This window comes from Ylistrum balloti, unplaced genomic scaffold, assembly GCF_031769215.1.
Source record: "Ylistrum balloti isolate Yb309-2 unplaced genomic scaffold, AGI_CSIRO_Ybal_v1 Utg369798, whole genome shotgun sequence".
Taxonomy (NCBI): domain Eukaryota; kingdom Metazoa; phylum Mollusca; class Bivalvia; order Pectinida; family Pectinidae; genus Ylistrum; species Ylistrum balloti.
The window spans coordinates 930,851-1,153,324 of NW_026781977.1; the positions used below are offsets into that span (position 1 = coordinate 930,851).

Below are 222,474 nucleotides of genomic sequence, written 5' to 3' on the forward strand. Positions count from 1 at the left end.
CTTCCAGATCTGTGAACTGAAAATACTGATGAACAATTTGATTTAAATTGCTTCAAACATATCTTATTGCACATAAGTAGCAATAGGATTTTACAACTTATATAAAGCCCTTTCAAATATATTAATACACACACATTATATTTACAAGGTGGTAGTATGATATAAACATACAAACAATTGTAATCATGTTTAGAGAAAACGAGTGGGTGGTGGAGGAGGCGTATAACACGTACTTTGTATGTTTAGAATACACTGTATATATGTAGATCATGCATCTATCACAAAACAGGTGATACACTGCCCACATGTCTAAACTCACAACTTGTCAATGTCTATCACTTCCCGTGACCAACAAACATTTGTTGCCAAATCAGTGTTCTACATCAACGCTAGTCTCTCAACGCCGCCATCTTGTTACCGCGAGCCAGGAAGCAGACGTCGTTTGAACATGATTTCGGGACTAAAACGTCATTTTCCCTAAAATTGTGTTTTTGTATTAAAAAGAAATTTATTTGATTGTAAAAAATAATCAAGTTTTACAATACTAAATCTTTCAAACGTTAAGACGTCACAGACAACCCAACGAATATGGCAATGAAAGGAAAAGGTCGACACGCATTTTAAATAGCGTATATTTCATCAAGTAAACTTTGTACAATGTCCGCGATTGGTCAGATCGTCTAATCAAGTCACGATGTATTCAGATCAGTTGTAGTCAAGTCCCTACCGCCATGAGTAGAGATGAGTCGAACTTGATCAAAGTCAATATTACCATCATATACCATAAATCGTGTTAAATATATATTGTCATTATGTCTGTGTCTCTGTCGCAGGATGTTCCTAGATGAGTAAATGGTGTAAGTATACAAATATAACGGTACCCTCAGCCTTGTGGGACTGGTTTACACGGACATTGAAATCGGAGTGGCAGGATAGATATCATGATGATGCTAATCACTTTTCCATTCTAATGATTTTTAAAATGTCGTTATTTTGCACATACAAACACAGACTACGATGCAATATCGGGTTATAAGTACTTTTATACTTTCATATTTTTTTAATGGTTACCGGGGATAGACACGGCGACAATTTAAGTACAGTAATTGTATATGAATACTTATTAGCGATTAGCTTGTAATGAAAATAACAAGTATCATATATGTTTGATACGGACAGAAATGCCATTGTTGTATTGGGTGAGTCCCCAGTTGGTCCTAAATGAAATTTGGACCGGCTAGACATTTAAAATGGTCATCATGGCAGCAATATTCACATAAAAATTGTTTCTCCTGAAGGGATATTCGGATCGGGACAGATCTTCCACCATTGAGTTGTATATGGTCAACAGATGGTTCTTATAAAACCGAACCCGTACGACGTTCAAATGGACGCTATAGTCACTCTACTGAAAATCATACTCCTCTTGAAGAGAAGGTCAAATGATACTTTTAGCTTAAAACCTCGAGGAAAAGTCTCAAGTAATCAGATAAAAACCAATCTCATAGTCTTCAGCAGTAACAGAACACCAGTTCTGTAACAAACTCCAGAAAAGTCAATAAAAGATATAGATACGCCAGAAATACAAGGATGTGGACATACATATGTGATGAAACAGCAAGTTTGGTTTTATTTATACAATACGTCATTGTAGGAATAAGTCGTGTCCTTGTACAGGTCCCATGCAAGTTATTTGATTCATAATTTATTTGTAAAATATTTTACATGGAAGTGAAATTTGGCAATTCAAATTACACTTCCGGGGAAAATCTGGAAAACTTCGAGTTTAGGCAATGCGTTCTCAGAAAGTAGTCAAATGTTCTTACGTTTATCTGTTGTATTTTATGCTCTATATCGGCAATATTTGTTTTTCCGGTGAGAATTTGGCCGGAATGTCACGTACGAGTAAAATGAATGTCTGCGAACTATTGGCACCATTGAACTAGACATCTCAGAATAAAGTGTCAAGACAGTTTGAGTTGTACATAATACGATAAATGCTTTATGGAGACGTGGTAGGTATCGCCCACAAACAGGCGTCCGAGTGTGACGTCACGACGGAAAGATACGATTTACTGATGACGTATTTCAACAATCGGTTTCAATCCTCTTCGTAGAATCATTATAGGACTTAGATATGTCAGTTCAAAAACCGTTCAAAACAGACTGCAATATGTCAACATCCGCTTAGAGTTCAGTTTTGCTTCAATGTCAAATAGCTGCTCTTTAAATATGGTTCAGATGATACCTCCGATTCACTAAAAGGGACTGGTCTAAAGAGCTATTCACAGTTTCACCTTGATAACAGTGACGGTGTTGCTTGGGTGTATTGTCGGTCGGGAGAACATAACAGTGATAAACTTGTAATATAGCGGTGTCAGTTCGACAGAGGGAGCACTATGATTTGAAGTTATTACAACGCAATTGAGAACCCCTTTCGTGTTAGTGGAGGCCAATATGACCGGTGTGCGCTACCGTGACGAAATTAGACGTCATCACGTCATTTCATTAAACCGTAATAGCAGAGTAGCATCGCTTTGCACAGCAAGACCTCATGCTGCACGTGTTGCTGGGGCATATCTTCAGCACCAGAACATAACCATGCTTTCTTGACCATCTGTGTCACAACCATGCTTCCTTGGCCATCTGTGTCATAACCATGCTTCCTTGACCATCTATGTCACCAGATTGGTCTACTATCAGGCATGTTCGGGATGAAATGGAGCGACGCCTGCGTCTGGAGCCAAACCCTCCCGTAACATTGGGACGCAAACATCGTACAATGCCAGACTTATAACGGAACATTTGTGTAGCGTTTCTGCTTAGTTTGATCTGTTCTATCGGTTGTAGATGACTTGTAACCAATAGGAATGATGGACATACACAGTAGGAACTGGATTTGTATTTCACCCTACTTAAATCCCTATACATTGATTCACTGTGTCATTATACTGATAATGCATTGTAAAGAACGTTTGGTACAAATGTAACATTATTTTGTGTATGAATCTAAAAGGAATAGAAAGTCACAATACACACTATTTTACCCCTGTTGGAACAAATAAATGAACTCTCACAACAAACGAAAGCCACTGTTCCATGAAATCAACCAAAGCAAGATTCAGTGCATATATTTCAGAAAACAAGGTTTGTTTTCAACGATCTGAACAAGTCCAAATGTTTAAAACTTTATGACGTTTTCTTACCCGAGATTTCTTTTCAAGATGGGAAATTGAATATGTTACCTCTTCACTCGTTACAGTAACTGTGATTAAAAGGGAAAAGAAGATGATTTAAATATCACAATCGAGACAAATGCATGTTTGAATTAGTCTTCGAAGTCGAACTAAAAGTTTCGAACAAAACCGTAGAAATTAGCTTTGCGCATTATGTAACAATTCTTATCTCCCAGAGTTACTTCCCTTCATTTCATTCTGTCAGCTGATGGGACCGAAACTGTACGTGTACTGACGTCATTGAAATTTCCAGTTACTATTTAGAGTCTAGGTCGTGAAGTTGTGGTGACGACATCTTGTGCAGGTATTCATCAGTTTCAGATTACAATTCCAGTTTGTCGAAACCTGTGTCAGACCTCTTGGCCGATCACTGATTTTCTTAGTCAAATAACAACAGTAATATATGTCCTTTGTGGGATCGATTGTATCCTGAGCTAAATGAGCATGAGGTCGTATACTCTGCCAAAAACTTGTACAACGAATTTATCATACTGCAAAGTAAATGACCCAACATGCAACAACACAGTTATATCAAAGACAGCCCCGTCAACCAACCGGCCGGAAATGTTTTCTTTCCTAAAGAAGGTCAAAAGTCAAAAGTCACCGTGACCTATTTCTGATACTTGAGAGTTACCAACTTCTTATGGTGAACCCGAGCGTCTTCTTCAATATTTGGGGTAAGAGAAAGCTTAGATTTAATGAAGGCCAAAGGTACAGATGGCAGTGACCAACATCTGGTGCATTTCCACACATTAAAGACTCCTAGTCAAACCGTGTATCACATAATAAGGTACGTCGTTATGTTAATAATCAGCGTTGTATTAACACGTAGGATAGTGTTACGAGTCTCAAATGTGTATTTACTACGTGACGACCAATCTCTGCCAGAATGCATTGCAATACCTTTATAGTGTGATAGTTATGGAACGACAACTCTAGAAGAGACGATACAACGTGTTTGTTTATATTAAAGAGCGAAACTATCCGAAGATAAACAACATTATACCAGTGTTGATGTCAGCCATAATGTCCGAAACTGTATACTGTACCCATACTTATCATACGGACCGAGAGGTTGAACATCGATGAGATCCCTGTGTTGTAGGTTGGAGACTTTCTATTGAAATGAACTTTTTTTTTTGATTTCAATAAAATATTTTCTCTTTTTTTCTCAAATATCATGGATATATCAGCTAACCTAACTTGCTATAGTCAACAAATTCCAACTCACCAGTGATGTCTGACGGATTTTATTTCATACATGACTGATCTTTGATTACAACTTCCGGAATGATATTTACAAACAATTTTGAGTTATTGTAGAATATGGAGCAAGGAAGCAGTTCTTACAAAATATGAAAGATTACAAGTTAGAAGTATCGATAAAATAGGTACAATCTAGAGTAATCCAAACCGAACATTGACCAATGTAAATGTGTTCTATTAAGGTCACCATTAAGCAATCAGGAACGACCAATGAAAACATTGAAATACGTAAAATCATAGGTCCATTCTGCAGGGAACCTTAGACGGTGGTGGTCAATGAAAGGTCGAACTGACCATTACAACAAAACTCCAGTTGGAAAGGGGGATTGTAAACTATAATGTAACATTGGCGATCAATAACTGATAAAAAAAGGTCATACCGTGGCTTGGATTGACCACCTTATGTGTATAAACCATGTTTATAAAGCATCATAATTACAAAATTGATTCGTATTATAACACAAAAGACAAAGAAACGATCCAGATTATTCCGGCTGTATCTGACGACATCAAAACTATAATTCAAAACATCCTAGGCACACCGAACGGAACATCAGAAAAACTGATGACGTCGATCCAAGGTCTTCCTCTTCCATCATTCGACTACCCTCAACATCCTTCTCTGAGGACAAGAAATGAATCTGCAGCATAAACATATTAAATTTAATTTTACTGAGTGTATTTTGAACAGTGTCATGAGCTCTAGCTTACTTTTATCGATCACTTTGACTGAAAACATTTGATTTTGTCAATTTAATCAAAGATATTAAGATTGCATTATCATGTTCCATGAATGGCGTCCGCACTGACGATTCAGAATCTTCAACAACCAATACATTGACACAATAATAAGGATATATGACGAGGACAAGGGGAGGAGGAATTCAGTGCCTACCTAGCATTTTATTCCTTTATCTGGTCCAGCCACTGACAGAAATGATCATACTCAGGAGAAGAATATTCAACTTCTAATGACAAACTGCCAAAAGGGAGAGAGGTATTTTAAAACAATACAGTACCTACCTAGCGAGGAACTGGGTACCAATAGTTGATCTGGCGCTGGATACATAGTGGAAACAGCACCATGTGCTTGTCTTCAAATTGGTGACAGAATTTCCTCCGCCAGTAAAGATCATCCCGGGGAATCTCTTTGGTCAACACCATGGATAACTCAAGTCCATAGTTGAACAATTTCATTGCGTTTGCCCGCTCGGCGAAATTGCCTTTGTCCCTCTTCCGAGATCCGGAGGGCTTCCACAAAGATCTTCGTTTGACCTGACAGGGTACAGTTCCGCAGTGAGGACAGCGTGAAGGACCTAGACAAGAACATGACGTGTACATCATGATAGAGGAAATAGGATGTAAAGTAAATATAACAAAAAGAGGACGGAATCTCATCAGACAATATTACTTACGAGTCCTCCATTCGTGGATCATCGACATCATGGTTGAGTATCCCTTTCTGACACGTCTTCCAATGGCTGGAGCGTTCCTTAACAGCAGGCTTACAAGGGCACAGAGGAGAGTACACAACATCTCATTGCCAATTTGCTAAAATGAAAGAAAAGTATATAATATTTTGACCGAGTTTCCAATGTGGAAAGCAGTTGATGTTTAAAAACTTGATACGATTAGACTAAGTCAGAAATAAAGTATAATTTAGTACGGACTCCTATATGATTATTACCAGTGTAATATCGGCATTCGTTGGACAAACTTTCTCGAATTCAGATGCGGTAAAATAGTGGTAAAATCTTCGGACATATCCAGGCTCGGGTTCCACGCTGAAAGAGAAAAAAATGAAATTTAAAAATATTTCTTTAGATAAATGTAGCATTGTTTTATGTAAGTTCCCGGTAGTATTAACGTTTATGTTGAATATCGCGAATTCCGTCAAAATAGTCACGGTAGCGACATCATAAAGAAAACTTGCTTAACTTACCATACAAGGCCCTGATATATACCGGGACCTTGTTGCATTACGCTCAGCATTACCACAAATAGCAGGAATAACCTTATATCCATTGTGGTAAGCCAAAGGTTTACAATAAAAAGTAAAATTCAGGGGAGAGACCCATCATCTCCGCCTTCACTGATTGCTAAGCAGCTTAGCAACTAGAATGTGACGTCACAAACAACTCTATTACGACGTCATGCGATTGTTCATTCAATAAATATTTACGAAACGCAATATAAACTCCTGTTGACGCATTGGTGCTACAGATCGTGGTTACTTCCTTTTTGTCGATAAGGCTAAAGTGACATTTTTTTCGAAATTTCTTTAATCTTGTAGAATAAAAGTTTTTTGTTCCAATCAATGCTAAAGGATCGTTATTTGACCATAAGTCCAAAACTGCTCCTGTTTTTTTAATGACTGTCACTAATATACAAGGTCCCACAACTGTTTCTAAACTGTTTCATTAAATGTAATCATGTATTGAAAAGCAGATTTGCCAAGACAGAACTCATTGTCGCTGAAATTGACATCTACCAGGGACTGACTGATACATATCAGTCAAGCTTCGATCGGTCACGCTGTTATTTGTAAACAACGTCCAAAACGTCCATCCATATATTCAAGGATTTCCTTCTTTATCTGAATGTCGACAAAACCATGTCTTCTGTCCGTACAAATACTTATAGGTCAGTGCGTCCTCGTTCCTTGCTATATCGTCGGAATCTTGGGTTCATATACTTTTCATTTATTGGTACCAATAGTTGCCGGTTAGAGCAAACTTTGCGCAAAAGAGCGAGTTCACGACGGCGAGATAACAAAGGAACAGTTGCGTTCTTGCTACCTCGCAGTGTCGACCTAAGCTGGAGAGAGTGAACATACGAAGTTCTCTAATTTGCCTCAACCGGCAATCATTTGTATCCTCTTTGGATTTGAATGCCTTCAATAGTTTTGTTTTCACTCTATGTAAGTGTTCACTTCAAGAATTAAAACGGCGAACAGCCTCCCTATGTTTTCCAATGAAGTAGCAATCACCTACTACTAGAAACCCAGCATCAAAACAACCATGGCTATTGATGGAGTGATTGACACACCAAACAAACAATTATTATAAAAACAATAATAACCACCGCAAATAAATAAACAAATCATAACAAATCATAATAAGCCAGCAACTATACAGCAAACACAAGTTGTGTTAAATATCATATATACTAGTCCAGGATATTTGTGTAAATTTCAAACCAGTTCTGAGAAATAAGAAAATGTATCAAATTATGATATATGTACTTCAAGGAGATTAATTTTTTCCTGTCGTTTTAAAGAATTCTTATAGTGTAAACGTTGCAGATATAAAAAAAAAACATTGTCGAGAATTTCCATAGACGGGGAAAAGGTTGGACAGTTCTGTGACTGATAGGATATACTACATACTTGAACAAAAAACATTGATTATTTTTATTTTACAACTGGAATTTGTCACTCTGAATGTGAACAGTAATGTTCATAAAAAGTGATTAAAACGAATATATCAATAAAATTTTAATAAAGACAATTATGTACGTGAAATATAGATTTTTAAACGTTTCTCCTTTTATTCAATGTACGATTTTATCGTTTAGTTCTCTAGTAATTGGAATTTCCACCTGTATGTCACCATCTATTTGATCTCCTTTACTTTACTCTCGGCATCCGTTTGATCTACCCTAAATATACAGGTAGTGGAGTAGTATTTGATTAGTTAGGTGAGAAATCCCTTCATCAGACAGCGTGTCACGTCCCCTGGTCATCTTAACCTCTTCTGATGACGAGGAAGGGGCGGGGCAGGGCTCTGTCCCCTGCCCACTTCCCAAAGGACTACAAAGGTGAGAGCGAGTAGAAGAGTGAATGTTTCACACACCTGGCATATCGACTTCCGGTAAGGTATACCTGGGCGAGAGATCGGGTCGATTGTTTGGTAGCTACGAGGTGACTCCCCCTCCGTGGGAACTTTGGGGAGATTACGAACTCTGCAGTTAAATACCGGTGTAGGTTTAATATTTAATTATACCGGTAGACGCTTGTTGTTGACTTTCATTTAAAACTAGTCCCTTCTCACGTCACAGGTAAGAAACCAGGACACGACACACCGGGTACAACGACCGTATTTAATACAACAAAAGCTAAAACTGAGACGTTTAGATATTTAAATATTGTCAAAATTTAACAGAAATTGACAGATAATTGGAAAATATTTTATACAGACATTTATACAAATAAGATATTCATAAATTAGTAAAAAGAATGGCTGATCACAAAAATATGCTGATTTTTATTTTTTTTACGCCATCCGTACTTCTGAGAATTATGTATCGAGTTGAGTATTTCTATATTTTTATAAAGATATGGACATATTACTTGTGATGTTTTCATTTTGTCGGAAATCTTTTAATATGGACGAAAATGAGAACAAGAATTATGATTACGATTGTCCGTGATGATTATTATTTTTTGAATGAGGGCCGAGTTAAGAATTCACAGAAATACAACATAATAGTGAAGAAGATTGTAAGCAGTAAGGGTCTTATATTGTCCAATGTATAGCACTGTTGGATGTTACAGTAATATAAGCTTGGCAGCCGGATGGGAACCGATAATTGCCGATCACGTGTACGGCTTTTGACGAGATATATCGTACTAAATAAAAATGAACTTACAGACAAAAAAGACTGATCGATATATGTTGATGAAATTTATCATAATCTAGAAATCTAGAATCTAAATTAAAATTTTATAATAACATTCCGATAATATATTCTTTACGTCATAAAAGTTAACATATCTCTTACGTACTAAGATCGTCCCGGTAACCTGTTTATTAAGAACTCAACTGGTCCGGTAACCTGTCTATTATAGACTAAAGTGATAGGATGGATCGTCTATTAAAGACTCAAATGGTTCGATAAACTTGTCTCTTTTGTACTCAAATAGTCCGCCAACCTGTCTATTATGGACTTAAACAGTCCGGAAACCTGTCTTTTATGGACCCAAATGATCCGGTTAGCTTCTATTATGGACTTAAGTGTTCCGGTAACCTGCCTATTATGGACTTATATGTTGCGATAACCTTCTATTATAGACTCAAATGGTTCAGTTACCTATCTATATTGCCCTCAGAATGAGAAATACCCATTTACTGTTTATAACGACCTAATACAGGTCCTATACTTCGTTATACGCTGGCGGACACCATCACGAGTGAATCATGGAGTGTGTTAAGTTACCAAAGTTATTGTTAGAAACACAACGCTGTCGTCAGCCAATGATAGCAGTATACCATTTGAATGTGATCTTAGAAACTGAATATTCTCCAAAGTCTCAATCAATAATGTTTATTTGATAATTCAATATAAATCAATGCAAAGCCACCAGGAATGATTTCTTTTCTAATCAAAATTCCTTGTTAGTCTCCAACACAAGGAATCTGTTTAGGGTGTTCGAATTAAACACTCTTATAAATTGATATGTTCATTAATTATTGTTCTATTTTTAAGACAGTTATTTCGGATGGTCTTTTTTTTACAATTTTATATGAAATCGAAAAGTCTTCCTATACGTGTGTGGATTATTGAAGCAGACAGTTCTTGTCTGTTGTGTTGAATTTGATCTAATATTCTCATGCAACTGGTATTCTGTTTTGTCTCGTATTTCTAAAATTTGACGATAACTTCATTTTCTAAATGTGTAGAACCGTTCTTGGATCAGCCGGGATAAACCAGATTATAAGACTCAGTGCAGTGCTAATTCAAGTCACTCGATCAATTCTCATAAGTTGTTCGGAACTCCGGGATGGAAGCATGTAGCATGAGGAAATCCGAGTAAGATGTAACAGTTAGGATCGCAGCGGGAAAATCCTATAAACAATAAAGTGCTATCGATTCGATATTTTACGGTTCTCAATGCTGTTGAGGACAATGGTAATATGATATATTTTTTAATTATTGATTGATAATCGATTGCATTCATTGTAAATGTTATTGTTTTTCTTGTAATGAAGTCTGCCTGTAGGATGTCACTATTTATCTGTCAACAGAACTGCATTTATTTAATTGCACTGTATTGCCAAGTACTCATAGTCGATATAAATGACAACGATTTGCAGGCAAATATCAATATATGCCCGTGAATGCAATATGCAATGGTACCTGGATTTTGTTTCCATTTTGTACCGTTATAATTGGTGCCATTGATCAACAGTTATATGCTTACAAAGACATGCTTTATTTTGCTGTCGCACGTAGAATATAATTCATTTAAATAATAAATAAGATCTTCATTACAGCGCTCCCGAACAGACAATTGACAGTGAACCTGTATCTATGACGTCATAAAGGGCACGTGATCGATGTGATTTATTTACGAATTGAACTGCCAAACTCTGGTATTAATAACCAAAAACGAATGACAATCCTTTGCAAAAAGTGTCATGTTACGTGCTGTAATTTTTATGAAATCATTTTAAGTGGACATTTTTTCTTGCATAACATATGGTAACCGTCATGATGTTAGACTGGTCAACGATTGGACAACATAAACAAAAATGTAAAAACTGTTGACAGATGTTGACAGATACTTCAATTCTTTTCATGTAATAAGTCTGATATCAAAATTTTGTGATGGTCGTAGATGTTAATATTCGGAGAAGAAATAGCTGTTTTTTGTTTGGATCGAAATATGATATATTAGATTTATCATTAAGCAACATATGCAGAAATTTGCTTTCATGAACATGGATTACCACAAAAAAGTGCTTGTCATAACCAGATTAACCTTACATTCATCTACTCTAACATTTTTCTATTGAAACCCTATGGATGTCGCCTCCAGTTACATGGTGTTGTAATCCTACTGATTGCAATTTTCAAGAAAATCGATACAAAAACATTTAACATCCATGTGAAATCCAACACAAATGCATTTTTTCTACCTGTGGACATATTTCGTCTGTTTGAACACGCTAAATCCTGTAAATTGAGAAGTATAGACAAAACGGTTTTCCAGGATTATAAAACATTTATAAAAGTACGCAAAAAAGAGCCTGTTGTCAGTATAAGGTATACGTGTGGGAAGTCTTACTATTTGCCTTGGGAGTATAATTCAGTATGACAGCACTATAAAGTCAGCATCAATTCTGTAATTTAACAAGGAGACGTACACTCATAAATCCTAGCCTCCTTCAAACACCTGCACTTAACACATGTACTATAAAAACTACAAAAAATAGCTCGTAAAGAAAAGACATGGTTTTTCGAATAGAACAACTTGATATAGTTTGTCAATTACAGTTCACGGACTGTCTTTTCAATTACATGTATTCTATTTTTGCGCATCCTTTAGTAGATCAATAACACATATCGTATGAATATTCGTATTCGAAAAACAATGGCTGTTGTGAGGACGTAAAATACCTGAACAACTTTAACAAACATTCCTTCTTCAATAATTGTTTTTATCTGCGTCACCTTCAGCACATGACGCCGCCATTGTACCTCAGTTCACTGTAAATGTCCTATGGTGATTGCAGAAAAGAAATGCTTCAAGTCGAAACTGATCCTGTGTCCTTCACCGTCATATGAACGCAATTGCGGGTATTGTTGATGTACGTATTTCTGACAGATGTAAATATAAATATCACCATTATTCTAATAAATGACATGACAACTGTGGATTGAAACTAATTAGAAAAAACAACCGTTGTGGCTGAAACAAGTTGTTTTCTATATGCCACCTCGATGCTCTGAAGTCCGTGCAGATGCCACACAAGTAGAACACCTACATTACAGTCACTAATGAAATAAAAATATATATATATATGCTTAATAGACACATAGAACTGCAGAGTGAATCTCTGTTTCACATACTTTGTTATAAATTATTTTCAGCAATGACATAAGCTACAATCACATTAACTCTGACACATTTGTATTTTGTGGAATTCACTTAGAAATATTAGATGTGATGGCAGTGCTATAGTGCATAAAAACCATCACACCTGTTAATTTGAAACAGCTGTGTGTAGTATACGTTACCTGTATATACACATACTTACATACATAGGTAACATCTATTACTGACGAACACCTTTTTATGTACGTATTATGAAGTTATGTCACTCCCGGAATTTTCAATGTCTGGCTAAACTCCAAAGTACTGCTCCCATTTCTGTTTTTAAATGGACTATGTCTCGTAACTGGGACGATCAAAATGTGGAGTATTTTCGTTTCTGGTTGTTCAGTAATGTACGCGAATAAATACAGGGAACTCGCGGCAATTTCCTTAAAGACAAAAAGAAATAAGTACATTGTTTACGGGAAATGTCGAAATTATCAGATTGATTTAAAGTATCGCTGGTCACATGACATTTTACATAACAAAGGAAACAAACCCCGATATGAAAAACATAAATAGAAGTAAAGGAACATAGAAACAATAAGAACATATCCATACATAACCGAGAGTACACAATGAAATAATCGTCTCCTGTATATCTGTGACACATAGGAAATGTCAATATCATATATATATGGGATATTACTATGGACTCGTGCGGGGGGTTCGAACCCTGAACCTCCTATCTCAACGCACGCAATATATGAAAGTAATAGCGGTTCGAGTAAACCGGTTTTATTAGCAAATATTTATAAGGATACGGCTGGACTTTGCAATTAGGCGAATATGAGTTATTCCAGTAATAAAAGTTACAAGAAATGAGGTTAAATGGTAGTGGTTTATTGGCGATCGACCAAGTCTTGACTTCCCCATATAGTTTATATATGTTTAATCTATATTTTAAACAGAACCCAAAGTCTTCCATGGTTCATTGCTAGACTAGCACAGCGTATTATGGCTAATACTTTCGAACTTTTCTATTTTGTATACGGTTTAAGATAATTTTTATGAGGAGCTTTATCACCAGGCTGCTCCCTGACATAAAAACAGACATTTACATTTCTTCAAGACATTCTAAAGTCAAGCCGTGATAATACGAGATAACGCGAGATTGATGCGTGAAAAATATGTGTTTTCAATCCTCATAAAATCAATAGTTTATGCCTTACCTGAATTATACCTTGTACACACGCGGTACTCAATGATCATTACAAACATTAAAAACAGCAACTTTAGTGGAAGCAGTTGTATTAATCGCTCCAGGTTACGAAAACAAACACATAAATTTCACATTCTGGTGTTAATTTGACGCTGCATACACGAGAGATAACACTAAAAACGGGAATACAAATGGATGACTTACGGAATTCGATAATGTAAAAAACAAAAACAAAAATACTTGAGCGAATATATTTCTACAGAGAACAGAATCGCTGTTGCGTCAACGTAAGGCCGCACTCTCGGTATTGAGTTCAAGAAATAAAGAAACGATGAACACGTGCGGATTTTGATTTGTCTTACTTCAGACAAACATTATCTTTAATGACGTTTTCAACAGACATGATACGGTTTAGGTCTGACAATTTACAAGCTCATTTGAAATATACCAGAAATCGACAAGAACAACGTAATACCTATCTGTACGATCATTTTTGCAGCAGGAGCGTATATTATTGTGATTAAAGTTGTGATGATGCTCATTTGTTAGTGATATGGCAGAATTAGATATAAAATTGAAGGTTCCATGTGCGATAATACACATAACGGTATGTTGTGCTGGCTTTGAAGTTGTCGCTCATCTGTAATCTCCAAAGGAACGTATCAGTCTGTGATTGGTCAGTTTTTTTCTCCTATCACCCACTCTATACCAATCAAATTACTTTGCTTCTGCCAGGAAATGTTCCGGAGTACCTAGAGCGAAAGAGATTGGGACCCCAGGAATATCGAGAATGGTGGCTGGATAGCTGGTTGGCTCGTTTGCTGGTTTCTTTGTTTTTTATCATCCTTTGTCCAACATATATGTAGACGCTTTCAGATCTTATGTCCACAAAGAGCAACTTTTCCTTACAAAACGATGTTCCCACTAAATGCAAGGAACGATAACTCTCGGCAGGTATTGAAGGGATGGGTAGATGCAGACAATATACTTCAATTATTTTTAAATTTCGCCAGGTTTGGTTCGCTGTTCTTTTTTCATGTCAAATGTCACTAAACTAAACGAAACAATATGTTGTCCTCCAGAAAAAGAAAAATCATTATTTACGAACTTAATAGTATCCTGAATGTGATGATGCCGATTAAGTCGCAAGTGACCAACAAGCCAATTCCATGAAAATTTAAGGGCAAGTTGCATTTATTTCAACTATGATTACAACAAGAAATTACTTTATTATTTATATTTACATTACCAATTGCTTTTTTTTGAAATGCTAATAAGGTATCAGCTTATATTGAGCAAAAATCCTCATTCTATAAGATGAATTAGATTACGTAATTGGAACAGCCGGACTATGGTATGGCCAGTAAGATAACTGTGACATTAGGACATGGTAGCAATTAGTCCCATCATTACGGTAACTAGTTCCCAAGTTTACCTGTTATAATGACGTTATCTAATAATAATCAAGTAAAGGACTAAAATAAAAAGTATATGTTGTGTGTATTGTATGTTCTTATTATATTACTTCCGGTTTATCGGAAGGTATCGGTAAAGTCGGGATAACACTATTAACTGGATGACGGAAATGCCAGGATCCATATTTCTATATCCCTATGCCATACTGGAAATTTCTTATTCTGGAATTAGTTGGAAAAACCCATAATACATAAAGGTTTTTCGTTATATGCAAATGTCGTGTGCCTAATACAAATATATCGGACATAACAACCTGTTACAAATCAGCACAATTTGTTTATGTTATTCTTATTCTGTTGTGCAAATGCATACTAGACGTAAATTCTGTTTTATACATCATGGTGCTGAATACTTAATTCAAATATGTTGCTCCTTTATTGAAATAAAACGTATTCATAGAAAGTCATGTCTTCTCAATTGTTCGCACTACCGCCCTACAAATTGGCCAGTATTGGAAGATAATTTAGTTTCCTTGTCTGTTTAGAGATTTAAATTTACATTCGGCACATGTTTCTGCTTTTGAACGCTTCATATATTGCATTATAATTCGGTTTAATCCAAAGAGTTCCCTCCTACATACAACAATTGTTCTTTTGACAATGTGATTCAGTTTTTAGAATTATTCTTATTTTTATTTCAACACCCTTGGATTTATGGCCTTTGTTCAATCATCATGTACATTTTCGTATTTTCTTCTCTTCCGAATTGTCGTTTACAACCACGGTGGCTGGAACACAAACACTATTACGATAGCTATATACACATGACTTCAACTTGGAAACAGAAATGTAAAACAGTTACTTATGTTCAATTAGACAGGACGGTTGGTGGGTAAATAATCCAATATTCCCTGTCAGGATTTTATGTGAGGGTATACATGTTCCCTGTGTCATATCATTTCCCCAGTCAAGTCAGGATATCATGTACTGGAATGCAGTCCCATGATCCCTGTCAGTATATTATATACGGGTATACGGTCCCATGTTCCCTGTCAGTATCTTATATACGGGTATACGGTCCCATGTTCCCTGTCTCATATCATTTCCCCAGTCAAGTCAGGATATCATGTACTGGAATGCAGTCCCATGATCCCTGTCAGTATATTATATACGGGTATACGGTCCCATGTTCCCTGTCAGGATCTTATATACGGGTACACGGTCCCATTTTCCTGTCAGTATCTTATATACGGGTATACGGTCCCATGTTCCCTGTCAGTATCTTATATACGGGTATACGGTCATATGTTCCCTGTCAGGATCTTATATACGGGTATACGGTCCCATGTTCCCTGACAGTATCTTATATACGAGTATACGGTCCCATGTTCCCTGTCAGTATCTTATATACGGGTATACGGTCCCATGTTCCCTGTCAGTATCTTATATACGGGTATACAGTCCCATGTTCCCTGTCAGTATCTTATATACGGGTATACAGTCCCATGTTCCCTGTCAGGATCTTATATACGGGTACACTGTCCCATGTTCCCTGACAGTATCTTATATACGGGTATACGGTCCCATGTTCCCTGTCAGGATCTTATATACGGGTATACGGTCCCATGTTCCCTGTCAGTATCTTATATACGGGTACACTGTCCCATGTTCCCTGTCAGTATCTTATATACGGGTACACTGTCCCATGTTCCTTGTCAGTATCTTATATACGGGTATACTGTCCCATGTTCCCTGTCAGTATCTTATATACGGGTATACGGTCCCATGTTCCCTGTCAGGATCTTATATACGGGTATACGGTCCCATTTTCCTGTCAGTATCTTATATACGGGTATACGGTCCCATGTTCCCTGTCAGGATCTTATATACGGGTATACGGTCCCATGTTCCCTGTCAGTATCTTATATACGGGTATACGGTCATATGTTCCCTGTCAGTATCTTATATACGGGTATACTGTCATATGTTCCCTGTCAGGATCTTATATACGGGTACACTGTCCCATGTTCCCTGTCAGGATCTTATATACGGTCCCGTGTTCCCTGTCAGTGTCTTATACACGGGTATACGGTCCTATGTTCACTCTCGGGATCCTATGTACAGATATACAGTACACATGATACCGCGTACCCTGCCATAGACCTGTATAACGAGATGTCCATTCTTCACAGCCTTTAAAACGACCACAATCTTACATCAAATGCATACTGAAGTTTTACTTCCGGAACAGTTTCTGGATCAGAAATACCTCTAGTAGACTGGTGATATCCGTTTGGTTTATATACTACAATAGATATACGATCGTTCATTTACCAAGGCAGATGGGAGAACGTTCAAAGCTTGATATGCTACGACAGATTAAACTGCATTATTACCATTTCGCTGTGCGAAGCAGCTCAATATCATTATGCATTTCTCAAAGGACGTTGATAACGTTGTTTCATGTATGTTGTGTTACGTTATCGGTTTTTGTGCAGAATCTTAATGTACGCTTTAGCAGGTGTTGAAATTAGACTTGATTGACGTCATAATATCCCTGTATGACGTCGCATAGGGGTATAAAGTTTTTAGTTTCTGAGATGCTTACTGAGGATACTTACCACATGTAAGTGATTGATGACAATAGACTAGACAAAAACAATGTTATTGTTTAGTGGTCAACATGGTCACTTACAAAGTAACGTCATTACGAAGATAATATTAATCATGACAAAGCCATGTGGAGCGAGCGCAGTATTATAAGGTACCTTTTATTTTTTGTGGTAAACACATTTGATTAAACATTTAGCGAAAATATCTATTTAACCTAACATAACCTTAAGATTATGGAACTCTTCCTTCGATAAATATTGTACAGATTGTGTTCCTACCTAGTTCATGATCTTTCGCTTTTCATAGTTCATTGTTTTGTACAATATCGGCATGTCCGTCGGGTAAGTTTATTAATCGTTTTGTCTCTGTTAATCAAACTCTTGTTGTATGTACACATAATGAAGCGCCTGCTTGACCGAGACTATTTGTTGCTTTACGTCTGATGGTATAAATGAAATTTTCCGCTTTTTTCTTCGCACATGTTGTTTTAAGGGCTATTGATGATGATGTGTGTCTGACTTCACTATCATGCTCTATAACCGGTCGCCATTCGCCATTTACCGCGGATATCACTTTTGGACTATCATTAGAAAAATAGGTTACTTTACAATCTCCTTGTTATTTTCAGTACCGATAGCAAATTTACCTGTGTAATGGAAAAATATATGCTTGTGCTTACAAATACTAAAATATTGAATAGCAATTTGCAAAATATATTCTTACCCCCAGCTGACTGTTTTCTAACACAGCCCTATGTTGACCAATTTACAGACGACACACAGAGGCTACTGGTAATCATTTACACCAATCTCGTGCCTTGAACAACTCATTTCCGGCTAATGACTTCTCCTTAGCAACCACGTGACCGGCTCGAGCTCGCTGGGTTGTCCATTAATTTTGATTCCATTGACATCCGCTCGGCTTCTGTCCTTTTGTGACGATAAAACAGACATACTCGTTATATGGAACGCTAGACCAGTTGTCAGCTGTCCAGCGTAGACCACAGATTTAACCAACATAACTTGTAACCAAAATAAATATGTAAATTATGTTGATTTCAATTAATTTTGAAATGATGATCATGTGATTTTAAAAAGCCAGTCTCTTTAAACAATTACACCTTTGACATACAGACAATTTGAACAATTATCATTATATCAAAAGTTATTGAAATAATCTAAAGGCATTTTATTTCATTGATTTTAACATGAAACATACATAAATTCCAAGATTCTTTTGGTGTCAGTTTTTCATTACTCGGTAGAAAAATGACCGATTCATTTCTTGTTAGAGCTGGTATCAATTTATTTTGGCTAATGTATATTTTTCTGTCCCTTAAGACGAAATCTGAATTATTTCATAAGAATTCCCTCTGGTCAGACGTGTAGCCAATTTAATTACACATCGTATCTTTCGGATGCCTTTGGAATTTATTGGTAAACAACCGTAGTTTTCACTCCTTCCGACACGCCAATCGTTTGGGAAGAACTTTCACAAATTAACTTTGTATTGACAAAATGAGAGCACTCTACAATAAATGGGCCTGTTATTGTGCCTGCCGGAGAAGCTAATTTGGGTTTATATTCACGGAACTTAAACCATGGCATCGATTATGGGTTTTCATAAAGTGAGTTCAATAGACTTTGATCATTAATTTACGCTGGCGTAGTAATGTTAGTGTGATTCGGTCATGAGTGGCATTTAACAAATTTACAGCGGAAGGATTGCTCTTAGGAGAACTCCATGTCACGTCTGACACATAAACTAGAATACAACACTTAGGGACAAAAAACTAAGGATTTTTAATCGAGATAGAATATAAGAGGAGTTCGACAATTCGTTCCTAGCCTCTCTTCCATTTTGTTGTTAACAACATTTTGTAACCAGAATCTAGTCTATTGTCTCCAAAGTTATTTTTTGTATTTTACAGGGCAGGTATTTTCTTATTTTTAATTTTTCCATTTTTGATTCCGCGTAAGCTGGCAAAAACAGACTCGTGATTAATTTTCCTGGAAGCGTGGTTTCTTACAATCCGGAAAGACAGACGAAACACACAGAGTGATTAATATTCCTGAATTGTCGCTATCATTCCCGGAAACAGCCACTTTTTGTCTAATGTTTTACTGTAAGGATGTTGGTTGTTTATGATTTATTTCAAATGTTAAGAAGATGTTTTGGAAATCCGTCGTATAATATCATTGATAATACGGTGTTGTTACTATATACAAGAAAATTGTCGCCAATTTCGCCTTTTTGGCTTAAGTTTGATTATAAAGCAGAAATACGATTTTTTGTAAAATATTTTTTATGAACTTTGTAAAAAAAATTACAGTGATCAGCTTTAGTGTTTCCCATCAGATACTCGGAACTTATCATGTTTTTCCAATTTCAAAAAGAAAGGTCAGATGTGTTTTTGGTGAGACATTAGATATTTTTCAATCTTCATTATTCAGTTTCTCCTACAAAGTGCTTTCGTCATAGAATACACTCTAAAACACACCATTTCCCTGATTATGGAAAATTGTGCTGCTTATTTGATTGACACTGAGATAATCTTCCAAATTTCAAAATAAAGAAGTTTTGCAGAAGTGTGCCATTCTCTAGTTTTCATTCTTTACTAATTAATAAAACATATGCCGGTCGATTTATCCGGATTAACGAAAGGCTCTATTTTCATGGGATATATATGAACCTTTCAACTACAGAGGACAATTCAACTAACATCCTTCAATTGTTTTCAATGTCTTTGCAACTATGCAATAATAATGTGATCTGTGTAGTTGGATGATTGACGTTCAAGCTAATAGATAAAAAACATGTACCAGGAAATGGTCGTGTCCGTCTACATCGGGGAAGGTCTGGACTGGTTGCTAACTGAATGAAAATGTCACGGTAAAGCTTTATATTCAACGTGTTATATCACAGGGACGTGCTAACCAATTAAGAATGTATTAATTCGACTTTTGTAGGTTTCATGGATTTTAAATGTTGAAATCAACAACCGGTAAAACAGAAGATCTCTAATAACTGCAGGTTGATATTAAATGTTTTAAACTCAGGACGTACCAAAGTCACGCCATACATACACATCACCAGGTATACAAATATAGATTAAAGGAATAATTCGCCAGTTCCTGTGTATCTCGTAATAACCTCAGCCAAGATGATAACAATGTGCGAGGGAAGTGAAATTTAAACTGATACTAAAAGCATTACCGGATGATAATGCTTATACAAAAATCACGCTTTGAAATTACAAAGGTTTGACATTTAACGGCATTTAATGTTATGTCAGAGAGTTCAGTCAAAAACCGAATATTATTTAACAAAAAGCGACAAAGCCAGCTATTGTCAAGTCAGGAAATGTTAACAACGAAATTGCAGAGCAATTATTTCACTAGCGAGAAGGTGGTCTCACGGTGCAATGACCTCGAGGTCAGGACCTCAAAGTTACGAGCACTCTGTAAAACCGGATGTTGTTGTGTGTACCGGAAGTGAGAAAATTGTGATGCAGGCGACGATGAGCAACACGCTGATGAGCATGTCTTCAAAATGTCACAGAATTGCTGGATTTAAGTATGATTATTGCAACAGGAAATCTACTAGTGATCTGCGTCACTGCGGATAGCCGTTAAGATCCAATAAACGCTTAATCTGTCAGTAAAGCATGGTCAGCTTCAAGCGTACTGGTTGTGGAATCGATATCAAAACAATCTCCTGAATGTCTTTTTAGCCCGGAAACAGTTTTGTTGAAATATATTTAATACATCAATATGTATTATGTTCAAAATGCATTCACAATACATGGTACTCGTTATATCGAAGTCACTTTCTTCCCTCAATTCTCTTTGTGGTCACAAAATACGAACATCGTTTCCTAAACGTCACCTTTATACGTCAATAACTTAATTCTCAAAAACTTCTTTTTTTGCATTTCGTTACGCTATCAAATAGATTTGTATATCAATTTACTCAAATATATATGTACTTATCGCGTCCTATCATTATAATATACAATAAAACAGTAACTTCGACAAAAGAGCTGTCACAGAGGGATTGTTGATTCAAGATAACAAGGGGATACAGTCTGTCACTACTAGTATGAAGGAGTAAATTGACCTTGAGAAAACATTCTTTCAGTGAGTGGGTCGTTAACTATTGGGACTCTCTTCCAGATGCTGTCGTTACGTCACCAACAATGATAATATTTGAATACCGTTTGGATAAACCTTGGGGACAACCTGAATATCATTATAATCTTGAAATGGATAATAAATGGTCCATATTCGGGACAACAAATTATTTCAACTTTCATCATGATATATAGGCACAACACCTGCATTCAGTATTATTGTAATTATTGTTGTTAATTGAAACCTGCTATGTCGAATTCAATCAACTACATCAGAACTCCTACAACAGCAATCGAGATCGGATAAATTTGGACGAATTCCCAACCAACGGTCAATATATGCATATAGATATATCACAGTGACAAGGGTCTGCGACACGAACTAGACTCGGACATAGAAACTGTATGTTCTGTATTTTATTTATTTATTTATTTATTTATTTATTTATTTATTTATTTATGTATTTTAAAGTTTTACTTTTTCAAACTTTTGACATGAAACTAGAATATCTCAAATATAAAGATCAAGTGAAGGAATTACACGGTCTTAAGGGAACAATGCTTGGTTCCGACTACTTTTCCTATTTTCTCGCCTTCACACAAGAGAGTGCTACCGTTGTAATATTATTTAATGACCAACTTCTTAAAGGAGAAAGCGTATAAGTGGCCATGTAGAAAACAATTAAACACAGAGAGCCTCGATGTCGTCAAACACCAGGTCCACTTGACAGGTTATTGTTCTCTGGTTGTTCTATGATTGGCGCAAAGGCGCCTATGAAGGAGCGCACTCTTCACCAGATTTCACACAAACTATATCTATCTTAGCTGTGCTGAAAACCATTTGGAGTACCGTAAGTAAATTAGTGCCGTCTGGCGATCACATCTCATAGCGGTCAGGCAAGAAATAAGGTTACGCGTGTAGGTTCTATAGTTATCACTCTGACGTCATAGCAACAAGGACGAGGTTCGTTCCCTGTGAATTACAGAGAAATTGTCAAAATTTATACAATTTAAAATCAGAACCTCAAATTAGACATACCAAAAGATAGTACAGAAAATTTACGCAACAGGAAAAAATGTGATTAAAAATATCTGAAATTAAATTCAAAGAAAATGTGTTGTCATTTACTTTAAACTTTAAGACGCTCTTCAGTTGCTTTTTAACGGCCTTCAACACACACCTACATTTTCTCCGTTTTTCATTTGCTCTGTTGATACCTTTATAATTTGACTACTCCGAACGATTATAGGAATGCAGAAGGGGTAGGACTGAAAGTAAATGCCGGAGGACCAAAATTATGCGAATGACCATCAGAGGTGAAGAAGAGGTCATGTAAGGTGAACAGGTACTTAAAGGAGTTTTAATAAAGGAAAGTGGTTGTGACGAGTAGATTAGGCAAGGCTAGATCACAGTTCGACAGGTTGTGGAGAGTATAGAATTAATCTATATTTTCCATCAAAACAAATGTACGCTTATTCCATTGGTTATCTCGGTGGTGTTGATGTACAGGTGTGAAACGTGTAAAATGAACGAGGGCGACAAGAAGAAACTAGACACATTCCAATACAACTGTTTGAGGAAGATAATGAGAATACGTAGATCACGTAAGATTACAAAATGAAGAACTCCATGAAGGAACCGGAAGTGAGAAAACGAGTGGAATAGTGACACGTTACAGATGTCATGGATTGAAAACCTATTTAGGATGAAAAAATGGATTGAAGAAGGAGAGTGAAAAGGGAGAGAAATAGCTCAGGACTAAATTGATGAGGTGAAGCAAAAATAGCCGCCAAATACAGGAACAAATGGAAAAACTATATCGGGACCTTGTGTGCCAAGGACACGAAGAGGATAGGTGAGATGACTATAAAAGATCGATACTAAAAACGTACCAATAAGACAATGGGTAAGACATCCGTGTCACAGAAGGAACATTAACACCTTTCTAGGTAAATGTCTCCAATATTGGTTTGTGTAAATGTGTTTTCTGGTAAGTTATCTCCCTTACACACTAAACGCCACATGAGTTGCAATTAAGATTGTAGACTACAAAACCTGTTTTTTCAACAATATTATTTATACCTAAGGTCATAAGTCACCAACAGCACAAACTAAAAATAGCGAAGGTCGAACGAAACGTTTACCAGAGTTCGCGAGGAGATATCAAAATGTATTGGGTCATTCACATAGGATAATAAAATACACCACACCCAATATACATCCTTGTCTTAGCTACTAACCTTATGTAGGATCATATTGTTCAAACCAAGCTGGTAGAACAAAAACCTAACTGCGTATATATCAATGACAACATTTCTAATCCTGGATGGTCAATCTTCTCGGCATATTAAAAAGCGAGTGACTGTCGTTTAATGGGAATCTTCCCCTTTTGCAGGGGCAACCATGGAATACTGGTTAAAGGAATCCAAGCGTGGCAGAGACAGTTTATAGATGACCACCCGATCAGGCAAGCCATCAACCAGTGCTAGTCCGGAAAACATTGATACTGCACATAAAGTAGTGATGGAAAACCGCCGTAATATTCCTTATGAGTAAGTAGGAGGGCTTTCAAATGGATCAATATAAAAAAATGAAACCTAGGAAGCGACTAAGGAAAGTCAAAATCTCGAAATCTAGATGAAGAGACATGTTTGCTCTATAATTCAATGAATTTCAAAAGAACATCAAGTACACGTTCATTCCGAACCGTACTACTATTGTAATTGGTTATAACGTCGCGTATGGTTACTGCATGATGGATCTCAAGAAAGTTTTCAAATGACACAAAGCAATCGAGGTTCGCCTTCATTTGAGTCTTCTTAATTTGGTAGAACGCCAACCCTTATGATTGTCAATTGAGTGCTGTAACCTGTGATGAAACATGACTTTGTCAGCATGACCCGGAGAGCACCCTACGCCACTCCATAGACAAATGTGTCTACCAAGTCTACCGAGAACGTCTTGGCAACTATTTGGGGGGATAGCAAAGGAGTGGTCCACAGCGACTGCCTGCCCCCATGGAACGACAATTAATGGGACGCAATACTCTACCCTGTAGAGGTAGGTTCGTAAATCAATCAAGGAGAAATGTTGCAGGTATTCTGCTTTGCCAGACTACGCGCCAGTCCACACCAGCCGTGTTGCGATGACAAATGGGTGTGGCTAATAACTCCTCACTCACACATCTTATAGTCCCCAGCAACTAATGCAACTTCGGGTCGAAGATATATTCTGCCGTGGAGAGCTGTGGACCAAGGTGTTCTGCCGATCAGATATCAGTAATTGGTAATTTCAAAACTTAAGCAATATTAATTTAGATTGTTTTTTTCTATTTCAGACTTATTTTTTATATCCCTTTGTGTCTATTTACATATGGCATAATGCGTCTTCTCCTATTAACTCAGTGATAATTTGGACCGTATTTACAGAATTGTAGACACATTCTAGACCACTACACAATAATACGATGTCACGTGGTACCATGTTGACCTACGTTATGTCAACACTTATTACGTCGTTTCAAAAAAGACACATTATAGTTTCGTGTAAAACATTCAGATGATTATGACTTTCAGGGAGCTCTTCCAGTAGATAAATATATAGGGGAAAACGTTATAATTTGATTAAAGAGACCTAGATATTTTGAAAAATTACTTAAATGTAAAGAAAACTATTGAACGGTTGTCATCAAATATGTCATTCAATTCAAAGTCACACAAATTGCATTCATATTGAAAAAATATACTTGTAAATGTTGATTATTACGTCTGTATATTTGCTGAGTTTGTCATCCGTAAACAGCAGAAGTCATTTTGATGCGGGATGCCGTTGCAGCAACTAGTGACTCACGCAACATGCTATCCAAGACAATTTGGATAAAATGTCTTTGCAAAGGATAAAACCACGGCATCATCGAACGATTCTTGATCTCTGTTCCATGAAAAACACAAACCGCCCCGAGCATGGATCGTATCCTCGGATCGATGTTCTGTTGACTGAGTAACTGTGGTCCCGACTGATCGTGTCATAGTTAAGGTTATCTGTTGCTTCACACATTGTTCAAGTCTGCACGTGATTTGTGCTAAGAATTAAAGTAACTTACAGCCGTAGATATCATACATTACGACCTTTAGATGGCCTTCCTGTAAATATTTCTTTTGTTTACATTTAGCTCTATATTCGTCGAGTTTTGATCGAGTTAAGATTCTGTTGACATGTCGGTATTTTCTTTTTTCTGTTTGGTTTTGTTTTAATCGGAAAGGGGAACACACGGCCACTTAGGGGACAAACGATCCTGTTTTGAAGTTCGTACAAGACCAAGAGATACTTGTATGAACCTCAGCTGTTTGTAAATCAGACTGTCAATAAAACAAACAGACGTGTCCCTGTGAATCAGGACACCAATCGGATAACTGTGATCAGTCTCCTCCCAGCCCAGACTTCGTCTGGCTTGTCCTGACTCAAACTGTCTCTTTCAGGTGAATACTTAAAGCGTCCATTACGATATACACATTTGTAGTCCGCATCTCTCACAAACAGTTGATACGAATGAAATTACATACGCTTAGCTTTAATTGCATGGGGCTTCCATCAGTTATCGCCAGTTGCTTGATTCATTGGACACTAGAGGGAGCTGATTGCGGCTGGCTAGACCGAATTATATGCGAATATACATTAGAAGCCATTTCGTAATAGCCATTAAATGGACAATGCATTTACAATTGATACGTGGTGCTTACTTCAAACGCAAGTTGGCCTTTGGAAATAGGATGAAATCTTGTAACGAATCTTTGCAATTCGACTTCCGGTGTCGGCGTAAATTTGTTGTCTCCTATGAAAATGGCTGGTATCGGATCTTGGTCATACACGTGTTTGTCTCGCGTCCATCCATTATTGATAAAATTTGATTGATGAAAAGCATGTAAAGGATTTTCATCCTGACAGATATATAAGTCGGGGACTTACTTTTTTAATGGATGTATAGTACATATATATCTGAAAGAGACCAAAATGGCATTAATTCATCAACGCTCTTTAATATTTAATTCACGACTGTCGGCGAGGTATACAAAACGGAAAGATGAAAGCCATGTAGCTTTTTGTCCTTGCTTTATCAAACAGGCAGCCATCCGAAAACAGATCTGATTGTAAAAATACTCCCAATATATTTATGAAATAGCATAACATATCGGGTTCCATTATTTCCCAAGAGACGTCAATAGCAGATGTCTGATTGGCATTCTGCTACAGTCCAGATATACGATAGATATATGATACATCTACCTCGTAATATTTTGAATTATTAACGGAAAGCTAAAAACAAAATGTCTGACAGTGGACGGATAGACTTACAGGTCGGCCATTCCATTACTTTGATATCTACGATCCCTGACGGAGTGGCTCGGAATTTCGTTCAGTATTGTTTTTATACAATTATATATCTTTGCCTGTGTATTGAACTTTTATCTACAATATGCCTCGTAAATGTCAAAATTTTATTAAATTTTGGTTTTGAATTTTGAAATTTTTCTTTTCATATATGAAAATGAAAGTTATCTTATTGCACTCATCTTCCCTAAAGGGAACTTTTAACCTTATGATAATTAAAAATTGAAAAAAAATCAAATAAGTGCGTTGAAGGAATATCTGTATTTGTAGACAAATTGGGAATTTTACGTAGAAGAGAAATAAAACTTCACAATATCCAGTCATTTTATAGTGATTGTTTTAAACGAAGTAACTTTTAAAAACGTAAAGACGAGACTCGCATTATTACAGACTTTGCAGTTGTCTTCCGTTGAACAATCACATTACACAATGGAAAAAAATCTGAAGTTTTTATTTTTTTTCATTAGTCTAATACGATGTTTATTTTACTATATTTTATTCTATATCATCGAATTATTTATTGTTAAAATCGAAACAAAATGTCGACTTCATATGTTTCGTTTTTACTGTGATGTACGTTAAGGGTGTATCTGACGTTATGTTGTGACTTTTTAAAGCACAAACTGTACGGTAAATTATGAATTTTGTGGACTCGGATTAGGTTACAACGATTACTTTTGATGTAGTTAGAATGATTTGTGCAAGAAATATCTATTTACAAGTCATAGTGCATAATTAGTATTGTGCCATCCTGTAGATGTAAGGTCAGTGGCTAACATAGTTAGAAGTGTGCCGTCTTGTGGTCTGGAAGGTCAGAGGTTAGTAGAGTTAGTAGTGTGCCGTCCTGTAGGCTGGAAGGTCAGAGGTAAACATAGTAGTGTGCTGTCCTGCAGTCTGGAAGGTCAGTGGTTAACATAGTTAGTAGTGTGCTGTCCTGTAGTCTGGAAGGTCAGAAGTTTGCATAGTTAGCAGTGTGCCGTCCGGTAGTCTGGAAGGTCAGTGGTTAACATAGTAGTGTGTCGTCCTGTAGTCTGGAAGGTCAGAGGTTAATATAGTTAGCAGTGTACCGTCCTGTAGTCTGGAAGGTCAGAGGCTATCAGAGTTTGCAGTGTGCCGTCCTGTGCACTGGAAGGTCAGAGGTTTAAAGTGAAATATTGTAGACCGATATTGTTTAATGAGCTGAACACCTTCATATGTTGGGAACAATCTTACGGATGTTTAAATGAGCAGAGTAGTGAATATTTTCAAACATTTAATATATACTGACGTCCTTCTATGTGCAATATTCAATTTGACAATCAGTAAACCCCAACCCTGTACGTATCACTGCTCGTACACGAGGAGAGACGATGATCAATTTTATGATGATGTGATGAATTATTTCTGCGTGTACATCTGTATCACTGGTGTAACATGGCGTACATAAACACAGAAAGCCGCACAAAAGATCACCGAAACAAAATTTGATGGAACGCCTATATATTGGGCTAGTGGAACTATACGGCTATTCGGAATTCCCGGCGCTGTCGTTTGATTGAAGGCAGCTCCGTATGTATATAAACGCAGTCCTCATGGGGTCGTGAGATTGAAGGCCGATGCATGGATGTATTCTATATGGACTGCGGCACATATTTATTAGTGACATTGGGTAGAAATTGCCTGTCATTTCTAGAGGAAGGGTGTCTCAGTAATTATGGGGTTTATGTGATTTTTTTCCCCGTTAGTCATTTCAGGATTTAGATACATGTCTCCAGAGAAACAGACAGTTGGTTTCTCCCATAGACATATTTATATCTCGACATCGTGGCTTTGAGAAATTTTATTGTGAACATAACATGTGTCCATTGCCAACCCTGACCTTTTTCGTTTCATCTTGTTTACATTTTAGACGATGCTGTATATTACCCATAATGCCCTTGATTAATGCCGGTAGGTAATGTATCCATAGCAACGATACTAACACGCAACAGGAAACCTCGTGCGTTATGTTTTAATTGCGCACAAAATATTTGACATAAAAGCAAATGATAAACATTCAGGGACTTAAATGAGATTCCATTTCGTATGAGAAACATGAAACAAATTTATTGACCTAGCTCAAGTGTTATCAATTTTATAGCAAATACAGAACAGTTGAAACATCAAACAATACTGAGATAGTTCCACCAGCGAATATCACAAAAAAGTACTAAATGAGTTTCTTTAGATTTATTGTTCAATTTATTCGTCAAAATGATATTAAAAAAATACTGAAATTCAAAAAGGTCAAAGGCCATGCATGCCAGCTATTACTGATTATTCCGAAAACTTGTAAGTATAGACATTTTTTGCCTCTACAGTTTGATGTTTCTATTTGAATCTAGCGGTTCTAACAAGTTATAAAAACAATTAGCAACTGATAAAAGATCCGATTATCAAACGCCACAATATTGTTGCAGGACTTCTATATCAATTATCCTTTCAACGTTACCGCATAGAAATGTGATTGTACTCCCTGTAAATGAAGTACTTTGGGTAGTCCGTTAAAGTCCTCGCGCCTCGGTGAAAAAGGTCTGTCTGTTACTCAAGGCGCTAAATGAAAAATTATGTTACACCTAAAGTTTGTTGTCGTTTTTCATTCCCAAGTAAAACCATTTTAAAAACGGAATTTTTGAAATGAGAGAGTAATGGAACCAGCGTCTGGCTGGAGATAGTTCCCGACAGTAATTGCAGTTTTACAAATACCAGACCACCAAGTATTCATGTCGATTCGATCATTTTAACAAATCCGTTATGCCGTTATGTCGTATATGATTTCAACAGATACCAGGTGATAAGGTAAATCATCGCCAGGGCACGCGCAAATGCACGATAGAAATATTTCGTAAACTTCCGTCATAATTCGTAAATGCTTCCTGGCCCACTTATAAATTAATATATCTTGCAATGTTTATCTTAAATAATAAATACATTTTTAAAATTTCAGGCCCCAAAACATCAAAATTCCGATGAAATCGGTAACATGAAGAACCCGTTTTTCTCCTTTTTGAAGTTTAATTATATTAGTCTTCAAAAACATTTTTTCTGGATAAAAGGATTCTCAATACTTTTAATTCCAATGTGTAGAATTTGACAATGAGTATTTAGATGAGATCAGTCAAGTTATTAACACTCTTTACATGTCGGCTGATTCTGTATTTAAATACGGGTATCGAAATCAGCTGTTGAAGTAAATGCTAGAAATGACAATTCTAAATATAGATTTAATTAATGTTTAAACTATAAAGATTTAAGAAAAAAAAACACCTGACATCTTGAATTATAAACAAACGTAAAGACGGTATGCTCATTAAGTCAGGGTTATTATTAAGTCACTTATTTACCGAACTGTCGTGGTATCTTTACCGAACTGTCGTGGTATATTTATTGAACTGTAGTGGTATATTTACCGAACTGTCGTGGTATATTTATCGAACTGTAGTGGTATATTTACCTAACTGTCGTGGTATATTTACCGAACTGTCGTGGTATATTTATCGAACTGTCGAGATATATTTATCGAACTGTCGAGGTATATTTACCGAACTGTCATGGTATCCGGGTGGTTCTTCAATAAACGTTCTTTTAAACGGAGACGTAAGGCTAAGTCCAGCTGAAAACTCGCTTTTAACTAGAGCTGTTCAAAAAATTATTGATGTATCTGAGCGATTTGGCTAGTTATCTGCATTCCCCATCGTTCCTCCTTTGTACTATATACTCCCTTCTTCCCTCCTTACCTACCCTCCTTCCTTCTCTTCAGTCCTTCCCTTATATTTCAATCAAAAAATTATTATATATATATTGTTACACTGCTTGTTGTTTAAGTATTGGTGTATAAACTATGTAATGGAGAGGGCTTTATAAGTTGGTAAAACTTGTGTCGAATCCTATTGTACGAACTTTCTGCATTAAAATAATTATTAAATCAAAATATAAGTCAGGGTTCAACTTTCCGTCACTGAAACCTCATACATGCAAACGAATTGATTGGTTGAGCAGTCTAGGTTTACTAAAACAAAAGTCTAGATTTAAAATGGACATATCTGTAAAACAATTACGACATTTTTTTATTTTTAAAAGCAATCTAAATGATTTTATTAATCGATCAAATAATTCCTTCCGGCGTACGCCGTTTTAAGGCTTCTTTCAGTACAAAGATAACTCCTATTGACTTCATGTTTAATGCAAAACATTGTCACGCCTTATTCCGATAGTTGACAGCCGAACATCTATTCGGAATGCTTCAGTTATTACTCACTCTGAAGTATATAATCCTGCTTCACTCGACAGACAGGAGGAAACGTTTGCTGTTGATGTTCCTGATACAGTCACTGACTTTAAGATACTAGAATGTGGCTCTGCATCTTATCATGTCAATATCAACCAACATCTCAAGCCTGCACTCACGCGCCAATTAAAGCTGTTTACACGAGACCATTTTGTTATAGATAATTCACGGCTTAATTTCACTTTCTCTCTTAACTATGTTCAAGCTGTTCACATAGACTGCAAAAAACAAAATGTTCAAAGCATGTTGGTCAACTTATGTCTTTTGAAGTTAAATAGCATGTCTATTATTGCTGTCGAGCGCTGTTTTTGATCTTGTAAATACTTCAAGATATATGACTTTTTTACTTCCATGACTCAATATATTTTTAAACTAGTTTTTCCCTTTATCATGGTTGTGACGTACATCATGCAGTTTTGAACCCCTTTCTGACCCCACCGACCCTCTGCAGGTCATTAAAACGTCTCCCTGATAACGAGACCATCTGATATGTTTTAATTACTTTAATTATTGAAATGTGTCCAACAGATTATGCCAAAGGTTTGAAATTTGGACACGCCATCATGAACTCTCGTTTTACCGCGTGAATAATCGTCATTTAAAAACACACACCTGATAAATCAATTACCTGAATAACAGATCTTACATGAGACTTATCATTAAAAGTGGTTTGCTAATTTTTTTCGACCGTTTTGAATTTTTTTATTTATTTTTTTCTCACGCTTGCAAGATTTCACCAAGAGTTTAAAATATATTGGATTTCTCGATGGACAGATAGACGGAAAGACGTACTGAAAGACAGCTACAGAAAGGATAGAAATAGGATAAGAGAACGAGGAAGGTATATCAAAGGAAAGCGCGTTTGATTTATCTTGACATCCAAATTTCAAAGATGTATAATTTTGCTCGGTTTTTGTTTCGCTCTTTTTTCCGAGCTGAATTTACCTCCAGCTCGCCATCTCCTTTCCTTGTCAGTCAATCAATCTTACCCTCTCTCTCTTTTCCCCACGTGTGTCTCATACCTAGCCTTTCTAAAGAAAACATTCACTGTATACATTTGTGGCCTATTGAGATTTAAGAGAGTCAGCATATAAGTTAATTTTTCTATATGACACATCTGTTGAGTAATTAACATTGATATATATTAATCAACATCGACATATAACCTTTATCTTAAACAATATGCTTTTGGTGCATGAAATCAGCAATGATAAATTTTGAAAATCATGAAGCCAAATTCATTTTTCAAATATTTTAACTTAGATAAGTTTTTTAAAAGATTTGAAATCAAACATCTTTACACAGAAAATTGTAGTTTGTGATCAGATATCGGAGCTTCTTATCATTGTGTTCTCTTATCGACAATACAATTTCCAAATCGGATATCTTCGGCCATGTCCGGCAAACTTGCTGTTCCGACAAACCATGTAACTGATGACTCAAGTGGTAAAAGTCAAACCGGCAAACCTAAGATACCAAGTCAGACACTATAAAAAATAAACTATACAGAACACCAGCGATAGTTGTGGAACCCATGGTTTAATCTGTAGGCTTCCGTTAGCACATCAGGACTGACAACTTGTCATACTTATCCCGCACTGTCTTCAATTCCTGTTATAAGATCTGATGTTTACTAAGCTTTCAATGTACTACGTTGATAAAAGAAATAAACTAACACACAAATGTCAAAGTGGTTCTGACTAAGTCAGTCTTTACCACTTTTATAGACAGACAGTTTTAAACTTCACAGGCCTCGAGTGTTCTAAAAAAAACTTAGAAAATGTGTTTTAACGCCCTTCCACGTGTCCAAATTCGTTAAAAATTAAAAAAAAAATAGATATCTGTGCTAAATCCGTTATCCCTTTTCCTATCAAAGATCCGAATTATACCCTTGCCCTATGTCATTGCCACTGCATCGTGTCATTCCCTAATATCGGAATGTAACAGAGTTGAATTATATCTCTACCCTATGTCACACCCTCGGCTCCGTCATAACAGATCCGCTTTATACCCTTGCGTTATGTCATTCCCTCTGCTCTGTATACGCATTGATAGATAGACAGTTTTAAACTCCACATGCCTCAAGTGTTCTAAAAAACTTAGAAAATGTGTTCCAACGCCCTTCCACGTGTCCGAATTCGTTAAAAATAATAATCAAAAAATAGATATCTGTGCAAAATCCGTTATCTCTTTTCCTATCAAAGATCCGCATTATACCCCTGCCCTCTGTCATTCCCACTGCTCCGTATACGCATTAATATTTGTGTTATCCGTAGCATACCTCTTCCCTCTGTCACTTCCCCAGCTCCTTACGTATCCGTAACAGATTTGCGATTTTTTACCCCCGCCCTGTGATCTTGCCATACCGTTAGCTCCATATCTAATTAACTTATTATATAATGCTTTAAGTGTTCCTGAAATGTTATCTGGTGATGCCACAGACAGTATTCCGGTATTTAACAGAATATGTATACTATCTTCACTACTTAGCTGTCTATAATTAAAGACATACGTTCTCAGTTCTAAGCGGTAAATACTTCTATTTTTTAATTAGACAATATCATATACGTCCTTGCCCTTTTCTAGTCTTTAGTGACTAAATAAAGTTATTAAAAGATACACTGTCTTCATATCTAATAAAAATACATAGATGCATTTTTGTCTTAATGGGGCGCGTAACCTTTTACGTGAATTTAGATATGACGTTCTAATTTTGTTGTCTGAATTCCAACTTTTTATGATTTGCATGACTTTTTTTTTTGTCTGTTTAACTTACAAATCATTCACACATATTTTCTTTTTAACTTATGAAGACATGTTTCTTTAAATTGGAAAAAAATCTTCATACATCGCCATTCTGCTACAGAGTATTGTCAACAAAACTATCACACATGTGTTTACAGCAAGCGTCTGCTGTGGTGAGCTGCTGGAAGTAAGTGTTTAAATCCGTTAATACAAGATTCTAAAATCTCTCATCTTCAGTCTTCCAAAAGAATTTGGCTTATGACGTCATGAGTAAAATCGTTTTTTGATCTATTTTATTTTACTTTTTTTAATGGTAATACTACTACCAGTTCTGCCTTTGCGGAGTGTTTCGTTCAGTCTAGCACGTCTTCGGGAGCATCTCCTTAAGAATTTCCGTTCTCTGCATGGTACTAAATAAAAGGAAGCTTTTTAATTGTTCTTTTACAAGTATATCCAATACTAATCCAGAGTTGTCGGTCTTGTCCCCACTGGTAAGTGCAAGGAACGATAACTCTAGATACCTATTACTCATATCATATCATGTCGAGACGATGCCTGTCATTGTACAATTTCACTTTTCATGGATGTAAATCGACCTCAAGGTCACCATTATTCATGATGAGACCAAAACGGCGATACCCACTTTTGCTGATTCCTTGTCGAAAAAATTGAGAAGATATGGTGCGCAACCATTATGTGAGGGTACAAAATTTAACAGCGAGCGATTTCTGGAATAGTGTGTGGAAATTTAAACTGACAAAATATCTTTTCAAGCTTTCATGTGGAAATAAAAACATACTAAAATGTTTGAATAACCAAAATTAATTTTATAAACATATACATTAATAGTTTTAACAGATCAAGGTAGAAGCAAATATGATTTCCTGTTTACCTGATTTCCAGTTTATCTGATCTGCGGTTTACTTGATTTTCTATCTATTTGATTTCCTGTTTACCTGATTTCCTGTTTATCTGACCTGTTTACCTGATTTCCTGTTTACCTGATTTCCTGTTTATCTCATTTCCTATTTACATGACATTATTTCCTGTTTACCTGATTTCCTGTTTACCTGATTTCCTGCTTATCTCCTTTCCTGTTTACCTGATTTCCTGTTTATTTGATCTGCGATTTACTTGATTTCCTGTCTATTTGATTTCTTGATTACCTGATTTACTGTTTACCTGACCTGTTTACCTGATTTCCTGTTTATCTTATTTCCTGTTTACCTGATTTCCTGTTTACCTGATTTCCTGTTTATCTCATTTCCTGTTTACCTGATTTCCTGTTTATCTCATTTCCTGTTTACCTAATTTCTTGATTACCTGATTTCCTGTTTATTTGATTTCCTGTTGACAATAGTTCCTGTTTACCTGATTTCCTGTTTATCTCATTTCCTGTTTACCTGATTTCCTGTTTACCTGATTTCTTGTTTATTTGATTTCCTGTTTATCTCATTTCCTGTTTACCTGACATTATTTCCTGTTTACCTGACCTGTTTACCTGATTTCCTGTTTACCTGATTTCCTGTTTATTTGATTTCCTGTTTACCTGATTTCCTGTTTACCTGATTTCCTGTTTACCTGACCTGTTTACCTAATTTCCTGTTTATCTCCTTTCCTGTTTACCTGATTTCCTGTTTACCTGACCTGTTTACCTGACCTGTTTATCTGATTTCCCGTTTATCTCCTTTCCTGTTTACCTGATTTCCTGTTTATTTGATCTGCGGTTTACTTGATTTCCTGTCTATTTGATTTCTTGATTACCTGATTTCCTGTTTACCTGATTTCCTGTTTATCTCATTTCCTGTTTACCTGATTTCCTGTTTATCTATTTGATCTGCGGTTTACTTGATTTCCTGTCTATTTGATTTCTTGATTTTCTGTTCACCCAGATTTCCGGTATAAATATCGATAATCTTCTTCATTTGCCACAAACGAGAACTACAACGTCTATTACCCGAAAGTTACTGAAGAGTTCCGATATGCCATGATTTTTTTCAATACATTGCATACATTATAATGAAATATGATTATTTGAATTTAATGATATCTGAATGTTTGTAAAAGTTCCTTCAAAATGATACATCAACGGTTTGAGTGAAGTCACGAGAAAGGCGGTTCAAAATGATACATGATATGTCTATATATAGATGTGCGTCCCCTTGATCAAATTACGATCACCTTCAGGTAGTAACTGTTTCACATTATATCCATGTTCAAATTGCACTAAAAAGTGTTTGATATATTGTTGGTGGTTCATAACCCATGCTTTTAACCAATTCAAGGTAGACGTCTTCTTCTTCTAACCACCTAACCCTGAGATTAACACCTATAACATTTTGCTTCCCAAGTACAGTAGTTACCCCCATCCTAAAACCCATCTAGTGTCAAATGCATGTTCTGAATAAGTAGCCGAATATGAACTCTTCTATAGTGTCACAAGTGAAGTTTATTTCCACAGAATCACGTTCATTACAAAAACTTTAAAGCGCGTGTAAAGTACTATATTCTATAGCGTTACTAAACTCGATACACGGGTTAAGTTAATAAAACGACGCCATTTTCTTCTTAATGCATTCTTTTTCAAATGATATTATTCTCGGATGCAAAAATGAAACATTGACCTCACAGAGCGAAACATAAATTTGTTTTCATGTTAATATAATAACTATTTAAATCATTTGGTTGAATCACAGATAAAATTGCAATTTCATAACAGATGGATCACGAAAAACATTGTTTTCAAGGAGACGTCCAGAACGTTAAGAGAAACATAGATATATCTGTAATGTATCTTAAAACAACATCAAAAACAAAACGTATATTGACTTCGAGACATCCACGTCTTATATCTCTGATTTATTCAGCAGCTGCAGTCAGTATAATACCTGATCTGTTCCGAAATCAACGCCAAAACGATTTCAGACAAATTTTAATCGTAGACGACATTTAAATGAACTGTAAGACAAAATCTTTCCATTTCTTGAATAATGTTAAAATGGTTCTACATCTTCCAGATATCACTGTAATCAAATATGAAATGGTTGCATATGCATCAAAACTCGATTACCGGACATTGTCGCGACGTTAACAGTGAAAATATACAGACGGGTTTTCTATTGATGGAATTAGGAGATATTCTATAACGAAAATAAAAACTTAATTTATCATTCAAATTTAATAAACGAAGGAACATATTTTTTTTCTGACGACGACAAATTTTATCTATAAAATGAGTATACGTGTGTTAATTTCAAACTTAATTGATATTTAATTCAATCCGCTCGTTATATAACAGATCCTATGTCATGTTCTGACGAAATATCAATTATCTCTCAGGAGACCAAGAAAGGGAAATTTTAGATAGATAGATAAACAATTAAAAACAACAACATGTACATTTCTCGGTACCGATTTCTTTTTTTTTATCATTAATTAATTTTGTGGCTTCTAATTAATTGCAAGACAAAATCAATTCTCACACAAACCTTGAAAGTAATAAACATACATGTCATTGTCATATGCAATCCTTTTTGACTCGCCCCCGGTGGGAAAATTACTTATTTGTGGTTTCTGAAAATGGCGAGACTAAAGTAAACTTTAACGAGCCATGTCCATGTAGAAACTCCCCTGTTTTTAAGCCAATACTACATACCAGTACACGGTTCAGAAGATATTCTCCCCGGTGTTCTAGCAAAGGTTTATGGAACGTAAAACTAGGTACAATTGTACCCCCAAAATCAAGGTCGTAATATTTGCGACCTTGACCGAGTGAGCACGTGCGTTGTTCGAGGATTTCTGCTCGTGATGCTTTATGCTTTCCGGGAATCTGCTGTAGAAAATACTTCGATCGTTATGAATGGCATTCTACAGGCCTCCCGTGTGGTGTTCAGTAAAATGACTACCCGCAGCTACAATATCTTTCCTCAAAAATGACCATGGCTGTTGACTGGGATGTCAGTCCAGCAATCAAGAAAAGTGATGTTAATCAGATCCAATATTCATTGAAAGTATTTCCAAGTGTATTGGCTTCTAAGAAAAAAGAATATCTATCAAATCGAAAGTAGAGTTCTGTTGATTCAACTGATCCATTGACATTCGAGTTAAACAGATGATTGACCAAAGTCAGTTGTATTGGCTTTCGAAATAAATGTTAGTCTTTTTTATTTCAACTGACATTCGAAATAAACGGTACTATTAATCGTGATCCAATGCCATTCGAGATAAAGAATAGCTTTTGCCATTCGAGACAAGCAATACTATTTATCAAGAGTCGAAATCCCTTGACATTTTGAGGTTATATTAGCCGGACTTTATCACAGAGTCTGGGTCTGTTGATGTTACTACATTACTGCCGAACAGCGTGATAATGTCATAACTCTCTACCTCGATTAATCACCTTGTTATTACCTAATTCACTCCACACTGTGTAAGACTAGTATCGCCATCTTGTTTACTTTCCCAACAAGTATATCATGTGACATAGATCCATTGAGCTACTGTACTACAAGTACAGAGGTACTTCGAATTTAATTTGTTAAATACACCGTGATATATGTAGTAGTGTGACGTCTGGGTAGTGTGTATATGTAGTACTGACGCTACGGGCCGTGTTACATGTGCATTGTCTACACTGGTGTTGTGTTTCTCTCGGCTGCTGAAACTGAACAAACAACAAACAGAAGGCACCGGTTCCCAATCGAACGGGCCGACCTGTGTATTATGATATAGAATAAGGAGGTATCGAACGCACTCCGGTCCAATGGGTGTAATGGTATATATGGGGAACATTAGCCGTGTGAAATATTAGTTGGAATCAATTTCTGGAGAGTGAATTGCGGAAATGTGCTACAGAGAGAAATATCATGACAAGTGGAGAGGTAGGTTTATTTTTATCGGAGACTTATGAACCATTTTAGCTATTAGTCAAGTTGTATCTTTATGCACGTACATTTATTGGCACGTGCCGGCGCAGAGTGCATTACTATACGGAAATGTGTATCATTGGAAAGGATCTATTACATGCAAAAATGAGGAAATAAGTTTCTCAGGGAATGCCATGTCGTGCAAATTGGGTGTGTGAGCAGCGAAGTGGACGTAACTAAATGTTTGCCCGCACGAACATATGCACGTACATTTGACTGGTGATTAAGGAGCGATAACGCCATTCGATGTCAACTTGACTTAATGCATGTACAGAGATACGCGGGTACCGGGGAGGACTGTACCAAGCTATCTATTAACAGTTTGATCATCACCGCGCACGTGTTCTCGCTGATGCACGTACATGACATGGTTGTTACGGAGTGCTCGACCCCAGAATTAAGTGTATGACAGGTAAACCGTATGCTTTTTGTTGAGAACGATATTGAAATATACTTGATGAATCGTCTTGAAGATCATCAGTGACCGGTTAATGCAACTTTCACTTATCAATTCCCCAGCTTAATTAGTCACAAATTCCAACCCTCGTGGTAGTCATATTGTGATTATTCTCGACGGACCCTTCAGCGATGTTATCTTAGACGCAAGGTGTTTCCCCAAACATCTGTGAGATCGAGCAATCACAGCCCTGGCTAATTAGTGTATACGGTAGCTGTTCGTGATCCACACGCTGGACCCGTATCTTGATAGCGTCTCGTGAGCACGAGGATCTGTTTATTTAGCATCTTTTTCAAACATCATATGAAACACTTTTCTGCAATACCTTAGCAACAGTTGTCAAATACTTGTTGATTGGCGAGTGTAGTTCTTGTCATATTCGGAGCAGGTTGTTTGTAAACTGTACTTAGACAGACACCTTACTTAGAAATTGGAAATTCCATTGACTCTGTGTGTCTAGGATTCCAGTCTCATTACGGGATTGAGATGAAGATCTGGAAAACCCAATTTGTCAACTCATAATTTGTTTTGATATAGTTCTCTGGATATTTGCATACGGATTGTAGTAAGATGCTGAATAAGATTGTCTGAAATATCTGAACCGACCTATGTTCGTGCAGTAATTTTCACGAAATTGCTGGGATATTTTTTATGGAATAAAAATCGAGTTATTCCGTAACTGGTTTATGTACATTAAATTAATTAATTCACGTGGCAACGTTATTTTTTTTTATAGAATTAACTGTAAAAAACATGTGTTCGTGACCATCTTTTTGGATTATCATCGTAAATTGAACACTCGAGCAGCATCGAGAATTCAACTGTATATGTAATTTAGTTCATTGGCACTATACAAACCCAGAGGCAATCACGTGACGACGAGTTTGGTGCCAAATAAAAAGTGCAACAGTTCCTTCGGATGTTTTCCCTGACAATCACCAAGAAGAGTAATTAATCAAGACAATAAAAGTGTGCAGATGAAACAAAAGATGTGCAGTGAAAGTGCATCTGATCCGTAACAGGTTCACTGTGGGATTGTGTGAGGAAGTGTAGTTTACCCTTAGGGAGTGTGACGTGAATTGTGCTGATAAATATTCTTCAAGTGAGGTTACCACAATACAATGCGGTATGTTTAATAAGAACCGGACCTTCCCCTCGTGTGGATCCATCGCCACCATGTGCGGCGACAAAAAACGACCGAACAGGTAAGTGCAGGTCTCTCATTTGACGAATCTCTGACTGGGATATATTTGTGTGTTTATATTTTTTGATATTCTATCTCATAAACAATTAATTAAGTTTTTGTTATGAAGACTTTTCCCAATATCTTTGTGCACCGACTAAATTGTTCGGACAACAAGACTATAACATATTTAAGACGAAACCCAGCTGTTGCCATGAGTGAATACCTAACTTCTAAATTGAAGAGTTCCTCTTCCTCGACATACCTATCTTCTTCGTATAGACGATAAGTTTACCGACCTCAACTCGTGGATTTCGGAAATGCCCAAGCAAGGGACCTACATTAGACCTCAATTTTATCATAATGTGGACTATCTCTGGAAAACTATCTTAATTATACGAAGTATCTATATACCTATTATTTTAATGCCAAGACCATTTTCTTTATACGATAGTGTTCCTGCGATGCCTTCGTGTTGGAACTTTGTCAAGCGAAGGTGCTTTTGGACAAGTATAATATAGAGTTCACTCCGAGTTGATTATGCGCTATAACGATGATGATGAGTTTGCACGAATGTGAAAACATCTAATTGACTCTAACACTTTCCTCCCCATAATCCTCTTTGGAATGATTCAAATCAAAGCAATCTCGAGTCCATTATCTTAACGAAGGGACGTGAAGGGTTGCTACCATGTCTGGTCAACTTCATACAAAAAACATTCAATTTCCGGAAACGATATTGTACTTTTCGTAAATTGCATGTATTGATTTTTGACGGTTTATGAATGGGAAAAAAGTGTCTTTCAATGTTCGAATTCTGACTTTTTTAGCATGCTTTCGTATCTATTTTTCCTTATTTTTGGATCATTTTTAACGTCAGTGATAATTGAATTTAGTCGTTTAAGCTGACAATTCTTATAAAAAAAAACACTAACATTATTTGTACATTGCATAACTGAATAGCTGTCAATTATGTTTATACCCGTGTGTTGAGATTAAGCGAGATAATACAAGTTTTGGTTCATTACTACGTTTTAATGCACGAGCCTTGCGCCAACCCAGCTATCATTTTAACAGCACTCTTCTCCAGACGTATCTCGTATCGTTATCGTTGGTACTGATTTCCATCAATTTATAACTAAAACCAATATTTGCCATTTTCTGGGTTTTTTTCTCGTTTGCGAACGTAAAATTAGATAACACATCTTTACAAACAATGCCATACCATTACGTAAATGTTTGTTTTGTGTTAAAACGCATCATTGTCTATTATTGAATCATTTTTTTTATATATGATTTACGACAGTTAGGAACGATAGTTATGTCATAGCAACGAGCATCATTTCAGATAAATATCGGAATCAAAATGACAGAAGCGCACAATGACACATATAAAAACATTCAGTACATTGGAAATTATCCAAACATGAATCAGGAAAATAAAGACATCATTTGAAGATGTTTTTATAGCAAGTCAGAAATATGGTATGCTAGATATGAATTTGCTGCTGTTGCTCAAGAAATAACCCCAAGCCACAATGCGAAACACTAGAAAAACGAAAACCTACCAAAGTGAAAAATAAAAAAAATAATAATAAAAACCGAAAAGCGAAAACGAAACTAAGGAGAGAACCAGCGTAAAGATAAAAGCCAACCGGATGGTAAACTAAAGAAGCTACGGGAACCCGTCAAAGCGAGACACCGCGAAAAAAAAGAACTAAGTGAAAAAACAACAGTATTTTTATTTTCTCAACAAATGAAACACTGATATTTCAGAAATTCTTGTTGTTACAAGAATTGTCAAAATATCGGAGAAAAGAAAAGCGACAATCCGGAACGGCGGGGTATGAAACGGGGTTAATACGAACTATTGCAGTTCTAATCATGAGATCATATCATGTATATCGATTTATTTTCATTTATCCGTTTATCTCGAATTCCGGTACTTTTGATCTAAATAGGATAACAGGATAAGTGTGTATGTAACGAGCCCTCTTATGTCGAACACCTGTTTATCTCGAAGTTTCTCTGCATCTGTAAATTGTAATTGTTTTGACAAAAGTTTCATCAAGAAAAGAGGTTTTACATCTAAAATCTGAAAAGGGTATTATTCTCGGAATCTGCCCATGTGAATGGGAAAACGGTTTCCGTAATTTTCATGAAAATCATTTAATCAGTACATCTTTAAGATCTAACTATTTTGTGAAGTTTAAGAATGCGAAGCTTCGCTCCTAAAATGAGATAAAGGTCTCATGCCACGATTTTTCACTTAAGTGAAAAAAAATTTGTTATGCGTGATAAAATTTCTCTAAGCATATACAAAAATGTTTACTTTGAATTAACAGATGAATGTATAAAATAGTGGAAAATTTGAGTTTAAATCTATCAAACAAATTCAAACCGTCACGCCTGAATAAACACTGATACTCGCGTTACGTCACAGAAAAATCGATGTTCGGTTTAAGGGTATATATATAGATGTAAAATACTTGTATTGAAGCAAACAAAGCTAACTATGCTTAAATGGATCAATTTACTTTCATTATCTATAAAGCTGTAATATTCTCCCAAATCGGAACCATCTGTTGAACGAAGTCGCGTGCTCGCATAATAATATCACACCCAAATTATGATTTTACAAGCATGTACTCTCGTAAACATAGTGGCCTCCTCCGCAGCGCTCCACATGGTTCCCTCGCGCCACGTGTCATGAGTACCGAGGGAGTTAACAACACGTGGTCGCCTGGTTACGCCCTTTTTCTCTGATCTAATAGTGTCAATGGTAGTGTTATCCACCCCTCCGTGAAAGACCAGGATGATACGAGTCTCACCTGTTTTTAGTTTCTATATGTGTGAATTAGAATATCTGAACATCTTATCCGGGCTCTGGTTTTATATGTGTGACATGTCATAACAAACGGAATAATGTGACCATAAAATACCAATCATAAAGGAATCGAGAACGCGATGAAGAAAGAAAGAAAGAAACGTCCTAGTGTCGATTTCTGTTTATTGTCGATTTTTGTTTATTTTCGATTTTTGTTTATTTATTCATTCAGTGTTAAGGGAGATGGTTAGTGGGATGGTAGCTATGTTTGTTTACACAAAGAGTGATACATCTGAGAAAAAAATGTCATGATCCGGATTAAATATGCAGCAGGTCGAATTGTGTGTTTTGAAGAAAAGGGTCGCGAGTGTTGTCTACACAGTGGAATGGAAACGCTTCGTGTCTGCAGTAGAGGAAAATTCCTCCTTTATATAAAACAAAATGATAGAAAACAACCATTTGTACGTAGATATGAGAGTCGAACTCGCGCCAAACAAGTTAACAACAATGCTTGACGTTACGTGTAACTGGAGAAAACACACCATACAAAAAACAACTTTTTTCCTAGAGTATTAACTTTCAGGTCATATATGAAGCTGATATAGGGACCGGCAGGGTAAACAACATCTGTAAATTGAATACATCGTTGGATTCTTGTCTGTCTCTTTCCATTTTGGAGGTAGTGCATCACCTGGTTCGAGTTTGTTTGGTGAATGAGATGACGGTTCCCTGCTGTTTCGCATGTTCCGTGCATTGTATGAGAGATAGCGATCAAAGGAAGTGTAACTATTGACATGATGACCCCCTTCCGATTCTCCACGTGCAATGGCTCCTTCCATCATGTAAATCACGTGCAACGGACAGTGTATTCACCTTGGAAAGTTAATTTCTGATAAACCTTGTCCGTCTTGTCACATGTTTTTGAGGTGTATATTAGGGTCTCGGCCTCATGAAACCTCACGCACATTTCTTCCCTAACTACACTCTCTCATAACCACCCTGACACTGCAGCACAGAACACACACATCACTTGAACTCACGCGCACAAAAACATTCACCCTTAATTGCAAACCTTCTCTAACCAATGACTCAGTAAACCTTCTCGAACCAATAACAAAGTCTCTCAAAAAACATCGAAACCGTAAATATATTTCACGTCACCCTCCCTTCAGCCCACATGACCACGTAAGATGATGTCATTTATCAAATATCTCGTCAGTAAAGATAATGACCAAATATAAGATAAAAAAGGCAACATGGAATTTTATCTTCAATGAATAGGCAGTCAATTGCCTATGACGAATTGTACCGACACTAGATAACTTCAATCTTGAGTTAACTCTTGTTTCAAGTCTCTACTTTGACATGTCATTGGGTATGTAAGACCACCATAGTTCATCACCATAGTTTCATTGAAAAAAAGCCCCGCACGTTATGTTAGAGTGCTTTCCAAATGCTCAACTGGAGCCGTACATATGTTATACTTTAAGTACAAGGCCTAAATACATCGCATCGCTTTGTGACAAGTAAAACTACTTTAGTTCATGAAAACTGCATCAACATACGAAGATATTTCAAATATTGTTGAAATAAATGCTCTGACTAATTTGAAGATGATAAATTCTTACTCGCGAACAACGGTCGACGGAAACCTAAAAGCCAACACGCGTCACGCACTTACGTTGGATGGTTGGCACTGTCTACCAAAGAATATGATTATATACGAGGTGCGTTTTTGCTTTTGTTAAGTCTCATCTTTCTTTGGGTCGGACATGACATATGAATAGATGGAATTCTTTACAGATAATTGTCTATCTCTCAGCCACTTTGTTGTCAGAAAAATATCCATATACACAAAAACAAATTTGATAAAATCTTTTCTTTTCATCCTGATAAGTGCAACTCACATCAATATTGACTGTCACCCTGTGATTCACATGAAAAATACAAATAAATGTTATTTTTTTGGTTTATTGACAAAATATGTTTCATTGACAAAAAATCTAAAATGTTCTGGTTCTTAAAATCAATACTTCTTTGTTGCTTTTTTAATTTCGTTTCAAATGTCGGTCCATGAAGAATGAAATAAAAATACAGATTTATAAAGATTGATACGCTCGTCGAAAATTGATAAAATGTAAACATCTTATCAATGAAAAGTGATTTTTATGTTTATCTCCCCTGAAATTGGGAGTTTACCTCCCTTGACTCTCGGCTCTGTCTTTAGATATATCGAATTGCTTAAAAACTTCCCGTCCCGGAGTAACAGTGTTCACGCATATACAACGGATTAAGTGTTGTCGAATGAGGATGCTATCAAACACTTCGGCTTAAAAATAAATTTGTGTGCAGAATGCTATGCAAGGGATAATTTACATTCATTCGGCTTTCCTGCGACATCAAGTGTTAAGTAAACCGTCACATCATGTAAATCTCACAATCATCTCAATGTAACAATAACAGAGCAACGCTTCAGCTCGTGAGAAATTTCTCATTTCAACCGTCAATGATCATGGCTCACAATACCGGATGTGACGTCAGTACAATTGTCGTTTTATTTTATGAAAAATGTAAATCCAATGACACGCTCGGCTGCATCGTCTTTATCTAAAAATAGTTTGACAATAATTACTTCAAACAATAAGGATCACCCACTCAATTTATTTTCATGATCTTGTAAAAAAATGTAACTTCCGGTGTGCGGAAATTGTTTTTATTGATTCGCCTTCGTCGTCAGTACGCTAGCGACATCTGTTAATAAAACAGCAGGAGGTAGAAATAAATATGTTCCTTTTTGTGCTTCTGATACAATTAAATAGATTCTAGGGAAAACCGTTTTATATAACGAGGATAAATATAGGAAAAATATCTTTAAATGACTTGTTTTTGTAATCAATTGGAAAAAATACCCAGTCAAATGAGGCATTTTCAGTATTTTAAAAAAAGTCTTTCCTAGAATTAACATAAAATATTGATAAACAATTTATCCTGAATAAATGGCGATGTCAAAACTTCATCAGCCTTTGGAAGTGGGAGGGGGTGTGTGTTCTGACTTTCTGATTATAAAACTGTTTTCGACCGATGTCAAATCATACAAATAGAAAGCTCCACACATAATACACTATGCAATCACACCCTCCCCTTTACCCTTCAAAGAGACTGTGCCTCTTTGATATGCAACTGACATCATCAGTTACATGCAGAACACTTGCTCTACAGTAAGACCGAGCGTGGGTTGTATGAACCCATTGTAATAAAGTCAATTAAACTTATGCAAATTAATTGTGTAGAATTATTAACTGTTCGGTAGACATGTCTTGTCAGAAATCAATCGGATATCGATCAGAGGGTAATAATCCAACTAAAACCATCGACCACGCACATTAACATGCATCATACACACGCACTAATTCTGGAAATGGATTTGAGGTGTCGATTTCTCAAGAATTAATTAAAGGGACAATGTCCTGAAATGACTTATTACAAAATCTTTTAACTGAACTCTTTACTGATAAATGTCACGTGGTTGACGATCTTCCTCTCAAATGATCGACTAGTATTGTGGAGGACCGTTTTGAGCCGACATGAAAGGGAACATTTATCATGTTATCTAATAATTTTCAATTGAATTCCGTTTTGTTTTAAGGATGTATGCTCCCTCCCACAATATACCTATATCTTTAAAAGAGTTATATCCCATTGTAATATCAGCTTAATGTAATAATTCATAATATGCAGCATTTTCAGAGTAAGGTTTATTAGTAACACTGAACTTCCCGGATAAGGTATCTAAACGTCTTATCTGTTGTGGAACTCTTTTAGAAAGAAGATACATTATTGAGAGATGTTTGAGTTGTTTTGACATAACTCTACCATACCCATGTACCTGTATGTCACTTTTTATTAATTTATTTTGTTGTCATAAAAACGACTGCATGCTAAAGACATTTGTGATAAGGAATGCGATATAAAACGTCCGTTTTTAAATCTTGTAAGTGATTTTCATGATGATATTCACAGCATATCATCCACCTACATGTTCGTTATATTTAGAGTGTGACACAAGTGATAACACTGCTGTGATGTCATAGAAATTTGACGTCATAAAACTTAAACGAGAATTGAAATGTTAACTCCGACTGGGTGAAGATCCCGTATGTGTGGTTTAATTCCTAACAGGGACGGTTTGTGATTTTCCGGTCTGCTGATTTTTCTGCGCTATCGTGCTTTGTCATTTGAAAATGCATTTAACCTCATGGTTCAATATGACATTCGACGGGCCTCCCGCATGGTGTTCATTGCGGTATCTATCATTCTCTAAAAGGAGACACAGTATCAAAACGAACCTGACAAACGGCCAAAAACCAGTGACATTAAAATGCATGGCCATGTAAGTTGACTGAAGGCGCCGATGAGATTTCGTCTGTGTCACCAGAGTACAACGCTGACACTAAAGCAGTGTGTTATTTAAGTTAAGTTCACGGATCAGTTGCAATAACCATACACTTCCCATTGTCTTTTTTCCACATCTTTGAGCAGTAAGACGTTTCAATGAGTTAATGTCCAAATAAACAAAGGAACATCCACATTTACAATTACAAATTAACTTTACAATCAATTTTCTAAATGACAAAGTTAAAGAAATCAAACCTACAGTTCAATGTGTTGCGACCTTTTTGTTCATCACAGTACAGTACCCTGTTGTCTTTATCCTAAATAACCCTATACCTGGTAACCTTCTAAGCCAGACACACCAAATTAACCCATTTAAATATGAAAGCCACCTTATCAACGATATAGCTTTAATATCTGTAGATCTACATTGATGTTCTTTGATTCTACTGTGAATACAGTCCTACGAATGCAGGAACACGGCCTGTACATGTAGATAATCGGTCTCGACATCGCCCCGAAACAGTTGCACTTTCTCCCCTGCCGTATAAACGCCGATTTTGTATTTTTCTGAACGAATTTCATGTTAACTTAACAGTTTCCTGTTTCCGACAGTCATACAAAACTGTTTAATCAATGGAGCAGTTGTCCTCTGAGTGTTCCGTCAATGACAGGCCGTGATATCAAATATCATATTACATTATCAAGTATTAAAAATCCTCCAATGAATTACCCGCCCTTCACCGCACAAACCACTAATTGTATATTTAAATACCAAAGTTTTTTTTTAATCTCCATGAGGAGCGGATGCTGGAGTCGTGCTTCTGCATTACTACTGTATCTTGGACCGTAATTTGTTTGAAGCAATGAAAAATGCAAGATAAATGCATAATTCGACATGTCCAGTTGAAAACTTAGCCGTGACCTCAGTATGACGGCTGTAGTCGGATTTATCTCAGATATCAAAATTCATTTTGTCGAAGTTCCGTTCTATGTCGTTGACAAAAGTGAATTAAAGCGATAATTCGACATATCCAACTTATATAACAATTTGAAATAAATGCATTTAGATCCACCGGAGTATTCGAAATACATGAATTCGTCATAAAGAAGCTCGACATCGTTAATCCACGGTTTGGTAATGACACTACTACTTATATATCAATATCAATTTGAAATAAATGCATTTAGATCCACCGGAGTATTCGAAATACATGAATTCGTCATAAAGAAGCTCGACATCGTTAATCCACGGTTTGGTAATGACACTACTACTTATATATCAAAAGCATATATATTTTATCTGATAACACAAGATTTGCATATTATCCGAAAAGGAATGAAATTTTTAAAAAATGTAAAACAGTCCGAAAATATTATTAGAATCAATACATGTATGTCCCGTTTTACGTTAAGAATAAAACGAACTTAGAACTCCTTAACTCTTTCATTTCCAGAACAAGTAGTATATTCGATTATTAATAACTGTTTGTTGTGATAGTAATAATAGTTGCAGTCATTAATCACTAATTTATCACAATTCCAATAGCTCTTAGACCACAATCACTCTCCGCAATGTGTGGTCACGGTATTGATCTGGGTTATTAGACACTTGTAATCGGATATCTAAACGGTCGATTGACGCTAAACATTCTACCGATCCAGCCCTTCAAACTTCATGTATTTAATGAATGTCGGATAATAGTGTTTACATAGACGGATTAATCGCATTTGCATAATATCTAGGAGCTCGTGAGGGCCACCATTTTGTCCTGCTGCAATCTGTTCCGTAATTGAATTGTGGAAGTCATGACGATACTGACCGAGACCGTGTATATGGCAGAATTGATAAGTATACGGGCAGTATTATCCGCGAATTCAACAACATTACTTTAGCGGTTTTGTCTCTTACATGTAAACATGGCATTTTTGTCATTTTAATATGTCAGCTTTAAAGTGTAAATTGAATCACATGTTTATCATGACTCCCAGAAGTTTTAACGATGCATGTATTCAATTGGCATTCTGGCATCCTTGTTCCGTTTATCGTCAAATATTCGTCGGTGCGAGGGTATTGCCTTGTCCTATTAGTGTTTGGTCTCATAGCTCATTTTTAGTATGAGTGTTTCATTAATTGAAGACAGTTCCTCTTCCGCCTCTTAGTTTATGAAATGTAAATTAATTTCCGGTTCTAGTGGTCTCCACGCCCTCCGTTAGTTTAGTGTAACGGACGAATATGTGTTGCACGTCCACCGTGATGATTCATGGGTAATTAAGGAAAAGGGCTATCTAAGATCCGCACCGCAACGGGGACTTATCTTCCGGATGTTATAAACATTATACCTGTTTCCGACTTCGATCTTTTCACCTTAAAAAATCCGAAACGAAGAAGAAAAAGAAGAGTTGTCAGTAAAAAAAACCACCTGTGTAATGAAACGAAAAATATCACGACACATGATTGAACGAACGAAAACACGAAGTCACGAATGAATACGGAGGGGTCGATCGAAATTCTTTTATCGTCTAGTGGCTCGCTTTGAAGTATATAAGACAATCTGTGATATAGCCAACAGTGTCAAAGCCAAACGGCAACAGCGACTGAGGGTTTTTGTTAACTGAAGTATACTAAAATGACTAGTCAGAGCACTTCTGAAAATGACAGCTGTGAAACTCGACAACTAACGCAATGCGCTGTAATCAATTAAAAGGCTTTATTCTCGCTATGTTTGCTGTAAGAATATGCAGTCACGATCATTTATCACAGCGAATATGTCTGCTTTAAGTTTTGCGAAAATATATCATCGCGGAATAATATATGAGTATTAATTCGCGAAAATTTATACCCATGAAAATTTATTAAATGGCAGTATTTTGACGGCATTGGCTGGGTAAAATATTTGAGTTATTCCATAAGGAACGGGTTAACAATATTTCAATTCATTACAGGATGTCAGAACATTCAGAAGTTAAGATTAAACTGGTTCCGGTATTTACAGATTTCGATGTGAGAGAAGCAGATTTTACGCGAGCGAATCATGTCGAGTTTGCGTGAATTTGAAGATCAGTTCTTTTCATCTATCATTAATCGTATCGACCGTGGTGATATTTTTTTGAGATTTCATATGTTTCTTTCCCAGTACAGCGTATAAGCTATAAAACAGAGAGAGAACTTGACTGTATATCTGTGACTCGAGGCGATATCACATAAGCTATATACCTTCAAATCTTTTATTACTTTTCTTAGATATAATAAATGTAAAATTCGTGTATCGTTTCGTTCAAATATCTACATTATTGCATAAACATCTGTTACAGATGTTGGTATCAGCCTTAAGTTTAAAACGATTCCTGTGACTAGTTTCGTGATAAGAACATATTCTGGTCTTAATTATACTTTCAAACCGTCCCTTCCGGCAGTGATCCGGGATCACCTTTTATCTTGCGAATAATAATCGATGTTATGCTAATAACAGCGTGACTAAAAAACCGTAATGTAGCCGAAAATAATTCCATTTTTTTTTCTGGGAAAATTTTTAGTTGCCGACAATGTCAGTATGCTCCATGCGATTTTTAAAACAAATACTTAATGATATAAAGGTACAATACTTAATAAGATGTTATCCGGGTATTTTTTTTATTTTGAATGTTTCTTAAACAGCTTCAGTATCATGATCACGTGATCGTCGTAAATATCTTAAATGTTTAATTCAATAAAGACGGCTTAGTTGTATTACTTAGCATAGCCTTGACATGATGGCATGTTGCATTAAAGAGCTCTGTAGAAACGGAACGGTCATTTCTCCATATGTCGAACAAGTTCAAAACAGAAAACATCGGTAACTAGATTAGCTCGAGAACATCGGGATCACGTAAGATCGAATATATTAAGACCAGCTTAAGTCGAACAAGTCAACTCGCGCCAATTACTCTAACACGACGGGACCAGATTTGGTCGAATACGTCTGGCCATGCCATTATGTCGAACACGACAAGACCAGCTGAACACGAACCCAGAGAGTCACTCCATCTACTCGAATACGACAGGACCAGATAAACTCGAACCCAGAAAGTCACGCCATCTATTCGAACACGACAGGACCAGCTAAACTCGAACCCAGTGAGTCACTCCATCTACTCGAACACGACAGGACCAGCTAAACTCGAACCCAGCAAGTCACTCCATCTACTCGAACACGACAGGACCAGCTAAACTCGAACCCAGAGAGTCACTCCATCTACTCGAACACGACAGGACCAGCTTAACTCGAACCCAGAAAGTCACTCCATCTACTCGAACACAAAAGGACAAGCTAAACTCGAACCCAGCAAGTCACTCCATCTACTCGAACACGACGGGACCAACTTTGGTTAAATGTCGAACACGACAGGACTTTACTCATCTTAACTTATTTTTTCATTTCCTATCAGCAGGATTTAAAGTGTAAATTTCCAGACAAAAGTACATTCAGTTTGGCGTATTTGATTATATTTATTGCCACAAAACCATGACAAGATTTTTAACATGTAATTCGATTGAGGTCTGTCTGGATAACGTATTTGAAACGTATCGAATACAATTAGACTTTCTTTCCTGCCAAATTGGCCAATTTCTGGAAAAGCTGCAGACGAGTCAAATCGTGTTTCGTGAATATTTTTATAGGTTTTCCCCCTAATTAAAGTATACAGAAATGACATATAAACGGGTCAAATTGTTGTTTAATGAGATTTTAATTGTTTCGTTTTGATAATTTCTATCAAATAAATCTCAACGAAATAGACTTGAAATCTTAGCAGTAATGTCATATTAGCATATGACAACGTTTTGACAAATTAGCACATCTGTTGTAACTTGCTATATATAAACAATATTCAGACAATTAGCGTAGTCATATTAAAGCGGAAAACAGATTACCACTGAAATATGTAGGTTTTTGTTTTTTCAAAGATGATGGCTAAGTACAAAGTACAATAACCATAATTTTAACAACGCTATATCTGTAACGGAAGTGACGTATTATCGTAATATAAGACATAATATATACTTCATACCTTTCGGCCTCTTGCGACACTCGTGTGATGACTTCAAACCTGATAAGACAATGATGTCTAAATTCACAAATTTATGCGAGGTCGTTATGCTGAATTAGACATTACAAACCATTTATATATATTTATGAGTGCTTTACAATTCAAATTGTTTTCTGCGCCACAAAATACGAAAGTGCGCTTTGTTAGATCTTGTATGACCGAGAAGAGTTTGATGGCTTGTTTGCCAAAATCCAGATTTTATTTCAATTTTACTGCAATGGAGATGGAAATTGTTGATGGTTTGTTTATTCATTGTTTTGAAATGCCGAAAAAAGTTAAAAGCTTTTATTTTAATGGCGCTTATAAAAATTGGCCTCGGTGTTTTTTGTTTTGTTTTTATCCCTTTACTTGCTCAGATCGACGAATCAATGATTTTTTTCACCTTGACCTTCACCTCCATTAAATCTCAAGGTGTCACCAGAGGAACATTATCACATGTGTGGCAGTGATACATGTGCAGTTTCCTTCCATATGCTACTTTTGTTTTTCTTACGGAGAAACCTGGATAATGTTTTCGTTTTTTATTTAAAACAGACGTGATTGCAATAGTTTCGTACTTTGCTACCACCCATGGATGCGCAATTGCCACATAACTTTCCGGGTTAGTGTTCGACAGTACTGTTCGTATTTAATTTTGTTTTCGAAGAATTTACTGAATGTTTAGCGAATACTATCCTACCATATTAAACACGAATGATAATGAATTCTTAAACATAGATATATTTGTGTGTATTCTACGCTATGAGATATGATTCATAACAAAAACAAATCGTACTTTCTTCGATATTACTTCGTAATAAGGAAATATGTTAACTCGAATCTTGCATTGTTTATCTCGAAATGTTTAGATCCACTATACTTGCAGGGTCACTGTTTAAACTCGCTTGCTGGAAATACAAGGGCGATCGGTAATATGGGATGGGTTCATGATCATTATAGTCTAAAGTATGCTTAAAATAAAAAAAACTAAAAGAATATGAAACATTCATAAAGGAGTCTTAAACAAACTAGAATTCCACATGTTATGTACGTGCATGCATTTCGTGCAGCCTGCATGTTGAATAGTTTGGACTACAACTCTGCTGGTCTTGCTATCTGTCTGCTCCAGCGCACGTGAATCGAACTTGTTTGTTATGAAGAACCCCACGGACGAGATAAGTAGTGATAAGCCCTAGAGTATTTGGCACCACGGCGTAGAAAACAGGAAAACGAGGTATACACACTAATAAAAAAAACGTAACACGGACTTAGAAAAGAGAAGATCGTCTGCTTAGCCGGAGGGTTACTGGGAGGAGGACTATACTGTCGTTTTCGAGATTTTAAAGTCATACACAATAGCCTAAAACAGTCCTCTGATATACCAAATGAAAAGGAAGGAAACCGGGACGATTTTCTAAACACACCGAAATAGACGAATAAGCGGATTTCAAACACGTTACCGACAAGAAGAGGAATTCAATGTTTTCGTAAACTTATGTGTTGAGTATATCTATATTTGATACGACGGATGAATATATGTTCACTAAACTAACATGTCAGTCTCAGTGATAAAGTCTGACAATGGAAAGCTAAACACTGGCCAGTAGTTAAACATAACTGATCTGATAGCTAAGATAACAGAGAAGCTCCGTCTGTCTAGGGATGTGAGACGAACCTTACAAACATTGAGATGACTTCAATTGGAGGGGGATGTGCTCATACGTCTAATTACAGCTAACTATGGGATGTAAGCAAGTGGACATGACAAAAGGTAGGTTGGTTATTGTGAATGTGGTAAATACGAAACCATTAACATAAATATTCGCGGTTTTCCCGGTTCATATGTGATTTTATAGTAAATATGTAATTTAACTTCACATGAAATAAAAATGTTAAAAAATCTGCAAGGGAATAACCGAAACATTTAAAAAAAAATAAAGCTCTGTTGTACAGCCTTGTACAAAATGATATAAACATAGTTATCTGTGGTGCTGATGGCTTCATTTGGAATGTTTAGTGTTAAATTGTTTTGGGAATGGGGTAATCATGAGTTGATATGATGGATGCATGTCAGTCGGGAAGTGGGTTATTGAGAATGCGGTAATCGTCTCAAGTGCATATTGCCACCCATACAAGTATCTTATGCTTAACCAATATATTGACGGACCGCGGAATTTACCTCAAACCAAAAATATGTGACGATGGTGGTTTAATATATTTAATACATGAAAATACAAAATACTTAATTAACTAAAGTTATCTCACCCTGATGAAATACCAAAGTGGATTTTCCATGATGGCAGGCATATAGTGAAAAAACATCTGTGTCGCGCGTGTAAAGCACGTGCATTTTTCCATGCGCGTAACTGTTCATAACCAGATAATATATGTAATATAGAGTTGATGAGTTTAAGCTGTGTGCGTTCTAAAAAGATCTTATTGTCGTGTAATTAACAATGACGTTTATGTCCTGTTTTGTTTATGTAATACACATACTATTAAATTATCCCGTACATTATTTAATGACTTTCGTAAATATATAGAGACGTACTAAGACAGCTGACATTCTGGAATTTCGCATGATGGCACAGTGGTTATACAAAACAATATACAAAAGCCTAGATTTTGAGAGGATGGCAGACAGAAGATGGTACGCGGCGCTCGAAGGAAGTTCATACATTAGGATAATTTTTTTCTTAATGAGAAACAGAATCTCTCTTTCTTTTGAAATACATATACAATGGTACTCGAAAATACAAATAACACAGCGACATTTTGAATGCTTCCGATTGTGTTTTCACAGCATTTCGGAACTCATCCAAGAACAAAGAATGTTTTTATTATGTCTGTTTTTTTTAAGTCAAGACCATATATAGTTGGCGTGCATTCGTTAGAGCGTTTTATTTTGAGGATTGTTTTTGGCAGCCTAACATTTGATATGTTTTTTATTGGCGACTTCCGGTCATTTACATGTAGCCTTCCTGTTTGTGGCGGTTTAACATTTACCAATGATCTTTGTTTTTCTGACGACTTCCGGTCATTTCGCATGATATATTTCCTGCCACGAGAAGAAATAGAATTAGAAGCTCATAATCAATATAATGATGGGTCATTGATTCTATAATTCCCTTTTCCTTAAATCTTAGCGAAGGTAGAATTGTTCTATCTGCTTGACCTTTACCAATATGGCAGACGAAATTTTCACTATTTATATTCAAATGTCTTTTTCTTAATTGATTATACAGCCATTTAAAGGTCATCTCCAGTACCCCTTTGTTATTGTAACAACAGATGAGACTCGTCTCTCATTTCTTTTGTTCTAATAACTATAATAAATGTTACTTTACACCACCGTCTGCGTTAAACAAAGGTTTGCTGTCTCGTTTGACATCCGTATCATTATGGTATTGTTTCTAAGGTCATCTCCCTATTTAGTATTGTAAACGGGTCATACGGCCATGTGGTCAGTCTGTGGTCAACGGTCAGCATTGCTCATCAGACGGATAATATTGATTTCACTAACCATTATTTGGCACCACAAACATCCGGTATTCTGTTCGTCTCCAAGGACGAAGAGACACGTGAGATAATTTGAGATTAAATATTGTCGTGAATATTTCTTATTTCACTTCGCATGTTGTATGTCGTTTATAACGATCTGACCCAAACTGAAGGAATACACAAATTACTAGAGCTAATTTGACTGGAGCATGTCACACTGGCGCCCTCCTGGGCCGGGCGCATCTGTAGGCAGAGTGGTAATTAGTAGAACCTGGCTGGCTACCAGTGACATCAGTTTGTAATGTCGTTTTACTCTGTGTCTCTAAATATTGAATGAAAGAAAAACTGATTTTACAGGAGACTGTTCAAGACGCTGCTTTATAAAGTATTTGACCTCGAACTTATCATATTTCAAAACGTCTATCGTACTAATGTTAGGTAAAAGGTAGCTATTATCTGTCTATCTGTATATAACACATAACTATTACATGTATATATGTACAAAGAGACTTTACACTAGCATTCCCGACTAGAGTGTGTAACTTTGTCCTTTTTATATATTCTTTGTATGTGATGTAACTTTTGTAATAATCTCTGTCTTGATCAAGGGGCAGATTGCCTCGAAAAAAATGACAATTTACTTGTCTATGCTGTCGTTATCACCTAATTGATTACATATATACATGTACATATATAATATATAGCATACATGAAGGGTAGAGATTTACCCACAAGAACAATCATTCAATTTATTTTGTTTCTTATGCACAATATTAGCAATTAAAATTGTTCTTAATGGTGTACTGTTTTGATTTTGAAGAAAAGAAAACAAAGTTTTGACAGGTATTAGTCATCCTTCGTTAATATTTTTCCTCTTTTGAACAGCCATCATTTAGCTCCCCTAAGGAGCCTCCTATGCACCTGTTAAACGACAGCAGTTGTGGACATTACCAACAATATCACACCTACTGAGACTGGCAGGTTCTCCATCAAATATTCATTATTTATTCTAAACACGCATTTTAAAAACTTGAATGCAAACAAAAGGTAAAGCGCCGAATGGAAACAGTTACAACGATAACAGTTCTACAACACACTTAAATCGATCGCCAATTTGGATCCGAGGCGATTGAAATCGTAAGGAATCGATTGCTAATAATTTCTGTATTACAATCAGGATAATTTGTGAATGAAATTTAAAATAATAGAATTTGGTTTATTAGGGATAGTATTGTGTATAGACAGGAAAATACATCTTTTTTCATTTTTCGCTGAAGTAATAATCCATTTCAATAGACCAAACTGGACTAGTTTTTGGAAAACATTGACTTTTTATACCGTTTCATCGGAAAATTGATCTAAGGTAGAAATAATAATTCCCTTTAGTAACATGTGGAATTGAATGTCAACGTTATCTTTTCTTGGATTTCGTTGTTTTTGATATCGTTCAAAACTTCATATTTCATTCCAAACCTCTTCATTGATACAAATCCTACCTCTGGCTGGCTTTGCTCAGTGGGGACTTCTTGTTAGGCAATGCGTTGATAGTTGCGCATGCGTGTGACTCAGTGAGAAGATGTCAACATTAAAAATTCCTCACATTATCATCTCTCTTAAAACATTATGTAGTTAAATGTTTGGCGATAAGTCATACGTACTCGTTTTCTGAATTAAAATATTCATTAATTCACTGATTTAACCAAATTAAGGATATTTAGGGATCAAATATCTGGGTTCAAGGTCGAACAATGCATTAATTGACAATGCAAGTTTTCATATTTGGTAAACTGTCCGAATTCCATCACTATTAATGTCTTTTTTGTATCCAAAAATAGATAAGACCAAACAGATGGTTAATAAAAACACATATTTCCATCCTTCTGAGAAAAAAGCTTCTATTTGTAACTGTTTCAACTTGAATGTGTCCACCATATGAAAATCAGTACGATAATATTCTTGGAATCTGGTTACATATGTTTCACATTAGAGTTAAGCACCTTGATCCGGAAGGATTATCTACCTGCAAAAACATCAAAAGCATTGTCAACTTTAAAAGAAAATTTCGATTGAAACATATCGCAATTTTTAATAGTATTACCAGTCTTCGTAAACGTAATAAAGAAAAATATCCCACGATATCTTGTTTTTATTTACATATTTTTTTTCTCTTTTTTTTTTCTTTTTTCTTTTTTGCGCGATGCATCTTTTATGTTGAAAGTAACTAAGTTGACTAGATTTCCAGAACACTTTCCAAAGAAAGCAGTCAATTATTATCTTTAAACCTGACATGGTTTCTCCACTCAACTCGACCTGTGTTTAATGGCGGATTGCATTTTTTCCTTTTTCTCTCTTGTTCTTTCCATTGACGTCATCAACGTAACAATAATACTTGAAAGTGCCACATTCTGAAAAATGGCTGCTAAACTTGAAGTCTTAAGATAATTTTAATAATACATACCTTGCGAAATATTTAAAGGAAATTACAATACTGTGTGTTGTGTATTTATTGGAGGAGGATCCCTGTTTAACCGTCAAGCTTGCCCAGTGACGCACTACAGCATGGTACATGCAAACACACTTAAGATATAGAAGGGTCTGTTGTTGAATTTACTTCAGCTTTAGTAAGAATGTGCAGGCATATGGTTCGACCAGGATAGTCGGTAATTAACTTGAGCAATTTCTATCCTAAAAAGTTTATGTTGAGTGTGAATGTGTCTATTGTTAAAGGTCTACAGTTCCTTTCCCTTTCCTGTTTACCAGTATACAATCATAAAAGTAGAAAATCTTAAAGTACACTTTTATTTGATTAATCATTAATGTCTACCCTTTTATCGTAAATGTTAAAAATTATTCATGTAAGTCGTTTATTCGAAGCGGAAGTCGATTTTTTAATTTAACTTATTTTTGTGATTGTGCATTCATGAATTTCCCAAAAAAAGCTTGGATAAAAACTTTTTCAAAGGCTTCAAGGCGACAATTTTATCGACTCGAGAGATTCTGTATAGACATTGTATGGTGGGTTAACCTTGCTCGGCGCAAGGTGCCCGAAAATGGACATGCATTCTAATATTGATTAATGAGTCTAGGAGAGGGCAAGGAGTCTTGAAGAGTTATGCTAGTTTCAAACGGATCTAAGAGGGAGCTCGATGGATTTTTTTTTGTAAAGGTCATGTATCCTTCTAGAGGGAAAGAGCCAAGGACCATTCATAATGGATTCTAGTAAAAGATATGGAGTTCAGGAGGTCAAGGCTTCTCAGGGGTCCCGAGGAAGATCTAGGAAGGACTTGATGGATGCTAAAAGAGAATGTTGGGTTGACGGAAAAGATTCGAGATCAGTAATGCTTGGTCAGATTTAGAAACGAAATAGAGAATACTATGACACCTCATTGAGAAAGTATAATACCTCGAGAGTTATGAGATATGAGAAGCAGTAAGGGCTATTCTATTGAAAAATATCGCTCAGAGTTAAGATATGATAGCTGCGTATAGGTCAAAAGGTCTATGATTCAAGGTTAAGGTTGGTGGGGAGGTAAAGATTTATGGTGAGACTATATGTTATAAGAATTTACAATATGTTTTATGACTTAGTGCGTTTTAAGGTTCAACATGGACATTCTTGGAAGCAAGTAGACGCGTTCTATGGAAGGAATTTCACTTCATTAACAGCCAAGGTAATTTTGAGTTGGGATCGTCCTTGTAGTATCTGTTGGCTACCTCACTGAACAACATACGAGAGGCCCGGCACCTGCCATCCAGAACAATTATGGTAACGAATCTTGTAATTGAACACAACTTCAACAGTATAGAACTCCTTAGCAGCATTATTCGTCTCAAGTAGTGATCGAAGTTGCAAGGCCCAGCAAAGACAGCGAATATCAAATATGACGTCACAGAATCGGCAACGGCATTCCGTATCTTTGTTTCGTATGGCAATGATATGAGGGCGGACATGTAATAATGGAGTAGCCGCGAGAGCCGGTACTTCATAAAAGTGGTACTTAGATATATACAGACAACATGTCACAACAAAGCCACGATCAAGAAATGTTAAGGAGTTATTGCCCTTTGTTTTCATATGTGGATGGTGACATCTTCTGCTACAAGAACATTAAAGATAGTCACACATCGATACCCTTGCCAAAAGTAACTTCAATAGCCCAAGTTATTATCTCGGAGTCTAAATAGCCCAGGTGTAAACCTGATATATACTTAACCTGACGAACTCCAGCTTGATCCTGAGCTGGATATAGCACACCTCCTGCACCAACAACGTAAGACTAACAGTTCCATGCAAACGATCTATATCATTATGACTGACTAGTGGCAGATGCGTAGATACATCTGTTACGTGTAACACAGCGGCATCCCATAATAGTATAATTAGTTTCAGTTGTAAGCGCCATTGCTAGTCCCTTGGGGTTTCGATGTATTGCATCATATGTTTACGGACTCGATGCAAAACTTTTTTTTTAAATTTCAAATTTATCTTAAATTGTCCCGGGCAATGCCACAGAGAAAATTTGATACTTCATATATCTTAATTGACGTCATTATTCTCTTTGAAACTGAATTAAGTTTCCTGCTCAAAAAAAGTGATCCGATAGATAAGTTTTGCTTTTATCTAATTAATAATTAATAAACCAATTAATATATTCTGATATTATTGTACATTCTCGTTCCACCATGTGTATGTCTATCATATGCACAAAGGCAGTAATGCCTGTTGTGAATATATATTACATAATATCATATATGAGAGTTTTCTCCATAATTTTAAGAGTTATCCTCTCTTGATATTACAAGCCTGCCATCCATAAAGCTCCTTCATATGTTTAGTACAAATGTGAAACTCTTTTCTCTTGAATATGACACGCTTAAGGTGATGTACTTGTACATCATTTAGTCTACATGTCATAGTAAGGTAGTATACATCCTTAAGTCTCCAAGTCACAACTATAAAGCATATATCTTTAAGTCTCTATGTCACAATTATTAAGCATATATCTTTTAGTCACCATGTCACAATAATGTAGCATACACCCTTAAGTCCTCACGTCACGATTATTAAGCATATATCTTTTAGTCTCCATGTCACAATAAGGTAGCATACACCCTTAAGTCCCCACGTCACAATTATTAAGCATATATCTTTTAGTCTCCATGTCACAATAATGTAGCATACTCCCTTAAGTTCTCACGTCACAATTATTAAGCATATATATTTAAGTCTCCATGTCACAATAATGTAGCATACATCCTTAAGTCTCCACGTCGCAATTATTAAGCATATATCTTTTAGTCTCCATGCCACAATAAGATAGCATACTCCCTTAAGTCCCCACGTCACAGTTGGGCAGTCAGCAAAAACAACAGACGTCCTAAAATCTTTCCATGTAAACATATAACACGCGTCATTTATACATGGAATCAAAATTCCTTTACGTTACGTTTCAGGATTCGAGCGAAAACATTCTTTGCTAACAAAATACTTGAAATAAAATTAGATAACAGGTTTAAATGAAAGCACGGCCAGGCGATCATTTTTTCTGATATTGTACAATCTAATTAACTTTCTTAATATCTAGTGAATTTGGACTAACATAACATTACATTATTATCCTCCCACCAACTTTTAAATTGGTAGCAACATGCAAGGGACTGAGTGATCCTCTATAGCACTGGTGTCCCTATCATGCAATGATTAAGAAGTTAAGAAAATGTACCTCGAAATATTTTTCTTTCCCGTAAATTTGTCTAAATTCGTTAATAAACGCTAGACTTCCACGTGATTTTACCGTTATTTTTTTTATAAAGATTTGATCTCGAAATTTATCATATCACGGATGTTTATTCAGAAACTGAAAACAGGAGGAAATTTGTCATATCACGGATGTTTATTCAGAAACTGAAAACAAGAGATACGAACTGATATTATTAATATCGTGGATCCAAGGACTTGTAATTTAAATAGATTGATTGATTATCTCTAAGATTTTGTATAATAAGAATCGGGCTGAAACCATTTTAAGCCATTTAAACGAGAATATACGTGGGACAAGCAGTGTAAATGAGTATGATATTAATGAGGAATCTTGTTCATTATTAAAAAAATTCTTAACACACCCCCTGACACAGCGCCCTCATCACATCTGATGTAGAACATCCTCTTCCCGGACCCCCTGCTCCCCCAATCCCGGGGGACGAAATGCACATCTTTCCCCCTACATGATATAAGGAATTCCGTAAAAAAATGTGCACGGACACATTTAGTTGATTATACATCATGTAACAATAGCGAGCACATGTTACAGCACAGCAGGTGCGCGAATAATTTCTCTAACATCTGAAAACATTTTCTTGTATGGGTTTTCATCAAACAAAAGTCTGTCGCCCATTTTGGAATTTTACATACGTGCAATTTTTCTGTAAAGTAGTTCTAGTCTGCCATGGATTCCGTTTATATGGCTTTGCATATTGACTGTTAAAGAGTTCGACACCTCCAGACGGTAACACCAATGCATGCATTCCCCGTCTGCTAGTTCTATATCATTCGTCGGATCAGCAGGACCCTCGACGATGGCGAAGGTAAGACTTGTTTATCGTTAACGAAAACTAATTATCAAAATATATTCTGATTACTTTCGTTTCTATTCGGAAAATATTTATAACACAGCTTGTCACGTGACTTAGAAATAGTGGAATGCAATGTTAAACATTCATGGTTCTTTATTGAAAGTCGCGTTTTTTTTCTTTCATAGAGTTAAATCTATTGGTTTAGGTATGAGGTTATCGCGAAGTTTTTATGTCAAGTTTGTTTTAAGAGCACAGCAGTGATGACTTATAACTATGCCTCAAATTTGTTTTCTTTTTTAAAATTATAATCCTGTTTACATTAAAAGCAGATTTACTAGGCTTGGCTTGAATGCAAGGAATTCGTTTTTTTCTGATAGCAAAGATTAAGTTTGAAAAAAAGGATAAAATGTGTTTTTGATTTAGCAATTATTCAGAGTACATCATGAAAGTATAGACATGCGGTTTTGATTCGCCATTAATTACATAGCGTATCATGCGTTGAAGAGAACTCTTCACAGCGGTATGGTAACAATGATACGGTGCTACTGCGCAAGATTAGTAATATAGTCTATCAGAACCACAGGGACTTGACAATAGTTAGAGCTTATAATTACATAATATCACCGAGGTTTTGTTAAGTGTAAGAAATGTTATAAGATTTTGATGAGAAGTGTAATGTTATCGCTAGATTATCTGTGTCAATTTCTAATATTTAAAAATATTTACGTTAAGTATTTAACAACGTGCTGATATCAGACTGTCTATTCGATTGTAAATTGACAATGGTAACTATGTTGATCACTGAAGCCTTCAAAATACGCTTTTTCCGTAGTTCTGATCATATCTTTTTGAAGTAATACAGTTTTAAATATAGTCTTATTTGAATGTGACATTTTTTGTAAATTTTCCATTTTTCATTCAGTTATCCTTGAATATGTACTTATTACATGTATTACACGAAATGTAATTAATTAAGTCTCGAGTGTATGGACATTTTGCATTTTTCTGAACACGTACATTTCGCGACAACGTGCTTGCGTTAAGCAATGAACATGTCATGCGCGTGTCGGCCCCAGTACTCCGCGTGCACTGAGAATCACTAATTGATATTTAAATGCTTGGCCTACTTTTCGGAGTAACTTTAAATTAAAAATATTCACTAAGTGAATTCTCTTTTACCCATCATTCTACTTTACACGGGCGTTTGAAACTCATGGAGGCCTATAGGGGGATAGGGAATAGGACAGAAGTAATTACTGAATGTTTAAGATGAGATGGCAATTAAAATGTCTATGCTAATCTATATGACCCATAGCAGACGAAGCAATATATATTTATTGTTTGAAATCAATTGTTTATTGATATGCAAATGGTTTTTCCCTTTTTTTCTTTAAGTTCCCCCCTTTGGACCCCTCAATCGGACAGTACAGTGCCGGTACATTCATCTCTGGTTGACATGTAATGCATTCAGTGCTGGGTTTAATTTGAACTTTCTTTTTAAGCCAATAATTAAGATTTAAGAGAACAGTAGTTTTGGAATTGAACTTCTAAAAAGGGATCGAAAAATAATACATTTAGTCCTGTAGGAAATTTCCTTTCAATATAGAAAAGTCGTATTTCATAAACCGCCATGTTTGTTTTATTAAGTTTATCAACAGTGAAAATGAATATTAGATCGAGACAAATGAATATTTTGATTTTTGATGAAAAAGCTTTCGTGTTTTCCATTTCGATAATGTTATCTCGTTTCTTGCTAAAATCAATGATACTTACTTTGAATAGTGACGAACAGATTATATTTGATTTATTTTAATCCTAGTTATACCTTTCTTCCGTTGAAAACTAAAACAAGTACCATCTCGTTCTATAAACGTAAATTCCCTGTTTGTGTTATTAACGACATCATGAGCAATATCTGCGTAGTTTTGAAGAACACAAATATGTATTATTGACAACATGTAAATATTTTGTAAACAAGTAAAGAGGCACTTAAACCTTACCGGTTCTGAAGTCTGTTGGCGTCATTATATACATACGTAATTAAGTTGTGTGTTGAAGGACACACCTATGTTCAACGAATGCAAAATTGTTTCAATAACTTATTTTTCATTACTTTATAGGACCGTCGGAGACCATTTGTGTTCATAAGCAATGTGCGTGTGCTTTGAGGAACACAGGTATCTATGACGATTGAAATATTGTTGTAAACACTTGGAAAAAAAAACAAGTAAAATATTTGTGAACAACGTCGATATTACGTAGGTATGCAGAGTATGTGTGTTTTGAAGAACGCATACAAGCAAACTAACTGCGAAATCTTTGTAAACACTTAAACACACTTTCATCTGCATTTTTATATTTGGTGCAATGATATGCACGTGTTGTACTATATTGCACGTGCATGTCTCTAATCTGAAGTGTAGAGACAATATCCGGAACATCTCACACACATTGCTGAAGAAAGAACTGTCATTTTTGGCATCATTAACCTTAAAGCCATGTATTCTTCACAAAATATAAATGATTGTATGGTATCTTTCACCGAAATATTTTCATGTGCAATAAAAAAAGATCTTCAATGAAAAAAAAAACCGGTTAAGTGGAAACAGCAATATACAGGAAATGGGCTATTTTTCATTCTAATATAAATATATTGACATTTTTTCTGTGATGATATTTTATGTTAAATGAGATATTAAACTTTTACCTACACCATCTAATGGTCGATTAAGTGTATATCCTCAATGCTTGCCTCCTACATCACAAAACTATTTATTTATTCTACTTTTCTTGAAAATTCTCTTTTTCGTCAATAAAAAAACAGCAAGGAAGTAAATTTGAACCAATCCCTATTTATAAACTGTTACGGATTTTATTTCATTTTTGTGAGGTTTACTTCCGGTCTATACATAGTAATTACTTCCGGCCAGTTGAGAAACTATATCTATAAAGAGAAGTGCTTGTTTGGAAGAGGCTGTAGATTTTTACCATACTTCCTGTTTTTCTGACAAAGGTTACGTAAACATACTGAAGAGATCGGGCATGGAATCTTCTCTGCCACGCCAGTTGTATACGTACCTGATAGACCCTGAACACATCTTCAAACGTACCAGCAAACGTTCTTGGAAGGAAGATGGAAATCCACACCTGTTTCAAAGAGGGTGATATTAAACGTAATATTTTCTTTCCTCCAAATGCCAAATCACATAATTTTACGAGATCTGTCGTGATCTTAGTGTTTTTTCGGTGAGATATAAAACCGCTTTACGAGTTAATCACTTACTGAATTGTATTTCTCATCATAAACATTTTTTATCACCAAGCTTTATATACTCAGATAAAAATACTAAAAATTGATACTTTTATCGTAATGTGCCTTATGGTATACTGATGTGACAGTGATTGTGTACGTGCACCTGCGCGTGAATATTGGTAAGTCACACAGAGACTTGACATATATTCCTGAACCGAAGGTCATCATATGTGTAATATATGCATCATGTCCCTGTAATAATGCAACACGATTTGTCGAACTTTAGACAAAGTTATTACATATACTCTTGTTATTTGTGATACAGTTAAGGCTATATGCTACCTTACACGTAACCTGTGATTTGTGTTACAGTTAAGGGTATATGGTACCTTACACGTGCCCTGTGATTTGTGATAAAGTTAAGGGTATATGCTACCTTACACGTACCCTGTGATTTGTGTTACTGTTAAGGGTATATGCTACCTTACACGTACCCTGTGATTTGTGTTACAGTTAAGGGTATATGGTACCTTACACGTGCCCTGTAATTTGTGATACAGTTAAGGGTATATGCTACCTTACACGTGCCCTGTGATTTGTGATACAGTTAAGGGTATATGCTACCTTACACGTGCCCTGTGATTTGTGATACAGTTAAGGGTATATGCTACCTTTCATGTACCCTATGATTTGTGTAACAGTTAAGGGTATATGCTACCTTACACGTACCCTGTAATTTGTGTTACAGTTAAGGGTATATGCTACCTTACACGTACCCTGTGATTTGTGTTACAGTTAAGGGCATATGCTACCTTACACGTACCCTGTGATTTGTGATACAGTTAAGGGTATATGCTGCCTTACACGTACCCCTGTGATTTGTGATACAGTTAATGGTATCTGCTACCTTTCACGTGCCTCGTGATTTGTGACTTAGTTAAGGTTATATGCTACCTTTCACATACTCCTATAGTATGTGACCGAGTATATGTTATACGCCCCCTTCTTGTGATCTGTGTTAAAGTTAAGGAATTATGCTACATTGCTCGTTAACAAAATGATCCTGATGATATCTAAGTATATGTAGATTAAAAAATATCTTGATAACCTTCAATACATGGTGTACTTTTTCATCAAACATCGTGTTATTAAATCATGTAATCAATTCCATTCACTACCACTATGTTAAAACAAGTTTCATGGATTTCAAAAATAACCGATGGGAAATCTTTTGGAGGAAACATGCCACAAAGTGGCATATTACAAACATTTAAGACGCCATCGCACTGAGGTTAACAAAGTACTTTATAGATTACTGGATGCCATAGAACAAAAACATTGTATGGTAATCAATTACGATACGAAATGGCGAAAATGTCAGACGTTGTGTATTTCGAATTGACACTAGACAAGATAAATAAAAAACACGTATTGTACCATCACTATATGGTAAAGATCAATAGATATGAGTCGTAGATTATTTGTATAGGTTTACAGGCGACACAAATGATTAGTAGCACGTCATCGTAAATATATAATGTAACGTGGCGCTGTTGTTAAGTCCTGGTAGGGCAAATTCAGTGGGAGGTTTACAGACCTAGATCACCGATTCTAAATTAACTGGCAAGAGATATAGTTCCACGTTCAGTCCGTACCATTTTTGAAAATTTTTTTTTCTTTTTCTAAAAACTCTTTTCAAGTTTTGTCGAATAAAAGTTTTCGAGACCGCATTTTGATATGTGTTGATAGTAATGTGGTGTTATGTATTCAAGTGTTTCAAATAATTCCAGACTGAATTAGATCTAATGGAAATAAACATCATGTTAAATTGAAGCTTTCATTTGAAATCGATATGTATATATGATGTATATCTTTGTTTGACATAAAAGAACAGACGTCATCGATAAATTCAAACGCATCAAAGATCACGATGATACAAAAGAATTTCCGGGAATGGGACACGCCCCTGTAAATATGATAATAGCTAGAATATCTCTACCATTGTTTAACACGTCTGCTCATTAATAGTAAAAGCATAGTTAAATATTCTTTCCGTTCATTTATATTGTTAAAGTACAATGATCAATACAAGGACGTGTATTGCGTTTCTACATGGTTACATGAATAGAAATACCCGGATGTTTAATCATTTTGAGTAGGTTATTATCACATACAGCGGAATTAAAAACCTTATTTAGTATTAGTATTTTCTAATGACAGCTAGTTGGAGGTATATAGGTGTTTCGATCAGATTCTACATCATGTGAATGAATGAATGCTTCGAGATAGTACAGAATTGATGACGTCATAAAACGAAATAAGGCATAACTATGTACTAAGCAGCGGATTAAACTTGAAAAAATAACTTTGCTAATCTGTAAATGCAGTTGTTTGCTCTGTTAGTTCACATAAATAGGTTTCTGATATTTCGATGTCTAAATTGTTTTAATAATATACGACAACGGCTTTAGATTAATCTATTGCAAATTCCTTAACTGTTTAAAACGATTTTCCTCACCCACCGCCTAGGTTTCAACATATATGTAAAAGCAAGTGACGAGTCCGAGAAGGATGAAACAAATGTATGCAGGTGCTTTTCATTGGTGCTTCTCTTTCACAATCTTTAAACATGGTTGAAACAAGGTCACTCAGCGGAAACAACATATATAGCTTGGCCAATCGGATATGTAAATATCTCAAATTCTTAAAATCTCAAAATCAGTGTGAATTAAGTATCTCCAGTCTGTTGAACCACGTGTCGGCTAAACAAGATTAGATGCACCGAAATAATATTATTTGTGTTAAACTGTACCTAGTGAGACCCTGCAGCACTCAATAGTTTGGGTTACTTACTAATGTTGAAACTTAATTGTACGAATGAGAAATGATGTCCATTTATCGAATGAAAAATTAATAGAGGACAGCAGGATCATAACGACCTTCCACCAAGCCTCGATAAACTTCAATTCAGTCGATTAGAGCGTTGTTCTACGTCACCTTATGTGACGTTCGACGCCCCTTACCCGTGACGGTATGTGTTTCTCAGGAAGCTTAGAAACACAATAGTTTGTGCTGAAGTGGATGTGTACTTCGAAAATAAAAATAAACTTGATTTGCATGGTGTGCGACGGACTTCCTGTATGTTGTTCATTGAGGTAACCAGCATTTATTAGAAAGATGCGTCTCCTCAAAATTACTCTGGTTGTTCAGGGAGTGATAAACATATAACAAGAATTGATTAGCTCAGTCATCCAGAAAATTTTGTCCGAGTAGACGCTAAGCAGTGAAAAGGGTTTAGTTAGATTTTTTTTAATTTCTTTTCACTTTTTTCAAATATAAATTTCTTTTATTGTTGTGGCATTTTTGCCCCGAAACTTTCAAAAAAAAAAAAAAAAAGAAAAGAAAAAATGAGAACGGAAAAAAATAACTGACACCAAAACCATTTGTCATTCAAGATGACCGCTATGTCTTCCGGTTAGTGTAGGCATTTTAATAATTCAATGATTTTTTTTATCACTTTCATTAAAATTTGATTAGTTTTTGAATGTCCGTGTGTATTTGTGAGAGTGAAAGATGTGCGTGTCTGAGCGATGAGTTCCAGATTTGCTGGCAATAATAATTACATAAGGAACGAGCTTGAAAGATTTAATTTGATAAAACGTTCAAACTGCGACATGGTGGGCATCAAATAACCATTTCTTGTCATCTCTCTTCACCACTGCCTTTCCAACTTGCAAGGAATTAATCGCTGTTTAGAATTGTTAAATTGTATGCTCGCATCTCTTTAAACAAACTTATAGCGCCTTATACATGCCACTGTCACGTGGAAATATCTACTGAACGAAAAACATGACATGAAGATATAGGTAATTTAAATGTTTGAAAAATTTCTTATGTAAATAACGAATTTTTGGCTGATAGATCATGGAATGCGCTATGAAGATAAGATCTGATGTGAACAAGATGGGGTAACCCTGGGACGCTGCCTCTGATTCAGATAAACGTTTGTTTGTACTGTAAAAACGGTCTATGATACGTGTAGTTTCGACGTTCTGATTGCGATGGAGTTATTTAGGACAGACAGTATGTTGCTGTTGAATTTTCTCTTTATAGCGCCGGGCCAAACTGATAACGTCTTGTCGTGAAAACTGAGAACAGCACTGATCGCAAGATATGTATTTGGTTGAAGTTAAGAATTTAGAAGAATGCTGATTTTAAATCAAAATTACATCGGTCTTCGATAATGTTAAAGTGCCTATTAACCACCCTAGGTCTGGAAGGTTGGGTTCTATCACCAATCGAAAAAAATTAGAACTGGAATCAACATGAGGTTCTATTTTTTGTTAAGATATTTGATTAGAAAATTATCAATAAACTGCTTCAAACTATTTTGAAAAGTTTTGTAAACAACAAAACTTTAAAAAGTTGCCAACACCCAAACTGGATTTTTTCATATATCTGCAATAAATATTCAATACTTACTCCGACAGACATCTTTATATAATCTATATAAGGCTAGTTCACCTCTTGAGCAGTACACACGTCAAATATCTGAATTTGTTAAGCAAATCTTTATATGAAGCAAATTATTTGAGAAAATTATGTAGTGTTCCGAATACCACATGTGAACATTATTATCATATAAAAAGCAAAGCTTAAAAAGAGCATAGCTTCATCATGACCAAAATAGAGGCTTTACTTTTCATTTGTGAATAAAACAAATGTGTTGCAGTAAGAAGTCATACCGCATTGAAAGTAATCTGAGATTGAATTAAGTATTAATTGGTTGATGTTCATACTGTATTATCATCAACATCACTGTGTTGATGTGTCCGTGTAGTGCTGTTATAAAATCATACACAAAAATGCTCGTCTTGTACCAGAACATTTGCATACACTTAGTCTAAACTTACAATTCCAAATTAACATATATTTTGAAAACTATACGTTGTTTGAACGTGGAATATTCTGAAATTGATAAATTATATATTCTTGTGTCAATCGATGAAGGCGTTATGAAATAAAAACAAGATACAATCGTACACCAAAGTGTTAAGTTCATAAAAAGAGGTCACTTATACACTTGATCTCTTTATAAGATGGTTGAGCGCGATTTTTCCTTGGAGTACTGTTTCCTGTTTAAGGACCATACGATTATAAAAAGTAACGCCAACGGGAAGCAAGCCTGTTTGATATACCATTTCCGAGAGCTGCTCTCTTATAATACTTTTATACAGATGAACTGAAAAGCTCGATCCTCGATGAAATGTATGTGTGTCCAAAACCTACAAGAACAAGACGAAGGGTAGTTATAAAATGTTTCGTTTCCCCCAACCCCCACCCCCCTACAAACGACCCCCTCCCTTTTTTGACAGACAACAAAACGAACGAAAATGGAGACTTTTCGCCAGACAGTCAACTTCAGTCCACTGACAATGTGGATGTATACTAATTGTTTCTGGAATAAGGAAATGCATCACAAAAGAAACTATCGGACGAAATCGCCATCATCATGTCCTTTCACCAAATATTGATACGATAGCGGTGACCAAGAGTCCACATCCGCTAAAACCATTGTCCATTCTAACACCAGAGATAGTGTTCACTAAAAGAAATAGTACCTTCTCCAATATCACCAGATATTACTTTAATGTTCCTTGTATGGCCAACAAGAGACCACATCGAATTTCACTTCACCAAATTGCGCTATCATGTTCACCCATTAAATCCCATTTGTGATACTTTCTCCATGTTGCGGTCAAGAATGCCCTATCTGATTTACCCATATCACACTGTTTACTTAATTTGATCATCTTTTGGTCAATTGCGAGCCGTGCTTAGATCCGTAATGACCAATCATTGCCGGTATATCGCGCCCTCTACCGCTTGTATTGGTCAACATTCTTTCCAATCTGATTTAGTCAACACAGAACAATCTGGGGAGAACACCAAAATCAATCAAGTAACTTATTTATATTTTATGGTAATGCCGCTGGAGGCCCGGACATAAATTGTTAAACTTATAGTAAGCCCAATTTCGCTTCTGTCCTGAATATTTATCAATCAAAACCATAAATTCGATATTATACCCTAGAGACTTAATTTGGTTCGAGATGGGCGAAGAGATAAGGTTTCAAAACATTACTAAATGTAACGAAAGTCATTACTTATTTTAATGGCTCCTCTAGGATTCGAACCCTGGCCCTTTGGGTTATTAGTCTGACACACTACCGATCGAGCTAAAGAGAAATTTTCTGTAGCTGAGCCGTATATTGCGGATAGTATTTCAACATTAACAGAATCAGGCACGGGAAATTTTCTGTCGTATGCCACAACAATGATAAATCACTGGAAAAGGGCTACAACTCTTTTTATAAAATACGGATCCGTGAAGTAATCTTCACTTTTGCTGATCGAACAAAAACATCAATCTCACCCGCCATTACCGGAGCCGTAAACATTACCAGAACGACCAGTCTTATGTTTTTCCAACAGCATCATCTATTTTACAGGTTGTAACCTTGAACGAAAACGTGAAGAAAGCATTCGAGAGATTGAACTTTACCATAAATATCACGCTGTCTTAAAATATACCTTCAGTGGTTGGAAGTTTATCAAATGTATTGTATGATATCATATCACGCTGTCTTAAAATATACCCTCAGTGGTGGGAAGTTTATCATATGTATTGTATGAAAGCATACTATTTTTAACACAATCACGTGACGGTAAATAAATGCCCCTATAAGGATCTTGTCTTTTTCTAAAACTAATTATTTTAATGTGTTTTTTGATTGATAATGGTTACTTACGCGTAATGTTCGTACCGTTCCGCCCTAATAGGTACATGTACAGGGGTTTCAATCCTTGTTACTGGACAATAAATCCAATATTTTTATACGCCCAGCTGGGGAAATGAATCCCAACTGTATTGGCGAAAAGCAAGAGGGCCAACAACTGTATTCATTACTTATTCTGTGTCTTGCAATAAAGACAGATTTCTCTCCGCTGTTAAAATCAATAAAAGTATGATGCACAAATTAAGAAATATGGTTATATTTCCAACCATGTTACATGATATATAGTTTTTTTTTTAAATATCGATAATATATTAGATGGGATGAATCTCTGGGTTTCTAAAACATTCTTCAAGTGAAAATACTTAACATCGTTTAGCGACCCCTCTTGGATATTTAACATTGTCACTGCCATCCCCCCAGATGTGAATCTGGTTTCCATGAAAAGGATCATCTCGGAGTCACACCGATTGGATTCTATGGAAAGGGGCAATCTGCGAGATATAATAAATCAAACGAGCGAGGTCTGACACATCATGTGTGCAAAATGGCGGATTTGTCATTTACTATCTCACGCCTTTATTTGTTGGTGGAGTTGGTCAGTTCGTTGACTGTTGTTTGCATTTATGCCAGGAGTCCAGATTAGTTGTCAATCAAAATATAAATTGGTTAAGTTTAGAATTGATGACCTTGTTTGCACGCTACGAGTCTGAAATAAGGTTAGGGAGAAGTCGAAGATGACAGATGCGTTGTCTATGGGGTCACGTCCGAATATGAGTATACTGTGTGTAATATTCTGTCCATGACATAAACAATGCTTTCCATACAGTTGTGTGACAGAGCACTATGAGGAATATGATTTATTAGTACGCTGTTGTAGACTTCATTTTTTAATCATACACACATCGAACGGCACAATGATCCGGTTTACTGGGAGAAATATTGTAGATCAGATTGTATCCGACAAAAATCTCAAATCACGTGTTTTATAATTATGACGTCAAGAAATGACGTCACAATATTTACATTTTTACGCGACTGAATATAATCACATGTTACATAACTAGGTATGTATGATAACCAACAAAGACGTGACATTAATTTCCGTCCCCACATCAGTTTGAACCCTGTCGATCTCAGAACAACATCAGAAATAGGATATATATATATATATTATATATATATCGTTCCTGTGCGATAAATGTTCAGAGGGAAATCTCATTACAATGGTACGATTTTCGAACTAAATACGAGACTTTGTTGCGAGATCAAATGTAAAGCCTTTCTCCCGAGAATCAAGCATCCGACTGACGTTTTGTTTTGTTTGGTCACATTCAAATTCAAAACCAAACGGAATGGCAGTGCGCATGTGTTAAGTTGTACACACAATATTCAGGTATGTATTTTCAAAATTGTATTCCGTCTTCGAAATGGCGGAATCTATAACCCCCGAAATGATTAACGTTAGAGTACTCTTAGATTTTCGTAAAAATATTTCAAATTCTCAATTATTTCGAAATTGCGAATAATTGCGAATAATGACAAAAATGATATTATAGTACAAACGTGATCAGTCAAAATGGGAATTTTATAGACGTAAATGTATAGGAGATATCACGAAAATCTCAATGATGTGACGTCACATCATGGCGGATCTGTTTATGGCATGAGTTGTTGAAGGAGGTAAATTAATTGTGTGTGTAATGTTATAACTCGCCTGTATCATCGTCATCAGATTTACATATATTTCTAACCTAAGTGGAAAGTTATGTGAAATGGACTTTTTAAAACGTTATCCATGAATTGGATGTAACTCATATTGGCTATTAAAACGAGTTTGTCATTAAATCAACTCATCTGTATCATAATGGATGGAGATTCCAGAGAGATCCGAATGGTACATTAGTGTCTCGGTTAGAAAACAGATGAGTAGATACGAATAATGCGCGTTCTGGAAACAAGACAAATTCAAAATAGATTGTAAAGATTTATATTTTAAGATAGAACAGTAAACGACAAACACATTAATGTCGGTTTTTTTTTTATAGATTTATGTCGGAAAATACTTTGCTCTGCGTGGTAGATGATTATTTATGCAAAGAAATAAACAATATTCTGTCATCTTTGTATCACTTCTAATGCTCCCATGGATTTAAAAACGACACTTAAAATGTCAGAATTTCTTTCAAATGTTCGAATGTACTTATACATTTCTAACGATCCCTTAAAGTACAGCTCTATAGAATTACAGTCATATGACAAGGGATACGGATTGTAAAGTCAACAAGGTAAACATTTAAGGATATATTTTATAACATTTCACATAAATTATCACCACAGAACACAGCTTTGAAGTACTTAAATCCTGAACGGGTGGAGCACTTTCCTAGATTTTTAAAATCTCGAGTATAAATATTTTACTTTGTGATCAAAAGTATTCCCTAATATATCTCTACCGAAGCAACCATAAACCGTAGGCGATATTAAATTTCTCAGAATTGTCAAATACTGGATGTAATCTATTTTCTCCATATTTTCGGGATTTTTTTTATTATTATTTTTCTCTTTTTCTTTTTCAGCTCGTAAAATCAAACGAAATTTTTATCATCTTTTGTTATTATTCCAGTATCATTCTATAAAATTTTAATTTTAGAAAAACAGTTGACCCCTAAAATGACAAAGAATGTCTGTTGTCAACGAAAAAACAGTGAAAGTTTCCATTTCGTGTTCATTTAATTCCAAGGCTGTAGCGAAACAAAGAAGGGCGGTTACATAACTCCTTTTTGAATCACTTTAAATCTATCAATTCGAAAAAAATATCATAACTAATAGATAAGTTAAATTTTAGAAATCTGGTCCTAATCCTAATCGTCATACAACCGCAATCTCTTCTCGTCTCGTTTCACGTGAAACAACGTGAGGATCGAGCTTGAAACATTTAGACGAAAATTCATGGAGGGATCGTGTCACTGACGTTAAATTTTGAAATACAACAAATAACGGGGGTTATTTGGATTGTGAATAATTATTTATTCAACATGTAGATACAGTGCACCTGAAAAAAAGTATTTATATATGTGTGTGCTACGATTATCATACTTTGCAATTATGACGTCATAATGTTGACGTATGAGGTCAATGACTGAAACAGAAAGAAGGATCGTCGATCATTGAAAATATATCAATAAAGCTGAAATAATGGAATCCCAACGATTTTAAAAAGAAAGAGTCTAAATAATGATTATTCTAGATAAAATAAAACATTGCTCTCATAATGGCATTGTCTGTTCTTTGACGTCATCATATTTTAGTTTTGACGTCATAGCAATGATTCTTAAAGTGACGTTCCTGTTGAATTAGCATGAGTTGTTGTCAAGTTGCATAAATGTGTATGAATTCAATAATGGATGGATGGTATCAGGTAATTTACTCCGAGACAAGAAAAACTTATGATTAATTCGAATTCTGGCATGTGACATATCACTCGAGATATATCCGTGCAAATCCATTAATTATTTTGCAGGCTAGAAGCATGTGCTCCCTCGGGAATGGAAAATGAAATAACGGAAAGATATACAATAGATTTAGCCTTGAACTTTTTTGACAGAACGAGCTTTCGTGTGATGAATGTGCGGTTGTATATGATCTACAACAACGTCCGACTTTCAGATCGTGAGGTATGACGTTACTCTCAGACAGTGCTGTTTGGATTTCTATCCAAGGTCTGCCTAGACACTTTTCATTTGCTCTCTCATATATTTCCAGAACAGAAAGATTGGTTCCGCATCTCGAGTTAGTAGTAGAATGCGGGAATGACGTATGTCTAGCTATCATGCTAACTGATATACTCACCCTAGCAGTGCCGGTGTCAGATGTATCGTAGCTGAGATGAATTGTTGTCCAATTTTGGGTAACAGAGAAGTTCCTTGCTGTTTCTAGAGAGCGTGACTTACTTTTATTTATTTTTTTTTCCTTTTTTATATTTTTGATCTTGGAAAAAATATACACAATTCACTTCATTACAGTGTCATTGACAATGGATTTCCAAGGTGAACAGATCATTCATTCAGCAAAGATTTATAGATCGCATCATATTTCTATAGAAATCGATCAGTTAATACCTGCTTTATTGCCTAATATGGAATTAAAAAAAACTTGAACAGAAATATCCTCAAATAGATTCTATCTCACTTTTTATCCTTATCGTTCAATATTAAGTAGAATTAGACACAAAACCGTACGTCATGATCGTCATGTTTTGTGTCGATAATTCAGATGAATAAATAATATGACCAGGAACCTCGAACCAGACGCGATGTCATTTTTAGGTTTTTCTGGACAAAAATATTCATATGTCATTGACCCATTGACTAATGACAACTCATATGAAGCCTAAAGAATCTTTATTGTCAGGACCGCGTGCACCTCAATGGATTACACTTCAAAGTCTTCTTCTATAGAACTGCACGTCTAGACTAGGCGTTGAACGGCTTCTTTCTAAGGGCCGGTACCGTTTAAATATTATGATGCCAGAAAGGACCTTTTATAAACGCATTTTTAAATGAAATTAATGGTTTTGTACAGAATTGAACAAAAATCATATCTTATTTTGTCCAACGAAACGATTGTTTTTATTCTTTTTCTTTTTACGGATGCATGTTTTTCAAATAATGTCCTTCTGCAGAGGCTTGTATTTGTGTACTGTGAATGATATTTGGTACGTGATACAGATAGATTTATCAAACAGATGAATATCTTATTTTATGTGATATATGTACAATATACACATACTGACATTTCAGTGAGATAGCACTATACAGTTGTCCGGAATTTGCTCCATCAGTTGTTGTGAGGACGTCATGTAATTAGACAATTATTAATCAATATATCAAATGTCAGGACTGTTTGGGATGTACTGTTACACAGAAAATCAAAATAGTAACAATTAGAACAAAAAGAAGCAGTTTTAGAAATCTGGTCTTGTTATATTGAAGATTGTGGAACAAAATTGCCTATGTAGCCATTTCTTATTTTGACTTCTTTCGGATTTATAAGCTATTAAACATGTAATTACAAGAAACACCAAACAAATGCTAATAATCTCCGTGTGTTGGACATGGAACAACAATAAACTTGGCATTATATTCTTGTGAATGGTCTTGTTAACACACAGTAATCATGTCCTTGACACCGTCTGGTCAGTATTTGTATCGTTAATTACTTCTTTTATCTCCCTTGCCTGTCCCGACCACCTGTCTCTCTATTAGTTCTGTCAGTGTAGAAGTGAGTGAACAACATCCGACCCTACCTGTGCTACTTAAGAACACTTGTATTGATTGGGTAGAATCGCGGTTAAATTCTCCTTATTGTTGGTTAATTCAGGCATCAGATTTTTGAAGTACATACGTAACGTATAGGAGGGGAAAGGACGACAGCATGGAGGTGGAGGAAGGAGAGGAGAGAGAATGCGTTTAGTTAGTTTAGTTAAATCTTATTGCAATCAAAAGACGAATGGATTTGACAAACGTTATTACATTTTACTCGGTTAATTGATCCCGAAATAACCTAATTTTTATCACTTTGCTTAGGAAAAAGTAGACTTCCGTGAAATTATGGTTCCTTGTTATTTCAACGTAAGGTTTGATTTTTGTTATTAACCAAATTTATATAATGACGACTCCAATGTCGTTTTCACCTTAAAACTATCTATCCTTCTATGGTTTTCCTCCCTCTCTCTCTCTCTCTCTCTCTCTCTCTCTCTCTCTCTCTCTCTCTCTCTCTCTCGCTCCCCCCTCTCTCGCTCCCCCCTCTCTCTCTTTCTCCCTCTCTCGCTCCCCCCCTCTCTCTCTCCCCTCCCCCTTACTCCCCCCTCTCTCTCTCGCTCCCTCTCCCCACACTCTCTCTCCCAAACTTCTTTTTTTTTATAATCGCCGCTTCTCCGTTTTATTTTTACACCAGTTACTACTTCTCCCCGATCAACAACCCCTAAATCTGTTCAACCTTTTCTTTTATCTCCCTTTCTATTCCTGAGAGCATCTTGCTTTTGCATTATTCACCTGGGGATTGTGTATGGCTTTGTCTGAAGCTTAGAGGTAAATCAACATTTTTTCATATTTAAATACTTTTAGTCCCCAACTCTCCCGTTCTGATCGCGTGAGCTCTCTCGTCCTTAAAACCGTTACATAATCATTATTACTTCAATGTACGTGTATGCCATATAGAACCACACAGCCCTATAAAAGCAGAATACAAGGGTCCTGTGTGTTAATTTTATAACTCCATGTCACATTGTTATAGCGGTGTTACCTAATAAAACGTCCTTCACAGACTCTAGTACGCCAAACTAATAAAAATTATCCTCTATTCTAATTACTGAAAAATAGATTATTGAACGCGATATATTCTAATATCATTAGTGAAAAGCATTTAAGCATCACTGCCGCACGTGCGCACGCGACAGCTTTAGGCGACAAGTTTTCGCATCACGGGATCCAGCACGCGGTCCATTGACTCTGTAGTGAGAAAAGATGACGTTTGGTGACTTATGAAACCCCGTTAATTGCCATTTGATATTGTTGAGGGTACGGACGAGTATGTCTGGTGATTCGCGGGAATTATCATAGAATTACACTAAAATGGTTGTATGAGAAAGGTTTGCAGGACTTTTACGATTACACTGTCATTGTTGTATGGGAAAGGGTTTGCGTGTCAACTGTTATTGGTCCTCTGGAATTATCATAGAATTACACTAAAATGGTTGTATGGGAAAGGTTTGCAGGACTGCTGATACTGGTCATCGGGAACTGTTATTGGTCCTCTGGAATTATCATAGAATTACACTAAAATGGTTGTATGAGAAAGGTTTGCAGGACTTTTACGATTACACTGTCATTGTTGTATGGGAAAGGGTTTTGTCAACTGTTATGGAATTATCATAGAATTACACTAAAATGGTTGTATGGGAAAGGTTTGCAGGACTGCTGATACTGGTCATCGGGAACTGTTATTGGTCCTCTGGAATTATCATAGAATTACACTAAAATGGTTGTATGGGAAAGGTTTGCAGGACTGCTGATACTGGTCATCGGGAACTGTTATTGGTCCTCTGGAATTATCATAGAATTACACTAAAATGGTTGTATGAGAAAGGTTTGCAGGACTTTTACGATTACACTGTCATTGTTGTATGGGAAAGGGTTTGCGTGTCAACTGTTATTGGTCCTCTGGAATTATCATAGAATTACACTGTAATGGTTGTAAGGGAAAGGTGTTCGTGCCTGCTGATGTATGTCCTCGGGAATTATCATAGAATTACACTGTAATGGTTGTATGGGAAAGGTGATCGTGCCTGCTGATGTATGTCCTTTGGAATTATCATAGAATTACACTGTAATGGTTGTATGGGAAAGGCGTTTGTGCCTGCTGATGTATGTCCTCGGGAATTATCATAGAATTACACTGTAATGGTTGTATGGAAAGGCGTTCGTGCCTGCTGATGTATGTCCTCGGGAATTATCATAGAATTACACTGTAATGGTTATATGGTAAAGGTGTTCGTGCCTGCTGATGTATGTCCTCGGGAATTATCGTAGAATTATTTTTTAATGATTGTATGGGAAAGCTTTGCGTGTCTGCTAATACTTGTCCTCGGGAATTATCATAGAATTACGCTTTAATGATTGTACGGGTAAGGTTTGCGTGTCACATGACACTGGTCCTCGGGAATTATCATAGAGTTACACTGTAATGGTTACACTGGTCAGGTTTTCGTGTCTCATGACACTGGTCCTCGGGAAGTATCATAGAGTTACACTGTAATGGTTGCAACTGGTAAGGTTTTCGTGTTAACTGATACTGGTCCTCGGGAATTATCATAGATTTACACTGTAATGGTTGAAATTGGTAAGGTTTGCGTGTTAACTGATACTGATGCTTGTCGTGGTCATCGGGAACAAACACTTTATTTTGGTGGTTGAAGAATATATTTGGAAGTGTATTGATGTCCTAGAGAATAATAAAAGAATTCCATTTGTTGCCTTGGAAAGGCTATCATTACTTAAACAATCGTAGGATTTGAGAAATGGTGTTAGAGACTCTCTGAGTGTTTTTATGGCTTTTGATGTCTGCACAACGGCCAGAGCCATACTAGTGAAGGAAGTGTCCATGATCTTCAAAAGGTTTTCGAAAGACGAACACGTTAATCTACTATTTTGCTTGTGATTTGTGAAAAAAGAAAATCTTATATCAACGGCTTTTATACTAGAACTGAATTCTCAGTTGTGTAGTGCATTCATCATGCGAACCAATGCATCTAATATTTCTTTCAGTTACCCCCCTTTGTCTTGCTTGCGAATGAGTCGTGAACATATGTAATTTTCTTAAAGTGGCGCGTGTCTATTGAATGAACGCATCAATTCCAGTGTCTATGTATGTTTCCAATACACCAAAAATATCTTTCGATAGCCTCTATTTCAACACCAGTAAATACATGCTTGTCTCCCAGAAAAGGCTAGTCCATTGATTCACTGTGCGGAGTTCAGGGAAGTGTGTGGAAATCCCACGGGAAAATACGCCGGCAGAACGATTGATCGGAAAGCTAACAAGTCCTTTGCAAATGTCCAATTACACATAAAGAGTTATGTATGGGCTCGGAGCAATGGTCAGATTAGCCATGTAGGAGTGAGGATCTGTATGGAACATGACATGTCTTTTTCTACTTAGAGCGCTGAATATCAAACGTCTGTATGATTGAGACTAAAATGTATTTATGCGACTTCGTTTATTTCGTTTAAATGATTCATCTCGATTAACATGACAAACTTGGATAAAACGCGTTTTGACCATTGGTTTTTTGTATTTATTTGACAAAAATTTTCAGCATTGTCCGTTTTAAGTTCTGTTCATTGGTTGTATTTCCGGTAAGAGCGTTTTCGTTGACAACGGAATCGTACTGATCAAAATTGTTTCAACCGGATAAAAGAAAGCGGTCTGATTAATGTGATGGAGGATGATAAGTTGTGACGTGTAACAGGGGTTTTATTCGTATGAAGGATGACGGCAAGAAATAATGAGGATGAAATCTGGTGATCTTGAGAAAAATAGTTCCCAAGGTGCCTGACTGCGTAAATGGTCTTTTTAATACAAGAGTATACAATATTGGAAAGTACCACGGTGATTGCCATGGAGAGCCTCCATATACACTTACGTAACGTAGAGTAGGGTCTGGGGAACCAAACTAGTCACTTTGAATGACAAATGATCTGAGGATCGGAGAGAAATTTGTTTATTATACTGCTCTTCGAGGCTAAGTATTCCCAGGCGCAATATCCTGTCATTCATTTTCCCGCCAAGTCAATGTGACGTATCGTTTATGCCGTTTCCGGTCATGAAATGTTCACCGTCGATGTCATTCGACTAGTATAATTAGCTGTATTTTGTGAGAACAGAGATATAGAGATAATTTTCTCCTGTCAGAGAGAATAGATTTAGAGACTTGTCATTGCTGTGTAGATTATGAACTGTGTATATAAGGTCACGAAACAGAGACACTAATGATTTTGGTCACAAAAATACCATATTATGTGTGAAATACCATTTTGAAATTATCACGTTAGAAATAAGCTGACTTTCCTTTCTTAATTAAGAAATAAAAAGATATATATATATATATATATATATTTGCTATTTTAAATCTTTAGATAATCAATTTAATGAATATCATCAGAATGGCGTGTTGCTGTCAAGAATTAAATCGTAAATCACAACCGTTTTGATGGCACCAATAGTGCAGGTCTAAAATGTTGGATGCAGCGTGCAGCCGAGATATAACCTACTACAATTATTGAACTGTAAACTTTCAGACTATCTCTACACTCACCAACCCTCACGATCTCCACCCCTACCTCCATCTTCATCTACCCCGCTCGAACATAATTTTCCTTTTTCTTTCCTTCCCATTTCCTCCTTCCTTCACCGAGCCATGATAAAAAAACCTGTTATCAGTACATGGAACCTTAAGGAATGTACGAGAGAAACTTGAGATATTACAAATTGATCTTTCAGTCTACGCCGTTGTCGGAATAAACATATCGCCGTCATCTTTTATTACCTCACAAAAAGTACACCTTTACAAAACAATAAACACTCGCTGAAATTAAATGTCTGTTTTCATTAAGCGAAATATTTCGACGTGCTGTATAGATCCTGTAGACGCATTATTAATTGTGACAGTCAAATAATTTTCAATCTTGTTTCTGTTTTAGTTTCCTTGATTTTATTGTCTGTTATGTCTTTATTACTGATGATTTCTGCCTTTATTGCTGTTTACTAATTTTACCTTGTCACCTTTGCTATTGTCTAATTGTGTCCTTGTCTCTACTGTCTTTACTGTTTCCCTATATCGTCTGCCTTTACTGCTGTTTACTATTTTACCTTGTCACCTTTGCTATTTTCTAATTGTGTCCTTGTCTCTACTGTCTTTACTGTTTCCCTGTATCGTCTGCCTTTATTGTTGTTAACAATTTTACCTTGTGACCTTTGCTATTGTCTAATTCTGTCCTTGTCTCTACTGTCTTTACTGTTTCCCTGTAACGTCTGCCTTTATTGCTGTCTACTATTTTACCTTGTGACCTTTGCTATTGTCTAATTCTGTCCTTGTCTCTACTGTCTTTACTGTTTCCCTGTAACGTCTGCCTTTATTGCTGTCTACTATTTTACCTTGTGACCTTTGCTATTGTCTAATTCTGTCCTTGTCTCTACTGTCTTTACTGTTTCCCTGTAACGTCTGCCTTTATTGCTGTCTACTATTTTACATTGTGACCTCTGCTATTGTCTAATTGTGTCCTTGTCTCTTCTGTCTTTACTGTTTCCCAGTATCGTCTACCTTTATTGCAGGCGTCTTATTGTTTTCCTGTCTTTTTGGTGCCTTATTGCCGGCGTGTCATTTTTACTTTGTCTTGCTTGTGTGATTTTTTTTTCTGATCTCGCCTGCCCTGATGTCTTATTGTGTTCCCTTGTATTACATGTCCTTATTGCTGGTGCTTTGTCGTTTTCTTGTCTCAACTTTCCTTACTGCCTTATTCTTACTGTTTCCTCGACTGCACTTATATTTGCGTCTTCATGTTTCCTTATCTCTTTTGGAGCCTTATTGCCGTCGTCACATTTAACCTCTGTCTCTTTTAGCTTTATTGCTGATGTCTTATTGTTTCCTTGTCCCATCTGTCCTTGCTGGTGTCTTTTTCCTTGTCTTGTTTTTATGAATACTGGGTCAACCATGCGTGGTTATATTCAACTTCCCTCTTTCTCTTTTCGTCATTGCTTAACTGACTGTATATGATGTTTTTGTTCCAGGAACATCAGTAGACATGTGACTACATGCCAATGTACATTTTTCATTGAAAGTTGTAAACAATGTAAAGTTGTAGACAGATTACCAAGCGTGTTGGTGTTACTTAGTACTGATAGTACTGCTATTAAGTCAACAAAGCTGCAAACAATCGGCAATGACCTTGACCTGATCTAAATAGTTACATCAATAATTTATTACTTCAAACGCCATATTCTGGTAGCTGCTTAAAACTCTTAAAATTGTATAAAAAATAATCATTTTAAGAGCTAAAAACAATTGAAACGACAACTCAATTTTCTACAGTGATAATAATTGTAAATTAATATTGACTTAATCTAAACCGAAGGTCGGTGTTCCAACGAAACATGCAATCCAAAAGAGCAGATTTAGTGGCTACAATGCTGTAGCTGAACCGTTCGTTGAAAACTTGACTCCATGTAACACGTTTTACTAGGGTGCTCGTGAAACTTTTATGATATAATTGCACACTTCCGATTTTGTTTTCATTATTTCCCTAAACTAAATCGTACCTGCACCATGGAGAGTCCGTTAGGTGTCGATAGCCGTCGTCAAGTAAACTGGGGTTCACTAGGTATTGCCTTTAATTTTAGGTTCGCTCTTAAATGTCCCGACATCTCGTACAATCGTAATTACCGTCATTTCTTGAAACAAGTAAACAAATGTTACTCAGCTTAAAAATAGAATTTGCTTTTCATTCCTTTTTTATTTCTAATATGACGTCTTTGTGTTGATTCTAGGTGCCGTGTTAATTTTGTTTTCCATTATAAATCAATTTGCCGAAGGTAATTATGAATTGATTTGCCTGTGTTTAGAAATCAACATGCCAATTTTTTAGTTGGGGTTAACATGAGCAATTGATGGCATTTGTGTAAACAGAGGAAGAGAAGAGCAGAAGAGAGGTAAACGTTGGAAAACATTTTATGTAAACGATTCTCCTCACCTTAAATAGTTAACCTTTGACCTACATGTCAAAGGTCAAGACATTTCTCTGAAACCATGCCAGGTACATCAGTGAGTTACCAATCAACGGCGACCCATCATCTGTTCAAAAATGTTTTAGAATATTTATTGTCTGCTTTTCTAAATCTATTTTTGGTACATTACGATCTTTTCCCGGTGTATGTCTGTTACCTAGCAGTGTAAGAGTGCTGACTGACAATTTGGATACTTCAGTCATGACGTTAGCGAATTCATCCGGACAGTCACAGTGCATATTTTATTTCATTATGCCAATCATAATTTCCGTGCGATCTTTAGCTGATTAATTGGGTACGAAATTAGTACGGTTTGAGAAACAACTTTTCATTTCATAATCACCTGTCGTTTCTAGAGGTGCAAACGTCAAAAAAGTTGAGAGTAGGATCATCACTTTTGAGTTCTGAATACTTGAAGCGGATTTTGTTTTGTTAGCTGTCCCGGTTTTCATTATCTGTATGACACGATACATATTTCCCTTAAGATCCGCAAAAAACATTTGGTATTAGAATTTCTAACTTTTTTCAATTGCAAATGTATACGCGACAGCGACATGTTAATTTTTATTTATTTATTTTTGTTTGTTTGGGGTTTTTTGTTTTTGATGTCAATAATCTCTCACGCATCCTCTTTATAGCGAACCCAAACTAAAATGGAATTACATTGCCTATTTGGCCTTATTGTCGTGATGACACCTTTCTTGTTGTGATGTGATAAGTAAAAATTTTGACATTTTTCGTATCAAATATCAAAGCTCAGCGAAAAGCAATTCTATCGAAAGGTTTCTGTAAAATGTAATATCGATCCAATGCTGGAGCAATTTCATCCCATCTATCATTTTCTTTGTAACCAAAACATGTAAGTTTTTAAACCCACCGAAACCTGATTGCATGTCTTGTTTCATGACCTTTAAAAGTTCGTGACATTACCTCGTAGACATGTCAATCAGAAAACAAAGGAGGAACACTTGGGCTATTTTCCATTTGAATTGAAAACACTTTGGAGAGAGGTGCATAGTGAGCAATGCCATTTAATGTTACGCCACACAGAACCATCAGAAAATCAACACTCTGTATTGTGTACGAAACGATACATCATTCTATTGCTGACATCCATTTCTGTTGCTGCAATGGCCTGGTCATCAATCTGACAAGGTTCGCACCTTCTTCCTAACAGACGACTTTCGTAAAACATGCTTTTCCCTGTACTTCCGTTTGTTTTATGGCGTGACCAATATGCTTTGCAGGATGCACCATTAATTTTGTTATTCGTTTTCTCAAGTTTTATCACAACACATCAAGGTGGTACCCAGAATACGTTCACGAAGTGTTTTGTGAAATATTGCGTGCCCGCACAAGGCACGCAGTGTGAGTAGCCTAATGAACAAGGGCATTTTGTAAACATAAGAAAAAAACGAAATAATAAAAACAAAAACAAAATTATTAACTTAAAAAATAATGATAAAGAACAAAGCTTCATTTAAACTTGCGATTGTCTTAGATAAAATGTGTGGTCACGTGACATTTGTTGACGGATGAGATAGTGGGTAGTAGTTCTGGAGCTATTTATCTTGCGTGAACTTCGATAAAAGTCAATTCATCAAAATACTTATGTCCATTTAGACAAGTCATACATTCTCTGATAGCGTGACAGATAAGTCGGTACATTTCATCAGAGACATCGGTCATGGTTGTAATGACGCAGGTCTGTTCACAGGGAAAACATGCATTCTCCAATAAATAGCTCCCTGGACATTAACCATGAAAACCCAAACTGATTACCATTGACAGATAAGAGATCATTTCTGATTGGTTGTCAAATTAAGAGGTTATGTATTGACTCTTACAATTGGTCAAATTAATTACAAGAATGATGTTTTTGTTATCTCTCAACCCTCTATGGCATGTGGTGTGTGTGGTGAGCATTCATTACTGTGTGTGTGGCGAGTATTCATTACCAAGTCGATAACGTGATAAACACGCGCTTCGTGCTTTTTAGGAGTTCACACCGTCGTCTTGTCTCCGAGTGTACCACGTGACACAATCAGTCAGGTGCAATGTAATTAACGACGAAACATGGAATGCAAACATTGCTTTCTCCTCTGGTACTCCTTTCACCAAAAGAATGCATACAGGCATGCTCGACTGCTGAATATCAGCCATGTGTAAAAGGTCATTGACATAGAATCTTTGTTCTGGTCCTAGTCCTCGAGGTTTCTACTTACAAATGATGTCCTTAAGTTTCGGACTGAAGACTGAATAAAATCGGTTCATGAGAAACTTTCTGGGTCTCTCGGTAATTACTCATTTCGGAACTCCCCTGTGATTCACTATTTTAATCTGAAGACAATTCCTTTTTCAGAATCTGTGTATGATTTCTGACACGCCTTTGATCTTAACACGCCAGTATATAATTTGTCATAAAGAGACAAAGTTAAAAAAAAGTTAAAGTCACGAGTTCTTATAGATTAGAATGGCGCTTCTCCGCTTATTTCAAGATGTCCTTATACATTATATATGTAGTACGTGTATTTGGATTTCACCGAGAGTTCCGGAATATAATTTAGGAATCATTTCATGAAAACAAAACGACTGATGGTTAGAATGTTATATACTTCGTCATAGATATGTGAATTTACATTGAATGGTCAGGTAACCCTGGTACGATTTAATGGTAAAGGTAAACGAAATATTGAAACTGTATCCTGTTACAGTCAAGTTATTGTGTCAGATACCGGAACTTCCCACTCTCATCGCCGCCTTACAAGTAATCACAAAAACGGAGAAAACAAGTCAGATGAGTCATTGACACAGATAAGAATTGTCCACAACAAATATAAGCATAACATAAAGATGGACTATAACAGCTCCGAAATAATCACGCAAAACGAGACTGAAGCCTCAACAGTGACTGCTTTACGTGTAGAGCTCGGTCAACGAGAGTAGGTAGCGGTCAGTCCAGAAAACAAATGTGTTATACTGTATGGCCGCTTTGTAAGGATATAGTTCTGTTTCGTTCGTATACACGTGTTTTTTCTGTGTTCTTTGAATCCGTGATGACGTCTTTGAATTTGTTGTATTTCTTAAAGAACCGAATGGAAAAAATATGTCTGACCACCGTTGTCCAAGGTAGGGATTGTCTCCAAATAGAAAACGACCTCTTTATTATCAGGGACTGTCTCGAAGCATGAAATACGGTAGACACCTGAGAGTTGGGGGATTTTAGTTTGTTTATATAATTTTCTTTGCTTTAGTTTCTTGCTTTTGTAGTTTGTTTATTAGAATTCTTAGTCTCTTTTATGACATTGATAGTGTTGTCAAACTTCACTAAACCTAAGCTTCATTGAACAAAAGATAAATGCTGCACAATACACAATCATATTATCCGGGCGATCATGCAGCTTTGAAAAAAATACATATAAGAAAATGGCAATTCGAAAATGGAATGGATCTGAATGATCATGGTTGGTTGAATATTGCAAATGATCAGGAGTTATTTAATATTCCCAAGTGCAATGCACAAAATAGAATAGTCTCCTATACAGCTTTGAAGTCTGTAAAAACCTGCTAGTCAGATCCCGATGTCCTGTATCATTTAACGATACAGGGTAGGATAAGTAGAAATCCTGGCATGTTGTTTAAAGTGGTATAATGGTATGTAATATCGAGATACTCATCATGGAGGAATAGTATTGCTCAGAAAACAGATTTCTGATCGAGTGATATCTCAGAAATGGTCTGGTATTACATTTTTCTGGTCCTCGTTTTTCTAACACAGCACCACATATGATCTAACGTATTCATACCCTGTCAAATTAATCTCTAATTTGTGATTTAGTGCAGTGAATTCATCATGTTCCAAATTGTCATTGGTTTTCCGTTTATCATTTTTCTTTTTTCCACTTTTTTAAACTCCGTTACCTAAAACATCAAGCATTTATTATGAAGTAAAATGAAGGGATGGAACATTTTTGCTTTCTTTCTTTCATTTTTTTTTTCTTTTTTTGTAAATTCTTGACGAATCTGTATTACATATTTAGCCGCGGCATTTTTTCACAATTCGGAAATCTTTTTTTTTCAAATCAACATTATTTTTTTATCATAAATCGATAAATACATATCTGTAATAGAAAGGTAGCGGCAATATTGAACGAAAATGTTTAGAAATTATTTCTAAGTCGAAATCATTTGTCGTCGAAACCCAAAAAATGTCCATATGGAAACCAACAAAATATATTTTAACTAAAAAAATCCATAACTAAAAACAGACAGAAACAAATGAATTGCGTTTTAGGACATTTTTTCTGTCAATTACCCCTTCCTTCCAGTGACAGGCTAACGCCTTCCTCACATGTCGGCGTCCATTTCACAGCTCCCTAAGCCAGATGTTCCCGTTTGGAGCCTCGGAACCTCAAACGACTGAAATCAGATAAATCGTTTAACTGTTAAAGCCAACGGGAGTATATGTTTTCCTGGGCATCGCGTTAACGATGTGACCGATCATTGTCGCGTGCGCCCTAATATCACCGCTAATATTCTCTCGTTTTTTGCCATTTTCAAGTTATTTTAAACTCTTACGTCATCGCCGTGTTGGCATATTTTGGTTTTTCTACCATAACCACCGCCCTTCGCAACCAGTACGGTGCACGGCAAAAACACTCACTCGTTAGTGGAAACGGTGGCTGCTGCCAATATGGATAAATCATGTGAGCAGACGACTAGTTTATGAGATCAATGACATTGTATTGCTTTTGACCAAAAGGTCAATGACGACGAAATAATTGATGACATACTGTTGAAAACATTAGTTGAGTTTGCCAAGGTGCAATATAGCGAACACGTTTGTTTGACGTTCAAATGCATGACACAAGAAATATGCAAGGTATGACATTTTGGTATTTTTTCTACATTCACTAGGATGTCAGTTTATACTGCTTTCATCTGACGATGTTTTAACCTTTCTTTCTTTATTTGCAGCATGCGTGTGTTTGCGGCCTTCACCTCAGTTCCCGGAAACATGAACAACTTCCGGTCGGAGAAACGCCGTCCAAATAGCTGTTCAGGTACATATATTTTTCTTCTTTTAAATTTTGTGTTTTTGAACAACAACGCTGCAACTTGTCGAGGATATTTTAATACTTTCCTTTGCCTTATTGTTTTCCGCCTCGATAGCTAGTACTGTTACTGTCTTGAAACAAATGACGTGATTACGTACAGTGCTAGTCGCCATTACGTCATACATTATGCTTTATGCTACAGGAAAATGACAAATTAAAATTGAGATTAAGAAATTAGGTCGGGGGGGGGGGGGGATACGGCACATTGACAATGTTAAACACCATAGAGAGTTCAAGAAGAATTGACGTAGTCATCCGTGACGGAAGGTTTGGTTAGTTTAATGTTTATACCAGAACGATGACCATTAATGGCAGAAAATAGAGGGCAATTCCATAGTTTGATAATTCTGGAATATACCCTGAACGCGGAGGTAGCTTGACACCCCACTCAGTCATATTATACTGACGACAGGCACCTGTTTAACGCTCAATGTAAAAACAAAGGGCAGCTAATACGAATTTGGCCTCGTTGAGAAATATTGTATTTTCTTGTGCGATATGAAGTTGGACGTGTTTGATGCTCGTTAAAATAGGTCTAAGGTTTCTGTTATTATCAACTTATTATCATTAAGGAATGTGACATTACTTACTCAGTCTGACCAAGAATCACAACACGGATGTTGTTGTTGTTAAAGTCAACGACGATTTCCCTTCCAGGACACTTTCAATCTTAGTATTATTTTATGTACTTTGAAGAAAAACGATGTAATTCGGAAGTAGACATAGCGAAGCAAACTTAATTTCAAGAGAACTATAACGATGGTTAATTTCTCAAGTATGTATCAATGCAGTTTCTCAAATGATTCGCCGTCGACATCTATCTCTCTTGAATTTGACAAAAGGATGCTTTGCTTTTGAAATGTACGTGCTTGACACACCAAGATTTGATTTTCACTTCTGCTTGTAAGCGACATAACATTGCATCATAGTCAAACGTGTCGGGATCTGTACAAGAAGATCGACTTTCACGATGTGGGTGAAGCAAAGTTTGACTGTCATGATATCGACAGAACGAAGTCTGACTACCAAGACTTGGCCTAACATTATGTTTCACTACGAGAACAAAACGGGAATTTGTACGTAGCAAACTTTGACGTGTAACAATTTGACAAAACGAAATTTGGCTATCAGGACTTGAACGTGGCAATTATTACTTAGGATTTCGACAAAATGAAGATTGCCAAGATCTGTAGGTAGCTTAGTTTGGATGTACCAATTTCGATATAGCGAGATGTGACAATTTCGACAAAACGGAGATTGAGTGCCAGGACTTGTACGTAGTAGAGTTTGACTGTCATGAATTCGACAAAACGAAGTTATAGTGTCCTGACGTGAACGTAGCGAGGTTTAAATGTGTAACTTTGACACATACCGAGGTTTGACTGTCAGTTCTCGACGATGATACATAACCAACTGTCATGGAAAGACCAACACTCGTGCGTGATGATGCCATGATCCTGAACAAATAAACATCACTGAAATAGTGACTCGGTCGTGTGCCAAACAAACATGTATATAAACAGGCGAGCTCAATGAACACGTGTCATGCGAGGGCCATGATGTTAGTATTTGCTTCTATTGAAACCGTTGTATTTATCCGTCGAGGAGTAGACAATAAAATCAACAGCAACAAAATGGACGTAAAGGGACCGAACAATAGAATCAACAGCCACGGTAGAAAGGTCTTGGGATTTGACAATAGAACTAGCGACGGCTTTCGTGTCTGTCTGTGTGTCAGTCAGTTTGTTTATTTGATTTCTGTATGACGTTGGATGTCAATCGCTTTGTGATAGAGACATGTTTCTGTATATATGCAGAGTTATATCCCTTTGTACTGGTGACGTAGGAGCACCTTCCGTGACTCTGATTTTATTATTCCTCAAACAATGAAGAGATATGAAATGTCACGCATGTAGTGGCATAGTGGTGTTATCCGTGGACATCACCTTCATGACTGTCTCAAAATATAGGGTATCGGCACAGCTCTTCGGTCTATTCCGCAAAGGCTCGGAATTAATCGGCGACGGAAATGACCGAAATGTTGGAATTGTGCTTCGGACGAAGTTGAAAATGTTTGGCCCGTCATGGAAGTCGAAACTTCCTTTTTATACTTCTCTTAAGGGATATTGAAAACATGTTCCCACAGATTTTGTGTTTCCTGTAGTATAACATTTGAGTCAATGCAGTGCATGGATAAAACAAACTATGCTTTCTGTGAATAACGACTGATATAAACAGACGGTTGCAAATTGAAATATTTGAATAAAGTAATTTTCTGGTGATTTTTAGGAGAGTCCAATGCACTATTTCAAAATTTTGATGAGTTCACTTACAAAGAGATATTATTTCTGGTTATCAAATTCCGAAAATCGCTATGAATATAACAGGTACTCGTTATGAAAATGTCTTAATAACCGAGTCGAACCATTTTTGTTTTAATTTTTTCATAAATCAATGTTCAAACGAATGTTCATTCATGTGCTCCTTTCAAAGCATTTTAACTTAGAAACGTAAGTTGTGAATGTAACTGTTTGTTTGTTTCTCATATTGTTGTTTCTCATGTTGTTGTTTTTGATTCTCATGTCGGCGTCGACGACGATGACCACGATAATGATGATATTGTCGTTGTTGTGCAGTGTACACCGTCAAATTGCGGAACTTTACTATAACCTTAACAAATTGCAAATATTTTTTGTCCGAACAAAATTTCGTATTTACAAATGGTCAAAGTGCATTTGAACAGGGTGTCGATATAATAGACTCTTAAAATACAAAGACGAACAAAAATATGCGACGTAAAGTATCGGATATTTTGTTTGACGTAATTAGAAACATGGGTTATAATAAAGGTCACGACTGAGGGGTGGTCATATATGACTATATATCTCTAACAATCCGAATTGTTAGTATATTGAAAATTGAAAATTACTTGGATAAATGACGTATCTGGTGACGGCTTATGGGAAATTCGAATGTTGACCCCTGACCCTAAAACACATTTTGACCTTTGACATTCGATACATGCATGTGTCATCAATACAATAAATTTATTGACAACGTTAATGTCATTTTACAGTACTGTAGGCAGTTCCCCTTTAAAGTAAGACATTTTCGGCAGGAGTTGGCTGTGTTTTATTTGAGGTAGTTAGAATCAGTAGGAATATCTGAGAAACTGATGCAGCGATCACTGTAAAAAAAATGAGAAAAACAGAACCATTGATGACTTCAAAAAAGTTAAATGTGATATCCTCGACTGCCTCACAAAATCTACTTGAGTAAAAATTGATACAAGGGAGACAACCGCCATATCATAACTTGCTCAATTCAAAAATTAACTAAGCAACAGAAATCATAGTGATTTTTGTATTTCAAATAGCATGTCTAGACTTTGAATATATTATCATACTATTATCAGAGTAATGAGAACATTTCTGTGAAATGATTATCTTCAATTGAGATTTTCAAGGTTTTCGAGATAAATTGAAAAAAAAGATGTAAACTTTGGTTTTCGAAAATATTTTTTTTCGCGTGTTTACCTATCTTTTCCCAAATGTTTCATTTCAAATGAAATATATGTTTACACAAATATTTACGGGGAGTTTGTATATACTGTATATATTGTACGTGTTTCGTTACTTCTGTTTTTGGATTGATAAGCTGGTATGTATAACCATGTGTGAAGAATGTCCGTGAAAAAAAGCACGCGCGTCATTCCGAGGAAACAATTCGTGCTACTCTTCTCGAGAGGTGTGACTTACATGAACATATGTCTCCTGTAGACACCTTGCTCTTATTTGTAGAACAGTTATTTCTTTCATTCAGAGCTTGAATGGAGCAGGGATCTAAATAATTAGGTTTCTGTATGAAGCAAGCTGTGTTTAGCTTAATCTTGCCAGTTTTAAAAAAAAGTCTAAAATTATTTTGTCATTTATTGAAATGTTGTGGTAAAAATCAACAAAATGCACATTCTAACAAATAAATATTCATTTCAGCAGATATTTGAGAGGATAGATTAACAGACCTGTTTACGTATAACGTGTGACTGCCGATTATAGAAGCACAGGGACAGGAGAATATGTTAGGTTTTAAACTGTTCTTTAAAGTTGATGAATTAATATGTCGATATTACACAGGGTGAAATAATATTTAACAAAAATATTTCTACTCGGTGATATATTTCCATTTTTTCTATTATTATCATTTTGAGATTTGACCTTTACCTATAAACATCTAATTTTGTCCTCACCTCCCACCTCTCACCCCACCATATGGAAAAAGTTCCAATTACATCTCCAGTAACAGAACATAGTCCTCAAATCCCTGTGATTATAGGTATATTTCTGGCAGAGTGTTTGTTATGTGTTGTTAAAGTTTTCTGATTTCATAATATTAATATTTTTAAAACAAGAAGGCAAGATGTGAACAATTTATTCTGGTCCTGGTGTTTCGCTGCTAAAATACTTTACCTTGGACCCATGTCTTATAAAGTATAAACGAGGTATTTCAATAAGCATAATACCAATATTTCTGAAAACTTTAAGTGGTCAAGACAAAGCCGAATCAAATCCTGCTTTGCTCGATATTCATATTTTTGCTTTTATTTCTTGTTTCCGTGTTTGTTTTGTTTTCAGTTTTTTTTTTCTCTTTCGGTTTTTTGTTGTTGATGTTTTTGTTGTTGTTCATTAGTACGTTCGTTCGTTTGTTCGTTTGTTTGTTTGTTTGTTTGTTTGTTTGTTTGATTTATTGGTTTTTGTGTCGAGTTCCTCCATAACAAACATGCTTCAACAGGGGAACGCAATATACATGTTTTTACTAGTACACTCTAGAGTGCTTTTTTAAGTGAATTTCTTTTATATGGTATCAATATTGATTGTTTATTTTATAAATGGACCATTTTCTCGTTTTTAAATGAAAATAACTACAGTGCTGCTTTAAATGATATATGATAAATACATTCAATGTATATCACATTGAAAAGCCACAAAATTGATATTATATCGTATATACGTCATTTTCTCTTTACTTTTTAATGCTTTGTTTGTTGAAATTGCACACTTAAAATAACAAAACAACAAATCGTCAAGAATTGAGAACATGTTACCCGCCGATATCGGTATTATAAGTATGTGGAGATCAAGCACCGAACAGTTTATAATGTGTTTTTGTGGAATTTCTTTCTATATTCAGTATGAAAGACCACAAGTCGTAAAATGAATAAAAGACATATTATTAAATTGTAATATTGACAATTTTTCAATTAAGTACAGAAGAAAGAAAAAGAAAGTCCGTAGTCTACTTGCTGTGAATGAATCTACATCCGGTAAGGATCGTTTAAAGCGAAGGTCACTCAGTGCAAAATAGTTTCCCTCTATAGAAATAAGACTGACTGGTTCATTACGATAGCAACTGGCAGTCTACTGCTTTAATACACTTAGGCTATTTTCACTGGGGTTGTTTTACGTAGTAGTTAGGGTTTAACTGGAAAATAAAACCGAAGTATGTCTGTTCTGGGATCGTTAAGAAAATGAAAGAGAAGGGTTTATATAACAGTTCTTGAACACTAAACGTACAGATAAATAGTACAAAGAGACCATCTCGATACTAGAAGTTTCCCAGTATCCAATACTACTGTTCTATTCTTGTTAGAGTACTGTCATAGTGACTCAGTGACAGGTTTTAGTAGGACTGTTTAATTGTCTAATAAAGAAGTAAATGTGTTACTTATATATATCATTGTGTAGTTTAACTGAAAATCAGGTTTTAAAAAAGTCCAGTTGACCCATTTGATGAACACATACGTCTTCTGTGACAAATGCCCGGGTCCTGATGATTTGAATCGCTGTTAGTGAAAGGTCAATGAACCGGGTGAAATATATACAATAATAGTTATAATAATAATGACCCGGAAACATCAGAATGCATATCATTGATATGATAATCGGGCATTGGCCATGATTCACAACTATTGATATGATTAGAAAGACAAATTACGGGGAGGGATTTAATTTATTTATATTTAATTTCTCTTTAAATGACTGGGGTCATAAATAATGTATAACGAAAAGAATGAAAAATACTATAGCTAATTGTAGGTAAAACTATACAACTGATATGCGAGTATAGATTTATAAATGTCTACGATGACAATAACGTCTTATGAAGAGCTTCATATTTTTGATATAAGTGTTCTGCTGGTCTCTGATTTGTGTACAGGTAAATAAACCAACCTTTAAGAAATAGCATGACTAATAGTTTTTCATTTTGTAATCCGTTAATTTATTATTAGTGAATCGTATTGCAGAGAGTGAAGTACGTTTAATGTTTATGACTAAACGATGGCCAGTATGGTGCCAACACAATGGTATTATGAAGGTTTTTATGAGCGGAGTTTTGGATGATTCAGTTATCGTTTTCATAGTATTCAATTACGCTTTATTCAAAATGGATATTTCTCACTCTAGTTTTAATTTATTCCTATTGAAGTTTCTTATTTCTAAGTAGAATGAAAAATATGACGCTGTCAGCATATTAAATATTTATGACTCATCTTGACGTCCCGAAAACCTGCTACGAGATAATCCGGACTAAGAGAGATTTTTTTATGATTAAGTAATTATGACGGGTGATATATTCATATTTTTATCATATTAAGCCTTTTGTGTGATCAAACTTGGTACTAACATGAGCTTCGAGTATCACTTGACTGCGGACCGTCTGTATGTGCACGTGTCCCATATGTTGCAAATTTTATAAATTGTCTGTGCAGAGTGTTAGTAGGCTAAAGTGATTCAGTTTTGTCATTGTCGCCGAAATATGTCGATAAATACTTTTTGTAGGTATGCATGTCAAACTTCTTATGTTATTGACTCATCTACATCACTTATTAAAACAACTGGGTAATTACGTTTGGAGAATACGTATAGATCGATTGCGGGGTTGAGAAAAATAAGTAAATAAATAAACAAATAAATAAATAAACGAAATAAACAAATAAATCAATAAACGAAATAAATAAACAAATAAATAAATATAAATAAATGAATAAAGAGAACAAGTGTGGAGTTCTGAAAGGAAGAAAAAATTATGAATCCGTAGGAAATCTCCTAAGATAATTCATCATCTATACACCTTTTTAGGTACTTAGGCACCCAGGTGGTGTCAGGTAAACTAATAACGCCAATTAGATTTAATCAATATCTTCAGGAGACGTGTTAGCATGTATGTTCATCAGAGTTTTTCACTTTAAAGGCGAAAGATTTGTCAAAAATCTGTGGTCAATCTTATAAGTTGAGTCGACCATAGGGGCAAAGCCGCCAAAAAAATGAAGGCAGCCTCGTCCCCGTTAGGTGTTCAACACGTGGTGGGAACGAGGATAGGTCGCTTCTACACATGGAAAAATATGGGTTTGGTTATTTCCTGTGCGGATACACAGATATTTATAAGCGTGTAATTCAATGGAGGAAGGAAATTCCACCAATATAAATAAGGTGAGTGTTTTTTGAGTAGTATACTATCCACTGAGCGTATGATACACAGGGACCGATGCATCTTTATCGAGCTAAATAACCCAAAGTTTGATGAAAGGCCAAAAATATGTCAGACATTGAAAATGGCGGTCGCCACTTCCTGTGATGTCCACGGTGTTTTTTTATTGGCATTTATCCAAGTATTAACACCTGGAAACAACGATTTGCCTCGCTTCTAATGATCTCCAATAAAGTAAAATCGTGTGTGTTACTGTTCTGTGTGAATTGTTGAGGTTATGTTTAAAGAAACACCTGAGTTAATCATGAAAGTAGGGCATCGGTAGTGTGCAGTGATGTTTGTTTTGACATCAAGGCATTGTAGAGGGGGCATTCGGTCCAAGTTTTAAAAGTTATACATACATCATTGTCAGTTCTAGAGTCTTTGCAGTATGCACTGCAGTATTCAGATAATGTTATTAGCACATGTTTTATTATTTAACGTAAACGATAAGAGATTGAACGTCACTGATTTTTAATAAGATTTACCGGTCACATGTAGCCTATCATGACACAGATTTTGATAAACACCCTGATGGCCTATTTTACATTCTGGTCAAATTGGTCGGTGTAAAACACAATGTCGGCTCGTCGAATATGCCTACACAACTGATATCATTAGGAGAGCATCAAATATCCTCTTTTGTTGATAATGTTGATGACTCAAGGATAATGCAGAGCTATGTATTAATTTGACTTGTTATATCTGCCTGGTATGTTTTGCTAAAAAAAATGAGGTCAGATTCTTCTTCGGACGAGTTTGATCAAAACCAACGTTGATTAAGCCTATTTTTGAAGTGTTGTGTCAATAATAGTGTGACATACTATTGAAAAGTAAAGCTTTCTTAGTGCAACTGATCAGAAATTATAAATATTTGACATAGTTTTTAAAGTGTTGGACCCTAATTCAATCCATAACATACCTGTGTGCATGACATGTATGCTTAGGTCAGAATCAATTTTGTCTCTGCACACCAGCCCCTTTTTATGCAGGAAGCAAAAGACAATTGTGTCAAAAAATTGAAGTTATAAATGAATAGATTTACTCCTCTTCCCAGCATGCTGAAGAGAATTTTTTTTAATTCACATTCCTTTTTTTCTCCCATGTCCACCTTCCCTCAGATGACCCTCAACAGTGCACAGTGTATTTCTCACCTGCACCACCAACCAGTGACTACCCTTCCCCAGATTAATTCTTCTGTCCACAGCCTGCTAACCAGACTTGTATCTAAACAATTAGCTGTCCTCCCCCTCCCAAATGACCCTTTTTGGTTTCTGTTGACCTGTATCCATCCTTTCTCAGATATCTCTTCTTGGTGCATTGTTCACCTGTGATTATCCTCCCCTTGTTAATCTTCCTCTGTGCATTGCCCACCAGTTTCTACTCTCCCCCTAGCAGACCTTGGTGTACTGTTCAACCGAGTCCTCCTCCCCCTAGTGACCCCTCCTCGGTGCACTGCCCACCAGTTTCTACTCTACCCCTGGCAGACCCTGGTGTACTGTTCACACATGTCCTCCTCCCCCTAGTGACCCCTCCTTGGTGCACTGCCCACCAGTTTCTACTCTCCCCCTGGCAGACTCCAATGTACTGTTCACGCAAGTCTTCCTCCACCTGGTGACTCCTCCAAGTTGCACAGTCAATTTTCCTTTCTTCTTCTCCATGTTGACTCTTATTGCACCTCCAGTCTTGGTCACCCTCCCCTGTTCTCTGTCCATCAGTGTATTCCTTCCCACTGGTGCCCTCCTTGGTGCACTGTCCATCAGTGCATACCTTGCCTCTGGTGCCCTCCTTGGTGCAGTCCATCAGTGTATACCTTACCTCTGGTGCCCTCCTTGGTGCACTGTCCATCAGTGTATACCTTACCACTGGTGCCCTCCTTGGTGCACTGTCCATCAGTGTATTCCTTCCCACTGGTGCCCTCCTTGGTGCACTGTCCATCAGTGTATACCTTACCACTGGTGCCCTCCTTGGTGCACTGTCCATCAGTGTATTCCTTCCCACTTCAGTGTATACCTTACCTCTGGTGCCCTCCTCATTTCACTGTCCATCAGTGTATACCTTACCTCTGGTGCCCTCCTTGGTGCACTGTATACCTTACCTCTGGTGCCCTCCTTGGTGCACTGTCCATCAGTGTATACCTTCCACTGGTGCCCTCCTTGGTGCACTGTCCATCAGTGTATTCCTTCCCACTGGTGCCCTCCTTGGTGCACTGTCCATCAGTGTATTCCTTCCCACTGGTGCCCTCCTTGGTGCACTGTCCATCAGTGTATACCTTACCTCTGGTGCCCTCCTCATTTCACTGTCCATCAGTTTCCTCTCTCACACAAGTGACCCTCCTCAGTGCTGTGCCAAGCTATGATCACCCTGTCCTAGGTAATCCTTCTCTGGGTGCTTACTGCCTCTATCTGCCCTCCCCTTGGTCACCCTCCTTTGTGCACTTTCTGTCTGTATCCATCCTACCCCTTGTAGCCCTCCTATTTACACTGGCTGTCAGTCTTGACCTTGATAAATGTTTTCATCTACATAGTTTCTGTTAAGTTTTTATTGGACATTTTTGTTTTTAAACTTGCTTAATATTTGTATGAAACTGGTGAATTTTAGTTGTAATAATGTACTTCCTGGCCAGAATTTAGCTCAATTTGTTGAGTGAAATCCAAGCAAACTAAACGTGCACCATTTGATCCCCAGCAAATGTACAGAAAAGAAGTCACCTCTTACTGGTGATATGATGATGATCAGATAGAATCAATTATTTAAGTTTTCAATCTCATCTAATGCTTTGTTCAGTGGTAATTTCTAGTTAAACATCATCAGCACCTTAATATTTTCTTGTGAATGAGCAAAAATAAAATTCATATGCATGATAAAGGTGCCATTTGCCAATAATATTCATTCTTATGTTAATTCTAGGCAAGTGAGATATTTTACTTTAAATTTACAAGAAATGAAAACACTGCATTGGAGAACACATTCTCTTTCTAAGAATATTGAACTTGCGACCAATTATGAAATCAATTAAGTATATAGAAAAACCTACGTGACTTTAATCAATTATGGGTTATAAAAGATTACCCATCACTAGCTAAATCTATGTACAGATTTTCTGAATACTTGGTAAGATGAATCTATTCAGTAGCTTTATTAGTATTTCCGATATTCTTGGATACGTCTACAGTTATGATGGTGACTTATGCCTTGTGTGTGTCTATGTCCTGGTATAGTAGTATATATATATATGCTGGCTCCTTACCATGTACGTCGTGAGGAATGTAGATTATAGATGTAAAATATTAAGTGGTTCTTTTGGAATGTACTTAGTAAAATGATGAAGTCACATTTCTTCCATACCACAGTGTTAGCAGCTGCACCAAGAAAACCCCTATCTATCATACAGATACTATATGTAATAGCATTTGGTGTTAGATCTACCTTAAGAAAGACAGCAATTGGTTCCCATCTTTTTCATTTCTCCACCTCCAAAAAGTTAGTTAAATTACTGAACTAAGTTTTAAGTGGGATAAACTGTAATGAAACTATTAACATAACTATATCTAGCTAACATGCTGTCTGAGAGGATTGGTAGACCGTTTATTATGGGATGTTTCCCATCTGCAATTTTAAGCACTAGGAGGTACAATTAAATCTTACATCTTGATAGAGATATAAATAAAGATGTATAAGAAAGTTTCAGAAGCCTTTCTAATGAGATTTTTGATTCTACATGTAATACCGTATTTTACCTAATGTTATATATTCTAAGTGTTTGTACTACATATGATTTTGTATCATGTTGAGTATTTTTATTTGTTCCATTCACTTTTATTCCTGACAAGGTACTGTGTAAGGAAAAGTTCACCAATTTGTTTGTGAAGAAAAGTGTATGTCACAGCCATGGTCAACCATAGTAAAATAATGTATTGTTTTTGAGCCTGGAGGAAGAATTTGTCAGCTAAAATAGTTAGTGTGTATACAATATGAAATATGGTTTATCATATCAAAAATTAAATCTTTGATGTATTGTAGCTGTAAAGTCTGGAAACACTGAGTTGAAATGATGGTATACTTGTAAATGAGGCTGGAAATCTGCAGGGAATGTTTTAATTAAAGGGGCAAGCTTACTGACTTATAGCAGAGATTTATATGAAAACTAACATCTTCAACTGGCATTAAATTGAGAAGTAGTATCCACTCATTAAATGTTTACTTTGGGCAACTTCTGTTATGTTTGTAAATATATATATATTTAGGTCCAAAATCGTTATTTTGACTTTTAGCTATGGTCTTCTTTCTGAAATACAGATTCAGTGATTTTATGAAAACAGTATAGTGTAAAGTTTTTTATCCCTCAGATGTTACATTTAGACCTAGGATGCCAAAATAAAGATATTGCTTCAGACTGAAAGTAGGTCAATGGGCAGATGGGCTTATTATCGGACAATGATATAGCATTGATGTCTGAAAATGACAGTAAAAGTGGATGTGGTTGATCCCACACCGGGTCTTATGGTTGGATAAATTAATGTATGATGTTGTAGGGTGAATTAAGAAATTTTACAATTATTTCATGACTTCAAAGGGACTAAATGGTTTAAATTTCATTATTTTTCCCATGTGTTCAGGCTATCATTTAAATATTTAAAATTAGACGCTTCACAAAATTATAACACTCTCTGAAAGAAATTGATAAAGATTATCAACTTCAAACTAACGACACTAGCTGTTGTCTACCACCCATTGTCTACTGCCCATTGCTGTTTTGATCGGAGATAGGGAAGTTCATCAAGTAACCTTTCAAAACCTTGTTTTAACCCGCCATTTTGTTATGATTTCATACTGTATAATTGTGTAATTAGCCAAAGCTTAATTTGTCAAATGGCCTCATATTTCACGCTAAACCCGTGACAGAGTGAAATTAATCAATTTGAATCTAAAATTGCATGCGCAAAAACATCTTTCACAGTCTTCATATAATGATATAAATTAGTGCTGAGTTGCTCCTATTTTATCTTAATTTTTGGACATTGTTAATAAAATTATTATGCAGACTTTAACATACTATAATTAACAGAAAGTACACAATTTTTAAAAGATATTTAAATGTTATAATGCTTAATACCGGTTATGAAATAAATATCTAACCATTTAAAATTTATTGTGGTAGTGTGGTTGTGTCCTTTAACTTCAGTTGCTCAGCTTAACATGCATGCAACTGTCCTCCTGTATGTTGTTCAGTGAGGTAGCAACCACCAACTACAAGGGGACCATGCTTTAAATAGCTGTGGCTGGTCAAGTGATAATAAGCCCAGCCCAGATGCAAACAAACTTGAAAAAACAGTGTACTTGATTGAAATTTCTGTATTTAATCCGTCAGTAAGCCAAAGACTGGTAAATAATAAGTTCAATCTCATTTCAGATATTATAAATTCACTTATGAAATACTTTTTTTGATAATCAGTCCATACTTCATCAATTGCAGATTCAGTTGTTTTATCAATAAATGTTATCATAGTCCTGTAATGAAAAAGCCGTCTTTAAGTCCAGGTTTAAATATATTGATCCCAAGCTGCCTCTGAACCTGGGCTATTATCACAGCCTTCTTTTGGGTTTTATGTAGGACAGCCATGTCTTAACATTTTACCAACACAATGCAGTTATGGCATGCAGATTATGGTTACAGTATCTACCAGTACAGATTGTGATAAAAGTGCTGTAACCTTTTATAGTTGAAAGCTTGCTGATTCAATGATACAAAATTTTGCAATTAGCTCAAGATGTAAAAACTGGAGTCAGTACTGTAACTGGTACACATTTTCACTGTACCTGGGTATATCTGGTCCCATGTAGGAAAAACTACAAACTTCATCAAATCATCAATGAGAGTTGAAAAGTTATCTGTTTTTTAAAATCTGTCAATATTCGGAAAAATTGACGACATTTAAAGAAAGTGAAAAGGGTTTTTGTCAGTTTATTTTTTGTTTCAAAGATATTGTGGTGTGCTTATCCCTACATCACAGTTACTGCTTTCAATTTTGGGAGGGAAAGTAGTGGGACACATGCATACATAAACATACTTCAGAAACCAACATTTAAGGTTTGCTTGTCTATTTATTGCATGCTGATGAAGGCAAGTGAACCTCGTGCAAATGAAATGACTTAGGAGGCCAACACAAGATAATAATATTTTAATTTGGGGAAAAACAGCATTTCTAGTGGACCTGGGAAACGACCAGTTCTTAGTAAGCTGTAATTTGTAATATAATGATTATGGAATGAAATTTCTAGACATTATAATTATGTATTTAAATAGTTGAGATTCATGTATACGATTTCCTGCTCAGTTGGCATGTTGAGTGTATTATTGTACCAACGAAAAGAGAAGAAAATATTTTGTGGTACTCTGTCAGTAATCCTCCTTAAAGGAGTAAGTATAATTGGTCTTTATTCTTTGGAATTTTATTCATGTGACACTCCGTTTTTACCCTGGGTTAAGAGCTCTCAGTATAGATATTTATAACCCTCGCTGATAATGTTTACACCTGTGTCATGAGGTAGGGGGAATGTTCTTAACTATTGTAACCTGTCCTAGAAACAGTTGTAACAACACCTAGGCTGTGTTTCACCAGTTTGTATTCTTGTTTGTCTGGGGCACTAGTGGTTTGATGTTGTTTTCGGGTAATTTAAGCCTTTAGTTTGATGAAGACTTCCAAGTTGTCAAACTCATCAATCAAATATTAGGTAAATCCAAAGTAAGCAGTGAAATACATCATGATCTACTCAATCAAAGCATTATTTGGTGTACTAAATAAATCAATAAAATTAGCAGCATGAGGTGTTCCCAAAATATTGCTAAAGTTAGTAGCATCAAAAATTACTAAAATCAGCAGATTAGCAAAAATTACAATTTGGGTGTAAAAATCAACTGTACAAGTTGTCCTCAAAATATCAAATATTCTAGGGTGCCTTGGTTCTTCAAAATGGCTGTTAAATGACCCTTTCAACTGTTGTCACCTGTCTGCATATTGCCCTATTTGCTGACAAAATTTTTTGTAAAGTTCTACATGAAAAAAACTAAAACCTCCATTTTTTTTGTTAAAATTGTGGATTTGTTTATTATATTATCATTCTTAATCAGTTCGACAGGGTCATCCAAAAAAGTTTAGACCCCTCATTAGTAAGGTATGTCTGATATCCCATTTCTGTAATTATCTATAACTACCTAATGACTTGGCTTTTTAATAGGCTAATCCTCCAAAAGAAATGTGCATGTGGTAGGTTGATATTTTCACACTCCAACCCAACCCAAGGTGTTACTATAGCTATGTATTAAAGAGTGGGGACACCTTTGCACAGATAATTAGAACACCTGCTTCCTAACAAACCTTGAATCCAGCTTGTCAAATGGCCTTGAGTGGACAGATTTTACAACACTACACTTTTAGCATCTTCCTGTTAAGTCAGCTTACATTCACAATGTTGTCAAGCCCAGGTGCAATTCGCCACAGGTTTAGATTCAGAGGCAAAGGAAATTGGCCCAGTTTTGATAGGCTTGCCCCTCCCTGGGTGGGAGGGCTATATAGCTATGGGAACATATTGCACAAGTCAGTTCTGGGAACAGAAAGATATAATAGATATTTTCCTTCCCTTTCTGTCTCATCTTCAACTTTCAATTTACGATCATCCCAAGGTCAAATCGGTGAATTGATGTAATGACCTTGAATTATCTGTGGGCAAATTCACAATTGATCTCCAATTTCACTTGGAGATAGCAAAATAAGGCAGATTGAGGAACTTGCGTAAGTGTTAGCCAACCAACAGGAAACTCGTTTCACTTTGTGCCGTAATTCTTTGTAATCTTGTTGTGGTAGGGAACATTCGTTTCACACTAACAATTACTTAGCCTTGATGTAGGGGAAGTAGGGGTAGGGGCGGGGGTCATGGATTAAAACCCTGGGAGGGGGCAGCAACATTTTGACCAGGAGATGAGGAAAGATGGGTGTAATTATCTGATGTTTTATTGGGGAAACCAGGATGTTTACACAAAATTTGGATTTATTGATTCTGGAAAATATCTTAAATTTATGTGTACCACTTAAAATTCTTAAATATTTGTTAATGAAAGAAAAAAAATATACCAAGAATATGTCGGTGAAAGTCATGGAAATATTATGGTAACCATTCTGTGAAGGTATGATCCATTTCACCAACATCACATGTATTTTTAACTAAAGAGTGGCAGATATGATTGGAAAGTGAAATAAAACTATTGCTTGTCGATAAAGCTGACTTACTTCAGGAATGTTACTGATGTGAAAGAAAACATATGGATTATAATTCAATACTTAATGATAATAGGATAAGGGAGTCGTATCAAAATACTCAATGATAATGTCAAGACACTCCTGTATATAACTCAACATGATAACTGTCATCTTTGTATCTGTGAGGCAGAGGATGTTTTTTTTCTGTTTCTCCCTTTAGGGCTATCAGGACGTGCTATATATACAAGTGTTAAGAGAGGTGGTGATAGGGGACCATTCAAAAGACCAGTATATGATATTATCTGTAGGGAGTGGTCATTTGTAAATACTTTATAGGATTTTATATGTCATTATCAGGGATTAGTAGTCTCCCATCTAGTTTGTATACATAGTGGTTTCCTGTCTTTACAGTCAGAATATTATAGATTAGTCAACACAAATCATATGTCCAGTCCTTTAATTACTTGCAAAATTTTTATGAAATATAAATCAAATGATTGCAGTAGAAATTGATCCAAAATGATGCAGAAATGAAGTCTTCCTACTTCGCCAGTAATTTTTATACCTTCACCATTTTAAAGGTGGTTATGTTTACATATGAAAACTGTTCATCCTGTCCTCATTTCAATCAATTAGAGATTTTATAAAACTTGGTGCAGTGGTTCATTATATGACAATAATACCATGAAAGAGTTTGTGTTTTAAGTTTCCAAATTCAAAGTAACCATTATTTTGTTGAAAACCTTCAGTGACATCACTCTGTCTTGGGTATCAAGGACGCTCATAAATTATATTAACGAGCATTAATTCTTATTTGCATTATCTAGTTTCAAAAAAATATTTTTTTCAGAAATATAAAGATTTTGTATTTGATGTATAGATTATTTCACCTTGATTTACAAGATACTTAATTTTTTTTCTTAAAATCTTGAAATTACTTGGTGTATATATTACATCATCTGGTAGTTCTGAAACCATCAATTTCTTATATCTTTTAATGACTGAAAAACAATATTTTTCCATTAACTTTAACCGTGCCACACTGGATATTGACAATTTCACCTAAGCCAAATTTGAGGGTAGAGACTTTGTAATCATGTGTCACAGTGCTATTTTCCGATTAGAGTAGTGAACCAAGTGTTCAGAGGCATTGGATGGGTGAGCAATCCAAGCATTCAGAGGTTACTGGTTGACCGAGTCCTGTTCTGAATAGGTCACATGATCAGGTGAAAGGCCCGGTAGGTAGACGACTGCCTAATTTTGATGACAATCAGAGAAATTTAGAAGTGTGTAACAATTGTGGTGATCGTTTTCTAAAGACTTGTATGTTTTTAAATAAACTCTGTATTTGTCTGTATTGTTCTACAAGCACAATAATTCCTTCCGTCCAATTTTATTCATTCTTGAATTTGTTTAAAGTTTCATCTTAAGTATAATCTGTTTTTTCTGAAATGTGCCATTGATTTGCCGTACTTATTTCTGGTAAATTAACCACACAATACACCCTACTTCCACATGTTAATCTCAATTGGTAGAACGAACGCCCAAAGCAATTCTAGTACCCCCAAATACAATACCAGTGTATTTTAAAAAGTGATGAACCATTCTCGTAAGACTGTTTTTTATTTTTTAATCCATTTAAAAGTTCAGATTATTCAAGAGAGTTTTCCAAAGGGTCAGTGAACGAGCAAATGATTTAATCGTGAGGTGTTTTATACAATCATAATGGCCTCATTCTTAAATGGAAGGGACCAGCAAAAAGACTGTTTATGTGCTTTAAGGCATTGTAACACTGTCCTTTATTCTTTCTCGTCTGATTTGACTGTTATCAGTAAAATGCAATTTAGCCCAGTTACGGGTTCCTTTAGTCGAACAAAAGCAAGGTCAACGTCTCCAGACATATTAGCAAATGACTTTGTAATGTAATATTGTCTCTGGTAGCAACATGTATGGCATCGTGTTGAAGAAATTAACAAGGACAACTCTGTTCAATAATTATCCACGGGCTTCTTGAGCACATGAGTATTAGAATCAGCATTTTCAACCCTTGAGTTTAGAAATTTTTGGGATTGAATATATATATACAGACCTGTCATTGTAATTTTGATTGGAAACCAAAAAAAAATCCCTAATATTTTTAAATAAGAAAACAGACTATTAAATTTTATTAAGAAAAAAATGGACATGGATTTTTACAATTATGTATAATTGGAAAGAAATGGAAAAGTATAAATAAAATTAATGAACATTTTTTGGAAATTGTAAAAACTATTGCCAAAACAGTGAAATGTCAAAAGAAGAAAAAAGATTTTGAAATTTTAGTGTGATGATAAAGGTCACACAAATATTTATTGGGATCATGAGAAATGCTATATCATTCATGATCATGTTTTCTTTAAGGGATATCCTTAACCAGACTAATGGAAATGGACACACCTGTTTTAATTTTATTTCTCCAACTGTTTTTACTAATAATTAAAAGGATTAATATTAGTTGACAGTTGATAAAAGGGATGGCCTGTGGTCCTTTTTACAGGTGAATGACTCCAGCTGTGGTTACCTGTTAAACATGCTAATGACCCTTTAGTTGCATAATCAACAATAGGGGTTGACCTAGCTCCCTACTAAGTTGGTAAAAAGGGGCTGGGTTTGGCAGATGTCAGTCAACTCACCTGAATCATTTTATGAATGGAAGGATGTATTACAGAGTGTATAAGGCTGCTAGCCACTCTCTCACCTGTGTATAGTACTCAGCTGACCGCAGGGATGAGTGACCACTGGGTCGGGATGAATGACCATTAGGGTTACTGGTTAAGTTGGGACTGTATATTTAACCATAGGGATGAATGACCAGTGGGGTTCCTGGTCAAGCTTGGACTACAAATACCAGTGACCAGACCCTGCCAGATTCATTTCCAGTGTTATGAGTATAGGAGAAGAAATACCACACGTTTCAGTGAAGTTTAAATTGTTTGGATTTAAAAGTGCCTATTTAATGTGATTGGAATAGTATTTGTAAATACATACAGGATTATCAAAACCCAGGGATCTGTGTATTTTAATAGATTTATGATTTTTTTTTTCAGTTTTCTAGATAATTCAGTATAAAACATCGTTTAAATGTGTAGAGAAAATATTGTCCAAAGGACTCCGGAAAATTTTATTTCAAATTTGATTTAATCTTGGATCACCTGCGAGCATGCAGTGTCGATAAAGATTAGAACTTATTTCAGATACTTGGATGTTTTTATGTTAGAAACGTGACTGCTGGTCCATCAGCTTTATACATTATTCAAGCAAGAGAAGGAAATTTTCAATTTCACTTAGAACTGGAGAATGAACATTTGATGTGTATGAGATTGGATTCTGTACGTCTACCCTTGGGTACTCTGTATCATGGGAATTAAAAGGTTCTTGTGTGTATCTGCTGCGTCAGATTTGGATTCTAAGAAACGGAAGAGTGAAGGTGAGTTGATCTTGACTGTTACATGGTTTTGGTGAATTACCTTGTTTACAATTTAATTTGCAGCGATTCCTGCTTTATGAAGCAGAAATTGAGATCTTGAACCCATCTCTTGGCTGGTGTGGGATTCATTTTGAAACATACTACCTTATTGGAGACGAAAATTCTTGGATAGGAACTTGTGAAAATTTTTAACTAAGAGGATCTCTGAAATCGGTACTGGAAGTGTTATTCAATTATTTTCAAATTTGTTTCCGTGGCAACGATATCGATACTTTATAAGATTAAATTTAGCTAGATATATTGATCAGTTCATTTGTGTTCTCATTGTCAAATTAGAGTTCCTTGTTAATGCAACATTTTTCAAAACTTTTTTCCTCACTATGTTAACATTAATGAAAAAATCGTCTTTCTCACATATAACAGTAATATTTAAAACTGAGAAAAAAATCCAGTGTGATTTTCGTAGTGGTAGTCTTTTTTCTGCCTCCTTCAACTGTTTTGAGCTTTTGGCTGACCAAGTTAGATAAGTGACATTGTATGTATTTTATGATGATTGAAGTATAAGAAATGAAGATGGATTAAGCAGGACCCTTGTGAAAGATGTTTGAAAAAAGTTGAAAATCCTGAAACTTTCTCAATCAGTAAATCATATTATCAGCTCTTTAAAAAAATTGCTGAAAGCATCATTTAGTAAACAAAGCTACAGTAGATATTCAAGAAGTTATATATTTAAACACTGTATTCAACTAACACACATTGGTAAATTGGTTTACAAAATTGCTGCGAATGTTAAAATTCAAACTAAGTGAAGTTGCTTGACTGGAGAGGCTATGGGGTTAATAAGGTTGGGTCCCGACTGAAATATCACACTCTATTGTAGTTTGTCATCGGCCCACAGTAATGTTTCCGGTAACATTTAAGTCGACCAACGCTGACCCCTTGTGTTCTGACCCCTAAATTCCCCTTCATCCAAGGGTTTACAAGACACCAAGTAAAGTAGGTTCTCTTGTTCTCGTGGTGTTATACTGCCCCTTTTTATGTATGATACTTGAGGTAGTATTAGTGCTATTTAATTTCAATCCTGATTTTAAACTGATGATGTTTTTGAAGCCTACAATTGACAAACTGATGATATTTTAAGAAATTGTTTACGTATTATGCACACAAACTATGTGAAATTTAATAATCTTCTGGAAAAAAAGAAAGAGGCATTTGTGATCTTGTGTTCAACTTTCCTCGTTCATTTGTCTGTTTTGTGTCATGAACAAGCTCTTATTGTCAACAGCTGATAAATCTTTAAGAGAAATTTGTTAACTGTAACATAAGATAAGATGAAATGATTAACTATGAGCTCAAGCTAACTGGCCATGGGTACACTATCCTGTTCTGTCAACTGATATCACACAAAATGTATAAAGTACAGAATGATTTTGGAAATGAATTTTTTTCTGAAGAAAAAGAATGAATTGTTACACTGAATATGCATTGAACTGTCAGCAGTTTGGAGTAAGAAATGCTTATTTAAAACAAACTTTTAAATCTTCATGGAAAGGACAGCTACCAAAATCTTCTACAAAAAACCAGTATGATAAATATCATAACAATCTAAAATTTCCTCCCACAATAAGACCCCTCACGCACTTCTATCACGGCCAACAAGAGTGATTAGTATAGGTTGGATAAATAGTGTCGCAATTATTATAAATAATTAAATTAAGTGTTACTAAGGAACATTTTCAAATTTAGATAAAAATCTTAAAGTACTGTAGATCAGTGATGATATTTTCCCAGAAGTTCCTTTTTTTTAACTATCAATATAGCACTATTTTTTTAACCTTATATTAATGTATTACAAGAGCATACTCATTGAGTACAAACCTTAAATACTTGTGATTGAAATGAATTGGTATCGTTACCATAGAAATAGCCAGTCATGATCAGTTGCTCTCGGGTTTCACTTCAGTTACACATGTTCAACCTCCGACTTTGATCCTTCTACTCAATTACTTGAAATTTAACCTGTCGAGTTGAAGACAGCTGTTTCCACCGAGAATTTTGTAGTTATTGTACCATATCATTTAAAATCTAAAAGTCTAGATTTTGTTTTTCGTTTAACTACAGTCAGAATTGTAAAGACACAAATTAATCAGAAAGATTTCTGTTTCTTCTGATAGCTAGTCTTCATGAACAATTCTCATTTCGTTGTTCAAATAGAACAGAGAATTTACTGTTTTATAAACACGTGGATCTACAAGCCTGTTGTCTGTGTTACAATGGAGCCATTATACCTTTGATTTTACCCGACCCATTTAGGTTAACAAATAGATATATCTGTTACATTGCTTGTCCAGAGAATCCCTCCCTCAACATTTACATGTAAACTCCCTTGTTGAATTTGTCCCCATAAACAACATTGGATTAGAACATTTCTGTTTTGTCTCCAATCTTTGAAGTTCATGCATAATACATGTACATGGATCCTGCTCACAGTTCATCTACTGTACCGGATCATATCTTCTTGATTCGAAAATATCAGATCTTCCTGTCTCCTTTCTATCCTTTCACGCAGCTCTAAAAACTCCTAAATTTCCCTGCTCTTGTGAATGTTAAATTCACATATGAAGGCTTCCTTAAAAAAGAAAAAAAAGAAACACTAAAAAATCTTGATTTTGAACTTCAGTTAATTTTCAAGAAATAAGGATAGGATCTTTCATAACAAGAAGTGCACCATATAGAATTTCTCATCTTTTGTCTGATGTTCTTAAAATAATTTCATGACGTATCATTCTTTTTCATTCTTCTTACAACAGAAATTTTTTGTATGGGTAGGAGTTGAAGCATTTGTGACAATATGAGTATTTAATTTACTGATGTTATCAAAAAATTACTAGCATTCAAAATGCATTTCCAATGGTTTTTTTGAATTGAAGAATAATTTATGTTTTATGTCCTTGAATATAATGATGTCTAATCTCGACAAAGCAATTTCCTGTTGGTTTTGAGGGTAAGTAATTTGTTCAAATGGAAGAGGTCCTGTTACTTCTAGACTTTATATAACATAGCCATGATATAGACATACAGTCTTGATCGTGTGACACCTGTCAAAAACATCATCATATGTTATCAGTATTTAATTGACTGGGGATCATATTGAATTCTGATATGAAGCATATGTTACATATCTTTTAGAAACCTCCTTTTCATTCTTTATTTTCTTATTAGCAATTTTTGCAAACTTCACACAGTGGATAATCCTAAATATAGCTTAAATGGGTATGTAGGAGTAAGTGCAGGTGGGTGAAGTAGTGTTTGTACATTTCGGGTTTTGGATCTGAACAAACTGGTTCAAGTTTGATGTGTGACACCTATATTTAGACCTGTTGATATTGATAAAAATGGCCACTGAGAACTTATTTAGTGTAGAACATAATTTTCAGGACACAGAAATATCAATGTTTAAATTAAAAATAAACATATTAAAAATAAACAGAAGAAACAATCTGTGATGTAAGATGAAGTGAGAGAGAGAGGTGAGGTGGGAGCAGGGTTAGGAGAAAGTCAATTAAAAGCCGAATACAGTACGGATATACATGTATTGTACTTATATACATTGATTATTGAACTCATCAGTTAAACCTTGGTATAAATCAGAATGAATGAGTGAGGCTTTATAGAGCTTCTCTAATTAAGCCTGTATGAGTGACAGTTAGATGGAAGGGAAATGGATGGCTGGTAAAATGACATTTGAACTACAGAAAACATTGGTCCATGACCTTTGTTGAATGGCCTTTGTTTGAGGATTGTTAACTTAATGGATCTTTGTTGATCAAAATTCTGTTGGAATTGGAGTGAAGTGAGGGCATTTTAAATTGCTTTATACTAAAATTCTGATGAGATTTGACTATTTATCAAATCTGAAATTTGTAAGGTTAATAATATTTTTGTTTTATCGTGGTAAGATTCAGATTGTCAATGCTTTTGATGAGATATAATTGACAGTATCATTCGTCATTTGAAATATGACTGTTGAACTGGGAAAACATCCTGTCAACCTTCTTCACCTGAGACTTATGTGATGTAGTCGTTAATGAGTTGAGAATAGCTTACTATTGTATATAACGATGACTATAAAACAATTTATACCAAGCATACATGTCTGGTTTCCTTATCTGTATCGATCCTTGGCTTAGTAACCCAAGACTCTTTCGTCTGCGTATCTGTTACTATTTAATCTATAATATACCAGGGTATATCATTATATATTATATCATATATATGTGAGTTTGATTTGATTTTTGTACTATATTTTTCCTCAAATAAGCTCCCCCTCTTCTCCCCTAGTGTAAACATATAGTATCAAAATTTTGGTACGGCTATCTATGTGTAAACCACTTTCAGCTTACTATTTTAAGATTTATGATATTGCTAAAAATGAAGAAGAGGGCATATTTGTGGGCATGGTTTATTTGCAGATATTTTCTCATAAATCTGATACCAAATGATTGTCTTTTGCTGTGTTGACAAGTTTCGTGGTATATTTGATGTAAATTTGTTTATTTTTCTTTTTGAAAAGTAATTTTTAATATATCTTTCTTTGATGGCCTAAATTACACATTTACAGATCTACAATTTATTCTAAATGCAACAAGCTCCCTAATTCTGAATATTATTTGAAAAAATCTGGTTTCCTTAAACACAGCTGTTGTAGTGGCAAATTTATGTAATTTGTATGACATTTTGAGAGAAAAAGAAAAAAAAACAACTAAAACTAAATCATTATCAAGTAATGAGAGTATTTTTATTCTGTCTTTTTTTGATAGTTTAATGGTTCACAAAAACATGGCTGCAATAATATTCTGTAATATAATTTGCAATAATCTTCCATAGGGAGCGGATTTATTCTAGCGACTGACAGACTTGTGCTCTATGGTTAATAATTATAGAGTCAAACAGATCAGCATGAAAACTAAAGTAAACCCCATCAGTGTTTACTGATGACCCTCAAGGTCAAGTACAAGGTCATTTGATGGCTGGCTGAGAGCTCTTATGTAACCATTTCCTCTTTACTGCAAAGGCCAAAGCAAACAGCCATCATTGGGCAATAAAAAATGAAAGGCTTGACCAGTGGCTTAATGGTCAGTGGGCATATAATTACACGCTAATCAATTCTGGACCCTTCATCCATAATCAAAAGGGGCTGCTGGACTTCCTGTCCAGCCATTCTGTCGGTCTGTTCCCACACTGGTGGAGTGTACCCTAAATATCCAGCCCTTTTTGAAGGGGATTAAGATAAAAGGTTCTGCCATACTTCACAGATGTATGGTGGTTTTGTTGGGGAAAAGATAATCTGTCTTTATATAGTGACCTAAGGAAAGGTGACTTTTAGTGAAAACATTAACATATTCTTCCATATGATTGTATAAGCCAATATCATTCAATCATTAGCTTTGTCACACAATTCATGCCAGATTGATCATGATGATGTTAATAAGAAAATGGAAATGAGATTTTGATAGACTGATGTCAGAAAGGGATTGAGATTTTCAGGTATTGATTGATATGGAGGAGAAGAAATCGGGTTTTAAACGACTAAACTTCTGGGAGGGATATAGGTTTTGATAAACTTAATGTAGGGAGTGTTAGGGAAGGTTATGAGGTTTTCATAGACTGATGTAGGGAGGGATACAAGATTTTAATAGACTGATTTAGGGAGGGATACAAGATTTTAATAGACTGATTTAGGGAGGGATACAAGATTTTAATAGACTGATTTAGGGAGGGATATAGAGAGAGAATGAGATTTAAATGATTCAGAAATTGAAATTTTATACTATGTGGACAACTTTGAGGCATTTTGCTGTAATAAAGTTTAATTGTTATTAATATTGGGTGAAGTTAGACCATTTAGATTTTCAGAGACTGGAATGTGAGGAGGCCTTATTAGAAAACATTTTACTTTGCGAAACAAAATAATGGTGAGGGGGGAATACGGTTTCATAGAATGTTGGAGAGATTTAAATTTCCAGAGACAGAAAATTTCAGGAACAGAAAATAGGAGGGTGAATGGGATTTGATGATAGGATATTGAAAAGTAAGGATGTAGAAATGTTGCATACTGCAATGAGGTATTTAATTAAATTTGTGGGATTAAAATGAGAACAGGAAGTTAGACCTACCAAGAACCTACATTGAGGGACTGTCGGTTGACCCCCAGGGATGTGAGCGAGCCCAGGTAAAAAAAAACCTGTTGCCAAATGTCATGATTAGGAGGGTGTGTGGTGGGCTTAGGAAGTTATCATTACACTGAGTGACACTTCCCAGCTACAGGTAAATTTAGGTCAGAATACATACCTGGCGTTACTTGAATGGTCATAACAATGATTTGTATTCTAAACAATATTAGTGAGTGACTAGATTTCCTGAACCAGTTATTCTATCTGTACAAGGATAGGCACAACTGTTATTGCTGATGTCATATATTGTTAACTTAGGATGTACCATGTAAACTGTCAGTTGATAAGGGGAAGAAAATAAAAGAAAGAAAAAATGATACATGTAAAATCTTGATGAAAAAATTGTTTTGATGTTACTCAATTTCAGCAAAGTGAATTGATATAAGAGTATTATTTGTTTAATCAATTTCCATCTTTTTGGGAAAAGGAATTTAAGTCCTCTTTTTAAATTGATTAAAATCATGAAGAAATTAATGTGAATGGTGAAAAAAATGGTGAAAAAAGGAAAATAAATAGATAAACCAACAATTCAATTCTGAATGGATTTCTCCAAAGAGAAATGATAGGAAGTGTTGAAGTGAAATGTGTAAGTTCTCAACCCCAATGCCCAATATCCATGCTTACTTTCCAGAAGTAATTAAGGACTATGAAGAGTCAAACCAATCCCTGCAACAGACACATGTAATTTTTTCTGTCACATTTTTTTTAGCATGAAATTATTGTACTCCATGAAGTCTGTTTTACATTGTACTTTGATGTATTGGCATGTGGGATTTGGATATAAACCAGGTGCTACAAGGAGGTTACAGTGGCTAAATACAAGGAGAATACCTTCCAATCTATGCTGGTCTGGATTTCCTGTGCCACCTCCCCTGCCCCCTTCTCTCCCCATTCTATCTTCTTTTTTGTCCCCTATCCCTTTTTTCCCCCTACCAATGCCTCCCCCTTTTCACATGATATAGCAAAGCCAGCTTTGAATAAGCTCTGAGCTTTGTACACTGCAGTGGATAATAGATCAAGCTCCGAGCCTTCTCTTTACCAAAGACTGGTGAGCAAGCCCTTGGTTCCGTAGACAGTAAAGACTACTCAGCAAGCCCTGGACCTTGTAGACAGGAGAGACTGGTGAGCAAGCCCTTGGTCCTGTAGACAGTAAAGACTATTCCACAAGCCCTGGGCCCTGTAGACACAACTTATGAGCAAACCCTGGACTTTGTAGGCAGGAGAGACTGATGAGCAAGCCCTCGAACCCATAGACAGTAAAGACTATTCAGCAAGCCCTGGACCTCGTAGACAGGAGAGACTGATGGGCAAGCTCAGGGCCCCATAGAAAGGAGAGACTAATGAGCAAGTCTTGTGCCTTGCAGAAAGGACTAATGAGCAAGCCCTGGGCCTCAGAGGAGACTGTTGAGCTAGCTTTGAACCTTGTAGACATGGAAACAATATTGAAGCAAACCCTGATTCTCATATACCAAAGACTAGTTATAGCAAGTTCTGAGCCTTACAGGCAGAAGAAACTGGTGAGCAAATTTGAGACTTTTAGACACCATAGTCTGTTTAGCAAGCTTTATGAGCTGTTCAGACACACGAGACAGATGAGCAAGTTCCCAAGCTTGTAGACAAGGAGACCGGTGAGCTGGTTTGAGCCTGATAAAGTATGCTAAGCCAAGGGAAAAAAATCAATTACTTGGACAGTGATATGCCTTGCCTAACTCCCTTATTATGATTATCTGTTCCCAGATGAAAATGGCTACCCTAGTAATAACAGGCTTGTGTCTTTGGGGAATATTAGGAAAGCCATTTTCACAGCAAGCAAGATTCTGTTTTGATAGGCTATGTATTTCAATGGAGACAAACTTGGTGAGAGTAGGAAGGAATAGAGTCTTGTTTATACATATGATAAAATGTTTTCAATGAGGTGTAGTAATGGACATTACTTCTCCACTGCAACATTTTCTGTTTTACTCTAGTAAATCTGATAGATTCAAAATCATTGGCACCATAACAGTAAGTGTCAGTAATATTATTGACAGTTTAGGGATAGTTTACAGCAACCCACAGGTAACTCCACAATTTACCTACAGATACCCAAAGGTAATCCCAAAGGTAATCCCACAGTGAACCAACAGATACCCATAGGTAATCCCACAGTGAACCAACAGATACCCACAGGTAATCCCACAGTGAACCAACAGATACCCACAGGTAATCCCACAGTGAACCAACAGATACCCACAGTGAACCAACAGCTACCCACAGGTAATCCCACAGTGAACCAACAGCTACCCACAGGTAACCACACAGTAAACCTTTAGATACCCATAGGTAACCACACAGTTAACCTTTAGATACCCATAGGTAATCTCACAGTTCACCTTTAGATACCCATAGGTAATCCCACAGGTAATCCCACAGTGAACCAACAGCTACCCACAGGTAATCCCACAGGTAATCCCACAGGTAATCCCACAGTGAACCAACAGCTACCCACAGGTAACATCAAAGGTAACCTAATCAGGTAGAGTTAGGGATGTATACCTCCAAACACTTCAGCACAGTAAATAAAACTTAAACATCAAAAGAACTGTACAGGAAATGGGGTTTCAGAAAAGCTGGTTTCATCCCAAAAAACTGGCACAAGCTATAGAAAAATGTCTTGAAATTGTCGAATAAATTATTTATTTCTTATTACAAAATCTTTTGATGAAAAATACAAATGTATTGATTCTAGGATTAGCTTATAGCTCTTAAGAAGTCTCTTGTGCCATAAATATTGTATGTACAAATGTAAATATTTTCCTGTTCATTTCACTACAGAGTTTGAATTCCGAAGAACTAGTCATTTATGAATTTAATTAAACAAGACTCTATTCTAATAGTTATTTTTTGTATAGATTTTCATTTAAATAAATAAATGATATTGATATATTTAAAACTTGTATAGAATAAATATCATATTTTTGAATAGTAGACAGTTTCTCTATTACTGGATCATTTGAGCATTTTCATTAAAAAATATTTCTGATGAATATTAAAAATCTGGTTTACCCTTGGGGTACCTCTAAAGATGCACAAGTTTTACCTAAATGTAGGTTTGATAAAGGAGAACAGACAATGGTAGAAGATTCATATGTACAGGAAGTGGAAAGTTGGCAAACACAGCCAATCTCATCATAATCTTCATCAATCCCTCCATCTGTAGCCTCTGAGGAGAAAGAGAAATGGGGAGGGGGATGTAAAGATGTGGAAACTTCTCCAGTCAGCCCCACCATCTGTAGCCACTGAGGAGAGGAGGGGAAAGGAGAACATCTCCAGTCAGCCTCGCCATCTGTAGCCACTGAGGGGAGGAGGGGGAGGGGGAGGAAAGGGGAACATCTCCAGTCAGCCTCACCATCTGAAGCCACTGAGGGGAGGAGGGAGTGTGTATGAAAGAGGGAATGTAGAGCAGGCGAAAAAAACAACTGTTATACTGTGGAGACCTGTAAGATCAAGGCGCACACGGCTAGATTTTTGCAAGATGTGTTTTTGGAGATCGTTCGGAAGATATTTTATCGATGGAGAGATATGATGTCAGTAGTGTTATGATGAGCTGATAGTGTTGTATAATTAGGTAGGAATTTGCGTGATTGACCTGAGGGACTTATAAACCTTGAATGGTTTTTTTTCTGTTGGATTTGATCCTAACAGTACAGTATTCCCATCGGCAACCACAGCACAGATAGAGTCGTGATATATACAGTACCTCACTAAAATTTAACAAGGCTTTTCATCAGAGTTGAAGATTCTGGTTATGATAAGCTTGTTGTAGTTAGTGTACAGACACTGAAGTATGGTATTGCTAAGCTACTGAATGCAGCTAAAATTCCTACGGCATGTTTAATTAAGTTGATAGGTTTGGGTGAGAGAGGATTCCACACTAAGCCCACAGGTGTGTGCTTCATCGAGTCGATAGACCCCTCCACATACATACCTATATATATATAGGCCTTTCTCAATGAACAAAAGTAGTTTTGTTCATAAAACTAAAGTGTTTGTATATAGTCGGAGATGAAATCATCGGACTGCTTGTCCCTGCGGTAGACGTTCAAAGTTGGATTTATTTTTGGCGTAAGTGTAAAACAAGTATTGGATTCTGGAAATTTTTTCGATGGTTTACACTGTTCATAGGAGTAATGAAGAGATTTAACGGAGTTAAGTCCGTACTTATCTGACAAGCTGTTGATCCTGGAGGTTTATCTCCAGACTTGGATGTTCTACCCGTCCGACGAGAGATGAATTCCTTCACCTCCTTCACTTCTGTTTCTGATCTATTTGTTTTAGAATATGGTTGAAAAGCATTTCTAGAAATACATCTTGAGGATTTTACTGACTGATGGTGTTGTTGCGAAAGGTTGAACATGTGTATTAAGGTAGAGCAGGGTATTTTTGGAACCCATTCAAACTCATTCGGCAACCTACATTTCTTTGAAATCCAGTATTCCAACGTATGGAGTAATATTGTCTGCTACGATGGCTGAGAGTCCGGGATATTACAGTTAATTTCAGCACTGATGAAAATAATGTGTCAAAAACTGAAATGTGCTGGATCATGTACGGGTTGATATAATGAAACAAGTAACCTAATATGAATGAAATTATGTGAGAAGTTTTGATTGATTTAGAAATTGGGTTTTTTTTTTTTTTTTTTTTGCAAAAAATTATATTATTTGGTATCATAATCTCAGGAAAAATTTTAATACAGAAACAAGATCTGTAAGGAAATTGATCGGATTTTTCTTACAAATTTAATGTGATGTGATTTTGAGAAAAAGGGAAAACATGCTGTTGTAAAATGCTTGGAAGTGAAAAGTGAGAGCCATATTTAACATCACAGATTGGAGAGGATATCCAGAACATTAAGTGGAATATTGACATTTACGAACAAATTTACTGGCCTATTGTCCCAGCAAATGGGGCCACTCACCATGATTATGGAGCAGATTTTGTGAAATTTAAAAGAAAATTATTTGTGAAATTGACATTTGGAAATGGAAATTAAAAAAGGGGGCATCCTGGGACATGTATACACAGCTGTAGCGTTGATAGAGTTGTGGGTTTGACACTACACTGTAGTAAAACTGAGAATGACACTGACTTCACTAGTACAACGCTATAATTTGAGGTATAGTGCTGGGTTTCGTATACAGGTTTTTCCTTGGTAACAATGGATTTTTCGACGGTATTAACAATATGTGTGAGGATATAACTTATTAAAGTTTCATTGTGGAGGATTAATATCTCTGACATCCGGAGCGAACACAGGACGTTATGAGGTTAAAATCATAATGTTGGTAAAAAGTGGATCTTTATGATTATCAGTAATCTGCGTGGGATTTACTTTTCATTAACAATTCTTGGAACAAGGATTTCTATATTTTTATTTCACCGGAAACTTTGAATTTTGGTTTTTCTTCAAATTAATGGAGAAAAAGAAAACTTTTAGTGGGCCTAAAAGGGCTATTCAGTCTATGCGAGGGTTCTTTACTGGAAGTAAGAATTACACAGGGTTTGAATTTGTGTGTCCAAGCACCTCCAAAGCACAAGGAGACAATACAGATATGTGTTGGTTTGCGGCTGAAGGAGCCCTTTCTGACCTTTCAAAGGTTACCTCCCTTTCACAGGTGTCTTCACTTTGCACCCTACCAAAGGGTAATAGTAAAAAGAAGAAGAAGTCTCTTATACCAGGTAGGTCATGTGATAGATCATGTGATGTTCAGGTAACCATACAACCTTCATCTTCATGAGTACAACCTGGATGGTCATTCTTGGGTACAACCTAACAGGGTCTTCTTGGGTGAAAACTTTTTGATCTTGGGTACAACCTAACAGGGTCTTCTTGGGTGAAAACTTTTTGATCTTGGGTACAACCTAACAGGGTCTTCTTGGGTGAAAACTTTTTGATCTTGGGTACAACCTAACAGGGTCTTCTTGGGTGAAAACTTTTTGATCTTGGGTACAACCTAACAGGGTCTTCTTGGGTGAAAAATTTTGGATCTTGGGTACAACATAGCTGAGTGTTCTTAGGTGCAACCTGTAAAAACTTGGATACAACCTGGATTTTCTTGAGCACATTCTGGGTATTCTTGGCTTAAATTTGGAGTTTCTTATCTGTACACAATATCGGTCTCCTGGGGTCCAATGCAGGACTCCATTGCTACAACTTGGGTTAGGTACAACATGGATCTTGAAGTTCTTGTGTTCTTTGAAATGCTATCATATTAGAATTTTTTGCTTAGTGTCTTGTAAAGAGTAATGAGTTTGGCTCATTTATGGTAAAATAAAGTTGAAAATTTGCAGATGAATGGCAGTATAAGATTTATGTTAATTTGATTTTGGAAAAACACTGAAAAGTTCTTGACAAAATATAACTTCATACTGAATATTTACAAGAAACTTTTGTTAATCTGATCAGATTTGTTTCTGCAAGTTTTAATTTCCATACATCAGCACAGACACCAGACAATTTTCGGGCTAGTGAGTGCCAAAAAATTCCTTGGAACATTTTCAAGCTTTGAATCTATTGGGAGTTTAAGGTTTCGTCAGACATGAACAGGAGATAGGATAAATGGACTAGATTGTTTATCAAAGAGTAAAAGTCTTTTGGAAGCTTATAAGTTTGTCATTCAGTGAGATGCACTGTAGGCCCTGTAGGGCAAAGAGCTGAAAAAAAGAAAATTATTGAAGCATTGAACTGCCATGTTGTGGCATTTGTGGTTGTTATCAATGAGAAGGCTTTGCACAAAATATATTGTGTGCAATATGCGGTGTGTAACTGCAAATTTTGTCATTTATAACAACCATAAATGCCACAATATAGTTTTCCATAAAAATTTTGTTCTCTGATGCTGGTTATAACTTGATTTAAACAAAATGAATAATTTGTTATGGACTGTTCAATCAATAAAGCAGAACAGCTACTAGTAATTTGTCCATGAATTGTAGCCATTTCTTTTGTCCACAAACTGACGTCATAATGGTTATGCTATAGATGACATTAATTGTGTCCGAGATCACACATCTTTCCAGTATCATGTTTGTATGTGAAGACGAAGGGTATTAATGTCTTTATTATCTCAGAGAGTGTTGAGTTGGAAAATTATCTTGGATCATTATTATCATGTTAGGAAAGGTTTCAGTAGAAATTTAGTATAACCGGCATAAGTTCATTTTTGGCAACTGATAAATCATTGTTTTATGGGTTTTTTTTTAACCAAATCATGAAAAAAATTGATGTGGAGCTTTGATAAGTAAAAATTATAACTAGTCTAGAGTAAAATTTAAGATATATATAAGGACACTGTGTTATAAATTTAGCTGTGTGTAGGAGTTTTGAAGGTGTATTTTAATTCTGAGCAGGATATGGGGGCCATCCTGTATCCACCATGTGTTGGGTGTGCAGGTGTGGGAACTATCAGACACTAATTAGATCAGGCATACAGCAGGCCCCACACTTCCTTACAGTGCACACCAACAATCCCCCAACACACATCCCCCCAAAAATCTCCGAACAATCCCTGCCATGCATTTTTTTTTCAATATGTTTCTGAACATTTTCCGAACTATATCCATGCACGTATGGGAAAAACCCTGACATCCATTATTTTTTCCCCAATATGCTTCTGAATAACAAATCCAAAACAATACTAACTCTCAAACAACCATAAGATCTTGGCACAATACTTGATGTTGAGGACAAATTGAATTGGAGTAATTTTTTCTCTGGATCAAGATGTATATTGTTTAGGTCTGTGTCATGTGCTGTCTCATATGGTAAAAGTTCCACGACCACTCATTTCATTCCGGGTCGGGTGTTATTATAGTTATGTCTTCACTGATGGTCCTGTCTCATTTCATTCTGTGTGGGGTGTTATTATAGTGATTTCTATGTTTACTGACGGTCCTGTCTCATTTCATTCTGGATGGGGTGTTATTATAGTTATGTCTTTATTCACTGACGGTCCTGTCTCATTTCATTCTGGGTGGGGTGTTATTATAGTTATGTCTTTATTCACTGACGGTCCTGTCTCATTTCATTCTGGATGGGGTGTTTTTATAGTTATGTCTTCACTGACGGTCCTGTCTCATTTCATTCTGTGTGGGGTGTTATTATAGTGATTTCTATGTTCACTGACAGTCCTGTCTCATTTCATTCTGGGTGGGGTGTTATTATAGTGATTTCTATGTTCACTGACGGTCCTGTCTCATTTCATTCTGTGTGGGGTGTTATTATAGTGATTTCTATGTTTACTGACGGTCCTGTCTCATTTCATTCTGGGTGGGGTGTTTTTATAGTTATGTCTTCACTGACGGTCCTGTCTCATTTCATTCTGGGTGGGGTGTTTTTATAGTTATGTCTTCACTGACGGTCCTGTCTCATTTCATTCTGTGTGGGGTGTTATTATAGTGATTTCTATGTTCACTGACGGTCCTGTCTCATTTCATTCTGGATGGGGTGTTTTTATAGTTATGTCTTTATTCACTGACGGTCCTGTCTCATTTCATTCTGGGTGGGGTGTTGACATAGTGATATATATGTTCATTGATGGTCCTGTCTCATTTCATTGTGGGTGGGGTGTTATAATAGTGATATATACAATGTATGTTCACTGATAATCCCATCCTATTTTGTTCTGTTATTTTTAATCAACATCTCATCATGAGAATTTCAAAATAGATTTGGTTCATGTGATTTATCAAAGCAGTGATCAGTCAAGGTTAAAGGTCAAAGATCACATGTATGACAATTTCTGCAAAGTCATCAAATAGTTATTACTTACTTTGGAGTGAGAAGGGAATTCATGTCTTACTGACATTTTACAGTTTTTATTAAATTTTTCAAAACCGCAAATTTCATTTCTCTCTTTCTTTTTTTTTAAAGATTTTTTTTTCAAAGTCATTTCATTTTAGAATTGGGGCTTGTCAAGTATTAATTCTACAAATGTACTCTGGACCAAGTCAACCCAATATTTGGATGTGTTTCTTCAAGGGAGGTCGAAGGTTATATCACTTACTGATTCAATATGAATTGTGTCAGATCTTTCTGAATGAAATAGATAAAACTTCGACTCAAAGGCAATGTCACTCTATTCTGACAGCAAACTATGTATAATGTTATTGACATAATGATTCTAGGATAAGGGGGCTAGGCCTCCAGCTTTTTGATGTCAGAAGCATGTAAACTGTTTCTTTTCCCTCCATCTCAGATTCTCAATACACCATAGAAAAGGGTCAACAACTTGAGGCAACTTCTTATACCAAAAGAAGCAGTAAATGTCCTCAAATTTTGATGAGAATAAATTATTGAAAGCAAACTGTAACATACACATACTTATTTTGATGTATTAAAATGTAAGCGCGATGTTAAGAAATAGGTGCAACAATTGATTCGGGTTTTCACAATGATTGCTATATTGACAACTTACAAAGGCTGCAATTAATGAAATCATATCTTGGTGCTTAAGTAACCACGTAAGATGTAGATTTATATTGTTATGTATTTAGAGTGTTTATAGTACTTCAATATTTATTTTTAACATGAAAAATAAGATCGGGGTTTTAATGTATATCTTCAATTATTTTAGAATTCATAAAAGATGATTTTGTTGACTGTATCTAAGCTCTCCCATATAACTACATTTAATGCAGTTCAGTGGAAATGTTGTCAAATCCTTTTTCATTTTCATTCATGAACCAATCTCCATTACATTGGAGTCAGAATCGTTGGTTTTGCTATACTTGAAAATTCCTTGAAAAAAAGAAAGTTTGTTTGCAATGTTTTCTCTTCTATATTTACTTAAAATTTTCAAGTTTCTTTTGAGATTAGAATTGTAAATACATGAAAATGCTGGAAATCTGGTTCTTTTCTTGGATATCTGATTTTGTGGACATTTACTACAATGAGTCCTCTTCTCCAACAACACAACAGTTTAGCTAATGTGTTGTGTCAAGTATTAGTGGAAGATGTCAAGATGGTTATGGTAGTTATAAGACTACATCTCTCCCACACTTCCACACCCATGATAAATTCCCCTAGTCTCCCCAACCTCAGGAAATCATTGCTTTCCGATATCTTGGTGCCATTTTAACCTAAAACCATTTCCTTGTGTGATAAAGTGAGGTAGCAGGCTAATGATATATGGATACAGTGAAACATCAGGTCTGGTTAATAATGGTCAGCACAATTCTTATTCTGGGTGTAATTCATTTTTACAAACTTTCTTAAACCAACAGATATGGATGTGAACAGAACTTCTCAAATTTGCTACACAGAAATTAATACAAATAATTAAAAAGGAAAAGGAAATGGAAAGAAAGCTGACAAAATTTCCAAAGAGAAGTTAAGGGGATGGGGGTGGGGGATAGGGGTGGGGGGATGGGGGGGGGGGGGGGGGGGGGGAGTTCAAGTGTTTAGAAGGAATTTAGGCCCATAAGTAATTGTTATGTTTTTCCAGGTCAAGAAATAAATTCTCGAACTTATTGTCTTTAAAGTATTTTAATAAAAACCTGGAAAATGTGAATATTTCAGAAAGTGTTGAATATTATTTATAAACCATAATATTTTTTTAGTTACTTTAAGAGTACTGGAAATAAAACCTAGACATGCTGGGTTCAAGGAGAAAGATATATATTTAAACAGCAAATGTCGGAGTTAGTTATGGCTAGTGGATGGAAAACAAGACTATGGGTTGTGTTTTAAAATATAGTCAAGGTGATGACCATTAGCACCAAAATGAAGGCATATATTTTTAGCTGAAAAAGATAAACAGGAAGCCAGGATCAGGATAGAAATAACTCCATGGAGGTAAAACTGCGGGTAATAGCACAGGGGTTAATAGGCTGAATATGTAATCTCATACATTAACGGATTTTAAAAACATCAATAAATTAACAAATTGGACAAAAAATCACCTGTAGAACCTTTTTAAATTTTGTTTGCATTTTTGTTTAGTAAGAATCTGTTAGGAATATCACTTTTTTAGACTTAGTTTTACTTAGTAAAGCTTGCCGGTAGGAGAGTGGTCCTACTCGCCAGACTTCAGGGCCATGTGGGTGAGAGTTGGCAGATCTAGGTTGTACATTATGTTGACTGACTTTCTGGCTATAGAGCTGAGGCTGCAAATTAACACACCTCTTTCACCTGTTGTTTCCATAACAACACCGTCATTGTAATATTCTACCTATGTAGAGAGCGATAAATAGGATGTTTTTATTAAGCATGCTAGATCGATTCAAGGTTTTATATTGTGGAAAGTGAATTCAGTTACAAATGATAGAAGGCATGCTGTGTAGAGACATGACTTCTATACCATGATGACAACCTTTGGGATATATAATGGATAACTACATTGTACCTTCTGAAATATGTAGTGAATCGTCATAATTTGTGATACATGTGAGACTGATTGAATGGCATCTGTTGCATTATTCCAATGCAACAACTCCTGGGAACTACATATACAAACTCCAAGCATTGTCCATTCAGTCGATCTGAATTCGCATATGGTCATTGATTTCTCTCCTACAAATACATAATTGATATCGGTAATGAGGTAGAATAAAACAATACTGGATATTTGGAGAAAGTGGGGAATATGTACAATTAATCTGGGCTCACAGCTAGCAATCGCTGCTATTTTATAATGTGCTGTTACAGACATGAAATGGATGATACTGCGGAAGTTTCTATTTGTCAAGGTATTTATTTTTGGGGGACAGGTTGGTTGGAGATTTTAGGGGTAGAGGTCTGCAATCTTTTTTACAGTATATTCTCCTCTTTGCAAATATTATATTTAACATATATCACATATTTGTAAAGAGAGTACAATTTCTTTTAATACTTTCTGTTTGATAAATTCAGATGAAAACTGACATCTGAAATTTTCATGTTTGTGTTCGAGAAATGATATCAATGAAACAGTTAAGGCATCAGCTACCTTAAGAGTTGTCACTTGATATTAAAATGCCAGGGCTGAAGGGCAAAATTTAAAATCCCAATTGAATTTTAAGCTGTCTCAGATGATCTATCTGGGGGGAAACTGTAACAGAGTTGAAATCTTAAAAAAAATTCAGACATGTTTCTCTCTGTTTACCAATATATACAGTAGAAGTTTTAACATGTCAGAAATGAAACATGCTGTATGATATACATGATTCAAATGAAAATGAAGTCTTATTAAAAAAGAACTGGGTTTACAGTGATTCAATCTGGTATACACATTGCGAAGAAAATTGTACGACGAAAATTGTACGACGTTTTGCGTTTATTTTTATGGGATAGTGTAACCGTCTGAAAGCCTGGTCAGGTGTTTGTACAGAGAATTTGTGTGTGTAGATTTCAGATTAGGAAACGGTGTGAGAGATTAGTGAGGTAGTATACCATTGTTACTGTAGTCGCAGGTCTGTAGGATCCCGGAGAAACTTGTATAACAGTCTGCGTTCTCTCCAGTTTTGGCGGAAAGAAATGTATCGAGATTTGTTGACAATTAATCAAACATAAATAAATTCCATTTCAATGTGTATGTTGGTCTACACATAGACATGATGAAAGATTTTAAATACCTGACATCCTTCCACAGAATTGTGTGTGTAAATAGATATAAGATTAAGTTTTAAGTGTAGAAATATTCCCCCTGTTTACTTTAGCCTCGTTAAAGAGTATTACAACTTGACTACAAAGGGATGGGTTTTTGTGATGGACAAACTCTCCAGCTTTTTAGAGGTGACAAATTTAAAAAGTATTTTAACTAAAAAGAGATGGCCAATCCCAAAATTGAATTTAATAAGGTTGGTTAAATTGTTAGATAAATTAAAAAATTTTAGTTACTCTTTATAAAGACTCGTTTAAGATGGCTTTGATTGAGCACCCAGTGTAATTCATTTAGTATTTTCTCATTTTCTTATGTTCAGTGGTATTTTTGATCATGTATAAACCAAACCTATACAAAAATACACTCTAGTCTGTTATGGATTTACTGTGTATTTCCCCTTCAAAAGTCCATAAAGGGTTTCAATTGTTTCAACTTGGCTTATGCTGATTGAACCCTTTAAGCTAAAGGGAAGTCCTATAACAGAATGTGATACTATGGCCAGTATTTATAAGAGTTACAAACCTATCGTAATAACAAGATATGGACTTCTTCTCAAATAAATTCAAATACTTCCCATTCATGTTAGATTTAAGTGAATTGTCCCTCCAACATTTTCCTTGATCGCAGCTCAGATGTTGCTCCAACAATGGCAATATAATTAATCAAATAAACTAATTAAAACTTTTCCACTTTTAACACTTCAAAAATTTTTCTTTTTGCGCAGCATTAACATGACATTCAGCTTTTGGTGATTTTTCATGGGGATTGACTTTTCATAACTATTTCTCTTCTGTTTTGTAGAATGGCTAACTATGGCGAGATCAACGAACAGAGCAAGCTTAAAAGAAAAACTTCAAGAAGAATTTCTGTCGTGCAAAATTTGCCTGGAGCCTTTTATTAAGCCCAAGGCTTTGCCCTGTTTGCATAGTTTCTGTGAGCACTGCTTAAGGGACTATGTTCGCCGGCACCCAGGAGAGAAGCCGGGACACTTTCCCTGCCCCATGTGCCGTAAGGACACACCTATACCTCTTGGAGGAATTTGTGACTTTCAGGACAACTTCTTGTTGTTGAGTTTGTCAGATACACTTGATGAAGAAAACAATGACGACAATACTGAACACTGGAATAACATCACTAATTCGCCATCAAGTGGATTTTTAAGTGTTAACCAGAACCACCAGGTGTCGCCACCAAGGACATTAGCGCCACCTACCCCACAAGAAACATTTCTAAGGGGACTAGAGTAAGTATGCATTGTCGACTCTCATGTGATCATGATGTTGATATACGCAGTGTACAATGTCTTAACTAATCAAGAATGAAATTGAGTAATGAATGTTTCTCAAAGAGAAGCGACATTTCACATGAATGTAGCATATATACAGGTAGGTTCCAAGTGCATGGACAACATCAATTGGGAAAGAAAGATAATCAGAGGTTTAGACAATTTTGATTTGAAAATTTGAAATCTCGTAACATACAGTTTTATAATGCACAATTGACAAGGTGAAGTTGTTTCTCTGTACCCTATGTTGTATACATATTGATACCAGTCGACTTGGTCAAGGGAAATAGAGATTGTGATTACACAAAGCACAAGAAGAGTTTTCAATGCGATCAAAGTGACCAAAATCATGAGACTTTCAGACCAATAAATTTATATCTTTAAAATGTATCTGAACCAAATTTGATTCTAATTGTTTGAATTAAACTGTTCTTCTATAGATAGGAAAAAAAAAAAAAAAAAGCGAAAAAAAAAACACTAAGGCTGGTAACATTGGGTTATACAAAACCATTTATAATATCTGGGCAAGTTTTACATTAATTTTGTTCTTGAAAAGCAAATTAGAGGATGAAAAATTGAAATTGTGGTAAGTATGATGAATGACCTGTAATCAATAGTTCAGGTAGTCTTGTATTATTGCTGGTAAATGTTAGGTTAAATTGCTCTTTTACTCGAACAGTACAGTTTTTGTTGTCTGAAGGCTGTTTGGGAAATTGTCCTGGTAACAGTCGAAAGATGTAGAATTCAATTTTCAAGCAGTTGTGGTTATTTTCTGTTGTTGGTCTATACTTATGTGTCAAGGTGCTTCTAATACAGATTGATTGGTCTAGCATCTTTTGGGAAGTTCTGTGCCAGAAGAATCTATTTCCTCACCATTCTAACTTATTTACTAAGGTCCATTACCAACTTCTACAACAGCAGCCATTGTCAGCATCAACATCAACAATGAACTGTTAGAAAGTGGCTGAAAGTTGAAATCAGTCTAAGTTACTTGAGAGTATTGAATCGAAAGGTTAAAGTTCAACATGTTTTATGGAAACCATTTTTCTGTGCTTTGTATCGAAACATTTTTTGTGAAGTTTAATAAAAAACAACTAAATTATTCTGTAAAATGTTTTAGTTAAAACACAGCACTAATTAAAGGGTAGCCATGTGCCATGTTTTGAATCATTTGAATAATTTGATGAAGTCCTCATCAGACAGTTAATATTCATGTATGAAAGAAAAATAAGAAGCAGTGAATAGTGAGATAGGTCTGCTCTCACCACAAACACAGGCTAATAATAATACATAGTATGGTTACTGATGTTATTTATATTGTATCCTGTGAAAATTCTGTAAATTTCTGTCAATGCTCCGGAAAAAATGCAAGAAACTTTCAGCTCATATGATATTTTGCTCTAAACTGGAACTAAACGATTTTAAAAGCTTTTATAAGATTCTTTATCAAAATCACTGAAGGAAAATAAAAACCAACAAAAATGAAGTGATTTGCAGTATATAAGTTTATAAGGGCCTCCTCTCTATTTTATGTGTCTTCCATTTAATTTCCTTCTGAGAAATCTTCATGTCAAAATGGAGTGTTTCTAAACCCCTATGTACTACCTGGATTCAGTGATAACAATCTCCATTAAATTCTTAGTAGAGATGATAAGGTAAAGAAAAGATGGGTTGGGAGGCTGTGTGATATTGAAAGCACAGGTGGTAATTTGTATTTTAACTTAAAAAGCCAAGGGTGTTTGATAGCAAACTCTGCACTTAAGTTTTATATGGTCAGCAACGTACCCAGAACTGGTAAAAAATGGTGGATGTGAGATAAAATTCTTTGTTCACAGAGAATTCCACTTTGTATTTTTGTTTTCATTATTAGTTTATAACTGTTTGTGTTTTGACTCTCGGCGTATCTGTCCAGATCTTCACTTTTGTAAAATGATTGTTGCACAGTGGCAACATTTACTATAAAGAAATCACCACATACAGCCTTAATGAAAAACATTTCTGTACATTGTGGACTTATTTTTTGTGAAGTTAAAAAGATAATTATGATTATACGTTGGAAATCTGTAATGTATCAATAGTATAAAAATGATTTTACAACAACCGTGAAACAAGTTATTTGGAATTATGTTAATCACTTTTGTTGGTCTGGATGGATGCCCGTGAGAGGTATGGTGTCTCTGTGGAATGAAATCAGAGTAACAGGGGAAAGCGCACATGGTTGAGCAGGTGACCATCATACCTTTTCATACCTGTTTGTTGACACCGAGGTGAAAAGCGAGTGCATTTCTACCAGACCCCAGACTGCCTAGATAATAACAATTTACTGTTCTAGCCCTTTTGTATTGATAGATTTTAATCCATTTTCTTTGAGTATTTCATTTTATTTACATTACTGTATTAGGTATGGCCGCCCATGTTTACACTTTCAGTGTCAGTTTATGTGTGACATTTAGGGATCGTTTTAAATGGAATGAAAAAATACTATACACATGCTTTTCCTTCTGAGTAAGTAGGAAATGAACTTGTACAGATTCATGTTCATGGCTAATTTCTTTGTGGTTTTGATCTGTCGCTGAGGATGTAGTGATAATTCTGAGTGGAGACGACTTGATCAGGGTGTCTCCCGGCAAAATCTTTGATGAATCAAGTCTCATTAGGTGATGGGGGTATTTGGGACTTACATTTCCAGATGTTAAAAAGCTTAAGGCAACTTTCAACCTTGAACAAAATATGTCAATAAGAAAAATCTAAATTTATAAGTGATTAAACATTTCAGATTTTGATGTTTTATTTTTCTAATGAAAGTTTGGATGTAGAATATTTACACTTTAACGGTAATTTGTGGATGGATTACTGATGAAGAGAAGTGAAAATTTTCTTTCTCAAGATAACAAGACTGAACATGAAAAGGTTGGGTGCAAATACTAGCTACAGTTCAACTACACTGTAATTGGTAGTATAGGGATTGTGGGGAGGAGAAATATCTGGTCTGTATGCACTCAATTACTCTATAGAAGGAGGTATAATACTACTATATAGTGTTACTACTAATAAACTTTCCTCCATGCTGTACTTAGGGAGAGTTGTTCCAGTCAAATTCCTGTCATTCTTCTGTTCCCATTCATCATATCATGTAGTATGAATAAATGTATGTATGTTTAAAAAACTCACTGTTGGTTGTCTTGGCTGGGTACAAACATAAACTGGAGACAACTTGTTCTAGTCATAGCAATAAATGGGGGAAAACTTGACAAAGCACTTTTGGAGATATTTTGCTTAATCTTTTTGATGGATATTGAGTATAGAAGAAAGCAACACAGCAGACATTTTGTTTTAGTATTTTGTCTATGTTTACTGCTTGTGAGATTAATACTTTCAATTGGAGAGGGTATATCGTCCATCTTGACATTGAATATGGCCTTGAACATTCTTTAAGGGAAAATTCAGTGTCAAACCAAAAAAACTGAAAAAAATGTTTTACGCTTGTTTTTATTATAAATGCATTGAACAACTTAATAACTAGGTGGAAAATATTTAAAAGTTTGATTTTTCTGCTGTCTCTCATCAAACTTTCATCATTTATTACTCAATGTTAAATGTTTAACAGTCAGGTTTTTCTGCAGTTTCTCAGCAAAATTGAATTCATGACCCTTGATTAATGTAAGCTTACTTAATTCAACAGGATAAGGTTTTAGTGTATTGTCTTTTTGTTTTTGCAAATAAGTTTAATGGTGAATTAATAACATTCAGAAACTTGAGTTAGCAGTATCATAATTCAATGTAATACACTCAGTGCAAAAGTCAGAGTAAAAGGACTAAGATAAGATTACTGATAAAACATGTACATTTACATAGGAGTACCTGCAAAATCTTCCCTTTACACCTAGAATAGTGTATTGCAAAAAACTTTACAGCCAGAACATTATATTCTTAATGAAAAATCATCATACATAGGTGATTAATTACTTGAACTTTTTTTTTGAAAATCACACATTTGTGATTCAATGTTGGTAACTTTTACTGTTTCTCTTACAGTTGGTATTTTGGTAAAGTTAGTCGACATGCTTCTGAGGATTGGCTTCTCTCCCCGGGATACCCTAAAGGAACATTCCTTGTCAGACAAGGCGAGGCTGCCCCTGGTGAGTTATCTCCCTTGACCAGTAGGTTTCATCATAATATATACATGAATTTTACAGTTGTAATAACTATTAATAAAAATGGCAATATAAACAGTCCATTATCAGTGCATATATTCTAGATTCCATTTATAATAAACATGACATCTCAAGATAATTTTTGATGGCTGTGTTTTACAGTTTCAATATCCCTATTTTTGTAGTGACTTACTTCTAGTAAGTACATTTTTGTATAGCCTCTCAGTTTTGTGTATGATACAGTAGATTCATTGTTTAAACATGTTTTGTTGATGTTTTTGCAGACACCTTTACTCTTTCTGTACGTGACTGTGATGAACTGCGTGGCTATTTAGTGAAACATTACAAAATCTACACCCAGAGGTCTAATGATATACGGGGCGAGGATTATTACTTTATTACTCCCAAGAGGATGTTTAGTTCACTGAGTGACCTTGTTAGTCATTACTCAGGTGAGTTGCTTCTCTCGTTTTTTGGTTTTCAGATCTAAGAATTAGACAAGACTTGTTTACCCCCATTTGAAAGTTAACACTTTGTCCTTGTTAACTTTCTGTATTCTATTAGAGAACTGTAAGTTTGGAAAATATGTATATGCCTCACACTTAGTTTCAATTATATGTCTTTTCCGAACTCTGGGAGTGGCATATTTGTCTATGCTTTATACTCAACTTGTCAATTCTACTGTACTAGAGAGTTTCGAATATTTAGGTATGCCTGACACACAGTCCTGTAAAAGTTGTGAATTTTACTAGAGAGCTGTAGGTTTAGAATACATGCCTGTGACCAATTTTTGCTACATATTTATTGTCATTATTTTTGAGACAAATCAAGGTTGGATTACTAATGGAACAATTACTGGAACCTCCAAGTTTTCACCGAATATTCCTCATTTCTCTATAGATAACAGCCCAGGTGCTTCTATCTACATGTACAAGGGTCTTTATTATTGTAAAATTATACCTTACACTTCAAATGTATAAAATCTTATGTTACGAAACTTTATTTAATGAATTCCACATTTACCATATCATATATCTGTTTTATGAGAAACAGAATTCTGTGTATTGTGAATTCTTGTACATTATACATAGTTTATTGAGCAATAGAACTTCTTATGATATGGATATGATGAGAAAGGAAATCATGCACATTAAAAAAAATTCATGGACATTTGATTCAGTGGAAAAATATAACCCAATATCTCTATTATATCAAGGACATATGAAATAGGGGAGTAAACGGACGAAAATGAATCCCTTACAAAACGATGGATTTTACAGTATTTACTGTGACAGAAATTTTGCTAAAAAAATTTCTCGCCAGGAGACAAAAGTTATTGTAATTGTAGTTAAATCTTGCTATGGTGAGTTGGAGAAGAGAAATTTATGACCATAAGATCATACTGGTTTGAAAAATGGATTAGATACCTATGATACAAATGCTTTCAAGTAAAATCTCATAACTGTTTTGTTAATATTTGAGAAATAGAATAACAAACTTCTGATGTTAGTGTGATAAATAGAATCAATACTTCTTCAGTGAGAATTTTGAATGGAATAACAATACCAATACAGAAAAGAGAAATTGAATCTTGTACTCCTTGTCTGAGAATCAGAATTTGAGGACTGTGAGAAAGCTAAGTGATCTCAGTTATTTCACATAACAGATGTGAATTTTTGAAAGAAAGTCAAAAAGTTCTTTCATATTGATGACTTCAAAACCAGTGCAATAGTTTCGTTTTTGTTATCCATTCGTCAGTTCCTTTAATTCTTTTGATTTTGTTAAATAACCTGGTTTGTGTACCATGTCTTCTAAATAAAAACTAACACATCTTGCTATTCAGAATACATTAAGAACAGTTTTTAATTTCTTTTTTTGACTTTGTAGTCAATTTTCTTCAAGGTGAATATGATAGGCAAAGTTATGGGTTTCTGTGAGTAATGTTAAAACGTTTTAGTTCTGTTTTGATGTTTGATAGTGAGTGTTGATGCCATGTTTCATCAGATAACTGGAGTGTAACAATGGGAACCCTACAGGTGCTCTTTTGTGTTCCGAAATCACTTCCTGTTCATAATTGGAGTTTTGAAATCTAATTTAGAATCTGCATGCCATTTATATTAAAAATGACGGAAACGCCATAATTAATTGCATTTTAGATTTTTCGGTTAGAATGATAAAACATGTTGGATATTGACCGCGTGAGCTAGTCACATATTTCAGTTGAACAGAAAACAGTGTAGTATGAACTCCAATACATCTGGTCCTGGTGAAATACAATTACACTAGTTAAAACAGATGTTGTGGATTGAATTTTGATGTCTTTGTACGAATTACATTTAACATTATGTTTTATCAGTTATAAGGTGCTGCAGTGTTTGGATGAATTTACCTTTAAATGTGCCTCTGAGCTTTAATGGTGTCAGTACTCAAAGGTTTTTAGAAACTATAGAATACAACACATATGTTTCAGTCTAGAAAACACTGAGGCATGCATTCATGATAATAGAGCTTCATGCTAACGGGTAAAAAGTTGAATACAAATTTAAGAAAATGGGATGGGATTTCATTACTTTTTTACGTTTTTATTTTATTATTATTATTATTTAGCCCGCAAATTAAAGAAAAAGGGGGAAAAATGTCACCCTTGTTTGTATCTTTTTCACATAGACATATTTGATTATGATAATAATAAGGAAGATAGACCACATCAATCTTCAGGACAATCAGATAATAGATAAATACTTTTTGTAAAGAAAATAGAAGAAAATATTTGAAATATATCTAGGGTAACGCCCATATAATGGTGTATGATATCCTGGTATTGTATCCAGGAAACAGGGAGGAAGGTTTGCTTAGCCTTGTACAGGAAGTCGTAGACATATTATATATACAAATGTTCAGAAGTATAGCTCCCAGGCCGCTATTTTTACCTGAGTCATTGGCACCTTCCCAATGTACATTTCATTCAAGGTGCGGCAGCAGATTTGTAAAATTTGTGTTTTGTTTGTCTGTTTTCTAGACTCAGCAGATGGGTTATGTTGTAAGCTAGCTCAAACCTGCATTAAACCCAGATCACTCCTGTGGGCCTTCGAAAGAGGAAAACAAGATGACTATGCTACTGCACGAGAATCAATTTTACTGATAAAAAAACTAGGAAGTGGCCAGTTTGGAGAAGTATGGTTAGGTTGGTATATCTATCATATCTTTTCAGAGGAATAAGGCAATGAAACGTGTAAATATCCAATTTTATTTCAGCCATTTGACTAGTTCATGGAATGCATATAACCTAGTAGCTGTCATATTTGTGATTGAGTGAGAAGAGTGTTAAAAACTTAATTACTCTCCTTGGGATGAAAATAAACCAATTCAAGTATGGTTGGTTAGTGTGTTTATATCAGATGGTCTGCATGAATAGTGAAAATAATTTAAAATATTGCTACATTGCTGATATGTTTAAGCCTGATAGGCAATCTTATCCTCAATGTCACAAAACCATCACTTTACTTCGAAGTTTTCTGCATAGATTCAACTTCAGAATTAATGTTTCAACTGAGGGCAATGTTTAGATCACTTAATAACACCTTTGTTTGCTTATTATTTCTGTTTTATTTGAAAAAGTTAAAAAAAATAAAACACCAATATTATGATTATGGCAGGTACATGGCACAGCAGTCGACAGGTGGCAATTAAGATGCAGAAAAAGGATGCTGTTTCCACGGCAGCCTTTCTGGACGAGGGGCAGATCCTCAAGACGCTTGAGCACCCTAATATCATTAAACTTCTAGGAATCTCAAATGAGGCAGAGCCTATATACCTTATCACAGAATACATGTTGAATGGCCGCCTGTCCATGCACCTACGTGAAGGACAAGGTCGTGACCTTGGGGTCACACAGCTTCTGTGGATAGCCACACAGGTATGTAAATTAAATTCTGTATTTCTATGAATTGACGTTTATTTATAAGCAACCCTTTACTTAAGTGTCAGCTGATATGTATGAATTCCTTAAAGAAGTTATTGGCATTCATTTCGTCGTGTAAGGCGAAGTTCACAAGTAGGATGATAGGGTCAAGGTAACATTTTCAGGTCATGCAATATATTGATTTTTTGAATTAGAAAAGAGGAAAACAAAAAAAGAATGGTCAGTTATTTGGTTTTAAAGTTTTTGATTGTAAAATGATACTGGAATTTTGGCACAAAATATTGAAAAGGAAAGAAGACATCTGTCAAATATTGAACATTTTTGTGAGGAGAATAATCGAGGAACTTTCTCATTACACTATGATAAAAATATGAAAAATTGTACAGAGTATTAATCAAATATACATTTGGAAGCCTGTAGGAGGCAGGTGAAGGATACCACAGAATTGGAATGGTTACAAGTTACCATACGTTTAATTGAGTAAATTGGAAAAGTATTAGAGACTGCACATGTGGGGAATTCTAGTGTCAGTCTGCCTGTGTGGCCACCAAAGCAGTAAACATTGGGAACCTCAGTGATGTAGAGAGCTGAGATTGCTCTTGTAAAAAACACGGTGCACTATAAACTTGGAGAGATAGCTTAATTGATACTTGGCTTTGGTTTATTTCAGTGTGTTTGGTGAAATTTTCCTCATACTTCAGCAATTACACCCTCATTTTGACATATTAATTGGGTCTTTAGTCTTACTGTGACAGATTTTCCTGCAGTACATCATATCAGTACTTCAGTTTAATTGTCTAGTGTGTAGATTTATGCTTTAGGTGTTGTAACACAAACTTTCTTCTGAAAAAGCGCACCTCAATAATGGTGATTAAAATGTCCATAATATGTGAATTACAGAAATATTGCTGAAGTCAAATAACAGAATGATTGCACCAATGTATCTTGGGGTTCCATCAGACAAAGCCTCATTTAAGTTTTACATTAGAAAATTTTATCTAGTAGTTGATTTGTGGATATAACTTCAAATTTCATAGTTACATAATCTTGAAACTGTTTAATTGGAAACTGGAGAATTCCTTAAAAGGGAGATAAATTGTGTCTTAAAATTTCTGAGTAATTATTGTAAAGTAGTATCTTTTATTAACACTAAGCAACCTAATCACATTTTAAACTATATTCACAAAAATTGAAAACTGGAAAATAACTGAAATTAGGCACTACATGTATAAGTTGTCCAAGCACACATACAAAGTCAAATTCATTTTTATTGTATCTTGCAACTTTTTGTGAAAATAACTTCGCATGTTATAAATTTTGAACATTTGAGAACTGCAACAGCAGCATTCTGTTGCTGACAGTAAAATGTCGGGACAAAAAAAGTATTCTGCCACATTCTAAAACATTTTGGGTTTACTTAAATGGAGATTGAAAATGCGCCAAACTTCTTTTTTTTACGGTTTTACCAAAAGTTCAGAGCTAAAAGAATGAAATTCGAAAATAGCAGCCTTTAATAGCAATTAAATATGGCAGAGATCTCAGCAGATAGTTCCAAGGTGGTTCCTCTTGTTGGAAGACTTTAAGTAATCAACATTGTCCTCAACTTTGTCATTGCTGCTGTGGCTTGTAGTACAAACATACCCAGTTATTAGCAGAGTTCACACAACAGTCCTCATTTTTTGATCCAGTAATGACAAACTAAGGAATCTAACCACACCTTAACCTCTTCTAACGTATTTCATCTGAATTATGCTGAACCTCTTGGTTTTATAAAAGTCTTGAAAGGCTGTACAGCTGGAAGTCTTGTCATTTAGAGAAATAATTTAAAATGAAAAATGTTTCCATGTACAGTTGTTATCAGCGGAGGATTTATTTAAGATGTGAATCATTTATGCCAATCTGTGTTGATTCAGGTACCTGTACAAATGTCAGCTTTAAAGAGAAATATGCTGTAATCCAAAAAAAAATTACAGATTACTGTCGGGTTCATCAGGTGCAAAGTCATTAGTGTGCACCATCCATGTTTTTAGAACACCTGCGCTCTGTTGAGCAAAAGACTCTAGATTTGTCATCTTAATGGATTAAATCCCAAGCTTTTCACAGTATCATTTTGTGAGAAAAGTATGTGCTGGTAATATGCAAACTTGCATCTTTTCGATTAAGGTTTGACATTCATATCAAATTAAGATAATTGAGTTAGTATGTTATATCATATTCAATTAGGCTTTTAGCTAATGTAAAGCTATATATGCTGCACAAAAAATTATGATGCAGTTAATGTTCAGTGCTATATCGCTAATAGGTACTGCAATTTGTGCACTGGTATTTATTTGGCATGATAAGATATCACTTGATAAATGTATGACAGTGATTGAGTAATTAGAACTGATGGTTAGGTTTAGAAGGGGGGAGGGAAGGTGGAAAATGGTAAGATGATGGAGAGGGAGGGAGGAGATGGTGGAAAATGGTCAGAGGAATGAGAAGAAAGGAAAGTGGAAAAAGGGCAGAGGATGAAAAGAGAGAGATGACATAGAGGGCAAAGTTCAAAGGAATGAGAGAAAGGGAAGGGAAGGTGGGAAAAGGTCAAAGGAATGAGTGGAAGGGAATGGAAGGAAAGGTAGGGAAAGGTCAAAGGAGTGAGAGGATGGGAAGGAAAGGTGGGAAAAGGTCAAAGGAATGAGGGATGAAGGGAAGGAAAGGTGGGATAGGTCAAAGGAATGAGGGATGAAGGGAAGGAAAGGTGGGATAGGTCAAAGGAGTGAGAGGATGGGAAGGAAAGGTGGGAAAAGGTCAAAGGAATGAGGGATGAAGGGAAGGAAAGGTGGGATAGGTCAAAGGAGTGAGAGGAAGGGAAGGAAAGGTGGGAAAAGGTCAAAGGAGTGAGAGGAAGGGAAGGGAAGGTGGGGAAAAGTCAAAGGAGTGAGGGATGAAGGGAAGGAAAGGTGGGATAGGTCAAAGGAGTGAGAGGAAGGGAAGGGAAGGGAAGGTGGGAAAAGGTCAAAGGAGTGAGGGGAAGGGAAGGTGGGGAAATGTCAAAGGAGTGAGAGGAAGGGAAGGGAAGGTGGGAAAAGGTCAAAGGAGTGAGAGGAAGGGAAGGGAAGGTGGGATAGGTCAAAGGAGTCAAAGGAGGGAGGGAGGTGGGAGGTCAAAGGGAAGGGAAGGTGGAAAAAGGTCAAAGGAGTGAGAGGAAGGGAAGGTTGGGAAATGTCAAAGGAGTGAGAGGAAGGGAAGGGAAGGTAGGAAAAGGTCAAAGGAGTGAGAGGAAGGGAAGGAAAGGTGGAGAAAGGTCAAAGGAGTGAGGGATGAAGGGAAGGGAAGGTGGGAAAATGTCATGGGTTGGAGAGGGAGGGAAAGGAAGGTGGGAGATAGTTAGATGATGGGTTTTGTTGACTTTTGTGTAATGAGAGGAGTTTGTTTTGTATTGAATTGAATGCTATTTTAAGGACAGCACATACTTCATGTTGCATATACAAAGATTACAGAGTAAGGTATCAGAAGTGGCCTGTAGTCCCAGGGAATAACACACTTTCCTTTCAAACATGTCACGTCAGTTCAATTCCAAGAATAGACGTGAATTTTTGTCATTGAATAGATTATTTGTAATTTGCAATTTCTGGTTGCCCACTGACGTGGAATTATTTAATTACAGATTGCGGAAGGAATGACGTACATGGAGAAAGAGAAATTTGTTCATCGGAATCTTGGCGCCAGAAACATACTAGTGGGAGACATGAATGTGGTAAAAATTGCTGGATTTGGGATGACCAAACTGGTGGATGACCCTGATTTCAACTTCAGGAGAGGTACACTAGTCGTTCTTTACTCTCTTTTAAACAACAGAGCTTTTCCTTGGGGATCTGTGGGGCCAAAATATGGGCCCCATTCCTGATTATATTTATTTCATAATATGGCCAAATATAAAATACAGTTTATTCCTTAAAACTTCCTCTCCAACTGATCAATTTTCTTCCAAAAATGAGATAAAAAGTCACTTTCCCAATTTTGTGAAAAAGGCCCAGAACAATGATTCTGGTAAATCCCATTGTGTTTATGATGAATGGTGTATCTTATCAGAGTGAACCACTTGTAGTAAAGATGAAATTCCAATCAGAAATTGGTTCTGTTTTATTTTAGTTTAATTTCTATAACCAAAAATTCTAACAGTGAAGAATATCAAGATGAAAGGTAATGGTAGTTCACTGTAGATTGATCAATGTTCTTCTTCATTGTAGGACTAAAAATGGCCATCAAATGGATGGCACCTGAGGTCCTCATGTGCAACAAATACAGCACAAAAGCTGATGTGTGGTCCTTTGGAATAGTGCTAATTGAAATATTCTCCTACGGCAAGGAGCCATACGAAGGTGAGTCACACTGTCATAGTGTGTTGTATCTGTTGTCTATTTAATTTGGCAGAAGAGCTAACTTTTTCATTGTGTGTAATTGTTAGGATTAATTTTTGGCCGGGTTGCACATAGGGCGGGGGGGGGAAAGGGTTACCAATGTTGTAGAATCAAGCCCTCCTAGAGTTTCTGACGTAGAAGCTTGAAACATTGTAGGATGTTTATATATATGTTGAAGATGTGCACCTCCTATTATGGATTCATTCCAGACATTTTTCTGGATTTTCCTGTCTTTGGAACTTAGTCATTTTCTGAAACTTTTCTTGTTATCACAGTTTCTTAGAAACTACAACAAGAATCTTTCCGAAATTCCACATATAAATCACCTTGAGCTGTAGATGTCCATTGTCTATTTTTTGAACATCTCCAAATCAAAAATGGCTGCAACTTCTTTCTTTAAATGCCCGTCTTCAGTACCAATTCATAAAATACAATCAAACTTTCTCTCTTATAACAAATATTCTACATACTCAGCAAATGAAACACCCTTAACTGTCTTATAAATACCATATGACATTGCACTGATGCCGCAACCCGCCCAATTGTGGCATTGCCCCATTTCTAACAACAGTAAAATGGGTTCGAACAAGAATAGGACAACTGGAAGTAGGTACTCAGCAATCATAAGCATAATCCTGTGTTTCAAGGTATAGGCTACCCAACTGATAGCTATGCTTATCGTTTCCTAGTCAGTACTAAAACAATATTGAGATATTTTTTCAAACTCATTGTTTGGACTTGTTGAATGACTTGGTGAGTCATGTTGACACCTTTAAAAGAAAGAAAAATAGGTTGATAAATTTACATTTCAATGGCACGCTGCTATAGGCTAAGGGAGGTAACTCAAGGACATTTTTTTTTTAATAAAACCTGGTGGCTTACAAATTAAGAAAAGAAAATGTTTTGCAGGCTGTTGCAATGTTAAAAAAAGAAGTTCTGTATTGTGAGACAACACATGAGAAAAGATAGATGTTTCAAAATTTCTTGTTTACCTTCCAGAAAAATTCTTACTGAAGATTTGAAAACCAATAAAAGACCAAAATGTTTAATGACACATATCCAATATGTTCTTTCCACAGGTTTGGGAAGTAAAGAAGCCTTTGACAATGTGCAGCATGGCTATCGAATACCTCGTCCTGAAGCATGCCCTCCTGCGGTGTATGATGTCATATTACAGTGTTGGAATGCAAACCCTCCTTCGCGACCTTCATTTGACTTTTTGAACACTTTTTTACATGACGCACAGTCCTCATGACCTGAAGATACAGCCTTGTGAGGAGTAAACAGTGTTTTGAGCAAAAACAGGGCATTTTCATCTTGTGCTACATATTCTAAAAATGTCAGAGGTTTCAGAGCAAACAAAGACTGACTACACAGGCAGATGATCTTTTAAAAAACTTTAGAGACCACTGGAAATGGTTACGTGTGCAGGACTTCTTCAGATCTTAACTGAAAAGTGATGATTGTTCATGGCATGAAGGCAGTTAAACTACACAAACAGATTTCAAAGTGCAATGGATTAATCTCTTAATGACAATGCTTTAAGTTTGTTATACTTCTGAGTATATCAGTGGAGTAAAACTTGTGTTCAGACAAACTCTTGTTATATTGTACCCCAGGGTTTGGATATTCATAATAACTGTATATCATTTACCCATTTCACTAAATATAATTTCATCTATGTTGCCATAACATACCTTTGGTCTGATCTTGTGAAAAACCTGTAAATATTTTGTCAAAAATCTTGAAAGTGATTGATTTCTTCTTATCAGAAGGTATTATGCAAACTATTTTCAAATCTAATATTTTTTTTTTTTTTTTTAAAGAATTTTCATGTTGGTTTTTATTGCACTTGTTTGACCCAGCGACATGACGAATGTGAATCTCGTACATATTGTAGCATTGACACTTCAGTTTTACACTTCAGATCCATAATAGTAAGGTCAAATGAAAGGCATCATGTTTTGTATAAGATGGTCTTTAACTTCACATGATACAGGGTTATACTGGGTATTGTAGATTAAGTGTTTTTACATGTATAAGGTACCTAACATATACCTCTGCTGGCTTTGTGAAGCCGACTGGGCAATTTTTTACCATTCATACACTTTTATTTTAAAATATATGACATACTTATCGAATGACCTGTTTACAATCAGATTGATATGGTTTTGTTTCACAATTTTAGAATTCCTATTTCGCTCTTGAGCCAATCCATTTGAGACTGTTTTATTGCAACAAAATGACCTTTATAATTAGGTTTAAAAATAGCAAAAGGTCAAAGCCAGTGTGTTATTTTTCATTTCTTTCAAATTTTCCGAATGTTGTTTCTTCATGAATTCTGTTGTACCTAAATATCATAGTTTGTTGTAGATCAATATGTAGTTGTGAGTCTTCATTAACATGGTTGGTCCATTTGGTCTAAATTAATTCCTGTATGCCTTATTGCAGAATTGGGTAATTCAAATTGGTTAGTATTTCATGACAAATTATCTTATATTAATCAATATATTTATTCAATTATAAAAGGAAAAAACCTGGTATTTATTGTTGTCATATTCTTCAAATTTTTACAAAACATCGGTGGTATGAATTATTTGAATACATGAAATGAAGTTCAGAAAAATATTTTTCTCACTTTTTATGGAAACAAGAAAACTTACATGAATTTGATGCAATAAGTCTGAATGAAATACCATTAGAATATGTGAGGTGAATAATTTTATTGCACACACTGAAGATTTTTTAGTGTTTAATTTTAACGTCCAGTCTCGTTTAATAAGTAATGAAATGGAGGATTTGATATCTGTCTCCGTGCTAAACGTTGTTAACTTTGCTGCCAGTGTTTTTGTTTTTTTTTCATTACTTTGTTGAAATTAAATCCATCCGAATGTGTTCATGAATAGTGGTATCCTCAGATCTGTTGATTTCACTACTTACATCAGATTTTCACATACATTGGGTTTACAGACATTACTACACTATAATTGGTTCTAATTGGTTCAAACATGCTACCAACAGAGCCTGGTGAAGTTATGAAATTGGCATCTTTGCTAGATGTACAGAAATTTTTGTATTGAATTAAGTCCTCCTGTTGGAGATGTAGTGGCTCCACAGCCTTTGTACTAGACCTATAAAGCTAGTTTTGCCCCAGTTGATGAGCCTAGGACCATTTGCCATTATGGACAGTGTTCCTGTATCTGTTCATGTATGTTAAAATTGTAGTTATATATTTTTTTGTACAAATGTAAATATGAACGTGAAACCCACCCAATCTTTTTTATTTTTTAATTTTCTTAATTCCTATGTTATTCTTCATTTTGACAAGGTGTACAATTAATAGTGTAAATTAATTAATTTTTAACGGGTTTGCCTCAATTTGGGATCAAATTTACCATAATAACTGTATGATCATATAAGAACTCTCCACATACCGCCCCAAGTTTTAATGAACATTTTCTTGAATGGTCGTTAATAATGTTCCCGAATGTTTCTCCTATTTTTTCCTTGAGAAATCTGCATTCTACATTTTAAATGAAGCATTTGATTTCAAAGTTGGTTAATATCCCACAAAGAAATGTAGGAAAGTGTTTCAGAAAGTACAATGAATGACCCCTTATATATGTTTTGTTGGTGGTTCAAAAGCACTAGTTACAGTCGCTGTAAATAATATACAGACTTGTAAACAAGATTGATAGTCTTTCATCAGAATTTTTTTTTTAAATGCACCAGAAGTAACTAATTAACATACGGATATGCTCATGAAACCATTTTCCTTCTCTTTTTTTTTCTTCTTCAGTTTTACGAATATGAAAATGGTACATGTATTTTTAATGATAAATTCAACATAATATCAAACAAAAAGATGTTTCTAAATGAGTTTGTTTAAAGTTTCTCATACAGATGAACTTGTAATGAAAGACTAACTTAAGAGATTACATTCCAACTGTCTACAATATCTAAGATAAAAGGTAATGGAAAATACTAAGCCAACACTTCAATCTTATTGACTTGGTTGATGAAAGATTTAAGAAATTCATAGGAAAGTGATAATTATTGCACGTGACATGAGACAACAATATCTGTTAATGAATTGCAATATACTGCGACACAAAAATGCTCGAAGTTTCCTTGTTGATGGTTGATGTCTGACCGTTTACACGGAACTTAGATATTGACTGCAATCAATTGATTAGTAATCAGAGGTACACACACATGGTTAAAAATGCTCTGACTAAATTGGCAGACCTTTAAAGCTCGACCCCTGGAAATAATTCTTCAAAAGTAAACAAATTAATTTTATTCTTCAAAAAATAAAAAATTTCCTGTGGTCTTAACATTTGTGAGTGTTGAAGGTGCTAGAGTCCTATTTGATACAGATGTGTTTTTATATATATATATTTACAGAGATGTTTCAGAGTCTCTTTTTATTTTGGACAATTAAACTTTGACTGTTTATTAAAGTCTAAGGCATGTTTCCGTATATTTAAGCTTTAAGATAAATGCTCTGAAAAAGTAACTGCAGTTTAATCACATTTTGTTGTTTGAAACATGAAGAATACAGAAGATTGACATCACTGTATTTTGTATTTATAATTTTACAACATGACAGTTTTATATAAAATTCAATATATGCATTCTTAATCAGCAATAAAAAGTTCTCTGATTGATACTTTTCATTCACTAAAACATTTTTTTTCACGATCTTTGATTTATGCATTTCAGTGTTTACTATATTAATACCATTTATAATGGAGAAGTTGATCATATCTAGGGTTTTCATTGAGTATCATGTGCTACTGTGCTGCCCCATAAATATTCACAAATGATTGTATATATATATGAAGTATAATCTTTATAATTTATGATAAAATCCTTATAATCACCTCGTTCATGTACTATAATCTACATTGTCACGTCACAGACTTGTATTTAAGGGGAAAAAACCTGATTAAGTGTTAACAATGTTGGAAGCTATTTGAATTGATCAAGATAGATATATTTTTCTGTGTACATACAGATTATCTATGTAAATATTTTAGCAGAAAGTAGTGAATGAAATGAATTCTTAGATATGTCTGCTGTTCAGAGTTGGTTTTTCTGCTATTTTTTTTTTTTTACACAATTTCTGATTCTAAGAAATAATCATCAGTGCATTTGAATTTGTGACAGTTCCATGCACTCGCAAACTCATGTTGCATTTCTTTCTGCTTTGGTGTTCATTTGAATTTACCTCTATATTCTGACACATGACTGCACAACAAGCCTTCCATCAGGGAAGTTTCACTAGTTTTGGTACCAAAACCATGGCCTGGATTTTCTTTTACAATTAGTGAAAATTTTTATTTCACACTGGATGAGAATACTTTTTGGCTACTAGAATTTTGAAAAATATTCTTAAATGTGTGCATGTAATGCAGAATTGTTTTCTTATTCACTGCTTTATTAAACAAAATTGCACCAAAACTATTTTCTTAGAGATACATGCTGTATCAGGGCTATCTCCAGAACAAGACTAAAATACAGTTTTGTTACCACAAATATGCAGTAATTCATCGAGAAATTAACTTAGTTTATAAACTTTTGACTTTCTTTACAATTTGCACAGATAATGCAGAACTGTTGATCTGTTGATTTAAAAATATTTGTTTGCATATAAATTAATCTCAGCTCTTGTGTCACTGATTGATACAGGGAAAGACCTACCATATATATATAAAAAAATTTGCACGGTATAGAGACGTTACAACTATTCCACAGTATGTTAATAAAAATTTCATATATTATTTTACTGTTTGATTAACAGACCAGATGACAGAATTGATAGATATTCTCGATGCCACAAATATTTGTATTTCAATAGAGAGTAGACTACATTCCTTCACTGAATAATCAATGCATGTTCAATCATAAAATCAGAGTTTTAGAACAGATTTTGCTTACAGTTGCTATTCGCAGCTTTTGTTACGCTTTATTTTATCAGTCATCCAGTTTACAAATATGTATGTAATGGTTGTGTGAACAACGTGATCGTTCATATATATATATATATATATTTACCAGGTGTTCTTTTGTAAAATCATCATAGTTCATTTTTATTCAGTATTGATTCAATATTTCATTAAACAAAGCACCTTCATCATACAATGTTCATTGTACAGAGACTTCACAAAGGGAAATAACTATTGAATGTATTTTTGTCACAAACTTTGGTCATGGCGATCCTAGCTCGTGCTAAATATGTTGAAATTATTATTACTATACCTATCATTATATCCACCTTTGTCCGGTTCTTGGTTGCATACTTAAGTCTTGCTGCAAAAGGTTAATTGTGCCATTTTTGTAGTGCTGATCTACCAATGAAAATGCTCATTACATAAATATTGGGGAATGCTTGTATTGGTCAGTAACAATTGATTTGATTGGAGCAGAGTGTTTACAATTCATTGCTCTGTGTGGAACAGAACGAAAATAAATATGTTGAAAAAAAGTCTATGTTCTTTGTCTTATCTTTCTTCAAATATTTTGTAAAATGGCAGAATTTTATAAAAATAATTGTTCTTGTTGAAGTCCAGAGAGAGTACATGTCATCTTACTGATCTCAGCTAGTTGGAAACTCTTTTGTAAAGTGGTAGAGAGTCTGTCGTGCAAGGTTGCTTATTAGTGCCCTAGCAGGGACAGGACATTTTAATTACATGTACTCTACAGGATCTGGGATATGCTGTAATATGGAGGTGGAAATTTTCCAAAAGCACGAGTATTCAGTCTTGCAAAAAATAACATATGCAGGTTAAAATCATGTATTTTATGTAATTTATTTTGAATAAACCATTCACTTTCAACAACATTCATATCAGACTGTGCTGCAACACTTGTAAACAATTTGTCAGAAAAAAATAACACTGCAGATTGTGACCAACTTAAGTTTCATCACAACAACCAGGCACTGTCCTGAAATTCAACAAGAATCTGATACAACATAATTACAAAGACTGTTAGAGTGCCGAGGCTGGTATCTTAATACTAGTTAATTGATTTATGCTCGACAGGAAATTCCGAAACTGTGCATTTTGAACTTTACATATATCAAGTCCAACATCCAGTACAAGTGTGTTTGTGTAAAGTGGAACAATTCCAAGCCACCTGCACCGTTTCAACTCGGTTACACAAATGCAGTCTTAGTGTTAGACCTTGTGTCCAAAACAAACACAGTTGATATGATTTTTGATCTCTAGGTTCAAGATATGCACAATTATCTGACCAGTGACAAATTACCCACTGATTAAACAGTGAGATAGATATTACTACATCAAGAAAATCAGTTTAAATCTTAAAAATTTGTACAACACAGACTCATTTATCATGTTCAACTTTAACTCATGTCTGCCAGAAAACCATTCATGAATAATGATACAATGTAATTGATTAAGTGATCCAATACCATATTTTTCTAGCAATAAGCCAAACCTATCTCTTTTTACAGTTTTATTGGAAATGCCAAAAAATAAACATGAATCATTGTCCTGTCATAAAACGGTCTCCCTACTAAAATGTTTTGGCAGTACTCGGTCAATCATCAACAATGGACAATTACTGACCTGTTTTCAGTTGAATACAAGGATTTATTTACCCTGGAAGTTGATACATGTATTTCCCAAGTCTCCGGTGAATAGGAGAGTTAATATTTTCTCTATTCACCTGTAAATAGGTCAATAATTGTTTTCTTATATGATGACAAACGTCGCTTGAACAGATTGTGCCCGTTTCATTGTAATATTGCAATATCTTCAAACCTATGAGGTGTTTGAAAAGTGAATGACGGTCATAAAATGATAGGATTTATGTGACATAAATTTAGACCCATGTATCAGACTAGGAAACAATTCACTTTAGAATAAAAGCTCTGTTTTTTTTAATGATAAAAGAAGTTCATAAGTGTATATGCCTCAATTCTGCAGATCTAAAATGAGGATTTTCTCAAGGATGAAACAGCCTGCTTACCTTCCAACTTGGTTGGAGTTTCTAATATAATTACTGTATACTTCTGGAAATGTCCAAACATCTGAACTTATTAATGAGGACACTTCACAACAATGTTTTGATGGTCTATTATTCTGATATGGAATACACTTAAAAACTTAACTAAAATTAAGGTTTCTGAATCTGGAGTTTCATTCTTTCAATCAATTAAAACCAGAAAATCCAGAGGAAACCTATCCCCTCCCCCAACACTGCCTGATTGACAACTGCAATTTCCCTGAGGATCTAAGGGAGAAGTCTGCAAGGTTTTAAAACATTACACACTTATCTTGAATCTATCAGAGGACTTGTCCTTGATGGAAGTGCTCTGCTTGTTATAATTCTGAGTTACCTGAATATACTGAAATGTCTTAAACTGTGGGCCAAAGGGAGTAAACAGATTCCTACAAAGGGAGTTCAAAGACTTCCACATTCATCAAGAAACAAGGAGATAATTATGCAGTACCTGAAAATTGAAAATTAGGAATTTTCCTAATACCTCCCACACTGAAACATATAGAGTGTAGATTTCTTTGGAATTTAGAACATTAACTAGTTCAACAAGAAGGACACCAATAGTTTTGTTAAGTAAATAATTGAAAAGAAAATAGGCTATAGATCTACTAAAAGAAAATTCAGATCTAAAATAATGAGTTTGATAGCACAGATTGCAAAACAGGCATACTCTCTCTGTAAATTTTGAAATACAGATACACTCTCTCTGTGTAAATACTGAAATACAGATTGATCTCTCTCCCTCAGTAAATACTGATATTCATGACACACGATTACTCTGCATCAACATTCACAGACACGTTGCACCATGTTTATTACAAAGTCAGTAGCGTTCCACTTTTACGAATGTGGGACAAATTATGCTGCATCATCACTACAGTCCTCCTGAAGATGAAATACCGGCAGGAAATGTATAGACATAATGCATTTAGCTGGCTTGTTTGTGACTTTGATAATGTCTGTTTCATATTCCAGTCATTATTATCATAATAACAGAGGCCACAACAGCATTTCACTCTGCCTTATTTGGCAGCAATAGTTAAGTCCAGTGAAAGTTGTGTCCCTGTCACCGCATAAAGATATCTGTATTTCTGAAACTTGAATTGTCTCTGAAAAAAAATTAAAAAAAAAAATTACTGAAATATATCAAAAATACTCTATGCTAAATGTATTCTTAAAATTCATACTATACTACATATTATCTGTAAAGTGCTTTCTGGTTGGAAATCACAATTAACTGAAACAGCTAATATGTATATCATGCATCGAAAAGGGTAGGCAAGGGTGAAAAATGACAAGAGATCCCACAGAAATCTTGGTTCTCACAATAATTCAATCTTTATTTGTTCTTTTCTATTCTCTCCTCTGCTCGATAAAGATCTATCAAATACTTCTAAAGAAGACAAACTCTCGTTATCAAAATCAAAGATGGCCTCCTGTTGGCTGCTATTTTTTATTTTGAAAGTGTAAAAATGGGGCAAATTACAACAAGGGAAACCTACATATGAACTTTCAGAATTATCCTTCCTGATCTTCTCCAGAGATAGTGATAACAAACTATTGGTTAAAATTCAAGATGGCCACCTGTTAGCCATTTTGTTTTAGAATCACTCCAAAAACGGCACTATGCAAAACTATGACCCACGGGGAATCGACAATTGTACATAAAGTACTTCTCCAGTAGGAGTGATAACAACCTAATACTATCAAATGAAAGATAGCCACCTGTCAGCCACAAATCAATCCCAGAATGGGACAATGCACAGATTAAGGGGAAATTGTGGAATTATCCATCTTATACTAACAAACTATTACTGTCAAAAAACAAAGATGGCTGCCTGTTAGTTTTGTCAGACTGGTTTGTGCTGATGTGGTCGTGTCCTTGGGCAAGGCACTTTACCCACAAGGTGACCTCAACCTCAAAATGACACTGGCTGCTCTAAGAAGATCCTGTATCAAAATGTTACTGACTGTTACCAGGACAACCCCTGCTTCAAAATGACAAGAGACACAAGAGACATGCCCCTCTCCACAAAATGACAGGCTGTTCACAGTAGACCCGCCTAAATGACACTGACTACCATAAATCACTTGTATTTTATGTCGGATTGATTTTCATGTTAATATGCAAGTGGAGAAAATTGTGTGCAATTATTTGTACAGAAATACTTGTTGATGACATCCACACTGATTTGGTTTCCAATATCTAACAGTCCATCATTCACAAATTTAAAGTCATTTCTAGACCACCATTCCTGAAATCATGTATTTGTGATGGATGTCTGAAGAGGTAAGTTTGCGAAATAAAGTATTCGTAAAAGCCAAGTGGTTTACAGTATTCACAAAAGACCCTCACCTCAAAATGACACAGGCTGTTTACATACAGGGCAATAAAATGATCGCATATGCTATCATACTTACTTCATACTGTCGTTATGTGTTTTGTATTCCATGATAGTGTTGGGTGGAAGGTTAAGGACACGTTTCAGAGTGTCACGGATCCTTGATGTCGTTACAGTGTCGCTAGCCGTACGATTCCATAACGCTAAAATATCTTCCTGGAAAAATATCACAGAGGTTCTCAGAAAGCTGGATAAGTTTTGAACCAAATCAAGCAAATACTATTATAAAAAGCCATGTATTGAAGGAAAATTACAGATCAAGATAGATGCTGGAGGTAGCTTATACATTGAATTTAAAACATGTGCATCTTGCACAGCACAAGAGGTAGTGGACAAATTTTTTTTCCCAATGTGAATGTTTCGCTGGTATTTTTGTTAGAGAAATATCAGGTTATAAATGTAATAATACTCGCCTGGTATCTAATAGAAATAACTGCCCCACAGATCTCCTCACCAACCATAAACTGCTCTCCTAACATAGCCAGTACTAAATTTTCCCAGCATCGAGATGCCAAGCCTTTCTTCAGCCGTACAATCCATTTTCCACCCTTGTTATTTGCAGTGTCCTGAAAAAAATTTTCAGTCACATTAAAACTTTCCTTGTCCAGATTCTTCTTACTAAACTTTTATTTTACCATCATTATCCAATACTAAATAAAAGTTTAAACAAAAATACATCATCACCAGATAGAGTATTCTGTACCACTGGTCAAGGTCACTTTGAGGAAGCTAGAAAAATCATTTGTTCTGAACAGTTTGTGATCTTGGCTTCCATTTGTTTTGTGTCTTTCATGATATTAAAGTCATATATACAAAATTAACAAAATTAAAAAACCCAATCAGCATTCTCTGCCTTTTTAAAAGATTTTTTAGGGCAGATAATTGGCCCCATTCCCAACTTAAATTATTTCATATTTAAGCCAAATTCCCAAAATTTACAACTTACACCTAAAATTCCCAATTCACCAATTTTCTCCCCAAAATGAAGCAAAAATGCCCCAATCCAAAACCGTGGATAAAATACATGATTATGGATACTGTAATTGTCCCAAATAATTTCTTTCTATCTATACCAACCTCCCACATAGGACGAATGCCTTCCTTGAATATGTGATAGTCACTGTGTCCAGTGAGGTCACTGGGTCGTACCAAGTGGCTGTAATGGTTCCACCATTGTTCTACCTGGAACAAAACCATGATATTATGTATAATTACTCTAACAAACAACTCACCAAATTATTCTCTGGCTGGCATCTTTAACTTTGCTGTCAGTTAGATTTTAAGCAATTGAAAGAAACCTTTTCAAAATTCAAGTTTCATACATTCAACCGTTTGTCTCTATTTTGGGTTTTTTAAATTTGACAGTGGATAAGTTCTGATTAGTTCATAACATAAACAAATATTTATACTACATCCTTGAGGATGATGTATTACAAAAGTGAATCAGAACAATGACAAGCTAGAACAGATGAAGAAGGAAATTTAACACATTGCTTTATAATCTACAATGCAGCAGGATATAACCATTATACATTCATATAACATTAGAACATGCAAAATTGAGTATTTCCAATAAGCATCTATAGTTCCATGTTTTTTGTTTGCTTTCAATGGTAATAATTGCTTACAGAAGCAAAAGTTGTGATAAGTTTGAGATTCTGATTATAACTGGTGGCTGATGACTGTTTCCCGGGAGATTTCCGTGAGAACCATACTGCATAGTTGAATTGTAATGGATGTTCTCCTGGTCCAGGCTTCTACAAGAAAAACAATACCATGAGCTCCATTACTTTCTTTGTATCAGATATTAATGTGTAACAGATACAGCTCAGACATTTCTCAACATTTTCAAAAAGGAACACAAGAAACACGGTTATTCGAACCATGACTTTTTTCTCTCCATTCTTCATAGTTTCTTCTTCATAAATCAAAAAGAGTACCATATCAATACCATTCAACCATCTGGAAATTTTCTGATGTACATCAAACTTAAAGAAATTTTGCTACAATGAATTGAATCTTTAGATCCCATTATTCCGATAGATGTTACTGTACACTGCATCTCTCCAGCAATAAGCCTATGCCTTGTAATAAGACCATCTACATTTATCCTTACATATCCTTTACTCCTGTTCAGTAATATCATAAACCAATTCTATTTCAGCATCTTGTAAGTCTAACTCAGTAAATCAGAATTTTACTGAAATCAGCAATTCATTATATAGATATACACTATCAATTGCATTACTTACTGGTGTGGGTCGGGGTCGTGGAGAAAGTTCGTCGTCTCTGTCTTCATATCTTTGATCGGGAGATTCATTTTCTTCTTCCCCGCTATCTTCTGTCTTTAATCTAAAGATGGAACATATAAATATTGGTGGTAAAAATATCAGAGTCAGTCAGTAAGTGGTGATGGCATCAACCCGAAATACCTTGTAACACATCATAAAATTAATAACTTGTGAGTAGAATTTGCAGTAAACATTTATAAACAAAATTGTGTCATATTTTTCATTCCAGATAGATTCTCTACTCCTGGCGACATTACATTATCTATGATTTTATTACTCTAGAGTGTTCATCAACAAAAAGTCAATGACTAAATGATGTATAACATAACAGGGTTTTCCATAAGAGCCGGCCGCCGGCCAATTTGACCGACTACTTTGATCATTTGGCCGCCTACACCAATCCAGTTCCATAATAATGTTCTGTACACGACTACACGTACACGGCAGGCCAGCCTCCTACTTTCACTACACAGCCTACTACTAACAAAATTATGGAAAACCCTGCATAACATGATAATCAATTATTTGGTCCTTTTATTGACGTATCTACAATTTACAATTGAAAACAATTTTTTGCAAATTTGCAAGGTACCAACTGGAATTAAGTCACATCATGAATTTATAGGGTTACCTTGAGAAATCCTGACGGAAATATAATGGTTGGGGAAAGATGGCTAATTAACTGAAACATGGACATTTTCAATTACGGTCTTGTACACATCGACACTTAATTACAAATATGTGATCTGTTAACTTATTTTAAACCATTTTCAAGTAATTTTTAACTGTGATACCATTTTCATACTTTTTTAAAAATTTTACTTCAATAAATAAATCAGAAAATATTATCATTACTTGTTATATAACATAGAATTGATTAAATGGAACAAGAATGTTACCAATAGGTCCTACTGTCGTAATAATTATGACAAATGAACCCTTGACCTTTTATATAAATGTATACTACTCAAAGGCAAAAATTAACATTTATCAAACCTGTTTTCCTGATTTTCGGGCTTCATGTTTGTCGGTGTTTGTTTAAAAGATTTTGATATACTGCGTCTCTATTTTAACGTCAACATATGTTGGGTTCTCCGCAACAAAAAAGGGCACATGTACGCCCGCTAGCCAAAGTTTGTGTCAAAGCTCACTTGCTAACCTACCACGTGTCTGTGCACATTTGCTTTAGATAACAATGCTATCCATTTCGTGGCTACACCGACCTAATTATTACAAATAATTGCGAAATATTGTGCATGCCGGTAAATCTTTGCATAATAAAAGTTTCTTCATGTTTGAAATATGTGCACATTTTTATAGCTTTTATTAAATAATAAATAAGTTCAATGATTAGCTACTAATAGTGTACCTGAAAATAATTTGACAGTGTTCACCTCAAAAGGGAAAGCAATTTGCGCGAAGTGACGTCACGTGTTCCCGAAAGTCACTCAACCGACAAGAATCGGAGAGATTGCCGACAAGCGCTCCCGAGATCTGAACATGTTACTTCGCAAATGGCTGCGATCCGTTTTTCTTATAACATGGTATTGTCTTGTTGAGGAAGAAAAATACCAATATACCCTGCACATGCCACCAACGATTGGAAATAAAGATGTTAAAGTGATATCTTACGCATCGAATTTGTTGTTCATTTTCTGTGTTTACTCCGGAACACCGTCCTCCCGTAAACTGCCGAATGTTAGCCTATCATTGATTGGTTGAATGGTGCTCACTTCCTTTACATTTTCATCATCTGAACCATGATTGGTTTCTCAAATTTGATGAAGCAAATATGGCGGCAATCAGCACAAAACAGAAGCTTCTGCAGCTTATTGAGGACACTGAAATAATATCTAAGTAAGATTATGACAGAAAATAATAAGTGGGTTTATTTGATAAGAGCAAACATGTATTTTCTATATCGGTTTTATCATTGTGTATTTGGTAAAGATGTTGATAACTGGCAAACACACCGAGTTTCAAGGGATGCTGATTTAGTGAAAAGGACTGGTGAAGTTTTACCGTCATCATAATGATGTAATAATAATAATAATAATAATTCTTAATTTTCAGAGAGTAACATGTGTACAAGTATGCTGATCTTCCACATGAACTTCCAAATGATAAATCATAAACAAATATTAACAATCAGTCGGATACCACTATATATCTATATACTATCTACCCCATTGACACATGTAATTTAAGATAAATAGTTACCATTGAGAAATATTCTGTTTGCTTGGCGATATGAATTTGGACATGTTCGATGCTCATTATAATACCTTTAGTTCATAATGGTATGCCATTCTATCGACTTTTATATGAAAAGTAAGTGTACACAGTGCCTATTTATGATATAGAAGAAAAGATGTAAATACGAACACCAATGTTAACCATTAGAGCTTTCATTCTTAATCTTCCAGAAATACTCGGGTTTGTAATATGTCTTTATATAGTAATATCCAAACAGTGAGAACAAATTATATTATTTATATGTATGCACATATATATACCATTTATTATGAGGTAATGCCAGTGATTACATTAATGCTGTATACAACTAGTTAAAATGATTAGGTCCATACCATTACATAAACCCTTTAGTCAGCCATTTGAGTATAACAAGATTTGACAATATATAAGTGAGATAATGCATGTAATATTAAAGTGACATTAAACTGATAATCCAACATTAATTAAAGTGTCCCATTCTGACAAATTTTCTACTCTTGGCAGGATTTTGAAATTTTATTTTTGTTCACCAATTTTGACAGGGAAATTTTTGAACTGATGAGCACGCCAAAACAACAACAGCGAGCTGATGCACCAGAGACACAAAAATTGATGGAACTTCTGGTCTTGAAAGATAAAGAAATAAAGGAAAACTTGAAAATAGGTATTTGTTTTGTAGTTTGTAAAAATTCACAAATTATATAAATTTGATTGATTTCATTATTCTATAAATACAGTAACTTACTTAGAATTGTTTCCTGCTACATCATAAACAATAAAGACATTATAGAATGCAATTTATGCCTAGATATTCACAATGGTGATAATGTGATTAAAATGTCAAAAGAATGTTTTTCATAAAATTAAAAAAAAAGCAGAGAGTGGGGGTGGTAGGGGAAAGGAGGTTGGTGTCAAATAAAAATAACTTGCACACAGACCTATCATTTGAATCACTTTACTGAATGTTTTCTGAACTATTTTTGATTGCCCTTTTATGTATGAAACAATGGATTAACTGTATTTGATATGCAAATGATAAAAAAGTGATGTGATTAAAATGTCAAATGAAGATTTTTCATAAAGTTAAAAAAAAAAAAAAAAACTCACAAGGAAGGAACAGAGGTTAATGTTAAATATAAATAAAAAAAACCTTGCATGCAGGCCTCTCATCTGAATTTGAACTATTTTAACTGCCCTTTCATGTGTAAAACAATGGGTTATTTGTATTTGATAGCTGCAGAACAGGCAGAGATACAGAAGACTGTTGATGAATTGAAAACGGAAGTGGACAAACGTGATGCAGATATAAGGAACCTCCAAAAAAATCTCAAAGAAGCAGAAACAATATTGGTGTGCTTTTATGTATTGTATACTTTTGAATTAGGCTCAACACAGAATATTTTTTGTTTCCTATTACCCTTTCAATCCTAATTTGTTGTGCATGCCATTTACATCTTATTACAATTTTGAAGGATTTTCAAACATCTAACAGGAAGCAAACATCTTGTATTCTTTGGCCTTTTTACCACACTTCTTATGTTGGTGTTACCCATAATTTCAGCCTTGAAGTCTTGAGAGTAGATGCATTTAATGTTTTCCTTGATTTGAATTCATACTGGGTAAACCTTAAACAAAGGTATTTTACACCATGTTTTATCAAATATGGCCAATTGTGGTGAGTCTTCAAGGCATTTGATCTTTTTTGACTCAATTCCTTTGAAAAAACAATAATTCTTCCTAATGGTGACAGAATTTTATATAAAACATATTTGTTGCTAACCTAGTTAAAATCTTGTTTATTTCTACATTGTTACAGTCTACAGCCATCTATCAAGCCAAACAGAAGTTAGAAGCCATAAGACAAGCCAACAGTAAGACAATAGCTTCAGAAGAGCTTATCAAGTTTGCACACAGGATTAGTGCCAGTAATGCTGTAGCTTCTCCACCGACTTGGACCCCTGGTAAGTGGAAAAAGTTAATGAACAGATTAGATTTGTTTAAGTACACCTCATTTCCCTCTCAACTGTCATATCTCTGAATACAGGTCCTTTATTGCTTCTGTAGCGTCCTGACAGAGTAAAAATACATAATACTGCTTGTTAGTCCCTTGTTAAGTGGCCTGAAAGGTAGTGCCAGGCACCCGCCATAATAACAAGTTTAGATAAAGTTAGTATGGGTCATTGAGAAATACAATTCAACACCAATCCTTAGTTGTTGAACTTCTCAATCTGTATTCAGAATCATCAACATACTCTTAGGGTAATCGTAACAGTTCATATGAACAACACGCACCATCACTCTAAGTGATAAAGGGTGAAATCCCTCTCTTACAATGCATTACAATTCAACAAAGCAGCTCCTAGGCATAACAAAACTGCATCCTCAAAACTAAACTCTCACCCTCTTTTTATAGTTAACCCGGTCAGGCAAATTCAACTCAAACGTGGTGTCATTCGTTGTGCATTGTAAACAATTTACATTTTCGACTCCTTCTCATAACCAAAAGGCCTAGGGCCAAGTTATTGGTCCAGTCTGCTGGGATGAAAGGCTACACAGTTTGTTCAAATGAATGGCCTTGACCTTCATCCAAGGTGGGTCAGATGTATAAAAGATCTTTTTAACAACTTTTTCTCAGAAATAAAATGACCCAGGGTCATGATATTGGGCCAGTAGCATGCTGGGATAAAAAGTTACCAAATTTGTGAAATTAATTAATTTTCAAAGTCACAGGGGTCAAATGTGTTGAAATCTTTAAATGACTCTTTTCAATAACCAAATGCTTCAGGGTCATATTTGGCCAGTAGCATGCTGGGATAAGGGCTATGATGTTTGTTCAAATAACTGATCTTGACTTTCATTCACAGGGTCTCAGGGGTCAAATATCTTAAATTACAACATCCGACTGTGTTTAATGTTCTGTTTAATGGAAAATTAAGCCTTCAAACTTAGAAACAATGAAAACTTTGCAAGTATGCATATTTCAGTTCTGTTTTGTCTGCCCCAATGCTGGGACTGATGGACAGGTTTTTGAACTGTCCAAAGATGTGAAGACCTCAGGTGACCGTTAAGGCTTATGGGCTTCTTGTTAGGTCATCTGAAGGTCAAGATGTCCTCTTGCAGTTGTGCAGCATGTTTCGTCGTGAGCCGTTCGTTGTTCATCAGCTGTAAACTTTCCCTTTAAAACACTACTCCTGCTTAAGGCCAGGGCAAATTTCAACCAAATTTGGCCTGAAACATCATTTGGGATGGGGGATCATTTCTTCAAGTTGACCGCCAGGAACCTGGGGATGGAATCCCAAAAGAGTAGTTAGACAATACTTTGCTGCAAAACCCTACTATTCTTTAATGCTTCAATGGAGTTCATTCAAATTTTGTCTGAAATATCAGCAGAAGTGGGCAATTAATTCCTAAATTCAGACAATTGATTTGACCCCAAGGGACATTGTGGCGGGCCCCAAATAGGGAATTTAGTCAATAAATTGCTTCGAAATGCTATATTTCCTTTATGCTTGAATGGATTTCGATAAAATTTGGTCTGAAACACAATTGAGGATGGAGAATATTTTCTTAAATTCAGAAAGTTTATTCGACCCCTAGAGCCAGGGCTCCAAAAGAGGAAGTAAATCTTATTGCCTGGATTGGCTTCAACCAAATTTGACCTGAAATATTATTAGGAAGTGTCAATGATATCAAACGTGCATGAAGAGAGTGATCTTGAGATTTTTTACTATTGGTAAATCTTTTTTATTTGGCTTTGGTCCAAATTCCAATACAACTCATCTTGAACAAACAGTCAGAACTACTTAAAGTTTCATTCACACCATTGACAAAAGTATTTGAAAGTTGATTTGTTAATAATAAGAAAGATATGATATGTTATTTTTTGAGCCCGGTCAAAACTTCAACAAGTCATTTTGTAACATGATTTCACAACTGTTTTTATGTACAGAACATACCAGATATGAGTTTCTTATACTGTAAGGAATGTTCAAAATTTGAATTCATCAGATTAGTGTGACCATCATCTGCAAATGCTGTGGTTCGTTTATCCGTTCATCGATTGACAGATGACGGTGAAGAGCCATCGCCCTCTTGTAACATAATCTTGTCTGATCTTATCGGAGCTTTTAGAGCAGTCAGGCAAATTGACCTACCGTAAATTTCCAAGTATAGTGCACACTTTTTTAATTACATGCATAAGGTTACACGTAAACAGTTAGCAATGAGATAAAGAGGATCGTGGGTGGTAAAGAGAGAGACAACATAAAGAAACCTCACAGTGGTGTAACATGGCATGGCTGTGAGACAATTAATACCTCTTGAACTACAGGGTAAGAAACTCAAGCAGGGTCACATGGACAATAAGTAGCCAAAAATCAAGGTAATACATATGGTGAAAGATAATGGATAAAACCTGCATTTAGTTCACACTGTCAAAATGTACATAAGTCAAACATATAAGATTATACTGTTAAAAATAAACCATAAAGAAAAATACTACACTTCATTTACATCCTTAATCATGCATGATCCTTGTCATTGTAATGTTTGTCCTCCAGAGCATGCCAAGAGTCTTTAGAAGCATAGAAATAGAAAAGGACCCCAACTATTTTCAAGAAGATCACCCAATCTATGAAGAAGGACCCCATTTATAGGATACCCTGTCCAGACCATGTACTCCTTATAAATCTTCCAGATATACTATTGAGAGTATTGGGTATTACACAACACATTCTTTTGTCATGTAAACATATATGTGAAGTATTACAGCTCTTTGCTGAAAACAGTATGTACAGCTTATCTAAGCAGCACTATGTATGTAAAAAAAAAAAAATTGAGTTGCTTTCCTTAGCAGAGATCTTTTTCTCCTTCAAGGTGATCCCAGGAGGCCTTACCCAACTGACTTTGAAATGAGGCTTGGATTCCTCGGGAAATGTAGTGGGGACTTGCCCATAAATGGACAGCAATTACAGTCACAGGGGTCATATGGAGAACCCATGTCCAGTAACCGGACATCTGCTGTATTAGGGGGTAAGATTTGATTTAACAAGTAAAACATGTTGATTAAAAGATTTTGAAATTCTTTTTTTACCGTCACATAATGTTAAATTTGAAATTGATAATGATAATTATGATTTTGTAGCTTTAGGTGTTATAATGTGTGGGATGATAGAACCACAAATGTAAAACTACTTAATCCCTTTCTGCTTTTGTTACACAGAACCAACATCTGCAAGCACACCTTCATCTGTATCATCTTGGCAACCAGCACCAGAGTTACACCATTCTTTATCGACAGGAAGTGGAGGTGCATCAGGTTTCTTGGCAGAGATTAAAGGACACAATAAAGAAAATGAAGATGTTGGCTTCATGTCTAGTGACTCTTCCAGTAGTTCATCAAGTGATGAATAAAGTGTGTATTTATTGTAGTAGTATTCATAGTGTTTTCAATCATTCTGGAGTCATTGACATGATGAAGTTGTGTATTATTGAATATCTGCTGTGAATTATATACGTAATTCTATACTTCAGACCTAGCCATCTTTATTTCATCATAAGGAATTGGACAGGATAAATTTGTCCACAGAGTGTACTGACCAGACTGGTGTCAGCTGGACTGTAGGAGAACCAAACTAATCATAACTAGGCTTCAAAGAAATTGTTCTACTTTCTTTTTCCGGGCAATGAACTGAGGTTCAGAAAAAAATAATTGTACAGATGAGGTTCAGGTAGACTGGATTGAAAAGATGAGGTTCAGGTAGACTGGATTGAAAAGATGAGGTTCAGGTAGACTGGATTGAAAAGATGAGGTTCTGGCAGACTGGATTGAAAAGATGAGGTTCTGGCAGACTGGATTGAAAAGATGAGGTTCAGGCAGACTGGATTGAAAAGATGAGGTTCAGGCAGACTGGTTTGGAAAGATTAGGATTTAGGCAGACTGGATTGAAAAGATCAGGTTTAGGCAGACTGGATTGAAAAGATCAGGTTCTGGCAGACTGGATTGAAAAGATGAGGTTCAGGCAGACTGGATTGAAAAGATGAGGTTCAGGCAGACTGTTTTGGAAAGATTAGGGTTTAGGCAGACTGGATTGAAAAGATGAGGTTCTGGCAGACTGGATTGAAAAGATGAGGTTCAGGCAGACTGGATTGAAAAGATGAGGTTCAGGCAGACTGGTTTGGAAAGATTAGGATTTAGGCAGACTGGATTGGAAAAGATCAGGTTTAGGCAGACTGGATTGAAAAGATCAGGTTTAGGCAGACTGGATTGAAAAGATCAGGTTCTGGCAGACTGGATTGAAAAGATCAGGTTCAGGCAGACTGGATTGAAAAGATGAGGTTCAGGCAGACTGGTTTGGAAAGATTAGGGTTTAGGCAGACTGGATTGAAAAGATCAGGTTTAGGCAGACTGGATTGAAAAGATCAGGTTCTGGCAGACTGGATTGAAAAGATCAGGTTTAGGCAGACTGGATTGAAAAGATCAGGTTTAGGCAGACTGGATTGAAAAGATTAGGTTTAGGCAGACTGGATTGAAAAGATGAGATTCAGGCAGACTTAATTGGTAAAGATGAGGTTCAGACAAACTTGATTGTAAAGATGAGGTTCAGACAGACATGAATGTAAAGATTTGGTTTAGACAGACTAATTAATTGGGAAAGATGAGGTACCAGTAAGACAACTTAATTGAACTGACAAGGTTCAGACAAACCTTGATTGAATATAATGAAAATAATATAATAAACAAAAATCTGTTTATTTCGATATTTATTTTACAAATTACCATAAACTGACAACAGGTAACAATATAACAATTTTGTTTGAAGTGGTCTTTTAGACAGATACATGGGTGATACATCTCATTTTTGCTACTCAAAGATTTCAATCTGCTTTGCAATGAGTATACAACAAATTGTAACCCTTGGTTACCGAAAATGCAACAACATAATTTTTACGTAACAGAACATTCTTTGTAAGAACTACATGAATGAATGACAAATACAGACAGAGTAATTAAATTAAATCTTCACAAACACAAACATCACTAAATTCTACAATAAAACAGATTGTTTGAACAGGTATTATCAATGGCAAGTTTATGGGATATCAGGTGTTATTCTAGAGATAAATATTCATAGATATAATTTTCCCTCAACCGTGAAAGTTAGAATCTGTCGTGGAAAATACAATCAAAATGAAAATCATTTAAGATAAGGAAAGGAGAATCTCTGCAAAAAACATCCAAGAAATTTTCAAACTATTCTAATCTCAGGGTTGGAGTAACTGGAGAAAATTGGTGAAGCAGAATTTTGCACTAGTTCCATTTCTTACATACTATAATACTAGTCGTGACAAGATGCTTTTGACAGGAACAGTTAGCATAATAGCATCCAATAATAAATAGTTTGTTCAATGGCTGCTTACCGTTAGGCGTGCTTTAACTAATAAGAGTATTGTAAGTTAAAACAATAGAAGCATATCCCATACCAACAAGAAATATGAATATTTCAAAACTGTTAACAATAATTGGTTATTAGAAAGTGTTAAAGATAGCAGTCAAAAACAAAGGAAGGGATCTTCAGACTAAATCAAAATGTCTATAGCTCTTTCAGAAACTGTTGAACTAAAATTCTATTTAAATTTTCAAAAATGAGAGTCAAATGCTGAAAAAAAAGTGCACAAATTCATGATTCTCATAGGAATGTGAAAATCTTTGGCAAAAAGTGGCAAATATTGTAAAACCAGTTCAAGTTGGATTGATTCAAGACCACCTGAGCAAACTATCCAAAGATTACTCACGGGAGTTCTGTTGATGAGGCTGGACAAGCAGTACATCACATGTGAATGTTGCTTCTGATTTATACTACAGCCATAAAATTGTACTAATAACTGAATCTTACAGCATGCCTATTTCTGGTAATAAACCCACACACATCTGTTGTAGGTCCTCTAACATTACTCACAAATTCTAATGCCTATTTCTGGTAATAAACCCACACACATCTGTTGTAGGTCCTCTAACATTACTCACAAATTCTAATGCCTATTTCTGGTAATAAACCCACACACATCTGTTGTAGGTCCTCTAACATCACTAACAAATTCTAATGCCTATTTCTGGTAATAAACCCACACACATCTGTTGTAGGTCCTCTAACATTACTCACAAATTCTAATGCCTATTTCTGGTAATAAACCTACACACATCTGTTGTAGGTCCTCTAACATTACTCACAAATTCTAATGCCTATTTCTGGTAATAAACCCACACACATCTGTTGTAGGTCCTCTAACATCACTAACAAATTCTAATGCCTATTTCTGGTAATAAACCCACACACATCTGTTGTAGGTCCTCTAACATTACTCACAAATTCTAATGCCTATTTCTGGTAATAAACCCACACACATCTGTTGTAGGTCCTCTAACATTACTCACAAATTCTAATGCCTATTTCTGGTAATAAACCCACACACATCTGTTGTAGGTCCTCTAACATTACTCACAAATTCTAATGACTATTTCTGGTAATAAACCTACACACATCTGTTGTAGGTCCTCTAACATTACTCACAAATTCTAATGCCTATTTCTGGTAATAAACCTACACACATCTGTTGTAGGTCCTCTAAAATTATTAACAATATTCTCCTATAATTCACACCATTTTTATCTATTAATACTGCTTCATCCTCTTGTAAGTATTATGTGCAGTGAGGATTTGGAACAGAACACACACTACATTAACAAGCACTATATTATCTCATAACTTACAAACAAAATGTGTTTCTATAAATAATCTGAAAACTCAAAAATTACCGATATATTTGATAAAACTCATTAATAACACTTTATACAATGTAACAAATCAAACAAGATCATACAATGTACTTTATACACAAAGTCATATATGTAATACAAATTTGAAAAAACACTGGGTATGTTTTGTATTTGTACAATAACGATACTTATTTATACAATTAATTTGTTCAATCAATTTGGTAAGATAGGTTATGAACACAAATTTGTATACAGCCATAACAGATTTATAGAATTTGATTAATACAATGCAATTAAACAAATCTTAAATTAGAAAAAACAAATCTGTACAATATGATTCACAAACAAATTTGTACAAAGTGATTCACAAACAATTTTGTATGATGTGATTCACAAACAAATTTGTACAAAGTGATTCACAAACAAATTTGTATGATGTGATTCACAAACAAATTTGTACAATGTGATTCACAAACAAATTTGTACAATGTGATTCACAAACAAATTTGTACAATGTGATTCACAAACAAATTTGTATGATGTGATTCACAAACAAATTTGTATCACAAACAAATTTGTATATGTGATTCACAAACAAATTTGACAAACACAAACAAAAAATTGATTCACAAACAAATTTGTATGATGTGATATATTGTGATTCACAAACAAAACAATGTGATTCACAAACAAATTTGTATGATGTGATTCACAAACAAATTTATACAATGTGATTCACAAACAAATTCACAAACAAGATTATACAATGATTCACAAACTTGTGATTACACAAAGTCAAATATATGTCACAAACAACAAATTTGATTCACAAACAAATTTGGTATGTTTTGTATTTGTACAATACAATGTGATTCACAAACAAATTTGTACAATGTGATTCACAAACAAATTTGTAAAGTGATTCACAAACAATCAATTTGTGATTCACAAACAAATTTGAAAGTGATTCACAAAATTTTGTACAATGTGATTCACAAACAATTTATATGAATTTGATTAATACAATGCAATTAAACAAATCTTAAAATGTGATTCACAAACAAATTTGTACAATGTGATTCACAAACAAATTTGTATGATGTGATTCACAAACAAATTTGTATGATGTGATTCACAAACAAATTTGTACCATGTGATTCACAAACAAATTTGTATGATGTGATTCACAAACAAATTTGTATGATGTGATTCACAAACAAATTTGTATGATGTGATTCACAAACAAATTTGTACAATGTGATTCACAAACAAATTTGTACAATGTGATTCACAAACAAATTTGTATGATGTGATTCACAAACAAATTTGTACAATGTGATTCACAAACAAATTTGTATGATGTGATTCACAAACAAATTTGTATGATGTGATTCACAAACAAATTTGTATGATGTGATTCACAAACAAATTTGTACGATGTGATTCACAAACAATTTGTACAATGTGATTCACAAACAATTTTGTACCTTGTGATTCACAAACAAATGTGATTCACAAACAAATTTGTACGATGTGATTCACAAACAATTTGTACAATGTGATTCACAAACAATTTTGTACCTTGTGATTCACAAACAAATTTGTACAATATGATTCACAAACAAATTTGTACCATGTGATTCACAAACAAATTTGTACAATGTGATTCACAAACAATTTTGTACCATGTGATTCACAAACAATTTTGTACAATGTGATTCACAAACAATTCTGTGCAATGTGATTCACAAACAATTCTGTACAATGTGATTCACAAACAAATTTCTACAATGTGATTCACAAACAAATTTGTATGATGTGATTCACAAACAAATTTGTCTGATGTGATTCACGAACAAATTTCTACAATGCGATTCACGAACAAATTTGTACAATATGATTCACAAACAAATTTGTACAATATGATTCACAAACAAATTTGTACAATGTCATTCACAAACAATTTTGTACAATGTCATTCACAAACAAATTTGTACAATGTGATTCACAAACAAATTTGTTTCTGAGAATGAAAATATTGTAAACCATTCTTTACTTGGTAATTGAGGTGGGAGGATCTTAACATTGAACTTTAACTTATAGAAAGTGTTATTAAACATTCCTATCTTAGTAATAATACTGTATCTTCTTTCCAAACTTAACAAAGACAGACCTCTTTGGTATCTTATCACACAACTTAATGACAGCAACAACAAGTTTCTAAATCTTTTTACAGTACACTTCAAGTGTACAAACAGAAGATATATTAAAGTTTAACAGTTATTTCCATGCTTTCTCAATACAGTAGAAATAACACATAATAACATCAACAGTTACATAAAGCAATCCATATTTCCACATAAAAAGAGAGAATAATAAAAAAAAAAAGCTCCGTATTTCAGTAGCACTCAAACATCAAAGAGGAAACCTCCAACATAAGCATCATGACACTACCACTCAACTCTGCCTATTCCATAAATGGAGGCATATTCTGATCACCGGTATCATTTGTAAAAAGGTTGTTCAAATGATCTGTTCCTTCTGGCAAATATAGAAATTTTGGTATGCCCTAAATACAGTAAAGAGTAAACTTTAGTAAGTTTGTACATCGATGAACTGACACACATACACACAATATACATTCAAGTGTAATTGAGATATCTACAATTAACATGCCATATCAACCTAACCAAAAGAGTGCTGAAAATAATCTCACAAAAAAATGTTACAACAAGAATTTAACTGAGAGCAAAACCATATCCAAAGTTATACTTTGAAATGGAAACTTTATATATCACAGAAAAAAAGAGGACTGAAACTTTATGTCATCTTGAAAGTATCACAATATTTGATAATTAACAGAACTGAACATTTAACATATGTATCCTTAATCCATTTATATGTCTCCGAACTTTGCCTGACAGTCCCATTATCCACTTTTAAGTGAAAATTTGATATTTCAGTCATCAGTGTAAAATACAAACCAATGTCCATCACTTATGAACAGCAAATTGCTAAAAAACAAAGTTTGAACTATCTTCACAGCAAATTTGCTTTCAAATCAAGACTTGATAAGAGTTATTTCCCCTTGATACACTCAATTTATAACTATAACTCTGTGGTGCGTGAAAAAGTCAAATAACCATTTTTAAGTTTTAATATGACACACATTTTGATAATTATGGAGAAAAGAAGAAACGCACAAAGAAATATAGATATCTTTTTCCCTAAAGCACAATGGGAAAGGGGGCTTACACCTCAATATCACTGTGTAGCCCTTGAAAGTCAGGTATAAAAGCTAGTTCTTGTCAAAATAGATGCACAACCATTTTCCTTTGAGCTATACTGCCTCATCTAATATTATACAGAGGAAGCAATCATATAAACAGGCATACATATCATAGAGAAAAAGGGAAGAAATTTGATATTTTGACTCCATATATCTATATATTAAAAGACTACAGTACCATACACATGTCCATTGTAACAACCGTATATCTACACGTATAAACATTATCAGGTGAAACTATTCATAAAATAACCACCAAAATGATGACAATCTTGACTATAATCTTTAAAAAAGGTACAAAGAATCATCTTTTTTATTACAAATTATTAAGTTGAGTTGTTAATTAAAGTATGTTTTAATCAACAGTAGAGCTGTTTTAGTCATAATCTTCTAATCAAACTGGGATAACTAAGTAACTAAGTGAGATTCACTCCTCATTGCTTGGTTGTATATACATCCTCAGATATCTGTATCTGGCAATTAAAAAGTTACATATTTTTCAGTATAAATCATTGACAACTCTACATTTAGAGAAGTATAAAGGACTTGGGAACATGCCCAATACATTTAGCACACATAATCTTGTTTGTACAAGAGGTACGCAGAGCAGTCAACTATTATACAAAAGGTCATGCTGCACTTTGTTTAACTTCTGTGTATAAACACGATACTAAACTGAGCAGCCACAACAGCTAGCTATTGGACAATGCATCTGAAATGCCAATATCCATATACCCACCATCACAATATTAGCAATTGCATGCTCTAGCAGCCCTATTAAATATCAACATAATTTAGAAAATGCCTTCAGTACAATCATTTCTATCTTTAAATAACATTTTACTAACAAAGAAACAAAATTCCACCAAGGAAGACTAACAGAAGTGATAAAACTGCAATATAGTAAACATGTTAAAATTTCTTTATATCATCTGAACACTGTCAAAATTGATGAAATATGAAAAACATTTTATTGCAATCCTTAAACAGTAGATCAAACAATTATCACTAAACTACCATATCTTTGGTGTTGAAATACAAAATTCTAACTCCTAACCTTACGTCACAAAACAGTTTTACTCCAACAAACATCAATTGCACTAAATACAAATTTTCAAAAATGTATATCCAAACTTCAAAGAAACAAAAATTCCAATTTCATCACTTGGTATCAAAGATATGTAAAATGCCAAGAATTCCTCAAATTCATGATCAGGTACCCCATCAATATTCATTGTCAAAAAAATCAATGGAATTTCATAATTATGATATTACAACTAGTAATAAATTAAATAAAATTGATCAAGACCTGAAATTTCTTCATTTCAAAATATATATAAACTTAAACTAGCCTGTCAACAGGCATTTTGATGAAAGTCTGCAATCTTCAATAAAATGACAAAATAGTACCTATTTTTGTTGAGAATTTCATGATAAATAGGACTGCATTTCATTTAATACCTTGTAAATTTGCCAGAGATGTAGTTTATTATGCATGTAATACAATATTATAGAAGAACCATAATTCCCTCTTGGAGATATTTCCAAGTGCCTTCATCAATCCCTCTTCCTTTTTTCAAACATTTTTTGTCAAATCCATAGGGTTGTCTTACCATATGATACTCCACTATAAAATTTGCCAACTTACACATCACAAACCTGCCATATTTATCTGAAAATAAGCCCATGCCCACATATGAGACCCGTTCTTAATTTCTGCTGAATCGTAATTTTTAAAATAGTAAGCTAGAAGTTACTGACAGATAAGCCCTCCCTAAACATCGATATTCAACATTCACACTAGGGGAGGGGAATTATTTAAGGATGAATATGATAAAAACATGTTATCACTATAAGTCCCTATTAGTGTATGTCACTTCATATTTGCTTAACCTCTTTACACTCATTATTTGGCTTGGCAAAATGGCAATAGATTGAGGCTATCTGTCCTTGATTCTGAGACAAATACGATCAATTTTTACCTTGTGTTCTTTAAAGACAGCAGAAAAAAACATCTGACAGACCACACATTTACAAACATTCTAATCTATGCGACTTCTGATGAACATCAATAATGCTGATATTTTTATCGTTGTTTATATGGATTCAATATAAATTAATTTAAAATGAGAATTAAACACAATTTTTAATGTTTACAAGAATACTAATGTGCCAGACATATAACTACAACCAAGGATGGCTCAGGGACTACAAATGATAAATTGTACCTAAAATATCAATTAATCTTTTTAACCCTTTATTATGACGAAAATAAAATTTGAAAATTTCATTTCATCCCTTAAATCATCTTTTAGTTTTTTAAATCTTTTGATTCTCCATTTTTGGATATTGAACAAGTAACAACTAGACAAGTCAAAAGCATGTCTCTAACAAATTTCTTTTAGACATTTTAAGACCTTACTAGCATAAGAGATTCGAGTTTGAATAAATTTTGTTCTATGAGTACAAGTGGCATGCTTTACTCAAACTCAGGTGGAAAGTCTCAAGGTATGTTGGTTAAGAGAGTTTAAAACAAAGTGAAAACATGATACTCAGACTTATGGCACTCAAATTCTAATAATGAGTGAAAAACCATGCATACATTTGAGCCCAACAAGTACCCAATTTGATCAGCAACAAGCCTGTGTCTTGTAAGTAACCCATCAATTGCCATTTGTAGCATTACCAAAAGCTCTATTTTCAATGTCCTATAAAAATCAATGATCACTTTTAATCATTGCTTTTTTTATTGTCCAGTAATAAGCTCACCCCCTGACTTTGAGTCATTACTATTTTTAATGTCACATAAGCCCATCACATGACTTTGAGTTATTACTTCTTCTATAGTCCCATAATAGGCCCACCACCTGACTTTGAGTTATTACTTCTTCTATAGTCCCATAATAGGCCCACCACCTGACTTTGAGTTATTACTTCTTCTATAGTCCCATAATAAGCCCACTACCTGACTTTGAGTCATTATTTATTTTTGTTCCGTTATAAGCCCACCACCTGACTTTGAGTCATTATTTATTTTTGTTCCGTTATAAGCCCACCACCTGACTTTGAGTCATTATTTATTTTTGTTCCGTTATAAGCCCAACCCTCTTAGAGTCAAAAGTAGTATACTAATCTTTCAGCTTTTTGCATGATGTTTACCTTGTGTGAAAACGATTCCTAAAAACTAAAAACGAGAGACAAGTCAAAATCATACATATCTAAAATTGAACTATATCTGTCACCCAAATAGCCTTAGCTTGGCAGTTAGTCAATCCACAGACAGCCAAGCCCTGTTTTAACAATCACCTGTACCGGTCACCTATTACTGACATTTTATCATGTAGTTACATAAGAGTATTAATTAGACAATTGACATGAACTTTCAACATTATAAACTTGATAGCAAGTTTATATTTAGGATAATGGTTGCTTTATATCAAGTGTTTAATTTATTCTATAGAAGAATACACATTTTCCATTTATTTTTTCATAAACATGAATCGTCTCAACAAATGAATGCCCCGTTAAATATTACTTGACTGTGACCACTAACACACGCTTGTATATTATTTTTGTTCTGTAGATTTACTTACAAAATACTTTCATTTGTCTTGTAATTAAACTTGCCCTTTACCTGGAATCAGAAACAGTATGCTGGCCTCTTGTCTTATGGTGAGATAACTATGGTTTGACTCCAGTTTTAAATACTCAATGAGAGAGGCCAATTCCTTCATTTCAAACAGACTTCAAATAATCCCACGCATTACTGCAGGATAAATGTGGTTCATAGCTACTTTCAAAAAGGAGGACATTTCATTTGACTGAACATTCAAAATTCCAATCACATGTTGTATTGAAACATCATGAATATTTCATAATTATCAATATTTGGTAAACAAGACATAATCAAATTTACAATGTAACACAGGCAAATATAATAGTATGTATTGATATATATATATATATTAATTGCTACATCATCTCACTGATGTATTTACACCATATGTACAAGAACATCATATTTCAGCACTTCCTATGAGTAATATTATACTGATACTACATGATATGCACATAAAACATACTTTAAAGCTGTAAAGTTTGTAATGGAATGGATATGGTAATGAATATTAGCAAAAGTTTTATCCAAATATTCACGATTCAAAATTGAACCTTTTTTTTCCAAGATCTGCAGTATAAAGTGTTCAAAGTCATCAAATTACAAGGTTTTCAGGAGTATGTATCATATCTAAGAACTTCCTGCATATAGAACTATTTATTTACAAAATTGTCTCACTGTTTCCACTAGTCTGAATTATTCTGAAGTCCAATGGGTCTGGAGTCAGAATAATTCCAACTATGTTCCTATCTCATAGCCAACTACTAGCTAGCATCTCTTTGGCTGACTGAGTAGTATCACAACATTGGTTATAATAAGACCAGTTTGAGTCAATTGAGATAATTAAGTACACCTGTAGCAACATTATGGTCATAATGATGTACCTGTAACAAAACCTTGTATATTATGCTTTCAGTAGCATATTTCAAACATCTGTCAGGTATCAAATCAACCAGTCAAAATAATTTGATTTTTTGCAAATTTTGTAGAATATTCAGACAGGATTGTAGAGTAGACATCTAGAGATCAGATTATAATAATACTGTATAATGTGTTTTTTTTTCACTATTGTCTTTTTTCGCTTTACAGAGGTATAATTTTCCTTGGTAAATATATTGACAAATTTTAATTGTGTGAGTTATCTCCCTTGAAAACGAGTAATATGCTATGGATTGAAGCAAGTGGAGCCCATTCCGACATCTGATGAACTATATGACTGCAGTATTGTCATTGTGTAAGACATGTTTAATTCTTTTTGGTATGATATTGGTTATAATGAAACTGTGCGAGTTGATTGGCATAGCAATATTCCAATATTTCAATCTGTCTCACCTTTAACAAAACATATATCACACTTTCAGCAACAATTCTCAACATCAGTGAAAAATTTTGCTTGTTGTCATTGAAAAAACAATGACTTTCAAAGCAAAATTAAGACTAAAAATATCATTCTGACCTGTCTCAACAATTATACACCTCTTACATGTTGAAGAATCTTCTCATTTCTATTTTATTCATATAAGAAAAAAATTCACTTAACACGGGTTAACTCTACCCAATCTCTGAGCAACTGGGGCCTTGTAGCTATCAAATTAACCAGCCATTTTTTATTTTTTAAATAGTTCAGAATGCCATGTTTACTTCAGGTATGATTGTAGATTATACTTCTTTAAGATCAGATAATTACAATTATACTTAAACATATCACTCAAAAAACTCAAAAAGTTAAACCTTAAATCCACCGTTTTTCCTATGAGAGACACTGGTACAGTCCAAACAAACAAATAAACATCCAGTTATATATATGTTATACATACGTTGGCTGAAAATCTTAATAATAAACTGCAACTTAACAATTAACAGGTCATTGCCTTATTATCCAAGTTGTATTCAAAACACTGTTTTAACAATTGATTTCAGGATGGCATAATAACCTGCTACTTATCTAACCATATACAGAACTTTTGCTATTTTTATTTCAAATCCAAGCAGGAATTACTACAATTTTCATCTCAATAGGCAATTGATTTATTAATTAGAGAAGGGCATATATAATATCATCTATTTGTTTTTCTTGATATCAGTATTATATCAAATCAGTTTTTTCATTCCATTTTTGAGTGAAATCTCTATTTTTTGAAAATTACTTAGTTACATATTTTTTCATTGATTATTTTGGGACAATGAACAAAGTTAGCCTTTCAAGCAAGCATATCTGTATGATAAAACAAAGGAATATAGTGCTGATTTCAAGAAAGGTCAATAGACCAGTCTTATTTCAAAGAAAGTTTATATTCAAAATGACAAAGGAATGTTGTTTAACAAGAATGACAGATATTCTAATAAGCTTACTATGAATATTCCAGGAATAAATGTTCATATCTAGCCTTTTCAAAGTATCAACTACCATGGAATAATGGGGAAAAATGAGGGAAACACAAAAAAAAAAATCAGTGTTTTCACTTTGATATCTCAAAAAATAAAGTAAGTGGATAGGTGAAATATTTCACAAGATATTATGCATAAGTTACACACACAATTTTTAAGACTGTACTTGCATGACATTTGTCAAGCACAAGTGGGGTATGGATTGATATCAACATATTGTAATTATTTCTTTGGATACCTATCTTTGAGGTAGGACTACCTATACCACCGGATTCTCACTGGCTTAAAAAACAACTTTAATATATATATTTTTCATTACTCATCAAATTTGTAATGACAATAATTATCAAAAACTCCCGAGTGGAATGCCCCTCCTCTCTTCTCCACAACCAAAATAAATGTCTGATCAAATTGTTCGTGGTTAACTGAAAAATGACATTTCATTCCTACCAAATCATAAATCAAAAACCTGTACAAACCAGAACAGTCTGTAAAATTAATCCATTGCATCAAGTTTTGTTAATACTGTTAAATATATAATGTTTTATGTGATGAAACTGGGTTCAATAACTTGCATCAAATATTGTTTACACGGTTCAATGGTTTCTGATTAAGTTCATTAATGCTTCTAGACCTGTGAGTTGTCTCCCCTCACCAGTAGAGGACTGGGCCCCACATCATGGATCCGAGTGCTGCCCCAGCCACCATGCCCATAGCCAGGTCACCTCCATCATAGCGTCGACGGCCATATAGATATTGATCTTGTAATTGGTTCACATAGACAATGTTATTTGCAGGCTGACTGGCAGGTGGAGCCATGACTAAGGAAAAATACAAAACAAAAACGTATGGGAGATAACTCATGTAGATCGTAAAAGAAAAGTATTTAGTGATATCTTTTCGGATACAAGCTGTATTGTTGGGAACACTTTGCATTATCATTCAAAAGTGTATAAAGTCATTTTAATATACATTTTCCCCCATGTCTTCATACTTTATTTTACATAAGAACCTAAAGCCTTACTAAAAATAGTATTTCCTGTTTCTGGTAATTCTACCTTCCCTAATATTATGTGCATACCCTAAACTTTTTAAGGTAGTTTTTATTTTTTACTTCTAAACCATATGAAAGCATTTGTTGAAATGAAATAAATTGCCTGCCTATCTACCCTAAATTTTTCCCTTCATGTTGCAGCTTTTTTTAGTTTGGTCCAATTTGTACTTGAGAATAAATTAGCCCACTGAAAACTTGACTACTGATCAATACTTTGATATGATACATGTATTTAAAACATAATGACAAGTTTCTAAGAAAACATTTCCAAATGAAGAGAGTAGATGAGGAAAAAGATCATTCCAATGCAATTTTCATGTGTCGGTTTTCAGATATCTTCGTTCAAATGTGTTCTTACAAGTAACATATAAACTAGAGTAAAAGGTGGGTTTAAACTACCAAGTGTAATAAGAAAGTAAAGCAGCTGAAGTTTGAGAATGAAACAAATACCCTTATCTCCGATATGATGAAGACAGAGTGGAATAGAGACAACCCAAATCTACTGTCAGAAAATTTTGGTTGAAAACAAAATATGAAGAGCAAAATATATAAAAATCTGAAACAATTAAAACTTGTCTTGCAGAATTAAACTCCATCAATTCAATGAAGAAATTATGGCACACCTAAAAAGAGAAACAGTATTCTGAAACTTTTATAGATTAAGAATAAACTAAATTGTGATGGACAGACAAAGGCTACCAGCTTCTCACCAATTCATGGCAGGGTGATAATTTTTTCTTTGTAAAACTTTGATTTGAATTGAATTTGAATTTGATTTAGTGGTAAAGTTTTACTTAACATATGTAAAGTAAACCTACCAGTAGTATAGGGATTGGTAGATATCACCTGGCCGGGGTAATAGTATTGGACCTGTTGCCGTGGATACACCACACTGCTAGCACCGGCCACTTGGTAAGGATAGGACCGTAGGTCTGTTGCTAAATTAGCTGTGTAAATCGGTGGTCCAGCTGTGTAGGGTGGTGGCAGAGCATGAACAGCTGACCCAGGGGGAAGAACTCTGGCCTCCTCTAAAGCTATTTGCCATGCCCTAAAGTTACCAAAAAGATTTTGTCTCTGTCCAAGTTTATCTGTTACAAAATTCTCCAAAAGTATTTGTAACATTTTTCAAGCCTCCAGTAATAACAGATCATGATTTCATCCCACATTCAGTGCTGTTTAGAGATGCGCCTCAAAACACTGACCTTAATATATGTCTAAATTCAGCTCTAATTCAGGGAATTTAAAACAGACAATTTTTACCACTTTCAAAATTTAACTTAACATGTTGTTTGTCGAATAAAGTTAAGTTTTAATGATAATAGGTAGCTTCCGCCCCAACAAAAACTTCACAGACGATGCATCACAACATCAGTTCATTGCCCTTTAGTCAGAACTAGTTTTTATTTACTATGATGTTCTGAATCCTATACAGATCTAAAACTCCTTTTTCCCTTACCTCATGTCATCTGGATCTTCAGCACAGAGACGGAGTTCTCCATCACGTAGGATCAAAGTGAGTAAGCAATCCTTTGTCTTACCCTCTGGAGCAGAGTTCTCACACTGTTAAGTCAATATAATCAATATAAATCTACAGGACAAAGTGCCATACGATGACGTTATTAATATCAATCAAATAAATAATGATCAACAAGACATAAGTTTGAACAAAATTTTTATTTGGCCAATTATGTGTCCCAGCTAACACATTAAAAAAAAAGTAGGATCTGGGTATAGATATACAGGCAAAGAAATTTGTTCCACTAACCGGTTAACTTCACTGATTCATTTTAAGTATTCACATAAGTTTTAAGCAAAGACTTGGTTATCAAATTGTCAGTAATGGGGTCAAACTTTGAAATCAGTGATTGCTGAGCTTTGCCTGATAAATCATAGACATAACTAGACAAATAAAGGCTTTGAAAGGCCTGAAATATTGATGAAGTAAGCATACCGGACATAAAGATATTTTCTTTTATCCTGCACTACTCACCAACTGCCCTGCCTGAATAGCACTACACACAGCTCTAACTACAATACGGGCCTCTGGCTCATGACTGTTGGGACTCTCAAAGTATCGAAGATCACCATCCTGGTATAATACAAACCAAGTCTTCTTCCACCGTCGAAGTATGGTACCTAAAATTACAATTTAAATTCCGAAGACATTGATGCTTTGCTCTTTTATCTAATTCTCTGCATTTTGAATTTAACAACCTAAGTGGCAGTTTATTGAATTATTGCAGAATTAACAGTCTTGTTATTTCAAATATGTATAACTAAAATTAATACTACAATTTTTGCTTCAACAAGTAATCTTCTAGGACATTCTTTTTTGTTTGGTTTTGGAAACACTTTCCAATGATGCTTTGCAAAAAATATTATGAGAAAGTGCTTTCTAAAAACTGAAATACTGAAAGTACATAAAGGGATAAAGAAAAAACTCCACAAAACATCATTTTACTTAAACTGCACTGTGTTACTTATAATGCCAAATTCTCTTTATGCTGATTCTGTTATCTTCATAAAACAGCAACAACTGCACAAATGGAAGCATTTTAGCCAGCACAAGTTGCAAATGCATTGTTATGGCCCCTTCGCTACACTTACTTTGACGGTACAGCCATCCAGCCTTGGCAATTTCTAATGTCATTTTCTTCAGATATTCTGTACTGTCAACAAAAACATTACAACATGTCATAGGGTAATGCACCAACCTACTCAGTAAAATGGTACGTTAGTTTCAGTATATGATCAACATCATATGAATGTGAACTGAATGCAGAATAAAAACATGTCTAAATACTTCCATTCTATTCATTATCAAATCAATTGGAATCTTCTGTATGAAACTGTAGATGAAAATGTAATAGGAAAAAGTAATGAAAACATCCTTCATCCTCTAACTTTTGAACATACTGCAATTAATTTTCATTTAAAAGCAATAGAGCAATTTGGCTATTTAATAAACTATATCAACTCCTATCAAAACTGACTGCATTATGTTTCCATGTTGTTTATGACACCCCGGTAAGTTTTCAAGTGTAGCTTTAATTAGGATTTTATTTTAAAATGTTGCCTTAAGTTAGTTTGGTACTTTAGTATAGCTATAAATAGTTACTATAGTGATCGATATACAACTAAAACAGCGATATATCAACATGTATGTCTGACCTGACAAGTGCCTGTGTCTTTTACAGGGATACAAAACAAATATAAACATAGTTGCGTCATTCAGGCCTATGGTGATAAGTGTATACCCTGCGGGTGGGGGTGAAGGGGAAATATTACAAGAGATGTCACTGGATACGTTTCTAGTATGCAGGATACAGGATGTTAAATCGGCTCATGTAAATTATGCATACTTGAATTTCATTACCGCAATAGGTTACCGCCTTCAAGTTGTACGACAGAAAATGAAAGATATTTATCAAATTTACAATGATATTGACCAAATTTACTCTATCACTTCATAAATTCCTATGAGAATATGATAAAAACACCTGATTAGTTTTTTTCATGAACTGTCAAATTTGTCGCTTGCACGTGATACTTTATGTAGACCCGCGGAATAAAAAGTACGTTAGATTACGCTATGCGAACCTATTGCAAACCAGTAATTTGTGGTAGTTGCATTGCTATACCTACGTGTTTTTCACGGCGGTACAATTTTGCTTCTTGCCAGCAGATTTGATTTGTGTCAGTCGTTCTATCAGTCAAATAAGCAGCTGACGAAAACCAAAATATCAATAATATTACTTCCGCTATTCTTGCAAAACATGCGCAATGAAGGTAAAATACAACTTTGAAAAGACGGTAAATAAAATCCGGAACACGAAAACCGGTAAACCTAGATTTGCAATATGAAAATGCAAATCATGTAAAAAGTGTGGTTGTTACTAACATGAAACAAAATTCAAAGTCTTTCGAATTCAACTTCACAAATAAATTCGTATGAATCTATAGAGAACATGTACAACTATAATTGCTTTGAGCATCTTATGTTGTTGTAAGATGTACACATCTCATTGTTGATATTTTATCAACACTTACTATCGTCAGTTGATTACTTACAATGTATTTAATAGCAAGAGCGATAATCATACTTAATCTAGTACTGGGTGATATCGACAGCCCTAATTCTTTTAATCATTTGACATGTCTTGTTGACGTTCGACATTGATCCTCAAAGTAAATTATTCACAACTTATCACATCAATGTGTAATGTAGTATATTTTTTTGCACTGGGACAGAGAATTCGGAATTTTATTATAAGAAATGCTCAACAATATTAACCACTTAATTATTATTAATCTTTTAATATCATTTGCACGTGTAATATAACTTTGTCACCGCCATTGTTATTGTTTACATGTTGATTGTTTACTGTTGATTCTCTCTATAATCATCATTTGTGGAGGAAATAAGTGAATAATATTAGTACTGAGTTAGTTTCTGTTGCATGTTGTATTCAGTGTTGAATTACCAACGTTGTATATATAGGAACGTGTGTGACTGTTACTGTATTCGTAGTGAATTATTAGAGAGGGCTTTGTAGAAGATGGACATACTTATTTGTAAATTATCCTCCGAAAATAAACAATTGTTATTATCCTTATTACAGACAACATGAGCGTGCAGCCAGTCATGTCGATTACTATGGGGTCCCGTTTTACTTCTTATTCCACTTAAGAATAAAGTGATATAGCCGTAATAAAATGGTGATATCATTACAGTGAACAAGGCAATATCACTGCTAAATCACTTGGAGATATCATTAATTCATTCTGGTGATATAACCTGTTCAACTGTGGTGATATCATTATAAATGCTGGGCGGTATCGCCTTATTATATCCATTATTTGCACTATTTATCCTTCAATCGCCAGAGAGACAGAAATATTTCGAAGTCTTAACGTCTTTGAATAACGCGTGTATTTGAGAAGGACAATCTAAACAGTTTTCTTCTCATTTAATTAATCATGTTTTTGTTCTTCTTTTTAGCTTTAATTTATTTGGATGTCAAAAGCTTTGACACTCTCCAAATAGACATGGGATGAATAGATAGTTCACAGAAAATGAGGCTGCTCCATCCTTCTTGGTTATCGTTTTCAACACTTTTTTTGACAACATGTGTTTGCTAGGATGTGCTCGAGCAGTAGCAGTCGGAGAAACGATTAATACAGTGCTGGAATAGAGAGCAGATTATCAGGGTTACGTACCATTATGGTTAAGGAAGCAACGATAGAAACACCGGACTCATATTCCTTTCTTGAAATTAAATACCTTGTTTGAAAATTTGAAAGAATTAACATGAAGAATAGATATTGATCTCTGGTGCCATCACTTCACATGATAGTTGACACTAAGATGATGACGAGACGGCGATCGGAATCATGGCGGTCCCCTCATCGCGATTCAAAACCAGTCCTCTGCCGTGACAAATAGAGCATTTTTGCAACGTGGTATAACGCAAGTCATTAAGGTAGTGGTCTCTTAAAATCGACCACGTTATAACATTCAAAAGAAATTATGTGAATTTACGGTGTAATTATTAAATGATTTAATCAGGCCATATATATATATACTATTATTTATAATACCAGTAATACATACAAAGCTAGTATCACCTGTAGGCAGACAACACGAGATTGTGACAATCCCTAGTATTCTGTCGCCTCTTTACAGTTTATATATAGCACTGTAAGTTATAAATGGGAATATTTATCACATAATCTGCTTCTTATCCTATGAGTTCGCTCGTGTAATATAAAGATCGCAAAAATGAAAAATTCTGAAATTCATCTCTTAAAATTTCATTTAAGATGAAACAAAACGTTAAGAGGGGGTTTAAACATAATAATTTCGACTGGACATTCATGTATCACTAGGAGTCAATATGGGTAAGTTTGAAAACATAGAAAATCATGGTTAAAATTGCCACACTATACACTAATGTATAGTTGTCTAGATATGGACGGTAATGTCGGCAGTATGACTCTGAAACACGCTGTCTGTAGTGGGATCAACTAGCACGTTTTTCCATTCCAGTGCGATAATAGATTAGCAAGGCTATTAAAAATGTTGCTGCTCTTACATGGTCAGGTAAAATTACTTTCCATAATGAAAAAGATGAACAAACATATTTCTTTTTGTCAATTTGCATGGGTTTTTTTTTATTTCACCGGGAGGGGTGCGGGAAGGATGGGGTATGTTTTGCTTATAAAAAATAAAATAATTCAAAATTATTAACTGTTGCCATGAACATATTTACTCTGTACATATGAAAAGTCGAAAAGTTACATCGTCATTTTAATCTAGTACCTAAAGCGGAAATCTCGGTCGTAAATATGAAATGGTTTCTTGCATTTTTTTAATGGAAGCATATACCTAAATCACTTATACGTAGGTCTCCGTCAACAGTCGAAATCAAGGGGTAGAAGTTTGATAAGATAAAGGTATAGTAAATGACTACGTTCCTCTATGATAAGATATCCCTAAGACGTCTAAGCATATGTATGCCCAACTTTCTCACAAGATCTCATGTAGATATTAGTAGTGGCTTGTATAAAATGTATTGTTACGATTTTAATTATTTCCCCCTTCAATTTCCTAGGTGTTATGTTTCGATTCTTAAAATCCGGAAACGTGCATCTATCCATATCCGTATCCGGCTTCCTTAATTGTTATGCAGTCGAACGCAAGATAGAAAAATGGCGGATAAGTCTTTGCCATGGGGTTTACGAACGGACAAATTAACCCCTGGCTCTACAAAGGTGTGCATTACTTTTCAGCATTTGCAGTAATTCTGGTGACGGAGAGATATATTATTTTCTGATGAGTTATATGGTGAATAACGGACTGAAATACATGCATACAGGTTTACAAATGTTCGGTCTGCATCGTTTTTGCCACTTTGTATTTAATTGCTAAATACACAAAACTAATATCAAAACGGGGTTTTAATTGTGGTAAATAGGTTAAAATCCAATATCTATCATCCATTGAAACAGGATAGGCTTTTCGATGTAGTTAATTGATTATGCCTAGAGGTCACAGGTGCCAACCGCGTCTGTCGATACACTCATACTAATAACACGGTTTGTAACTCAATCGACCTAGCGAAACGACCCAATTTAGGGAACATTGAGAATGTTACCGAACCGTTCGAGATGTCTCGCTAGATGTGGTCTGAATTGACAGATATATATGTATTTTAATTTGGTATATTTCGCAATACATTGTGCCCAGAAACTGTCTACATGCTTCATCAAACATTGTTATCTTGTCACAAATTTCAGTTAGTCTGACCCTCGTCTGGCAGATACTGAATCACAGTAAATTAACTTCAAAAACACATTAACATGACATGCATTCAGTTCAAATTACGAAGTTTTCCAGATGATAAATAATAGGTTTTGAGTCGGGCATGCAGCTTATATACTGGTGCAGCTTAAATGTGGCCTGAAAAAAGTAGAGTACCAGTACAAAATAGACATTGGTAAGGAATTTTTTACGAGTAGCTGCCCACCTCGTGTTTGTGACTGAAACAGATTGTTTAGATCCGTCACTTGTAATGTTATACAGGATGATTTGAAGATTGCAATAAAAAATAATATTCTTGTGGATTTAATTAATACTTTTTAACACCAATTTCAATAACATGTTCTTGACGTTCATGGTTACGTTACAGCAATTACAAGATAGCATGGCAGAAGTTTCCAATAGCCTATTGCATGCTGGGACATCATTGGATGATAGATCAAATTCTATAAGAACTGCCTTGATCGCTTGTGACGAAATGGCTTTGTGTAAATTACAAGAAATGATATGGGACTATAAAAAATTTGTTTTTATATATATATATGACAATATTCTACATTCTATCCATTGATATGGTGATTTTCAGATGCTGAAACTTCAAATCTTTAGAATTTTTTTTTATTTTCAAAATTATCCTGTGAAACCAATTCTTTGTTTTGGAAGTCTGATAGCTTGGACACAAGTTTCTGTAAATTAACATTATTATGATATTAAATAAATGTTGATGTTATATTTACAGGCAATATCAGAGAGCAAGTTAAAGGCTTTCGAAGTTGGTACAATGAATATTGGGAAAAAATCACTGTCGAAAAGGGAACAAGAGGAAATCAAGAAAAAGGTAAGTTTAGAAACCTAATCAGGTGGTGAATCCAAATTTATAAGAGATTTTTTTGTGTTGATGCAAGCATCAACATTTATATGTGATCTTGGCAGAAAGAAATACTCATCAGATCGATGAATAGCACAGCACCCAGATATTCATTTGTCTGAATCAATATTAACTCATCCATGACGAAACAAGTACTTCTCCACACATACTTGTACTTGATATTACATTGTTTGGTTGTGAAAACTTAAATGAATATACTTGATTATACCCCAAAAATGTTTATAGTCATTGAAATGATACTGTATACTGTATTATTATTACAGAATAAGTATACAAAACATGCAAATTGGAGAGACGGGAAGTAGACACACTGAATGTGTACTGCAATAGGGACTGTCTGACAAAACTAGCATCTTTAGTTTACATCACTGAAATTAGGAAAGACACTGGAAATAGACACACTGAGGGTGTTCTGCAATAGTGACAGTAGGTCAAATCTAGCCTCTTCAGTTTCCATCCCTGGAGTTAGGGGAAGACACTTATATGATTGAGAGTTAGATACACCAGTTCTTGCAGAGGTGCATATTTTTTACATAATATATACAGTGAGACAGAATGGTTCTTTTCCTTCCTACACATTTAGAAACTCAACTTCTTTAAAGGTAGGTGTAACATTGACATAAATGCAGATGTATCATAGAAAACTGATAAATGCCTTTTCTTTTGCAGCAAGATGCACATGCAGCAGCTCAAGTTTATGAGGAGTTTGTGGCCTCCTTTCAGGATAGTGGCAAACAAAGCAAGTCCTGGGTGAAGGGTGGAGTAGTCAACCCTGCTGAAAAGTCAAGTAAGTTTACCATCAATATCACTTACAACATACTGGTCTGTAAGAAGTCTCCTATTACTATCCCAAACAACTCTGTCTGTGTGGGACGGAGATGGAGGGACTAAAGTTCTGTTATTATTCTTCCATTAGTATCAACTCAAGGGAACTAAGTTCTGTAAGACTTCCATTGCTATGACATATAACCAGGGAAAACTTTGAAGGAGAGGTGATAGATCAGTTTGTGGAACATTGGACATTTTAACTTAGGGTGAAGACTTGATGTATTTAGTTTGATCTCTAATCAGGGCAGCTTTGTGTTTCTCTTGAAACTGAGATCCCTGACAATTCTGAAGTGTCGTTGTTATTGTGTCATTTGGCAACACAATTCTATCAGGTCTCCTTTGGCAAGCATGCAGTAGGCCTCCTGCAAATTGTTACAAGATAGTCACCAGCTACTACAAGGAAACCCTACCTATTCAAGTAGACTTCAAATTATGAAAAACATGTACAAATGAATATCATTGAAATATACTAATCAAAGGAAGAAATGACACATGATTCCTATATTTATTTTTGCAGCACCTAGTAAACCAGAGAAAAGCAAACTATACAAACCAACCTCGAAGCTGGCAGAGCTTGCATCTACATTTCAATCGGTGAAAGATGCTAAAAAAAGGGATGATGATGTCGATGATGACAGGAATGATTACAGGGCTTTCACAGATAGATCTGTGAGTACATTTAAATGTCATTTGGATATTTTAGTGGGATTATGTATAAAACACTAAATGTATGCTTATAGTGGTGATGAGAAGTGGCTCAAAAACAAGAATATTAAGCTGCTGATCTCCCATAACGTTCAATCATTATCAATGAACAGCCCTATATCAATAGTTTAAGAAGATTGAATTATATGAAGTAGATTTTTCTCTCCAAAGAGTGAATTACTTGCAGTTGCTTCCCATATTTTAGGTAATTAATTGATTTATGAGTGACTTTTGGTTACACTAAATGGATAAAATAGTTATTTTAAAAGTATTTCATTTGTTTTTCATTATTTTTTTTAAGAGTGGCATACTTGAAAGTTTTACTCTATTGGATATAAGGGATTTTATTAGAAAACTATCAGATTTTACTGAGAAATCAATCTTGGTAATTTATGGTTGATGAAAAAGGCACTATCTACATATCTACAAAAAAAAACAACAATTTGGTGGCATCACAGGAAGTTTTAGAAAGATGGAACTTGATTCAATACATTTAGAAATGTTCTTTTTACTGATCATGTGTTAAACATTTGTTTTTAGAGCTTTAGTGTGGGAAAGAAGAAAAAGGAAGATCAAAAGAAGAGGAGCAATCTAGAAATATTCAAGGAGGAATTAAAACAGTGAGTTTTATAGTTAGACACGAGTGATGATCATTAGACACGAGTGATGATCATTAGACACGAGTGGTGATCATTAGACACCAGTGATGATCATTAGGCACCAGTGATGATCATTAGACACCAGTGATGATCATTAGGCACCAGTGGTGATCATTAGACACCAGTGGTGATCATTAGACACGAGTGATGATCATTAGACACCAGTGGTGATCATTAGACACGAGTGGTGATCATTAGACACCAGTGGTGATCATTAGGCACCAGTGGTGATCATTAGACACGAGTGATGATCATTAGACACCAGTGATGATCATTAGACACCAGTGGTGATCATTAGGCACCAGTGGTGATCATTAGACACGAGTGATGATCATTAGACACGAGTGATGATCATTAGACACCGGTGATCATTAGACACCAGTGATGATCATTAGACACTAGTGATGATCATTAGGCACCAGTGATGATCATTAGACACCAGTGGTGATCATTAGGCACCAGTGATGATCATTAGGCACCAGTGGTGATCATTAGGCACCAGTGATGATCATTAGGCACCAGTGATGATCATTAGGCACCAGTGGTGATCATTAGGCACCAGTGGGCACCAGTGATGATCATTAGACACCAGTGGTGATCATTAGGCACCAGTGACGATCATTAGGCACCAGTGATGATCATTAGGCACCAGTGGTGATCATTAGGCACCAGTGGTGATCATTAGACACTAGTGATGATCATTAGGCACCAGTGGTGATCATTAGACACTAGTGATGATCATTAGGCACCAGTGGTGATCATTAGGCACCAGTGGTGATCATTAGACACCACTGAAGATCCTTAGATATCGTTGATGATCATTAGGCACCAGTGGTGATCATTAGACACCAGTGGTGATCATTAGACACAGTGGTGATCATTAGACACCAGTGATGATCATTAGGCACCAGTGATGATCATTAGACACGAGTGGTGATCATTAGACACGAGTGGTGATCATTAGACACCGGTGATCATTAGACACCACTGAAGATCCTTAGATATCGTTGATGATCATTAGGCACCAGTGGTGATCATTAGGCACCAGTGGTGATCATTAGGCACCAGTGATGATCATTAGACACCAGTGATGATCATTAGACACTAGTGATGATCATTAGACACCACTGAAGATCATTAGACACGAGTGGTGATCATTAGACACTGGTGGTGATCATTAGACACCAGTGGTTATCATTAGACACAGTGGTGATCGTTAGGCACCAGTGGTGATCATTAGACACCAGTGTTGATCACTAGACACCAGTGATGATCATTAGGCATTGGTGATGATCATTAGACACCAGTGGTGATCATTAGACACCAGTGATGATCATTAGGCACCAGTGATGATCATTAGACACCAGTGGTGATCATTAGACACCAGTGGTGATCATTAGACACCAGTGATGATCATTAGGCACCAGTGGTGATCATTAGACACCAGTGGTGATCATTAGACACCAGTGGTGATCATTAGACACCAGTGATGATCATTAGACACTAGTGGTGATCATTAGACACCAGTGGTGATCATTAGACACCGGTGATCATAAGACACCACTGAAGATCCTTAGATATCGTTGATGATCATTAGGCACCAGTGATCATTAGACACCAGTGATGATCATTAGACACAGTGGTGATCGTTAGACACCAGTGGTGATCATTAGACACCAGTGGTGATCATTAGACACCAGTGGTGATCATTAGGCACCAGTGGTGATCATTAGACACAGTGGTGATCATTAGACACCAGTGGTTATCATTAGACACAGTGGTGATCATTAGACACCAGTGATCATTAGACACAGTGGTGATCATTAGACACCAGTGATGATCATTAGACACTAGTGGTGATCATTAGACACCAGTGGTGATCATTAGACACAGTGGTGATCATTAGGCACCAGTGATGATCATTAGACACAGTGGTGATCATTAGACACCAGTGATGATCATTAGACACTAGTGGTGATCATTAGACACCAGTGATGATCATTAGACACCAGTGATGATCATTAGGCACCAGTGGTGATCATTAGACACCAGTGATGATCATTAGACACAGTGGTGATCATTAGACACCAGTGATGATCATTAGACACTAGTGATGATCATTAGGCACCAGTGGTGATCATTAGACACCGGTGATCATTAGACACCACTGAAGATCCTTAGATATCGTTGATGATCATTAGGCACCAGTGGTGATCATTAGACACCAGTGATGATCATTAGGCACCACTGAAGATCCTTAGATATCGTTGATGATCATTAGGCACCAGTGATGATCATTAGACACCAGTGGTGATCATTAGACACCAGTGATGATCATTAGACACTAGTGATGATCATTAGGCACCAGTGGTGATCATTAGACACGAGTGGTGATCATTAGACACCGGTGGTGATCATTAGACACCAGTGGTGATCATTAGACACCGGTGGTGATCATTAGACACCAGTGGTTATCATTAGACACAGTGGTGATCGTTAGACACAGTGGTGATCATTAGACACCAGTGTTGATCACTAGACACCAGTGATGATCATTAGACACCAGTGATGATCATTAGACACCGGTGGTGATCATTAGACACCAGTGGTGATCATTAGACACCAGTGGTGATCATTAGACACTAGTGGTGATCATTAGACACCGGTGGTGATCATTAGACACCAGTGGTGATCATTAGACACCAGTGGTGATCATTAGACACTAGTGGTGATCATTAGACACCGGTGGTGATCATTAGACACAGTGGTGATCATTAGACACTAGTGGTGATCATTAGACACCAGTGGTGATCATTAGACACCAGTGTTGATCACTAGACACCAGTGATGATCATTAGGCATTGGTGATGATCATGAATATGTCCAATACATTTTCAAAGTGAAAGTTTTGTTTTGTGTGTGAGGTATTTATGCTTGAACTATTTACTATTTATTAGTCCATTTTAAAATTCTTGGAAAGCAGGCACTGCTTAAAGGGATATTCTGTATAAGAAATCATCCACTTACATTTCTTTGGAACTCATACAACTTGTTTTACGGTTTAAAATGTCGGCTGTTCAAACTGACCACAGGAAAGATATTTTGATGTTTACAATAGTTTTAAAAGTCACAAGAATTAGTTCTTTAAAGGTACAGAACAGCCAGAAGTTTTGCAACCTTGGCAGAGTATCCCTTTAGCATTAATCTGGTACTACTTTGCAATGTTTCACTGCCTATAATGAATTTACTTGATTTACTATTTTCCCGAAGAATACAACTAGAGAGGGAAGAACGACACAGGTGGAAATCAGGACTCAAAAATCAAGGGTTTGACCCTGGTACTGAACCCATTGAGGATAGATTTGGGAAATATGAGGCTTCCTTAGAACCAGGATTTAATAAAGGTATGTTGGTAGGGCCCTAAGATTGTCAAAATTTAATTTCATTTATTCGTATAAATTAATAGGATAATTTTATAATTAGGATATCACCAAGTCTGTTTACTATTAATTCAATCAGACATTTAAGGAATAGTTTATGTTTCATTTTGGTATTTGTTTGGGTAAAACACTTTCCGCTACAACTTTCCTAAAAGCAGTTGTTTTTTGTTCCCAGTGCTTAAAAGAATTTTCTTTATGACTGAACTTTTACAAATTGTACATGTTTACTATTTAATAATTTAAGACCCCAGATATATACCTATATCTTTTCAACTAAAATCTATAAAAATGCGAAGAGAAGTAATGGTTACAAGCTTTTTGGCTCATATTAATCACTCATGTTGGCTTGGAATAGAAATGCACAAGGGGTTTTAACAGCAAGAGGAAGCCAAGTTGCCTAGACGAAAGTTGAGCGCATAACCACTATGTCACTTGACCACCTCTATATTCCACCTAATTGTAATGAAAAATATTGTGCTTGAGTAAGGAATTTAAATTAAAATAAAAGAAAATTGGTTTTCAGCTGATAGCATGCGACTTGGTCCATATGATCCTGCAGACGAGAGTACAACAAATATTTATGTGGGCAACATCAATCCAAAGGTATGCTTTTTTATATCCTTCATGGTTAAGCAGTCCATATGATGACTTTTACTTTCTGTTCATTATTTCAAAAAGTTTCATTAAAATATCCTGGGTGAATGGGTTCTGTTTTTTGTAAATTCTGTGGAGGATACTTACATGGATGGTGTCTCCGTAGTCAGAATTCTGACGTTTTATCAATAGAGCATCAGAATATTTCTGACTAATGTCTCTGATGTTCTTCTGACGTGTGATCTTTCCTTATTATTATGGTTTGTACTTGGTTATTATATGAAGTATGGTTGAGAACATGGCTGGGTCTTGAATGATGTGAAAAACAAACCAGTAAACTTCAAGTAATTTACAACAATTTTAAAACAAGTTTTATCAAAAAAGAAAAAATGGAAGGAAAAAGATAATTCAATGACTGTTGAATAAAATTCTGAGAGGTTCCAGAGGTCAGATTCATTTAAGTGTTTGAAATAAATTTGTTATCTTTTAATATAATACCAAAAATAAATGTTTCAATTCTTAACAACACTTAATATTACCTTTACAGATGACAGAGCAACAGTTGTGTGAGGTGTTTGGGAGGTATGGACCACTTGCTAGTGTGAAAATTATGTGGCCAAGAACAGATGAAGAGCGATCAAGGGGAAGGAACTGTGGTTTTGTGGCCTTCATGAACAGGAAAGATGGAGAGCGAGCCATGAACTCACTCAAGGGTAAGCACAAGCATAAAGGCTGAGGAAAAATTAAAATGTTGCTTTACATGATCATTACATGAACTGGAACTTATAAGCAGACATTTTTTAAAGACAAATATTGGCTACTGTGACTCATTGTGTTCTGACTGAAATGTGAACTTTTTTTGATAAACAACCGTCTAGCTATTTGAGATAGTAACAATACCCTTTAGGGTAAAAAGATCATTCTGTATGAATTTTGAAAGAAAAAAACATTTTGAATAATGTTACACTTGTACTGCTGTAAAAATAATGATTATGTTTTTATCCTTTAAAATGTTCCATAACATATGTCCTATATACAGGATCAGCAATATTTGATGTATTCAAGCATTACTAAAGTGTGTTGAGGAAAAACTAATTTTATTGGATTTACAAACATTACTGGCATTTCTGTAGTTTATATTAGATATTTTCCTATGACTTATAAAGCTGATTAACTATCTGAATTTAGATGAATTTAAAAAAGTTTCCTGAAACTTTAAATGCATACTTTGTTGTATATAAACATTTATATTTGTTAGCAATATTTTATTGAATCTTTACAATACACTATATTTATTTTATCAAAGTGTGGTATTAAAGGGCAGTTTGCTGTTGAATTCTGAATGTTTGACACAGGCAAGGAAGTGATGCAATTTGAAATGAAGTTAGGGTGGGGTAAGGCAGTGCCCATACCACCACACCCAGTCTATATACCTCCCGCTCTAGTCGAGCTAACACAACCGCCACCCCCTTCTGGGTTGCCATTCAACGCTCAGCCAAGCAAGAGCAGTCGCCGACTACGATCGGAAAAATTATATGGCAATGTGCCACCTCCAGGCATAAATGGATCATCAAAAGACGAGCCTGCAGAGGACTTAGAGAAGGTAAATGGAGCCGAAATAGTCATGTCTACAGCTCCCTTCTGCCTTTGTTTCCTACTTGTCTCCCTGTGATCTTTTGAAAATGTTTCCATAGAAATTCAAAAGATTTGAGATTTGGTTCTTGAAAAGCCGAACATCATATGTCAGCATATGACATTTAATTTTGAACATTGATTTTTAAGGCTGAATAAGAAAATTCTGTTTCAACATTCAATCCAAAAAGCCTTTTTTTTCACACACACCCATCCTGGCTCCATGATTCTAGTTTTTATACAATATTTCTATGCATACTACAGAAAATCTTTTATCCCATCTGTTTGATTTGTACAAAATATAAAGTAAATTCAACACTTCACTTTAATCATATTTTGATATATGTAATTTATTTCATTTACCTAATCAATTCTCATAACATGTTAAGATAATGATTAATATTGATTATCATATAATACTTTAGTTAACCTTCTGTACAAAACTTTTGTCTAAATGATCAGATCTTTTAATAATACTTTTGGAAATATATGTATGTATGTATTATTGACATGTTTGGAGAGCCCATACTTAATAGAACTTAATTTGGTTTTTCAACTGCGATTTCTCCAGACTTTAGCCAAAGCTGTTGTGAAAGTGGTAATTCCCACAGAAAGGTATACCATTTTAGTTTTTCTACATAGAACCACAGTTTGTACAATAATAGATGTTTAAAAGTTAGGGATTGGTAGGGAATGGACTCACCATGGAAGGACCATCACCTCACTGGCGCCACCTGCTGGACAAGGAGTTGATCACAGAGGAGGGAAAATGTTTTTAGATTTCAATTTGCTTATATATTTTTTACATATATATAAAAAAAATCTGCATTTGTTTTCAAAAGAAATCAAGAAGGCAAAATGTTTGAATTTATTTTAAAGTCAGATTTTTCAAAGCCTTTAATACATTTTGACAAATATTCTATAAGCTGATTGCAATGCAATAAAATTTTCATCTTTTCATTTAGGATTTTGGAAAGAAAATTTTTGATATTGTATTGACAAAAGATATTTGTGAAATTAATGTAAAGGAATTAATATACCATATTGTAAACAGGAAAAAAAATATGGATATTTTGAAGCTTATGAAATTGCATTTTTTTCCACATATGTTTTCAATTCTGTTCAACTTATTTTAACAAAATTTATATTTTGATTCATGGTTTCCAAAGATGTTCTTTTACATACTGGAATCAATATGTAGCTAACACAGATAAAATTGATTTCATCTTTTTAAAAAGACTTTTCAGAAAAAGAAGAAAACAATGGTTGAAATTTTACTTGTTTAGATATAAATCCAGTCTTCCTAACTTCTTCACATTTCTTCAGTGATAAGTTCAGGTCATATTTCAAGTGTAAATATATTCCATATATTCTTATTTATATTTTCTATTCATATTTTCTTTTTTGCAATTAAATATTTATTTAATATTCAAGCCATACTGATGTTACTTGAACATTTCAATTTTTGTGAGAAAGTGAAAAAATGATGTGGACATATTCTGTAAAACATTCTGTGTGTCTGTTTTTAGAATTGATATGAATAATGCATGTGCAAGCTAAAACACGCCAGTATACCTGTCTATAGAGGACATCTGTACTGATAACCTGTCTATAGTGGATATCTGTACTGGTAACCTGTCTATAGTGGACATCTGTACTGATAACCTGTCTATAGTGGATATCTGTACTGATAACCTGTCCATAGTTGATATCTGTACTGATAACCTGTCTAAAGTGGACATCTGTTCTGATAACCTGTCTATAGTGGATATCTGTACTGATAACCTGTCTAAAGTGGACATCTGTACTGATAACCTGTCTGTAGTGGATATCTGTACTGATACCCTGTCTATAGTGGACATCTGTACTGATAACCTGTCTATAGTGGACATCTGTACTGATAACCTGTCTATAGTGGATATCTGTACTGATAACCTGTCTATAGTGGACATCTGTACTGATAACCTGTCTATAGTGGATATCTGTACTGATAACCTGTCCATAGTGGACATCTGTACTGATAACCTGTCTATAGGTGACATCCGTTCTGATAACCTGTCTATAGTGGATATCTGTACTGATAACCTGTCTATAGTGGATATCTGTACTGATAACCTGTCTATAATGGATATCTGTACTGATAACCTGTCTATAGTGGACATCTGTATTGATAACCTGTCTATAGGTGACATCCGTTCTGATAACCTGTCTATAGTGGATATCTGTACTGATAACCTGTCTAAAGTGGACATCTGTACTGATAACCTGTCTGTAGTGGACATCTGTATTGATAACCTGTCTATAGTGGACATCTGTACTGATAACCTGTCTATAGTGGACATCTGTACTGATAACCTGTCTATAGTGGATATCTGTACTGATAAGCTGTCTATAGTGGATATCTGTACTGATAACCTGTCTATAGAAGATATCTGTACTGATAACCTGTCTATAATGAACATCTGTACTGATAACCTGTCTAAAGTGGATATCTGTACTGATAACCTGTCTATAGAAGATATCTGTACTGATAACCTGTCTATAATGAACATCTGTACTGATAACCTGTCTATTGTGGACATCTGTACTGATAACCTGTCTATAGTAGATATCTGTACTGATACCCTGTCTATAGTGGATATCTGTACTGATAACCTGTCTATAGTGGACATCTGTACTGATAACCTGTCTATAGTGGACATCTGTACTGATAACCTGTCTATAGTGGATATCTGTACTGATAACCTGTCTATAGTGGACATCTGTATTGATAACCTGTCTATAGTGGACATCTGTATTGATAACCTGTCTATAGTGGACATCTGTACTGATAACCTGTCTATAGTGAACATCTGTACTGATAACCTGTCTATAGTGAACATCTGTACTGATAACCTGTCTATAGTAAATATCTGTACTGATAACCTGTCTATTGTGGACATCTGTACTGATAACCTGTCTATTGTGGACATATGTACTGATAACCTGTCTATAGTGGACATCTGTACTGATAACCTGTCTATAGTGGACATCTGTATTGATAACCTGTCTATAGAGGACATCTGTACTGATAACCTGTCTATAGTGGACATCTGTATTGATAACCTGTCTATAGTGGACATCTGTACTGATAACCTGTCTATAGTGGATATCTGTACTGATAACCTGTCTATAGTGGATATCTGTACTGATAACCTATCTATAGTGGACATCTGTACTGATAACCTGTCTATAGTGGACATCTGTTACTGATACCCTGTCTATAGTGGATATCTGTACTGATAACCTGTCTATAGTGGACATCTGTACTGATAACCTGTCTATAGTGGATATCTGTATTGATAACCTGTCTATAGTGGATATCTGTATTGATAACCTGCCTATAGTGGACATCTGTACTGATAACCTGTCTATAGTAAATATCTGTACCGGTATCCAGTCTATAGTAGATATCTTTTTGTATACTATACATGAATTAATGTCACCCGACAAGGTTAAGTTTCTTTTTTATCTATAACTTATAAAATCAGAAATAATAATTCATTTTTGAGGTCAATACAATAAGTCATTCATCTCTATGGACAGGCTAAAGAATATGGAGAGTGTGCATAAATTTCCAACATTATTAATAAATCTACTGTATGTTTCTGAATGCTTTGTGTGGTTTCAAGTGTGTATGTTATAAAAAGTCTTTATCTGTCTAATGACAATGCTTTGAATCATCATCAGAAAAATCAGTATCATGAGGCTGGATTTGTAAAAATTTACAAATTATTTATTTTGTAAAATTATAAAGAGTGTTGACAATTACAAAAAACAAAATCCCCCAAAAACAAAAAAAAAATGGTAGGTTTGATTTCAAGTAAACAAATTGTATTCATATTTCCATTATTTGTCGTATTTCAACAGTGAATGTTTCCAGTGTAGTGTACAGAGCACTGATATCATCAACATTTGTCTTTACTTTTTATCTGTCCATACAACATTTTTGAAATCCAACATTCAGTAAGCTGTTATGTTTGTAGAATGTACTGCACTAATACATCAAATTTATGTCACTGTGACCACTATTTTCATCTTTACTGTTCTTGATTAGATTTTGCAATTGCCTTCATTTCTATCGAAGTAGAAGAAATAACATTTCCATTCAAAATGTTTCCAAATTTTGAAAAAAGATGACCGGATTTCTTGTCAAAGCTTAATTATTATCAATTTCAGTTAGATTGAATAAACATTTTTTTGTGTCCTCCAGAACATTTTAAAGCTCCCAAAGAAACATTTCAACTGCAGCAAAAACTAAAATCGGCTTTTTCTGTGATGAAAATTAACTTAAAGAAAAAAAAATGTGATTAATTCTGATGATGATTTAGAGATGTTCAGGAAATGTCCTTGAATGGTTTTATTCTGTCAAATGAAACAATGCTTCTATTTGGATAAGAATTAAAGAAAGTGGCGTTTCTTAGTACCAGAAGTCTTGGTTAAAGATTATGTGTTGCCAAGGTAATACATGTTTTGAATCTTAGAGTCCTTGATAAATAGATTAAAAAACAAGACACTGAAATAATCCTTGGTTACTTTAAAGAGAGAAAGAAATACATTTTCCAAATTATGATGCATGTGTTATAACAAAAAACTGATTCAAGGAATTTCCTGCTAGGAAGTATTTATTGTGGAGGAGAGTGTGAGATCTGCTTTTTTGTACATAATTTTTTTGTGATTTACTAAAAATATGAACAATTTAAGCTGGAAATATTTCCACTATTTAATAGTGGTGAGAGATTCTCACCCGAGAGTTTGTGGTTCGACTGTTGTGCTTCTTTTATACAGAAATCTTCTCTGTGTGATACATCGAATGATCGAGTTTGTTGTTCGAGAAGGTCCAATGTTTGAAGCCATGATCATGAATAGAGAAATCAATAACCCAATGTTCAGGTAAGCATTAACTTTACATATTTTTGTTATTTTAATTAGATAATTAGAAATACCAAAAATATAACATGCAGACTATTTTCAGGAATAAATGTATAATAGAATGTTTTGGTGTATGAAGGATCAGCTATGTTGATTTCAATGGTCCTTCTATTGAAGATCATAGCAAATGCTTTGTATACATATTGTGTAGGAGTTTTCAAAATCACCTTTAATAGTATTTTATACAAAATTTAAGTTAAATTTGCTAATTTTTGTGTCTAGATAATCAATTCAGAATTAGATATTAAGAGTTCCTAAATATTTTCAATTTCCATAAATATTTACATGGATAACGCTGTGCATCTTGTAGAAATATTGAATTATTTATTTCAATAATTGGTAAAATAAAATCTTTTGAACAACAAATACTTCTGCCTTTATGATAATTTGATCCTCAATTCTCCACTATAAATGGATTTTGGTATGATTTGAAGTGAAATATTATTTTTTTGGCATGTTTATACCTCTTTGCTGTATCGACATGATTTTGATGTAAATGGTGGTGATTTTCTGTGCTTGCACGTTTATGATTTGTCTTTTTAACCCCAACAAAGTTAATACCAACAACTTTGTTACCTCAAAGTCAGAGAACAGGACCGAACAATTTTCATTGTGCAAGTTCTCTGATTTTGAAGATGTTAGAGTGTTTGTTTCTAACTCTGAATTACTAGTACAGTGTTAGCCCTCTACTCAGTAAGCCTTTGTGCAAATCCTGTCACATATATTACATACTAGCAGAAGCAAGAATTAAGCTTGCTAGTTTATATGCATCAATTTGAATGTGACTCAGTTCATACAGAGCTAATACTTATTAGATGCAAGTGAACTATCGTGTAGAGCTTCATGCTTAGGTTGGGAAGGAAGGGGACTATATAATATCCAGCTGCTCTGTAAAAATGTGGAACTCATTGTGATCAGAAATGTTGTAAAAAAAAGCAAGAAAAACACTTCTTTCACCCTCGTAACAAATGTTAAAATTGATGGTTGATACAAGTAAATAATTTTGAAGAATGAAAATTGTGAAATATTGTAATGACTGCTGAAATTCAGGAAATGCCTGATTAAGAACAGTGTGATTGGGATTTGCACAATACTTACGCTGTTTTAGCTAAATAGTTTATTTTTAAATCAACAAAAAGCTGTATATTTTCAAAATACAGTTTGTATCATGTGTGTATGTTTACCTGCTAGTAATATAGTTCATTTATAGTAGTCCTGACAGTACAAACTTTTTCTTCTTCATAATTGGACTTTTATGCAGATGTGTGTTGTATTTTTTTTCCTTTCTCTTTTTTTTCGGCGGTAGTTAGTTCAGGAATGCTACATCAAGTCTCCCACAGTGATTCCAAGTTAACAATTAATTTCCACATGCAAAAACAGCATATACCAACATTTTCAGGATATGTCATTTTTTGTTTTGTTTGTTTGTTTGTTTTTTTTTTTTTTTTTTTGAGAAAATCACTTATTGTGTGATACTTACATTGAAGATCATCATCTTGTATGATAAATATCCATTCATCATAATACATACTGCTAATTTTTTCTTTCCTTTTTGTTTTTTTGGTTTTTTTTTTTTTTTTGAAATGTAAATGAAATTTTGACTTGAAAGAGGTCACAGAGCATCAAATAAATGTTGCTGTGTTTGGTATTAAAATTGTTGCAGCATTTCTTGCCATCTATCATTACTGTTGCTTGAAAATATCATATACCCTGTGTACACATGTATTTAATGATATACCCTTACCTATTCAATAGAGAGGTAAGTACACCATTATACTCCCAATATCTCTATACCATGTCAAGTGTTCTTGTGTCTAAACTAATCCTCAGGAATCAGGAACTGAAAAGTTATTGAAATGTTGACTTGCAGTAGTTGTATTTGATAACAAGATATTAAAAATGTTTCATTATTTTAAAATATATGGGAATGTTTTAACAGGTCAATGTCCATTTAGTATTGTTTTAATGCACACATTTACTGGGAGATGTGATTTTTATTATTCCAGATGAATAGTATAATACAGACTTTGTCATACTTGTACTTTTTTACTATTGCAAGCGGGAAAATTTTATGAAAATCAAGAATCCAAGGTCGGACAGTTGACCATTATTTCTGTTGCATGTTGTAACTGCTTTCAATGTTTGCTTGTTTTCTATATAACTTATCCCCAAGTTTGATAGATGGAGATCCTGTTGATTTTCAATAGAAAAGCAGTTACCTTACCTGGTGTACATGTACTTGTGGTATATAGTGTGCCTGGATCTCCTAGTACACCCGTAGCTTGTTCCAGATGTACTGTTTATTAAGTTTTTGATTTTGATACAACCAAATTTTCTTTTTTGTTATTTCTGTTTGATTTTGAAGATAATTTGTTTGTTACAATATGATGCTACAAGGTAAACTTATTTTGATTTATTTTGAAATATTTCTGTTAACTTTTAAAAGTAACTGACCAAAGCTTTGCTATGTGTTAGAAACTTAGATAAGGAATAGAATTTCGATATTTGAATTTAAATTACAAGTGGTAGATTTTCATGCATTATGGCTTTTATATTTGAATTTAAATTACAATCAAAACTGACTGCACTTCCTAGTGATTTTCATTTGTCTTACATTGGCTTCTAAAAACCTTGAAAAACAAAGTTACACAATTGTTACTTGTACAATTGAAAGATATATCTGTGAAATGGCTGAAATTTAAAGCATTAGTTTTCATTTATTCCTAACAGTGATGTATATGCTCTTTTAGGAAGCATATTTGTAGGAGATATATCTATGAATTGAAAATGATTGTTGCACCTGCATTAAACAAGCCAAGATGGTTGTTTTCAGTAATATTCTAAAATTGATTAATCAAAATTTTTGAGAGATGTGAAAACCAACAGAAGTGTTTCAGTGCCCTGTATCAGTAATGTAGCATGGGAATTGACTGTTAATAATGGTGTATACCTGGTGATTGCAGGTTCCTGTTCGACAACCAGAGCCCAGCACACCTCTATTATAGATGGAAAATGTTCACCATTCTTCAGGTAGGTACTTCTTTGGAGTATTTTTGTGGGAGGATTGATAAAAAGTGGAAAGTTTTTAAGGGGAAGGGAGTGGTAACAAGTTTGTGGTAAACCTTAGATTTGAAATCAGCTGGTGATACATTTTACATTTCATATAGAATTAGGACAAATTTTGAATATTTGAAATCAAATTATGATAAATTTTAGATTTGAAATCAAATATATCCTAATTAATTGCCTATTTCTGTTGTTTTGTGATAAATAGTTCCTTAAAATAACAGTTATTTTGTAATCACACAGTTTCAATATTTTTGAAAAAAAATTTCCCTCTTTCTCCAAAAAATAAGACCTGCTAGTATAGCTTAAAATGTAAATGTTCCTGATAACCCAGAAAATATTTTGATTCTGCATTAATATCAGTTCAATTTATAGCATTGATATGAAAAAAGGTAACAAGACAAAATTTCAAATTTCTTGTACTACGGTATTACTTAAGGTTGATTGTCTCTGTATTAACAAGTCTTTATTTATACTTCAGGGTGACTCACCGTACAGATGGAGGACAGAAGAGTTTAAAATGTTTAAGGGAGGTTCTCAGTGGAAACCCCCACCTATGAACCCTTACACTCAGGGCATGCCAGATGAACTGGTCCGTGAGGATCTACCTCTGGATCAGGAGGATGAGGTTGTCACCAAAAAGGGACAGCTAACAGATAGGTTTGTTGATTTGATCTACCAAGTAAAGGTGTGGCTTTAGGAAATGTTTGCTGACCTATATAAACATAGCATAGACTGGAGTGAAGGTCTCATTGAGTTGTGCAAAGGTTTTGACAGATTTGAGTGGAAGTCATTTTGAATTGAATGAAGGTCACACAGATTTGAATGAAGGTCACAGTGATTGATACATTGATTATATAACTTTTGTGAGGATAGAAAATATTCTGTAAGAAAAAATGATCTTGAGAAATATCCTGATGACAAATCTTCTTTTTGCTAGTCAAAGAGATCGCTTAGAAGATACATTACGTGAGCTAACGCCAGAGCGAATGAAAATTGGTGACGCAATGGTGTGGTGCCTAGATCATGCGGAGGCGGCAGAGGAAATTGTAGAATGTATTACTGAGTCCTTGTCCATACTACAGACTCCAATTCCAAAAAAGGTCAGTCTCCATGCAACATCTGCTGTATTTTTCCAGCCCATGCCTCACAATAAGTCTATTGTAGTTTCAGTAGAAATTTCAGAGATTGCTCATTATTGTCCTGTAAACAAAACACCTCCCCTCTTCGAGTCAGTGGTAATATATTGGCCCTTGGATAACCTATGGATAGATGTGGTATATAAAGTCTTGTGACCTTTCAGTCTTTAAAACTAGCTTTTGCATCTTGAAAGATTGATTAATGTACAATTTTCCTGCGACTTTTAGGTGCTAAATGAGGCATTGCTCTGGTAATTCAATTTGCACATGTACCACAGCAGGCATTTTTAACATAACTTATTCTGTTATGGAATTTAAGCTTTAAAACTTGTAATGCAATATATATATATGTTATTGATCGGAGTGTTTGACTGGACATCAATTTAATGATTACAAAACTTTGACATTCATGTCTTGTTTGTGTTACAGATTGCAAGGTTGTTCCTGGTGTCAGATATTTTATTTAACAGTAGTGCTAAAGTCCCCAATGCTTCATTCTTTAGAAAATGGTAAGTCTTCACATACATTCATTATAGAAATGTAAACTTAAGGATGTTTGATAACGATTAGAAAAAGATGTTGCAACTTCACTAGTAATGTGCTTCTCTGATTTTAAACACAGAAGTACTTAACTTATATTAAGAATTTGATAAGGCTGAGTTACAAAATGGCAAATTATACATTGAAGGGAGATTAACTTTACTATTTAAAGAAAGGATTTCTTGATGTATCGCCAAGAATATGTTTTCTTTGATGAATTTTTATATTTGACCATTTTAATTTTTGAAAAACTATAATCTCTGCTGTTTTTCAGTTATCAAATTAAATTACGGGAAATCGCTAAAAATGTGTTTTCTTTGATGAATTTTTATATTTGACCATTTTAATTTTTGAAAAACTATAATCTCTGCTGTTTTTCAGTTATCAAATTAAATTACGGGAAATCGCTAAAAATATGTTTTCTTTGATGAATTTTATATTTGATAGTTGGATTTTTTGAAAACTATAATCTCTGCTGTTTTTCAGTTTTCAAATTAAATTACGGGAAATATTCAAAGATGTACACGAGACCTATGTAAATATTGATGGCAGGTTAAAAGCAGAACAGTTTAAAGTAAGTATATGTGGCCTGTAAAACAAATATCTCACATGTTGGCAGCTAAATCTGTATTGTTATTGAACAGGAACTTTGTATTGTTCAAGATACTTAACAGTATAATAATTGAGTCAAGATACTTCTCTTGAACATTAAATTCTATTATGTTGGGCTTTTCATTACAATAAAAGTGAAATATTCTATCACTCTTGTATGATTTTTATATTAAAATCTTGTGGTTGAAGAAGAAAGACTTGTCAAAGCCTCTAACAATTACATGTAGCTGTTGAAAGTTGAAATTTGTCTTTAATTTTGATAATTTTTCTTCATTGTGAAACTTTGAATTGTTGAAGAAAATTTGTTGAAACTGGACATATGTATTAGATTTCTACAATTACAATATATTCCACCCAATTAAGGGAGATAAGCCCGAAAAAAGTTATTTAATATTATATGTGTTCATTTTATTTATAGCAAAAAGTGATGGGCTGTTTCCGGGCCTGGGAAGACTGGGCTATTTATCCTAATGACTATCTAATTAACCTACAGAATATATTTCTTGGTCTTGTACCTACTAAGGTAAGAAACTTGTGTTAACAGCCTGTGTCTGATCTGAGATAAGTCTTGTTATAATTCTGATGGATTCCTGGATCGATCTGTAACATAGGTTTCCCAGGACCTTACTTTTGTATGTGCAACTTATGAGACTGATCAGGGAAATCAAAATGTCTGACAGTTGACCATATTGGATTCTGACAGTTAAAGTGGGTTTTTAGGTCACATAAGGCAAAGTCTTGAGTAACCTATTGCGATCGTCGTTTGTCTGATGTTGTACGTCATCTGGCATAAACATTTTTGACATTATCCATAACCAAATGATCATGGTCATGATATTGGGTGAAGGCCTACCAAATTTGTTCTAATGAATGACCTGGACTTATTTTCAAGGTCACAGGGGTCAAATGTGTGAAAATTTTGAAATGACTTCACCCCCAAACTCAATAAAAGGTCTACTACATAGGTCACTGTTATTAGAATTAGACTTTTGTCATCATGTTTTGGTTTACAAATGATAACTTGTAGTAGGGTTGACCGATTTATTGAAACTTGATGCAATCTATTTTTATCAGAAAACATATAGGATGGGATTGAGTTAAGGGTCAAAAGGTCAACTGTGAAGACTGGGAAGATCACTTACTACAATAGACATTAATGGAAGCAAAGTTTGTCAGAATAATACCAGTAGTCTACTGACCAATGTTTAAGGTCGTTGTATCAGAATTCTTTTCATGTATATACTTACAATGTAACTAGAGCGGTTGAATTCACCCTTAAAGTTCAGACACAAAGCCGGGTCTTTTCCGACATGTCAGTGTTTTAGTTTGTTTTCCAGATAATCACTCAGTTGAATTGGGGATGATAAACTTGATTAAAACTTCATACAGTATTAAGCATAAGGGAATGCATATAAAGTGCTTTTCCGTATTATTTTCTGGTTTTTGTGACCTTCCTGTCAAAACAAAGGCTTTTAGATGGAAGACATTCAGTTGTTAAAATGAGATATCTGTTCATTGCTATCAAGGTCTATGTTGCTTAGAAACTTTAATTCACAGGAAGAGTCAAATGTTGCATGCAACACTCACTGTGAGCTTCTTAATCATTGTTTTCTGTGTTTTGTTTTAAACAAATATAAGGAAAAGAAAACCTTTTAAATTGTATCTGTACTGTTGCCTTAACTTCATTTCTGAATACCTTAGAATGACTTCTATTGAAGAAAGTCTTGAATAAGATTATAAAATGAATGAGGGATGAAAAAATGGCAACATTTGTTAATGTTTCTTTTCTATGTAGACATTCAATAGAATATCACTTATAAAGTACAAGTGAAAGAAAAAAAGATAGATATGATGTTCTGACAGTGAAATGCTTTTCTGAATTTCTTATCCGACATAATAGAACTGAATATGTATAAATTTGGTGTATAAAAACATGAAAATTTGAAGCCATTTTCTTCAGAATGAATTTCTACTTTTATTTTGACGGGTGCTTTTGAATAGGATAGACCCTTTTTATATGATTTTGTGAAAGTCTTAATGATAAATTCACCAATTTCCTTCTGTTCTTTGTAGGGGGTGACCAAGTTGCCAGGTATTGATCACTCAGACAGTGAGGACCTCGATGGCGCACCTATTGAGGACCTGGATGGTGCTCCACTTGAACAGTCAAAGGAGGATCTGGATGGAAAGGTTCTTGTGGAGTACGATGGAGAACCCTACTCTGAAGATCTGGATGGGGCACCAAGTAGGTGCTATGTTACAATGAAAACTTCCATCTCGTGCATTTATACGGCCCATGATTTTTATTGTGGGGGTTTGGGGCATATAGTGTTACATGTTTTCATACCATTTTGTCCTTGGTCAATGTCGTCACTTGAGCAACCTCATTTCTTCAGGAATTTTGATCAAAAGGTTCAAAGGTCAACTATGACAAAACATCGGATGAGTTAGTGTCTCAGGGTTCAATTGTCAAGGTTAATGTTATTATTATAGACATTTGTCAGATAATGATACTTCTAAATATAGGCCATTTATGTCTTAGAAACATTTTAAAATTTTGGTGACAACTTAATTATTGACAATTAATGAAGTAAAACTCAGCATTAAGATATTTTTGTTCCTGGATTAGTTGGCGAGTACCAGAAAAAAGAGGAATGTGCTGATGTTCATGGCAGGTCCCCAGTAGCTCCAAAATTCTTTAAATCAAAGTGGGAGACAGTTGATGATGCTGAGCTTGAAGCACAGGGTATGTGTGAGCTGGAATATGCTTTTCTCTTGTATAGATAGCAAGTCAGTAAACAAAGTAACCATATCAAACAAGTTCTCAGGTGACTCTCTATTTCTCTATCATTGAACTTGTTTTATGTTTAGAAAGAGGTATAGCATCAGAAAATTATCATCTTATGATTTTCTGGTGTTGTTGTAAACTCACAGTGGAGGAGATAGATCAGTTTAGATTCAATGTCAGAATAAAAATTTTGAAGTAGATAAGCTCTTTCTTGTATTTTTGTGTATTAAACAGGAGACATGAAAATTGTATGAAAGTCATCTTTTTAAAATGATTTTTGAATGGTCTTAAGTTTTAAAGCTTCATAGAAAGCTGTTCAACATAAACATGTCCTCTTTTATTTGGATGCATACGTTTATCAAGTAGCTGTTACACTCAAGTGCTAGCAAAGGAGCCATCGGTCGATACAAAAATAAGATAAAAAAAGTTTTCTTTTTTCTATGTAGCTATGACAACCTCTAAATGGGACCTACTCGACAACCAGGAGGAAGAGGAAGAAGAGGTAGAGGAAAAATCCCAGGGAGAGATGTATGAAGATATTGATGGGCAGTAAGTAACACTTGTTAATGTACTATCAGAGAAATATCTGAAGGAGAGATGCATTGAGATATTGATGGGCAGTAAGTAACACTTGTTAATGTACTATCAGAGAAATATCTGAAGGAGAGATGCATTGAGATATTGATGGGCAGTAAGTAACACTTGTTAATGTACTATCAGAGAAATATCTGAAGGAGAGATGCATTGAGATATTGATGGGCAGTAAGTAACACTTGTTAATGTACTATCAGAGAAATATCTGAAGGAGAGATGCATTGAGATATTGATGGGCAGTAAGTAACACTTGTTAATGTACTATCAGAGAAATATCTGAAGGAGAGATGCATTGAGCCATTGATGGGCAGTAAGTTACCCTACCACTATATTGTCCTATAAAAACACCAGGAAGAGATTTATGATGTTTTTTATAGTCTGATCAAAAACTGGGATAAAAAAAGGTTATATATTTCACAGAAATTATGAACCAAACAAGTTTTCCATGTTAACTTCATTTTCAAGTTCACTATATTGCAATGATTTATATTATCTTCGATACATTAAACCCCAGAAAAATAACACTCAAGTTAACAATACCTTTGTTAAACACCATGAAAACATGTTGAATACAAACAAATTTTTTGTTATCAGACCTCTTGATGAAGAGGAAGGATACTCTAGAGGTACAGCATCAGACGAAGAAAGTTTCCAGGACTATTCCGAGTATCACCACAAACAGGAAATGACGGAGGAAAGGAGAGCAAAACTTCGGGAAATTGAGGTATCAACTAACAGTTTTATAAGGTGTATCAGAAAAAATCAGATGTTTAGGTAAACTTCAGACAAGCTCCCAAAGAATAAAACAATGGAAAAAATTTATTAAAGCTCACCTGAATTTGACTGGAAATCAAACAGTGGAATGTTTAGCTATGCATTCATTCCTTATTCAAGCATTAATTAGAAATGCATATCTTTACACTTAAAACATTGTGTTTCATATATTTCTTCCTTACGGTGATGACAGTAATGAATAAATATACAATTCCTATGTAATATAATTCCTTAAAACTCTTTTCACAACAAGTACCTTTTCCAGAACATGTTTAACTTTGGTTCTGCTGTGATTGATATTATTGTACTAAAAATGACAGCAATAGATTTACCATTATTTATAATGATGTAATTTGAAGGTTAAAGTTATGAAGTACCAAGACGAACTTGAGGCTGGAAAGAGAACTAGAAAAAATCATATAACCATATCGCAGCAAGTGGAACACTACAGAAAGAAACTGCTACAGAAGGTGGGTGGTTTTGTGTGATAAAGACTTGTGTTCACCTACCTCTATATATTTCACTTTCTCATAGGTGCTTGTATTATAGGTATTAAAATGAACTTGGTTTTCAAAAATGATTGATTATGATGTCATTATAATGAAATGTGCAAAAGCATGCATGCTTTGATGAAATATGAATAATTGTGTAATTGATTTAGTGCAGTAATAGATGTAATGTTAGGATGATGCTATGCTACAACATGTTTTTTTCAGATATTTAGGAACAAACAGAATTTAAATGATATGTTCCTGGATTAATATTGTAAATATTGTTCTTTTTTCTATGAAATCCTTGAATATTCTAAACGCCATATTTGATAACTTTATATCAAATTTCCAGGAAACTGACTCACCAGGAAGAGATGCACGGAAGCGTCATCGATCAAGATCATACTCTCCTTCAGCTTATAGATCTATTTCAAGTAGTCCAAAACGAGGCTCTAAAAGATTGAAAAGGTTGGTGTTCTCTAGTATTTCAAGTCATACAAGAAATCTGTTCAAAGACTTGGAAATGAAGGAATTTATTTCCAAAATTATGAAACTCATCAAATTTTCTGAAATTTAAGATACAAAATCAGTGAAACTTTTACTCAAAGGGGATTTTTTAAGACAAAAGTTGGAATGTGAAATGCTTTTAACTGGGGCTCTGAGAAATGGTGAGGGTTTTGATCATTTGATTATTTATTGCTTTGTGATCCATCATTTGTAGTTAACAGTTTTTTAATGAGAAGCTAATTTTGCGTAAGGAAAAGCAACATTAAACTTCTGACATTCAACCTGATGAGTTTTCATTGATAAATTCAACAGTTTAGTTTTGTGTTTGTGGCTTTGATCTTGTTAAGTTAGATGTGTACAAAGCTCATTGGTATGGTGGATATGAGTTGTTATGCTCCTCACAAATTTGCAGGGGAGCATATAGTTGCCACATTGTTAACCTTGTTCTCATTGGAGTATGTGACCCTTTACTGGAATAGACCAATTAACACGGCAGGTGTCTTTGATAAAGCAGAAGATGCTTACACTTTTGGAACACTAGGTCTTAGTCTCCCTGTCTTTTGTTAAATGATTATGTCAGTGATAAATCTATGTGCTAGTCCAAAGTCCTGTACTCATAGAATTTTGGTGAGACTTCTAGAATTTCAGAAAATACTTATATTTTATGGTGTGGGACCCATTGTTTTTAAAGTCGAAAAGGACTCCTGAAAATACATCATTGATTGATCACTGTATTTGCTATCTAGGTGTCTTGTTTTTATTTCAGTCCGAAGAGGTCGCGAAGATCAAGGTCAAGGTCACCACACAAGAGATCAACTTCCAGAAGTCCAAGTAGACATCGTCACAAACACAAAAAAAGCAAACATCGAATGTAGGATTAAATTGAGGGGGGAGGGGGAAAGGGCATTGAAGGGATAAACGGGGAGATTGGCAAGCTCTCATTGTTAATCAAGAGCACTTAACTAATAAAGTTAGGAAGTTCTTTCATCATTTTCCTCAAGATATACCACAATAATTCATCATGATGATTCGAGCTGAAATATTTCATTATGTATACCATGTGTATTTGGATGTAAAGTTTTGCAGCATGCTGTAGATAGAAAATATCAACAAATCTTATAACATTTAAAACAAACGGCGAACTTATTTCTCTATAACTAGACCCACAGCACTCAGTTTATCACATCATAATATTTCTCAGAATTATTTCTTTACTATTCATTCTAGAAATCCAAGTTGAATTTGCAAATAAAGAACATTCTATGGTTCAGGGTTTCTAATTGGTATCACATTGTTAAACATGAGTCTATACCCGTTTTGTTTTCAGATGAACTAGATGATGAGACAATTTCTTTTTATGGTAATATTTTTGTTCCTTGATTGATTTCTTTCGTTACTTTTGTCATTGAAATATTTTTAGTTAAGTCCTGATAAAATGAAAATAAAATCCAAAAACATTGGATTAGCAGGTTATGTGTTTATGTGCTCTGTATTTATAAAGATTGGTTTTGGAACAACACAATCTCAATTCAGTTTGATAAGAAATATTTTATTTAAATCTGCCAGGTGATGTTTGGTACAATGCTATGATCAATAGCACATATTTTCGAACACATTGGCAATTCTCAGAAAGATTCCTATGACAATATCTGGTACATTGTATAAAACACTGATATTTAGGTAGGAAGGAGTCAATATGTAGGAAAAGGTACTTATTCAGGTTGAATAATCATATATTTTTGTGAGGTTCAAATTTCATAGTTTTCCAAAAACATCCATTTTGGTTGACACTTAATTTCCTTGATTAACCTTACAAAATCCAATTATATAAATCTTGATGGTTTCATGGACATAACATTTCTCAGATATAGAGTACCCACGAGTTAAACAAAAAAAATCCGTCGTGAAATTAATCATTTTACAGTACAGTGTATGTACTGAAATATCATTACCTTCAAAGTAGGTGAATCTACTCCTAGAATGTATTCCTAATTTGATGCTTCAGGAATCTTCCTACACTTTGGCTTAGTTTTAACTTATATAACTTGTTAAAATATCCATTCCAAGAAATTGATAGCAATGAATAAATGAATGCGCAATTTTGATTTCTGCAGAATAATTTCACTTTGAAGAATAGGCAACTATATTGTATGGTACTGGAGAATTTGTCCCTATTGCCAAAACTGCTTATAATTCTCTGTCAGAGAACATCTTACCAACAAATCAAACATTCTCGATATTATGAATGTTGATTATAAGGTATCAGATACCAGTGTTTTGATTTAGCTTTCAAAATAGATTTATCAATATACCAAACATACAAAAATGAAAACATTCTCCTGATCATGATCAATAATAATTTCTACTGTGTAATAGGTCAAACTGAATATCTCAAATCATTATTGTCACTTCTTTGTGTAGTAACACAAAGAACCTGAAAACTTTACACAGAAAATAAATCTGTATAGATTTTTATCTGAAATATTTGTCTTGTTTTTTGTTGATTTACTGTTGAAAAGATGGCTGTATTTTACCAATCAGGTTTCGTGCCCATTATTAATGAAAGCAGTTTTTAAATAACCATTTGATAAAGCGAAGAAAATATTACTTTTGTTTGATATCATTTTTTGTCTGTTACAGACTTCCAAAACATTCATGATTTATTATGTTTGAAAGAATGTTTCACATATTTTTTAGTTACAACAATGAATCATGATTGTTTCAATTTGCCCTTAAAACAGGTCACATGGCAAACTTTTTATGTCCTTTTGAGTGTTAAGTCTCAGGCGTGCATCTATATTTCCTGCTTGATAAACACCAAACACTGGCCAAAGGTCCTGCTGATCGTCTACATCTGTAAAAGTGTATATCCTTTTTGTAATGTCAAGGTCAAACACAGCGATGGTCCTAGCCACTCTGTTCATGTAGAATCCAAGTTTCAAATTTTTTTCTGTCCCAGAAGTAGAGTCACTGAGAACTTTCCTGAACATGATGGAGCCACCATTACATTTGAAGAAGAGGACAACACCATCAGTACCAGAATTATGTGCATTAACCGACCAGGCCCCACTTTGCCGACCGACATAGTGACCTTTACTGATTGCATTTTCTGTTGCAAAGGCTACCTCAAAAACCAGATTGGCTGCAGATAAGTCACTTTCTATTTGGTAGGAGATATCAGTCTCAAAGTAGACTATTTCTGTGCTTGTAAACACTGTGGAACCTCGTGCTCCCTCATACATTTGGGTTTGATAAGGTTCTGTTGGCAAGTTGTAGGATATGTCCAGTTGTAGGATATGTCCAGATGTCTATTGGACATGGTAAGTTTATCACTGGACAGATACCGTGTATACAGAGTACCTGGATCCATGAAGAAGCGGGGACCTAGACAAAATAAAGTTATTGTTTTTAAATATAATAAAGATTAACATTTCCCTGGTAAATATATGTCTTGCACATCTGACCTGGCGAGGGCAACTGGTTTTTAGCTCACCTGGCCATGTCCGTCATCCGTCCGTCAGCGTCTGTCAACTTTTCATTTAAACAACTTCTTCTGAAATACCAAAAGGCGTAGAGTTATCATATTTGGCTGGAAGGTTCCTTTGATGAAGTCAAACAGAGTTTGCAAAAACAGAAATGACCTTGACCCATATTCAAGGTCACAGAGGTAAAATGTCTTAAAACCTTTAAACAACTTCTTCCAAAATACCAGAAGGCCTAGAATCATTATATTTGGCTGGAAGGTTCCTTTGATGAAGCCCAACAAAGTTTGCAAAAAAAAAAAAAAAAAAACTTAACCCATATTCAAGGTCACAGAGGTCAAATGTATTAAAAAATTTTTAGGGACTTTCAAAATACCGGAGGGCCTAGAATCATTATATTAGGGTAATATGTTCCTCTTATGGTGTCCTACAAAGTTTGCTTAAAGAAATGACCTTAACCAATCTTCAAGGTCACAGGAGTAAAATGTGTTAAAACGTTTAAACAATTTCTTCTGAAATATCGAAAAGCCTAGAATCATTATATTTGGCCAGTTTGTTCCTTTCATGAAGTCCAAGAAAGTAAAGAAATGACCTTGACCCATGGTCAAGGTCACATGTGTCAAATGTGTTAAACGTGGAACATTTGCACAGACATAGTAATGTTGGTCATAAAGATCCAGGTGAGCGATACCGGGCCTCTTGTTTCTGGTAAAACGGAGACCTAGCCCTTCCATGAGTCCACTTGGAGGGATCAAACTTTACGACAGTTGATATTGAAACTGAACATTTTGTTATGTTGTTCCACATGGTTGTATCTTTAATAATGCACATATGAGTTACTTCAGGAAGTCAGGAATAAAGATTGTGCAAACTATGCTCTTAGTGTTCCCTAACTCACTGGGCCTGGGGAAGGTTCAAATTTTTAGGTCATCTGACCCGAAGGGTCTTGATGACCTATAGTCATCCTGTTTTACCGGTTGTCCTGCTCTGTGACTCGTGTAAACGTTCCATTCAGATCACTTCTTCTCAACCAATAGGCCCAGGTGGTGATCTTTTTGCCTATGGCATAATGGAATGAAGGGCTACCACAATTTTTGGAAATATGAATGTTCCTGACCCACTTTAAAGGTCACAGGGGTCAAATATTTTAAAATCTTTAAACAACTTCTCAATAAGAAGATGACCCAGGTTGCTGATATTATGTATAGCATGCTAGGAGGAAGTTTTTTTTCCAATATGAATTACCCTTGACCAATTTTCAATGTCACAGGGGATGAATGTGTAAAAATCTTGAAACGACTTCTTTTCTAAAACAAAATGCCAAGAGTGCAGATATTTGGCCAGTAGCTTTTTGATTAAAAGGGCTACCAAGTATTTTCACATTACTGACTTTGACCAATTTTAAGGTCCTAAAGGCTTCAGATGCTTATCTTGGGCATAGTGCATGCTTGGACGAAGAGTTACCAATTTTGTTCACGTGATAGACATTTTCTCTTTTTAAAGATCACGGGGGTCGAATGTGTTAAAATCTTTTTCTCAGTAATGAAATGGTCCAGGCTGTTGATATTTGTACGTTAACATAAGTGGATGAAGAGCTACCAAGTTCATTCAAATAATTGACCTCGACCTATATTCAAGGTCTCTTGGGTCAAATGAGTTGAGATCTTAAAATGTCTTTTTCAACGAGCAATAGGCTCGAAGTAATGACAGTTTTTTTTATTTATATTAAGAATATGATTTAAAGAATGCAGAAAATGTTTTTAATGAATCAACAATGTCTCCTTTGTAAGCTGTAGAGTAGTTGAGAAACTGTTCAGTCCCTATTTGGCCCATTGCATATATATAGTCAGATGTTAATAATTTATAGGGAAGTCTTCCTTAACCACCCCGGACAAAATTCGTTCATACTTAATTTTAGCCTTAGCAAGTCAGAATTCCTAGTAGTAAAATGAGGGTCATTACCTCCAAAGGGCACTGGTTTATGGGGCCAAAAAGTACATTTTATTTAACAATCTTTCTTTGTTGTTTTAGAAACGTCTGAGCTAAATAGTCTAAATATTTTAGTGGGCAAGCAATAAATGTTTTTATTTTTCAAGGTTTTAGAGATTAATAAGACTAGTTGTTAAACTCTTGTCACCTAACTGTTAAATGTACGTGTGATACCCGTGTGTTTCTTGTTATGATAAAAGATTTGCCCGTTATTAGCTCACCTGGTACGAAAGACTTGTTAGCTTATGCCATAGCACACCATCCATCGTCTGTCTGGCGTCCGTCAACTTTTTACTACAAATCGCTACTCCTGTGGGAATAGATGGAAACTGCCAAAATTTGGCCTCAACTATTCTGTGGCGAAGGAGAATTATTTGGTATAAATATAAGGTTTCGGCCACCTCCTGGGGCGAGAGGGACAGGGCCTACTAGTGGCAAATAGAGTTAATTCTTTAAAAATTCTATTTCTGTAGTTGGAATAATTTCACTTACACTCGAGTCCGTTGATTACACATCTCGGCGAGGGGCAGCCATTCGTCATCACTATATAAAACATGTCAAAATGCACACATTAAAATGAAAATATGACTCGGCGGAACTCGCATAGATCGATGGAAAACGCAACTAATTTCATGAGCGAAATTACGAGGAAGTAGGCTCTGCACACTTAAAGATAAGTTTATTTCAGGTTCATGACTTATATGGAAGGCTCAAAAAAGAAAAAAAATTATACAAAATATTGAAATATTAAAAATATTACAGTCATTTTACATAGACCTCTTGCAAATGTACCTCATGTATACAATTTGGAAATTATGTGATTGCAGTTCCAGTTCCGTTCCAGTTAGTAACAGTGATAACTCACAAAAATATTACAATAATGCGAACTTGTCACTGCCATTGAAACGCAAATTAACAGTGCTTCGGCAACCTAAAATAAATTGAACGGTGCACAGATCTGATTTCTTTATGACTTGATGACAATGACATGAACTATTCTCTTTCTACTGATGATAAATGTATTTTTCATATCTACCATGTTTGTGTTCGGTACGAGACTGACGTCTGTGGTATTATACCATCCCTTGTTCCAACCCACAGGGATCTTGTCAAAAACCTGACAAATCTCTGAAGTTAATTGTGAGGTCGTATTTCTGATTGACAATATAAAATAAATATTTTACCATTTTTCTGCTTTTCCATATTGTATTTAGGAGGAGAAAGCTCATAATATTTCTAAATATAAATTGCAATGTAAAGATGAAGTCTCAAATAAGTCCGTATGTTTTGCTTTCCACACACTTCAACTGTAACGTAAATGAACCGATAGTGACCCCTGACCTCATTAAACATAACCACGAAGAGTAATAAAGAAGATATGAAAACGTGAGTAAATGAATGCACGGCCTAAGGAAGACTGTAAAGGTCTCAATTCATATATTATAAACCTAGGAGGCGACTGAGGAAAATTTTAAGTAATCGAAACAAATGGCACAATCTAATTGAGGATATGCACTAGCCCTGCAATTAAGTAAATTTCGTAAATTCCATACATGTGATAATTTTAGAAGCAAAAGTTCAAATTTTTATCCGGAACTGTGCAAATACTCTAATGAAATAAAACATGACAGACAGGCTGGTAAACCCCGCGGACTAATAGTCCAGCAGTGGTGTCTATCAGGTGAAATCTCGAAGATTCTACAAAAGGCGAACAAGTGAATACCATCTGTTATTGCAACTATGGGGGAAAATTACTCAGTTCGTAAGATAAATTCTTCAGATGGTGATACTTATATCACACTTAATACATACAAATGGAGTTTTGCTAAAACAGTATACGCTGTCCCGTTCTCTCAATACCAGATATGTCTTACCTGATGCGGGATTTTCTACATTCATGGAGTCTAATTCTGAAAGGATCCGCCTGTTTTCCATCTCCAGGTGTTCCACTCTTGCTTCAAGAACTTTTATCGTGTCCAGTACTGCATGCCTCACTCGCTCTAACACGGCCTGCTCCAGGAAAACAGCATTCTTTTCTTTTCCAATTAGTTGAGAATGCCCAGTTGATTTCAAACAGATTAAAATCTGAATGATCAGAACCAAACTATCGTTGTTTATCATTTTTAAACTGTATGATGGGTCATGTACACCGCTGTTGTATCTACAAAACTTGATTGAGTGTCCTAAGTGGACACGTCCTGTGATACACAAAACACAACGAGTGACAGTATATTAAACTTAGCAGCTAAATTCAGCTATGATGAACAGGAAGTTTGTCGTTAGATAATCACGATTGCATTATACTAATAATAAACTTTATTTATTTTACAACAATTGCGAAACAAGATTTTCCAACTTATATTTATCCCCGTGAAAATCCACATGGTCGGCAGGTGACCCCATACCTTTTCACATCCCGGAAATCGAACCGCGGACGGTGAGGTGAAAGGCGAGTGCGTTACCACTGCGCCATCCGACCACTATGATTATAAATACTACAAAAGCTACACATCGTTGATAAGGATACTGTAAATGAAAACAACTTTATTGGACACAAAATTCAATCAAAGGGCAATAACTCTATAAGTAAGAAGTTGCAGGCCCTGAATTTGGTATAATGCACTTTCTCTTAGTATGACCAGTGTATACACCAAGTTTCAAGTACTCCTAAATTATGCAAACTAGATTTATGTTCCTTGTACACTACACTTCTCCTTATCGAGATCTATGAAGTTTCATGTTGATATCTCTTATAGTTTTTGTGATATGCTCCGGTCAAAATTAGGACGGGTGGACAACGCGGCGACTATATGCTCTCCCTTCGGGCAGCATAAAAACTGATCCGAATCAAATCTGCATCTGACAGATCGGCATTCTTGATATGTCAATATAAGATATACAGATCTCGACCTTTACACAAGCCAAAATGAAATAAATTAATTTGACCTTCACCAATATCGGCGTGACATTCACTGAAATCGATATGACCTTCACTGAAGTCAATGTGATCTTAAGTGAAGGCAATGTGATCCTTCACCAAAATCGATGTGATTTTCACTTAAAGTTGACTTTCACCAAAGTTGACCTGACCTTCACTGAAATCAATATGACCTTCAATGAAGTCGATGTGACCTCTATAAAAGTTGGTGTCAACTTAACAACCAAAGTTTACGTGACGTTTACCAATGTCGATGTGACCTTTACATAAATCACTGGAGGGCCAGAAGTAAATAGCATCTCCGACTAAGTGTAAGTCTAACTGCTTTTGCGCATTGGGTCAAAAACAAGGTCAAAAGACACTAAAAAGGCACAGTCTCAGGTTCAAGGTCATCAGGTCAATGGCGAAGCTAAATAGAATGTTTCCATGACGGAAATTATTGCATAATAACGTTATGGTTCGATACTAAGAGTCGATTTTAGCACATGCAAGGTCAAATTAAAAAAAAGGTTGACTTTTATATAAATGATACGATATCACAGGGAATGATACACAATGTCATTTTTATACAGTCCATGTTATAAAGTCCCCACAGTCAGTGTAATAATTATTACAATAGTGATAGTAGTAACAATACAGTCCCTGCCGTCAGTGTAATAATTATTACAATATTACAATATTGATAACAGTTACAATACAGTCACCACAGTCAGTGTAATAATTATTACAATATTACAATATTGATAACAGTTACAATGCATTCCTTACTGTTAAATAATATTACATATACGGTAATAATAAACTACTAATAATGAGACAATTATGTAAGGCCTGTTACCTTGGAAACTAATAGGCCAAATTATAGATTTCCGTTTTTCTAGACCAGATCTCTGAAACTGTTAAATTAATATAACTAGTCACAACTTTTTACAGCTGTCAATTATTCCATTTAAATACTTCTGTTTCCATGGAAGCAGAAAGGTCAAGTGGCAAATTTCAGTTGTATGGAGCATGATTCCAAAACCATTCAAGATAACTACTTAAAACTTTATATAACTATGAAGCTAGCATTCTGGATATGCCTTTGCTATTGAGGAATTCTAATTTTCCTATATTTTCCCCCCTCTCCTCTCCAGTTACCAATGAAACAGGCAAAACTGCAAAGATGGGGTTCCAGCTAATGTTAAATTTCCCATAGAAACCACCCACACCTGGAATTCTTTCAAACTTTGCATGTTTGTAGTACTTTAAATGCCAATACAAAATATACACTTGAATTCCTCAAATACTTGAGTATCATACTGGATTCTGAGAGGATGAAAGCATGCCTCCCAGGTGACAAAGTGCAAGGGATTTGTGACGTTATCAGTGACCTACAGGAGAAATTGGTTTGTACTAAAAAACAGTTGTTACAGTTGATAGGTCATCTCAACTTCACATCATGTATTATCAAACAACGACCATCAATGGTCTCCTGGCTGCTTCATTTACATGTATCTACACCTGTCTAAGGTTTAAAAATAAATACAACGTTGTACACCCTATGATAGAATGCTGAACTGTTCTGAGATTTTGGTGGTCGTTTCTAAAACAATTGAACAACATGACTTTATTTTATAACTGGAATCTTATCTAAAACATCGCACTTGAGTTCTATATATTGGTGCTTCATCCACTATCGTGTTTACAAAGTTGTAATCATATCCCGGGTATATGTGGATATGACTGGTGCAGATATAATGGCCATGTTTTTAAGATTTCTGCAGCTACTAGTGCAGGCCTCTATGGCATAGAGGTCAACTTTATATAAACCCACGGGAGCCCTGACAATCATTGTCAGTACACCAGGACTCAGAAATAGAGCATCGTGTAAAGTCTAAGGAAAATGTGTTAGTTTCACAAATAGCTGTGTCTGATTTAACTGATAATTATGTAGGCCTTAGAAGTATACTCATATACAGAGATCTACAACATGAAAATCTGTCGTCCTTTGTGAACTCACAGGACCTTTCCTTTGAGTGGAGATGTGACAGGCAAATGGTTTTCTCTACCTTTATATATTTTTACACCTGTAGTTTGAGTATTTACTGTATAACATTCTGAACCCTATATTTTGCTCAAATAAATCCACATTCTCTTTTATTTCTTACCGTTGATTATTGTTAGAGTTAGTATTTAGATATATAGTTACTCTTTAGTTAAGAGATGTAACTCCCATATCTATTTGTTTGAAAACAAATATATAAACTTTTAGATTAAATATTTCCAAAATATCTGTGTGTTCAGTGAATTGACTCTACGTCAAAACATGTGTTGGTGACAAGTTTTGTACCATCTATTTCATAAATTCTTATTGCTAAAACGTTAGTCTTCTTTTATCAAATTTGTATTTGTTTATTGCTATACAGATTTTAAACATTTCCAAAACGTGGCTACTTTAATGCTAATGGTGCAAAAGTTTGATATTTGATGAAAGTATCTCCAGTTTACAAAAATATATGTGTATAATAAAGCTTGTTGGAAACAATACACATACTTGGTACATGTATTATTATAAAATGCTGATTACATCTAAAATGATGTTCTCTGAAACGTTCTAAAACACGCAAAGAAGTCATCATATTCTTTTTGCTGTATCATCCACCAAAAGCAAATGTTATTGAAGATTAAATATAGAACAGTTGAAGTGGTTTTGCATTAGGGCGGAAGAGACTGAAAAACATAACAAATTAATCCTCCAAATAGTTATAACTTATCTTTGTTGAAAGATTTTGAGGCTCACCTATTTAGATGCTGGTAGGAATGTAATACACAGCTTCCTTTTTATATGTGAATACTTCTAACACTGTTGAATTGGCCTATTATCAGGTATGGTCATTTCCATATCAATTACAGCATTAAACAAGACTCAGTTATATTTGCTAATTATTACATGTATGTTATGTCATATGCATATAAAATGTTGTTAGTTTCAAGTGAGTGTAGATTCTAAAGATCTTTTTTTAATTTTCTCTTTTAAGAATGTTTAACATCATTTCTGTAACTGTACACTACCTAACATGTTCATAATGCTAGAAAATTATTTCCCCATATTTAATTTTTTCTGAAATTACCTGCGTGTACAGAGGATACATATAACCAATGTTTTGAAATGATTTTAAATGGTGAACAAATGTCATTGGTATATGTCCCAAATGTAGTCAATAGGTGTCTTTGTTGCACTTAAAGATATACATGTATGTAGTATAAAAACAAACCACAGGCCCTATAAACCTTTTAAATTTCACAACAGAAAAAGGAATCACATGTTCAGATATTTTTTATTTTACTCTAAAAAACTGCAAAAATATATATGTATATGAAAAAACCCGAGAGTGTAGGTATTCTTCGTAACCCCATGGTTGACTGTTTCTGAAGTAAAATATCAAAACCATTCTGATAACTACCAGAAACTTTATACATTTATCATCCTGTTCCTATAGAGGTGCCATTGCGATGTAGGAGTTCTCTTTATTTTTCTTGCTTTCTTGGAAACAATTATTAAAATCATATAGGCAAAATAAATTACAAATTCCGTGGTTTCCGGAACATGGCAACAAAATTGCTAAAGAACAAGTCAACATTTATAAGCTCACCTGGCCCGAAGGAGCATACAGGATATCGGAAAATTTATGAGGTCATATTTTTAGAAACTTCAATACATCCATTTGATTTCCATCTTTTAAATGTTTGTCTATAACGTTACTGGGTTGTTTTTCGTATCTTATAGTTTAAAATATCGAGGGTATTCTTTGTATTGTCATTTTTCGTGCTAACGTGTGTGTGCTTATCACTGTAACCTCATATCACTTACTATGTATATGATATTTACACTTTCTTACTTATGGAATATATATGTATATTATTTTGCATTTTTATGCTCCTGGATCGAAAGGTCGGGGGCATATTGTTTTTGTGCTGTCTGTCTGTTTGTCTGTCTGTTTTTCTGTTGCCAACTTTAATCTTGCACGTAACTATTGCACGGTAAGAGGGATGGCTTTCATGTGTCCCTTTTTACAAGACGTTTCTTGGGTACTAAAATTTTTTACCATATCACCTTGACCTTGACATTTGAAAGTAAACAAAATAATTACCAGAATGAATACAAATGTTTCACAAAGTGTACATGTAACATGTCTTACACGATTCGATTTTAATGTTCCACTTGTTGCAGTTTTTCATAAACACGTCTTTGTATTATTATTTTATCATTATTTATTTGTCATAAATAGAATTCCAATATCCAACTATTTACATCTGTTATGTTTTGTTAATGTATGTATATACATAAATATTATTAGAATTATATTAGAATTCATCACATTTTCACTATAGCAATATATATATATATGTGTGTGTGTATGTGTGTGTGTGTGTGTGTGTGTGTGTGTGTGTGTGTGGGTGGGTGGGTGTGTGTGTGTGTGTGTGTGAGAGAGAGAGAGTGAGAGAGAGAGAGAGAGAGAGAGAGAGAGAGAGAGAGAGAGTGTGTGTGTGTGTGTGTGTGTGTGTGTGTGTGTGTGTGTGTGTGTGTGTGTATGCGTGCCACAATTTAAAGTCATCAAGTATGGAATGTAAGTGAAATACCTTGCTCAATGTCAGTATTTGCAGCCCATATCGCCTACAGGATTTGAACATGATTGATACATTTAGGTGGTGCTACTGATGCTTCATTCTCTAGTAATTTTCTTCTTCCTCAGACTTAAATGGTTGACAATAAATGCTCAGTTGATTGACTGAATAGTTGAATTAGCCAGGTGAGCAAAGCAAATCCCTTGGGCCTCATGTTTGGTCATCTGGCCCATCGAATCAGGATAGCTTTCAGCCATTGTATTTCATCAGCCGCTGGGTGCTGTACATGAACTTTCCAAATATCTTCTTCTCAATAATGATATTAGGCATGTAGCATGCTAGGATGAAAGAATAACAAAATTGTTGAAAAGAATGACTGACTTCGACCCATTTTCAAGATCAGAAGCGTCAAATGTGTTAAAATCTCAGACCATTTCTTCTCCCTAACTACACTGTCCAGAATGCTGATATTGGGCCTGTATCATGCTAAGATGAAGAGCTACCAATTTTTTTCAAATAACTTACCTTAACGCGCTTTAAGGTAAAAGGGGTTAAATTGTGTTAATTTTGCAAACAACTTCTTCTCAATAACTATAAAGCCCAGAGTGCTGATATTGGGCCTGTGGCGTACTGGGATGAAGGGTTTGTTCAAATGAATGACCCTGACACACTTTCAATGTCATAGGTGTCAAACATGTTGAGAACTTAAAATTTCTTCTGTCAACAAGTAATAAATCCATAGCCATTATATATTTGTTCATGTACTGGTATGTATCTGTTCTGCAAATGTTTGATCATCATATTAATTATTTACTACTATGAAACGTCATGACATTGATGTGCGAATTTCTACAGGCTTTATAAAGAATTTCAGTCCACTGTGATAAATACATGATCCCTGTACTGTCTGTACAAAGTATACCACATTGGTAAGACATAGAATACGCGTTGATATTCATAAACGCGAACCTTTAAGAATGAACCTCTACTGCAACAGTAGAAACCATGATTTGACGACAGTCAATAGAAAGGAGAGTCGTATGATAAGTGTCGCGTATGGTCCTTTTCATTAATTGTAAGCTATTTGTCATTCAAATACCAGTATGTAAAATACTAAGTGCCAAGGACAGAGACACACATGCTTTTAAAGATTGTACAATAGACACACAAGTGAATAGCACCTTTTAATAATTTAGATTAAGATAGAGTAGAGCCAAACAATGTGTTAAACTGCATCATACAGCTGTTTCGTCCTTCTAGGACTCGTCAGTGATGCTTAGAACCTAAATTTTGAAGCCTAGGAGGCGACTAAGAAAAATCCAAAGTGATCAAAAGGAAAGTCAAAATCAAGACATGGAGGTGCAGCAGCCCCAAAAT

The 222,474-nt window shown here is 35.0% G+C and overlaps 6 protein-coding genes and 1 pseudogene across 10 annotated transcripts; 3 read left to right on the forward strand and 4 right to left on the reverse strand.

The window, feature by feature from the left end:
* Positions 1-5,525: 5,525 nt before the first annotated feature.
* On the reverse strand, positions 5,526-6,527 carry LOC132544465 (uncharacterized). Its single transcript, XM_060208062.1, has 4 exons — positions 6,445-6,527; positions 6,190-6,286; positions 5,918-6,053; positions 5,526-5,818 (listed from the first exon to the last, which is right to left on the reverse strand). The coding sequence occupies exons 1-4, from the start codon at positions 6,525-6,527 to the stop codon at positions 5,526-5,528; spliced, it is 609 nt and encodes a 202-aa protein (XP_060064045.1).
* Positions 6,528-40,338: 33,811 nt separating this feature from the next.
* Positions 40,339-148,938, forward strand: LOC132544425 (tyrosine-protein kinase SRK2-like). 4 transcript variants are annotated; one of them, XM_060208019.1, is made up of 10 exons: positions 40,339-40,730; positions 90,438-90,523; positions 129,483-129,924; positions 134,002-134,105; positions 134,405-134,572; positions 137,140-137,304; positions 137,777-138,036; positions 141,692-141,845; positions 142,275-142,406; positions 143,525-148,938. In XM_060208019.1, exons 1-10 carry the CDS (start codon positions 40,654-40,656, stop codon positions 143,698-143,700), a joined length of 1,764 nt encoding a protein of 587 aa, XP_060064002.1. In that variant the 5' UTR covers positions 40,339-40,653; the 3' UTR covers positions 143,701-148,938. The 4 variants fall into 4 exon arrangements, with proteins under 4 accessions (XP_060064002.1, XP_060064003.1, XP_060064004.1 ...); XM_060208020.1 differs by lacking the exon at positions 40,339-40,730 and adding an exon at positions 54,676-54,765; XM_060208021.1 differs by lacking the exons at positions 40,339-40,730; positions 90,438-90,523 and adding an exon at positions 98,039-98,064.
* Positions 148,939-149,241: 303 nt separating this feature from the next.
* Positions 149,242-156,874, reverse strand: LOC132544418 (eukaryotic translation initiation factor 4E type 2-like). 2 transcript variants are annotated; one of them, XM_060208010.1, is made up of 7 exons: positions 156,805-156,874; positions 155,134-155,233; positions 154,510-154,638; positions 153,959-154,063; positions 153,295-153,447; positions 152,901-153,037; positions 149,242-151,588 (listed from the first exon to the last, which is right to left on the reverse strand). In XM_060208010.1, the coding sequence occupies exons 1-7, from the start codon at positions 156,822-156,824 to the stop codon at positions 151,546-151,548; spliced, it is 687 nt and encodes a 228-aa protein (XP_060063993.1). In that variant the 5' UTR covers positions 156,825-156,874; the 3' UTR covers positions 149,242-151,545. The 2 variants fall into 2 exon arrangements, with proteins under 2 accessions (XP_060063993.1, XP_060063992.1); XM_060208009.1 differs by lacking the exon at positions 156,805-156,874 and adding an exon at positions 156,169-156,311.
* An 80-nt stretch (positions 156,875-156,954) lies between these two features.
* LOC132544435 (mediator of RNA polymerase II transcription subunit 4-like) lies at positions 156,955-162,836 on the forward strand. The gene is made up of 6 exons (XM_060208033.1): positions 156,955-157,029; positions 157,950-158,071; positions 158,642-158,757; positions 159,224-159,368; positions 162,283-162,438; positions 162,629-162,836. The coding sequence occupies exons 1-6, from the start codon at positions 156,965-156,967 to the stop codon at positions 162,817-162,819; spliced, it is 795 nt and encodes a 264-aa protein (XP_060064016.1). The 5' UTR covers positions 156,955-156,964; the 3' UTR covers positions 162,820-162,836.
* A 13,291-nt stretch (positions 162,837-176,127) lies between these two features.
* On the reverse strand, positions 176,128-179,180 carry LOC132544467 (pleckstrin homology domain-containing family B member 2-like). The gene is made up of 5 exons (XM_060208064.1): positions 179,138-179,180; positions 178,521-178,666; positions 177,987-178,090; positions 177,349-177,578; positions 176,128-176,297 (listed from the first exon to the last, which is right to left on the reverse strand). The coding sequence occupies exons 1-5, from the start codon at positions 179,178-179,180 to the stop codon at positions 176,128-176,130; spliced, it is 693 nt and encodes a 230-aa protein (XP_060064047.1).
* A 4,055-nt stretch (positions 179,181-183,235) lies between these two features.
* LOC132544413 (U2 snRNP-associated SURP motif-containing protein-like) lies at positions 183,236-210,562 on the forward strand. The gene is made up of 24 exons (XM_060208004.1): positions 183,236-183,304; positions 184,591-184,689; positions 185,410-185,527; positions 186,086-186,237; positions 186,814-186,893; positions 190,203-190,336; positions 190,896-190,975; positions 191,514-191,679; positions 192,322-192,569; positions 193,170-193,213; positions 197,426-197,530; positions 200,533-200,599; positions 201,117-201,295; positions 201,576-201,738; positions 202,204-202,283; positions 202,801-202,888; positions 203,345-203,449; positions 205,000-205,171; positions 205,556-205,672; positions 206,161-206,263; positions 206,903-207,032; positions 207,442-207,552; positions 207,926-208,041; positions 208,847-210,562. The coding sequence occupies exons 1-24, from the start codon at positions 183,242-183,244 to the stop codon at positions 208,953-208,955; spliced, it is 2,829 nt and encodes a 942-aa protein (XP_060063987.1). The 5' UTR covers positions 183,236-183,241; the 3' UTR covers positions 208,956-210,562.
* Positions 209,609-215,672, reverse strand: LOC132544456 (uncharacterized; annotated as a pseudogene).
* Between the last annotated feature and the right edge of the window lie 6,802 nt (positions 215,673-222,474).

What these genes read in the sequence shown, in the direction of transcription:
- LOC132544465 (XM_060208062.1), bottom strand. Translation starts at nt 6,527, where the DNA reads ATGGATATAAGGTTATTCCTGCTATTTGTGGTAATGCTGAGCGTAATG. An exon ending in CGAATGCCGATATTACACTG is followed by an intron (nt 6,054 to 6,189) that starts GTAATAATCATA and finishes CTTTCATTTTAG; the next exon opens with CAAATTGGCAATGAGATGTT. An exon ending in GATCCACGAATGGAGGACTC is followed by an intron (nt 5,819 to 5,917) that starts GTAAGTAATATT and finishes GTTCTTGTCTAG; the next exon opens with GTCCTTCACGCTGTCCTCAC.
- LOC132544425 (XM_060208018.1), top strand. Translation starts at nt 121,515, where the DNA reads ATGGAGAAAAAGAAAACTTTTAGTGGGCCTAAAAGGGCTATTCAGTCT. An exon ending in ACATTTCTAAGGGGACTAGA is followed by an intron (nt 129,925 to 134,001) that starts GTAAGTATGCAT and finishes TTTCTCTTACAG; the next exon opens with TTGGTATTTTGGTAAAGTTA. An exon ending in GTTTGGAGAAGTATGGTTAG is followed by an intron (nt 137,305 to 137,776) that starts GTTGGTATATCT and finishes TGATTATGGCAG; the next exon opens with GTACATGGCACAGCAGTCGA.
- LOC132544467 (XM_060208064.1), bottom strand. Translation starts at nt 179,180, where the DNA reads ATGACATTAGAAATTGCCAAGGCTGGATGGCTGTACCGTCAAA. An exon ending in CTATTCAGGCAGGGCAGTTG is followed by an intron (nt 178,091 to 178,520) that starts GTGAGTAGTGCA and finishes TTGACTTAACAG; the next exon opens with TGTGAGAACTCTGCTCCAGA. An exon ending in TACCAATCCCTATACTACTG is followed by an intron (nt 176,298 to 177,348) that starts GTAGGTTTACTT and finishes ATTTTTCCTTAG; the next exon opens with TCATGGCTCCACCTGCCAGT.
- LOC132544435 (XM_060208033.1), top strand. Translation starts at nt 156,965, where the DNA reads ATGGCGGCAATCAGCACAAAACAGAAGCTTCTGCAGCTTATTGAGGAC. An exon ending in AAGAAGCAGAAACAATATTG is followed by an intron (nt 158,758 to 159,223) that starts GTGTGCTTTTAT and finishes ACATTGTTACAG; the next exon opens with TCTACAGCCATCTATCAAGC. An exon ending in TCCACCGACTTGGACCCCTG is followed by an intron (nt 159,369 to 162,282) that starts GTAAGTGGAAAA and finishes TTCTCCTTCAAG; the next exon opens with GTGATCCCAGGAGGCCTTAC.
- LOC132544418 (XM_060208009.1), bottom strand. Translation starts at nt 156,194, where the DNA reads ATGAAGCCCGAAAATCAGGAAAACAG. An exon ending in CCCGAAAATCAGGAAAACAG is followed by an intron (nt 155,234 to 156,168) that starts GTTTGATAAATG and finishes TTCCATCTTTAG; the next exon opens with ATTAAAGACAGAAGATAGCG. An exon ending in TTATTTCTATTAGATACCAG is followed by an intron (nt 153,038 to 153,294) that starts GCGAGTATTATT and finishes ATATTTTTCCAG; the next exon opens with GAAGATATTTTAGCGTTATG.
- LOC132544413 (XM_060208004.1), top strand. Translation starts at nt 183,242, where the DNA reads ATGGCGGATAAGTCTTTGCCATGGGGTTTACGAACGGACAAATTAACC. An exon ending in GCTTCATTCTTTAGAAAATG is followed by an intron (nt 202,284 to 202,800) that starts GTAAGTCTTCAC and finishes GCTGTTTTTCAG; the next exon opens with TTTTCAAATTAAATTACGGG. An exon ending in TGCTGAGCTTGAAGCACAGG is followed by an intron (nt 205,673 to 206,160) that starts GTATGTGTGAGC and finishes TTTTCTATGTAG; the next exon opens with CTATGACAACCTCTAAATGG.